Source organism: Falco rusticolus, chromosome 6 (genome assembly GCF_015220075.1).
Source record: "Falco rusticolus isolate bFalRus1 chromosome 6, bFalRus1.pri, whole genome shotgun sequence".
Taxonomy (NCBI): Eukaryota; Metazoa; Chordata; class Aves; order Falconiformes; family Falconidae; genus Falco; species Falco rusticolus.
In genome coordinates, this window is record NC_051192.1 from 72,067,202 (window position 1) to 72,307,614 (window position 240,413).

Genomic DNA, 240,413 nt, shown 5'->3' on the forward strand with positions numbered 1-240,413 from the left:
TTTGCCTGTGGGAATTAGCTGCTGCTAACTGGTTCTTTCCAAAACTAGGCTTGTAGAATAGCAGTGCTGCTGGCAGGATTTGTCCCCACACAGATCCGTGCATGGTGGAAAGGGGCAGAGAAGGCTGCAGGGTTTGCTCAGCGCAGGCTTTTCTGGTCATATAGCAGCAGAGCTAGAAGGAAGAACGGCAGATACAGCCGAAAGACTCCATGCTCAAAGTACTTCAGTCTAGTGCTAGTTATTTTCTTCTTGGGCTTTGATATGGCAATAATGGTCCCTTATAACCTCCCTTTTAGTATATGCATTTGTGCAGGTTTTGGTCATATGGATCATCCCATGAGAAACCTTTGATCTTTTCCAGTTTCTCATGACTCCAGTTCCACCAGTCTGCTCTAATCTCCTTTTCGTAAGAGCTGTTTAATTCTGTGGCACTCCAACCAAGAAAGGACTTTAAATCATGAACCAGTTGTTCAAAATTCCAAGTAGAAACCTGTTTATTACTATATGTAACAGAAGATACATTTATTAATAGCCTAAGCATGTTCCAGGCATCTCAAGAGTAAAAGGTACTGTTAGCTATCTCCGCAAGTACTAGTGAAGACTGAAATCCCAATTTGCAAATAGACCAACTATATTAAAAAGGAAATGTTGGCCTTCCCTGGGTAGTCCAGGTATTCAAATTATTTTACATGCCACTTTATCTTTCTTTGGCAGCTTGTGTTCCTGGACAGAGCTTCAGGTCCTAAAGACTGGGGGAATATGAGCTCAACAGCTCTGCTTTCTCCTGTGAGAAAGTGTAGTGTGAGGGACGGCTCTGCTGGCTGCTACACCACTGTGTAAACACTACTGTTGTATGTAGCCATGGGACCATGGCTGCAGGGTCTCAGTGGTGTTACCACACTGTTGTAGAAAGCAAGACGTGGTCCTAGATGACCAAGGAGGTTGTTGTGGAGGTGAGGGCCAGATTCCTCAAAGACAAAGATGCTACAACTAGAAAGCATGCACAGCTCTCAAGGGATAGCTGTGTGCTTTGGAAACACTTCAGCAGATGATACTTTACATTTTAGGCCTCTAAACACATTTAATATCTGGCCTCCAAGACAGTTTTCTCTTGGAGTTCTTTAAGTTCACCATGTATCACATTATTGCTCAATCCTCTGAGCTGGGCCAATATAATTACTGACAGACTGCAGATGGCTGTTAAAACAAGTCTACAGGGCACATAACAAAGAATTAAAGTGTCTGCAGTGAAGCTGCCACAAGTGAAGTTACATGTTTGGGCTTGAGATGGTCTAACAGCTCATTTCCACATAAGAAGTTCTGTGCTCTTCTCCCTGTCATCCTCCCTTGGCCCTCCTCCCCTCACGTGTACTGGCTTGTGCTTTCTGACCCTGCACCAAGGCAATTCCAATTACTGGAATCAGAAGAATATTAAATTGGAAAAAAGGTGAATCATTTGTGATGGCACATGGAGTTGACTCAAAGCATGAATGTACTGAAGAGCACCCAAAACTAATGCAAAGGATGGGATAGAACTGTATGACTGGGTCCTGGGTCTAGGGAAAGGAAGAGGAGGAAAAGGAAGCAAGATCTTTGTAGCAGTGGCGAGCTGGCTAATTGTGGTAAAGTGCCACTACCCCTGAGTACGAAGCGACCACGTTCTGTTCATGCAGTCCATCTTCAGCATCATTCTGCGTATACATGTTATTTTTATTTGTCATTCTGGATTTGTTTTTCACAGAGTGGGTATAAAGTGGATAAAGCAACATGACAAATTAGCTAGTGAGACAGCAGCAATGAGGATTTGCTCTGAGGGAAGATGGTCAATAAAATATGCATAACTTGTAAGCCCGTCTCTCAGCTCCCTCCAAAAGATAACTGCAATCTTTCTTGTCATCTCCATAGGACCTAGGTAGGCTTCCTTTCTCAATTTTTTGTTTGGTTTGGTTTGGGTTTTTGGTTTTTTTTGTTTAGCTGGGGTTTTTCATATCACAGATTCTGGAAACAGATCATCTTTTCATCTTGTTCTCAGAAATCTGTAAACCATGCAGCTAGACAGCAAATAAATAAATGGTAATGGAATGTACTGCCCATGAAAGATTTAACATTATTCAGTTGGAGGAAAAGAAGGAAAGCTAATGATTGGCAGCAACTAATAATCACCTCCAGTGTTTCAGAGTTTTTGCAGATTTAATTCAAGACAATTTTCTGTTTCTGTTGAGGTCAAAGACAATATTTCCATTGGCTGCAGTTGGAGCAGTTTTAATCTCTTAAGTTTGAACAAATCCTGTTCTTCAATCTAAAATAATAAAGTACAATATTATTTCAAAACTGGGTTAGTTATCTGATGTGTGGATTCATCAGTCATTTTAACACTTATCTGACTGTTGCCTCATTCTTCTGCTGAGGTTAGTTTAAAAAAAAAGGCATCTCCCAAGCAATCCTCCCTTGAAAGGTCATCTAAGGCTTTCATTTCCAATTTTTAAGCTCTGTGGGAAGTACAGCCTCAGCCTATTAAAAACAAAATACAGCAAGAACAACCCATGTGCTTCATGCAACAATGTCTTGGGGTGACTCACTGTTGCCTTTGCACCCTGCTTTGGCCAGGCAGGTGCAGCTGGCAGGTATGTAGGAACATCAGGCGTATGGCAGCGAATGGGGGATACATGCCTGAACACTGACAACCTCAGCTGTTGGGGAGCCAGGCAGATGCCTGGACTTAAGCTACTGAGGGCAGCCGAGGCATCCACACAGTGCTCCATACACAACATAGGATCTTTTGACCCCCATGCCCTCTCTGTTGGTGGCTGGAGGCTGGGCAGGATATCTGAGAATACTCAAGAGGGCAACTACATATGAAAGCTGCATCTTTGTTGAAGATCCCCTAGAGCTGGTATGTTAAGAACTGGAGGGTGAAAGAGCTAACGCACAGGGAGATTACTTACTGGTTTTCCTGAACAGATTCTCCTCTAAAACCTTTTAAGTTTCCACTTTAGCTTCTTTTTAAGAAACAGGCTATTTGTGCTGCTTTTTTCTCTGGTGTAGCATATTGGACCTCTGGGCGGTTTGAAGGTGGAGGCTCCTGTGCTGCAGTTGCCAGTGCCTTACAGGCAGCTCTCAGCCCAGTGCTCCAGATGCCACAAATGCATCACTCATGTTGCCTCCTGGGAAACGGGAGGAATGGATGCTTTGCCTTATTCTGTGAGTTTTGCTCAGTCTGTCCGCCTTCAGGGCCCTTTGAAGAAAGGAGTCCATTCTTCCTGTGGGCACGTAGGCATTAGATACACTGGTAAATTCAGGAATAGGTGAGAGGGAATTTTAAGGTTTTCAACTTCACATTTCCCTATGATACTTTCAGGTATTCTGTATTCTGTAGGATTCTGTACGGTGCAAACATATCCTATAGTCAGTCAGTCAGCCTGAGGACACTGGTGTAACTGTGCCCAGCAAGAGTAAAAGGTGTATTTTCTGGGGCTGGGCCAAAACATGCTGCTTTCTAAAAGGTCTCTGCTGTGTTCGCTGCAGAACGTGGTTGCCTTTCAGGGCTGAGTGGGGAACTTTTGAGAGTAGGAGTAGTGCCACAGCAAAGGCAGCTGGGCATGTATCTCACACAGCCTAGGGGACACAAGACCTGAAGACTAGGTCTTCACAGCTTGCTTAGTCTGCATTTTTTAGTTTCCTGTCTTGGACTACTGAGTCTTAGCACTCAGCTGCAGCTGAGTTGAACTTTCAGAATAATGCCATAAAATACTACATTATAAATTTTCTGTTCAGGGCTGTAGTGGGAATGAGTTCAGTAAACAAAAGAGGGTGCAGAAGGACAGTGCTAATAAAAATCCTGCCTAGATTCTCATTAAGAAATCTCAGCTGTTCTTGTGTCTTGAATGAAGCAGGGATCTGCTGAAAGGAGCACGATGCAGTTGTATCGTTAAAAAAGTGTATCATAATATATACACAACAAGGTGCCACATTAAAGGCAAACTTAATTCTGGCATTTCATCACAATAATAATTTTATTTCAATGCAGGGCCATTTTTTCTGTGTATGTGCTTGTGTGAATAACCTCCTAGGTTTACAAAAGGGAGTGTGAAAATGCAGACCTCCTATGTATACACCGTGCATGTTGACAGTTATGCATTCATCAGCAAGTTAAGATGTTTTTGATTCACAGCACTGACTTCTGCCCTTTAAACTTGTATGCTAAGAGATAGACTGTCTTCTCCAGGGAGTCAGTCCCAAAAGGATACTAAGACATGTGTGTTCCCATTGTCTTTCACAGATTATATGCTGATAAAAGAAACCTGTTTACTCCTGTCTCCAGAAGTTGAGATGAACTGAACACATAAACGTCCGCCTATTTCCTATCATTTCTTTGTGGTAAGTGTGTAACTTGTGCCAGTCAATTGGCTCCTTGTGCTGATCCTTGGAGCCTTCACAAGAGGGTGAGGCTGGCCCAGCCACAGCAGCGGCAGCAGTGCTGCATGGAGACAGCACATCTGCCAGACCTCGCTGGGTTCAGAAACCTTCTCCACAGACTGGAGTAGCAGGGTCTTCTGAGTACTTCCAACCTACATTTGTTGCGTGCTTGGAATTTGAGGAGTTTCTCCTCCAGTACAACCCCCACCTCTCCAAATGGAAAATTCCCCACCAAATCCATAGCTACTGAAGAGCTTCCCAAAGGATCAACTGTAGTTTTGTTAACCTAGGAAACATGGCATGTGCCTCACCTGGTCAGGTTCTCAACAGTGACTGACCCCCCCAAAAAGGCAGCAAATTTCATGCCTCGTCTTCTTCTCAGCAATGACAACCATTTTTGCTAACATTTTCTAACGACAGGCACTTTTAGTGATACCAAGGGTGAAAACTTTCAGCTGTAAGAAAGTTGAGCAGAGTCAAATGAGGATCTTCAGATGTGAACTGCTGGACTTTCTTTCCTGTAAATGCTGTTGCCAGTTCTGTGTGTGGTACCAATCAGAAAACACTAAACAGAACTCATCCAAGAATTGTTGGTTTCTGTCCTGAGTTATCATTGAAATGTCCTTTTTCCTTAAGGCATATCACTTCATTTCTCCCACTGTAAAATAAAGGTAATAGCTGCTATCTGATAACGTATTTCTGCAGCTCAGATTTCTGTATTTGATAACTTGTCCCACTTGCACACAGACTTCTCCAAGACCTACAAAGATGATCAGCATCAGAATCCAAACTAGCATTAAACCTGGAGAGGAATCAGAAGACAGAAACTGTCCTAGTTGATGGGAAGTGCAGTAAGATGCACAAAGGATGTAGTCCATTTTAAATATTCTCATCCTTTGAAATACTAAGAGATCTAAAAGTAGAAACTGCAACTTTGAAATGGATCATTGCTATTTGTGGGGTTGGCACCAAAACTAATTGCCAAAAATTCACAGAAATATTTAGTTCTTCTCTGGCAAGTGCTGACCAAATAAAGGAGCTCTCCTGGATCAAGCTGTGCTTTAGTTACTGACCCATCAGTAGGATCTTTGCTTCTGAAAGTTGAACACCACTATTTCATAGCAGTCCCATAACCTGATGTCTTTTAGCAAATACTATGTTCCCTGTTACTTCTGGCAACCAGACTAATTCCATCCTCGTCAAATAGCTGCTCTTGTGCTCCCCTAAAATCTCAGCTTTCTGCTTCCATCTGGGACCACTTGGAATTGAAAACAATTAAAATCTGTGGATGCATTTCTTCAGTTGTTGTTTGGCCATACTATGGTTATATATGATCAGTATGGCATGTTTATCGTGGTAAGCCACATCACTACATGGCAGCAGTGATACAAAAATCAGGTCTCCAATTTGTTGATAGTCAGAAACCCAATATGATGCTATTTGGAATCGTCTAAAAGGATCAAATAATCTTTTTTAAAAAAATGAGCAGATCCTTTTTATCAGTTCATTTGGTTTTTCTTCCAACATATAACCAAATGAAGACAGAAAGATATGGACTTATTTTGGGAGGAAATTAATCCATTTCTTGTCTTTGTAAAACTTAGGCTGGTCTCCATCATTGAGCAATGTGATGTTATTTCTCTGAGCTAATAAAAAACCCCAGCAACTCAGCATCTGCAACTTGTAATTCAGTATCAGGCGAAAAGTTTGGACAGCATGCCAACATTTCCTCCTAATGTTAATGAATTATCTTCAGGAGAGTCCAAAGGGCAGCCTTCTGGAATATGAATAAATGAATACATTTAGCCTTAATTATTTTTAAGCTTTCTGCTTGTTTTCCAGATGGCACCTGTTCTTCCTAAATGACTTTTATTCCTCATTTGGCTCAATAGGTCAAATTTGCCACTGACTCTGCCACTTTCCTACCAAGAGTGGTGGGAAACAATCTAAAACAGAAAAAGGGATAATTGTGACAACCCATTTTCTCTTCTGGCTAGTGAGTTGTTTTGTATTAATCCTCTGCACTGTAAATTATTTCCAAAAGCTTCAAGTAGAAAATGCAGATGTAAACAGAATTTTAGTACTTCCAGGGAACACAGCTTGCACAATAGTTTCATGAGAAAAAGTAGTTTCAGGAATTAAACTCAGGTGACTTTCTTTTTGAAGTGCATTTCTGTTTGTGGGGAGATGGAGTGTACAGCCAGGGGAGGCAGCAGTCTCCAAAGTTATTTGTAGGGTGGTCACAGTGTAGCAGCATCATTTCCCACCAGTTCACCAGCACAGGGCCAGGCTGTCCCATTAGCCCTCTCTCGGGGGCAGAGCAGCTTGCCTGGGTCTCTCCTGCCCATGTCAACAAGCAGCACACATGGAGGTGCCTTTTACACAGCCCAAATCTACTAATTCATTTTGCAGAAGGGGGAATGAAAATTTGTCAAGTTGCTTCGTCACTACCAGCTTGAAGCATAGTTGAAATAATGGAGCAAAAAGGTCCATATACTGTTATCCATGTAGTAACATTTCTCTCCAAAAAATAAAAATTCAGGGTAATTAAATTTGAAAACGTAACTTGTTTGTAACATGATTCTAGATTTGCTGAATGTCCCTGGTCTCAGGCTATGGTGCCTCTTACATGCCATGTGCCCTTCTATAATGTGAAAGGTCCCTATAATTTCTGTCTAGTCATCCTCTGCTGGCCCCGTTTCACATCAGCAAACTTGCTAGCAAACCAATAACTTTGTATTTGGACAATATACTGAGCATGAAACACCAAGAGCCACGTGGTGCTGGGACAGACCATCATTGCACAACTCTGCTATGCTATCAGCAGAAGAAAGCTGACACTCCTTCACCAGGCTAATAAGAAACAGTACCGAAGACATTGGAGATGGTCTTCGTCTTATGAAAGGGCATGTCTTTCTAACGCAATATAAGGAATGCGTTCATTTTCTGTTTTGCAGTTTTTCTTCTGTTTAAACTTCTCAAAATCCTTAATCGTAACTGCCACAAAATGGCAGTTTTCTGAAATTCTCAGTGGACCCAGCAACTTGAATTAGGTTTTGGTGGACCGGTTTCCTGGGATTTAGAAGATGCTCCTTTGGGAGTGTGGCCCCCTGACACTGGAGAATCACTGGAGAAGCTTTCCCTCTCCAGTTCATCCCTCCATGAACAGAAACCCTGGGCTGGGGCTCTGGGGATGCAGCTGGGGGAATCTGCTGAAAGACTGATCTTTCAAAGGGAACTGCAGAGTCACTGGAAATGTTTCATAGTCACACACCAGTTTTGACCAGCACTTCAAACCAGCGTGGTCCCCCAGGATGTGGCAGGTCCCTTGGCTGCTGGGCTGGGGCAGTGGGCAGGACACGGCCTTGCCATGCTGGTGGCCTGTGAGCTGGCAGTTCGGGCTTTCTGCAGCAGAGCTGGGAGATGGAAAGCGTGAGATGCCCAGCTTTGTGAGAAGCTTCAGCAGGTCTGCGCTTGGATCCGGAGGGGCCATCCCGCAGTCCCGGCTGCTTTGGCTCACTCTCTGCCTGCCAGTCCCACCAAAGAACAGCTTGTGTGGCCTGGGGGATGCCAGGGGGAGTCCCATGCAATGTGGGCAGCTGACTGCTTCATTTAGCTTTTCAAAGATCTGGTGACTTTTCTGAAGCGAACACTTTCAGTCTCCTCTTCTGGCATTTTCAGTTTGCAGTCCAGTTCAAAACAACTACTGCCATGTGCAGACTGTGTGGCCCATGTTACACCCACACATGACTGGTGTGGCCCAGTTACAGAAGCAGCCACGTGCCCTCCACATTCATGGAGAAAAGGCTGAAAAGGATTACTCGTTGTGATAGGGATGAGAAGTTGGTTCAGTGGTAGGAATTATGTTTTTAAGCTGACATTAGCCACAATTGGCGCTAAAAGATGCAGCGTTGCCTCCCGCACCTGCTCATTCCTACCCTCTCCCCTGAGTTTGTGCAAGCCTGCTCTGAACAACAGAGGAATTGATTGGGCCGAAATCTCAGCGAACAGGAACAAAACCAGGCTGCAATCTGGCTCAGGGTCGTGATGCGGTTTTCCACCCAGCCATGGGGATGCAGGTGCCCGCAGGAGGCAGAGCCGGAGGGGAGGGGGAGAGCTGCCTCTGCGGGGGGCTGGGGAGGAGGACGCGGGGTGGTCTCGCCTGCTGGCTCTGCAGGCTTGTACCTCCTGGTGGGGTGAGGTTATGTGAGATGGCCGAGCCTGGGGGTGGCTGTTACCTGGGGACAATGACACTCACCTCCACCAGAACTTTGTGAGCCTTGCTGAGATCTTTCTGACCCTCACCTTCCCTTGCAGGGATGGCACACACACCAGCACCAAACCCCACACGGCAGCACACCACAGCAGGGTGGAAGCGGTGGAGCACCAAGCACACTACCCCCGAACAGGCACCCTTGGAGGGAATCTCCCAGGCAGTTGCCAAAATTGCAGAGATGGGTGTGTGGCAAGCTGGGCCGAGTATACGAAATCGATGTGTAGGAGACGCCGGAAGGTACCCCCACCCCAGCCGTCCACTGTGTTTGCACCACTGTGTGTTTCGAGGTGCCTTTTCACAAGCTAATTCAGAGTTGTGCAGCCCTTCACATTTTGCAGGCTAGCTCCAGCCCTGGAGAAAGAGAGGCATGTGGAAACTTGGGCTGTCCTCAAAAGGGAGCATGCAAGAGAAAGTTTCAAGGTCCTTTACAAATTAATGGCTGGTTTTTTCCATTTTCCAACACAGAACAACTAAATGTTCTCATCTTGTTGGAACGCTTACATCTTGTGTGACTTCTCTTTCATCTTCTTTCCCTCATCACCTTCTTTCTTTATGTTTGGAAAAATATGTGTTAATTCCTGGAAGAGCTTGCAAAAGACAAAAAGGTAAGTGAACTAACTTAATCTGTGTAGAATAGGTCAACTTGTTGGTACTTGCTGTCAAACAATGTGTGGTGGTTTTAACTGCTGGGAAGACACTGGTGGTGACACCAGCACTGGGGTGCCTTGCTCTAAACCGATCACACACATACAGGTGCTGCTGAGCAGATGGAGAGAGCTCAAAAAGTGCAGAGAATGGCTTGAAGACTGAAAAACATGCTGTATAGAAGCTCTTTTTTTTTTTTTTTTAAGCTATTAAAGGCATAAATGTAGGGGTTTGAAATTATTTTTTCAAAGAAAAAATGTGTCTCAGTGTGAGATTCGCTGTCTTTTTCAATTTATTCTCTACTTTAATGAGCTGCTGTAATTTTATGCAGGAACTATTGGGTGCAGCTTTATGCTGTTTATTAGGTGGGAGATCAGACCTTCATTATTTAAACCTGATGTACAGGCATGGAATCTAGAACAGAGTGAGTGACACAACAAATAATTTATTGATTGAATGTAGTGTCTTCCTCTGTGGAAATATGCACATATCTATTTTCAGTTTCTCACTTTTCCCCAATACTTTTTGATTTTTCAGCCTAGCACCCAGATGAAGGAAGGCTTTGGTGATCACAATGTCCATCCATCTGTCCTACTCCAGTAACTTTTAAACCAGCTGCCATACTTCCACATTGTGCAGCAGTGTGACAAACAGCTCCAAGGCATTAGGGCATAGATTCATTTCACCTAAGTTTAGACTTCTACAGTATCAGTGTCTTCATCTGAGATGGTCATCTTAGGTTGTCCTTACAGTTAGTGGAGACCAGTTGGCACTTTTAACCATGATTCAAATGACCCGATTTAGATGTCTATTTTGGGATGGAATGAATCACAGACTAAGAGTGCCTTTCTGTCTTTACTGCTTAGTTAGGATGATAGGCTGAGCTGCAGAATACTGGGATAGTAGAATTTTCTACACTACTTCTGACAACTGGCCCTACATAGTAAAGGAAATTTAACGATGCAAAAGCTGAAGTGTGTGCTCACCAGCAGTGGTGGGACCAGTCACCGTGGCTGTCAGGCTGCCAGCCAGCACATGCCCCTTGTTGGGACGTGGAGGGAGTTCATGCTGCCGTTCACCTAGCTGGTATTTAGAGGATGTGAGAAGAGTACACTGCTGAGGTGAGGAGGAAGTCAAACAGAGCTTTAGAGTCAGGAGAGCTGTCAGGGTTATTGTGTTGGGTGGGTAAGAAAATAAGAAACTAGTTCAAAATAAACAAGGCTTCGCCAGATTTACAGCTCACGGAATTAACTGCTTATTCCCATACACTCACCACGACTCTGTTGTTGCTCAGATAAAACAACTTCTAAAATAACCCTTCCAGCATTTAGAGGTCAAGCCTTACCTCTTATCAGTTTATGATGCGTATTTCCATTTCCAACTCAGCAATTTTCAAACAAGCACTTTTGGTGTTTTTCCCCACAGCCACTCTCTCTTCTCTGAAAAAGTTGTTACAAACACCTCTAAACCACCTTATTCTTTTCTCTGAAAGTCCTCAGGCCTCCTAAAGCCCTGACGATGGTTGAGCGGTTGCTTTGCTGAGACTGCTGCCTAGGATCGATTGTCTCCGTTTCCTGTTGCTTTCCGCCTGATGGCTCCCAATCCAAGTTCGTATGGGTCAGAGCACTCCTTTGCTGTGCACAGTAGAAGTCTTAGTCAACAAACCTGAGTCTGTAAAATTTACAGTAATGCAAGTACGTAAGGGAGAATGCATTACTGTACTGCTTCTGTCCTGAATGTGTGAATGTTGGTGGTATTCCCTCTAAAATGAAGCGTATGGGTGTTGTTATGACAATGTGTCTAAAATATACCCCCCACTACAAAGTTGCCTGAATAAGCTCAAACACTTTGTTGGTTGTGAAAGGAGACTGAGAAGCAGGATCGAGCTGTACCTGCGGGAGGGGCAGCCACAGACAACAACAGAAGGAAGCAAAAACCCAGAAAGGTTTTGGGGTTTTTACTTCTGCTAATCCCTGTGATACCACTGAATGAAGAGTCACCATCACCTTAATAACAGTGGTAACAGTTTGTGCTTTGTCATGGTGACTCTCAGTGTTTCATAAGTCAGGGCGTTATTTAAGATGGGCCTTAGTGAAAATGCAGTTGCTCCCACAAGCATGTTCTCATCTTAGGGTCAGTTGTTAGTAGATATTTATTTAGTCATTTACTTTCTGGGAACAATTCCATTCACATTCGCTTTTTCATTATTAGCAAAGCGTAACTCATTGCCCTGTTTTCAGAAGGCACAACTAAGACAGCAAGTGAGCTGGTTATTTGCTCAGATCCATGGAGTTGGTCAGTGACCCATCAGCAGAGCAGTTCAAATGGCAGGCAGGTTGTCTATGTGTAGCATTCCAGAAAAAACCAAAACAAGTAATGCAGGCTGGGAGAAAGGCTTCAAAACAAATGAACTGGAACAATCACTGCCAATCTGATGCTGTCCAGAATTTCGTTCAGAGTCCTACAACGAATGATGAAGGGTGAATGCCAGATCCTCATTTCATCCTGAAAAGCTTCATTCTTCATAAATCCCCAGCAAGGTTGCTGTCTGTTGTCCATGATTCCTCTTTCTGGGTATCTTCATCTTCCTGGTGGGACAGCAGAAGGAAGCATGGCACATGTGACACCCTTTTGTCATTCTCTTGCTGAGGAAGCACAGACCTTTTGGTTGTGTAAATGAACAACTCATTCCTCTGCGTTTTCCAGTCTGACTGCTTCCATTCATGTCCTCAACTATCAATACTGACCATTCCTTTGTCCTCACTTCACTGCTTTTTCTGGTGCTCTCACATACTCTCCATTCCTGCTTCACCCATAACTACCCAACTATTATTTGTCTCTCTACTCTGAAGGAATGCCATAGGGCTGTCTTCCAGGACTTTTCTTGCAGAACACAGTTAAGCCCGAGTTAGGGAGGTTCAAAAGCAGTCTCTAAACACTGAACTACCTGCATGCCTGTTTATTTGTCCTGCACCAGCCTGTTCAGGCTTTAGAATATGAACTGTTGCTGAACAGTATGTCAGGTGCATGAAACAAAGCGTGATAGCTTCCACAGTTACAAGACACAGCAGCCTCAAAACAAAACTTCAAGCCAACGGGATCTTCAAGTGCAGAGAAAGAGAAGTAATACCTAGGGTGGAATTCAGTTCAAGGTGGAGGCCCTTAAATGAACATGTCTACACGTAGGTATATAAAAATATGCTTGCTGTCAGTGTACTGACTATGGAGGTCAATGGGTCAGTGAAGACTGGTGGCTCAATTCAGTTGCCTGAACGTTGGTGCCATTTGAAGTATTTCAGAAGTCCGAGACATGCGCCTGGCACTTACAACACAAGGGAAACCCATGTCCTTTTGGGATGGCTGGATGCCACACAGGGCACCCTCCCAGTGCTCAGGCAGCGGTGGACATTTGTGCATGAATCTTGTCTCTAGCCAATACTGTCACTGAAACCGAGGGAGCAACTCGGGTCGTCCTAAAGTAGGACCTTGTGGGTGACTGAGCGATACATGCCTGTAGATATATATATATGTCTATAATACTGCTACTGTATTGCCTATAGCTGGAGGTTTAACATCTAGCACATACATAGATGCCTAAATTTCTGCTTCCTGACCTTGAGCTGCCCTCGGTGTTTCAAAGGAGCAGTGGCAGATACAAAACCACTTAGGTTACCCGGCAGCTAATGCCTGCGACTACTCAGTTTCATGACTTGCATGACTGATCTGGCCTTTTTAAAGTAGTCTGCCCTTCCAAAGAGATATAAGCATACGGGAATTCTTTGAACAATTTCTCATACGAACAGATCCAACTTCTGGTAGTGTGACCCAAACTGAGATATCTTCCTGCTCTGCTCCTGCTGGGTGAACCAGTCTCTTTTCTGTGACTCCTTGCAACAATTTCTGTCCAGGAGACAGGCTTATCTTTTGTTTCAAAGGGTAATTTGATAAAGAAGTTGTCAAGTTGCTGCTAACAGCTTGGGGTATTATTTATTACTCACACTTCACCACAAGAGAGCTCTGCATTGAGTTTTAATACAAGATTTATGATCTCCACTTTCGTATTTTTTCAGCTTTTGCTAAGATTCCTTTGGAGTATAAACACTTTGCTGTTCACCTGGCCTGACACGTCTGTTTCTCCAGAAGAGCTGATCTGTTACTTTAGACTATATGACCGAGGTGTCCTTTTGCCAGAATTTTTTTGACACCAGCAATGAAGCAAAGAGACCCTGAAATGTCTGCGCTGGCTGCTTCGGTGCATTTGCTATTGTTCCAGTGAGTGTGATCTAATGGAAAGCAGAATATTCTTATTATAGAAAGCTATAATTCACTGGCTGAACTCTCAAGTGTATGCAGCGACCAGTGTAACAGCTTCAGAGCAGCAGCTGGGCCAGGAATCTGTTGGCTGCACCATTTTCCCAGCAACATGGGAAATAACTTGTTTTTCCCATCTGCTAAACTTTAGTAATTTCAAAAATGAGTTCATGCTACGCTGGGATGAAAGCAAAATTGTTCTTGCAAGAACTTGTCCTGAGTTGAGATATCATCATTTAGGGCACCTGTTTTGGCCCTATTCATCCTCCCTCTGCAAGGGTGGTAAATATTAAATTATTTATTCAAACTGGAACAGCTCTGAGAGAGGAGACTGAGGAAGAGAAACTTCCAAATAGGTGGTGAGATCACGTATCTGGAACGTGCAAACAAAGTGCCTGGGTGCAAGCTGAAAAGATGAATGACCTATGTCCTCCTCAGTCAAGGCTGTGTCCTTTTCACTGTGACTGCAGGGACAATGCTGTCTTGCGGTGACCAGAAACTCACCCTGGACCTGAGAAGCCTCTTTGTAAACAAAATGTTGTCAAACCTCGTGTGCTATTGACTTTAGCAAATTGGAAATTTTCAGCTCATCCTCCTTGAATTACACCCCATCATCATCATTGATGATGATCATTGCATCAGCCTCTTGGGATTCTGCAGAGTTAGAGTCTTCTCTCCCAAAAAGTTTGCAGACAGTAGGTGGACGTGAGAGAAGGGAAACTGCTGGAGAGGGCCCAGCGGAGGGCTACACACATGATGAGGGGATGAGGGGACTGGGGCATCTCCCTTATGAGGAAAGGCTGGGAGAGCTGGGCCTGTGTAGCTGGAGAAGACAAGACTGAGAGGGGACCTTATGGATGTCTGCAAGTGTCTTAAGGGTGAGTGTCAAGAGGACGGGGCCAGGCTCTTTTCAGTGGTGCCCAGCGACAGGACAGGGGGCAACGGGCACAGAGCGCAGCACGGGAAGTTCCATCAGAATACGAGGAAGAGCTTCTTTCCTTTGAGCACGGCAGAGCCCTGGGACAGGCTGCCCAGAGGGGCTGCGGAGTCTCCTCTGGAGCCATTCAAACCCCGCCTGGACGCGATGCTGGGCACGCTGCTCTGGGTGACCCTGCTTTAGCCGGGGTTGGGCTAGATGGTCTCCAGGGGCCCTTCGGACCCGGACCGTCCTGTGACCCCATGGCAGTGGGCAGACCGCTGCTGATACACGCTTCCCGACGTGACGTTACTACTGCCTTTGATGCTCGCCCCCTCCTTCTGCCCCCTCCCCTGCGGCACCACCGCCGCTGAGCGCAGTGGTTGTCCCACGGCCCCCCCGCCCCCGCCGCGGCCGCAGCCCCCGGGCCCGGGGCGGGCCGGCTCCGTGCGCGAGCGCCGGCGGGGAGCGCCCCGGGGGCCGCCGGCCCGGCCTTCTGGCGCCCTCCAGCGGCGCCCGCCCGCAACAACGCAGCAGCGCAAAGCCCCTAAGGAGGGATCCCGCGCGAGTGATGCTCCGCTGCGAACACGTGAGGGTCAGGCGCCGAATTTAAGTTTTAATTTAATCTCCCGGGCAAGCAATGCACCCTTGACTAAAGGTAAGAAATCTAAGCGCCCAGCTGACGTGAACCTGGGCTGCAAAAGACAAGCTTTGCTGCGTGCAGGAAAGCAACGCGGCGCTTGTGGTTATCTGCGTAGCTGCTGGAGCGCTGCCTCGCCAGAAGTGATCCCCACGTAACTGTTTGCACTGTAGTGAAAAGATGGTACGACCCAATAAAGAATGAGAAATCCTGATTTGTTCTGTGGACGGTTTAAGTGATAAGAACACAAGTTACAGACTGCAAGACTTTTATTCTGAATTTTTTGTTTAGATAAGTAAGTTCAACAAATTTGCTATTTGGCTCAGAATAATCCCATGAAATAAGTAACACCGAATAAAACCAGCTAGTTTGATTTGACTCTTTCTATTTAACTTCATCAAAATTCTAACCCTACCAGTCTTAACAGCTATCCTCATGTCACTATGTGGGGATTCGACTTAAGGAATGTGTGGTGAAAGAAGAATATGTTGCCATAGGCTTGGGTAACGCTTACCTTATGAGCATTTCACAAAAAGAAGAAACATACGGATTTATAGGCCTCTGCATACTGGGTTTAAGTTGGTATAATGGACACCATAAATCTATGCAAGACCTACAGCTAAATTATGGATAATTTAGGAAAAAACAGGTTTTGCTAAGTGAATATTTCACTCGTATTATTTAACTATTTTTGTAGGAAAAATATGAGATAGCAAGCTCTGAAATGCATCTGCACTACAGAAAAATAAGTTTTCTCAGTCAGACCCTTAAGTAACAAAGCAAATAGTGTAAGAAAGAAAGGATCCAGCTAATTTTTACTATAATCCATATTTTCTACTTTAGTGATGCTGGCAAATCATGCATTTGTCAAGACTTGCTTAAAATTGTTTTCTTTTATATCATAAACTAATCGTAAATTCTATCTTCTTAGTAGCTTTTGCCAAAAATATTCATGGCTTGACTCCTCAAAATCATCCCTGAATTTTGAAGCAAAATCATCCCTTTTGCTTCCTCAAAATCATCCCTGAATTTTGATCTGCTCTATTGCAGTTCCTGTCAATTATATATATTATTCTTTAACATTAGTTAACATGATTCTTTCCACCTCATCTACTTTGACTATTTTGAAGATTATTATAATCAGAAGATGAAGAGCCTACCAGTTCAGAGAAAGGTCCTAAATTGTCATGATACTCTGATAGTTTCTTTTTCTTTGCAGGTAAACCTTGGATGATTATTTTACTATCTGCTTTTGGTAAAAGAACATGGACAGTTGTGTTGCTGTAGAAGATCTGGTTGGAAATCTAACATTTCTCCCCTGTTCTGCTCTCTGGCTTCAGGAAGAAGTCGTCTAACCATGACTTAAGCCAGAAGCACGTTGTTTAGCCTTTTTGTGGTGAGAACATAGTAATGCCACATTGGCTTCACTCTCTCCATGAAGTCAGGACTTGTGTGCTACTGGCCTTGGCAGGAAACCAGGGGAAATCCTTGCTTTTCTCTTCCTGCTTGACAAAAGCAGGTTGCAATCCCAGCCATACTGCTGTGATCTTGGCTATGATTCCTTACAAATGGTAAAACTTTGGTTAGAGTAAGTGAATAGCATAGCTTATAGAAAGTCTCTTTCTACGGCTTATGCCTCTATACAAAGAAATGTCTTCATGCCAAGCAAAGCAACACTGTCCTTTTTTCTGGCAACAGCATTATTCCCATGGAAGGACACAACTGAGACAATCAAAGATTCAAGTTCAGAGTCTGAGGATTGTCGGGAAATGATTTACTGATATATCTCAACACTTCAGGCTTGCTGGGCCAAAGTTCTTTGCCTAGGTTCCCTCAATCTTTTGCTTTCTGTCTCACCTCTATCCAGATGAAATATGAGCTGCAGGCTCTAGAGATACATTTGTTTTCCAAGAACTGTTTCACCACTTTCTTTACACTGGTGAATTTCCAACTAGCTATCACAGAATGGCTAAGTATGGAAGGCACCTCTGGAGGTCATCTGGTCTGCGCTGGTTTTGGCTGAGATAGAGTTAATTTTCTACACAGGAGCTAGTATGGGGCTATGTTTTAGATTCGTGCTGGAAACAGGGTTGATAGCACAGGGAAGTTTTTGTTATCACTGAGCAGGACTTACCCAGAGCCAGGGTCTTCTCTCCTCCTCACCCCGCCCCACCAGCGAGGAGGCTGGGGGAGCACAAGGAGCTGGGAGAGGACACAGCCGGACAGCTGGCCCCAGCTGACCAAAGGGATATTCCACACCGTATGATGCCATGCTCAGCATATGAAGCTGGGGGAAGAAGGAAGGGGGGACGTTTGGCATGATAGCATTTCTCTTCCCAAGTAACCGTCACGCATGTGGAGCCCGGCTTTCCTGGGGATGGCTGAACACCTGCCTGCCCGTGGGAAGCGGTGAGTGAATTCCTTGTTTTGCTTCGCTTGCACACACGGCTTTTTCTTTGCTTATTAAACTGCCTCTATCTCAGCCCACGAGTTTTCTCACTTTTACTTTCTTGGTTCTCTCCCCCCTCCCCCGTGGGGGAGTCAGCAAGCAGCTGTGTGGGGTTTAGTTGCCGGTTGGGATTAAACCATGACGTGGTCCAACCACCCTGCTCAAACAGGGCCACCTAGAGCCAGTTGCCCAGGGCCATGTCCGGCTGGCTTTTGAATATCTCCAAGGATGGAGACTCCACAGCCTCTCTGGGCAACCTGTGCCAGTGCTCAGTCACCCTCACAGTGAAAAAGTGTTTGCTCAGCTTCAGAGGGAATCTCTGGTGTTTCAGTTTCTGACTATTGCCACTGGTCCTGTCACTGGGCAGCACTGAAAAGAGCCTGGCTCATCTTCTTTGCACCCTCCCCTCGGGTATTTTACATTGATAAGATTCCCCTGAGCCTTCTCTTCTCCAGGCTGAACAGTCCTGGCTCTCTCAGCTTTCCTCACAGGAGAGATGCTCAAGTCCCTTCATAACCTTTGTGGCCATTCACTGGACTCTCTCCAATAGCTTCATGCCTCTCGTACTGAGGAGCCCAGAAATGGACACAGTAGTCATCAGGTGTGGTCACACAACGTGATCGTACTGTCCTGGACCATATTCCAACATCCTCACTTTGAATAGATTTCTCTCCTGTGGAAACGACGCTTGTACTTAACATTTGAGTAGTTTTCTACCAGCATTTGAGACAGGAAGATGAGAACAGCAATATAAATTCTGATACTAAGTTGTTTATATAGAGTATTTACAATAAGTCATAATGACAGTGGTTTCACATTTAGCAGACCTTTTTGGACAATGGCTTCAGTGCATTTTAGACACTGTAGGTACCCAAGGCAGCCAGGACTAGTGGACATATTAGTATACTGACAGGACAGCCATGTACTTCTGGACTGCCAGGTAGAGATAAAAGGGGCAAATAAATTCCTTCCTCCACACTTGACTTGGTGGCCCACAAATTGACACTTAGTGCCATTTGAAATGTCCTGCAGCACCTGGGGCATCTGCAAAAAGTAAATTTAGACAACCAAGTCCTGACATCTAGACTTGACACGTAGGTGAGGCCACCCACATGCATGTAGTGGCTTTTCAGGTGCCCTAAAGGAGCCCAGCTGCTGCTCAAGGTGTGCATGGGTCCTGGTTCATGGCCAGCAGGCTCATTCGGCTACCTGGCTGTGAGCAGCCATAAAGGCAGCCTGGTTAGAAGGGGAAAACTGCTGAACAGAAGATGCTGTCTGCTGAAAAGTACTGACAGAGGAAGGCCTGCCAGCCTGGGACTGTGAGCCTGGAGATTATGCTTGCATCCTTGAAAAGCGCAGCTGGGGACCTAGAAACCAGAGGCATCCCAAGGTGCCACCAATAAGCACAAAAACAAGGGACTGTAATGGCAAATTAACATCTGAGAAGGTAGAAAACAGTACAGAAAAATAAAATTGCTCTGAAAGAACAGAAAACACAATCATCTATTGACTGTTACAGGTGAAAACCAGAAATTAACAGCATCCGTTGGCTGCTCAAAGTAGAATCTCCTACACCCACTTACGTGTCTCTGCTACAAAAAGGACTTAATTTTTATCCAAAATGGAGTCTTTTTCTCTGAGCACTTCCCAGCTGAATCCCACGTGAACTTTCCACAAGCTCTTGGATGCTCACTGGGGACTCTGCTGACTCCAGACTCCGTGTCGGGGGTCTGCTTTGAAGGGAGACTCTGTCTGTTGTCTTACTGCTTGGGTCTGTCCTCCTTTCTTTTGGGGATGGTTGTGTCCCCGCTTTGGGATTGGTTTGTTCCTTCCTTTTGGGAAAGTTTTGCTTCTCTTGAAATCTGTCTAATTCACTTCATGCAAATATTATATATATCTCTGCTATTATATCCTTGTTGATAGTTTTGCTTCACTAATGATGTTTTAGTTGTCTGTAATAGTATGTACCTACTTGGTTGTTGCTGTCATCGGTTGTACTACCATGCTTGATGCTATTTTTGGTTGACACTGTACTATCAATTGATATTATATTACTGATAGTAATTTGTAATAGCTTGATATATATTCATTCATATTCACTTTATTAACCTTCATATTAGCTTTATTAACCATAGGTATATTTTCTAGTGGTGATTTTTGTGGTTGTATACTTGCTACCAGTGATTTTTGTGGTATTTGTGGTAATCTGTAATAAAGTCAAGAATTTTAGAGGGTCCTTGCATATTACAGAATCTGAGGAACCCATGGTCACAATCTTTGCACAGCTGCAGGCTGGGTAACCCTTCAGGTTGTGACATTTGCCAAATGCCAAATCACACTCTGAACCAAGCCCTTGGTGTCAAAACACAGGGAATGCTTTTTGGCACCTCAAACCCTCTCATCTGTGGCACAACTTAATTTCTTTTCAGAATTTAGACAAATTTTTCTCCTAGAAATTTAGAATTATTTATCTCCAATACTGTTACTTATACAATCCAAATGAAAACATGTAAAATTGCTAATCAGACATCTGATTTGTCATCATTTCTTGTTAGGCATTTTGATTACAACAAATGACTGTGAAATTCATTGTTAAAAAGCAAGTTATTGTCCTTGCAATAAAATGAAAAAGATCAAAGTGGCTCCAGTGCCACACTGTGTCGCTTATTGTGAAGGTGGTTTGACAGCCTGGGTGTAATAAACATTCCATCTGGGTTATATGGAAGCAAGCATCAACATGGGGCTCAGAAAACAAAGCATATTTCAACTGCAACCATGCATTTGTCAGAAAGAGTCTCACAGTTTCCAACTGATTTTACAATATGAATAACTTGTTTGCGCCGTGTGTCGACAGTTTTATTTAAAGCATACAATGAAAAATAACAACATGCTGTTATTCTTCTTAATGACAACTGCTGCACTACAAATTTTAATTTTTAAGTAGTAACATTCTCACATTACACTTACAGATTGCTTTCTGTTGAAATATGTTCCCTTGTGTTATTACAGTCCATCCTTAAAGTGTATAATTAGAAAACCTATCTGTATAAGCAGTATGTCTAACACTTATAAGCTAGGGAAATGCTTTACAAAATAAGTTATATTTGTAACTTTTCTTGTTGACAAAAAAACTGCCAAAGCAGCAACTAGTGTAACATCCAGTGTATCTAAATGTGTGTGTTCCCATTCTTACCAACAGAAATCAACTATGTATTCCCCATAAGTTTACTTAATCCCTGTATTTTTATTGCAAACTTATTTTTCATCGAGACAACAATGAACTTATACTAGTCTTTTGCATGGCAAAACTCATCTGGTATTAACTGAATCTCTCACGCAAGCTATATAGAATTGTATGTATTTTCCTTTATTCTTTTCATAACTTCTGGGAACAGAGCTCTGAGCAATGTCACACTTGCAAATGAGCACCAGCAACTCATTTTTCACCCTTTTTTTCCAGCAGCCATTCCAGAATGTGTCCTTTTCTTTATTGTGGCCACCAGCGATGAGAGTTTTTGAATTAGATTCACAGGTGAGCTTTTATGTAGCGTTCTCATCTGTGCATCATCTTTGGTGCCCTGTGAGTCACTCAGTTATGGATAAGAAAAGAGAAAATAAAAGGGACAAGAGATCCTCCTCTTGCATGGAGGAGTCAAAGTACAAATCTGTGCATTACAGTGTTTTTGATTACTTATACAAAGTAAGTCTTCAACAAAAGGATGAGAAGATTCATTGCAAAAAGGCCGAGGGACTATTGGCTTCAACTGCATTCTCTAAGCGTTTGGATTTAGACTTTGAAAAAAATCTCCCACCTTTGGTAAACCTGGGTTAAAATTGATTGAAAATTCAATTCAATTGAGAATTCAAGTTACAGGCAACTGAAAATTGAGCCTTGCTTTTCATAAGAAAGGCTGACCCATCTCAGTTACAGAACATAAGCAAAGCTGCTTATGAAAAGGTATGTGTGGAAATATGTACTTCTATACAGCACATATTTGTTGAATATCCTTGAGAACTGGGAACAAAACATTAGTCTACTGACTGTTCTAAGGGGCTCCATCTTCCCCTTTCTACTACCTGGGGCCTCTTGCGTCTCCCATCCTGTGTGTTACCCAAAACCCCTTGGAGCATACATAGGATTTAAAGACCAGCTATTCCCAAAGAAATAATCCTTATAGGGAAATCTAGTCTCAAAAAAATTTTTTGTGCCTGCATGGTAAGTAGGTAGTTGAATGGTGATATTGAGTATCAGTCTAATACCTTCATGTTGGCTTTCATTAGACATTGATGTTTCTCTACCCATGGATTTAGTTCTTGTATTTTAATTTTCCAAATAAAACCTAATAAAGATAACTGTATATAGGAGAAATCTCACTGAATTCAAGAAGGTAAACATGCTCATACAACTGTTAGTATGACTGTTGGGTTTGCAACTAGAATTACCAAACCCAGCTGCTACTAGGGAAACACTGGCACTAAAGCCAGCATGGGCTTGGAAAGAGTTAAAACTGTAAGATCAACTAATCTAGGTTTCAGGATAATACAAAACATGGTCTCAGTCAGTCATTTCATCCATCATGTACTTTTTCCTGCAAGATTTGCCATTGAAAAATCTCAACACGAAACACTTTTCAACACCTCATAGCTTTGGTTGATGCTAATATTGTGTTTCCCTCTTTGACCAGCTAGAAGTTGGCATTTAAGCTTACTGGACTATTGATTGAGCCACAGATGATCTTGCGTTTAACATCAGGAACAGATTAAACGATCATGATCTCATCTTGATTAAGAACTCAGCATAACATCTTTCTTTCAGCATAACTTTCCAACAGTAAGTTCCTCCCTCACAACCTCGTAACACACTCTCCCATGCATCTACACAAGCATGAATAAACAAGAAAACAAAACATCATCAAACTGTTTCACTCACAGACTGAAGAAAGCTTATTTTTAGATTTGAATTCCTTGGAAGTGCAGATGTTGCCAACTATAAAATGCATGGGCATAAAGACTTCAAAGATAACAGCATATATGATGATTATTTTTTTTTACTATGACTATAGTATTAAAGAAATCCCTGTAGTGTTTTAACAATCTGCATCTCATACATTTGGAAGCCCTCTGCTCTACTTAATATTACCATATACAGTACTTCCGAAACTGCATTTTAAAATTTCTTTTTGAGATATACAATAGTTCAAGTTCAACTGAGATGTTGTTATTAAACATCTAGAGACTGAAAATACAGTACCGGACAATGAAAGAACACTGTCCCATAAAACAGAACATACAAACCATTTTTCACAGTTCTAACAAAATGAGATTGTACATAAAAACGTCACAAATAGCTCAGTACATTGGTATGATCAAAATAATATTAAATCCAGCTGATATTGTCACATATGAAGGGCCAAATCCTGGCTCAATGTGCAGCTGAAGCCTAAACAGATGCTTAAAGAAAATAACACAAAGCCAACCTGAAGTGCTATACCGATAACAATACCATTTGTTAATCTACTTAAGATTTTTGGCTGAAGTACATACCCAATTTGTTCTACAGAAGGAACGCATGGCCAGTGGTACTTGGCTCCTGTCCTAGGACACATCTTTATGGATTTGTTGTGGCCAAGGGCAGTGGAGGCTGAGAAGCAGTCTTCCTTCTGGGTATGACAGTTTTGGCAGGCATCTCTATCTACTGTACTGCCAGAATTTGGCCAAGAGTTCGAAATCCTGTACATCTTACTTAGCAGTCTCATTGAGATCAACGGAACTTGTCTGTGAGTAAGATGAAAAGGATTTGGCCTCCATAATTTTTAACCCTTTAAGTAGTAGGAGAGTAGTTTCATTGCACATAGCCCATCATTCACAAATATCTTTCTACTCGAAAACAGAAGATGGTTGTTGACATACAGGAAGTGCTTGCTTACAAAGAGGAAAGCCTGCAGCATGGCATTTTGGAACTGAATTCCTAAAGGGAAAAAGAGATGCTTACATATGACAATTTCATCCAATAACTGTCTGAGACCAAAATAATTGTTTCTTCAGTTCTTTAATACCATCCTATGGGTACCTTAGAAACACTAAAGAAGTGGAATATGTATACAGTTAGAACTGGATGAGTGTATGTGTGTCTCCATTGGACTGGATGGATAAGAAACTTCATCTAATACTATTAAAATTTCACAAAAAAATATTGGAGCAGATGTTTTTTTCAAAGAGCTTCCTAAATACTTCCGTATGGGACACACGGTCATGACTTCGGGAAAAAAGAAATTTTGCTCTGATGCATGAGAATCTTTTGGTGACTTGGAATGGGCAAGAACAGCATTCTCGTATTTGAAACAAAGTAATCTTACTCTGTTACACAATTCCATGTTTGTTCTGTGATTGTGGATTTGAATTATTATTCATTTGAATTAAACAGCATAGAGCATAACTGTATGCTAACTAAATTAATCAAAACTATATGGCACTGCTACTATGACCAAAAGGCATTGCAATACAGTATTCTAATAACATGTAGCACTCAAAAATAGAATTTGGAATTTTAAAATTGTATATCCAGGATTCAGACATGAAGTCTAAGTTAGAACTGGAAAACAGAACAAAGTGCCGTGGAGTTTAATCCCAAGCAACAGAGTGAATTACTTCACCTTTAATACTGTGTCATTCTCATGCTGATGCTCAATATGTAGCTGCAACAAAGCTATCAAAGAGCAGAGCATGAGTCCTGAAAATGCTTGTCTCTATAGCATCTGCACTTACAGACAATTTTACAGTGTTCCCCTTTTGCAAATGAGATAAAAATTTGGCTGCCTTATAAGCATTGCTGAAAGCACGCCTTCTCCTAGGCACGGGGGCCTGGAGGTGTCAATGATAATCTGAGGAAACTGCATGTGAAGCCTCTATGAATTGGTTGAGGTGAGTGAACTTCTGCCCTTTTGGTTATATTAAATCATTTCAGTTCCTTGTATTGCTCCCTTCCTTCCCAAACAGAAGGATGTAGACATTTTGTGCTGACAGCAGTCTTCCGGTATCACATTCTCAGGGGACATATCCCTTTGGCTAAGGGAACAATATTAGGTTTTATGCTTAATTTCCCCACTGAATGCAGGAATTAGGAAAAAAAGTTCTTGGAAGGTAATTTAATTTGAGCAAAGACTTCACTCTACTCACTGGGAAAACTTCAGACTTCAACAGGCACAGCATTAGTCTAGGCTTTGGTAAAATGTGAATAAAAGCTGCATAACTAGAGCTGTAACGAAGTCTGCTAAAGGAGATACATAATGGTATGCCCAGGAAAAGGTTACTTGGGGTGATGTCGTGCCTGTACCTTGTAAGAAAGGTGTTAAGGTACCTCTTTGTTCCTGTTAAGGAAAGTCTCTTTGGTTTCATCCAGTTTTTCCACAATCCACTGTTTTCCACACATATATCTTATTCTTAAAGGCAGACCCTGAGTCCTTATTTAATTTTTACTCCTCAGTCCACAGGTTATTTGCAAGAATAATACTGAGTAAGAGAGACGCTCTGTGCATCTTCTCCACACTCGGACACCATTAGCCCTTGGTGCCTCCTGGCCTGAATTCTTCTTCCAGGTTTTGCCCCTGCTGTGGCAGCTCCTAGCTCCTTGCATTAGTGAAGACCTTCCCAGATGAGAAGATAACCCAGAGGTACATTCCTACACAGACGGGAAGAGCAGGAACAGGAGAAGACATACTGACTGGCCTTCAGGCCTTCTACCTGGAATGACAGGAGAGTCTCCCTGGCGTAAGGAGGAGGATGGGGCGGTGGTCTGCTCCTTGGTGTACGCATGGAGATCAGGAGAGCAATGTGGCATGCAAGGTAGCCCTTGGGGCTGGCCCATAGCACTTACAGGAGCTAAAGTATTTTGTGAATTTGGGTCTTGAAAGTCATGTCACAGCATTAAATAGGAGAATTGAAGGGTTTCATGGCAGAAGATAGGGCTCTCTTTCTAACTTCTGAAGGAGAAAATGTTTTGAGACATTTTCTGTGAATACCACTGCCCCAAAAGGAAAGTATGCACATGCTATATACTCTATTTTTAAGGTCTGGGATTTTTCTTTGCCTTCTGTTTGTCAAAGTAGAAAATGCTTAGAAAAGAACAAAACTGATCAATTTTATGATGACATAGCACATTTCTGATGTATGTTGGGATTTATTACTAGAAATATTTGACTTTCATTTTGGGTTCTGAAAGCATTTAAACCTCAGTATTGAAAATGCCTCACCACGATCTTCTGAAGCAAGTTTATCTCTGTTTTACAGGTAAGGAAACCAAGGCACAAAGAAATTAAATTATTTGCCACAGTGAATTGGTAGCAAATTCAAGAAGATGACATTCTGCAGTTATGGGTTAACTCTCTCTTCCTGCTAAGAAAATTTGTTTTATCCCTGATGTCCTGTTTCATGCCACCTGTATTAAAGATGATGAAAACTGGCCAATTTGCAGTATTAAAACTGTTGCAAAGCCAATGATACTTTCCATATAAGCACAAAAATGCTACTTAAAGGGTTAAACATACTGCTGTGCTGGTAAACATTCTTACTTCTTACTGGTTAGACCCATATTTAAATACTGACTGGGACAGAAGAGACTGAGCTGGCCCTGGACTCCCTTGTCTTGGTGTTGGGCATGGATATCGTACAACACGATATGCCCACAGTGGCCTCAGGCAGCTCATCTTCCTCTGTCCATTCATTGAGATCCGGGTTATAGCACTGAATGCACTTCTTATATTTTTTCTCTATTTCATTCCAGCCACCCACTAAGTAAATTTTCCCATTAAGGGTGGATGCACCAGCCGTACTAACTCCAGTTTGAAGTGGCGCCACGTAATTCCATTGCCCTGTGTAAGGACTGTAACACTCCACGGGGAGAACATCCACCCTTTCGGCTCGCCCCCCCAGCTGAGACCCACCCATGACATAGACCCTCTCCAGGAGGGACACTGCACAGTGCCACCCCCTTGGGGTGCTGAGGCTGGACTTATCCTGCCAGCTATCTTTGCTGGGGTCATACATGCACACTGAGCGAGAGTAAGCGTTATTGATGTAACCTCCTGTCACCAGGATCCGACCGTCCACCAGCGCACTGGCATGGCAGCACCTGGGCACCTCCAAGGGTGCCTTCATCTGCCACTGATTAGTTGCAGGCACATAGCATTCAACCGAGGAGAGGCACCCCTCAGAGTTGCGACCACCCACTGCAAAAAGCAGGCCATTGAACACATTCAGGCTAAAGTGGGTGCGCCGCTGATTCATGTTTGCCAGGTGAATCCAGGTGTTGAAACGAGGATCATATCTGAAAGCATTAAAAAAAGAGGGTAACTGTCTCACATACTGCCCTGCTAAATTCTACTGTCTCTGTCCCACTACTGCTGCAGGTGCAAAGTTGCTAAAATTTTAGTTATTTAGCCCATTAGAAGTCGGTGGAATGAAACTGGTATTCCTGGTTAAATTTTCAAATAAATTTAGTTTTTGACTGGAGAAAGAACTGTTTGTATAATTCAAACCTGGTATTATTTCAGTGAAGTAAATCTGACTCTTCTGTAATTTGATTTTGTACAATAACCTCATTAGAACATTGGGAAGAGATACTTTCAACACATAATAGAAATGTTAGAAGTTTTTTTGCAATTTACACCTACAGAAAATATGTCAATTTCCTCAAAGAGTTTTAAAAAAATTAGGTGGTGATTTATACTTGCATCTTTTTAGTACTTTTCAAATAGTAAGGATTCTTTCCCTGCCACTCATGAAGTAAGATTTATGTAGAAAGAACATCTTTGCTTTCTAACACCATTCCTATCTGAAATAACATTCTCTGTGCTTGACATTTAAATGAGCAATTTTGAAGCAGGAAATAGCAAATTACGACTCCTGAAGGAGTTGAGTGAGGTACATTAGTAGGCCCACACATTTCTCCTGTTGCATGCTGAGTGGGCCAGGGAATCACAGGAGAAAAAGAATATGGGAAGTAAATACTAATTGTTAGCTGTCATTCAGCATCGTCATCTGCAGCTCTGAAAGCAAGTCCATAGACATACTGATGTGACTTGACATACTTGAGGTTAATGGCAGGACAAGAAGCAGAACTCATTCAGTCATGGACCATGAGGATTCCCCCACCTCTTCGCCACGACCAGTTCCTTGCAAGAACATAAGGCATAGCTTAAAGGCAGGTCAGGAGAGCAACAACATAATCTCCTTTATGTAGTACATTTTTCTGACAAAGTACATTACACAATAAAATCATCTAGAGAACGTTCCACATTCATTAACTTTGTATGTTGGTTGATGTCCTCAGGAGAGGTTATCTGAATGTTCCTTCTGGGAGCAGACAAGGAAGCATTGGTAGGGCTGTGGCTGTGTTCTGCCATTGCATGTGCATAGTCTGTTAGTAGATAAAAAGCTGAGTTGTCTCACCTCCAACCTTTGCTTCAAGCTATTGTGTGCTGTCAGCTTTTAAGCTGGACTATTCGGAAACTAGTACCACCCATCTGACTATTGCAGGTTAGCCTACGCATTCTTCTGACCTTGCTATCAGCAGTGCATTCCTTGGATGACTATAGATAGGAACTGCAATATTTCAGAAGCGAGGTATTATTTGGAGTACACTGTAGAAGATAAATATAGACTTCAAGAGCCACTGATATTGTTTCTAAGCTCTTGATAAATATAAAAGGTAAAGGGTATGAAATACAGTGTAAAAGCTGTTGAAAATATAGTGGATGGTGCGTAGCAAGTCAAGATTATAATACCTAAAAGGTGTTTTTCAGAACTTTCTGTAAGGCATCAGAGGCTCTTCAAATTTTAAAAGTCTCACTTTGTCTGATTTGGTGCATTTTATTGGTACCTTAGAACATCCCAAAACTTCCTATTTATGTTCCTATTTCTGTCCTCCACTCAAAGTAAGTTTTCTTGGTTTTCCTCACTTCTCATTGTGCATGTGTAACTGTGGTGAAGTTCTGGCATAACTTCAGTTGCATATTTCTGTTCATTCAAACTTTAATATAGAATAGCATCCATACCTCCCCCACCCTGTCCCCTTTCTGTTTATCTGAGTGGTTCATGCTGCATGTCACAAACCAGCTTTGTCTATCCGCCTGCATTGTGTGGAACAGATCTCTCCATCCCTTTTAAATAAATGACGTTACCTGCAGAAATTGCTGACTGCATGCTTGGCTTGGTTCCTGGCATCATTCTGGTCTTCCCCACCAGCGACATAGAGAAATCCATCCATCACCGTGACACACTGGTTAAAACTTTTAGCAGGCATTTCACTCAGCTTCTTCCATCCGCTTTCAGGATCTCTGTATAAGATGTCTCTGCTAAGAGACTTTTCGGTTAGAGCAGGACGTCCCCCAACAGTGACTAAGACTCTGAAACCTCCACGGATTCTTGTTCTTCTGGACTGAAGTGTGTTCTGGTGATAGGGAAGCAAATGATAGTTCATGGCATCCACCAGGAGCTTATGGCATTCTGCATCTTGCATCATTCTTGGCACAGTTTGAACATAATTGACAAGGTCTTGGGCTGAGATGGTACCAAAACGGATGTTACTTAAGAGATCGGCAGCAAATTTTACTCTTTTTTGGTCAAATTCCAGCCATTTTATTGCAATCTGGAATGCAAGAATTTCAGAAGGCAACTGCAAGTCATCATCTGCAAGAAGTTCATTAATCTGATCAAAAGTAAGTTTCAAGAACTGATCTGTTTCTGAAAATTCAATGAAGTTGTCTCTAATAAATTTGTGTGCTGCTTCCTTGGTTTTTTTTAGTCCGTATGTTTCTGCAATATTGGCAATGTACATACAGTTCTCAACACTGATTTCTTGGATTAGAAAATCACAGCACATCTTTACAAGGGTGTGAATCTGTAGATAAATTGCTGTGGAAATAATACTACCTATTGTATAAAGTGAGAGAGTAAGTTTTCCAGTGTAAGCATAGGTGATAACAGTAGCTAGACCCAATGGGGATACATCGTTGAGGTCTACTCTTTGAGTGGATGGATCTTTCTGTAAGATACTGTGAAAGTAGTCACTGCATGAAGCCATCACCACCTTATGAACACTGAAGGATTTGGTTTTGGTACTGATAGTCAAGTCACAAAGAAAATTTTCTTGTCTCATTCTGCTTAGACCTTCCAAGAGATTTGGGCTATACGATGGGTCAGAAACTTCAGATGAGATGCAGCTGAAACCATTTCCTCCATCTAAGAGTCCATTCAAGCCATTTAGTTTGCTGAGGGGGCCATCTTCCACAATGATCGTCATTTCATTGATATCTGCTTTGTTCTTTTTCACATTCTTCTTCTTAGGGGCCATGACTGCAATGAAATATTACAGCCAAGAGTTTGCTAAAAATAAAATTAAAACATTTAGAGCTACACTGCAGTTGTGAAATTTAATAGCTATGTGATTATGCAACAAACCTAATCTTTGTCTCTCTCTCTATATATGCCACAAAACCAAAACACACAGGAAAATCTATCTTTCTAAGAACTATTATATTGTCCTAGATTGTAGTGTGGCTGCTGATTAATACCAACCAATACTCAAACTGTGAAAATTATATCTACAAGTAATTATTATTTTTTTTTAAATAGCAAGGTCATAAATTCACATTCACCAATTATCACCACACTGAAAGAGTTAAATTCTCTAAATGAGTTTGCCAGAATATAAAATCTGGTAAATATATACTTAAATCAGCCAGGTTCTAGACCTTGAATTCATTAGTCTGAAGCATAGGAAAGATACAGACCACCAGTTTTGTTCATCCTTACTCCAGGGCTAGTACAGACTTACAGGCAAGTTCAGAATTTGACAAGGAAATATTAAGAATGGGAGAAATTCTTAACAAAAAAAAAGCAAGATAAGACATAAAGAGAAAGCAAATTTTAGTACGTTGTCATATTGATTTTAGAGTTAGGATCTGCTCCAAACTGCTTCCATGTTTTTGTAACTTTTGATTTTCTAGACTGATGATATTCTATTTCCCATGTCAGATTTGTAAATACTTTCTACTCATAGCACACTTTACTTGCTTTTCAACATCAGTAATTTGAAATTTATAATCCTACTTTTAGGAATTTTTTGGAGATCGAGGGAGAAGAGAAGTTGTCTGACTTTTATTTGAAAAAAAAGTCATGCAAAGCCTAGGAGGATGTGTTACTTTAAACAAGTTTTTTATGCGTGAAGGTAAGAATTACTCCCATGCAGTTATGTTAGAACAGATATTTGAATTACATCTATCAACTCCAGGGAAGTTCCAGCTCTTGCTGAAATGAAGTGCCACTTTTTTATCAAATGCAACACGAGATGGCCCCTTAATGTACACGCAAATGTTTCTTGAAGGAAAGCACCGATCTTCAATAACACAGTTAAAACAGAATTGCTGAGATCAGCATTCAAATAAATTCAAATATAGCATTTATCTCCAGTATATCCATTGATATTAAAACAATTTATACACGCTAATTTTCTTTGTGATCCTTGCACTCACAAAAATCAGAACATGAAGAAATGCTACTTAATGATAAAACAAATGACTGGCTTATTTTAGATAACTTAATAAAAAGACTTCAGTAATATTTCAGTCTAGAATCTGAGCACATCAATTTTTCCTTGAGTGTACAGCACGTTACAAAGCAGTAATTTAATTATAGAAAGGAATGGCTGCTGCCTGTGAGCACCAGGGATTTTTTGCTGCTGCTGCTGGGTGATGACCATGTGCAGAGCAGGCGAGGGAGAAGGCCATGTGTGCCAAAAGTGTCAGTGTGAGCCCGCACTGACGTAAGCTGCGATCCCTGAAATGCTGGTGTGCCAGCGCGGGGGTCAGCTGCTGCCTGGCTCCCCCCGCGTCAGCTGCATTCCAGAAGCTGCATCTGTTGAGACCTATCAGAGTCACCTCCCAGAATAGCAACTCCCCAGCAGCTTGCCATTTTAAGACAGGTTCAATCAAAGGTATACTGGGGTTTTAGTATACTTGGTTGTTTAACACAACTTTTGTTGCAAAAAACCTATGATGTTGCAAGTGTTGTGTATATTTATTGGCACAGAATAAAAGAAAACAAAAAACTTTTGGATGTCTATCTTATCTACATAGCTATAGATTCGCATATTAATAGCTACAACTTTATATTTGGTAAGGGCATATTCTTTTGGCAGTCACATTTGTGATTCTAAATATTTTTAGAGACCTGTAACAAAAATTTTAATACATGCAGCACTTGATGTTTATTGCTTCACTGTGTTGTTGCAAAGCTCATTTAAATACATGACATTTTAAGCTCTCTGTTAGAAAATGTCCACTCTCCAAGGTTTTTTCCTGAAAAACACTTTTCCATCAGCAGAAATGTTACCAGCTAGTTTATTGTATAAGCACATGCAACAGGCAAAACCATTGAAACAAATCAAATGATCCTATAACAAATCCAAGTTACTGAACTTTGAAAACCCTGGATAATTTGCTTTTCTATAGTCATTTGCTTTCACCTAATTTATTTTAGCTTAAGAGCAACTCATGCCAAAGGACACTAAGGGTCCCAAAACAATCCATTTGATCAAACAACCAACTTCCCCCCTGCCCCCTTAAAACGTTACCTCGTAAAATTATCAAACAGAAGTTAAAGACCTCTTACCCTCCTCAGAAAAATGTCCCAGGGCTGTCCAAGAAGCTGTCAGTGAAAATGCCTCTTCCTTAGAAAATAAGAAAACAAAAAGAGAGGAAATGTGGTAAAAAAGAGTGAGAAAGATCAGAGGCCACTTGGTAAGTCCCAGCTTGTGGTTTCCAGTGTGATGCTTTGCTGTCACAGCAAGCAAAAGAGACCGGAGCCTGTGCTCCCGTGCTCTTTAAAATGACCCCTCCTCTCCATGCCCAGCTCCCTGCCTCTGCCCAGCCACGGGAGCTCAGCTTCCCTGGGCTGCCCGGCCTCCTGAAACCTCCAAAGGCACAGGTACAAGGGAGGAAAGGGAAGGGAAGGTGAAGATGGTAGATCCACAGCAGGTAATAATTGTCCCAGGTAAATGTAGGGTGGACCACTGGGTTTCCCACCTCAAAGCTGGGTGCCTGGGTGAAAGCCAGTATGCTCTGGGAGGGGGACAGGTTTAGACTGGACATAATGAAGATATTTTTTATAATGAGAGTGGTGAGACACTAGAATAGGTTGCCCAGAGAACTTGTGGATGCCCCATCCCTGGAAGTGTTCAAGGTCAGAATGGATGGGGCTTTAGGCAACCTGGTCTAGTGGAAGGTGTCCCATGGCAGGGGGTTGGACTGCATAACCTTTGAAGGTCCCTGCCAACCAAACCATTCTGTGATTATATTATTCTATGTTCTAAAATAACCAGCAGGAAATGCCGAGGAAAAGCTGGCACTTTAATTCCACTTTTGTAGGATTTTGGTGCTAAACTCTGGGCAGAGGGAAGGGGACCGGATGATGGGGATTCACAGCTATGTCCTATTTCTTAAGAGTTAGGTCACTGCTTCTGTAAAGACTCGCCTCAGCTTTCAAGGATACTGGCTCACACCCCTGATGTATTTTCAGATACACGTGAACTTTGATCTTCTGTCTCGCAAGGAGGTATCCTAACTTGTGAGTTATACCATGCACTGGAATAGTTTACCTCCACCTCTTGCCAGTCAACCTCAGGAATAATATGAAGCCAAACCACCACATCCCAGGAGAATTTAATCCCACGGGAGAGATAAAAGGGGTGTGAGTGACTGCGTGGGAAAGGAAGGATATTGGGTGAAGCAGAAGTCAGAGAAAGGGAAGATTTTCTCTTGGCTGTACTTTGTGTGATGCTTAATTTGGTAGACTTATTTGCCTCCAGGCTCTGATGGGCTATTACAACAACTGCTACAAAGTAACACTTGCCATTTTGGACAAAAAGGGATCCCTGTGCTAGTGGAGTTACAAAAAGTTGTAAGATAAAAATGTGAAAACAGAACAGGGAAATAGAGGTGATCAAATAGGTGAAACCAGAGTGAAAGAGAGGGGTGTAAACCCAAGCCTTCCCAACAGCAACAAGGTAACCGGCTTTCCTTATGAAAAATAGGGCCACAGCTGTAAAAAAATAAGAACAAAGCCTTATTTTAAGACATATTTTAGGAACTTCTCCTTACTATACTATGCATTTTTTTCTCACATGTAGATTCCTGCTGCCTTAAATATACAACTCAGTATAACATCAATTTAATATGCAGGATGACATCTATTATCATAACGCATCTCAATATATTTTAATTTACAGGTTCAACCTAATTATAAAATTCTTCACATGGACAGTTATCCTTAACTTTTTTTGAAGCTCTGCCTTAGCAGTATCAGCTGTAATGATTTTCACACAAAGAATATATTCCTCACTGTGCTTCATAAGTTTTAAGAACTTGTAAAAATTAGTTTTTGTAGATAGAGCAGGTATATTTTGAAAACAAGACTCCCAAACATATATATACTAGTGAACCTGACTTACTCAGTGTTCCCTTTTCTAACAGCTCATGCCCAGACTTTTATCAATTTTTATAATTTCAAGATGCCCTAACAAGCCAACATTTTTCAGAGAAAGAATATATTATTTTCTTTTGTTATTTTTCAGTGAGTTTATTGGGCTTTTTTTCTTTTTATAGAGGGGATACTTCTTCTCCAGAACGAATACACTATCATGATCTGTAAAAAATAAAAGACTATTCTAATTTTCATATAATATCTTTAAAATTTACTAGCACATTTTAAAATAAATTTGAGTCTTACTCAGTCTCTACAAATGTGTTTGCAACTTCCTTATATGATTCAATGTTGAAAAAAACACACAAATGAATATGGGGAAAAACATGCACTGAAAATACAAACTAATTTCTGATTTCCAGAAAATACTGAACACAGTTTGAGCTGTGAAGTATTGATATAAGCATCTCATGGGGCATGCCTCAACATCTCAATGTACTAACACTGATGTAATCGAGCATCTCCCATAGCTCTGAAACATTGGTTGTACATTAGGGCAAAACCCATGAAACGTTCAGTTACTTGGTCTTCAAGATCACAAGACAACTGATGGTGTACTTGGCTATTATAAAGCATGAAAGCTGGTCTTGGAACTAGTCATTCTCATTTTCCATTAATTTGCACACAACAAAGTCATTTAAAAAATAACCAGTACCAGGATTAGCTGCAAATTATGATACATTTTTAAAAATCAAACATTCACTTATAATGTCTTTTAATTTTAAGATATTCTTAACACAGTTTCCCTTGTATCTTGAAAATAACCTATTGTCTGTCTGCTTATTTCCTTTCCAATGGCATAGAAATTAATTAGTATAGAACACTGATATTGATTGAGGTTCTTGCAATCAAGTTATTAATTATCTTCTCAAGTTAAAAAAGGGGGTAGTACATTTTTTGGCAACATATTAAGCCTCTCAAGATGTATCCTTTTAGGTATGAGTGAATCTTGGGAAAAAATATTTTATTTGCTGCATAATCAACTGGTTTATGGTGCAACTAAGGGCAATACTATCAATCCATGCAGCAGTAGCAGGTCATGTAGTAATGCTTTAACATTTTCAGTGGGGGAAAAAAGCTCGAACATTTCAAGAGATTTGTTCTTAGCCCAATAAACAAGAATAATTATTATTTACTCCACACACATGACTCAGAATCGGCAATAGGGAAAGTTCTTGTACCAGCAAAGATAGGCCTTAAGGCAATTATAACCATCTTTTCTAATTCATGCACAATCATTACTGCACTCTTTCTGGAAAATCATAGAATCATAGAATGGTTTGCGTTAGAAGGAACCTTACAGACCATCTAGTTCCGAGCCACCTGCCATGGGCAGGGACACCTTCCACTAGACCAGTTGCTCAAAGCCCCATCCAACCTGGCCTCAAACACTCCGAGAGATGGGGCATCTACAGCTTCTCTGGGCAACCTGTTCCAGTGTCTTACCAGTCTCAGAGTAGAAAATTCCTTCTTAATATCTCATCTAAATCTACCCTCTTTTAATTTAAAGCCTTTCCTCCCTGTCCTATTACTACTTGCCCTTGTAAAAAGTCCCTCTCCAGCTTTCTTGTAGGCCACCTTTATGTACTGGAAGGCTGCTGTAAGGTATCTTTGGCCTTTTCTTTGAAATTGGCATGCTTTGATTTGTTGGTGGAATGCAAGTGTCACAGCCACATGGAGATCTACCTTGTTCAACTAAGGATGTCAACAAAACCCAGGCCTAGTTTTAGATCATGACTGCTTTGTTTGCTTTGAGCCCTTTGTGTATACTCAGCCAAATACTATGCATCCCTGAAACCCATATTTGGTTCACTATGCTAAATAGTTATGAAAAATATGTTTAAATGCATCAATCTGAATGTATTCACAGTAATCACAGCAGTACTGCCTTTAGGAAGGCTGAAGCTCCTTATGCACATTGGAGAGAACTGTGAAAGCATACAGAATTTCAGTAGGAACTCCAGTCTTTTCAATAAAGAGATGGAAAATAAATGTGTTTTCTTTTTAAGCTGCTGAATAAAAGTACAAACTACTACTGTTTAGGATCAAATGCACAGGCCTTGATTTCACAGAAGGTAGCTTTGAAGGACTGTGTGCAGCAAGACACCCAACCCCAGGTGGGTCACTCAGACCTCCCCCACCAGGCACACCTTCCCCAGTACCCCATCAGTCACTCCCAGTTTGTTGCCTAATTTTGCCCATCCAAGCCTCTCGCATTGATCTACCCCCTGAAACTCTCACCCAGCTCTTCTTAGCTCATACAAAGCTTATTTCTCTTTGTGGTTTCACTCTTTCATCGGAAACTTGCCAAGCACTGGCAGTAAGGCATGGAGACGACCCTAGGGATGAGATGAGAGTATGCAAGCCTTGGAGAAGAGCTGATGGCACAACACAACTCTTGGGCATGTAGTGACAGAGCAATTATTTGAGCTATATTTTTGTGTGTGGCAACCCCACTGTTTCCTAACAGGAGTCCTGAATCAGTGCCAAACAAATCCTTGTAACGATCAGCATTGACTGGCAATTTTGAAGGACCAAGTAAAATTGGAATTCTTTCCTCTGCCAGTTATGACAGGTGATATGAGAAATTCTGCAGCTATGATTTGGGCTAGAGACATTTTTCTTGTTCTAGGAAAGTTTTTTAGATTTTAAATGTTTTCTTCTTATTCACTGGCATGAAATCATGGCCATATATAATTGAATATATATTGGGCATAGGAATAATTGGGCAGAAGTGCAGCAAGATTTCCCTCATCCCAGAAAACTCAGTATCCTGATAACTGAGGCTTTCAAACAACATACAGGAAACTCAGCTTCAATCACACAATCCATACGACAATCAACTTCCCTACTCAAAGATGCCTTTAACTGCAATGCTGGTGTAGGTTGAATCTCTTGAAAAATTTCTTCTGCACAAATGCCACTTTGTATAAGTAATTTCATACTGTTAGGGCCAGAAAAATAAAGAAAGACTAACTAGTTGCAGATGGCCAGTTTTAAAGTAGGGTTGATGAAGTCTCTACACACTATGAAGATGAGTTAATTATTTCTGCAAAACAAAAAGATCAGCATGGGAACTGGAGAGCCAGTCTGCCACAAGGAACTAGACTTGTTTTTTCCATATCCAACCTGAGCACTCTACCTACTGTATTGCCCTACCAGCTCTATCGATAAATTTGCTATACGCTATGCCAAGCTGTAAGAAGATCTGTTGTGAAAGGGTAGTAGCCCTAACCTCCAAACGCCAGACTTTTGTCTATTTGAAATTCCCCTGCAATTCAGACTGGATACACTCTTTTTAAAACTTCCTCCAAACATTGCTTTAAAGAGCAAAAGTTGTTCTATGTATCTGTTTTAATTATATCTGCATTAACTTCCAAAGAAATACTGCAAGCCCATGGATTGTTTTTAAGAGGCACTCTTGTAGCTTGGAGTCCTTCAAGCAGGTGCTCAGCCCCAGCAAGCGTCACAGCACAGACCCTGTTCCAGCTATGCTGTTCACGCAGCACCGAAGACCGATTCCCAGTTCTAAGGTTATTTGTGACCTTCGGTAAACCACAGAGGAGCCACGCTCAAAGTTGCAAGGCCCGAAAGTGCTCTGTTACCCCTCCAAAAAGAAAGAAAGAAACAAACAAAAAAGCCAGCACATTAGCCATCAGGCTGTAAATAAGGCGGACAGAAAGAACAGGGTGCCGGCCTCAGCCTGTGCTGCCTTCCCCTGCCGGTCGGCCCGCAGCAGGGTGCCCGTGGGCGCCAGCGAGGCCTCCATGGCCTCGGCCCCCCTACCCCTACCGCAGCCGCTCTGTCTAAGGCCACCAAGCAGCCTTACAGCCAGGCGCAGGCAACTGCAGTGCCACAGGCCTTCTAAGTACCCGCAGGTAACTGAACAGGCGTGCATGAGCAAGTGCACATGACTGCGGCGCTACCAGCGTCCCGCCTGGCGCACCCCGGGGCAGAGGCCTCCCCCCGCGCCCCCTGGGGCGGCACCGCCGCGGGACCGCTCGCCGCGCCGCTCCGCGGGGTGGGGGTAGGCGCCGTGCCCGGTCCTGGGGCGCGCTGCAGCGGCCCGGCCCACCGCCGTGGGCTCGCTTCAGTTGAAGCTGTGCTTGTGCGTAGCGCGCTGCGTGTTTAAGCACCGTTGGAAGAGGCAGAACAATGAAAAGCATGACAGCTTTATTATTGCTGATAGTTCGGTAGCAAACAACCTGGTTAGCGGCAGCTATCAGCCAAAGCCCGGCGGGGCGGAGCCGCTTGGGTCGGGCTCTGTTGGCTGCGCCCGCCTTCGTGAGACAGCGGACCAGGGCTCCGGGCCGGGCGCGGGAGCGGCTGCCTGCACCCTGTCAGCAGGGCCCCAGCCCCGGCCCCCGACCCTGGCCGTGAGCCCGCCGGGGAGAGCTCAGATGTAGGCGTGGGGCGGCCCGGGGGGCGCGGCGATGGGCAGAAGGCGCGGGGGGGACACTGGGGAAATCGCGGCTCCCGCTGGGGATGGCGAGAGGCGGCGCCGCCGCCCGCCCGCGCCCCTCAGGCGGCGCAGGGCCGGGCCGGGCCGTGCCGTGCCGGCCCACGCTGGACCGCGGCGCCGCCTATGGCGCGGCGGGCGGTGCTACAAGAGGGGCGAGCGGTGCGGAGCGGCCTGGCAGGGCAGGCGGCCGGGCCGGGCGCCATGGCGGAGGGGCGGAGCGATGCGCGGAGGGTGCTGGAGCTGAAGGAGCGGCTGGGCAGCGGGCAGGAGCCCGCGGAGGTACCGGCGCTGCGGCCGTGCAGGGGAGGCAGAGGTTCCCCGGCGGGCGCCAGGAGGCTGCCCCGGTCTCTTTACGTATACTGTATATGTTTACACGCGTACATGTAGCGCATCGGCGGTGTGAGTGGCTCTGGGTGGGGCGGAGCTCTGCGGTGGGGCCGGCCGAGGCCGCTGGTCCTCGCCGCGCTGACGGGCTGCGGGTCGCGCTGTCCCGGCCCTGCTGCCCCGCCTCGGCGCTGGCTGCCGGCCCCGCCGAGCAGGGCCGGGGACGGAGCAGGGCCGGCTGGGCTGCCGAGGGGAGCGTGTGTGTGAGGTTCTGGCCCTGGGCCTCCGTTCCTCCCTCCCATGCCACGACCAGGAGGGCAGCGTGGCAGTTGGGTCACAGGTGGTTATGTCCTGGGTAGGTAGGGAGGGGGTTACAGCTTTGGGTGGGTGGCCAGGAGGCCCTGTGTGCAGCCGGGTGAGGAGAAGGGCAACCAAAGCTGGGTGTCATGACCCTACCTCTGACAGGTATTGCTGGCTATGGGAGATCTTGTCGGCCTGGCCAGAAGCTCAAAACACAGCAGCCGGGGTGCTAATTTCTGTGTTCATAAGAGCTTTTCTTGGTGAAATAGGTGTTTCTCCTCTGTTTCAACAGCATGCAGCAAGAAGAGTGGGAGTTGTGTTGCTACTCCTGGTGCAAAAAGAGCAAAGCTGCCCTTATCTGTGAAAGAAATTAACCTCTGCAGGATATTGGGGCTGCTCAGTAGCTGCAAGGACTAGATAAGGAATACTTGAAGCAAGCAGCTATCAGTGGGGAGATGGATCATAGCAGCCTACAGAAGCTGTGCTTGATGTTCCCTAGGTACTGAGAGGCAGGTGGGGATATAAGCACGGGCCCCAGAGTGGAGCGGGTAGGAAGAAGGCACAGCTCTGTTCTCTGAACAGCAGCCTGGACTCTGAAGGACAGGGAAGCAAAGCAGTATGTGCCAAGTTGGCTTCAGTGTTTTATGAAGTAATAAATCACATTTGACTGAAGAAGGCATATTCAAAAGGATGGGGTTTTCTTTTGAGGGTGGCATTCAGCTTGAAAGTACAGAATGCATTTGCCATGATTTAAATCTTGACGCAAGTTTGTGGAAGTATGGGGGACAATAAAATTTAATCTGCATTGTATTTGGTGGTTAACGAACATGAAAAGCTTAGTTATCATTCGTATCTACTGTGTGTTTTCGAAGTGTGTCTGTATATATGCATATATAGGAAATACTGATTTTCTTAGCCAATAATGGGTTTATCTTCCTGAGTGCCAGTGTGGTAAGCTGTATCTGTCCAAAAGGCAAATATCTGTGCCGGTGTTGCAGATGTTTTAATCTGCAGTTCAATGAGCCTAGGGTTTCTTCTTGTGCTACAGAAGTCATCAGATAATATAATCTTCAAATATTTTAATACTTGGGGTTGGTGTTGATACGCTATTCTGAACAAGACATTGAAAGGGAAAAGAAAGAAACAATTCTAGAGGTAGTTAATTCTTAAGTGATTCCAAAATACATTCAACTCTAGCAAAAACATGTAAATAGTCCTGGCAGATTTGATTTCATTAAGGGAGGAGATGGCACGGTTTTTATGTGGCGTGACTGCAAGCAGGTGCTGCACAAAATGGGACTAATGGTGGTGCTGCAGCACTTCTGCTGTCCCTGGTATAACTGTGTCTAGTGAAGTAGAAGTGTTTGTGGATAACAGGGGCTTCAGGAGTGGTAGGGGGAATGAGAAACTGATAGCCGTAAATTGGTAGTCGTGAAGTGCACTGCTAATTAAAGGTAACTCCAGTAACAGAAAATACGAGGTTATCATGTTTAAAGGCAAAAAGGGAAGTTATTATTCTTGCCACATACATAAAAATCAATATCACAGGTGGGTATATAGGTAAGCATAGGTGTTGTCAAATATTTCTGTCCCATACTTGAGAACAGTATTTGTCTTGGCACTTTTTAATAATTGCTAAATAACTTTGTGATAGTAACCAGGGAAGATGCAGAACATTGATTGTTCATGTCAAAAGCTTATTAATGTGCAAGGCTTGATAGCCACCCTATTGATTTTTCAGGGAATTGACCAAAGAATGGACAGAACTAATGATTTAGGTATTGGATGATGCTCAAGGTACTAGGGGAGTTCAGCAGGACAGGAAGAAAAGTACTGTCCTGTTGTTCATACAGGTAAATGAAATAGCCTTCATTGACATTGATCATGAAGGAATGTGTTGAGCAGCTGCATGGTGTTGCATATAATATGTAACTGATGCAGAATTAAAGGAGGGTGCCATGATCCTTGCCACTCAATGAGACTGTGTAGATATGTACTGCCGAATTTATCTCAAATAATATTCAGCTGATGCTGTCATAAACATACGCAAGACTTAAGGCATTTGACTTGCCTCTGTATGATGCTGATTACACTAGCTGTGTTATGGACCTGATGCAATACAATAAATGGATTTCCATTGCACTTGCCAAAAATAAGTGCCAGAACTCAACAGAAAACAATGTTGACTTGTGGTTTTGGTTGTGGATTTGTGGTGGGGTTTTTTTTGAGGGTGAGGGGCAAGTATGCACCTGTCCTTGACATGATGGTACTCAAATCTTTCTTAATTTAGAAGACAGTAAGCATTTTGGTGAAATGTTAAAAATACTAAAGTAATTTGTGTCAAATGAAGGGGGACTCTTCTAGAAACCAACTTTGATCATGTGCTAGTCTACATTCATTTGAACAACATGCATTTTAACATGGCTCAGTGGAAAGTCACAGCTAGGAGCTATGAATATAGGTCACTCAGGATGGGAGACTGTATTTTGGAAAGCATAGACTCAGAAAATGATCTGGAGCTCTGCTGTATTACCAGTTGAGCATGAAATTGTAGTACAATGCAGTGGCTTATGGAATAAACGCTATCTTTGGGTAGCTTAGCAGGGTTATGTTATTACTGCTATATAGTATTAGAGGGACAATTACAGCAGTATTATGTCCTGTTCTGGGGACTGTTTTTAAAAGCAATACTGCCAAGCTGGAAAGATAATAAGACAGCCAGAGAATGCCTATAGCTCTGACTAGCATAACTTACTGAAACTAAAGAACCAAGGTGAAGCGTGGAATTAGTGTTTACACTTCTGTGTTATAAAGGATGTTTGTCAAAAAAGATTACAAAAAGATTTTTAGATTTAGATTTGCTAACTAAAAAAGTTAGCAAGAAGAGATTGTTAGATTCAATAGCTTAAAACAAAACAATATTTTTTTTTAATCAAACAGTTGTTTGCTTTTTTTTTACTGAGGTCACAGGAATGACTTGCTTGGGAATGCACTGGGTTTTTCTAATGTGTTGTCTTAAAAGTCTGGGTGCTCTTTCAGATGAAGTGTCTCCTCAGCTGAATGTTATGGACTTTGTGAAATTGCATGGGCTGTGTCATAGAAGAGAATGAACTAAATATTATAGGTATCCCTTTGAGAGAGAGGTGCAGCTGGTGAGCAAGGAGGGAGGGAGACAAAGCAGGAAGGAGTTACTGTGGTGAACTGTTGAGTCAGTCCCTTGACACAGATGGCCTAGGGACCTGTTAACAAGTCCTGTCCTTCCTGAGGGTCCAGGCTCAGCTAGGAAAAATGAGGAGACTGTACAACACTTGTGTAAGGGATGATGGAGCAACATTTATGCAGTGAGAAGAGACCAAACTCTGTGTACCTGACATCTGTTGTGATCATCAGTTTATGGTCGGTTTTGACTCTGGAAAATCTGTTTGCTTACATGCTTCTTACCCATTGCTCATTACCCTTGCCCTCTGTTTTCCAAATGCCTGCCTACTTTCCATCCTCCCCTTCATCTTGGCTTGCTCTTACTCCTATTGTCACCTTTGCTTTTGTCTCAGTTATGTGTATGCCAGCTCTCAGTCTGTCCATAAAGCTCTGCTTATGTTGCATGAAGGCCTGTGTCTTGGGCTTGCTTGGAATGTCATTTATTGGAAAAACAACAGTCCTAAAGGCTTTGGATTGTTTTTTGGTAATCAGCATTTAGGAATTTTGTAGAATGGTTCGGGAATTGTGTATAGAGGTAACTTTTTTTATGTTCTTCATAATTTTTCTGTGAAGTTTACCATCGCTTTTAAAGTCAATAGAGTTGTTCCATGAGGGTATACCTGATAGTGGTATGCAAGGTAAAATTGTTTGAAAACCCGTGGAGGGTTACATATGTATTGTGTGTATATGGAAGAACTTGAGAAAAAATTACTGGGCACAGTCCAGTGAGATAAGAGCCCAGATGAACTACAGATGCTATGGTGAAAGATATGGGTAGAGCAAGGCACCTCAGTAGTCAACCTTCATTCTGTTTTTGGAGGCCTGCTTAGAACAGACTTCAAACAAATTATTCTTTTTGCCTTCTTTTATGCAATAATAGTGGTGCACCATATAAATGTCACGACATCGACATTTGTGTTTCTAACAAGCTTTTGTTTCAGTGACAGGCTTTCCTGTGACTTGTGCTTCATAGTATACCTTTCTGTGGCCTTCGCCGAAGTCTGATAGATACTGGAGCTTGGTATTTGTGATTTAAAAAGCAAATGGCCCCTCCTCATCTTTGACAGAGAAATCAGAACTCTTTAGCAAACAGGATAAATGCAAAGTCTCTCTGCTGTTACTGACTGCCACAACTTAAATTTACTTGTTCCTTGATTGTGTCTGTAAGTTTGGTTCTAAATGCTAAGGTCTGAGATGGGTGATTCCTACCGGCAGGCTGGATGCTGCCATTAACGTTGGCCAAGCAAATGAAGCTCACTCTCCTTTCCTAGTTCTGTACATACAAAGCTGCTGGTCTTACTGCAGCCTGAGCTGTTCCTTGGTATCAAGAGATCAGGATCACTTCTCCTAAAAGGCTTGTCAGAGTGGTTGATCAATGATTTTTATTTTCTTTTTAATGAAACCTTATTCTTTGTCTTAATTTGCTAAATGTGATACACTGTCCATTTGCTTTCTTCAAATATGTGGTCTTTGATTTAGAAAACTTTGAAAGCTGTGCTTTTCATTGAAATGTGTTGACTGCTTTTGGACATTCTTGCCATCTGGGTACTTTTGTAATTTAGCCTGTTGGTTTGAAGTTGTCTGAACAGTAATTGCTTGCTTCCTGAATCTGTTCTTCCGAAATGAACTTGGCTTTATGAATTAACTTAGGCCAAAACCCAATCAAGAGGAAACACTCAACCCCCCCCATTCTCTTTGTAGCTTGATGAAAACATCTTTTAATATTCTCAAACATATGGGTTTGTCTTTGGCCTATGGGATTTATTCCCAGTGGTTTGCACAGTATCTAGTCATCCTATATAGCTTACTATAATCTTTCAGCAAGAAGTTACTTTTTCATTGCAAAATAAGTTAATAGGGATATATAATTTTTTAAATAAAGAAAAATAAAATTAACTAACCTGATAGTGATAACATAGTTTATAATGCTTGTGATTAACATTGTAAGCATTTTTTTTTCTTCTAGTTAAGCATCTTTGCAATGTATTTTTTTCCTTGTTGGGATTATTTAGAAAGTCTTCAGTTCACAAAATATATACAGCCTACAGCTGTGAAGCATCTGGAAAAAGTTAAATGTTAAGCTTGTATTCTTCTCAGAAGGAAGAGTAGTTCTTTTGAGATACAAAATTGTTTTTCATTTCACTGCATATATTCTTAATGCAACTTTTTGGCTCAGGGAGTATCTTGCTCTTAAATAGGGGGTAAGTGGAACTTATGGTTTTCATACTGGTTCCAAAATTTTGGTTTGGAATTTTTTGTAGGTATCCTGCCATCTTGTAGTTACCTAAACTTTTGGGGAGTGAGGTGATTTGTTACCTCTGGTCTTAGGTGTATGCCTTGCTTTTACAGATTTTTCTCATGTTTTCCCAGGCTGTGAAACATTTCTCCTGTACTTGTCTAGGTCTCAGAAACACTGTTGCAAGGTGGATGATTTACAGGAAGAACTGCATGCCAGGCATGTAGATAGAGCCCGCTGTACACAGCGTCAAGTGTGAGATTCCACTAGTAATGCATTATAGGAACAATGAAACTGGAACAACAGTGGAGAAAAATATCCCCCCCAGTGCAATTTGTAAATTGTTTCAAGCTTGCTGCTCGCTTATTTTAGTATCTCTTTCACTTCTTGCAACACCATTTCAGTAGCATTATCTAATATCATAAATGCTAGTCCATCAGTTATCTGAATTAGCATAGCTGTTGTTACAGTTAGAAAGTTTCTGGGTAGTCTGTTTTGCATTCCTGCAGGTTCCTGCCATTGCATTTAGAAGTGCCAATGATCTGAAAAGCTTGACTTGCATTCCAGCTTTGTGAAAGCCCTATGAAGTGTTCTTACTTCAGTTGCACATTAATTCTTTATTTACATAAAATAGCTTTGTGGAAGTTTGTGAAAGATATGGCACGTTGCTTGCATGTGGTCACCTGCAAGCCTCTGGGGTGCTGTATAGCCATTGCCAAAGAAATTTATACTCATTACAAATGAGAGTTGTGTTATCAAAACACTTATCATAGGGAGATGAGCATTTTGTATTGAAAATTTTTTTCTGGCTCTGATGGAAATGTTGAGTTTTGTAACAGGTGTATGCTTTGTCAGTGTGAAACAAAACAGCTGTTCTAGCTTGAGCTTGTTTTGTTAATGTACAAATTGCAGTTAAGTTTTCAAAACCTTATTTTTTTTCTGAACTGGGCTCCCACCAGCTTTATTGATGTTTCTTGGCCTGGGCTGATGGAGTGGTGCTGCTGTCTGGGAGGCCTGCTGGAGGACTTGCTGATTTGTGTGGTGGTTCTGCGTGATGTGGCTTTTCCATTGGCTCAGTGACAAATGAGGGTCACTGCTACACAAGGAGTATGGGCATATATATATATATATATATATATATATAAAACCTTTACTACTGTATTCTTGATCTTTAATGTTATCTGTGTAGTGGTAAATCCATACCTACTGGATTTTCTGGTGTTACTGAAATTGGGAGGCTGGCAGAACTGCACTGGTTCACAGCACAGACTTTAAGCACAGCCTGGATGGGCAGTAAAGGAGTACTTATATTTTCCTGGAGTTACTGGATATTCCTCTTAAAACTATTGAGTATTTTTAGATTAAATGTGAATGAGGATGAGAAAAGCAGAATAGAATTTAGGAAGACTTGTTTTAAAAATATAATCTAATGTTTCCTTTCAGATTATAAAAACACTTAAGGTACTACAGGATTTGGATATGTCACTGGATATTCTAGTGGTAAGTGACCAAAAATACATTCAACTCTTCCGTAGTGAATTACTGTGTAAATGTCAGGGGTCTCCAATCACAGAAGCAGTGAACATGTTGCATTTTGTTATTTTGAGTCTTAATCATGATTCATTTAGAGTTACGTACAAGGAACCATGGAACCTTTTCCAAAAGCCAGCTGGAAGCTGGGCATAGAACTTGACAAACACAGTATTATGCCAACAATGATAGTACTGAGCAGGAATCTGAGCATATAGAGAGTACTTTGCTAGTCAGGGTTGGTTTGTTCTCACTGTAGAACTATTTTCCAGTCAATGCTTAAGTCAAAGCAAATATGAGTGAACCATTCTTTAGGTCAGTTGTCTAAATCTAGCTTTTACTAGCAGCTTGAAGTTACTTTCATTTAAAGAGTAGTTATCCCAAGTAAGGATGCTTGTGACTTGGACCCTTACCAAACCTGCATCCTATCAAATCTTACATTAGAAATTCTTACCATGGTCTCTGAAGCGTCTAGTTAATATGAGCAACGTGTCTGTATTTTGGGAAGAAGAAAAATGTGGGTTTTGTGAGAGAGTTCTTTGAAGAAGAAGAGAAAAATATGGTAATTAAAGTAATTGGCTGGCCTATTCAGGCAAAAGCATTTACCTGCCTAAACATGGGTAGACTTCTACTGGAATACAGTAATATTTATGTATTCTTATTGGAAAACAAAATAATCTTACATTGCAGTTAGTTGTTTAAAATGACAAAGCGCTTCTGCAGGCAATTCCTGTTTCCAGCAAACTTGTGTGTCTTATGTGACAGACTTTGATGGAAAACTTCAAGTCAAATAGAGGAGAGAGATGTCTTACAACTGAGGACTCCACATATTTTTTTAACACATTTGAAGAACATAAGGAACTTATGTTTTTTCTTGCATCTCTTTGCAATACACTAACCTACCAAACCATTACTGCTCAAATTATATAGAAGCTATATATCCTTAAAATGAATTTAAGGAAGACCTTTCTAAGCTGTGAGCTGATTATGTGGGAATACCATGCGTATAGCTCTAGCTCAGACTTCACAGAAATATCATTTCACTAGTTAGCAGGAACATTAAGAGGCTGCTGCTAACCTGGTGAATTCCAGGTTTTGTGTGCATCTTAAAACTGAGAGTTTGTGAATCGGAGATACCAATAAGACAGGATTAAAAAAGTCACCTGTGATTCTCTGTACACTCAATGTCTGCGAGATTAAGTGCTTAAGTAACGTAAAACTCACTAGAGCAAGACTTGAAGGCACAATGGTAACGTGAAAATATTTGTACTGGGGGAAAACAGAAAACGACGGATTTTAAATGTCAAGAGGGTTTTTTTGCTTCCTGTGCTGAAACTGAGTTTAGTCATGAACTCTGCTCCTCAGACCCTCTACTGCTCCTGGTTGAGATGCATTTTTGATTAAAATATGTATATTGTATGTGGTCCCTAACATGCTAAAATGTACCTGCATAAGCCTAAAAGGAATTTGAATTGATTACTCTAATTCACTGGAGCAATATGCATTTTGTGGGCGTAAGCGTCTGAGCCAAGTGAAATTCCTGAAACACATACATTTAATGGAGGAAAATGACTTCTCTTAGTTTTGTGAATTAAGACTTCATTTTGTTCCCCATATTTGGTTATAAATACCTACCTTTCCTTCAGTTCTGTCCACAGTATAAAGCGTGCATTTATTTCTTCAGCTGCTGTAGGACTGCTCTGACTACTACACTAATACTGTTTGTAGCAGTTTTAGAGAAGGTTGTATTTGGGATGTTAGTCATGATTTATTCTGTACATCTCTCTTGCACTGTCTTCAACAGGAAACTGGCATAGGCAAAACAGTTAATGGTTTTAGGAAACATGCCACTGCTGGGAATGCAGCTAAAACCCTGGTAAAACAATGGAAAAAACTTACTCATCCAGAAAGTAAGAGGTAAGTATGAACTAACTTCTAGAAAAAAGTTAATTATACGGCAGTGTAACTTCATAAAACACAAACTGGAAAGCTTAGGAAAGTGTTTAGAATGACAAATGTGCATTAGGGCAAATGCATAAATTGTGTGGAAGAAATGAGTCTGTCTTTTATAAAATACCAAAACAAATCAGAGCAACCAGTATTGGTTGGTTAGCCAGCCAGCACTCAGACTTTAGCTATATTTTTTCTGACTGGCACAGTTCTTGGTTCCCAGCTGGTGCAAGCAGGACTAAGCTGATGACTGGGCACTGCTCCCCACTTCAGGGAAGTGGGAAGCTTGCTCTTTCTTCCCAGTGGTCGTAGTGAAATGAGGCAGCTCTCCAGTGATTTGGTTGTATTGAGGACTTTCCTGTAATGTTCTTGTAGACTGAGAGGGGCTTCCCATGTTGGGGAAGTCACACTGAAGAGATGCAAAGCAGTCACCACTGCTGTGGCTGGGCGGACTGTGCTTTAGGCGTTATGCAGACCTCTGGCAATTTGAGGCAGTTAAAATGAGGAAGCCAAAGGTTTAGATTGATTAAATTGTATGTTTTTAAATCTGAAGTTGTTCAAACAATAGAAAAGTGCAATACCAGAATCCATGATAAGCAAAGCATAAAGGTTGACCTGTTGTAATCTGTATCACCTACAGAGCACGTCAAAATTCTGTCTCCTAGTTATCTCAAGTACCATGTCTGTATTATAAAGCACGCAGGGAAACTTGGGTAAAAAGTGGTGTCCAACATGTTATAAGCAAATAGTACTGTCGGGTATGTTTTCCTACTGATGGTTATGTCCCTGCTCCCCACTTGTCTTGCTGTCAATTCTTGTAGCAGTATTTAGTGGTGCTGGACCCAGTAGCTGTTTGTCTAGGGTTCTCTAGCGGTAATGGAAGAATAAGAGCACAACTCTGGGTCTTGTGAAATTATGACATGTGGTGTGATTTTAGTGCTTTTAGTTTTACTAATACGGGTAAAACTAAAAAAGTATGGATGTGATTTATTTTTATGTTGCAGTAGTCACAGAGGAAGAAAGCAAAATTTTGAAAAAGAAAAAGATGAGACAAAATCTTCCGTTTCCAAGATGAAGCCTTCGGAGAAGTCCAAAGCATCTGTACTGGCCTCCAGAAGTTCTGGTAGCACTCCTGCTTCTAAAAAGTTGAATAAGTGGCATACTTGCGAAAAGGCCCACCAAAGTAGAGATTCTGAGTCTCAAAAAGAATGTGACAATAAAGAATGTAGCGGCAGTGGTTCTCAGCGTGCTTCCCAGGGTACCAATCCTCAAGCTAAAGAAAGTGAATTCAAAGAGAGAACCTCTGTGGACAGCAAGAAAGTTTCAGAAGAGCAGTGTTCCTCTGTAGCTAATAAAGACTTATCATCCCTGAAGGAAAAGCCTAGTAAGGATACTTCCAAGCAGAGAAGTCCTAAGCATGTGAAGAAACCAAAACAAAAACTTGTCATAAAAAGCAAAGCCAAATTACCTAGTGATGAGGAATTTGAGCCCCCAGCTATGTCTTTTGAATCTTATCTTAACTATGATCAGGTTCCCAAAAAAAGAAAGAGGAAGGCCAGTTCTACAGGTGAACGGCCAAAGAAATGCAGTGAACAGAACAACAACTTACTACCACAAAAGACTTCAAAATTTTCTCATGCAAAAGGAGGAGAGGAAGATGTAAAAAGCCATGAGGGTGATCGATCAGAAACTCCCAATAAAAAGGTAAACCATGGCATGGTTGAGATAATAGCAAATAAACTGCAGATAAGTGCTTCGGACTCTTATTTTCCAGTGAAGTTAATCTCTGGTTATTTTAAGCAACAGACTGCACGGCTCTGACACACCAGCTGCATTACAATTGCTAATAATTGCAGTAACTGGGACAAAAAAAATGATTGTTTATTGCAAACTGGCAGTTTACAATTGACTTGTCTTGGTTTATTAGGATAATTTCCAATATGGAAATACTCTTTGATCCATATCATCTAATCTGCTTTTTACCTCCAAAGTAAAGGTACCTTTGGAAGGATGTTCCCTTCGGTTCTTGAGCGGCCTGGTTTGTGACTGTAGCAGCTGTTCTATGTATAGCATAGTCACTTTGTCAGATGCTGTGGTTCTTTAATAGTGAACATTAAGGTCTGAAGTGGAACTAAACTTTCTTCTTTTAATGCATTGAAATAAACCACGGTATTGCATATAAAAATAGCTTATACATGTTTGTATGTGGACTACCCTAGTTCCTTGAAGTGGAACAAACTTAAGGAGCTCCTCTGAGCCAAGGTAGATCTAAACATGTTAATTAGACCGTTTACACAAAAGCTTTTGTGCACTGGGAATTACAGGTCTCTCCAGTCTTTTATCTTTACTGTGATGTGAAAGCTCCAGGCTTTACTTGTTGTGGAAGATCTACAATCTGAATGTGGCATCTTCTGTCTCAAATGGAGTAACATTAATGTAGAGGCTTGTATATAATACTCTAGCATAAACTGAGAAAAAATCTCAGATGTTCAAGCAGTCATGAAAAGTTAGAAAGATACTGAAATGAAGTTCAGGGAGACACAAGTTTTGGGCTGTAAGTGCCTGGCTTATAACTGGAGAACACCTAAGACCCAATTTAGATGTTGGACATAATGCTGAGCATTTGCAGGGACCTGTATTTACCAGACTGCTGGATCTTTAAATCTCTTTTTAAGGGGTTAGCTGTGAAAGTTTAAGCTACATGTGTTACCTAGCACAATATAGGAGACTTGATGGGACAAGCTGTTTCTTGTCTTTCAGGATGGCATTTAGTTTGCTTTTAAACATGTAATTGGTTTTGTCATCTTGCAGTTTTGTCTCATTCACTGCATACTTCTAACCTCAATAGTGATTGATGTGAAAGCCTGTTAGTTGAACACATCTACTTTATTCTTTCACCTGTTCTTGTGCACCGATCGCAGATACCCCACTGAGTTCCTTTTGTGATGTAGTCTTGGTAAGGTATGAAAGGGTATGCTGGAAAGTAATCCAGTGAATAAATTTCGGTGCAGAAAACCAGTAATTCCAGTTATCCTGGTTTACTTTAGGGTTTGCTTAAGGGTGGTTATTTTTGTAGCTTATCTTAAGCCTCAGTAAACCCAAATTTGTAATGTTGAAGCAATGTTTCCTTGACTGTGCACAGGCCAAGGTTGCATCCCTCCAAGATCTCCTTAATACTCCATTGCCTAAATTTCTGACGGGCATCTCGGTCTCATCTGCCTCATATGCTGCAGACTTTGAAGGTAAGTAGTATGCAAGGCTGATATATGTGGAATAATGCAGGTTTTCATTTCTGTGTGGAGATGTCTTTATCCACTTTGCTGATAAACTATATTAGCTCATCTGTCAGTGCAAAGAAATGCCTCACCTTCAGCTACAACATGATTTCTACAGATAAAGTGGAGGGAGTTAGAAAGGCTTCCCTCTTACGGCTTGCAGAATGAAGAAATACGTGGAAGGTTACCACAGATGTAGAGAAAGCATAGATCAGGTGGTACTTCTACAGGCTCTATTTGTCTTTACTTCTGTCTATACCTTGTAGCAGGTAAAACCTTAGTAAAAATTATCTTAGGTGAAACAAATACAGGAGGCACTAGGCCTAGCTTTGGCATAGGAAATTGCTAGCATCTTTATAGGTAGATGACAAAGTGCCAGTGATTTTCCCTAGCAGCTTTTGTGAGGTTTCGGTGGCTTCGTATGAATCTGGTCTTGAAGCATCACTGCTGTTGAGGCTTCTGGCTTCTCCAGGATAACTCGGGAAGATCAATAATGTGCTGTAGACTGGTAACAGAGTAATCTAGATGTGAATACAGCTCATGTAAGGCTGGTTTGAGTTGGTGCAGCTCGTTTGGAATGTGCATCCTGTCTTAGTGTTAGATGAATGATCTTCTGTAACATGTAATATCTGTAAGGGCCCCAAACTGTGATGCAGTAACTTTGTATTTCAAGAAAAATTAATATATATGTCCTACTAGCTGTGTTTCTCAAAGCTGAATGTTTAAAGCATTGTAAAATTTCAGGAGAGAGATTAAGCCTCGTCTGATGTTTTGTTCGCAGCTTCCCTAGCACCTGTTGTAGAAGCACCCCAGCAAGTCAGAGAGACAGTTCAATTCACAGGGCGGAGACTGAACTCTAAAATGCAAGTTTACTCTGGCTCTAAAACAGTCTGTCTTTCGAAGATGCTTACACTGTATGAACAGTGCATCCGTGTGCTTCAAAATAATATCGATTGTGAGTACTTCAAGTGATTTCTAGTAGGCTGTGCCTGAAAGTGTATCAGATTTCTTTTTTTTTTTTTTTTCCTCTCCATGCCAGCAACTGGCTTACTAAAAGATATTGCCCCTCCCGACAAATGGTGACTCAGAGCAGGTTGAAAGGCGCCTTAAAAAAAAAAAAAGGGATTTATGGCTGGCTAAAATGTAGTCTTGCTTTGAAAGCTTACCTTTTTATAAAGTTCCAATTTTATTTAAAATACAATGTCCTATAAATTATAAACCCAAAAGCCTGCTGTGTGTGGTGTTTTTTTTTTCTTCAGGATGTTTATTTGCATAAATTAGAATGAGTGATCAAGAAATCGTTTATTCCCTTGTGTGGGCAGAGAGGGGAGTGATGCACATAAGTAAAGTTGAGGCAATAGCTGTTCAAAGATGCTTTCTCCATCCTAAAATATAACTGCCAGTCAGTATGGAACTGCTGACTTAGATTTTCATAGCCTAACTCCAAAACATGTGTTCTGTTAGTGTTTACTGAAATTAACTTCCATTTTTATTTTTAAACCGTTTGAGTGGTGTTACCCACTGAGTAAAACGAGATACTGAAAGTACTGTCCTCTTTTTGTAGCGCTACATGAAGTAGGAGGTGTGCCATTTGAAATTCTTGAGCCTGTGCTAACACGTTGCACACCAGAGCAGTTGTTACGAATAGAGGAATGTAATCCGGTAAATCCTGCATTGTTAAATTGAGGGAACCACAGAGGAAATGAGGCCTCAGTTTCTACCTTCCTTGCACCCTTTTTGATAGATTCTCCATGGGGTACACTGGTTTTCTGTCTTGCATACTTTTTCTTTGAATTCAGCTGTCATTATCAAGCTTTCTTTTCTCAAGTGTACGGATTTAAAACATTTGGGAGAATTATTACTGATGACTAAGTGAAAGCCAGCATGGTTAGAAAAGTACTGTTTCTAAAAATAAGAATACAAAAAGAAAAACCCACAAACCACCACAGTATTTACTACTGAAATAGCCAGGAAAGTCATAATAGAACCAACTGTTTTAAAGTGACAAACTGTTAAGGCTGCAAAGCATACCAGTTGGGAAGTATCTGGGATGAGATTTCATATGTATGGCAGATTTCTTCTCTACACTCTTAGGACTTCAGCTCCATGATGCATTTGGAAAAGAGGTTCTGAGTGTGCAGTACTTCATAGTGCAAGTTAGCTATTTCTCTGCATGCCTAAAGTTGAGAGCTCATGTGGCCTGAGCCTGTGCTGGAAATGCAAGCCTGAACTGTAAGCATAGCTTATTAACTCAGCTATAGAGTTCTGCTATTTGAAGCTGTATAACTTCTAGACTGAAGTTGGTATCTCTGCGTGGTATTGCCATGCTCAGTGTTGGAAGCACCTCTGACACCATGTGTGGTGGGATTTGTTCTCTACCTTTCTCTACTGGGGGATTGGGCTTTGTCTACAGGCTCAGCTAACAGGTACTCTTGAAAATGTTACTTCTAAATCTTTGATTTAAGGTATCTTGTATTCAAATTAGACATTTACGGAAGAGTCTGACCACTTGTGGAAGAAACACTGCCAGAGAGATTTTAAAAAGGAGAGCCTCCTGGAATATGAGTCTTGGCGTGAAATGTACTTGAGACTATTTAATCAAAGAGAGGAAAAACTGAAGATGCTTACAAAAAATATTCTTTCAGCTCAGTCAGAGAAACCAAAAGGTAAAATCTGTGGTTTAGCTTTTCCACTTACAAAAACCCAGTCTCTTCTGCTATTCTTGACAGTTAATATGTAGAGTTTAGTGATTTGTTTGCACTAAGCACTAGTGCTGTACCTCTAGGAAAAGTCACGAAGAAAGAACACTGTTCCTTTTAATTTACAGTTGCTTAAAAAAGTACAATATGTCAACGCATCATACTTGCAGCATACAGTAGACAAATCTAAGCAACAATGCAGACTACAAATGTAATTACAAATACCAAAGTTAGTACAAAGAAATACTGTATGTAGCCTGTACATGATTTTTCATGGTTCAGATACTACTTTGGTACCAGATTCTGCTTTTCTGAATTTTTTTTTCCCAATTTAAACCTAGAAATTGCCACATAACAGTATTATCAACCAAGCTCTGAATATAAAGGGTAAAAAAAGTCATGTATCCTCTTCTCCTTCCTTCTGTATTAGGCAGGCAAGCAAAAATGGCTTACGTGACCAGTGCAGCAAAACCACCCAGGAACATTCGCCGACAGCAAGCAATCCATGGGACAGCAGGACCTGTCACTCAACCTCATTCAATAGAGAAGTACAAGTAAGTGTTCTATACTGTGCTTTTAACTTGAGTTTCCACGTCTTTGTCAGTACAAAAGCTTGCTGGCATAGTACTTCTAAGTTCTAAATATTGCTCTTTTGTTAAGCAACTAGTGGCTAGAAATGACTTGTTTTTTAAGTCTTATGTGCTCCTCTGCTGTGTATGCATTGTCATTGCACATTTCTCCAAAATGCTAGTGATGAATTCACCCTCCCAGCTGCAGAGTGAGTGGATGCTGTTTTTCTCCAGACTACACTAATGCTGCTTGACATCCTGGGGAGATTCCAGTGTTGATGTTTCGTGTTTATAAACCTGCCTAGTAGCCTCGCGTGTTCTTTCATGAAATCCTAGTTAGCTTCCTGGAGTGATACAGCTGACCAGAGGGAATCTCAGCAACTTTTAATATTCTTGACGTTTGGTTTCTGCTTTGGCAGCTTAAAGGAATGTCTAGAACAGTCAGTCTGTAGCAGCGCCAACACTGGAGGAACAGAAAACTAGAATTCCACAAATGTTTCCTTTGTACAGCACAAAGCCAAATTTTCTTTGTGATATCAAAGTTCAGTGTAGTTAAACAGCCATGAGAACCAAAGCTGAGATGTGATGTTTGTGCTACTGTTCCTGCCAGCCTAATGAACTCTCTTGTATCCAAGAGGGTGGCTGCAACAGGGAGACAAACCAGTTTTAGTACCAGCTTCTACCTCTTCTTCCCTTCTCAGTTACAAGCTGCTGTACTTCTTACTGTTTGAATATCTGTTTTTGTCTGAAAGAAAAATCAGCAGTTTGATTCAGAAGCACCCCATGGGCTGACGAGTCCATGCACCAGCAGTTGGACCGTGAAAGCTATGAAAGTATTCATACTGCCTGAACGTGGGTATCTGAAGCTATGATGCTCACTTTGCTGTGGCTGCTGGCGAGCATGGTGCCCTCCCTTGTCTCCCCATTGCCTGTGGTTGTTTCTGTGGTGGCATAAGTGCTTTTCAGGTAGCGCGCTCAAAATTTTCCCTTTAGGGGAGTGGCAGGTGGAGCATTTTTCATTAATCTGAGTTAGGGAATAGTTATGCAGGATGACAAATATGTGAGTGGATAGTGACAGATAGCTGGGAAGAGGGAGGATAAAACTTAAGTTGTTGCGAACGTGATGCAAGACCAGGTTAGTATAGCTGAACACATCAGGAGAGTAATTGTATTTCTGTTATGATGCTGCGGTGCCTGCAGTTGTAGGCATATGAACTAGGTAACTGAACTGACCTGGGTTTATTGCACTGGGGCTTGGGGGTGGGAGGGAGCTAAAAACCATAGGAAAGCACGTTTTCTGTGCATTTCAGGAGCTTGACTTAGCTGAGCATTTTTGCTTTACTGCTCAAGATGGTGGTGGTATGGAGCAGGATTGACAGCCTGGATGTAGGAACTTCTTAAAACCAGCTTTCACACCAGATACGGTGTTTTATAGCTGCACCTTTAGGTGATGAAGTTAGGAAGCTTCTTTCCATACTGTTGCTATTTTCAATGAAAAGATAGTCCCCCACCAAGGCAGTAGCTTAAGACACTTTGGGTTAGGCTTTTATTTTCATTTGTGTTGTGGGAGGTGGAATCTGTGTTGTGACAAACCAGTCTTCCAGTTTAGGTGTTTCAAGTACAGTAGTGTAAATACCCTTTCTGCTCCAGTAATCTCGACCCATAGCTGAATGATGTACTTAAAGCCCTGCATGTGTCTTTCTCGGGCATGATAAATTAAAAACTGCTGTTGTGTGAAAGAAGCTGTAAGAGGGTTGTTGCTTTGCCCTCTTCAGAAGCAAGAGTTTGTTTAGGCACGAGTTTAATTTCATTGCTTTGACCATGTCCTTTGAGAAACCTGTCAGTTTTGCAAGTTGTAGAATTTGTACAGCTGGAATCTTAACTTAAGCAGCTGGTCTTGCAGGAGCTAGAAAGTCTTATGGCAGATGTGCAGACCTCTAGCAGGCTGCTGTTTGCCTTTCAGTGTGCAGTGGTATACGATAACTGGCAGCAGATGTCAGTGACTGGCTCTGAGGTGTACAAAGCTGCCCAGTTGCTGACACAATGTTGTGTTGGCTTAAATATTTTTAGCAGTAGGCATCAGCTCTGTATCTGCATCTGCTTTAGTCCTTGTCCTGTTGATTGAGGATTCCAACCTAATATTTAGTGTTGGTTATTGTGCCATTCACTGGACACTTCTACTTAAAACAAACACAACAAAACCCAAACGCCAAACCAACTAATCAAATAGAAAACCCAAACAAACAAAAAACCCACCACCACCGCCCCCCCCCAAAAAAAACCCCCAACCATGAAAGCTTGTCTAAATTTACTGTAATTTTCTGTCAGAGCTGGTTAGCAGTTCAGCTGCCTTCAAAGAGGAAAATAAAGAGCAAATTAAAGCACAGGACATCATGAATTACAATGGTATTGCTAAATGTTCTGATCTGTCACCATTTCTGATCGTTTAAAGACAAATAAGATACAACAAATCAAATAAATGGAAAATTTGTGCAAGACTAGAAATGGACTAGATGACCACCTAAGATCCTTTCTAACTTGAATTGTCCTGTGATTTGTAAATGTGTTGTCTTAAGTGTTTGTAATCAGTTTTTATTTTTCAGAACTAGCCAGTGAGTAGTAGTAGTTTGATATCAAATGCCAGCCTTTTTTTATTTCCTTCTTTTAAAAGAAGAAAGATTCCAGAAAGCAGAGACAGAAATAACTCATCGAATCCGATCCCTGCTAGCAACAGTGGAAGCTCTAAATCAAGCATAATGACTCAAGATGGAAAGAAGCCTATCAAAAGTAAATGGAGTTGCCTGAGATTATAAAGATAATTGTTTTAACTTGCTGTCTAATCATATATGCTTAGTTTTATGCTAATACCATTTTAAGTTACAGCTGTAATCCTAACTGGTCTTCTTATTTTGTTATTGAAGAAATTGCACCAATCATGAGGAAAACGTTGAAAGCACTGAAGATCAGAGCTGGACGACGATAAAATGAGGCTGCATATTCGAAGCTTACGTGACTATTTGTGTATCATGCTACAGCTAATGAAAGTAATGTTAATGTAAACTTTCTTCAGTTTGCCTTGGTTATGAAACACTGCATGGATGAATTACTTGCAATAAAAATTGATACATCTGAGTCCTTTCATGCTGCTGTTCTTATTCATGAATGAGGAAAAAGTTGATACAAGGTCAGTACACTAATGACACATCAGTTTGTATGGACTCTTATAGATGCTGTTTTTATCAGTTTATGTATGCATCTGCATAAGCTTTCCATGAATGTACTTAAGCTGTAGGTGTATTTCTCCCCGGTTAAAGTTACCTTGTAGGAATAGCCACACGGTATACTTGGATACAATTGCAAAGAGGTCTTGGCCTCTCTTGCATGAAAGTGTTTTGGAAACTTTACTGTATTTGTTTCACTAAAGGTTTTCCTAGGGAGACTTTTATATTTTTATTATAAAAACATGATTTGGTTGTATTTTAGTTTTTCTTTGTTTCAAAACAGAAGACTCTGTATGAGACAGTCCTGGAGCTCACCTTCTGACCTCCTGGAAGTGGGCTCTGAAACATCTTTACTCTGGACACCATGTGCTTTTCAGCCCTTTTACTTAAGCAGTGAGTCTTTAAACATTGTCTTCTCCTACCTCTCCTTTAAATTGCTTCTTTAAAGCAGGATTTGTATACTGCCAGGGTAAATGAGGTAGGTCGTGACAGTGAGTTAATGAAAAATCATTTGTTATTCAAGAGCTCAGTCTAGTTGGGACATTTTTTGTACAATAATTAAACCCAGACCTGTCATTGTGTGATACCATCTAAAGGCATAAAGTCCTTGTGTGGGAGATACTATTCTGAGAACAAGCAGAAGGGAGGGAAACCAAGAGTCAGTTTGATGCTATGGTCATCTTGTAGAACTCATGCAAAATAATACATTTGAGTCTGGAAATGAGAAAACTCGTGCTATACTCTGATCACCTGCTGTCTTCCTGTCATGAAGAAGCCTAGCTTACAACCTTGAATATGAGCCTTTTGTGTTCAAAGTGAAAAAGTTATTGCTCTTGAATAGCTGTCCTTTCAAGAGCTGGGGACTGCTGCAGTTTGGGGTTAGTCTTTGAATGGGCTTGCTTTTAGAAATGAGGTACTTACTGTAGTTGCTTCATCTAAACTAGTTCACTTGTGTGAATTTTAAGTCTGACTTTGCCTTGAAGGCATGGCTTTCAAATTGGAGGGATTCTTCCCTATAAACTGCACGCAGTAGCTGCAAGTAGGTCTTGTTTCTTCCTTTATACTTCTGTAGGGTTTGGCATCTTAGAACCCCCGAAACACAGGGTAAGGGTAAGTTAATAATGAAACCAGTTGCTGTCTCTTACTAAAAACACCGTATGTGTGAATCTCTTCACCATCCTATAAACTTTCGGGTAGATTACAAAAATACTGCTACTAAAAATGGCTTTTACAGTCAGGTAATGTAGTCGCTCACACATGACAGCTTGTGAAAATGCTCTGTTTATAGAGGGATTTCAAGTCAGCAGGTGTGCTACTGTTGTGTTTTTCCTCTGAGTTATAGTTGCACTAAAAAGAATGAAAGATGAAAAACAGGTGTGTTGACCTGGAAACTGTGGGGAGCTTTCCCTGTCTCTGGGATCAAAGCAAGCATTGACTGGTAGGAGAGGTGGTGCAGTGGCTGTCAGACATGTTTGTAAAGAACACTTCAAGGAGGAGCTATTCAGCACTTAAACCTGGCTGAGTGGGCAGCATGCCACCCTTTATCCATCAAAAAGCTCTGGTCGTCATATAGTTGCTAATCAGTTGGTGACAAAAGTTTAATTCAGCTGAAGGTTTGTATCAAGTGTAGTGTGAATTGTTCAATAATTCTGTTTTGCTAAATCAATTTTATTTGCTGTAGTTATGGACAGTATCCTTTTAGGCAAGAAAAGGCAAAGCCATAACTAAGTCTTCTGCTGGACTCTGGCGTTAGAGAACGTAGCTGTAACTATTCAGAGCTGCTACAGATGACAGGAGCATCCCCTTGGGAGACTGAAGGATAAATAGTTGTTTTAACTAGTAGACTTGCATTGTTAATTAAAGTAGGAGATCACTCTCTTATCCTTGACACTGATGGCAGAACTCTACGGAAGGCAAATTTGACTTCAGTGTAAGTGCCTTTCATTGCCTTTTCTTGCTTTCTCTCACTCCAAAGCTATAAATGTATCTCTGGTAAGAGAGATGCAGCGGGTACCCATGGGATCAGATTGTTTTCCTGACAATTTCTACATTAGAAAATACTGGAGACAAGCAATCTTTTTACAATAAAGTAGTTGGTGCTACACACTAGATGAGGGTTTATCTTTCACTTCACATGTGCTGTGGTGAGCACCTAAACGCCCACCTGAGGCTGCAGTGTGTTAGGGTGCTCTGGGAATGCATCTCCCAGTTCGTTTGTGAAGAGTCCTGCTTTTGTGGCTTGACAATGCTTCATGACACTGTTCAAAGCATATGTGGAGGTGAATTCAAAGCTTACTTCAAAAGCGTGCCCCTTTAATCTGAACTAGAATGCTAATGTAGATACTTCTGCAGTCTCTTGCCTTCCATCGTGTTACTGGAGTACAGTTACTCCAGTAAGGAGGAGCTCTTGCTAGGTCTTGTATGTTCTTGCCATCTGACATACCTTAACCATACATGGTTTTGGAGACCTGAGGCAGATCTCTTTCCTTGTGGTGGATGTGTGGGAAGACTTTTGGTTGGGTTTGCACTCCCCAGGCTGGCTGCCACATCCCTCTTCCTGATAAGTCCTGTATCCTCCTGGTGGAGAGCTCAGCCTGACTCAAGGCAGCTTGAAGGAGACCTGTGATTATTCTTAGGTAAGCGGCTGTTTTCATAGAAAGACTAGTAGTCATGAATGTCTGATAGCCTTTTCTATAGAAACACATTGCAGCTCCTAGTCCTGCCGAATCTCTGGAGCTTTTCTCTCCAGGTGGTGAGCAAGCTTCATGTCAATTTCTGTCAAATTAAGTAAGTAATAGGAGAAAAGTGTGGTCAGAAAAGGAAAACCCTGCTCTTGTGGAAAAGACCACAAATGGAGAATATTTCTTTTTTTTTCTTGAGCTGCCCATTTCATGCATAGAAACCACTTTCCACTTCCCGCCAATGTTTGTTTCATAGCATTCAGGAATGTTTTGCATCCTGTTCGTGGTTGAGTTCAAGAAAACTCTGCCTGATTGCTATCCCACTTAAAGATGTATGTTCTTGCCATCTAAACAGTCCCTGTGGCAGGAGAAGAAAACAGTTCTGGGTGAAGTGTTCTCCTTATGAGACCCTGCTCAGAAGGCATGTGACGTCCCAGGAGCTAAGCTCTTCTTGGGGACCATATATACATTCAAATGCTAGGTTATAGTCCTGAGCCAAAGCCAGAAAGGGGTTTTAGGGTTTAGCATGATCCTTCTGGAATAATTTGGAGACCTTGGTGAACTGCCTTATGCATAACTGTTGTCAGTTGTTGCTGCTCCAAGGATCAGTGTTTGAGCTGCTGCTGAAGCGAGGCACAACTAAGATCCCTGTCAGCAAGCAGGACTTTACAGCTCTCAGCGTGATGCTGTTGGCTGTCTGGTACTTGGGGGTTCCTGAGGATTCCTGGTAGTCATAGGATAGTCTCAAAGAGGGAAAAGAAATCCCCTCACACAGTGTGAATCTCATACTTGCCATCTGAAAGCTCAGGAAAATGTTTGTACCAGGATTGTGCGTGGTGAAAAATGTTGATGGATTGACAAGTAAGGCGATGTTCCTAGGTAACGCTGCAATTCTTCCCTCCAGCCCCCAAAGTGTTTCCCTTCTGATCTGCTGAATCAGTTGGGGAAAGAGAAGTGATATGTCTTCATGATCAATCAGATTTGATCCACTTTAGGGGCTGGCTTCAGCATTTCTTGGTGTAATCATTTGCCTGGGGTTTTCAATGGGTCTCTGCTTTGGGTGTTATTGTTTAGCACTCAATGGCTTGAGGAAGGTGGTTGAGTCATTCTGCAGTTACACTGCTTGGCATGAGAATGGGAATTGATAACTTTTCCTCCTGCTTAGTGGAAGTGATGTGCAACTACAGAGGTGTGTACTATCCTCCTTTCTTACAGTTTCTAGTAAACATTTTTTAATGTGCTTTTTTTAACTTTGTTTTACACACTTGGGAGTTGCATCCTTACGCAACTAACGTTATCTTCTCCCTCAACTTTTTCATAGTGCTGAACTGCATTTTATTCTGTAGCACAGTAATTTCCTTTGGTTATATGTCTTGGGTTGTTTTTAAAGCTTCAGCCTTAATCTTTAGCAAAAAGGGGCCTCTGCAACTACACACATTCTAGAGACAAAATTGCAGGCTTTTCAGAAAATACAATTTGTGGAGAGTTGGGATCAAAACCAACAAAAAAGCAGATGAAAAACAAGTATTTCCAAATGTGCACAGGAATGTACTAATCTTGGAAGACTTGAGATGACTGTTTCTGCAGATGGACATACAAAGTCCAAGTCTCTCATGGCCTAGAACCATAAAGATAAAGAGAAGTTGTGTTCTCCAAGATGGAGCATCCTGGAATCTGATGTCTAGTGGTCCTGTGCATTTAATCCTTCTCGACTTCCTCACCAGTGTGGCTCTAGAGAAAAATTATACTGAAAATGGAGCTTGGAATTGACAGAACTGTAGAATTAAATACATGGTGAGGCTGTCATAGTTTTTCAGAATGAAACATTGAATATTCAGGAAATTACCAAATATTTTAAGGCATAGAAATCTAGTTTCAGAATCATAGAATTGTAGAATGGTTTGGGTTGGAAGGGACCTTAAAGATCATCTAGTTCCAAGCCCCCTGCCATGGGCAGGGACACCTTCCACTAGACCAGGCATCTCAAAGTCTCGTCCAACCTGGCCTCAAACACTCAAACACTTCAGGGATGGATTGTCCACAGCTTCTCTGGGCAACTTGTTCCAGTGTCTTACCACTCTCACAGTAAAGATTTTCTTCCTAACATCTAATCTAAATCTACCTCTTTCAGTTTAAACCCATCCCCCCTTGTCCTTTTACTGCAGTCCCTCCTATGAAGTCTGTCCCCATCTTTCTTATAAGCCCTCTTTAATTATTGAAAGGCTGTTGTAAGACTTCCCCAGAGCCTTCTTTCCAGGCCCAACAGCCCAACTGTCTCAGCCTGTTTTCATCAGAGAGGTGCTCCAGCCCTCTGATTATCTCCCTGGCCCTCCTCTGGACTCGCTCCAACAGGTCCATGTCCTTATGTCGGGGTCCCCAGAGCTGAATGCAGTGCTCCAGGTGGTGTCTCATAAGAGTGGAGTAGAGGAGGAGAACCACCTTTCTTGACCTGCTGGCTACACTTACTCTGATGCAGCCCAGGATATGGTTGCCTCTCTGGGATGCAAGGACGCATTGTTGGGCCGTGCTGAGCTTTTCATCCGCCAGCTTCCCCCAAATCTTTCTCAGGGCTGCTCTCAATCTGTTTTCTGCCCAGCCTGTATTGATACTGGGGGTTGCCCTGACCCAGGTGCAGGACCCTGCACTTTGTTGAACTTCATGAGGTTCACGTGGGCCTACCTGTCAAGGTTGGCATCCCTTCCCTCCAGCAAACTGACTGCACCACACAGCTTAGTGTTGTCCAGGTGTGTCTCTTAGATTCAGCAGAAGAAACTATTCAGGTCAAGATAGTTCAGAGTGTTTGTTTTTGTTTGGTTGGTTTTCTCCTTCAAATTGCAAGGCTTTAAAATCCTTGCTTTAAATGTGAAACTACAAAGTCATGAATGTCATCTTTGTAGCTTAAGCCCTAAACTGCATGCTTACTGTGGGAAGCGCTGGTGGTAGCCTTCAGCAGTGTATGTTAAGTGAACTCTGTTTACAGAGAAGTTGCCTCTTCTTATCCCTGATGCCAGACCTAAAAATGGCACTTGCTCAGGGAGAGGGCTGAGCAGCTCTGGAAAACCACATGTAGCTGTCCTAGAGAATTGCAAATAGGTATCTAAGCAGTAGACAAAGCTCTTTACCACTTCTCCAGGCCCTATCCCTTGATGTTTACAGAATTGTTGAGGCTGCAGAAGACAGGATGCTGCTTTCTGGAGCCTGCAGCAGCAGCAAAGCAAGCTGCTCGGGCAGAAACAAAGAGGAGCGAGCTGCTGCTTGCCTCTGGGAGAGGGAGTCTACACTGCAAGAGGGGAGAAAGCTGCTGAGACCTGACTGGGAAGCAACAGTCCGTCTTTTCAAGATGCTGACCTCTCTGAGGGGAAAATAGTGAAGCCTTGGCTTCCTGCCACCTTGCTCTACGTATTTTGTAAGTTTCTTTCACCAGACAAGGTACTTTTCCTACTTACAGCTCTTCGCAATGCTCAGGGAGTTCTCAGCTGTCCTCTCCCATGGATCTGCTGTAGCCAGCTCTCTGCAGAACACATTTTCCCAGTTACCTGTGTTGTGCTTTTCAATGCTTTCAGACCTTATAGCCTGAAAGTTAGATAATTAGTCTTTCTGAAATTTAGATAAACACTCAAGTGGCACATTATAGTGTGACTTTTCAGAACATTAGTATCATGCTGGAGCAGTGCTAACAGCTGAGTTTTGGGCTTAGGTATTCAGAAAGGCGTGGAGGCAATGAAATGTTGCAGAGCATCCCAAAGGCTTATGCACAAAGCAGCTTCTCCAGGTTTCCAGAAGGCCTGAGACCTGAGTTTGCTTCTGCAGCTGAGGGATGAACACAGACCCTGAGCAGAGGTACCAATCTCTATCTTTATAGAGAAGGAGAAAAATACATGGCTTTGGAAATGCAAAATCAATATATTGGGGACCTCATTATAACAAGGAGCTCTTTGCCCTGTGTCACAAGGTTTTGTTGTGATCTGGATGTTGATCACTGACTGGCTGACTAATCAACTGGTGTCATTTCAGATTCCTTTCTTTGGTAAGGGAGCATTGCATGATGAGGAGGCTGACAGCCTCCCTCACCTTTATTATCATAGCAAAAATGATTCAGTGCCTTAAGAAGGAAGCACAGGAGGAAATAAGGCTTATGTTGCCTCTTGGACTTCTCTATCTATTTTTCTCTTTGGGCCTAGTGACCCAGGGAAATGTATATTCTGAAACCTATTTTCCTGGATACTCTTTGGAGAACTTTTGGAACAGGCAGAAACTGGAAATGTCAGTATGTTGCTTTATTCTAGAAGTCCTAATAGGTTTTTAATGGTCCTTAGAAAATGTTAAAATTTAACATTCTCAGAAAGGTACTGGTCCTCCCTAAGAAGGCATATGTCCCTGGTGTCTACTGAATGCCTTTTCCTAAAGTTCCTGATCTGGAGAGCTGCACTAAGCTGTACCTGTCTTTCCCCTGCCGTTTGGTACAGCAAGGTGTATTTCATTACTGAGGGCTTAAATCTCTTTGGCCTGTGTAACAAAACAGGCTTAGGGAAGAGTTTCGTCCAGAAAACCTTGGAGTGGATCTGCTATGGAGTTATTTAATCATTCAGTGTTATCAAAACTTTCAACACTAAGATGACAGCATATCTTGATTCTCTATAATCTGTATCGAGATTTGTGGAAGAACTAATGCATAATGTATGAAGTATTTGTCTCTTGTTTGAGAGACTGAGCTATATTTTGCATATAAGTCCGTGTTAAACACTGGAAAAAATGGTATAATTTTCTCAAAATTATGGCATTTACAGCACAGAGGGATTTTTCTGAGGATTTAGGGAAAAAACAAGGATGTGACAGACCACGTGTTTGGTGCTGCTCTGACTAGCACAGTGGTTTACATTGTTCTTAATTCTTGGTAGTTAAAACCCACGGAGATCCAGAGCTTTCAGGAGCAAGACCACCACTCTTCCTATCAATGTTTTTTCCTTGCTCTAGAACAGGAAACTTCATCTCTTATCCATCATTTATAGCAATCCATTTGAATTATATTGAAAATAATGCCTTTCTTGTGGGGATGAATTGCTGTAATTCTCAGAGTGAGCATTTCTCACGGCACTACTGTTTTCATAAAAGAGAAGATGCTTTTGCTCGGGTGCTGACCCTCCTATTGGACACCCATCCGTTATTCCCTGCCTCCTTCCAGCAGTGTCTGGCTCCCACCTCTCTGTAGCTATGGGTGTGCTGCTGCCATGAGAAGGGGAGGCTCTTGCCTATGGGGAGACAGCAGTGGGCTGCCTTTTCCTTCCGATGTTCTCGGGTATATCCTTACCTAAGTTTAAAGGTTATTTGGCTTTTTTAAGGTGGTTACACTGTGGTTTCCAGGCAATGGAATTCAACAAGAATTTTGACAGCTGAAAGATAATGGTGTCACCATGACAGTGCAGTCCTGAGGGTGGTAAGGAGTCAGGGGATGCTGTACATCCCACCTCCTGCCCTTCTTGAAGCAAGGCTCCTGTTCCTGCTCATCTGGTCTTCCTGGTGGCTGCTCTATGCGGGAGGGATTGTTGGAGAGGGGTTCAAGTGCTGAAAGAAGTGGCTGTGAGAGCGAGGTCCCCGTTCCCTCCTGAAGCTGGTTGTGGCTTGACTCTGTCACTTCCTTGGGTAATTATGAAAATTAGGGTCCAGGTCATTTCTTTTAACAACCCCTTTCTGAGCATGCTGGCATGCAGCTTAGAGTTTGGGTTATTCCTCTTAATATAGATGCCAAGCCACAAGCATGGGCCACCTTAAAAATCAGAGAAATGTCAGGCTAATTCCCAGCTGTGAGATCAAGACTAATACACTGTTTTTTCACTCTGTCATCCAAAATGCCAATGTAGCTGTTTGCCTTGTCAGCTCTCCCAGCAGCCTTGAGTAAGCTGATTTTTTGGTTTTATCTCTTTTCCACCCAAAGCCTGCTGGTGTTTCCAGCCTCTCCTTAGAAATGAAAGGCTCACTAATCCATGTTGCGTCCTTACCTCCACCCTGGCACCTCCTCTGTCTGTCCAGCTCCTTCAGTCTGCCTGCCTCTTTTTATCATAACCCTTCCTCCTCCAGCTCCTGATGCAATGTGGCAACTCGGCGCTATGTGAAGGAACATCTCTGTGAGGTGCCCTACTGTATATACTGCCTTTTTTGTGTCGTGCATGTGTGCTTTTCTTTTCTCTGTTATTTTCAGGGGTGTCACCTTAGTTGCCACATTGAAACCATCCCCTTTTCCCCGTCAGAGATAACTTTATAAATGTATTTCCAGTGGTATTTTTTCTTTTCAGAGCAATCTTACAGGAAGTAGTTTCAGAGAATTTCAGTTTCCTAGTTTTGGAGACACAGCTGTTCCCTGCTAATGTATCCCAAAATAATCAGGATACTATTGACATGCTCAAAAATGAGGATGTCTGCTGTCCTCAAGTTGTTTGTTCATACTTTTCCATCTTCTAAATTTGTTTTCCTCACACTTTTACTTGCCAAGTTGTCTCTAAGTGTGAAATAGGTGCTTCTGTTCCCGAAAGTAGATGCTTCAAATTCAGGTTTAGAAAGTCCAATTTTGATGCCTGTGTTTGAAAACAGGACTTTTCAAAAATACGGAGCTTCCTCTGTACCCCAAACCTGCCTTGTTCTTGGGTATTGCTCATCTGCAGCTCTACTTACAGCCTTGCATGATGAGTGGGCTGTGCCTGTTTTGAAGTGTGTAGATAAACTCGCTATCCTCTGCTCACCTAACTCTGGCTCTGATGGTTTTTGGCAGCTTTTTAAAAATACTTTTATTTTTTAAATTTCACAGAGGAACAACTCTGTGCTATTTTGTCTAGTGGACTCAAGATACTTTAGAGTGGCCTGGCAGGCTCAGCGTAGCAAAGACCAGAGATCAACATCTGAGTTTGCATCTTTAATCAGATGTCACTTCTTCTCCATATTAAATAAAAGGAGGATTTGCTAGAGGGAAGACTTCCTTGAGTGTCTTCTAAAAGCTCCATCATTTTACATCTGGGCTGTGTAAAATACATCCCCTTGTCACATTGGCCCCTGTGGTACAGCCTGGGGGCTGGCAGTGTGTTGGTGGCAGGCAGCAAACCTCCAAAGTTCATTTGGGATGAGTTAGCAATTCGCATGAGTGTGCTGCTAATGGCCTGCCACTTCCCGCTATGGAAAATTAAGTGCAAAAGGTTGAAGGAGAGTGACATTGCTTTCAAGATATGCCACAGCGCATTTGTGTACAGACTATGAGACTTACTGCTTCTTTGTGGGCAGCCCCATCAGCTCTTCATACTCATCCTCTTATTACCTGCTGTAAATAGCAAATATCATCTAAGAAGCTCTTGCACACGTAAGAAGTCTTACAGCAAAATAGGTGTTTCAGAAAGTTAGAGAATCCGGATGCTGCCGGGACAGAGAGGAGGTAATGCTTGCTTTATGGGAATGTTAATGGGAATCATCCACTGCAATCCCCTGGACTCTGAGTGGAGAATAAATCTGAGTGGGGATGTTGACCCTAAACATTGCAGTGGATGGGTGGGGGAGGGCCGGATTGAACTCAGAAAACCTGATTTTCCATTGGTTGGATAATCCCTTCAAAATCTGTTTTCTGAGCACCAGGGCAAGATCTTATCTCTTTATTAACGCCTGTGTAGTGCCTGTGTTTGAGCAGAACGGGTATCAGCAGATGAGTAGCCACGTTAAACGCAAAGGCTGTTTTTGTGCCCAGTCAGTGGTCAATAGCTGTGAGGCTGAACCATTTAAATCTGTACTAATAATATTCAGCACTTGGGATTTGTTCTACAAAATTTATGCGGGAGCTTGAGAAATACAGGAATGGCAATATTGACTCAGACGCTCGGACAAATTGCTCAGTTTGCAATATTCACAGTCCAATAAAAATATCCACTACCACCAAACTGGAAAAACAAAGCTCTGTGATACACTTCTGTAATTTTTCAGTATGGTGAGGATAGCTGTATTCAGTAGGACTTCAAAATTGCAAGCCGCTCTAGTAAAAGTATAGATGAATCTCTTCAAAACACAGTATATGTTGCCCCACTATTTTTAAACCTCAGCAGGAAACAGGCAGCAATTCTCTGCCTTGTATTTTCTGTCTTATTACAGACAGCTGGGTTTGATCCAGATCACTCGCTCAGGCTGATGCAGAGAAAATGATGGTGGTGTAGCATCTAGCTCGCTGAAAAGGGAGAATATGGATTTATTTATTTACTCTGTGGAGGATGAGGCATGGGTACTACACAACTTTTTGAATGTTTTGAACTGAAAAGAATAGTTTTGATGCCATAGAGAGCAGCAGGAGGGGGAGTATTTAGTCACCTCCTCAGACATCTGAGGTTGATTCTGCTGTCAATAATGGCTAAGTAAATTTTGTGCTATTGGAAAAATCAAAATACATATTAGCTGTTGCTTTTTTTCCTCAGAGTACTTACGCACACATGTTTTTTTTCCCTTACACTTGGAGTAGAAAGGATAAGAATGTTTTTCCCCTTGTGCTTCACAGCTGAAAGCAGGCATTTGAAAGCAAATTAGACACATGAGAGGGAATAATGTGGGTGGTTTGTCATTTTCAGCCTGCGTACAGTGGGTTTTCTGTCTTTGATGGACTGGTGAAAGTAATGGAAGAATGAATTGCTTGTCACCATATAATCTGTCAATATATAATTTGTCAACATGTAATCCAAGGCAGCCTCCGGAGAAATAAGTACATGCTTTGTGATAGCATTCACAATGAATTCAATGAAATGCGGATATCTTATATAAAGCCTGGACAATCTAGCCATCTGACTAAGCTAATTGAAAAGATCTCTCTAATTTGAGGATTAAGTTCTTGTGAGCTGGTAGGGGCCCTGCATTAAAAACTTACCAGTGCTGTTGTAGAAAGAGAAGAGCCCTGAAGCTCCCGGTATTGATGATATTCAGTTGCTTTGCCAATTCTCTTGCGCTATAGCACAGGTTGCAACACCTCTTGGAGCTCCAAGCCACTTTTCCCCACCTGTCCCTGCCTGCTGTCTGTAATTTAGCTGCTCCTCACAAGCTGCGCTATGAAGTTTATGTAATTAAAATTACCTTTGTGGAGGAACAAAGAGAAAAGTCAGGTAATTCAGTTTGACTGGGAACCTTGACTTTGCTTAGTGCACTAGTTTAAGCATCTGTTCCCAAAACAGTGTAACTTTTCCCAATACATAAAATCAAATAAGTAGCTGAGTGTGAATGGTCCAGAAAATATATATTAGAAAGGCAGAGAACACCAAGACCAATGGGGGAAAAATAACCGGGATTTCTCATTCATGCTCTTTGCTTCCACATTGCACTATGTGAAAGACAGCAGGAATTTATATGCTGTTAGCCAGCAGGCACGACCACCCCAAATACTGCCTTTCATTCAAGAACTTTTAATATAAGTGTGAGAAATCCATGATGAGATTCTCATTCTGCTCTTCATAAGCCCCAAGTTAGAGAAGAAGAATGTGCTGTAACCCTGGAAGAGTCATTCTTTGAAAACTACAGCTCTCCTCCAAAGACAGATAGGTTCCTGGGATGGCCCAGCTTGCTTTTTGTGCACCGATTTTTTTTTTTTCCATATAAACTCTAAATATACTTCCCAAATAATAAAGCTGTAAATTCTCTAAGTCTAAGATATAGCAATGTGAGCTGATCAAAACTGGCATTGCCACAGTCACTCTCCCATCTCTTGCTGTATGTTCCTGGCCCTTTCTTCGCACCAAGCTGAGTGTTTTCTGACGTAGCAGTGAGCCAAATTGGTAAAAATAGAGTCGCAAATTGCTGAGCAAACATTTCCACCTCCTTTCTTGAATCAGGTCTAATGCTCATGTAGTATATGCTATGCTGATTCCACATTCAAAGCCAAGGAAATAAAAGCCTTGTATTTCTTTTTGTGTTTTTCATATTGGTTTGGTTTCCCAAAGGGTTAGCAAGCTTGCTCTTACCCCACTGCTGCAAAGAATGCACAGGAGAGCTTGGGGAAGGGAAGCCTAAGAGCATTTTTTTTTTCAGCAGAAGCCTGCAATTAGAGAGGTTTAGGCTGAAGAGTGGCTTAGGATGGCCAAAAGTGACCTGAAGCCTGCCGAGAAGTGGTCCAGACTGTGTTCAGCTGCAAGAGCCCTGGCAAAGCAAGAGAGAATTGTCTTGCTGGGGAATTTCAGGGCTATACCCTTTCCTTTGCTGATTGCAAGGGCGTTGGGTTTGGGTTCTGACACGGTGATATGAGCCTAACTTAACTGTCTAGTGGCTTAAGCTTAAACTGAAAGTCTGAAGCCTCAGTCTAAAAACATGCAGATGATGAAAATTATATCAAATTGGTACTTGTCCCATGGAATAGGGAACTGAAGCGGTTCAGGGAGCTGATACAGCTACTCAGGATGGCTGGATTGGTTTCCAGCTGAATAAGCTTCCCTGAACTGCTTATAGTGTGCCTGTGTGAGCATTAGTGCTAGTGGGCACGAGAGCGAGCGGGGGGAGCAGGACAGGACTGCAGCTGCCTAGATTTAGGCTTAAACTTCAATGACATCTCGCATCCAGGGTGAGCAAAGAAGCAGGTGGGGAGCCACAATCAGCCTAGATGGGAAAGAGCGATGTGAGCAGAAGGTGGAGGCGGCACAAGTCTCTGCCCTCGTACCCGCGCTGTGCGTGCCACGCTGCAGAGGTCCGGGGGCTCTTATTCCCTGTTTTCAGTACTTGGTTCAGAGCTATGAATTATATGAAGGGCTACCTGGCAAATCTTCAAGGGCTTACTCTGGGGTGTGTAGGTACAATCCCAAGAGATATTAGTTCAACTTCAGAGGAAGGTAAGGGGTTTTCTGCTCACTGGCCTTACTCAGCTCGTCCTGGAAACTCAGCACAATTCTGCAATTCTTGGCTGCCAAATTCAGTGCCTAACGTTGGGTGAGACTACTTATTGCAAACAGTGATATTGTATGGCCTCTCCCCAGGGGAAATCGTGGCCTGTATATGTGCAAAAGCTCCAGTGGCCCATTTCCTCTAGATGTAACTCTTGATTTTTACATATTTTCATTCTGTTTCTGCTATAGTTTGCACAAGGCACAATATTATTGTATTGGAATGTTATATTGTTATTGGTTGTTGCAATTTCTTTCATGGCAGGAAAGCATTAATTTCATTTATTAATATTTTAGTTCCTCTCCTACAACATGTGTTTGGAAACGCAATTAATTGCTGCAATTGGTCTTTAAGTATTATAGTAATATAGGAGCTGGGTGTCAATATTCAAACTGGTGCATCTAAGGATAAATTACTAAAAGCGTGGTGTGCAATGTTTGCTGTACTGATTGGTTCCAGAGGGATTGGTTAGGTGCTAAGAGTTTCTAAAACTCACAGCCATGTTTACCATCTGTAACAAAATAAGGGACTTAGAGGCCAAACTAGAAGCGTGATGGGATTTGAAAGCTTGCTTGCCTTTTTTTTATTTTTTATTAATAATATAAATAAAAGCATGAGCCTATGATCACAGGGAAGCAAAGAGAGAAAGGTGAAGCAATATTCTAAGTATTACTGGGTGATACTTACTGATCCTGCTTCAAACAATTTGTTACAACCTTGAGCCCTCTAATTAAGTGGAATTTACCCCCGTGCAGAGGGCTTCTGTAAAAGCCTTTATTCTACACATGGCCTACTTCAGGTCTCTGTGAAGGGCAGAAATTTGGCATAACTGCTGAGGTTCTACCCCAGACCTAAATCCTTGATGAAAATCCCAGTTATAACGTTCAGCCACTGGATGTCCTCATTTTCAAAGGTCTGCAAAGGTTGATCAGCTGGAAAACCACATTGTTGACAGTTTGCAGAGCATTGCATAAAAATATTCTGTGTGCATTGGGTATTGCCAAACTCCAAGCTTACCACCCATAAAGCAATGGAATCGGTTTCACTTCTCAAGGTAATTAAACTCCTACTGGATGCAGAACATGTATTTAATCTGCTCCTTTTTCCATCTCTCTTTTTCTGATTTATGTAACAGCTTGCTTTGCAGGACTCTTGCATTCCTAAACACCAAGAAGTTCATTACATTTCTTTATTTTTCCAGGGCTACCTTTGTGCATTTATTGTGGGTTTTACTGTGGATTCTGACTGCAGCTTTCTTTTTTCAAAGTTTCTGCAAATTCCCAAGGGCGTATCCCTCTGCTTACAGGAGTCCTGATCTCATCCCACGAAGACTTTGTCCGCGATAGGTCATCACACCCTGTGCGTAGCTACACCTGCCCAGAGAGCCTCACTTTGCTTTTTCTCAGGCCTGCTTTCTCTTGCAGCTCATGAACCATCACCACCCACTTTTCCTTTGCTGCAGGCTCCCCTGCCTGCACCATCATGGAGGGTGTTTCTCATCCGGAGCTACCCCTGCAGCTAAAGCTCTCAACCAGCCTCCTCAGTCTTGCAGTTCTAATGGCACCATCCTTGTTGCCAAACATTCCTGTCTTCTGATTATGATTTGACATGCTTGTCAGACACTCTCCAACAACTTATAAAAATCTGAGCTGGCAGAAAGATTGGCAAAGGTTGTCTGTAGCCACACGTGGATTTCATGTCTGTTCATGAAACATGGAAAACATGTTAATGAAAATCTCTGTTGTTGGGGTTTTAAAATCTGAAGTTTCAAGAAAAATAAAATCTTCTTTTTGCTTTCTGGCTTTTAATTTCTCTAATTTAAGCTGCTGTTAAACCACATCGTCTTTCCAAGATGGGGTCAGCTTGTGCTCTGTGAACACTTGTTTGAAATCGTGAAATTAGGACAAATTCAGTAGAAACATAAAGGCTAGACTTCTTTCCCTCATAAAGAAAACTCTCCTTCTGGTATAAATGGGCATACTTACACTGGATATGTACACTTCATGCACCAGCATGGTAGTTTCATTCCTACCATGCTGGTACACGAGGCATATCTCCAGCAGGAATCGGCTTCTGTAGCTGCTGAAGTCTCCTAAGGTGACTGGGGCCAGGTATGCATTTATTTATCTACTTGCTAATGTCTCTTTTCAGTGGTTCAGCACTGGATGAGTGCTTCAGAAAAAGAGAGGAATGTGTTATCTTTCCTTGCACAGCTCTGCAGGACTGGTAGATCCTCATGGAAACTCGCTCACCCCCTGTGCATGCCGTCGTGCCCCCTGTGGAAGTGGACACATGCCCAGAGCTGCCCAGGCGGGCAGAAACCTGGGGTGCTCCTGGTAGGACTCCGAGTCCTGGGATTTGCTCCTGGATCAGTAACCGTGCTGGTTTCTGGACTCTGAAACAAACGTAACATTCAGATGAGCCAAGAGAATGATTTGGAAGATGGAGGACAGAGATAAAACCACCACAGCAGATCTGGATGACATGGTGCTTGTCACAATGTTGTTACCTTAACCCCAAAACCATGCTGATGTTTCTGTAACTGGGGAAGTAGCAGAGTGTAGGAGGAGCAGACTGCTTTGCAGACACAGTGAGGAGTTAAAAGCATCTTCAGAAGAGGACGTGTTGCAGAAGTCCTCCCATTCCAGAGGTGCTGGCAGCCAAGGACCTGATTATGGTTGACTGGAAATGAGCTCGCTCCAATCCTGGTGCGAGAGATCATATCTAAATATAATAAATATTAAATATCATGCCTCTGCTCTAGAAACTGTGATACTGCTGTGAAAGCTGCTCTCCTTAGGCTAATGATGCTGATGATGCATCTCAGTTACTCCCTCTTGAAAATTCAGCTTCTAAACTGCTTAGGAACTGGTGGCAGCCTGTGGTCTGCTCAGCCTTTTCCCTCTTGGAGGAGAAGACTTACTGGTCCTTTTCTGTTGTTCTGAAGGGCATTGTGAGCCACGCTAACAGTGGTGGAGAATATGGATGAAGAAGAAACGGAGTTGGAGTCCAGCATCTGTGTTCTGAGGTCAGAGACCAACAGTTTTCTTTCTGGTGCTCATGGTCATCCCTTGAGAGCTGAAGCCCACTGTGATTTTGGGGCATCTGCCTACTCTTTCTTCTTGCAGCTTTTGAAGACCTCTGGAAAATGTGGGGTGCTGCTTTTAGTCATTGCAAAACTGGAGATTTGACTTGGAGTGCTGAAAAGAGGTTAACAGTTTTGCAAGCAGCAAACCATAGATTTACAGCAAAGAAAGCATTTTGCTTTCTCAGTACAGAAGCCTAGATGCAGCTGAAATTAAAAACAATAATTGATCTGTGTCCATTTACAGATACACCTACGTTCATGTAGGCTGGGAAACCTTATCCTTGCATGCACATTTTCCTTTTAAGCAGCTTTTACTCAGGCTGCCTGCAAATATATCTGCTCATCAAGCGGGCAACACTCAGTCCCTTCTAGGAATGAGCTGGGGCCATTTTTTTCTGCTGGATGCCAAGAGGACTGACAAGACAGATGGAAGCTGCTGAACTGTAACACAGCTCGTTAGAGAAGCGCAGAGCCCTTTAAAGCTGAGGGTGCAGCCAGGATTTACCTCTTGAGAAATGGCAGCAGTCCTCAAAGTAGCTTGCACAGGCATCAAATCTGCCTCAAAATAAGCAGTGTGGATGCAGCCTGTAAGGCTGAACTCAAAATAAACCTTTTTTTTTCCTTCTTTTTTTTTTTTTTTTTTTTTTTTTTTCCCTGAGATGCTATAATATGGGACAAGGCTGAGCAAACATTGTGACTCTCTCCTGTTTGGTGGTTTGTGTCCCAGATCACTGACTGAGCAGCCACACCAGGCTACAGGTGGCATGCCTTTATTCCCTATATGGAGAAAAATTCCTGCTATGTTAACAACAGATCTGCGAGGAATTTTGTTTGTGCTTCAGCTGGTTAATGAACCGGTGTCTTGCTCTGGCTGGTGCTTGCAGGGAGCACGTTGCGAGGGCTCCTCTGCTCCAGCATTGTGCTGGTGAGACACCTCTGTGGCAGAGGGTACCCCATGAGCCCGGCACATCCCGGCTGTGGGATGCTGCTGGGACTCCGCTGCAGGAAAAGGCCCTGGAAGGTGCCCCAGGACATCACCTGCTGCTGGAAACACGGTTCTGGGGGTGGCAGCCCCACAACCGCCAGCAGACCGAGGTTGTCTGGGAAGGAATTGCCAGTGTCCGCCCTGGGGTCCAGCTCTTGAGGACACTTTGGGGTCTGTGCCTCTGGGGACTGCTCCCCCCTTCTCCTGCCCCCTCCCTTTTGCTCCTCCCCGCTACTGTCCCCCACAGCACCTGCCCCTTGTGTCCACCCTCAGTGGAGACAGCCCCCTTTCTCCCCCTGCCCCAGTGTGGACAGCCCCCCCCCAGCCCTCCCACCGTTCTTGGGGGGCACGTGGGCAGCCTGGCAGCACGTCACAGAGCAGACTGAGTCCACGGAGGATTTGGGGGATTTTTAGCTGCTAAATATTAGGCTTGTTAGGTGCACATGCTGCTGAGCCTATGTGAACTGATTATTTTTTTCTTTTTAGAGGAATCTTGGATAAGTTTCATGGCTATAGCAGCAAAAGGAATGCTGGTGACAGGAGGCTGAGCTCTCTGCTCAGTGGCCCTTTCTGCTAAAAGGACTCTTTTTTTTTTTTTTTTTCCCCAAAGCAAATGCTCACAGTAGCAGAATTACTGTGCCTCTTTTCACAGTACAGAAGCGTATTTTCTGGTGTGTTCTTAGAACCAGCTCATCATTTTAGCTGAAACTTTCTTAAAAATACCTAAGTCTGAGTCAGACACATAAGGTAGAAAACATTATCCTGACAGTTGGAGTCTGGGGAAGTTGCAAGCAAGCAGAAACTAGATCTTACAAAAGGAAGTACAGGGCCAGCTAACGATGGAGATTATCAGCTCTTCCCATGGCTCCTGATGACAGAAGGAGGAAAGGTGCCTTTCTCCTTCCTAGGGAAGTTTCCAAGTGTAAAGAAAGGGGCTTTGTTTTTGGTCGGGGGGGTGGAATTTTGGCTGCGGAAGTTTAGCAGGGAGGCCGACAAGGATGGGGAAACCTGCAGCAGCTGGGCATTGTGTGCAAGAGGAGAAGCTGCCTGTTCAGTGTTTACAGCATGTCTCCAGGAACCAGAAAGGGCAAGATGCTTTTTGGTTTTGGATTCATTTATAGTTGTTGTGTCCTCTCAGCTTCCCTTCTTTTCAGCTTGCAGCCCTAAGATTAATTCAGAATATAGCACAGGGCTTCCTACCTTCCAGAAAATAAATGTAGTCTCATGTGAGTCCTGTCAGAGACAGACAGGGAGGAAGAGGGAGACAAAAGAATTGAGGAAAAACCACATCATCCAGCCAGATCTCCTTTAGGCCAACGTCTGTATCCTGGGATCAACCGTCTGCTGAGATTTTGTTTGACAGCAGCTTGTCCTTCCTGCTGGGAAGAAGACTGTTTGCATGGATGTGCATGGCTGTGTTGGGAAAGTTGGGGGAAAAGCGATACATAGGAAAGGGGGCCCTCGGTAGGGTCTGTTTCTTCGGGGCAGCCCATATTCCAGCAGCATTTCCACCCGGTGACAGCCCCATCTGTATGGCTCCTAAACCTGAAAGCACTGACATATCCGAATGGCCTAAACCAAGCGAGCCCCCAACAAGGACTGGGATTTCAGTGGGATGAGAATTCAAACCTGTGCCATGAGCCAAGAGAGCCTGGCGCCCTGTGCGGCATGGTGCTGCGGATGTGTAGGCTTCAAAATTACAAGCTGCTTCTTTCCAACTATGTGGCTGCAACCAGCACGCTGAAGCTGGCTGGGTTTCCCTTCCACCATTGTCTGGTCTCCTGTTAGCCTGTGCCTCTGAGGGGTGTCTGGATGAAGTGCTAAAAACTGCAGATAGAAATATAGAATGTAAAACTTGAATAAACATCCAGGCTAAAGATCTGCATTTGCATGATGGCTGAAGAAATAGTGGACATCATGTACTGAAAGGTGAGTAGTATCCATGGTGGGTGATGGTGCTTCCATGCGAGGATTCCTACAAATTAATTTCAATACTTTCTTAAAAAAACCCCACAAACAGTCTTAACTGAGCACATTGGTACTTGATGAAATCGTAAAAGTCACCGAAATACAACTGCCTAATTAACATGCATTATACAAACTAAATAACCATTATAGAAAATTAGTGGAGTAGACTCACCATTAAACTTGCATTTATGATTAATAAATGTGGAATTGTATGTGTGTGTAATTGTAGATAAGACCCCATTGGACTACTCTAAGGGCATTAAAATTCTCTTCCAGCTAAGATGAGAGGAAGAAGGAAATTAGGAACAACATGGAAAAAAAAAAAAAAAAAAAAGCATGAGCCAGTCAAAATATTTTTCATTGTTGTCAAATTTATGTTAGCACCAGTGTTAGCTGCTTCTGCTTCCCATCAGTAAAACATTCTCCAGGTCCACCAATCAGTATGTGAAATGATGGGCTGTAAGGATGCTCCTGATACGAGTTCTTGACACATAGTGATGCTCCTCATTCCTGCCTGTGTGCTGGCACCACCCTGCATCAGCCCAGCTTCCCCAACAGAGACAGTGTCTCCTCCTGACCCTCAACCCTCATGATGCCAAATGCAACCTGGCTGAGAGCCCACTGGAAGCTGGGGATCTGCTGCGGTTTAACCCCAGCCGGCAGCCAAGCAACACGCAGCTGCTCGCTTACTCCTTCTGCATCGGTATGGGGGAGAGAACTGGGGGAAAAAGTGAAGTTTGTGGGCTGAGATAAAGACAGTTTAATAGGTAAAGAAAAAGCCGTGTGTGCAAGCGAAGCAAAACAAGGAATTCACTCACCGCTTCCCACGGGCAGGCAGGTGTTCAGCCATCCCCAGGAAAGCCGGGCTCCACATGCGTGACGGTTACTTGGGAAGAGAAATGCTATCATGCCAAACGTCCCCCCTTCCTTCTTCCCCCAGCTTCATATGCTGAGCATGGCATCATACGGTGTGGAATATCCCTTTGGTCAGCTGGGGCCAGCTGTCCGGCTGTGTCCTCTCCCAGCTCCTTGTGCTCCCCCAGCCTCCTCGCTGGTGGGGCGGGGTGAGGAGGAGAGAAGACCCTGGCTCTGGGTAAGTCTTGCTCAGCGATAACAAAAACTTCCCTGTGCTATCAACCCTGTTTCCAGCACAAATCTAAAACATAGCCCCATACTAGCTACTGTGAAGAAAATTAATTCTATCCCAGCCAAAACCAGCGCAGGGTGTCTCATCATTCAGGGGATAAAGATAATGAAACGGCATGAAATGAAGGTGAGGTTTAGTGCCTACCAAAACCACCAGGCTGGGCTGATGGGCAGCTACCTCATGCTGGTATCTGCCTTTTCATTTTATACCAAATCCAGCAGTACAGTTGTCTCTGTTGGCTATGGGAAACAACATCAAGCTACACACAGTCAAGTGGTATTTAGCTATATCATGATGCTGAGATGCTGATTTGAAAAAAAAAAAACAAAACCACAGACCTGAATTCGTGTCTCTACTTGTTCTCTTCATGGTGGCTGGAGAGGCAAAATTTGCTGCAAGAGGTTGTATCTGGTTGTATTGGACCAGCTGAAAATAGTGAAAACCTGAAAAAATGGTTGAGGCTCAGAATCTATCCATCAGCTGTGACAGCCAGCCCAGCGACCGGGAGGGAAAAAAATAAAAAGAAGGGAGAAAAACCATCCCAGCCACCAGAATATCTCTTCTCCTTACCTGCCAGAACCCATTGCTTTGTTCTTCCGGCCAAAGAAGATGAGGGGTGTCAGCCCTTGAAAGTTGTGTGAAATAAGAAACCGTCGGACACAATGCAACCACATATTACTGGCCACTCCTTACAAACCAAACTGAAGCAAACAGGATTAAATCAGAGTAATACCTCATGTGATTACAGCTCATTGTGTTCAAATAAAAGCTGACGTTATCGTGAGCGATTCGTTTGGGGGTGGGGGTGGAGAGGAGAAGAGATGCTGCAGCTTTTGCTCAGTGATTGCTATTTATAATGCTGTAAAACCACAGTGAATGTGTTAAATGCATTGCCGTGAGCACGTGCTGCTTAAGCTTGGCGTTATGGCTATAATAATTCCTTGCAACTCTTAAGATGTGCCTTTGTACTAATAATATATTAGTATTATTCTATGTCAGTTATTTCAGACAAACAGAAACTTTGTAGATGTGGCACTTGAGATGATGTAACCGTAGTTTTTAATTGTATATATAGGTCTGTAATCATTAGGGGAGTGCTTTATAGTCACATCTACCTGCTGCTTTTACAAACCCCTTCTAAACAATTTAAATAGAAACCAGAGAGTAAATGTGACCAGAGTCCTCAGCCAGTACAACTGAGCAGAGAGAAGTATGTCAGTGCTAATGAACTCCAGCACCCTGCTGGGCCCGGCTCTCAGCAGCTCTGCAGGCTGTAGTGCCCTTACTGGGGGTTCAGTACTGTTCCCATTTAAGCTGTTCAGAGGGGGTGGGTAACTACTCTTCCAGCAGCAGTCGAGTGCTAGTTAGATTATTATCCCCAAAATTGGTCCCGTTGCCTGTAGTACTTGGGTCTTTCTCCCCTTGTACTCTTCTTGTTTTGTCCCAGCTTCTCTGTGCTCTGTAACTGCATCTCTTTCTTTCTAATGAGGGTCAGGAAATCTGACTGTGAGAGGAAAGAAGCCCCAAATGCAAAAAAGGCTTCAGGAACATGGCCTGCTTTATTTTTATTATCATTTATTGTATTTTTCCTAGTGTTAATTCATGTGAGTTTTGAACTATGAGCTGTATGAACTACTTAAATTGTGCTGATGCAAAATCTATTTCCATCCATTCTCTTTTTTTTCTCTCTACCCCACAATGTACTTCACTGTTAAGTTACTCTGAATATTGCTGCTTTCTTTGTAGCAGCACTAAGCTCCTCCGCATTCACCCAAGCCCATGGATATCCTTGCTTTAGGGCTTTTCATAAGTATCTCAAATTAAAACTTGGTGGTGTTTGCTTGAATTGCCTTTTGACAAGCCAGAAAGCAATTCTGTCTGAGCTGTGCCAAGGAGGGAGAGCTGCAGCGTGACCTTGCTCTCGCTTCTTCCAAACAATGACTTCCAGGAATACTCCCGAGATCAGGCCAGCCTTATCTATATCTTACATTTCATTGTCTGAATTCCATAAAAGTCACATAAACCTAATTTTTTGTTCAGAAGCACACAGGATGATGGTATCTAGAAAGAGAAAGTGAGATTTTCAGCACTGAAGTTCTTGGCTGCATACCCAGACCAGACTGGTAGTGATTGAAGGATGGCTGTTTGACAGACTATAAACCATTAATTTTTCGGTCATGATCTGTCTCCCAGATTCCAGCTATGATGTGACTGTATGTGTAACTGGTACCCTTGCTGTCGTTCCCAACAGAGAGCCCGGGAAACACTGACCAGTTCAGCAGGGTGATCCCTTGCATGCAAGACATCCTCGCTGGCAATCCCATGCAGGAGGGCTTGCTCTTCTCCTGCTGTGTATGTGCTGCGAATAACTGGGGGCGGGACCTTTGTTATATGCACCTTAACACTGCTTAACGAGGACAACAGTGACTGCCACAAAACCTGACGTGGGTTGCCTGATCACGGTGCGGGTGACAGAAAGAAATGTGAAATGCTGTATCACGGTGAAAGCAGACTCCATCTGTTCCCCTCTGAAGCAGAGTTGGTAGAAGTCTGACCTTGTCCACTCGAGGCTGAGGAAAGCAGCCTGCCGGGAAAGAAGCACAAAGCTGCTCGTCACACTCATCCATTGCTTTTGCAGAAGAGGTAGTGGCATCACCTCTCTTACAGATTTCATACAGCTTGAAGGTTCTTGGCATTGCTGAGAGAGTCATAAAAATAATATTAAATTGTTCCAAGTGACTAAAATTCAGCTAACCAATATATAAAAGTATTAAAATACTTCTAGAAGTACTTAAACAGGAAGGAAAAAAAAAAAGTGGGAATGGAAAGATTTAAATAACAAAGCTCAAAAAACCCAAAAGAAGGTGAAACAGACCAAGTAGTTATCAAATGGCACTTTGGAGCCAGGTAATCCCCTGCAGAACTGGGAGAGCAACAGACCTTAGTTCCTTCTGCATGTGAGCCACACCTTGGCTTGCCGTGGAAATGCATAATGCAGCAGGACTGCTGCTGTCAGAGAGGCCAAGGCTTCTCCTGCCCCCGGGGGACACAACTGGCCTCAAGTAAGAAGGTTGTCAGGTGTGTGTTAGAATGGACGTTGGCAATTTGCTGTCCTTTGCTTGCTCGCAATTTCTGCCTGCCTGGTTATAGCTTCTAGTTACTTTATGGTATCTCACTTCTCTTTTCCCACCCCTTTTCTAGGACTGCTGCCACCAAAACCTGCCCCGGCATGAGGTCGCTCTTCTGGCCACACAGGATACAGAACTGGTGTCTCTTTGGTTTAGGGAAGGGTTTTTTATTGCTGCTATTTCTTGGTGCAGCACAATAAAGGCTAGTAACTCATTGCACTGACCAAAGGTTTACTTGCTCAGGATGGTGCTTTTTGCTGTGAGAATACTGTCTGCTCAACAAAGGTGCTGGTCTGCCTTTTGGCTTCCTTGATGCTTGTTTCCATACCATAGTCTCAGGCTATATCTTCATGAGTGCCATGGATGAGGCCCACCGGGGCATTGATTTGATGTCCTAAACTCCCAAAGATTTTGTCAAAGACCCCATGACAGTAGCTGCCCATCTCAAAGAAGGGAAAGCGGCTCTTTATCCTTATATTGAGTGTCAGCTGGTGAAGGCAGATCTCATAAGTAAGTATTAAGCTTTCTTGCCATCACTCTGTCCCCTGGACTCCCTGACACTCGTGAGAAGCGTGAGTTTGCCTCATCCTTCATTAAAGTACACAGACTCACCCGATAGTCACTGCCGCCCTCCTGTTACTGTCTAGACTTGTCACAGCGAGACCAAGTCTTGACAGCATCTGCAGAAGTGACAGCTCATGCCAAACTTTGTGTCTGTGTCGTGCAAGGAAGGCTCAAACTGTTTCCAAGCCTCCAGACAGATCAGTGTGCTGGAATCTGAAGCCCTCTCTGTCTGGAGGGTGTGCTGAGCATTTCTCCCAAATGGTGCAGAAGACGGTGGGTCAGAGAGCACCAGAAGCTGGCATGAAATCCCTCCCACAGATGCCACCGCTGGAGCTCTTGCCTGGTGTCAGACTCAGCTGTGGGACAACGTGGATGCTTCCAGCTGAGCAGAAAGTGCACGGGAGGTCCTGAGGTGCCACTCACGAGCCTGTTCTTAAGAGCTGAACCTCAGGAGTCAACTCGTTCAGCCTTCTGTTCGGCACTTTGTCACATTGTTCTTCAGTTCTAAATGCTTTGATGTCACCCCATCCCTATGATGTAGTCCCATATACAACTGCATGTCTTTAGTGTACTGGGGGCAGTCAGCTGCAGCCCTCTTGTGTTCACACGCCCTGCTGCACACCTCCCCAGCAGGCCCTCTTCTCCAGAGGGTTCCCTAGGAATAAAGGCACCGAGGAGCTGTAATAGTCGTTGAATTTAGGCAAGGCAATCTTGGTTGGAGGTGTCAGTTAGTCTCTGCTGAGAGCACCGTGTTCCCTGCGTCCAGTTCAAGACACCTCCTGTATCAGAGTTTGGGTTGGAGCTGCCATGAGAAGCTTTATTTTCTGAACCTGCCCCCCCCGTGCTTGCCCTCAGGGAGGACCATCCTCAGCAGTAACTGGAAGATGTGTATCTGCAGCGCCGGGCTGGTCTGTCTGGGACCCGCAAAGTGTGGTGGAGGTGGTCCTCCTCATCCCCACCTCTGAGGTCTGCTGGCCAGCCTCTGGATCCTTGCCTTTGCCAAGCTCTGTGCCAAGGTGCAACACCTTTGTTTGATTTTCTCCTGTCCTGTAGTTATCTAATCTCCTGCTCTGGGGCTGGGAAGGCTTGAGAGTGTTGGCATGTGCCTGCCCCGTTTCCAAGCACATGTGAACACATCTATGAACCCTCCCTGCACAGGTACCGCAGGAGCAGAGGGAGTCTTTGCCTCAAAATATTGCAGATACTGAAGGAACTGATCTCCAAGCCCTGCTCAGAATACCATTAGGTAATGATTTTCAAGTGTGGGATGGAAAAGATCAACTGCAGCTTTCTTTCTGTGTATGCTGTAAATGATTCGTACACTTGCAGCGGACGAAAATTAAGCCAGAAACCCAGTCATGGCCCTCTGAGGTAAAATGCTGACCCTTTCTCTCCAACACACATTTTTTAATCATGGCATGGTCAGAAGTGAGATCGTTTCCTGCGGCTTTCTAGAAAACCACTTCAGTTCAGTTGTTACCAGGTCAGCAATATTTACAGTTCTTTCCCCACAGGCCAGCAATTTCTTTACATGTTTAGACATGTTGGGAGGTTCCACATATTTTTTGTAATTAGTGGATATAATGATTGAAGAAAGAAGCTGTTGGTTCTGGCCATTTTTTTTTTTAAAGATACTTCCAAGAAAATGGTAACATTTTAAAAGTTTCTTGTTTTGTAGGTTAGCAAAGAGGAACAGTACACAAGCTGCCAAAATGTCCTTTCTAAAACCAGAAATAGGCAGATCACTGCAATTTCCACAGAAATTAAACAAGTGTAGCTTGCAAGATTTACCAGATGATTTAAGAATAAACCAACCATAAATATAGTGCAACTTTATAAGATTAAGTACCGTCATTACCGCATGGGGATTGAAGAAGAGACGACCACAAGGTTCCCCCTCTCCCCTGTTCCTGTACCTGCACCCAGCTATCGTTATGCAAGAAATTAGCAGTATTTCAAGAGCAGCTCTGATGTTAATTGCCTGTTTTCAAAAGTATTTTATGTCACTGTGTAGATTACAGAATTGCTGTTATGCAACCAGAACAACGAGGGCTGGGTTTTGCGGCTAGGCCCAGGCCCCGGCCCCACGCAGCAGTGCGGGGAGCAGGGCCACAGGAGCCCGCAGCCGCCGGCAGAGCTGCCGCCCTGTTCACCTTTGCTCACCCGGCCGACCTTTGCTGGAAGTGGGTTTTTAAAACCTTATTTCAGAAAGCCTTGAGGACAGTATATTGATTATTTTTTTTTTAATACCACAGCAATGCGATAGTATATATTTTTTTTTAATACCACAGAAATGCAGAGAAAAAACACCATCCACGGCCACCGCACCTAGCCAGCGTTCCATACATTCTATTACACGACTTTCCAGATAGCGTTGCGTGCCAGCAACTGGGAGGAGAGCGCTAGCGCAGCCTGCGCGCACCCCGCCGGGCGGTGTCTGCGAGCACCGCAGGGCGCAGCGTGTCCGAACGCGGGTGAAACGAGCGGCCCGACCCGGCTGGCGGCATTGCCCGGCACTGCACACCGCGGCACACCGCCCGGCCGAGCGCACCCCCCGACCCCCGCCACCGCCGGCAAATCCGGCCCGAGGGGGCTCCGGCAGCTGCAGGGGACCCTGCGCGGCGGCGGCGGCTGCGCCCCTGGGACCCGCGGCCCCGCCGGGCCCAGCGCGGAGCGGGGCCGCCCCGGGGCAGGGCTTCACACTTCCAGCCGGGGAAACTCCGTGCCGGAGCGGCTTCCTCCTTGGCAGAAAGTTGTGCGGGCGCCCGCCCCCGGCTCCCCGGGGCGAGACGGCGCCGGCGGGGGTGCGGGCGGCTGGCCGCCTCCCCGGGCGGGCCGGCGGGCCGGGGCCGGGGCCGGGGCGGGCCGGGGCGGGGCGGCAGGGCCCGGCCCCGCTGATGTCAGCCGGGACGGGGGAGGAGGGGAGGGGGAGAAGCCGCCCGTGTTCCGGGTCAGGCGCGGGAATGCGCGGCGGCCGCCAGCAGCCCTGCGCCCGGCGCCCCGCGATGCCCCTGCGGGGAGGGCAGCGGCCCGCCGAGGAGCAGTAGGGCCGCCCGCCGCCCCGCTCCGCTCCGGCTCCCGCCCATTGTTCTCCCGGGTCGCCGCGCTCGCCCGGGGCCGCTTCCCGCCGGCGGCGGCGGCGCGCTGGATGCGGGTAGCCGCCGGCGGCTGGCCGGGACCCGCACTGCGCGGCGGCGGCGAGGGGGCAGCGGCTCCCGCGGCCGGCGGGGAGGCGGGGGCGGCGGTGAGCGGCGGCGCCGCCCGCCCCGCGGCCCCCGGCGGCCCGGCGCCCCCCCGGCGGGGCGATGTTCCATTGCATCCCCCTGTGGCGGTGCAACCGCCATGTGGAGTCCATCGACAAGCGGCACTGCTCGCTGGCCGCCGTGCCCGAGGAGATCTACCGCTACAGCCGCAGCCTGGAGGAGCTCCTGCTGGACGCCAACCAGCTCCGCGAGCTGCCCAAGGTGAGCGGGAGCGGGGGGGCGGGCCCCGGCGGCGGGACGGCCGGTCCCGGCGCCGCCGGGGCGGGGGGCCGCAGGTGAGCCGCCCCGGCAGGTGTCCGCCGAGCTCCCCGGCCCGGCGCCGGCGGGATGAGGCGCCGCCGCGCCCGCCCCGAGGCCGCGATGAGGGGCGGCTGGGGCCGTCAGCCTGTGGCGGTGACCCCGGGGGTGAACGGAGGAGCCCGGAGCCTCGGGTCAGCTTTTCGCATGTCGTCGCCGGCCGGTGGGAAACGGGCTTTCACGAGCGAAACCGGGGGACCCGCGTGTGGCGGGGGGAGGCGCCCCGGTGGGAGGGCAGCGGTGCTGGGGCTGGAGCCGCGGGACGGGAGTGTGTGTCGTGATTAACGCTCACGTCATCGGAATTGCGAGACTTTGGAGGGTATTAAACCCTCCCCTTTTTTCTCCTTTTGATCGATGCTATCTGCTCCCTACGAGGGAAAGGCACCCCCCCAGCAGATAGCAGCGTTCCCGTGCCTGCCTCCGCTGCCCGAAACTTCATCGTGCAAAACCACGAGAGGCGAATGAGCATTTGCTTTTTCTCGGTGCAAGCCCTGCACAGCTGGCAGTGCTTTGCTTCTTGCCCGAAACACGCAGCCAGATTTTTGCGCGTAACGCGTTTCTGGTAGCTGTCAAAGGTGAACTGGCTTTTGGTTCAGTGTGGTGGTGCAGCGTGGAGGTGGCACCCGCCAGTGGCACTGGCCGGCTGGCCCTTGCTGGAGGGACGCCATCGGGGCGATGGGCGATGGCCGTGAGGCACTGTGGGGATGGATCCACGGGTGTGGGGCGAGTGGGAGGAGTGCTTGGCTTTTGGCTTGATCAACCACCAGCATTTTTCGGTGTTTCCTCTTTAAACTTTGGACACCTTTGTGAGCTATGGTTGGTAGAGTTCGGCGCTGCAGGGGAAGAGTTATCTGGGAGCTGCGCCTTTAAAGTGTGTGAGCTCTAACTTGGCATCCAAGAAACTGAACTTGCTAGCCAGAAGAATTTTCAAAAGCACCTTTGTTTCCACCTGTATCAAAGTTGGTCTGTTCATACCAAAACTTACACAGTCTTACTTTTCTTTTTCTAAACTTGGTTCACTCACATTAACTGTTTTTTCACTCAGTGTAGCAAGAGTAGTCATGGTGGAGAGGTTTTCCTCTAGACACTAGTGAAGGTGTTCAGTTGAACTGATGTATTGCATTAGGCGCTTTCTTTTGGAAAACCTAGGTGCGAGTTTGCATCTCGTTGCGACTGAGCTCTTTATCCTTCTGAAGCAGAGCAAAACTGGTTTACACAGCCTCTCTGTGTGCTATTTTTACTTCCAGTAGTTTCTGCTGGCTTTGCACATAGATTAGGCTCGGGAGTCTCTTTGTACTAGACTTTTCTTCTTCGTGTTGGCTTTTGGGCTTGTACGCATCTTATTGCAGAGGTATCAAATGTGCCTGTGACTGAAATCCCATTGAGACCTATGGCACTTTTAAAAAAAAAATATATATAAGAAAATACACCACAAACTGGTTGCTGTGCACATTTGCGCAACGATGTCTGTTGTTTATGGTATTTTATGGTATTTATTTCTATTAATAGAGTGCAACTGTTCATTGTTTCTCCTCTTCCTTGAACCATAATGTAAGCCTTTTTTGTCCTCTGATGGCTAAAAAGACCACTTCTCATTACTTACGTGTGAGTACATGCTAAGTCACATGCATGTAAAAATAGCTGAGGGGGTAAAAAAAAAAAAAAAGGCAACCTGGGCTTCTTGGCATTGCAGTGGAATCAAGCAAAAGTTGAAGTCAGAAAGATTTCTGGTTTTTTTTTTTTTTTTTTTAATGTGCATGGATCAGATTACAGGAGTGCCTAAATATACTGTAGGAATATGTTTGTGGGTTTTTAGCTGGACTAGGAGGAATTTGATGAAATACAACCACAGAAACATACTCGTATCTGTCCTGAGTACTTTGTGCCTTGTCAGCAATGCAGGAAGGCATTTTTATTAGGGCTTCCTGCACAAACCTATGAACTTTCCTTGTCAGTTCCTTCATTAATGTTTTTTGATAAATGGAACGTAGTGCCCTTATCTCAGGTAAGTGTTGACTCTGAAGGATTTTCAGGTACAAAAATACAGCTGCAGTCCTGAATGTGAAACTGATCTATTGAAGGTGGAAACAGACGGGAATAGCCCTGTTTAACATTTCTACCAGCAAATAGTTTTAAAAATTTTACTATAGGAATCAGGTTCAGGACAGTAGTGGAAGATGTTGCTGTGGAAGGTGGCTGCAAAGTACACTGTTCATTCCCCTTTACATTAAAAGGGTGGCGTCAGTGCAAAGTACAGATACAGAATTGGGAATAAGTATAAAAAGCTGGGGTACATCATACCACTTGTAGAGAAAACATGAGGGAAATCGTTAGGGTGTGTAATTAACAAACTGTTAGGCCAGCATAGATCTTAATGGTCATTAGGCTCTTAATCTAGTGTAATGCACTAGATTAGTTTTACCTTAGCTCCATTAAGTTTCTTCTCTATGTGTATAAAGGCAGTAATACAAAATCAGACTGGTTTTGGGCTCAGTTCAGGCCTAAGCAAGTCAGGAGACTTGCTTAATTAACTCTCAGTGGCTGGTTAGTTAGATGTTTTCCCGTACTTGATGAAGTCCTGAAGTTCACAGTGATCTGTGCTGATTCCAGGTGAATCATCTGTGGGCTGTGCTGATGCTGTAATGTATCCCGTAACACAGGTAAGGTGTTTGTGTCACTGAGATGGTTGCAATCCGCCTTAGGAAACTGCTGCTGTAACGGCTCACCTTGAAATGCTGAAGAAGAATAGCCCTGTAGACGCTGTGACTTGCAGCAGAAGTTGCCATAGTTGAGTGGGTGTGGAAAATCCCACCTCTGCTGCCCTGCTCTGGTAGTTCAGAGTCTGTCTTCCCTGTGGGGGCCGGTGTGGTCTGAAACGGCGGTTACAGCAGGCAGGAGGTCTTGTAATACTCCTCTGAAACCAAGTAGATATTCCTGAGTTCTTTTCCCAGCTTTGCCATGCAGCAAGTCTGAGACAGTGATGATGGCTTTATCTCTAGACATCGGCTTTCCTTCCGCTCCTGCAATTTTTTTTCATCCCTTCAAAGGTAAAGCCTTCTGAGGCAGATAAATATCAGCAAGTGGCATGTTGGAATACAGGGACTTGCTGTGTTTTTCTCAAGTTGGTGGGGCAAGTTGTGTTGGATGCACACGCATCCCCTCTTCACCCCTGTTTCTTCCTGCTCTCGTTTCTGTTAAGGATCAATGAAAGGTGGTTGGTTGGTTTTCTCCAATACACCAGTATAAGAATACACTCCAGGTACAGAAGTAGTCTTAGGCTTTATTTAACCTACAGTCTTTGCTAGCGTACTTTAAACCTCTATTATTCTAGGGGACAGTAGAGCATGATCTGTGTTAGGTTATTACCAAAAAAAACCCAACAGAGAAAACACACAAAAATCCCTTCAGAAGACAGTAGACAAAGAATTGCTGTATTGTCTCTATGGGAAAGGACTAGCAGAAAGGCCCGGCAATATTGCATTGTAAATCATGAGAGTCGCCTGAAGTATCCTGAGGAGAAGAGAAACAAGAAATATGCTGGAATTATTTCAGAAGAATCACTTGGTTGGGTTTATTTTTGTTGTGTTGGCAGACCAAAATTTGTGGTAGAATTCTTCACCTCTTTCTAAGGGGAGAGAGGCAGGAAGGGTTCATCTGGAAAACACTTGAAAAGAAATGTCCAGGAAGCAGAGGGAGATGTCTTTAGCCCCCATTATTTCCATTCCTCCCCTTGTTTGTTCCCTTATGCATTAATGCATATGTGGCCCAGGAAAAGAACTCTTTTTCTCTGACCCTCTTTTCCCTACAAGTACCGTGTTTGGGTTTTTTTTTTTTTTTTTTTTGGTTTGTTTGGTTTTTTTTTTTTTTTTTTTTTTTCCCTAAGCTGTACCTGTCAGCCTTTCAGGAATACCAGTTAATTATTTATATTTGTACACTAACTTACAATTTTTTTTACATTATTTGGCTACTGCACAGGGGTCCTTTTGGTTTCCCATGTCAGTACACTGATTCGTTCCTCAGGTCTCCTTAACTGCCCCGCTGGATCTCTGAATCCCTTCTTCCCTCGCTTCCCCAGTTACATGATGGAGAACTTGTGCTTAATGCTGACAACGACCTTCGTCTGTCCCTAGGCTGATGTCTCAGACTCCTTGCCCTGTGTGTTCATACTTTCCCATCCTCCCCTGTCCTTGAGGTCTCAAGGATCTTGCTTCCTTCCTCTGACCTAAACAGCTCTGTCTGCCTTGTTTTTCTGATTCTTTGCTTCCTCTCCTGTTCCTTCTATGCTGGGTTCTTGACGGCCCTTGCAAACTTTTTTTTTCCCCCAGCTGTTCTTTGTAGTCTGCTCTTTCTCCTTTCTTTCTGCTGCCTCCCAGGTTCCCTCTTCTGCTCTTGCCCTTCCTGCAGGATAAGCCAGCCTGGTGGGATGTGCTGGAGGGAGCAGGCTGTGTACTATTAAGCTGCTAGTGGTTTTCCACAATATTGAGGTCTCTCTAGTCTTTCTTGGCAGATGTGGTTGTTTTCCCACAGAACAGCAATTTCTAGCTGTCAGCATGCTTCTCACCACTTCTGCTTTACAAGACAAATTAAAGAGCTGCACCCTTCGGTCTCAAAAGGAAGGGCTTTGTATAGGGCCAGTGGTAGAGCATGGCTGTTAACTTGCTGAAATAATTCCTTCTCCTGTGTTGGATCCTAAGTGCCTTCCGTTGTATTTGATTTGATTGGGAAAAAAACATAGTATGTGGTCACCAGTGTGCATGGAGAGACTTAAAAGTGTAGTTTGGGGGTTGTTTTTTTCTAAATCTGGACCATTTTTATTTTCCTTACAAATGAAAACTTGAAGGCTTTTTCAACTCAAGCTGTGGTGTGTAGTATATCATTTGCTACATGTCAAGAGCTATACTTCACTGAAGAGTGGGCTTTCTGGCAAATTGCTTTGATAGAAGAAAACAGTACATTCTGCGTGATGCATTTCAATAGGTTCTCTAATGAAAAGCATCAGATCAAAATAAAATACTTTCAAATCTATATATCAGTCTGCAGTTGATGAAATGTTGTTTCCTACTCCTGTACATGAGAATTTAAGGGCCAGTACATCCTGTCAACTTAATTTCTCAGTGCATAGAATTTGCAGTACAAAACTGGATCTCAGCATATTTTTTTTCCACTGGTAAAAGGAATATCTTGTGAACCTTTGAATGCAGTATTATATTTTGGCTTTTATGTTGCATCATTAGCATTCTTCGCATTGGTTGGTGCTAGAGACTCTTGTTTTGCTGCGGTTTTATCTTGCTACTGTGCACTTGTTCTACTCAAAGGGTAAAGACCACTTTCCCGTGAGACTTTTTGCAGATGTTGTTTATGTGAAAACTCCAATAGCAAAAAAAATAATTTTCAAAGTTTTATGTATGCACTTAATTTGGCTTAAGATTCTGCTGAACTCTTCTTTTGGGAAGAGTTTGTCTGTATTATGTGCTGTTTGTAAACCTGATTTGATGCAACTGAATCATTTCACTTCTCTGTTTGTGCTTACAGATTGTACCTGTCATCTGTGATTTTTCTTGGTGTTACATGCTAAAGCTTCTCTGTAGAGTTAATTGATTGATGTGATACCCCTTCTCCAAGAGACCTGGTTAAACCCTGGTCTCCTCCCATGCCCCAGTTTTTGTGTTAGAGAAGCCGATGGTGTGCTGCTGCTTGGCGTTCGACTTGGGCAGTGTCTGTATCTCATTACATGTAGTGTTGAAAACCAGGGTGCTGTTATCATACCAAAATCTTGTGAAAGCTCCTGAAGAAAAAGTACCTCTGTTCTTCCCAAACCACACCTCTTTCTCAGGAAAAAAAGCCCCGTTTAGGCTAAATTTCACTGTTCTCCCATTATGCAACCGTAAGCCTGAAAGATGCTTGCTTGGTCAGTGGCCAGTAATCTGCTATGGAAAGAAATGATACCATACACTTCTCCTTAAATTTAACTCATGGGTTGTAACCATCCCTTCTTAAGTTGTAAACACCTAGAAGCTTTATTTCCTTTTTCAAAATTTATAGATCTTATTGGGATCAGAGAGACGTGGTAGGATATCTCCCGTGACTGGAGTTCTGCAATGGGTGGATACAGGCAAGGAGGGGGAGTTGCCCTTACGTGAGAGAGCCGTAGGGATATGTGAAGCTTTGCCTGGAGATGGGCCAGCTGAGAGCAGGCTGGGATTAGTGGGTGACATTGTTTTGGGTGTCTGCTGTAGACTGCCTGATCAGGAAGAAGTAGTAGATGATGCCTTCTTTGGATAACTGGAAGAAGCCTCATGTTTGTAGGCCCAGGTCCTCACATGGGTCTTGAACCACCCTGACATTTGCTGGAAGGATGATGCAGCGGGACTTAAGCAATCCAGGAGCTTTTTGGAGTGCATTGATGACTTCGTAACGCGGGTGATCAAGGAGTCAATGGACAGAGGTGCTCTGTTGGCCCTCGTAAACAAGGAAGGACAGGTTGAGATACGAAGGTCAGAGTTGTAGTGGCTGTAGTGACCATGGTCACCTTGGCTGTAAGGATCCTGAACTCCACCATCTCACGGTCACAAGAGGAGGAAACAGTGCAAAAAGCAGCATCACACTTCAGGAATCAGATTTTGGCTTGTTCAGGGATCTCCTTGGAGGTAGTTGATAAGGAGGATGTTTATGCTGCCATTCAGAGGGACATTGACAGGCTGGAGAAAGGGGCAGAGAGAAATCTCATGAAGCTCAGTAAAGAGAAATAAAAAGCCCTGTGTGCACTTGGGGAGGAATAACTGTTCTCCGGTACAGGCTTGGAGCCAACCATCTGGAAAGCAGCTTTTCAGAAAAAGGCTCTGGGTGACCTGGTGGACAAGTTGACCATGAGCCAGCAGTACTCCCTCATGGGCATACTGGAATGGGTCCTGCAAAGGGCCACAAAGACTATTAAGGGCTTTGAGCATCTGTCATGAGAAGAGGCTGAAAGAGCTGGGATAGTTTAGCCTTGAGAAGAAAAAGGCTCCTGCGATCTTACTGGTGAATATAAATACCCAGTGAGAGGGTGTAAAGATGACATGACAGAGCAAAACTCTTCAAAGGTGTGCCCTGTGACATTGTAAGACGCAATGAACAGAGACTGAAACACAGAAAATTTTGTCTAAAATAAGAAAACACTTTTTTTTTTTTTTTTTTTACTGTGAGGGTGGTCAAACGCTGGCGCGGGTTGTCCAGAGAGGTGGAGCCTCCATCTTTGGAGGTGCTCAAAACCTGACTGCACATGGTCCTGGGTGACCTGTTCTAGATGTCATGCTTTGAGCAAGGGGTTTGGGTGAACTGATCTCCAGAGGTCCCTTCCAACCTCAGCTGTTCTATGATTCTATAGAGAACAGGCATATAAAAGATTTTACCTGTCTTTAGCTTGGATGTTTTTAATGATGCAAACAGAGTTGTCATGTTTTTTCCACTGTTTAGTTACCCTCAAATGTTTAATTGAGTTTTACTTTTAACGTTGATAAGGTCATGGTAGTTTTGCACATCTTGCTGTAAATCCTTGAAGAAATAGTACGATACAGTTTGAACAAGCATATACTTCCAGTTAATGTCAGAGACAGAACTGTGCCACTGTGTGGAAACTGAAGTAGACTGTATGCACACAGTAAAGGTAGTTTTATTGAAAGTTTAAGATTTTTTTTGCAAGTATGACAAATGCTATATAAAATACTGCCAAGAACACCGGCAGCTTTACAGCTTCAGTGTTTTGGGAATACTTACCTTTTGTAAAAATCTTTTGTGAGCATAGTCAATTAGTAGTAGGTGCAGTGCATGCTTGAATTAGTAAAATAAATAATGGTTTTTAGAGAACCAACATTAAGGATTCTTATATTAACAACCCTCTAAACAGAACGTGGTGTTGAAGGCTCCAAATAAGTTGATTGCCAGATAAATATCTCTAGTTTTTCTGCTAGCTTCCAGATTCATCTTTTCTGGATTCTTCTGTATTGCTTAAGACTTGAGGAAAATGCTGTGCCTTTTGACATCAAATTTGAAAGACTGCAGTCTGATGGGAGCAGAGGGAGAACTTGGTCTGGTCTCCCCTACAAAGTGTGACTTCCCTGTTAATGTCCTTGAGATTGTTCAGAAGATTTTGAAGTCTGCTTGGTTTTAAATATTTTCTAATGGCAGTTTTTTTGTAGTAACAGCTGAGTTCTACTGATTTTTGACCTCAGTTGGGGGAAGGTAATTGGGTGGTTATATTTCAATACTTTTAACTTTTTTTTTTTTCCTGTAAGGGGGTGTATTGTTGTAGTAAATCAGTAGCATCCCCTTCTCCATGTGATGTACACACATAAGACAAGGTTTCTGGGCAAAGATTATACATCTCTAGCTCTAAAATAAATGTTATGATTATACATAGAGTTATTTTTCTAATTATATCAGTTGGCCTAAAAAAAAAATGTTGCCTCCTGCCAACAAGGTTGTATACTGGAAAAATGCATACTACAGATTCATTAGTGAGATTAAATCTGTGTTTGTTGGTTTTTTTTGTTTGTTTTTGTGTTTTTTTTTTTCTCCAAATGGCAGATGCATTTAACTGCAATGAATCCATATTTTGTTGTAGCAGATGTTTTCTGGCCTCTCTCAAAGGCAGACATAGTCCCTTCCATCACTGTACTCTTAATGGCTATGGCATCAAGTGCTCTTTAACCTTTGTTGCCTCTGCTTAATCGACATAAAAGAGAAAGTAAATCCTTGCTTGCTGGGAAACAGTGTGAGGCAACCTGTTCAATACGTCGCTTGGCAGAGCAGCATTTTGATTCAGTGCTGCAGTGTATTGTTTTTCGAGAGTGGATAGTCCCTTGTTCATTTTTTAAAATGGATGGTAACAACCGAGACTAGAACCTGCAATTGGCCCATCGTTGTAGTTCAGAAAATGCCAGGTGCTTTGAAAATAGGGTCCAGAAATGCAGTGGGTAGATGTTGAATGCCAGATTTAGTGAGGCATCATTTAATAATTTTTGCTCTGTCTCCTTTAGACCCTTCCTCCACAACCTTTCTGCCTGGCTGAGCCTTCACGTCGGCCTTTTAAGCATCCATTGGAGGGGGCAACAGCAGTTGCAGCGTCTGGTTTGGTTCAGACTACGTGCCCATGCAATGTGATCTTTCATTAATACTTTCTCTTGTCATGAAACCTAGTAGTTTTATTAATGTTTTGTATGGATTCCTGCTTGAATGTCTTGTATGCAATCTTGCCTTTATAGTCATGATGACAAAGTTGGTTCTAGGATGCTACAAGACCAAAGTACAGCTTCAGCGTATTCTACAAGCATGGTTTGGGCATGTGAAACAGTCTTTCATCATGCCAAAAATCTGTAGCACTTCTGTTTTTGCCATGACACATGTGAAGACAGAATTAGAGACCTCAGTTGCGTGGAGCAGTTGTCCATTTGCTGGCTTGTCACCTAGTAGGTGGGCAGAAGTCTGCATACCATGGTCCATCACCAGTTGCGGCTGAATCTCATGGCTTGAGAGGAAATTCATCAGCTGATTCCAGTAACATTTAGATACAGAGTCATCAGCGGCGTGATGGATGGCTGTGCTGTGCTGCACTGTGAATTAGTCCCTGCCCTGAGAAATTGTTTCAGTGCCTCACTTAGTACTTTGTTTGAAAATTGGAGTGGTTCTGGTGCAGTGGATCATGTGGTATCCATGTTTGTGGAACTCTGTTGCCCTCACGAGCTGTCCCTGCTCACAGGCGAAAGCAGGTGGAGTGACCTGAGGGATCTTGATGTTGATAGCGGGCTTTGTGGGAGATGCCAAGCTGATAACGCCCATACCAGACTTCACTGGAGCCTGCCCGGAGCTTGTGACAGCCTTCATGAATCCAGAGTGGGATCCAGGTTCCTCAGTGTTTCATTGTGCAACCAGTCAGGATGTGCTTCTAGGGGAGGGTGTCTGCTTTCTGTGCTCCTGCTGGTTTTCCTCAGCACTCTCGCTCATGCTACTGTCAGGAGTCTCTGGGGTGGATTTTAAGATGGCAATGTACAGCACTGCATCCTAGAAAGAGTTTTTTGCTTACCAGTTAGTTTTGGCTTTTGACTGGGAGTGTCCCGAGGTCTGAGTGGAGGGCAGGGTGCATTACAGCTTGCTGTGAGTGTAAGCGTGGCCGTGGCTCTAGTCAGCTCTGGGCTGGTGTGTCTGCTGGCTGACTTCAGAGTAGAAGCAGTGTCTGAAGTACCACCAGTTGGTTAGCGTAGGGCATCAGGTGTTCCCTTTGAATCCCTAGCACTGAGTGTTCCCTTACTGGTGGGCTGTCAAGGAATTGACTATTGATGACTTCTACAAAAGTGGGGTGGGGGTGGAGTGAGGAAAAGCTTGCCCTTCCCTCTTCGCCTTTGCGCCTTCTGACAGGCAGGGGGATGTGTTTGTATGTATGCTTGTACCAGAGCCTGGCTGTTGAACACATCCCCAGGATGCAGAACACCTGAATTCAGTGCTGTCTTGTGCTTTATGTGATTTAATCCCTGTTCTTCTCCTAGTGTCCCGCCCAGGCAGTGTGTTCGCCTACAGGATGACTGGTTTTCTCCCATCTCTTGTGGAAGTTGTGCAACAGTGAAGGCAAAAAAGTAACTTCTAGGGACCAAAAGAAAGTGGTTGGGGATCTTGCTGGGGAGCTGGAAAGCATTGTGTCAGCTGTGCTGCGAGGTTATTTCATGGACTTGATCCTTATCTTGTTGACTGCTTTGCTTACCAAAATCAAACTGCACTTTCTGCTTCTGTTTGCCTGAAGACAGACCTTTTTCCAAGGTCTTTCTGAGGCAGTATAAAAAGGGTGGGGGAAGGATTGATTGCAATTTTCCTTCTCCGGTGGCTGGAGGAGAACATATAGGCTGGTGAATGGAAGTGAACAAATAAAGCAAAGGCTTCCCCCATTGATTTTTGTTTACAACGTAGGAAGAGAAAGTGGAGCCTAAAGTAAGATTTGAAACAGGAATGCAATTAGGAGTTAAACTAGATTTAGATTACTGTGTGTCACTTCTTAATTCTAAAGTGCAGATATCCTTTAGCTGGTCAGGTATAGATTTGGAAAATGGGTGAAATAAATATAGGTGGTGTTCAAGAAACAGGACCTGGTAACGTACTGTGTCTTGGTAATTTACTTAATTCCTGTTCAAATATAATACTGTAATTTCCTGAAGAAACCTTAAAAGCTGAGGCAGCATGCATATGTTGAAAATCCATATTGGTGTCTAAGTGAAACTTGACGTAAGAACAAGTATTTGCAGATTTTTAAGCTCATCAGCAATAGCTCCAGTGCCTGCACTGTGGCAAAAAAATTTATCTTTTTCTATCCTGTGTGAATATAACCCTGAAACAGGATTTACTTTGCAGTTTTATTCTTCCTCTTGTTCTAATTTCTGCTGCTCATGCTGGCCCATCTTGCAAATTAGGCAGTGGATTTCATAAAGGTTCTAAATTTAATTCTCTTTGCTGTTAGTAGTAGCCTTTTTATGGAAACATTTTACTTAACACAGTAAGCATTTAGTTGTGCTACCTATGCCAGATGGGTTTGGAGTGTGACGTGTTTCCAGCACTGGGAAGACTCTAGCAGTGGGATGTTGCTTCTTCCCTTGAACAGCATTAGGTTAGTGTTAGGTGTCCTCCTGTGGGTTTTTTATTTCGGTTGCCTGTTTTCATCTATTTCCATTTTTTTGTTGTTGGGTTTTGGTTGTGTTTTGTTGGTGTCGTGTCCCGTCCCTTCCCGCCCCTCCCTCCCCGAAAGGTGCTAAAGCAGTCAGGCAAGATTCTCAGGCATGAATGTCTTTTGTTGCTGGAGTGGACCATTGAAAGAAAGCCAGAGAGGTGTCATTTGGGCATTGAAAGAAAGCCGGAGAGGTGGTGTTCTGGCCACTTTTGCAGGAGGGGATCTTGAATTTTATCAGTGCTACTGGTTTGGCTTAATTCTGTTAACTGTTTTTTCTAGACTCAAGTGCTGGTTGCAGTGGTATTGTTTAAAAAAAAAAATAAAAATTGAGGACTGTGGGATCACACGGTCTGTTTATACTTTCCAGTGAGTCATGCACTTATCTCTTAGTGGTTTTTTTTTTTTTTTTTTCCTTCTGTTGGCTGACATCGACCCAATTTTGTCAAATGAAGTTTTTAAAAAATACTGTGGCTGGGTTGAGAGGGAGACTGGCTTGGTTTGCAATTGTGAGATGGGCTGTGTTCAAGATGTGTGTTCTTAGATAATCCATATAAGAGAAACCTTTATAAATTCTTTGATAGCGGGAAAAGATTCAGTTGAGGGTTGGGAATTACTGCTAAATAGAAAGTTGTAGGCTTCTTTAGTGCTGATTCTCATGGAATTACTTGTCTCATTGAAGCACTATTAATTAGGCTGGCTAAACTAAGCAGCATTAAAAGTGTTGCCAAGATACTCTTAGAGACACCCAGTCTGCAATCAAAACCTGCTATTGCCATGCTGGGTGGGTGTGCTGCTCCAGCCAGCCAACCCCACTGCGCTTCGGGGTCTGTTAGAGCTTTTCAAATATGGGCTGAACTGTGAGCTGTCAAATTAGGAACATGTTTCTGGCTGGCATATATTTAAGAAATTACATATATATGTGCACACACACATATGTGTGTGTATTTATATATGTATGTTTACCTTTGTTGAACTCTATTCAGTAAGCTCTTAATTCTCTCTCTTCCCTGTGGTCTTTTGAAAGGTAAAACAAATTGGCAAAAAGGAGATACTTGCTTCTCCTGTAGTGCTTTAGAGCCCTAATGATGTGCCTTGGATAAAGGAAGAATAGTTGTTTAGGGAGTAGGATGTCCTAAACATGCAAGAGTGATTGAATTCTGTGGTTCACAGGAAAAAAAAACAAACCCAAGAAGTTCAAAGAAATGGCTTTCACATAACTGCAGTTTCTGATGTTATCTAGGAAATTGTGTTATTCATTAAATATTGTTATGCAAACTAGAAATAAAGCTCCCGGTTCATTTTTCTTTTTAGTCAGTTAAAGGAACAGGATTGCCTTTAAATATTGTGTAATTTTGTTTGTTGCACACATGTGCTCTGCACATTTAATAAATATATGCAACACTGTCGTGGTGCGGTGAGGGCCCTCAAACCTTCGTAGGGATGCCCAATTCTTAATAGCTTTCTGATGTTCCTTCTGTCTTCTAGCCATGTCCCTTCTGTTTTTTCTCATTTTGCCATTCTAGACCATCTCTGAAAAGGACCACAGTTGCTTATGAGAAGATTTGTAGTCGAACATCAGTATTTATAACTGTCATATAGTTTAGCAGTTACACACTGGCTGAGGAGCACTTTTTGGCAAGTGTTTATTTTGGACAGTATTAGGACAGATTGGGATCTCTTCTGCGGAGTGTACCCCTGGTGTGTTTTCACAAAAGTATCTTTTAAGTGCTTTTCTAAGCTTCTGATGGATTCTTGGTTTAGTCATATTAATAAATATTTAGCAAAAGGGATACATTTGTTTTAGAAGACAAAAAAATGTTAATGATATGAAGATGCGGTTGTGGATCTTGTGAGGACAAAGAAGGATTAGAAAACCATTTGTGGCTATTTTAATTGCAATATTATGTTTTTAGGGAGCTAGAAATGTGAAGTTGTAAAGGTTTTTTATCTTCCTCTTACAATTTCAGCTCTGGTATCAAAGGCCTTTAATACTTGGGGGTTGGGGGGGAAGGAAGGTGTGCCATTCTGACTCAAAAATGCCTTTGAATTTTTATGTTGGGATCTAGTACATCTTTTGACTGCTGAGTGTTTGTAAACTTGTTAAAGCTCTATCCTTTTTAATCCATAAAAGGAACCCATGTTTTTCAGGGAAAACATATTAGTTTCAGTGGTGTTATATTTTTTTGTGACAAAGAACAACAATGTATATTGAAAAATTGGCGGTGAGGCTGCAAAACCTTGCACTTAAAACCTGATGATCTTGTGTGTAAGACATTGAAACTAGGACTGCAAACCTGTATCATGATACAGATTCTTAAGACTGCTTTTACCTTGTATCCTAGTAAGATGCCCATCTTACCACCCCTTTTTGTGTCAGTCTAAGATAGATTTGAGGGACTTAATAGCACACACTTTAGCACCAAAATAAAATAATAATAAAAAAATGTGTGCCAATTTCCAAGAAGGGATTGCAGGTGATTAAATGTAGTAGAATTATCCCAAGTTACTAGCATCTTCCAGTTACCCTGAGGGGCAAAACCCATGAAGCTATAGGCATGCGTATGTGCCCTGGGTGGGTGAGATGCACAGGTTCTGACTGCTGGGCAAAAATACTTGTGCGCTCCTGGGGCAGAAAACTCGCTTGAAATTTGAGGAGTCTGGTCAGTTATGGTCGAGATGACCATAAAGTCATTTAATTCTGCGCAAATCCTCACTGCTTGCAGTCACTATCATTCAAAGGCTTGCCTGGGAGAGACAGGAGCTCTCCAGCTTTCCTAGAGATGCCTATGTCTCAACAGTTTTTCATGACCATTTTGTCTTTTGATCCCCAGCTGCTCCCAGCACCTGGGGTTGACCTAACTTGCAGCTTGGCTTGTCTTCTTTGATGGTTGCTTTGTCTTGGGGGCTGCCAGACCTTCTAAGCCCATAGCTGAGGGTCAGGGAAAGTTATCATGCTGCCTGCATTGCGTGCCCACGTCCTTGCCATAGAGACAGGGCTGGGTTGGGTTCCTCCTCAGGGTGGGAAGACCTGGAATTGTCCGTATCCTGCCCAACTTTCATTAGTCCTTCTGAAACTGGGCCACAGAGGGGAGGGCGTATGAGGCTGGAGAGAAAGTCTTCCTGAGGGAGGCAGGCTCTGTAACCTAGTTGGTTATGGTGCTTGCTGGTGAAGAAGACCTTGGCAGCCTCTCTCTGTGAGTTTTCTGGATCGTCCTTTAGAAGAGTCCCTCTGCATTAATTTCCTAATGAGCCCTGGTGTGTAATCGGGATGTTTTTAATTACCCTGCTGGGTAACCTCACCCCATTAATGATTTTAAAGCGGGCAGTCTGGATTTCGCTAGTGTCTGTCTGCTGTGGTCTTGAACAGCAAGCTTTACAGATGTCTTGTTCTTTTTTTAGTAAATTTTAGTTTTAGGTAAAACACAGATTATGGTCTATTTGCACCTAAAAATTAAAAAAAATGTTCATTCTGATCCAGGTCTGAAAGAAGTCTGCGTAACTGATTTTAATTGTTAACTTCTAATTAGCTCAAATTTTGAAAGTGGCTTCCAGTTATTGTTTATTGTGCTTATGTGTGAGTTATGTGAATATTTTCTGACATGCGGGTTTTTTTATTTCTTTTAGCCTTTCTTCCAACTTGTGAAGTTACGGAAACTTGGACTTAGTGATAACGAAATCCAGCGGCTCCCTCCAGAAATAGCGAATTTCATGCAGCTGGTGGAACTTGATTTGTCTCGAAATGGTAAGCTCCAATGTTAATTTGTTTGATTCTATACTGTCCTATGACATCATCTATAAAACTTTGTCTCTGATGTTGCTATCTATGTCCTGCAGATGATTTTCCACATAATTCATGGATTTGTCTGTAGTTCTGGATGGGGAGGAGGGAAAGAGCAGAGGAGAGCCGATGGTGGAAATGCAGTAATAAAATAACGCTTGACTGCAGTTCTGCATTTGTGAGACCATTTTATCTTCCAATTTAAAGAATGCTTTACATCTCATTTTTATGTGTATCTGTCACAATGTTGATTGCTTTCCCTGAGCTCTCTGAAATGCTTAGCATTTAAGAAGGAGAAAAAAACCAAAAGAGGTTGAAAGAAAAAAGCTCCTTTCTGTCCAAAAAAGTCTGTCTGTGGGTTAGAAGTACAGTTCTTTCTATGCTCTCCTTTTTACCTGTGATTAACAAGAGACAGAGTGCTGGTATTTCTAGTTGTACTTCTGGGAAAAGAATGAGGCTGTTTGTCACCTGCAGAGATAAATTCAGAAAAGGATGCTGGGATAAACTGTTGTCAAATGTGTTGTCGGAAACCACATGGGTTTATTGTTTGGTTGTACTGTTTGCTGCTTATATTGTCCTGAGCTGTGATGGAGTGAAAGCTTTTTTTATTTTTTTGGGGTGTGTGTGTGAGTGTGGCCTGGTGAACTTCTCAGTTCTGCAAGATGTTCAGGGGCTGGTGGGTCACCTTTAAGCAGCCTGAAATTGACCCAGTGATCTAGAAACAGTGAATCTGTGTTACCAAATTAGAGCAACTGTCAGTTATTTTTGCTTGTTTATATGCAGTGGATATGCACAAAATGCTCTCTGAGGTGTGGTGGATGGGGTGGGAGAGAGCAAGATTGCATAAGCTTGTAAATAAGTGAGGGATGTAACTGAATATTCAAGAGAAGAAATCGTTTAATGGGGAGCCTTGTTTTCTGTACAGTTTAACTTTTCATTGACCCTTTGCCACTGAAGAATATTCAGTGACCACTCAACCTTACTGTAACTATCTGAGATTTGCATCTTTCCTTTGTTTGGTGCTTTTAATGCCATCTTTATCTGATAATATAATTGATGAGGTGTAATGAGTCTCCAGGCAGTTGCTGAGAAATTTTTGTGAACCTTATAATTTTATGCACATTTGCAAAATCTTGTAAGAGAAGAAAACTGAAAATAACCCACCATCTGAGAGACAGAGGCAACACATTAGTTAAAACATTTTAGAAATACATGAGTATTAATTGACATAGTATTTTGGCTACTGAGTTTGGCTGAGTTGGATGCTGTCTGTGACAGACCTTATACAAAAGGAAACACTCTGTTGTCTTAGTAATTCTCTTTGCAAATGAATAACTAGCTGCAAAAGAGCTGGTGGATCAGAGCCATGTGAACTCTCAGCAGCCTGACTTGAGTTGGCTTGAGAGCTTAACTGTAACAAGAACAGATGGTGTGAACATTTATGGTTGGGTAGATGCATGTGTGTCATTAGAAGTTACTGCACAGGGAAGTATTTTCTCAAGTGAGGGGTTGGACTAATGCAGGTGGCAGGGAGCAGTTGCTTTCCTATATCCAAGGTTCAGTGTTAATTGCCCATTTTATTGCATTACTTTATCTTCTCTGGGGTTCATTGCAGAAGGTGGCTGATCCTGCTTCCCTCTGCTTAATCACATCACAGTTATTGCACGACTTGACTATTCAAATGAAAAATGCACCGTGTGAGGTGATGGAGGGGAGCCGCGTGGCAGAAGATGACTGATGTTACTTTCTGTTGTTTGGTCATGTTATGATTGTCTCACAGCTCTTCAAATTAAAAGGCAAAACACACACCATCTGGGATGCTGCAGGGGAAATTCTCACATAAAGATTTTGGAGATTTACAGTATTTTCATTTCTTAGCTTTGTGTTTTGACCTCATCTTCCAATACATCAGAATCTCAACGTGCTAAAGGTTTCTCCTGTTTGGTGGTTTGCACTCCATCAGATTTTATTTTTCTAACTACTCAAAGTACTTAGGAAAAAAAAAAAAAAGGAACTCTTTGTATTCCTTTCAGGCAGAGAAAAACAGCTCAGCTTTTCAAAACGCAGTATGCTGCATGAATAGGAAAGTGTGATGGTGACATCTGAACTTGGGAAATAAGAGATCATTGTTCTGTGTTTTTTGTTGTTTTAGCTGTCTGGTCCGGTGCGCTAATTGCTTTCAGTTCTGGCCATTCTGTTTCCTCAAGAGCTTAAAAACAAATACAAATTCATTTAAAGTTTTACATACAGGAGTAGCCCTTTATATTTTAACCTCTAATCACAGGAGGAGGAAAGGGTTTTCAAGGAACAAAGTACTTCCATTTCCCTCATAATAAAATGATAACAGGTCTTCATTTCTCATACTGTCTAATCGTTTGGTCAGCATATGATCTTTGAAGCTCTGTGACATGGTGGGTATATCATATGGCTGAACTTGGGTGAGCTTCCAGGCCGCAGTGGTCAGCTGCGTTTTGTGCAGCGGTGAGATGTTGCATCTAGAGGTGGGATTGATCCCCCTAGGCAGGATCCCTCCCAGCTCTTTGGAGTTAGCTCTGGATGCCTGTGCAATGCGGTCTTAGCACTGCGTAAGTAGCCCTAGTTCATAGGCGCTTGGGAAAAGTGAACAGGAAAACTTTAAGTGTGGCTTTCCCAAGTGTTCTAAAATGCCCAAGACATGCTAGTATGTGTTAAAAATGTGCTACGTAATTAATCCGTTAAACAGGATTTGGTTAATAAGTGAATCTAGAGCTACAAAAATCCTTCTAAGTAAAACTGCAAGATCTAGCGGATGTAAACTTGATGGTCCTGTGGTCTTGGGTGTACGTGAGGGAAGTCTGGGGAGGGTAAGGCGAGAGCCTTAGTGGTCCAGAAGGAGAAGGATTTGGGGAAGGCTAGGAGCCATATAATCTTAAACTTTTCCTGGATTATTTGCATGTTGGTGCTATTTTTTATTCCTTTGTGAGGCCATGTGTTCATGCAGATTTCCTAGGAAGCATCCCCACTGTGCTTTTCTAGTCTGGCTGAGGTTGTTAGGGTTGAATGGATGAATCAAAGATGGGAATACGAGAGGCCAGGGAAGCTGTGCTAAGAAAACAGCATAGTGATGGTCAGCACTTTGAAGGTTATTTGGCAATGCAGTTTATCTTTGCCCCTTGGTCTTACGTTGTTCAGAAAGCTGATGTACTAGTTCTGAGGCTAAAGAAAACAGACTTGTGGGATTTCAGCAGTGGGTTCCTGAGCTTTTGAGTTGCTAGCAAAGCGCGTCTGAGACTCAGAGTATTCCCTCTAGCGTCTTCTGAGATAGGATGCTCAGCTGCTGTGTGTCTGAAACTACTACTGGTTCTCTCGGGCTCCCCAAGCTTGGGTAAATCTTTTCCTGGATTGTCACATCACTGGTGAATTCTGCAAGGAAACTGGGTCGCTGAAGGAAGCGTCCTTGCTTGCTGTCCTTGAAGTTTGGGTAGGGCTCCTGTGCTTTGCATTGGGTTTGAGCACAAGTCGTTGCTCTGCGTGGTAGAAGAAGGATTCTGCTCTAGGCACGATCAGAAGTGCTGTTTGTTTTCCCGCAGCACTGCAGTACTCTCTGGCACAAGTCTTGAATGATCCTGTGATTCAGAAAGGAAGTGCAGTCTCCAAAGGAAGAAAGGTGTGCTCAGATTTCTGCAGTTTTTTCTTTGCACCTGGGCTGGCACTTCATTAAGCTTCCCTCTCTCCCAACGTCTGCGTGGCTTGGTTGAGAACCCTGGGAATTGTAGCAGGCCACTACCCGTGCTGCTCATCCTGCAGAGGTTTCCTCCATGGACTCCCTCCTCCCTTTTCCTCTGCACAACCCCTGGAGGCTGAATTCTTAGAGCTTAGGGCCCTGCCATCCCAGATTCATTAAAATGTTAATGGCTTTTCTTGTTCTGTAGCTTCTCCCAGACAGGAGGAGTAATGCATGAAGTTTCTGTAGTTAATATAATGCTTGCTGATATTTGGGATTATGTATGTTACGTTACAGATGCTTGTGTTCTTGCGGAGGTGGTACATTCCTTTTTAGTATCCTTCTTCTCTAAGAAGAGTTCTTTTTGTTTGTCTTTGATTCGTATTAAATCCCTCAGATCCCACTGATAGGTTTTTGTCAGCATGGTGCATGCTTCTTAAAATGCCCTGAAGGTGTTAATTTAATTGTAGTATTTCTGTTTGAAAGAAATTGCTACCCCACACATACTTTCTCTTAATAGGTGTGGAGTGGAAGTCTGGATTTCTATTTTTTCTATTTTTTAATGTCCAGTACCTTTTCAAGCCTTTGACAGATTGTCAGCAGCTTGTTTCATTCAGCTCTTTTAGGATAAGAAGAAAATCGCTGTGACTTTTCACACTGGACAGTGGCTGCTGGGTACTGGGCGCTGGGGTGGCTTTCCTGCCCTTCCCAGCTGCAGCAGTGCTGTTTGAACTGTCTCGCTGTCCACTCCCTTGGGTGAAGGCTAGCCCCCTTGCTTATGTGGGAGATGAGCCTCTTGCACTTCTGTGTCTGTGGGCATGTTGTTATCTCTCTCTGACAGAAGCCTGGCAGGCTTGTCTGCTGCTACTCTGCTTGCTTTCACTGAACATGCCTGCCAAGGACTTGGTCACACAAGCCCATGGCATCAGTGTAGTTGCTGTGTCCTGGCAGGTTTGCACTAACTGGCTGCAGTGGCCCTAGCTGGCAGCGGGTGGGGGGTTCAGGTTAGCTGTTCTTCCGTGGAGGTGCTCTGTAGCCTTGCCGTTTGGCCTTGTGTCCAAGCCCTGAGTCTCAAAACAGAGGAAACGATGCAAGTGTGCACGCAATGGAAATATTAAATGGATTTTGATAATCTTTGTAGGTGGATTATGCTGGTTCTCTTGCGGACTGCTCTCAGCAGAGCTGAGATCTGTTACTTTGTGAGTCGAGGAGCAATGGGTTTGCTGTGGCATCTACTGAGGAGATCTGTGTGTGGGCAGAACTTGTTAGGCCGTATTTGACTCTGCATGATGCTTGATACCAAAATCTCAACATGGTTCTTTACTTTGTTATCCAATAAGAATGATACTTCTTAATGTGTACAGTTTCATACCTACTGTAGAGATGGATTCTGAGCGCGTAATACACTAGCTCCTACCCATTTCTGTAGTTTCTTGTCATACTGAGCTTATGACTGTATTGGTAGCGAGGCTGTTGTGGACACAAGTCTTGTAACATCAGGATATTCTCATTCCAAAATCCTCTCTCAACACAGTTGCCATGTTATGGCACATATGCTGTCATTTATGTGAAGATTCACAAAAGATAAATATCCTACTTCAGCATTACCCTAACAGTAGAGATCGTCCCTCAGAAGCATCTCAATAGTCACCATGCTGTAGTGTAAGGAGAGAGATGCTGCTGTGCAAGGTGGATGGTCTGAGCAGTGTCCAAGATTTTGGAGATCAATCTTTGGCAGCTGTAGGCCAGTGTCCCAAATGCTCAGTGAGCCTTATTTTTACCTCTTTCTTGCTTCCAAAGTGGACTATAGTTGCAGATTTAAAACTTTTGGGTTTTTTTGTCTTCAGTTATCAGGGTACTTTCAGAAATCAACAGCAACGGTATTTAACTGTTCTACTTACAGTTGCAGGTGGTTTGACATTACTGCTTTTTATTTGAAGTGTTTCTTCTTTCTAGCAGCTTTACAACTTAATTAAAAGTCTCTTTAGAGATCTTAGTCATCCTCAGAACACCACATTCATGGTGTATTGTGTGATGGGTACATTTTATTCAACAAGTCATTTAAAGCTTCCTCAGAATGCTGGGTGAGCACGCAGCAGGTGACCTGCAGAGCATCAGTCCATGCCCCTGAAGAGCAGTGTGTAGTCTTTGCTTTGCTCTCTGGGGCTTCAGCTCACTTGTGTGTATCAGTGCATGCACACCAGTGCTTTACCTTTTTTATTCAGCTACCTGCTCTCAAATCCGTACTGTAGGATTACTGCCCTTCTGCCTGCAAAGTGGGTAAGTGTTCTCCTTTTCCTCTCCCCCACTGAAAGCAGGATAACCAGTGTTTTCTGACTAGAAATACTGACAGAGGAAAGGCTTGAACACTTGTTTCAGTTCAGCCTGGGCTGGTGACCCAGCTATTTTACAGTGAGGACATAAGCTCATTAGGTAGAGACATTCTTTACGTCTTCTGATCCTGTCCTGCAGCCCCACATGGGCTCTGCTGTCTCATCTAACAGCTGCTGCCTTTTGCCCTGTGCTCTCACCTTGGTTGTCCACATCTGCTGCACTTCATAGCATCCGAGCAGAGACCTCCATGAAATCCTTTTCTCTGCTTGCCACCAGCTGCCCTGACACAAATGTGCTGGTACAAGTCTCATGGTACATGGCACAACCCAGAATGCTGAGAAATAAATGTGAATTGACACTCTCTTGCTCAGTGGACAAGAAAAAGAAGCCAGCAATCTGTGCTGTGAGGCAGTATAGTTGGCAAATGTATTTTTTTTTGTTAACATATGCAACTGCTGGATGTTGCTTGTTTGCCTTCTCAACTGATTTATGTCCAGGTGAGCACTTACAGACAAACAAGAATTGCTCTTCTGCTCCTGCGTGGACATGTCTTCCTGGTACAAGAAACGTCCTGTGAGTGCACTCACTGCCACCCTGACTGTGAACACCTGAAAGCCATGGGACATCCCACCAGAGACTATTGTGGTTTGTGTGGTGGTAGAGCACTACCGCAGATGATCTTAAGCTAAGCTTTAGCCTGGGTCTGGACAGTGACTGTTTTTTGGTTGGCTTATTTTATATATATATATCTATAGGTGCTAATGAAAGCAAAGCTCCCTTGTTGCAGACTTGGAGAGAACGGCGTTTTTACTCTGTTAGATGGTTGCTTGCCAGCAGCTGTGTTGGGTTGCAGGTTTTTTTTTTTTTTGGTTGTTTTTTGACACATCTAGTTTCTAGTGACATGTAGTTTCTTTGTATTCTCTCCCATCCCTCCCTTGAGGTTAGTTTAAAACCTGTGCTTAAAAAACTTTATCTTCCTCATGTCTTAACACATGAGGTTTAGGGATTGATGTACAAAGCAGAGTACTGGGGAAAAAGAAACATGTACTTGCAAACTGCTTTTAGATTCTGGAGCATTGCGAAATCCTACAGATGTGTAGAAAATCTTGCCGACTTCGAAGAAATTATGTAAAAGTTGGAATTCTTGAGTCTGTGTCACTAAAGTGAATTGGATGTTGGTAAGTTGGAAGAGGAGGTGAGCTTTATGTACAGCAGGAGAAGTAAGGGGAGGAAGAAAAGTCAACCTGGTCACTGAGCAAGGCTCATCAGGGAGAGGAAGGAGCGAGCAGCAAGTGTCAACTGTGACTGAGAAAGAAAAGTGAAGTCTCATGATGGAATAATCAAATAAGTTTAGAAGGTGCTATTTTTAAATGGATTACAGAAAAGCGGATTTTTCCATCATGGTATATTTGCCAGATTTAACTTTTTCCTAAGGAAATTTTGCTACAACAGTGTCTGGCTTCATTCAAATTCCAGAGAAGGCTATGGATTTTGAAGGGGTTTTTTGTTTGGGTTTTTTTGGGGGTGATTTTGTTCGGTTTTTGGTTGGTTGTGAGTTTTTTTTGAAAGCAGCAGGACAAATTGAAGACAGAAACCTTTGGCCTGCTGAAGTATCAGCTAATGTGTTAAGTATCAGACAGTGCATATGGGCATGACATAAATACTTCATTTTCCAGGTAACCTAGATTAGAGATCATAAAATGGCGATCTGCAAACAGGTGTTGTTAGTTCTTATATCCACAGAGGTCTGTGGGTTTTGGTTTCTTTTTTGTTGAGGAGTTTAGATGCCAGGACTATAGAGTTACTGAAGAATTAATCCAGTAATTCTGTAACTTTGCCGCTAAAACACGAATATGCTTTCCGTCATCCATTGCTTCATAGGTAGAATACTAATTTTTACTTTTTTTCCTTCTTGCTTCTCAGATTAAGAGTATTTAATTCCTGCTAGCCTTGAGGTCCAAAAGATGGAATCCTTATAAAAATGCCTCCTAGCCTCATTTAACTCTTCAGTGTTAAAAAGTGTCAGTAAAAAGGTAGAAGACCTAAATTCCTTGCTGAACTTGGGCACTTCCACTTAATTCACCTGGAACTATTGCTTCCCTGTGATTTGATCTTTGAGCACACCACCACCTCCCTGCCCTCCCTTCTTTTACCTCCTGTTTAAAATTTGCAGCTCCTGGTCCTCTGCTACTACTTCTTCCTGCAGCTGAGAAAGATAATCTGTTGATATACTGCATGCTGTTTAAAAACCAGCTTGTTTTTATGACCCCACACAGTTTTCTTTCAAGTAATGTGTGTAATATCTGTGTATCCAGCAAATGCAGTTTTGTGAGGTTTTTTTTTCCCTGGCTGCTCTCCTTGCTTGGAAAAAGGATCTATCCAGAAGCGGTGAGGAGGAGGAATGAGATGCTTACCTCGCTTCAGTTTCTTGTTAATTATACAGTAAGGGATTTAGTTGAGAAAACCCAACCTGAATCTGTGTGCGAATTTTCCTTAGAGCCATAAAGACAGGACTTAAGAGCCCTATCTCTTGTATTTTGTCTATCAGCCTCAGAGTGTGAGGAGGAAAGTGTTACAACCTGTGCAAGAGCCACTTAATCTCAATAGACTTTGCAGGAACCACATGACTCCTGTCACACTGTGCCCCAGAAACTGTAGCATTTCACCTAAAGACATTGATTACTTCAGCCTTCAGGGCTAGTAGCAAAACCTTCTGTTTTTTTAAGAAAAAAGAAGCCTGCCAGATCATTGTGAATGTCATGTGGAACGTGGAAATGAAGAGAGAGAAGTAACCTTCCTCCATCCTTTCCCTCTGCAGACAGAAGCTCTGGGAGCCGCGCTTGGCTGCTTTGGGGAGGTTACGGAGATGTGGTGGTGGCATCTGTGAGGCAGGAGCCTACTCAGCTGGGCTTTCCAGCTGAAGAGCCCTTTGCAAAGACAAATATTTGCAGCACAAATTCCTTCGTGCAAGGTATTTGACCAAGTGGGCAGTTTCCTTCCTCCCATGTTTGGAAGGTGGAGGAGGTGGAGAGCAGGACTGGAGAGCTTTTCCAAGGGCACGCTTCTCAGAGATCCCTCTGAGGTGGGTGGCACAGAGGAACCTCTGTGGAAGTGAGAAGAGAACCTTTAAGCTCCTGTCCTGGTTTCAGCTGGCATGGAGTTAATTTTTCTTCTCAGTAGCTGGTGCAGTGCTGTGGTTTGGATTTGGTGTGAGAACAGTGTTGATAGCACACAGATGGTTTTGGTTGTTGCTTGGGAATGTTTATTCTGATTCAAGGGCTTTTCAGTTTCTCAGGCCCTGCCAGCGAGAGGGCTGGAGGGGCACGGGGAATGGGAATGGGACACAGCCAGGACAGCTGATCCAAACTAGCCCAAGGGATATTCCATATCATGGGATGTCATGCTTAGTATATAAGCTGGGGAAAGAAGAAGCAGTGGGGGGGGACATTTGGTGTTATGGTGGTTGTCTTCCTGAGTAACCGCTATGCATGTGGAGCCCTGCTTTCCTGGGGATGGCCGAACACCTGCCTGCCCATGGGAAGCGGTGAGTGAATTCCTTGTTTTGCTTTGCTTGCGTGTGTGGCTTTTGCTTTTCCAATTAAACTGTCTTAATCTTAACCCACGAGTTCTCTCAGTTTCACTCTTTGATCTTCTCCCCTATCCCACTGAGGGGGGAGTGAGCCAGTGGCTGCATGGGGCTTAGTCACTGACCGGGGTTAAACTGTGACAGCTCCTAAATCACTTGAGCACTGCAGTATTTAATGCTTCAGTGGACCTTTTGTGTGTGTATGTGTGATGTACTGTAGATCCTGTATGTCATATATGTGAGAAGAGGCAGGGGGAGAGATCTTCTGCGTATTGAAGTGGGTGGACGAGACCTGGTTTGCTGCTGGTTAACTCTCCCCTGAGGGGTAATGCTGCGCTTTGTGAGGGGTTTCAGTCTCAGAGTCTGGAATGGGCTGCCGGGTATACATTTGGTGTAAGCTAATCAACTGCTTAATAAATTTCTAATCACCAAGCAGTGAAGGTGTTTTGCCTGGGTTGTATTTACCTGGTGATGGGCCTTCCAGTATCACCACCTAGATTAGGACTGTTCAGCTGGCTTTTGCTGGGGTGTGTGCAGTGCGCCAGCTCCAGTTCTTCTAAAGCACAGTGTTCTGTGTTGCCTTCATACCTGGAGAACGTAGCACCACCCAGTAGTTGCTCCCTGAAAGACCCTTGAACACTGTAAACTCTCTCTCTCAGGAATGTAGTGCATCTCTGATGTCTTAAGACTTCAGCAGAGTTCTAAAAATACTTTTTACTCTAAGCTGGAGTCCACTGTTTGAGTAGCCCTGGTCCGGTAGCCCTGTTGCAGATTAGGACCTTCCTGGCCATTGCTGTCTTGATATTGATTAGGTATTGAAAATCATACTCCCTGTCGCAGAATGCATAAAGGATGCTGGCTGCGTAGCCTTTGGGTAGACAAAAAAAATATGTTATCAGTTCTTGAAACTTCATGCAAAATGGGGGAAAAATATGCCATACAAAAGGTTTTATCTGTTTAAAAATAATATTGTCTTCTTCCCTCTCCCTCTTAGCCATCAGAAGAAGGAATGGGGTATTAAAAGGTGTAGCTGTTGTAAAAATCTTAGAAAAAAATTTAAAAATTGGCACCAAACAACAGAATTTTTAAAAGTAATTTTCTCATTCACAGTACAGAATCCCCTAGTGTCAAACTTACCTCTTAAGTCACCTCTACAAGGCTTGCTAGATGGTTAGCAAATTCTTGTGTGAATTAGTATAAATATCTGAAGAGGTATTTTGAAAGGGGGTGAGGAAGAAATATGTCCTCTTAGATACATGACTGCTAAGCTTGATTTTGATCCACTTCTGCTGGCATGACTTCTTTTTGCTGCCAGTATTTGTATTGTCATACGTCACAGGGCTTATGCTTGGTTTATGGTTTTATTATTAGCAGTGCTGCACAATCTCTATTACAGAACATCTGGGGCATCGTGTAAATGTAGAGCATTCGTCAGTGTGTAGCATTAGAAGAATCCTAGATATTTAAGTAGGATTTGAGCTGGTTAACCAGCAGTGGCAAGAAAAGCATTCAGACTTACTGCTGCTGATACTGGCAGAGGTGTATGTGTTAATGTCTGTAACGAAATCAAGCAGTCAGCAGTAGTGATGAAAGCTGCTTAATCCATCAAGAGACAGAAGGATTTCTTTATATATTTTAATATCCTCTGCTGCATTTCAGTTGATTTATGTCAATGCTTCTATTATGGACCATCATCTTCTCTGCTATAATTATCCCTCCAGGCTTTTTGTCATATACTAAAATGCTCCTTGCTTTTTCTCTTCTCAGTTTGTTTATTCAACAACGTTACAGTGATCTTCACATGTAATGATAAAGCATCTGCTCATAATTTGGTTGTTTTTTGCCTGAGAAATCTTTTTAAAATGCCTTGCAGTTAAGACAAAGTTATATTTCAACCTTGTGGCATGTACTAAATGTATAATGATCCTCAGTTCAAAGAGTTGCATTGAATTTTTGTCTTTGTCCAGTTAGGTGGAGGACAAAAACAAACAGTGAAAGTTTCAGTGGGGAGAGGGAATGCACTTTACATGCAAAAACCCCATAGAAATGGAATTTCCTTTCTTTTCCTTGTGTCTGTTACCATCTCTTAGTGAAGATTTTTGCTCAGGTAGTGACTTCCTAGCCTGGAATATCTAGGCTGGGAAAGCACATTTCATTTTCAAAGCAGTGATTTGTAAATGCACCCAAACTATAAGCAGTGCCTATACTGTCTTATTTCAAGTAGTATCTTATATTGGAGTAGTTTTTACTTAGCTTAAATACTTGTTGGGTTTTACAGATAATACCCAAGATTTGTAACAGAAAAAGCTTATCAAAATAGTTTTGCTGAGAAGGCATTTCTGATTCTCATAGTCCATCATACCGAAGTAAAGAGAAATTATTTGCAGTATGGCAACGAAACTACATGTTGGTGGAGAAAATCAGTAGCCTCATTAGTTTCAGAAATGTTGCCACTGAGGATTTATGTTTAACTTGTGCTTTAGCTGTTGCATTTTTATGTGTGTGCACGTGTATATACATATATATAGAATTATTTTTCCCCCCAAACAAATTAGGATAGTTACTTCTACTTGAGCTTTGATTTTGTGTGTGTGTGTGGTTTGGTTTGGTTTGTTGTTTTTTTTATTTGGGAGAACGATTCACATAGAAAAGTGTGTATCTGTATATGAAAAGGTTGTGTATGTACATATATGCATGTATAAAAGCTGTGGATGCTGCCTTGGTTGCAAAGAAATGAGCTATTTTGAGTACTCAGAAGCTTTGAAATAGCAATGTCCCTTTTCCAGCTACTTATCCAGGAAAGGGTGGTATGAAGATTAAATGGTGGATGACACATTCTTTACTTGCTGCTGTTAGCTGAGCTCAGTATCAGTGTTTGTTGCTGCAACGTAGAAGTAACAATGTCTGTTTGAGTGCGTGTAGGACCTCTGTTGTCAATAATTCGGTAGTACAAATTCAGTCTTATGCAGTGGCACTCAATCACAGAATGGGGAAAACCATCAGCTTTGCTGTCTGTAAATGCAATTTTGATATTGTTTTGATTTTATGTGCATAGCTTTGTAGAGAAAGGGAAGGTTTACATTTCTGTGTACTGTATGCATTTCTTAGAACACCCTTTCAAAAGTGAATGCATTTACATGAATGTTAAACTAACACTACTTGTTTCTTTTTGTTAATTTGCTATCTATCTGTTTGCAAGAGAGCAATGTCCCTGCAGTGGCATCAGTGCTTTTACTTTCTGGAGTGTTAGTGACAGGCAGATGCTTTTAAGTGCTTTGAGCATTACAAGAATTTATCACTTTAAGGTCATCATTTAATCAGGCAATCATAATGAAACTTGTGGGGCTTTTTCATTTTAATTACTTAAATGTGCTGTTCAGACCTGTTTGTACCTACCATGTGAAAGGAATAAAGTGTGAAGTCTTGGCTCCTGAAGTGAGGTCGGCAGAGACTCGTGTGAACGTGGCACTTCGAAATAGGCTGGTTGTTCAAGTGTCTCCCATTTAAATTTGGGAGCCCTGTGGCTCCTGTGGTAGTTGTGTGGCTACTTTGAGATTCTTTGTGGAGGATCTATTGGCGTGTGTTGTGCTGGACCCAGACTTGAGACTGAACCTGTGAAGAGGTTTGAAGAGCCTGACCATGAGGCTTGGTTGCCCTCCTGCCTGGTGTCCCCAGCGCGGGGTTCCCAGCCGCAGCCCAGCACCTCGCTGCAGTCCTGCCCGCTGCTCCACTCCTTCCCTGCGGCTGGCGGCTTCGCCCTCACCTGGGGACTCAGTGTTACCTGTCCCTTCTAACTTCAAAGGTCTCACCTAACACTTCACTCTGAATTTGTCTCATTGCTGTTGGATTTCTGGGAGAAGTCCAGTGTTTCCCCGCAAATACCAAAGCTGCTATGAGGGAGTGGGGGTGTGAGAACGTATCTCTGATAGGACGTAGTCTCTGAAGTCACCTGTTTCATTCTGTGGAACAGCTATGCTGTTGATGGGTCCTGGGGTTTGTGTAGATTTAAAAGCAGTTTATTCTCCTTCACCAAGTGTACCGAAGGAACTATTTGTGCTGCATGCACAGCTTCGTGCAAACCTCACCCTAGGTGGCTTTGCTTGACATTGTGGAAGCACAGCTTGTGTTGATATGTCGCACTGTGGGTATTCGCCTCTCTTAATAATTTTTTTAATATTTTTGGTATTTGATATTTTATCAGTCATTATTTTGATATTTTTATATTTGATGCTTGATACAGTGAATATACTTTCTGAATATGCAGTGTATTTCTGGGGTTAGTGGTTAGACTACTCCAGAGCTACTCATAATGATTAGGAACCGTTTCTCTGCCTGCCCCAGCTGTTTTCAAAGCTGTGCCTGGAGAGTGTACTGGGTGTACTGGGGTTCATGAGGCAAGAGTGATTTCCTTCCATTCCAAGAGGAAGCACCACTTGGGATGGAGTGAAAGCCATTTGGGGGTGTCTGTATCCCTCCTTCCCTCCAGCCCTTCCTGTTCACATGGGAAAAAGAAGAAGGTTCCCAGGAGGTGCTCCTCTACCACCATTTTGCTGATTGTTCGTTTGCAACTGGTGACCTGTGGATTTGGAAAATGTTCTTCCAGGCTCTGCATTCTGAGCTAGGAGTCATTCAAAATAGATGCATTTGCTCAAATTACCTCGAAAGACATGAACCTGATGAGCAGGTACTCTCTTCTCCCCTCCTCTCTCCATCACGTGCTTTTGGGTAGAAGAGCTGAAGGAAATACATAGGTAGTCAATTCTGAGTTACTCAGCTAGGTAGGAAGGGACCCAATTTCCAAATATTTTCAGTGTATTTAGATCACTTGTGGCAGCTGAGGTCAGTGGTGCCACTTGCATGAGGAAACTATGAAAACGTTTCCCAAAGTATTCTTTGTGAAGAGAGCAGCAGGAAGAGGGGATGGAGTTAGATGTAATGCCCTGGAGAAAAACATGGAAATAAGAAAAAAAACTTGGAAACAGAATTCTGATTTTTACTTAAAGATTTGCGCTTTTTGTCTGTTTGAATTCTTTTCAAAATGAATCATAAAAATCTTAAGTTGTTAAACGGGGAAACCAAACATGTTTGTTTCGTTTTTGCTGGAGCTCGATGACAGTAGCGAAGGACTTACACAGAGGACCCACAGCTTATTTGTGGAAATACAGCTGGATGTAGGAGGGCCGGAAGACTATTTTATTTTTAAATGTAACATGCCGAACTTCAGTAGGTAGTGTTTTATGTTGAAGTACTAAAGAAAAATAAATCTGCTTTTACATACAAATATCTCTGATTACTTTCTGGCAATCTGAAGTAGCGTACTAGCACTTATTTGGGACCCGTTAATTTGGATAGTATTTCAAATTACCTGGCTTTAGTGTGAGGGAGGCTTGTTCTGCTCCCATGAGTGTACATGACGGGTGGATACACTTGCACGTTCACTTCCTCCTTCCCTTGCTTGCCCTCCCCGTGTACTTTCTGCCATCCCAGATTGTGGGCATGTATTGATCAGGTTACAGGAGGTTCAGATTTTGGTTGGTTTTTAGGACGGTTCTTGCACGTAGAGAGTCTATTTTTTGATGGGCAGAGGCTGATAAAGATCAGTCCAAGGACAGTTGAGTAGTCTAGGATCAGGAAGACAAGCATGCAGCAGGAGGGGGAAATGGGGGGTGAAAAAGCACAAACTGGCTCTGCCGTGATAGCCGTTTACGTGGATGTGAAGCAGTCTTGCATGTTGAAATGTCTTGAAAGATACTAAGGTAACTCCTTGCAATAGCAAGTTGCTGAATGTAATGAGGCAGTGATTTCAGTGTAGATGCAGTACAGTTGTTGACAATTTTGTTCCTTTTTTTTTTCTTCTGCAGATATTCCTGAAATACCAGAAAGCATCTCATTCTGCAGAGCACTACAGGTAGCAGATTTCAGTGGGAATCCACTGACTAGGTAACTTCCACCTTCTTCTTAGTACCTGCTGTACCAGAATTATAATCTTGCTGTAACAATTACAATTTTAAATAAGTCCTTAAAAATTGTGATCTAGGATTTCTATGAAATCTTGCCAACAGTGTCTGTCTCTGTCAGGGACCGCAGCAAAAGTTCAGATCTGTTTCATCCCCTGGGAGGGGATGAAATTTGTTAGCTAACCAGGAAAAATGTAAATCTGATTGTCTCTCAAGTAATTTTCATTTCTCTTCTTAAATGCATAGGAAAAGCATGCTCATACTTGGGAGAGATAAGGCAGTGGGTAGCACGAATGCATTGGCACAAACCCAGGTGCCTGATGATTTGGAACAGACTTTACATCAGCCGCTGCAGATAATGGCTTTTACTAATGATTAAAGCTTGGACTAGTGTTTCATCACCCTCTCATCAATTGGGACACAGTGACATGCAGTAACATGTGGCAAAAATGCATTGCATATGTTGGTGGCTGCTACAGCTGCTGCCAGTCCATGTTCTGATGAGGGGATTGGGGATTACACACACTTTCAGTATAGAGGAGGAGTTTTGTTCACATTTCTCTGTTCCATTTGCTGAAGGACTTGGAATTTATCTAGCAAAATGAGGCTGGAGATAGCAAGGAAGAAGTGATCTGCTAGTTAAAGGCCTTTGAATAATGTTTGGAGAACTCTTTCCTAAACCAGCCGGTGCCACAGAGCTCCTTTGTGATGCTCTGCAATTTACATAAGCCAGAGTATTCACAGTGGGTGCTTGCTGACCTGCTTTGCTTTGCGCTGAGATGGTCTAGCAATACTTGCACAATTAGCCGGCTGGCTAGGATGCTGTACTGCTTACAAGCAAGAGAGTGTCTGTAATATCTCGAGCCGCTCCAGTGGTTTTGCAGGATGGCTTCTCCATGTGTACAGCTGAGATTCTTTAGAAGTGCACTTTGAATATTGCCCATAGTGCATCCTAAGTTCTGTGGAAAGGCACATCTCTAAGCATTAAAGGGATGCTTGTGATCTTAATCCCTGTGCCTCTGTAACCCATTTATATAGTGAGGACAATAATACCACAAAAATCCAGTAAAGCAAACTGAGGCTGAACTGATGTTTAGATATGCAAGTGGTGAGGGTCACCAAACAGCTTTTTCCCAGGCATCAGTGTGCACTACATAAAGCTCGGAAAAGCTCAGAGCTGCATCTCGTGGTACTGAAATCAAAATTGTTTGTAGTAGTGTGCTAGTTATCCTTCTCCATTTTCTGTGCTGAATAAGGCCTGGGGCCCAAGTAATGTGTTTGCTTAAGCAGTAAGTGTAATGCACAGCTACAGCTGAGTGGAATTAACAAAAGGGTGGAAAGGCTTTTTGATGGGATGAAATAGATCCGTAACTCTTTGTTGGCAGTTCAAGGGAATTTTAAAAATTTTTGATAAAGTGGCTCCAAAGTGTATGTGTGTCCTGGAAAAGCCAAGCAGCTTACTAAGTTAGAAAACACAGATACCAAAAGCTGTTGAGACACAGTTGCCAGGTATTTTCTGTGATGAGATCCAGAATTTCAGTCTTACCAGCATGTAGCTTTTGGTGTTAATTTGCCCAGGCAGAGTGGGAAAGTCTAGTAGTGATTTCCTTTTTTGTGTGATATCCTGGAACTTTTTTTAGCCATTAATTCTTGTCCTTTCTTCCTCTAAGCTTAAAAGCCAGTTGGAGATCTTCCCAGTCAATGTCCTACCACTAATACAGTATGCTGCCTCATTGTTGAACTTAATGACTGATGAACCTGCAGCATTGAAAGTAGCTGACAGACCATTTTTCCAGGTGTTTTCAGCTGATTTCAGGTTTATATTAATTAAAAGCAGCCACATTTCTTGTAGATTAGACTGGGAATCCACTATATGCTGCAGATAGAATAGTTCTAGTGGGAAGGGACCTACCAATGATCATCTAGTCCAGCTATCTGTCCACTTCAGGGGTGACCAAAAGATAATCAGACCATTTAACTGCAGCCTGAAACCTGTTAGTGCCTAAACAGTAATGAATAGTTACAGTAGAGCTCACGTTTTGGAGATATCGAGCATGTTCTGTTAAAAAGGTCCAGAAAATGACAAACAGTGCAGTATGGAGTTGAGCACACGAAAAGTCCCCCTTACCCCCCATTGTAATTTGCCTTTTCCTCATCATGCGCAGTTGTCTTTACCTGTAGGTACACATCTCCTTTTGGCTAGCTGCCTGCAGGTTGTGCCATGTGCCCTGAGCTGGGTGATGAGGAGAGCAGGAACCAAACCAAATGCTATAGCTTGAGCTTAGGTTGCATTTTCTGGGGGTCAAGCAGAAGTTGGATGGATGGGCCAGGGGCTTCTCCTCCTCTTGTCTCGTCACCTGTTTTGCCCCACCTTGTCTTCTGTGCAACTGCAAACTTTAGCTGCTTGGTGCAACCCAGCTGCCAGTGAGCAGTGAGTGGTACAGGAATCGGTCTGTGTGAGGGGAGGGGGGCGCTGAGCCTTGCAGAAGACTGGTTGGGTGATGGACCAAAAAGCTTTGGGAGCTTTGAGAGCGTTTTGCATATGTCTGCATTTTATAGCATAAGATGGGAGGTATTACATACTGTTGTGTTGTGAACCAGTAAATGTGAAATGCTGTAACAGGGGAACATCGTCTTCTTAGTGAACAGACTGTTTCTTCAAAAAGCAGAAATTGAAGAGCAGTGTAGTAGCTAATGTGAAATGGCCATGCTCTCAGCATGTATGTAACTGAAGCCTGAATAAAAATAATTCAATTATTGTACCATTTAGGTGTAAATGAAATATTACAGGATATTAGTACAGGAAAATAGTAGTAAAAAAATTTTTTTTTATTATGTTTGTTATTTTAAAATTTGTTAAAATGCTTAAAAATGTTCTCAAGCCCTATACCTTTTTAAAGTTGCAAACTAGGGGCAGGGAACGGTGGCAGGGGTGTTAGGAGACAGGGGTATTACCTGTTCTTTGACACAGAAGAAACTGTAAAGTCTCTAAGCCATGGGTGGTTGGTTTTTTTTTTCTTACTATGATCCTTAGAATTTTCTGAGAGTCATGCTGAAGTCTGGGCATGCCTCCCTCTGTGTGTATTTGCTAAATAGACTTTTTTTTTTTTTTTTTCCCCACTGCATGTTCTCTTTTCCAGTATGTATTACATGAATGTGAATATTTCTGCTCTAAGTCCTTGATTTGAATTAATATCCCCATAGGTTGCCTGAAAGCTTTCCTGAATTACAGAATCTAACGTGTCTTTCAGTAAACGACATCTCTCTGCAAGCACTACCTGAAAACATTGGGAAGTAAGTTCTTCATGCTTTATTACTATCTTAATTTATTTTCTGTTTATTATTATGCCTATTGTATAAATGACTTACATCATTGTATGTAATATATCTGTGAAGTTATTTACAGATCTGCATTTATTTTTATGTTCTTTCCATTCTGAGGGATCTGTTAAGAAAAATAACTTTGCATTTTCACTTGAAATTAGCAGAAGCATGTGTGTGTTTCAACTCTGTTCTCTGTGATTTGGAGTAACTTGGAATTTTAGGTACAAAATTAACTAGGTGTTTTGTGATGCAAATCTGACCTTTTGCTTTCCTTCATTGTAGTAGCCCATTGATCCGTTATTGTGAACTTGTCAGATGGCTTGCAGCTTAGCTCAACACCGGGCGGTTGTTGGCAGAAGAACAGATGGGTAAAAGCTGGCTGTGATCAGGATAGAAATTAGAAGGTTCCAAACTACAGGAGCAGTCTGATCCTGAAAAAAACTCCAGTGGGAGCTGTGGAGATGAAAACTCAAAGGCATAGATCTTAAGATGAAATTTGATAAGCTTTTAATATGTGTTTAACTCTAGAAGGTAGTACAGGGTTGCAAGTACAGACTTCCGAAGTAGACACATGTGGAAAGTCAAGTGAACGTTGTTTATCTGTCTCATTTGTACTGAAATAAAACATCCACACTTGCAGAAGGGAGATCTCTCTCCTCTTAGTAGACAGCAGGGTACCTCTTCCAGTTTGAAGGAGAAGAGGTAATTACATGTATCCTCACTTGAATATGTGAGAATGGCTGTGCTGGTTCAGATCAAAGGCTCATCTAGCCCAGCTTCCTTCTACAGTTGCCGTAAGTAGATGCCTAGTGAAGAATAAGAAGAAAAGTATGTTTGCTTATGCTTTCCATCCCCTGACTATTCCTGGTTCACAGGATTTCCAGAGCTTTGGATGTTGGTTTGTCTGATTGGTAACCCATAATTAATTTCTCTTCCAGGTATTTGTACAGGTTCTCCTTGAGATTGTGTAGACATCTTTAGCATTTTCCCCTGGCAAATAGCGGCACAGGTCTATTACCCGTTGCATTCATTGATTTCTTGCTGTTTTTTTTGGTTTGTTTTTTTTTTTTTTGAGACTGGCTCTACCTACCTTGCCTGTGATCCCTAGTATTGGAAGAGGCAGTGAGCAGCTGATCCCTATGTACTTGATCAGCTGTCAGTGCCTTTGTAGTTTTCTCCTGTATCCCCATATCCCCAGCTGCTTTTTTGGAGGCTGAAGAATCTAACTTGCTATTCCAGCTTTAACTCTGGAGAAGTTATAGTTTGTTACTTTTCCTGGGAAACATACCATTTTAGAAATTTCTTGCAGCACCTGATTGTTCTCTTTTCTTTTTTTCATGCCCCCCCCCCTTTTTTTTTTTCCTTTTAAACCTGCACCTACCTTTATGATTACCTTGCCCATATTGTTGTTCTAAGTTGCCATGTACTGAACCACTTCCATCTTACTTCAGAAAGCTGTGGTAACTCGGAAGTTGAGTCACGAGTATTGGTAGAGACCTATTAATCTTGGACATCCATTCATAAAGTGAAATATTTCTAACACACATTCTTTAGGGAGTCAGTATAGTCCCTAACAGTAAAACCCAACTATTTCTAAACAGAGGAGTCCTCCAGAAAGGATCTTAATAGTAAGAGCTCCTGCAATGTAGTCAAGTTCAGACCAGCATTGCTTTAGCCATTTCCCATGGGTATGAAAGCTGTCAGCTGGCACCACTCCAGCAGCAACAGAAGTGGAGGATGTCTTTTGAAACGATCCACAAGCACTAACAGGTACAGCTAACATGTGCCCAGTGACTGTGGCAAAGTCTTACCTAAAAATTCCATGGGCTGGGACTTTTGTGACATTCTTCCTTTTCTTTAAAAGTTAACAAAACTTTTCATGCAGCTTTTTTGTAGCGCTAGCAGTAAGAACAGGCTTGTTCAGGCTTTGCAGTTACTGAAAACCAAGGCCAAAAATCTGGGATCTTGCCTGATTCTGAAAATGAATACAAGAAATGTGACAAGCTGAAGTGATTCTCAAAGCATGAGGTGGACTGCAGCTTTGCAGACAGTAGCTAGAAGAAGGTTGCTGGCTACCCTGAGAGGTCACTTCGTAGTGTGGGTGGTGATAGCCTCTGTTTTGGAGCAAATGACTGGGAACAACTGCAGCTAAAATGAAGATACCAGACATTTGTGGAGATGTCAGTATGTGAGGCTGTGCAAGAATAAGGGTAAAAATTTACCTATTGTTGATCCTAAGGTCCTAAGATTATTGGTCCAGAGATATGCTATGAGGGTATTTCATCCCTGCGTGAGCTGTTGTAACCTGGCCTCCCTCAAGGTCTGTATGCAATTCCCAATATTGAAGCTAAAATGCAGAGGTCCTCACTTACTTTGAGAAGAGCCAAGTGCTTGTTCTGGTGCTCTTGGTGAGTTCTGCTGCGTGGCTAGACTTCTGTTCAAGTCTGACCAGTCTGCTTTGATTTGGAAAGGGCTTCCAGGTTACCTGTCTAGGATATGAATACTGTATTTTTATAAACACACTTAAATCTCATTAGTAGAAATTTCTGCTGTCAGATTTATGCGGAAAGAGGCAGAGACAAATGTGTGGGGCTCTTGTCTTTGGCTCAGCAGGTATTCATGGTATGGCATGGGAATATGGCAATTGGGAAGTCGACGGTAAGCTTGGACTAAAGATGTATGCTTTCCAACTCAGAAGAATATTAATGTAGCATGAGTGTATTCCATCGAAAATGCAAGTTATCCTGAAGTCTGTTGGGGAGTGTCTTGGTGACAGAAAGGTATCCTGACTTGTTCCCCTTGGAAATTACTGGGAGGTCTTGTTTGTGCCTAGTTAGAACTGTAATCTGAAGTCCTTATGGCTTACTTGCCTGTGAGAGTGATTTCTATCAAATTTTTAGCATTAGATCTGTAAGTAATAGACTTATTTTTTTTCAGTCTGGCTAACAAGTGCGGCTTTCCTTTTCTAGTTCACAAAATTGTCATCATTTATTGCATGTGAATTTGGCGGTGCGTCTGACCACCTTGTGTTTGATAAAAGCAGTGAAATGCTCTGTGGCTTCTCCAAAGGTTGCTTACTTGTGCTCTTCATTCCCTTCTCTGTTTTTTTTCACCTCTGCACTTGCTGGACTCAAAAAATGCTAGGAGTTAGAAAGTAATGCTAATTTTGTCTTTCTGGCTGAACAGACCAAGTAAGGCTCTCAAAGGTGTTTGGATATGTTTGCAAATGCCTTACTGGAGTTTCTCTGTGCTTTGGATAATAATCCATGGTGGTGTTTGATGGAATAGTCTGGACCTGTGTGCTCTATATGAGATCTGTCAAGTAGTGAGCAACAAAATACATACTGGTGGTTTGTTCTACCATAGTTGTGCTTGTTTTGGCAAAACCTCGAAGTCCCTGTGCTTGCTGCCAGTCTTCTGGCCACTGGAATATGTGGAAACTTGGAGAAATGCATCCTAAATTCTTAGGGTCTTACGCTCTTGTCTGGGAAACTGTCTAATAAAGGCAGTGAAATCTCTAATTCATCTTCATGTAGTACAGGGATCAGTATGCACTTAGTGTCTCTTTCTTGTTTTTGTTTTTATTAAGCTACCTACTTAAAATGTTGTGGCACTGCAGATTTGCCCTACTGTTTTAAATGGGGAAAGCAACAAAAGTAATGGCAATATTTTTGAAGCAGCAGTACTTTGAAAGTTAGTTAGGAAGTTCTTCCTAATGGCAGATAGTAGACTTTAATTGCTTTGCAGTGAACCATTAGTAGAAGCACATCTTCCTCGTGAATTCAGCTATCCAGTCCATTTTTCACATCGTTTGATGTATAAGATGAATGCCAGTGTCCAGCTTCACTGTCCCAGGCCAACGTCTGAACCATCTTCAGGCCACTGATGCGTAGAGTTGCTTTTAATATTTTTACTGTGCTGTTAAGTGTTCTTTTGCATAAACCTTTTATATTTTTCTTGTCCTTTTTGTTGTCAAAAGGGTCCCAACTGGATGTTTGAAGAACATAGGCAAGGCCTCCCTTGAATCTTTTGTCTTACTTCTTTCTTGCTCAGTGTATGTCAACTTATCTTTTGTGTGACCGCTTCAATCTGCTTATCCAATGCTGGTGTATGTGCTGGAAGTTTTCGCTTATTAGGTGAAGGTTTCCTCTTTTTTTAAGTTCAGGTATTTTTTAAAGCGTACTAGAAAGATGTGTGACATGCTGCTTTAGGACTCGATAACAGACTAGTTGTCTTAAATATTACCATTGCTACTTTTCATGTTTCTCTGATTTGTGTTCTGTTAACTCATGGTGTGGTTGCTATCTGGAGTAAAACAGTGAATGCTAATGCATGTGAGATATTTTAATTAATAATTAGGTGGGTGCATGAAGCAGGAGTTGTCCCACTGGCTAGTTGAACGATTTGGAGAAACAAGTTACACCATTTAAACTGTGAGTGGGAGTGTCTTTTACAGCATTTTTCAGTCTGATGAGAGCAAGTTCTAATTTCCCTGCCTATTCTGCAGGACCATGTGTGCCTGTAGAGCTGCCCAACAAGCAAGCATAACCAGTTCCTCCCAGTGTGGGTAGCATCTGGGAATTTCCACGTGCTTTCAGGATTTTTCTTCAATACTTCCTTATTCATGTAACACGCAAAACACAGGGCATAACTTTTTCCTGAAATTAAAAAATCAGTGTATTTGTATGTAAGGGTATTTGGGTAAATCAGGGTGTTTGTCTGTAAGGCTTCCTAGGGCATACCTTACAGTAGTATGAATAACCTAATGTATGTCTGTGCATATGCATTCATTCTGTAACTTTGGCTTCAGGGTTAGTTCACCACCACCACCAACCCACTGTGATGTTGGCTTTTTACCAGCAAAGATTTCGGAACTTAGAGATCCATGCAGTGCTTTCACGGCCTAAACTCTAGAAAGAGAAGAGACATAGTGTCAGCTTTGTGTGTTTATTTATTTATTTGTGGTTCTTAGGCTTGAACGAAATCCAGGTACCTTCTTTGGGAGGCCTTTTATGTGCGTCTCCAATGTTTAATCTAGCATCAGACTCTCAGATGGGTGCTTCATAAGGAGTCTGCCCTAGCCAACACAACAGTCCTTTCAGCATGAAATGCATATTTGAAAAAGGCGGTTATCCTGTGGGGACAAGAAAATCAACACGTTTCTTTAACAGCTGAAGCAAAGTGCAGAGCTTCACTACTGTGCCTTAAATTACGATTTAAAGCCTGCTGCCTATGAGCACACCAAACATCTAGCTCATACCCGGTTTTTATCTTTCACCATTTTTTCAGCAGTCTTGTCTGTGCCTGAAAAAGATAAGGATTACCTCTTTTTTTGTTGTTTTTTGATGCTAAGGTTTAAAGTAGGAGATCATTACTGACTGGCAGGTAGCGTGTTTTGGAAGTTCCCTGCCTGAGCTCTAGCATGACGAATAATAAAGCTTTCCTGTGCCATACGCAATCTTAATTTCCTGCCCCCCCCCCCCCCCAAAGCGTACAGATGGTCTTCTACTTGGACATGATCTCCAAATCCTAAGGATTCAACAAAAGATTTTTGTAATAACATGATTTGTTATATCCCCATCATTTATGGCCTCTCTCCCCCCACTCCCCCCCCCCCCAGCTTTTTTCAGAGAACTGCACAGTCTGTGATGCAAGAAAGTAGAATAGCGTTATTTTAGCTTTAGAAACTCTTGATATGGGGAGGGGTGAATTTCTTTAGATGGGAAGGCTATTCTTCTGATGCTGATGACTGATGAGTCTGGTTTACCCCCAAGCTGCAAGCAGGCTGAATGGATCTGTGGACCTTACTACTGAAAGGGAATTACCAGGTAAGCAGAGAAATTTTCCTCTTAACGTCTGCAGCTAGCAGGTAGAACGCTGAAATAGGCATTTCATTATGATGCTGAACATAGTGAAAAGAATAGAGCAGATGTTACTGCACTTAAGAGCATGGGTTTGCATAAAGATTTGTTACAGGCATGGTTTTTAAGAGTTGTGGAACCACGAATACACAGTATTTTGTGTTAGAGAAACAAAGTCACAGAGCATGGGTTTTTTTTTTTTTTTGTATACCTGTGTTTAATTCTAGAGATTTTGAAGTTTTCAGCAACTTCTGAACTCAGAATCTTTAATGTTGATCTGAATAAGAGTAGCTGGAGAATACAAGGTCTTCAAAGGCAAGGATGATGTGCTCAATGCAGATTGATTCAGAAGCAGATCAGGATGGCATTCTTATTCTGGTAATGGAGTTCTGGGCCAGTCCTTGACTGTGTTTTTCTTAGTGTATGCTAGGATACCTCAAGTGTGGATTACACATTTGGGACCATCCCATAGAATGGAAAATGCTCTTAAAATTGTGTGGAACAAGGGAATGTAATTCTGTTTTAAGGTTCAGCATAATGATGTCTGATTAAAATACCTTACATGATACAACAAAAGTGATGGGGAGGCTTATCTTGCACATACATAGAAGGAGGACTATTTGTAGGTGGTATGGCTAGGCTGATATAAATAGTATTAGAAGCTCTCGCTGGCTTATCTGAATTTAGCATGACAAGTAATATTTACAGTGTTTGAGTAGGTAGAGTATTCAGTGTTAATCAATCACAGCTGTTTGCTAAATGGCAAAAATGAATGTTAAGGAACTCAAAATTTATTTCAGGAACATTGTTTAAAATATAGTAGTAAATGCAGTGCCATCTGGCCTTTAAATAAGAGATGTTGCATCTTGTATGTTATACAGGGAAGAGTTATTTAAGATCTATTTAGCAATATTTTTTTGAAGTAAAGTAGTCCCATTTTTTAAGTCATTGAAGATTGATGTTACATGGGTGGAATGGAAGATATTTTGAAAATGAAATCTTGTTGTAATAGTGAATTGGCTTAGCTTCCCCAACCTGTTTCAGTAATCTTGATAAGCAAATTGGAGAAGGTTTGGTTAAGGCACTCAAAAGTGAACAGGCTAAGCCATAATTATGAATCTCTCTCTTTTTCTTAATGATGCCTTTTGAAGGTCATAGAGAGTTCAGTTTTCCTGTCTGTTTGACCATGCTTGTTGCAGTGTGTGAGAGAGAGAGGGAGAGTAAAACTGATTTAAGCAGCTTGAAAACCAAGCTCATATAGAAAATGCTTTAATTAGCATCTTAGACTACCTTTATTACATATTTAGGGAATTCCTTGGCCATAAACTGTAGAACTTTCCTGTTTTCAAAATTTGGATGTGGCTTGCACTACTGGCCACCTGTTCAGTCTTTCCTCCAGTTAGTGGCTGATAAGATTCTAATGTTTTTTTATCCTGTTTTCATTTGTGGAAGATCTGTAGCTTTTTAAGAGTCAATTGATGGCATTGACAATTCAATTCAAGTAGCTGACTATGCAAATGATCTTCCCTCTGGCTTCTAGTTTCTTTGCTGTTTAAGTCTAGATGGCAAAGTTACCAACTTTACTTTCTTTTGTGCCTATTTAAAATTAGTCTTCCCGGGAAGGAGTATTTTCCCACTGTGTCCACTTCTAGCTCTGTAGAAAGTGGCAAGTGTTAGGAACATAATCCTTACTATCGTATTTTCTTAGTAGAATTGCTCTTACTAGAATATTTACAAGGACACTGCTTGCCAGACTCTAGAAGTGTACTGCTAAGGAAAGCCTTGGGCCTTTCTCTTGCACATCATACACTTAAACTTGAGAGGAAAGAATAGTGTTTAACTTCAGTGCAAGTTACTTCAAGTTCCTTTGCCTTCAAAAAGGAAGAGGGGGAGTGTCTCAAAGTGGTTTCTGGAAGAATGGTCTTTAAGAATACTGGTAAGACATAACAGCAGTTTCATCAAAACTAAATCTAGTTACCTTGCTTTGCAGTTGATTTTACAGCATCCCTTATATTCTGAGGTAGAACCATAGGACTTCATGTGTGTGACGATAGTTTGCTTTGAAATGGATACATACCCTCATTTAGAAAATTAATACTTCCTTTAGTTTACGGCTTATGTAAGAATTTCTGGGAATCAGTAGCTAAGAATTTGCAAAGATCACTCTCCTCTGTTGCATAGTGTGGGTATAAGGTCTCTCTCTTTAAATTCTTTCAGATTAATCTTACAAAAGTTCATTAGTGCTCTTCATCATTCATACTGTAAAACTGGTTTCCATAGCTAAAGCTTAACCAAAGACAGGTTACAGCTGACATTTGAAGGAAAAAAAATTAAAATGCTTTAACCTTATGCTGAACTTTTTGGAGAAATAACTTCTTGAGAAAAGGAAACTAGCTGCAATTCTGTATTATTTGTAGGCTACCCTATAATGGATATTAATTTTAAGGTTCTTTCGTGATAACATTGTCTAATTATATGCCAGCATTAAGCAGTAGTTGTAAGCAAAATAAGCATGTAGTGTTGACTCTTTTAAAAAGGGCAAAATGCACATTGGGAGCATATAAACCACAAACTACATGGTTATACGATAACAGAACCGTAGGAAATTCAGGAAACATAATTCTTTCCTGTAAGGCTAATTTTGCTTTTGTTACATTGGAAGTGTCATTACACCAGAAATCCTCATAGGGGCTGGTTCTTCAGACACTGAGGAAGCATGTGGTGCTGGCAGGTACAGTAAGTGTGTGTGGGTGAAATAAGGCGGACTCAAGGAGGAACTGAAGTGGTAGTTACCTCTGGAAAGGAGTGCATACCACAGAAGCTCTTGAAACCACCCAAGTTTGGGTACCTAATTTCACAGAATCATAGAATACATTTGGGTTGGGAAGGGCCTTCAAAGATCATCTAGTCCAACCCTCCTGTTGTGGGCAGAGACATCTTTCATTGGATCTGGTTGCTCAAAGCCCCATCCAGCCTGACCTTGAACACTTCCAGAGACTGAGCATCCACAGCTTCTCAGGGAAACCTGTTCTACTGTGTCACAATCCTCATCATAAAAAAAATTCTTCCTTATGACAAAGTAAACTTACCTGTCACAGCAGTCTCCAAACTATCAAGCTACAACAAGGTCTTCTACCATCACATACCAGCATACTCTTTATGCCAGTCCCTCTGCTGCCTTCTCCTCATCCAGGGCACACACTCTCCCTCTCTACTTCTTCCTTGTCTCTCTCCATTGGCTGCCCAACCCCTCACCAGAACCAGCCACAGCTGCACCTTATCTACATCAGCCAACCCACCACCCCTGAAGCCAGCCCACAGCTGTATATTATCAGTGCTAATTAACCCAGCTTCATTCCTCTACACATACCCTCTTTCAGTTTAAAATCATTGTCCCTTGTTCTGTAACAGACCTGGCTGAAAAGTCTGTTTCCATCTTGCTTGTGTGTCCCCTTAAGTACTGAAAGGCTGCAATAAGGTCTTCCCAGAACCTTCTCTTCTCCGGGTTAAGCAATCCCAACTCCCTGAGCCTTTCTTCATAGTGCAGGTGTTCCAGCCCTCTGATCATTTCTGTTGCCCTCCTTTGGACCTGCCTCAACAGGTCCGTGTCTTTCCTGCGCTGAGGGCCCCAGAGCTGGATGCAGTACTTCAGGTGGGGTCTCACCAGAGTGGAGCAGAGGGGCAGAATCACCTCCCTCAGCCTGCTGGCCATGCTTCTTTTGATGCAGCCCAGGATTTGATCGGTATGTGAGCTGGAGTTTGGAGACTGGTCTTTTCAGTCTCCTTCTGCAATTATATAGTCAGTGAAGAGAGGGTGAGAGAAAGAGGCTGCTTTTGGGAGTGACCTGGAACAGGAGCCTATCCCAAAGGTATGTGCTGTACCTTCAAATACTAATGCTCTGAGTAAGTGGCATTCTTGAGAGCTGACTAGTGATTGATTAACCCTGTCGTTTCCTTGGGTGAGAAAAAGCTGCTAAACCTCAGGTTCTCAGTGAATTGTCGGTCTTCAGCTAGAAGCCTTGTGGGATGGGAGTAGCTTAATAGGATCCTGTCAGATGAGTGACTAGACACCTAACTGGTGTGTCCTGGGGTACGGTCATGCATGTTTCTCCTAGTTTTATTGGGGCAGTGGGGGTGGGCTGTAATGTATTTAAACATGATTAGTTTCATGCATTGTGTATGCTGCTATCAGAGTACCACAGTTACCTTCTCATCTCTTGGAAGACCCTTGACAGAAAAAGATGGCATGTTCCTTTTCTGTGTGAAAAACAAAAAGAGTTGCCTAGTTTAAACACCCTTCCTTCCCAGTCTGGTGTCGTGATGAATGTTTCAAAGTATATATGCTGTGTAGAGATGCAGGGGCAGGCATTTTCAAAGTGATGGTAATCCTCAGGTGCAGGCCTAGTGAACTGGAGTCCTTTGGAACTGGTGGGAATAACCAGATTGTCAGCTTGATATCTCATTTCTGTATGCTGCATCCTTGGATTGTGTTCTGTAGCCATTGCTATTGCTGCATAACACATGTAATAGCAGAGCAAATTCAGAATCTGTGCTGTGTTCTACCTTAGCCATCCTTATTCTGTAGGACCTTCCCATGTTCTGTATAAATATGGGGACTGTGCCCATTCTCCTGTCTTTCCTTTTTTGCGGTCTTACAAACCTGAGGAAAAACTACGTTTGGGATGTTACATTCCCCAAATCAACTGAAACTTTCTGGAAAGGATGCAAATGGGGCCTTGCATTTCTGCAGGTGCTTTAGATGTTCACCTGTTCCAACTTTACTTCCTTGTTTCCCAGCCTGACGCCTGGTCCTGTGTGCTCAGCTGTGTGGTGCTTCTGACATAAGGTCAAGATGCGTGACTTTTTATGCTCAAGTAAGAGAAGTCTGTTGTCCAGTTTTTATTAACTAAGCACCTTTAGCTTTTATGTTAGTCCTTTTTTATCATCTGTCTTAATTTTCTTCTAGCTTTTTCCACATTTCTCTTTCCACCTTTCTGTTTTTAACTTCATTTTTACAATAAAATGGCGTATTTCTTACTGTGCTTCCTAATGCTTTCCTCAGAAGCCTTTGTTGGTGTACCCCGAGGACTTAGGTGCTCCCAGTTCTGGTGCAGGGATGGGTATGAAATGGTATGGGGATAAAACCTGGGATATGTAGTGTTGTCTGTTGTGACTCTTAAGACTGACTTTCTGTCCCCTTGAACAGAGGAATGATGCAGCTGTCCTGATAAAGTTAAAGCACTAGGATAGCTCATCACAGTTTTGTATAACTTTACAAGGCAGAGCATATTTAATGTATGGGATACACCGAAAATGTGGTTTCATCCAAGATAACTAGGGAACATGTCTCTTTTTTTTTCTTTTTTTTTTAATTATTCCCCCGCCTATATTTTTTGTTTTTTCTTCTTTTTTTTTTTTTTTTTTTTTTTACTACAGTTGATATTGTTTTACCTATTGCAACAAATTGCTATTGTCCAGAGTGGTCTGCTTTTGAAACAGTTGTTTTGTAGGGCATATTGCTACTGATAATCTCTTTGTAATTAACCCAAATAAAACCTGTCTTGCTTTGATTCCAGTCTTAGTGGCTGGTTTTAGCCTTACCTTTATTTTGGAGGAGACCACTGCAGTTGACATAGATAGGAAACACTGCAAATACTCCTTTTTGTAGACCGTGTTGGATTGTGAGTTCTCTCAAATCCTGACAGGGATGCTCAGGAAAGAGACTTCCAACATTCATGGACTACTTTGTTGCTGTTAGTTTTGTTGTTAATTATTGATTTCATACGCTTCTTTTCATTCTTCTAGCTCACGTGATGACTTGCAATATCTGTACTTTAGGTACAGCACTGAATGAATGTGTCTGGTTTGTACTGAAAGTGAAATTTTAGGCCATGTTTGTAGCTTTAAATTTGACTTGGTTCCACCCTTACCTCAGAAATCACCTGGAATGCTGAGATGGAAAACTTTGTAATTATTTCAGTTACTACATCCTCCACCTGGTTTGGCTGTTGCCTTGTGCTTAGTAATTTCACACATGCTCAGTGTTCGAGGTGTGTGTGGTAGCTTTTGTGGTGAGGGTTATTACAACATTAATGCTTTTTGCAAGCTTCTGTGAAATAGCTACTTGTGATGGTCGTCTTGGAAAAGTACTTAGGGGTTTTTTTTGCTTTTTTTCTTGATTTTTTTTTTTTCTTTCTGCTTTACAATATAGATGACATTCTGCTTGTACATTTTCTGTTGGGTTTTTCTGGGGGAGCAAGGACAGTTTGTGTTGGGGAGCAGCCTACCATACTCTATGGTGCGTTTGTGTTTCTAAATGCAGTTGTGAACAGCTGCTGATGGATATGTTTCCTGTCTCAGTAGACTATATTGCTGTTGTCTTCGTGTTTTATGGATTGAAACGGGTAACACCCATGACTAGTTTTCTGTCCTAGGTGAAGATTAGGTTTAGGGAAAGACCCTGAAATTGTTAGAGTATGGCTTCCTTTAGTTTCTTTCAGGGACTTCAGGAAGACTCCTCATGAACAGTGCACCTGTAAAATTAAGGGCAGAGGGAAAAGAGGAAATGATTTTGTTTAGTATATTGTGAAAAATTTCTGTAGTTGAGAAGAGAAAGAATCATACTTTCTAGAGAGACTGTTATTAAATTAGAAAATATATTTGAAAAATAGCAAGCAATGTAGGAATTTTCTTGCAAATGACTCTTTCTTAATGTACTTTAAACCCAGAGAAATGTTATTGAACAATACATGGTGTTAAGAATCTGTTGGTAAATTTAAGGAAGAGCTGTACCTCTAGTCTGTAATGAGTTGGAGATTGGTGCTTCAGTACATCACCATGCCTTTTGTATGATGCTATTTGATATAATTGTCACATTTTCCCATTTTCATTTGTAGCACATAGGTTTACTGGGAGTTGCTTCTGTAACTAGTCAAAATATGAGAGTAACAAGTCAAAACTTTCCTCTTAATTTATGGCCTTTCTTTCAGATGGATCCACCTTGAACATAAAACTTCGGTGCAGTGGGACAGCTTTGCTGGTATAAAATTCATAGACTTAGTCTGTATTTTATGTTACTGGGTGAGAAGCTTGGTTTTGCCTGTTGGGGTCCGCTTACGTTGGGTTTGGACTCAAGACCTTGGAAGACGTAGAAAAGATAAAGGCAGTGTCTCTGTTTTGTTTCAGGGTAGACTTACAGTTGTGAGCATGTTGTGGATGTGGGTAGCTGTAGAATAAAGTGTTTCTCCCCCAGAAAGCTGTGCCATTAGAGACAAAAACATGGGCCTGTAGGTAGCTGACTCCTGTGAGAACGTAGCTTGGGATTGCGATTGGCCACAGCCGGTCTCCAAAATGCATGGCATACCGTTGGATGCAAAGACAGGGTATCCACAAGGGCACAGCGACCCAGTGCATCCTCATGGTGCTGCTGGCTTGGGCAGTACAGATTCCTTCCTTGCACCTCCTTGGCAGTTGTACTGGCCCAGGTGTTTAAGCAGATTTATTCTATGATGGATGAGGGATCTGTTTTACTCTTTTTTGCTGGGTTATTTTTAAGCAGGATCAATTTTGTGAGCTGAGTCACTGGCATGCCCCAGTTTAACGATATGATAAGGCTGGTTAAGATGGTGGTTCCCAGGTTCTTGCTATTGAACGTGGTTTTGCTGACAAAGATTTGTCTTTACCACAGCCAAAGTGGTGTCTGATGTAAGAAGAGAAATTAAGAGATTGCACCATTTTACCCGTCAACACTTCAACATGATGGGGAGGGAGATAAGTAGATGTGGGGTGATCTGTAAACACAAGATTACAAGGCAGCTTGGTGGTGTGCGCATCCTTTTTATGTTCTCCTTATTAAAGTGAATCATGGGCCTCACCTAATAGGAGCTTGAAGAGAAAGTGTGACATTCAAGGGAAGATTGAAGTAGGTTTCTAGAAAACCTGTAAACAAAAGTGTCATAGTCTGTGAGTGGCAATGTAAGAGCAGACCCATGTTCCTCTCTGAGAGAAATGGTTCTCAATTGCCTTTTCCCTGTCCCCCTCCACTGGTTTTGTTTCCATGAGGATGCTGGGTACCATGTCCGGTCTTGACTTGTGTTTTATATTGTTGAAATTTTTATGTGAGAGTTTTCTCCTTGCATCATTGGAATGATGGCTTCCTTATTACCTTGTTTCTGTTGAATGATTCTGTGGTAATAGCTGACTTATTCTCACCTGTCATTTAATTGAATTTGTAATAGGCTTCTACTAAAATTATATCTTCACCTGTGTGGTATGTTTTAACTGTATTTCTCCTCGAGGAATACAGAACCCATTGGGTAAAATGTGCTTATTTTAAAAGCTGGAGAGAGCTGCTGAGGCAGTAATCAAAGCTCCTGTGAAGTTTTGTTCACTGTTTTCTGAATGCCGTACAAAATAGGTGCTTGAAATGCTCCTGTGAGGTTTTGTTCACTGTTTTCTGAATGCTGTACAAAATAGGTGCTTGAAATAAGGATTTCTTTTCCAGACACCATCCAAATTCAATGAAAAATCTTTTTTTCTCCTTTAATAACCCATTGCATCAGTTATGTTGCTCTCCCTGCTTAGATAGCTGTACTGGAGTTGCAATATGAAGGGTTTTCTTCAGTTTTATTCAGGTTATCAGCTGCTTTTTTACTGGGGCTAACTAATGACCCTGTAATTCAGTATGTTAGTTTTGTTTGAAGAGAAGATAAATCTTCCAGTTTTATGTGGTCTGTGTGCATGGGCTTGTGGTTTTTTTTTTTTTCCTGAGGTATACAAAAAAAATTGTTTTGGGTTTAGATTTAACATGTGTTTCAAATGTAGTGGAATTCCTTTTTAAGCTTAGATTTTATTTAAGGGCTAGCACACTGTTCCCCTTCCCTGCACGCCAGGACAGAACGTATTCTGTAGTAGGAAACTACTTATTTGCAGTCACCATATCTGATTTTTATTTTTCCCTGGGACGCTGGAGGATTAGAGCAGATTATAGTGTTGGGATAATGTCTGACTCCTTGTGTTCCATTTAGTCATAAATAAACCCCTGAAAAATCTGAATGTTGCTATGGTGATGTTAGTAAAAGCCTGGGCTACAGAGCAAGTGAGCTGCTTAGAAGCATAATGTCACTTACAGTAATGAGCGCGCTGTTGTTAGAAGAGTGATGGGTTTACTTGATGCTCTGTAACTTTGGTAGCCCACGCCAGATTCTGAAAGCGAGTAAGTAAATGTAATTCATATGAATATGCCCTGTTTAGTAACTTGCAACTACTGATGTTTCAACAAATAGAAATTTGTGTGTTTACTTTCTAGCTTTAATGTGTTGGAAGTATAACAGAGAACAAGTGAAAGCTTCCAGTCTTTGTATGCTGCCTTTGGTCTGGTTGAATTAAAACAGGAAAAGAATCAGTTCACAGCAATTGTGTTTTAAACTGTGTAAACACACACTCTTCTTCTGAAAATGCGTTATAGAAAAAGTAAGATTGCATTAAAATGTGATTTGTTTGTTTGGTTTTTTAGTCTTTATAACCTGGCTTCACTGGAACTTAGAGAAAATTTGCTGACATATTTACCTGAGTAAGTGACATTTCATGTGTTTTGATTATATTAACATAAAATGTTCTTATTCTTAAAATCTGCTAACATATGAAACTGAACGACAGCTAGATAAAATGTTGTGTCAAATCGCAACATAGATACAGCTTTGTTTTAGCAACACCTATTGACATCCATTATTTGTAGTTGTATTTGGCTAGCAGCAGGAGCCTGCAGTCTGTCTTGATTGGTTTTACTCTGTAAAAATATTGTGTGCAAAATTCACCAGCATCAGACATTTCTTCATGCATGCGTTGAATGAGTGCATTGGCAGTGGGAGTGGTGGTTTGGGTTGTTCTCGTGGTGGAATTTCCTAACTGTGCAAGTAGCATAACAGGATCTTGGAGACTTCCACTCTAGACCTTCACAGCATTTAAATAAGCATTTGTGTTCAGGGCTAAGTAACCAAAAGCTTCCCAAACCTGGAGATCAAAGCCTTGCTGACAAACTAGGCCTACTGATGCCTGAAGTCTCACTCCACCCGCCATGATTTTTTTGCGGAAAAAAGGTTTCTAGATGTCTCTGTGCTGTCTGTATTGTGGCAGAGGAATTGATGGTTGGTTTTTTTTGTGAGATTAATCAGGTGTCTTCCTTTTTTGGCTTCCTGGAAGAACCCTCTTCTTTCTCTAGTGAGGGAGTTTCCGTCCTTCACTACCTGGCTGCTTCTTGCAAGAATTTTGGTGACTCCTAGTCTGCTTGTTCAGATAATCTAATGTATACTCTAGTAGATTTAACCTATTTTGATCTGAGTCTCTTCCCCAGTTGCTTTAGGGGCCTTTTTCCTGTCAGTCTACCCAATACCTCAGTTGCAGCTGTTTACAGCTGTGAGCCACGAGGCACTTTAAATGTCAGTGGTCAGAAGATATGAATTGCTAGCTAGCTTTTGCCATGTGGTGTCAGAATGAAGCTATCACAAATGTTGACAATTTTATTGCTTCTGGAAAATTCTGACTGTCAGTAATGTAGTTGGCAAGTCTCACTGGCTTTTGTGCTACTGTGGTTTTGGGGAAGGTAAGCAAGCACTCTACAACAGACAGCTTTTGAAATAGAAGGATGGCCCTCTCTCTCTGTTCATGTTCAGAAGACTTTTTTTGCATCCTTTTGGCCTTTTCTCTGCATCCTCAAATCCAACCTGAAATACTTCAGAAATGGATAGATTATGTTGAGAAGATGAAATGATGGATTTATTAAGTCTTGAGTCGCACTGTTACATGTGACCACTATGGGGAATTTTTATCCAGTTGTGTAACTGTAAATTCCCCCTAAAAAGAAACGTAACCAATTATACTAAACTATGTAGCATTGCCCACTCTGAGGGATTGATGGTTAAAATAAAGAGTAATGATTTGATTGCCTATACCAAGTTGTGAGTTTCAAGGGCATACAGTAATACTGACAAACCAAATTATTTTTTCAGTAAGATATTACTACAAATAGACTGTGCCCAGTAAAATAACTGTCTGTCTACAATACATTGTAATTTGAGATACAAGTTTCAGTAAAATGAGCTCATTCAAATACATGGGGTTTCTGTTGGCTTAGTTTGATGTGGTTTTGTTTTGACTTATCTTGTCTTACAGATCACTTGCCCAGCTGCAGCGACTGGAAGAACTTGATTTAGGAAACAATGAACTTTATCACTTGGTAAGAGAACATGCCAGTGAAAGTGCACGTTGGTCTTGTTTTACGCATCATTTACATTAAATAGATCATAGGATGTCCAAAATTGAAGAAAGAAAAATGTATGGAGGGAGAGCCTTTCTATAGGTACAGATGAATTTTTGCAGTTAGTGCTTCCTTTTTCTGCTTAGTCTTGTTCAGTATAATACTTACACAAAAACCTGCAGCTGATTTCTAGAAAATGAGTGTGTTGCACAGACTTTTTGTACAGCAAGAAAAAGGAGTGGAAAGGCACAAACCCTTGTCTTCAATTGTAGTTTTAGTGAACGTATGGGCTTCTGTAGGGAGCTGGACAGGCTGAGCACAGGTGAAAGCTCAGCTATTTCCAGGGTGGGAATAGGAATCTTTGGGAAAGGGCCGAGGCAGACTGTTGAGGGTTGCAGTGTCTGATGTTGTAGCAGATAGAGCTACCAAAAAATACCTGTCATCTCCCTTAAGATGACTCAATTAAATGTTGGATTTGCATGTAATTTGTTAGTGCACGTCAGGTGAAGTATGGTGGCTTGTTAAGCTATAACAATTAATTTGCATGGTGTTCCCAAATACTCACAGTCACCCTTGCTGCATTTAACAGTGGTACCTTTAAATAGTGCTTGAAGTAAGGTTTGGTTTACTTTTACTGTGATTACAGGGTGACTGTCTAGTTTTTTACTTGAAGCTCCTATACTACTTAACATTATTATTTTTTATGTTATAGCCAGAAACAATTGGTGCACTTTTCAATCTCAAAGACCTCTGGTTGGATGGAAACCAATTAGCCGAAATACCTCAGGTAAAGATGGGCTCTACTGATAGTGTTTTGAAGATGCTTTTAGAAGGAAACCTTTTCATTTATACCTAAAAGGAGGTGATGTAAAATCAAATAGTTTTCAGTTTACTTTGTCTGGATTTGGTTTTGGGTGTGTGAGCATTTTCTCTTAATGAGTTCCTCTGCAGGGGATTGTACATGATATCATGTGTTGTCAGACATTTTGTTTTAAACATTTTGACAAAGGAATTGTTTCCTAATAGGCACATTGTTCAATTTATAGGATGACACATTGTCTGTGTACAGTCCTGGCCCAATAATCAGGGAGCCACTAGTTGGCTGAGCTAACCCTCACCTTTTGTATCTATTGACATCGCAGTTTTGAGGGTGAATCTTTTTTTGCAGTCATTTTCATCCATTCAAATACATTGGGAGAAGTACAATAATAGTAACAACTGTTGCCATAAATAGGAATTTTGATTTATGTAGGCAAATCCCCCAACAGTGATGTGATGAGGGGCCTTAGCATTTAAGGCTTACAGCACTCTAAATTCCCTTTCTTAAGAACTCTGATAACATGTGGAATGGTTTCTTTTCCATCTTTCTTTCCTTTAGAGCCAATTCAAAACCTGTTTTCTCCTGTTCTCATGCAGTTTGCTGTTATTTGCTGTATTGATCTCAATGTTAACAGTGTAAATTGGAAATCAGTTACAGTTTAGTGGGCTGCTTTGACTTTTTTGTTATTGGCTTGGCCTAATAATTTTTTGAGTAGAGGTAGTCAAACACTGTTAATCATTCATAAAAGGTGAGGTGTGACTTCAGCAGCTTTTTTTATTGAAGTTGGCCATTATTGTGTGTTTTGTCTAATGTTCAGAAGATGAACTTGTAGGGTAATGGGGGTGTATGTGTGTGTTGTAGTAAAAGATCCTTAATGAGAGGGAAATAGTTGGAAAATAAAAGGACTGATTTTGTGAGTTAGAATGAAGACTGTCACTGTATGAAAATTTCTTGTGTGTAAAAGTAAAGGACACTTCTGCCCCAGCCATTCTGTTCTTCACAAGATTATTTGGATGATTAAAATGAGAACTATTCTAGAGTGTGTATAGGGGTGTCTGTGTACATGGGGAATGGGAGGGTGCTCTGATGGCTAACAGAGACAAAATTATTTTTCTGTCAGACTTTTAAGCTAATTGGCAGATTACCATTGTGGAAAAAAAAAATCATTAATAATTGTAGATGATGGCAGTATAACTTGGCAGTTCAAATATGCTTGCTAGAGCAACACTCCCAATTCCTATTTCTACATTTGTTGCAGTTGGGAGATGTGAAGATACGAAATCCCTAGATGTCATGGCATGTTGCTGTATCAGCCAGGAGAGACTAATCCTAATTTGCCTAGGGTTAATTGGGAGGGGCAGACTTTAATTATGTGGAGGTTGATAATCTGTAGTTCTGTAAAACACAACTTTGCAGTCTTTACTTGAGGAAAGCTCTAGTTTTGGCTGGTGCTTGCCTGGGTGTGCTCAGCATACCTTGTCTGACTACTGAAGTCAGTCTTAATAGTTAGAATAAGAAACTGTGACTGAATTGGTTGGTATATCATATGTAAAATGAATTATTTACTTTTTTCTGTGTTTAGAGGTCATACAAAGAACAGCCAATTCAGAGGTCATACAGAGAATTGTTGTTCTTTCTGGAATTTCATTGTGATGGTACATTTTCCAGATTGCTTTGTTACGTGTTTGGGCATGACTTTTAAGTTTTTTGTCTTGTGTCACAGGAAGTAGGAAACCTGAAAAACCTGCTTTGTCTTGACGTTTCTGAAAATAAATTGGAATGCCTTCCTGAAGAAATTAGTGGTCTCACTTCTTTAACAGACTTGCTTGTTTCTCAGAATTTACTTCAGGTCTTACCTGATGGCATCGGTAAGTACAAGGTGAATGCTATCACACAGAACTATGTAATCCACTGTAATTGGAAGTAATTTGTTTTCAAGTCTTTTGAAGTCTTTCTGTGCAAGAGATGAGCTTGTCTGCCTCAGCTTTTTTTTTTTTTGCTTAGTATGAAATGCATAGCTCTATTAATTTTACATTTTAATTGTCTGCATGATGACTACCTTCTAATTATTTTTTGTCTTCACTTGATACATTAACTTATTTTGTTCAGGTAAGTATCTTCTCTATTCCTATTGTGTCCACATCACCATCATAACTCTTCACGTAACTCTTTAATGTAGTAAAATTCTAGCTTGTAACATGCTGTAGGTCACTCGGTAAGACTGACTGACAGTCTCACTACAAAAAATACGTCCTTTTTAGGGGGGAATATGTAATTATCTTCAACTGGACAAAGTGATTAATCCTATACTGAACCCTGTGGAAGGCTGTTCCACCTTTGGTCCATTACTCCTCACCCTTGAGGATCCAGATTACAGCCTTCTGTGCCTAACCCCTTAAAACAGATTTAATAACTGAGGAATGCTTTCTGAAGCATTACCGGTGCCTTCTTTAAGGTAAATGTTTTTACCTTTGCATTAGCTGTGACAAGTAGTCAGCAAGGCATTGTTTCTCCACTAGTCATCAGCTGTTTTTCTGGAGACTTTCATGTTGCAAGAGCATGTCTTCTTGCCAGGATCCCCCGCCACTCCCCCAAAAAATCAAGGTATAGGGGAAGAAGGACTTGTGAATGTGGAAAAGAATGGACAGACCTTCCCCCTCCTTCCATACGCTATATGATTCTAAGAGAAATGTTTTTGTAGAAGTTCAGCTTGTGAGAGTGGGGTGACTACTGGTCCTTCAGTTGGCTAATGTGGGTTTGGTAGAGAGTTGTGGCAGCCCTCTCTGATGACCTGAGTTTGCCATAACAGTTGTTGTACATCACAAACGGAGATGTACCTTCTGAAAGGCTACAGCCCAGACAGCCTGCCGAAGGAGAGCTAGTCTGTAACTCCAGCTGGTGAACAAGAGGAGCTGCTGCTTCTTGGAAAGCCTGTTAAATGGAGATCCTTTGCTGAGGAAGGTCATTGCAAAGGGTCAGGCCACTTCATGCCAAGTGTAGCTAGGGTGTACATCTTGGAACTTTTCTGAATGTAATTTTGTGGCAAAGGCAAAAAAAAATTGCTACTTATGTGAATGTAGTAGCTTGCTTATGTATGGAAAACTGGCTAGGGCTACAGTACTTACTCCTTTTGTGTAATACTGGAATTTACTATGCAAAATGGAGGAAAATCTGGTGTTGCGGTTGAAGTGAACCTCACTGGTCTCTGTGGAAGCTACTAGGAGGAGCTCAGCTGATCACTGAGTCATTGGCTGGATTGGTAGATCCATAGAGTTTCTTGAAGCAGGGCTCTCACCAACACCAGCAGGTCAGGTCAGCTGTGGCCTGCCTCACCAAGTCTCTAAAGCCCTAATGGAAGCAGCTCCAGCATCCCCTGGGCGGCCTGTGTCAGTGCAGCACCACCTCCCAGTTGAGGAAGCTTCTCCAGATGTCCAGGTGGGACCTCCCATGCTTCAATTTGTGGCCATTGCTGTCTTGCCTGCCACTGCAGAGAAGAGTTTGGCTCTGTCATCCCTGTAACTGCCCTTCAAGTAGTTGTGGGCTGTTCCTAGATGCTTCCATGTCTGCTGCTTTGCTGGAGTCAGCAAAGCCAGCGCTCTCAGCCTCAGCTCACATGTGCCCTGGTCATCTTGACAGCTTCGTACTGGACCCCCATCAGCATCTCTCTTGAACTGGGGACTTGGTGGGGAGGACAGGACATGAAACCGACCATGATTTTACAGGTGTGACCTCGCTGGTGCCAAGTAGATGGGATATAGTAATTTCCATTGATCTGCTGGCTGTAATTCTCCTAATGTAGTCCAGCCAGTGTTTATTGCTGGTGAGATCTCGCTCGTTGCTCGTTCATATTCAGCCTGGTGCCCACCGTGGCCCCAGGCCCTTTTAGCAGGGCTGTTGTACAGCCTGTCACTTCCCAGCCTGTACTGGTGCTCAGGTTTATTCTACCTAGGTGCCGAGGACTGCACTTCTTGCTGAACCTTGGGTTTCTGTTTAGGTTGCGATCTTTCTGTGTATCAGCTGTCTCCTCATGGTTTAGCATCATCAGCAATTCTGATGTGCCAGCCTATTACAGGTTATTTTGGACCAAGTGGGAATGGGCAGGGAGGTGTCAGCAGCTAGCGATGTCTTCTGAATTCTCTGTCTTGGGCTGTGCCTGGGTCAGCGCTGCTTTGCACCGAAGACAGTTCTGGTACAAAGGAGCAGAATAAGGTGAGCTTTCTACTCTGAAATGTTATTTTGCCCTTCCTGAGGGGAAGACCTTCAAAGAAGATTGATTTCTAGTCTGAAAAACAAACCTTGGTTTCATGTCTGACTAACTGGTTTTTTTTGTTAGGAAAAAGAGACCTTGACCCTGTTTGGGTTTGGACTGTCACTTAGTGCAAGCCTTTCTTACTGTGGCTGAGGGCATAGGTGATGTTCTGAACGCTTCTTTACTAATAAACATTGAATACTTGAGGAAAAAATAGATCATTTTCTCCTGTTTATATTTCTCCTTTGGGCAGACATGTCCTTGACATTTACATGTGGTACCATTCAGATTGCAACTTTTAATACAATTTAATATGCTTACATATTGGATATGAGTATTTATATTGAATATGAATTCAGTGATGTTATAAACTTACACAAATAGTGCAAGCACCAAGCGAAGCAGTGCTCAAATTCTTCTTTTACCTGAAAAAAATAATTATGTTAGAGTTCTGTAGTAGTAAAATTTTCTGTAATTAAAGCAGGTATTGGAGGATACTAAACTGAACGAATGTGGTGTTTTTTCTGTCCAGGAAAATTGAGGAGGCTTTCCATTTTGAAGGTTGATCAGAACAAACTTATTCAACTAACGGATTCAATTGGAGACTGCGAAAGCCTTACAGAACTAGTTCTAACAGAAAACCAACTGCAGGTAAGCATGGTCATGGCTGCTGAAATGGCTGGCAGAAGTAAGACCTGCTGCGAAGTGCTGAATCACTTAGTTTGTAAGGTTACTCAACCTTGCTACCGCTAAGTAGCAAGTTTCCTTTACATGCATCTTATTTCTTACCTGTTAAATGAACACTGGAGATCAAGTTGTGTGTAGCAACAATCCGCTCTTCCAAAGGCTTAAGCAATTACATATTCACTCTTGAATCTTTCATGACCAGTAAGGGAATTGGAGCATGTGGAGTGCAGGTATCACTTACTTCATTGTGTTTTTAATGTGGAGATTGTTCCATGTTGCATTATTGCTGATTTTTTTTTTTTTTGCTGTATGTTATGTGGATCTGACTTGCTGGAACTAAATAGAAGCCCAAAGCACTGTAGAGCTGCTGTTGTACTGTTCCTTGCTCTGCTGATCTACTCCAGCCAAATATTAAATATGATATGTGGTCAATTAAAATAAAATCCAGACTTCGTTTTATTAGGTGTTTCCTTCTGTTATTTTCAAACTGCCTTCACGTGATACTGTCACTTGGAGGGTAGAAGTGGTTATAAAAATCTGGTTTTGAGCATTTTTAAAGTTAGGTTAGTGCTCGATTGATTTAAGAGCTTAAGCCTGTTGGAAAGATGCCACTCCAGAGGCAAGCTTCTGTTTAGGAAGCCTAAAGTTAGATGGTATGGGTGTTCTGCATACATACTTCTCTAAACGTCTGCTGTGCATCTTTCGTCTTAGTGCAGAGATAACCAGTGAGTGAATTTCTATTAGAAACTGACATTCCTGGACATTTCTTCTGCAAGATAAAACCTTGAATCTCCTTTGGAAGGCCTGTATTAATGAGTATTAATTACACTCCGGTTTTGAAAATGGATCAGTCTATTAATTCATTTTTGAAGTGGGATAAGTTTTGTTCTGACTCTGAATTTTCAAATTCTTTTTGCGTATTGTTTTGTTTTTGTTGGCACAGTCATTGCCAAAGAGCATCGGAAAACTAAAGAAGCTGAACAATTTGAATGCTGATAGAAACAAATTAACATCTTTGCCCAAAGAGGTAAGTTTTTTGTGCAATTAACTCTCACATATGTGCTTATACGAACAGAAGACTCTTGGTTTCAAATGCCTACAAGGAGTAGCAGGCAGCTTTGATCCACTGGGTTTTCTTCCCAAACTGATCACAACCAGAAGCTTGTCCCATCAGATCTGAACAGCAGCAGTGGAGACCTGGTGTCTTGGAAGTGCAAAATGTCTTTGAAGTTGAACAAGGAGGCTTGGGTCTAATTAGCTTGTAACTAGTAATTCCCAGAGTGGGTGTCAGGTCCAGCACTATTTGAAGACTGGGAGTTCTGGTAGAGTGAATGCATGTAAATCAATATGCCTTTTCTGCATGTAGTATAAAACTACTGCTGGAGTCTTCCTCACCTTACTCTTGTGAGCAATAGCGAACAGAGTTTCAGGTTTTATATTCTGAAAATTTATTCAGAGGCTGTCTTGACAGTCTTTTTGGTTTTGGAGATCTGCTTTTGCCTTTAAGTATGGGAAACTGATGTGACAAAGATCACTGATACCTCAAGTCTTACAACTGTGATCACTGGTACTTTTTGTCTTTTTTTTAACAGTATATGGAGTGAAATGAATTTAGAATTTCTGTTGTGAAACTAAATATAACAAAGGCCTCACAAGTTTAGTTCAGCAGTAAATTGTGGACAGGGGAAGCAGCATTCTGTGATTGGAACACAGGACTTTGAGTTGTTTCTGTTTGCACTACTGTTTCTCTATACTTTTTGTCCCAGTACTCCCCCTTACTTCTGTCTGTTTCTAACGTGGCTCGGAGTTCATAGCTTCTGCTCATGACTTTCAGTCACTTCAGAGCAGGAGGGGTATGTTCTCAGGTGGCAGCTGGTGGATGGGAATTAAGAGGATTATCAGCTCTGGCTAGTGAGCACACACTTCTGTTCAGGCCTGCTTACTTACAGAGCTTGGACAGCTCGAGGAGGAGGAGTGAGGAGGAAGTAAAATAGCTGGGAACCTGGAGTTGGGGAAAGCCAATGGCCTGAAGAGGAGGGATCGAGCAGGGGCAGAGGATGCTGTTGTGGTACTGGTAGCAGCAATTCCAGTAGCCCAGAGCTGGCACAGGTCAGTCACCTAATCGGGGCTCCATGATAGCCCTTATTGCTTCTTTACAGGTTGGCTTCTAAGTATATGTTTGATGGGGGGGAGGCGAGGGAAGGAAAAGAAGATGGGAGTACTGCAGCTCCTCTAGCAGGACAGTGTCTCCTCTGCAGAGGTGCTGCTGGTTCTGAAAAGAAAATTGCAGAGCGTATTGGATAAATGCAGATGAATTGGATAAATGTTAGCAAAAAGCAGGACCTTGGGAAAACCATGTTTCTGGGTTGGGATGTGATGGCAATTTTGATCTTGTGCTCATTCAGCAGAAAACTTCCCATCTCTTTACAAAGAACTTATTACACGTGTCCTAAACTATCTGTACTTGAGACTTGTACAATTTTTTGTCCAGTCAACCTTTAAGCAGAAGGGCTCTGAGTTTGTTATAACATGTAAGGTTTTACTGATAAACTTTTATTTCCAGATTGACCAGTAATAGCTTATGTGCATACAAGCACTTTTCTTGGTTAACGAAGTCCATAGTATTGGAAACGGTGTGTTTGGGGTGAGTAGTGTGGCTTGCAAGGAGGAGGGTCAGAAGCAGGTGAGAGGAGAAGGCTCAACTTCAGAGGCAGGTTAAGCAGGATGAATGTGGAGTGTGTCTGTTTGGGAGGAATAACAGAGCCAAGGGCTCGGGGCAGAAGAATGAAAGAATTAATGCTGAACAAGAAACTGGAGACTTGGAACCAGAAGTGGGTTTCAGAGGTGGAAAGCGTTGCCCAGTCCGTGAAGCAGCTGGGGGTATCCAAGGGTGAAGTGAAGAACAAGAACATGTGTGGAGAACATTAGTGAACATGAGAGAGGGGAGGGGACACCTGCACTAGGAGTGGGATAAAGCCAGGGATGAGTCTGTGTTTGGAGAAGGCAGGTGATGAGGAAATGGAAGGTGTTATCTGGAATGAGGTGAGCTGGGGAGTTGTAGAAAGTCCAGGAAATAAAGATGGGAGCGTGTGGTTCCCAGGAAGCTTGGCAGAGAAACAGAGGAAACCAAGCTCCTTGGCATCTACTTCTTTGAAACAGATTTATTTTTTTTTTTTCTCCAAACATCTCCACACCTATGTGTTTTTCTCATTAGAGAAAATGCTTTGAAATTGTATTTACTGTAAGATTTCCATAATGGTTCATTGAAGTATGTTTTGCTCAGTTAAAATTCTTTTATTTTTTTATTTTTAAAGGAAGTCAGTCCTTCACCAACTGGAGGGTCATATCCACCCTCTAGATCGGTGGATTTGAATTCCAAGCTGGTAATGGTAACAAACAGAAAACATAGACAACTGATGAAATGGTTTATCTCAAAAATACTGTTAATATGTACGTATTGCAGAATCTACCATCTAGCTAACAAGATTTTTCAGTTTCAGTTTTTCAAGTTTTAGTTACAATTCCTTGTGCTTAAGCTGTGCAATAGAACACTTCCCTCAAAGTCTTTAGGTTGCCTTTTAACGAAGTTTTAAAAATGGAAAAAAAAAATCTACCACTTTGCTCTTGTTTTGTCTGCTCCTAGAGCTTCATTTTCCTACTATAGTATTTTTATTAATCATTAGCTTTTTGCTTTAAACCAAACATGAACATTTCTGTAGTACAAGTTTTCTGGTTAAAATTCAGAGGAGTTCAGTGAAGAGCTGCATTTCACAGCTCTAAAAGAAAAATGTTTTGCGTAAACAGAGTTCACAGGTATTATGAGTACTGTTTGCTGTTACACAGAGCGTACACAGGAGCAGCTTCAGGGGTGCTGATAACGGCAAACATCCCAATTTTGAGTTTCCCTTTGGGTGGCAGAGAGGAACAATTTGGTGTCTTGGTGAAATGTTTAATTTCCATTTTCTTTTTCATCATTACTGAACTGCAGGAAAAATAGTACAAAATGCATTGGTACAGCACTTAAAGAAAACCAAAAAATGTGTCACCCTTTTGCTGTCTGTTGGAAGGTTCTGCTTGACAGTGAGAAATCATACCGTCTTCTCCATTTATTTTCATCTCAAACTGACTGATTAATATTTAAAGCCAGGCATGAGCTTCTGACAGTGGTCATTTTCAATACCCCTCCCTGCTGTGTGTTGCTAAAGACGTCTGCTGAGATAGTATGGCAAAGACTGGGGGTCTCAGACCTTTGCACATCAATCACTATTGGTGCTTGTACGCTGGTTCTGCCTTCACAGAAGCAGTGTCAGATGGCAAGCAGAGTATGCACTGCAGATGTTCTTGCTTGTTATCTTCCCCTCTTTTCCTTCCCACCTCCTCTCATTCTTTCTCTGCCTTACAGAATGCTAGAACAGCTGTGCATTTGTGGCCTTCATCTTTATAGGAAATAGGTGTGGGATAGCCCTTTACTGGTTTCTGTTGGAGAGGGACAAAGACATAAGAGTCTGGTAATGTGTACAGAAAAAAAGGAACTCTACTAAGTAGAAGAGTACATGTAACCAGTATCGTATGTACCTGCTGGTGTCTCTGTCCTTCCCTTCAGAATGATTTCTGTAGCAAAGAGAGCTTTTGTAGAAAGGCTGGCGGAAATGATGTGTCTGCTATAATATAACCTGGTGAGATAATCTGTGAGGTCTAGCTTTTTTGTGGTGGGTTTTTTTAAGTTTTTTTTTGTTTGTTTTGTTAAGCACATCACTAGGACTGGATTTTGGGTCAGGCTGTCAAACCATTACATTGCCAAATTGTTTCAATGAATGCTTGTAAAACCAATCTCTACCTTTTGGTGTAAGATTTCTTGATTTGGGATTATTGAGGAGTTTATATGCAAATACCTGTTCAAAGTTTCCTGGTTCAAAGATTCTTTTGTATCTGATGCCGATACATAAGGTAAAACATGGAACAGCTGAATGTTATGACCAAGATTTGAGTCACTGACAGATTTCATCTTCAGTATCTCATCCTGCAGCTCAATCCCTCTCTCACTGAACTGAGTGGTGAAACAGACTTTGACAAGAACAGAGAATGTCTAAACCTGTTCATAGTTACAAATGTTTTTCCCCTTAAACTTGAAAGACCTGCCTGGTGACTCTTTGGTATTGAAATCCCACCCTGGCACTGGAACACTGGTGAAACTGGTGTGTTGATTTTGGCACTTGCATAAATAACCTCCTTGGAATGTTTTCCAGTTCATGTGCTTTTGTTAATGAGTCTGTACAACCTGCAGACATCTGGTAATGCGTCCTTCCTGGCTTTGAGGTATATTGTGAGAATTATGGCTATAGTAGGTAAAACCAGCAGGGTTGTTTGGGGTTTTTTTTGGCATAACTGTACTTTTTAGTTCTTTGTTTTTAAAAACAAGTTGGGGCTGCTTTGTTGTTTCTGGTTTTATCTTCTGATATCCTGTCCCTTCCATCATTTTTGTAAAAGTATCTGTTCATGTGTCTCAAAGTCAAAAAAGGCACTGTGGAAAAATGCAGGAAAACTTGTCTTGAGTCAGAGGGCAGAGAAGCTCTCTTGCTGTACTCCTCCCGTACTACTCACTAGTGGTGCAGGGGCTGTTGAAGTGATTTTGCTGAAGATTTTCCTAGCCAATTTAATGATAACTGAATAATAGTGAATTGGACAGTTCTTCCACCTCTAAATGTATTCTATGCTTGCAGTTAAAGAATTAATCTCTTTTATGTGGGGCCAAGGAAAAGTCTGACTTTATTTACTTTGCATTCAAACAAAATCTTGGTTATGACAGCCTCAAAAAGATTTTACAACACAGTAGGAACTGTGTTTAAATTCCCAGTATAGCTATCGGAATTAACCTAGTGAGAGTTCTTGTTGCTGACAGGCGTATTCTAAGTTGAATGAAAGAAATACATCAGTGGGATTTTAACTAGTCACATGCTGAAGAATAATCACTGTAGTGTTTGTCGTAATGTTGTCTTTTTTTGCATTGCTTATACCTGTGTGAAAGATGCGAACTCGTGAAGGACAGCAGAATTGATTTATAGCTTTTAAGCAGTTAACAGATGCTGAGATCAACTAATGTAACTTGAACGTCTTCTAAGTTTCCCACCTTTAATTTCTGTTTTGGCTTTAGAGCACCAACAATGTGAGGATGTGCTGCCATAATCAGTGACGTTTTGTCTGTGGTGGTGAATGACTGTAAATGACAGCTGGGCTCAAGAGAGGGAGCAAATGGGAGTTTTTGGGAGGGATGTGAATGGGAAGAGAGGGGTGAATCGGTGAATCTGCATGCTGTTCTTGGCTTTACCTCCAGAAAACTGCAAAAGTGTCATCAGCAAGAAAAATCAAATGGCAACTACCAAGTTATTGTTACAGAGAAGCATGGTAAAAGTCGGGTGAATGAAAATACACAGGTGATGCAGGTGTCACAATAACAGTCTGCAGTAGAGAAGAGGATTCATCAGAAACATCAGCAGAGGAGTGATATAAAACTTGCAGTTCTGGAGGAGTGTTTAGGATGGACTGGCAGTGGATATGTGAATGTCAAAATAGCAGGAGGCTGAAGTGGTGAACACTGGTCATAATGAGAAAATGTACAGGGGAGTTTTAGCAGCCAAGCTGACATACTCTTTTTGTATGACAAAGTCTTACTGCTTCTCCAGAACACGAAAGCTTGTTAGAAAGATGAGCCTCAGCTTGAGATGGAAGAGAAGAGCAAAAAAAAAAATCCTCCATAGGGGAGGATTTTATGTGGAACCCAGAAGGGTCCTCATGACGCTCTTCCTCTGAAGCATTTACCTGAATGCAAATAGCAGTTTTGTTCAGACTTTGTAGTACTGTAAAATTAGTGATCTCAAAATCAGTGCTTCATAGCAATGATCATTTTCTGCCTGTCTGATGAGTGGGTTTTTGATTTTATTTTTTATCTAGGCTGACTGTTCTTTGGAGGTGGTATGATGAGACAAGTGAATAGCCCTTAAATTAAAGTTGCTGAAGTGAAATAAATCTCAAGAGTATGGCTTAGACATCGACAACTCATTTGAGACCTTTTCCTGATGTCTAGCTCGCTACAGAAGAATGCAAGGACTTCTTTAAGCCTCCAGTCTTTGGAACAGTTACTCATGTGCCTAGAACTAAGCACATGCTTGTCCCCATTAAATTGAAATCTATGCTTGAAATGAACTGTGTGCTTAACTGTTAAATGGGCTTGTGGTCTCAACTGTGTACTTGATGCCTATGCAGTGGTTTGGCAAAGTCTGTTGTAAGCATGTGATCAGACCCTTGGAAAGCATGCTTCTCTGTCAGTTAATGACTCTCAGCCAAACCAGTGATGTCCTGATACCGTATTACTTCGTGGCGGTCACAATGATGTTTTCCTTTCAGCATGCCATTTAGTGTGTACTTTGCCTCAGTGATACTGCTTTGTGTTTAGGTTTTCAAGCGTTGGACCTGATGTCTTTCTGTACTGCTAGATGGGTGCTTTTTTTTGAAATGATAAAAAATTTTAGGTTTTTAATAGCTGTCAGCTTGTCTTTTTTCTGTTATACCTCACCTGGTGCTGCTTGTTAGATGCTGCTGCATTTTCTAAAAACTTTCATGAAAAAAAACCCAATGGTGTTTGTCTATTATCTCCCACCACCACCCTACTTAAAAAAAAAAAAAAAAGTCTTCACTACCTCTGAATAAAACAAATCCTTTGAACAATTGCCTGTTGACTGATAGAGCAAAGTTAAAATAACTGAAGTTAAAACAGCTTAGAAGTTCTAACACTCTTTGGCAGTAGAAGAATGTATGTTCTGTCTCCATTTGTTGGCATGCTCTTGTCCAGTATGGATAAAGAAAAATAAATTGAACATCTCTTGTATTTTCTTAATTGTTAGCCGCTTGGAAAATTAATGGGTCAGGTAAATTGATAAGCCTGTAAGTATTACTCAATCCATGATTCTACTGTTACCTTTCATTAAGCTGCTTTAAATGCATGACGACTCAGGCCGGCTGGTTCCACTGCTGCATTTTTCCATTGTCAGAAGTATAGAAGTTTTGATCTCATCAGGGCTGCATGGCTTTACTTTGTTTGGCTAAACTGTTTGGATCTCCATGCTCCAAGACTGAATAACGCAAACTTCATTTGTAGAAAAGCAAACACTTTCTGTACAGTCTGGGCATCACTTGCCAGCTCATCAACATTTACTAATTGTATCTCTTGCTTTTCACAGCTTCTCATGTTAGATCTACCAATTAGACACTTGGGAGAGTGCGTGTGTGTGTGTGTGTGTGTGTGTTATTTCTATATGGCACTGTATTGTGTGAATGTGTCGAGGCACATTATTTAGGAATCTGTACATGCTTTGAAGTGAATAGCAGAATTACTGCACTAAGAAATGTTTGCTCGCAATTTGAGTGCTGGTTTCTAAGGGCTTTGATTCACAAGCTAAAATGGTTAACAAGGTTGCTGCTCCTAGTGTACATGCAGGGCTGGGAAAGCTGATATTCTTGTGAAATAGCTGCATCTTAGAGTGCAGTGATTTAAGGAAAACTTATCTCTTTTTTTTTTTTTCCAAGAGAATGTTGTGCTGTAACTTTGTGCTGTAAATAGCTTGTGAATCAGAAGCCTTGAGCAGCTGCTCGCTGCCTTCTTCCATTAAAATGTATTTATGCTACAAAGGAAGGTGAGTGGGGTATAAATGCTCCATTTTTTTGTTTTATTTTCTAAGTCACAGTTGCATCCTTTGAAAATGGATTTTTTTTCCTTGGTAAATAGTGTAGGTTAAGTCGACATGATTTTTACTTTGACAAGTGGGAAGGCTTTTGTGGTATTTGTCTGTAATCTCAAAGTTTGGTTTGGACTGAATTGTGGATTTTGCAGAGGCAGAACTGACAGTTAAATAAAACACAAATATTTTCAGCTTTGATTTGGGGACTTCTGACCAAGGTGTAGTGACATGTTGGCTATATTGTGACAGGAGAACCTTCTTACATTGGTGTGAATATAGAAGTCCTCTAATATTTGAAACACGATCTTTCAGTAGGTTTGCTGTCTATCATTAGGTTCTAAGTCCGCTTAAGCTGAAAGCTTCAAAAGGCGTTAGGATATTTTGCCTCTAATACTTGGAGTAAGAGAAGAAACATTTTTTTCTTCCCTTCTTATGGTGAGTTTTGGAACTGGCAAACAAACAGCAGTGCTTTTTGAAGCTCTGTATGATAAGCAAAGAAAGGTAAGTTTCCTTTGTGAATAGGAACAAAGAGTTCCTTGAAGCAGCTTTCAAGTTGCTAAAACCAATAATCTTGTTGTTTATAGGAGTAGTAATTGTCACCTGGAACAAAAAGGTGGAATGTGTTGTTTTTTTTTTTTTAATCAAATACAGAGGATTCATGTTTCTGAAAACAGATAATTTAAGGGTAAGCCTGAAAAATCCCATCTTTCGCACGCAAAAACTAGCTTGGAAATGCAGATGCTTACATTTGGGTAAATTGGTAGGGACAGAGGATATTAGATTAAATTGATAAGTTCATATGGGAAACATCTTGAAATTAGATGCTTCTAATAAAACAGGACATCAAAGATGTTATTCATACAATCTTCTACTTTTTGTGAACTCTTCATTACTCTTTGCGGACTCAGTATGGGAGTCGATTGGTGTATTTAGCATTTTGCCTTGCCTAAAGCCCCATTGCACTTGCTTGTATCTGAAGTTGCTATAAGGAAAGAAAGAATTGATATGTAAAAACATAGAGCTAGAAAAAGTTGTAAGTTAAAGCTGGTATTCTTTATGAGGGTTGTCTACAAAGTGGCACCTGTATGGTTACTGATCTCTTGCTGGCATGGAAGGCTTTAAAAGGTAGGTCAGACCTGACCTATTTGTAAGGATATACATTATTTGCAGATACAGATGTTCAAGAAACTCTCCAACAGACTCGCTTCAGGTCAGACTTCTTTTGAGCTAACACTTGTTTGCAGTCTGTACTTCTGGGCGAAGTGTCTGGCAGGCATTGTAACTTGAATGTGCTGTGACATACTACATGACCCGTACTGCATGCCTTTGTTTACACTGTTATACTGCAACAAAACCAGACTTTTTTTCCTTTTTTTTTTTCTCCCCTCCCCCTCTTCTCTAATATAGATTGGGGGCTGCTGCAGTCTTAATGTCTTTTCTGTACGTGACAACAGATTATCTCGAATTCCCACTGAAATTTCACAAGCCACTGAACTTCATGTTCTGGATGTTGCTGGAAACAGGCAAGAGATTTTTGTATTGTCATGTTCTTTTGCTGGATTTACTTAATTCTTTCTAACAATAAAAGATATTATGTCTAAGAATGAAGTAATAAAAAAACAGTTACAACTTTTGTTTAGCATTACTGTTGAAATTGTCAGAGTAGTCTTCCCCCTTGGCCCAAAGTAGCATAATTTGTGTGTTGTCATGAGTACATTTTCTGGATTGCTTTGACCATGAGGGAAAGATAGAATTTAAAAAAACCCCAACCTCTGGATTTGTATATTTCTGAATTTAAGCAGAGAAACTAGGCAATTTGGTAGAGCTTCAGGGTAAACTACCAGACTTGATGTCAAGTAACACTAATACTGAGTCTTGGAGATACAGTGCAAGTAACAAATAATGCCAGTTTGATCTTGTAGCTTCTTGTGAATCTTGGTTGATATGCTTCAGACACCAAAATGCAAAAGGGAGTGGATTGAAGCAGAAACCAGCAAATTAGTGCAGTTGCTCAGCAGGAAGTGAAATGGAAAAAAAAAAAAAAAAGAGGAGAAAAAAAACCAGGGGGAAAGCAAATGGCATCTCATCTATGCAATGTAATTGTCTCATAGGCACTTACATGTTTCTGTTCTGGCAATTGTTTATATCTAAGGCTCCAGAGCAGAAGCAGCTGTCTGCCTTCCAGGGCATTTTACTGCAGTAAAAAAAGCTCAGCGTTGTTTTGTCTGTTATTCACAGCTACAGAAAATTATGGTAAAAAGTTAAGCTGCAGATTCTCTTTAAAAGAGTGGAGTAGTTGGAGCTGATGACTAGTGCAGTGCCTTCTATTAGAGGCATTAATCTCAACCCTGTTTATTCCAGCTCAGGAATGTATACTTATGAGTCAATGTCATGAACCATCTATTAAATCTCATAGAGGTTGCCCTGACTTTCTTACTTTTCTTCTTTGAACTAGGCTGACGTATCTTCCCCTTTCACTGACTACCTTAAAGCTGAAGGCTTTATGGTTGTCTGATAACCAGTCCCAACCTTTGCTGACGTTTCAGACTGACACAGACCCTGAAACAGGAGAAAAGATTTTAACATGTGTATTACTTCCTCAAATGCCTTCTGAGCCTGGTTGCCAAGGTAAGTGCCTAGAATCAGTTTTTTCCTTACTACTACTTTGTTTACTGTGTTGTTGAATCCATAAAGGTTTGTAAAACATGCATAAGCTCTAATGAACAAAGAGTAGCAAAGCTCTAATTGAATTCTCACTATTAAACTTAGGTTTGTTGTTTTTTGGGTTGGGGTGTTCTTTGTGGTGTGTGTGTGTTTTGTTTTGTGTTTGTTTTTTTTTTTTTTTTGTAATCGTACTAGTTTTCAGAAGACTTGAAGAACATGGCTGTGAGTGTTATTCAAAGTACAATTATACCAGCTACGATAAATAAAATACAGACCTGGAAGGAGACCTAATCATATCATTATTTGCAGGCTTGCCAGTGGGCCATGTAGTGGTGTCCATATTTGTGTACATTGATTATACATCTTAAATACATATATATGTAGTGAAAATCGGTGGCTTTCCAATTACAGTCTCTTTACCAGAAAAATAATTGCATATTTAGTAAAAAGCAGTAGGCGTTTTACTTTTTAGCAAGAAAATTTTTCTTTCAAAGTACTGTACAATAACTTTATTATAATCTTCAACAAATGTAGAATTGCAGTATAAGTTGGGTTTACCTTTTATACTGGAACTTGCCTTGGGGTCAGGTGAAACCATGAACTCTTTCACTGTTGGCTGGGTTGCTGTTCTAGTAATTTCTGGATGGTTTTTTGTCCTCAAGCTTTTATAGCTATACATGAACATTCAAGGGGACTCATCTGAGCTAATACTTAAAACTTAAAACTTTTGCTGTAATCACTGAAGAGTAATGTATTCCATCCAAGAACAGACTTTTAAAGATAAATCATGTAGATTCTTCTCCACTGAGTACAAAGGGGGCCCGTTATGAAATTGCATGAGGATAAAAACTCAGCTGTAGATATCTGTATTGAAGGTATCCAAACTTACCTAGATTAATCCCAGTCTTTCAATACTGTGCAGCTGCAGCAAATAGAAATCATTAAAACAGTCAAGTGTAGAAATGGCTCTGTTTTGTGTCAACTTCTGGATTTTAAGAATGCAAACTACATTAAGAATTAAAATAAGTAAACTAATTGACCCTTTTATATTTAGAGAAGAGTAGCTCAAGAAGAGTGACTGAGGTAGACTGACTTTCTCTAAACTACTAGAAATTAGATTTCCTCCTCTCCAAATGAATCTTGTGGCTTTAAGTCTATAAGGCTTGGAATTAAGACTGTTGGACATATATGCCTGGCAAAACTAGGATGAGGTCAGTAAAAGCAATAATCCTGTGTTACGGAATGCCATTTAGGGAACTGGCTAATGTCAGGTGGCAACCATGATCCAGAAGAAAAGCATGTATAATGGCAAGTATATTAAATGATATAATCAGTACTCTTAAAACTGCCACAAACCTGAAACAGTTCCAAGTACAGAAATTTCTCATTGTATACAGAAACTATTTATTGTGTGTACTTGACAACAGAAATTTATGCAAGTTCTGTTCTCTATGAAAAAAGTAAAGTAGCTGATTGTAACTCTTGGATGAGTGATTGGTTGGCTGTTGCAGTTATTAACAATGTAGCATGTTGATGTTTTAGACCTGCTGTGAACGTTCAGTTACGTTTCGCTGTTCTAACAGATAACCTACCCCGATGTGGTGCACTGGAGAGTTTGGTAAATGAAATGTCAGATGAAACATGGAATGAGCGGGCAGTGAATAGAGTCAGTGCGATTCGCTTCTTAGAAGATGAAAAAGATGAAGAGGATAATGAAATGGTATGTTTTCCAAGACTTTTGATACCTGCAGACGCTGACTTTAATGCAAAAGTGTAATTTGTATCTGAGCTCTCTCGCTGTAAATATTTCAGCTGTGACTGCATGCTTTTTGCACATGTTTGTAGCAGAAACTGTTCATGTTGACTGCCAAAACTTTTCATATTGACTTAAAATGCCTTTTAATATTATTTTTTTCTGCCTTGAGTATAACTTTTGTGTTCTGATTGAGAACAGTCTTTGTTTTGCTTTGTTTTGCTGTGTCTGCTCAGGTGGTTTTCCTTCCAGAATCTTTCTCTGCATCTGTGAAGCTTTACTGCCTGAAAGTATATGGGGTCTACTTTAGGTTTCTAGCACGTGTCTCCATTAAGTTTGCCATTATTTGTCTCTAATTTCTATTGCCAACCTATCCCCCCCTCCCCTTTTTTTTTTTTTCTCCCCCCTCCCTTCACCATTTGCATCAAAACAACCATCATGTCCACAAACAGCAAGAATGTTGCTCATTAGTTTCCCACTTAAACAAAGGATGTGGGAACATCTGTCACTGTACTTATAAGACCTCTCCATTAAGTTGGGCTCTGCATGTCCTGAAGATCAAAACACAAAGTGATCTTTAGCTTTACTAACTTCCATTAACAATTAAAACTTTGTAAAGATCAATAAGACTGCTTCAGGCAGATTTTCAGCTTGCTTCTCTGATGCTCTAAAAACTTGCTGGCGGTCCTCGTTAGAGCTCAGCTTGAGATACTTGAGGGCACTGCCTGGCTTGTAGCACACTAGTAACATGGTCTTACTTTATAACGCAAGTAGAAGAATTCTTAGTAGGGAAATAAACATTTATGTTTTCAAGTAAGGTTGTTGCTTAATCCAAAGCAGCAGAAACTAAATGTCTCTGGCAAGCATGGTTCATAGACTTAACTGATAACAGAGTTCAGAATGATGCTTCTTAACCACTTGCCAACCTGAGAACGTCTATACAATAACAAGGGCTCGTGTTAATGATAACTGCTTTCAGTCATATTACAGCCTGACTTGAGGCAAGAGCCTTTTTAGGGGAAAAAGAAGTTTACAATCCTACTGGGGAGGCAAGAAGGGCAGGTTTCCAAAGCAGTCTTGACCAATGCACCAATTTGTGGGTCATCAGTTCCACTGTGATTGGCACAGTTTACATGCATAGCGCTGAAAAGTAATTGCATGTATATATGTATTATACTGATATATATCTGTGCAATTATTCTTGTTCTGTTGGTCTCTGATCTGGATGCTCACTGGTGTCTTTGTGAATTTTGTTTTCATTGTAAAGGTTTCAGCACGGTGATGTTAGACATTCTCGTGTCTAAGATGGGAGAGAAATGCTCCCTTTTATTCTTTTCAAGATACTTGTTCTCAATTGACAAGAGAACCGAAGTGTGTGGTGTGGCTGGAAGGCATACAGGGCTCCACACAAACATGTAACTGAACCTGTAAAGAGATCTTGCGGGATTCCTTCAAAACCAGCTGAATGCTTTTGTTCAAAATGTGATCTTAAATCACTTGGATGGTTTTTGGGGACAAAAAAATAATTCCCAACTATATTTATAAAAGGATCTTCATAACTTGTAATTTTAATTTGAGTGGCTTTCAGATTAGTAGGTCAAGAGATGAAAAAATTTGCTCCTAGACAGTTCTTAAAATCTCTTTCACTGTCTTCATAAACCAGCAGCTATGAAAATAATGTTCAGCATAGAGCATCATAGTTTGAAAAGGAAAAGAGGGAAAAGAAATAAAAAGATTGATACCTAATACTTGGTATGTGAATGCTAAAGCCTTGAAAGTGTATGTTGTTTTTCAAAGAGATGAAGGCAAAACCACTTTTTGCGCTGTTTATTTTTAGAGAACACTTCTAAGGCGAGCCACTCCACACCCTGGAGAATTAAAGAACATGAAAAAGACAGTGGAGAATTTACGGAATGATATGAATGCTGCTAAAGGACTGGATTCAAACAAAAACGAGGTCAATAATGCCATTGACAGAGTGACCACTTCTGTGTAGAGTTTCATCTCCAGGTTTTACCTCCTGTGTCTTCCCCTGCTGTTGAAATGTTCCTGTCATCTTCTGGGACCTCACTGAGCCCCTTTTTGTTTCAACCAGAACATGATTCATCGTCTCCATATATGTGAAAAGTGCTGCCCAGTGGAAGAAAGTGCCTTATTTCATCCAGGCAGTGAATCAGTAATTTCCAAATCAATATTGTAATTTTAATAGTGCTAGGCTTTTTTAAGTATAATACACTACTGTATGCAGAATACAATATTTTTGTCTTAAACACAGGGGAAATAATGCTTTTCTTTTCCAGAGTGCTGGGATATCTTTTTCCCAGTGGCTGGATGTGCTGGTGAGAAATATAGTTTTGTGGAAAATTGATACACTTTTTTTATTTTTTTGGCAGCTCAGATGGTGTAAATTTTAAATTTTTGTATAGGACTTTCATAACAAGATGATGTATTTCATTTTTAAGAGAAAATTTATCTTGAGCGGTACATATTTTAGTATTTGTGGAAGAGAACAAGTTTCATGGACAACTGTATTCATTTGTATGTACCACCCATTGTGCCTTACTGTGTCTGTATGTCGTATTAGTCCTAAATATAGCAATTCTCAAGGAAAGTAAGTAGATTAAACCTTGGTCTCCTGTTTTAGATATGTATTTCTTTTCAGACAGTAATTTGTTGGGATTTTTACAGCAGAGGATTTTTGTTTATATCATGGGATTTTAGGTCGTGAAGCACAAATGTTAGTTTTGTTGTAAACAAAATTAAGATTAAAATGACCAAACTGCTATTGTTTATTACATAATGCACTCACACTTTAACTTAGTTGTAATGAAACATCTTGTTTTGGATGCAGCATTGCGTTGCTGTCACTAGGAATTCATGCTTCCATTGATGTTTTTTTTAAATGTGCCATCTGTAAAATAACTTGAAAAACAGCACGATAACTTTCAAAAACACGGTATGAAACTAGTTTTATGTATTACACAAGAAAGCATGAGTCTTTGAAGTGCTTTGGTGGTTTTATATAAATACATAAAACCGTAATAAAAAAAATCTTTAAAAGCTTCAGTAGATTTATTGTATCACTAACCATAGCAATTAAAGTATGTATGAATTAATACTGGAATTTACTATCATTGTTACTGTGTTGCACTTCCAGTGGTCCAATGCTGATTTCAAGGTCTTATTAAATCTGTGAGTTCTGGTTTGTTTATAAAGGTAAGTATTAACTGAGCTGAATTTGCTAAATAGCAATTTTGCAAAGGCTGATAAAGATTGCTTTTGGTGTCTCTGGGTTCTGCATGTGCCATGAGCTAACAAAGATCACTAACCTGTTTGGTGCAAGGACTTGAGCAGTCCGAGTTCAGAGTGAGGATTTGACATACTTTGTGTGAGCTAATGCAATGAACCTAAATTTGAACAAAATTAAAAACATGACACTTCATGTATGGCCAACCATGTCCCTTCTCCTGCTGAATACTTCTTCTAGTAAGTATTGGTTGTATGAGGGTTTCTGGGGAAGACTGGAAAGGAGGAGATCAGGGAAGTCATAAAACCTTTGGCGTTAAAATTAATAACTGAGGTATTTGATAATTTTTGTAATTTAACTTTCTAATTTTTTATTTGAAGCTGTTACAAAAGGCACTCCTTTCTTTTTGATATTGAACAAGTAGGTATTGCGAGCCCTCTGCAGATATTCAAATCCAGCCTGGCAAAATACATGAAACTTTTATGATTTCTTATCATTCCAAAGATTCCTCATTTAAGCTTCAAGACATGGTCTCTTTGCAGTTGGTGCTGCAGGTCGATAGGTGTTAGGTTAGCTCAGGGGTAGTGCATTTCATTCTTCCCAGGGCAGAGTTCTCCTGGTTATTCTTGGTAAGCTGCTGTTAGAATAAAACCAGAAAGAAAATGAGGTTTTGGCACAGCTGCCTCCAACTGTGGGCAGAATTTTCTTTTTAAAGTACTTACAGGGGTTGACACAACAGAAGTTTAAAAGTATAGAAAACTCTGTACCCAGAGTTCAAGTAAACCTCAGCAAGCTCATGCGAGATGAAGACGATTTCCTAAAAAAGACAGACCAGAGCCAAAGGCAGCAAGACTCTGCTCTGGTGCCAGTTTTTCATTTGGAGGCTGTGGTTTGTTTCAGTTTTAGCATCTGCTCTGGATACAAACAGGAGAGCTCCATCAGCAAGATGAAATGAATGTGTAAAGGCTGGATTTGGGCCTTGCCTAACATGCCACCAGATTAAAATAATTAACCACCTCTGTGCACGTACTCCCTCCTGCTGAAGTCCAGACAAGACGTGAATCTTGTTACAGCTTTGTGACAGGAGCTTTGTCACTAGGCAGTCGCTTTCTGTACGCTCCAGCAGGCTTGTGGAGGCTGCAGCGCAGCCCAAGAGCTCGCCAGAAGGCAGGCGCTACTTGCTGTGTCGGCTTTGACATGAAGTAATTGGTCAGCAGACAATTTATTTTTATCTTTAGCTTTATTTTTATTTAATAGTGGAAGGAATATTTGTTTTGGTTTCTCTGGCTGGGTGATCCAGGCTTGTTGCCTTCACTGGGGACAGTTTCACATTCCTACACCCTAGCGTGGCTGGTCTCCTTGTGGTCATGTCAGATGGAGACAGGTGGTATGAACTGCTTAGTGAAGTTGTTTGCCTCCATTTCTAAAAGACAACAAATTGAGCTCAGACTGGATGCCAAGGGTTGCTGGATGAGAGGTTGGAGGAGCTGAAGTCCACCATCAGCCCATCCTGCTACTATCCCCGAGGGAGTATTGGCGTTTCATGATTTTGACTGCCGCCTGTCTTCACATTGTGGAGCTGTGTAATGGAAGTCTGGATTTTTGTTGCCTTTTTCACTGGGTGTCTGGGGAGATCTGAAAGAGGAGTTGCATTTTTCAGTCTTCTGCACTAACACTGTATAGCCCTATGTTAATGTCTTTTGTTTATGCTCTCTGGGTGAGGCGATTTGAGATCCTGCTCTGCTGCAGGTAGGTCAGCAGTATATACGTTCAGCATGGGGAGTTTGAGTCTGGCAATAAGTGCGTTTTTCCAGGCTAGTAAAATCTTGAGGTATGACAACAGCTGCTGGTGGTGTGGAGTACTAGCAGTTGAAGTGTCATTTGTTTTCAGGGCTTGGAAAGATGCCTGGATACTCCCTGTGCAAACAGTGACAAGTGGCGACCCTCTTCCGCAAATCCTAAATGTCTGGTTCACTGGAGCTTTATCATGAAAGTGACTTACATGTCATTCCACCTAATCGAACCTCAGCAGCCTAGACCCTAGCACTCCCTCTGATCTCTCGGAGGATCCATATGTGTGCCATTTTATAAAGTGGTTTAGGTACACTTGTCAATAAAGTTGTCAACAGTGTCAATAAAGTTCCAGGCAGTTTTAACAGTATTTTATAGCCAGAAAAAGCTGATGATGTTTGTTATGCTGAAGCAGTGTGTGTCCTTGAAAGCCTAAGTCCTCCTTTCACAGACTCTGGCTCTTTTCTTTTGCTGTTGCTTTGAGGGGCCTGAGTAGTGAATATATTTTGTAAGCATAACGTATATTTTCTCTGTAAACTGCTTTTTCAATTGCTTTGTGAGTCTTTTTGAGAGACTGGTTTAATGCAAGGAAAGAAACACTACAAAATCTGCACGCTGCTTATTAGCTATAAAGAGGTAACTGGGGAAAACCAATTGACGGTGGTGGTGGAGTGGATTTAATATTAACCTGTCCGTTACTGCATGCGAGTTCTCCTTACTGAAAGGCACAGTTCCATAGTTTTACAAGAATGGGGGTGGGGGGTGGGTGGGGTAGCGCTCTCCCGGTACCATTGTTAGTGTAGTCAGTGTAGCAACAGATTTTTTTCCATCCTGTGTGTGTTGCTCCAGGCTTTTTCCACAGCGTGCATATAATTTATGTGTCAAGACTATTTTTCTGGCTTACGCTCCATATTTTTGATAATCAGCATACTGTGGGAAAGTGCGTACTGGAAACGTGCATACCGCTGTCCTTTCCAGCAAGTGCCTTGTTTGTGTCCAGGGACAGGCTGATCAGCCTGCTTGTCTGATATTGGTGCTTTACTAGTGCTGGGTGGACTGTTTTTAGCTGATTAGCTGTTTAACAGATTTCACTACTTGCTGCTCATGAATTTAGCTTTTGAGGAGAGGAGTGACACCAGAATTATTTTTTTTTTTTCCAAGTATATTCTTTAGTATACAAGTTGACCCTCTCCTGGTTCACTGTAAAGGTCTACCTCCCACTGGGGCCGAGGCATACTATTTATCAGAAGCGTCTAGACATTTTGTTAATGGGGAATGCACTGCCATTCTTTGCCTCAGCTCCAGGAAATAAAATTACTTTAGTTTTTCAGTTGCCTTGTAAAGACTGTTTCCCCTCTTTAGTTTTCATCAAACACACAAATCTGTTTCCATGCTTCAGTTGCTGTCAGAGAAGATGACAAAAGCTGACTGGTCTTGGCTATCAATAATGTTTTGGGTGTTCCCTTCCTCCTGAACCAGTTGTGACATTTTCAGAGGGACAGTGCCATTCTGAAGTCAGGAATATAATCAGTATTCAACCAGCTTAATTTAAAAATCTCACTTTTTTCAAGAGGAAAAGCAGATACCTGGTTTGAGGACAGCTTTGTGAGCTCCTCTGCAGAAGCCGTCTTCTCTCCTGGTGGTTGTTGGAGACACTGTGCGTTTTATCGCCTCTTGTACAGTTATTGTGGGAGCACGGTGGCCAGTCCTGGGTTCTGCGGCGCAGAGGGCTTTGAGGAGCTTGGTTTGTATGGCTGGGCTGTGCCTCGGGCTAACTTCAGGAGCAAGGGTTCGTGGCAGCCTGATTTTAAATCTATAACTTGTTCAGGGTGTGCCTCTTAACACTGATGTTGTTAGTCTGTTAACACTGAGATCTTAAGACGTAGATTATCTTTATACAGGGGAAGTCCTCTTCTGAAAAGTACAGCATCAGTGTTGTCTGTGGGAAGAACTCTGTGTTCCTCAGTGATGTTTTGGAGAAGGGATTTAGCAAATCTCCCCTGGCGTTATTACCGGGAAGCGGACACCTGATGTCCAGTAACCTTTGACACTTTTTCTCTTCATGGTCATCTGTTGCTGGAGAATGTTGTCTTCACTGAAATCTCTGGATGTGCAGCTGGAGGCATGGTGACAGCCATACCTAACCTGTTAGCAACACGCACTGCAGTAGACATGTTACTGACTGTGTTAACTTTCCTCAGAATCCGTGGATGCGCACACACACACACACACACACACAGAGCTTGCAAATGCCACCAAAGCATCAGCAGCTTGAATTTCGGTTTGTAAGCATCCCCAGAATAATACAGAGATGAACTTAACTCTTCAAAGTTAGTTTTGTGTTGGACTAAAACTACTTTTGGTCCTGAAGCAAACTTGACCAAATTATTGGACGGTGCTACTGATAGAAATAGTTTGATTCTCTGATCTCTCCCAATAATTTTCCAGTTTTACCCAAACCCAAGATCAATGGGCTGCATGAAACCATTTTGAAGTAGTTCTTAGAAGATATGATTATCCTGTATTTCTGGAAGATTAAACAAGGCACGGCTTAATTATAAACATGAGTGAATGTCTGTTGTTTGTTGATGACATCGTGGACTTCTGCTAAGCAACTTCAAACCAAACCAAAATCTAAACTAACTAGCACAAGGAATGATTGTTTGAATATTGCTGATAATTATTTTTTTTCCATTCAAAAGGGGAGAAAACTGCAACTTTGAAGAGCATTTGCATAGTGGATGTTTTTAGAATAACCTACAGCAATTATTTCTTTTTTTTAATGGCTTCAGGAAATTAAAAAAAGTCTCATCTGGCTGGTTAATACTTGAACACTGAAGTTTAGAATTAACTCATGTATCTACTGCTAGCAAGGTTTCCCTGTGGAAGGCTTGCTTCAGTAATCTGTTCAGGCAGCTTTTATGTTGCCTCTTCTACAGTTAAAGCATATTCAAGGGTGCCTTTGTTTCTGCAGCATTTCATTTAGCTTTCTTATTTCATGTGAATCGCACAAAGCTCTTTTAGAGACAGCCTTTTGTACTTTAAAAAGGGAGTGAGTCTGAAATAGTGTTCAGTTAGTGGAATATGTATAGTTATGTGTGTGTGTATATATATATATATATACAATTATGTATAGTATAAAAAAAAAGTGATTATGTTCCAGGAAATACATCTTTAAAGATATTTTCTTTCCTGTATTTGCTAAGCTATTTAAGCAAGTCTTTTTTTTAAATATAAAAATAGGCAAGAATGTGTGTTTGTAGTTTTGAGTTGAAATATAGTAGCAGGTGTATAACTAATCAAAATATCAAAATAACTGAAAGAAAGCACTGGCTTCTACTTGCTGGTGACCAGGTTATTGCTGTAAGCAGGGTGTTTCATTGTCACTGTGTGGTTTCAGTATGGTACTTCAGAAATGTAAGTGGTTTTCTTGTCCTGGCTTTTATTGTTAAGGTGGTCTGGATTCTTTTTCATTTGCCAGAATGATTTAGGGTGATATGTAGCATTTGCACACGTTTGTTGCCTGGAGGAAATTCATTGTCTAGAGGATTTATTAGTGAGATCTTATCAGAATAGACACCTTGTACTTTATGAGAACAGTTTGTGCCCGTAACGTACAGGGTTATGGCACAGAGGAATATTTATGTTCTGAAGAGACAGCCTTTGAAAACGTGAAAAACATGTTGAAAGGAGGTGAAATGGGAGCCCACCTGATTTGCTGGTGAAATATTGAAGGGAAATCTTACTAATCAGTTAGGATCATTGCTAATGAAGGGAGATGAAAAATGTATTTCCATGGAACATAACTGATGAGGCTGATAAATAGTTTTTCCCTCCAGACAGCACTCCTGCATTTAAAAAAATCAGTGTTACACAGTCCTGTGAAGTTTCAAGTCCTGAATACTGAATTTGCCTTCTTTCTTTGTTTTATTCCAAATATTTTTAAGAGAATATAAAGCTATGTGCCTCACTCGGTGTTTGCTACTAATGACTTAAACCAGTGACCTTTTTAATTTTTCTGGGACTCAGCTTCCCCACGTATATAACACAAGAAGAAACTTCCTACCTGGAAGCAGAAGAAACTACTTACCTGGGTAGTAAGAAGATCAATTGTCATCTGTAAAATTCTGTAAGACAAACTGATTTTTCTCTCTTAACGTTAGGCTATTTGCCAGTAGCCTCTTATGTCTTGAAGCATGGTTCTGTAGTATATAATATCATGAGAATGAACTAATAAATTGCTGGAGGTTTTCTAAGATAACTTTATTTTTTGAGTACAAATCTACTATCTATTAGCTGAACTGTAGTAATTTCTGCCTTGAGGGGTGATGGAAGCTTATTACACATCTAACACAATTTTCGTTTATACATCAGAGTATTGATTTGGTTTTATTTTTTGGGAGAGAAAACAAGGTCCAGTAAAAAAATCAGATCAAGTAGTGGCTTTGCATTAAAGCACAGCAAACAGAGCTGCACCTTCCATCGCTTCCTTGTAGCAAACTCTGCATGTGGCTGGCCTCACTAAGAACTTGCAGCGTTGTGTAGCACCTTGGCTACTCTTGGCTTTGTCCAAAAGGATGTGAAGAGCCGGGCATGGTAACAGCCTGGTGGTCTGTGGGCCTTGCAATAGCATAACTGGTGTTCTCTGTTCCTCACATATTGCTACTGAACTCTGGATTAGAACTCCACTATCATCTTATTTCTGCTCCCTGCCCTACCCCCCCCTCCCCCCTCACGCTTTTTCTTCCACCAAAAAGGATGGAGCTGTAAAAAATAATTGAGGATTAAGATTTGTTTTCACAGTAACATTAGCCTGTGCTCACAGCAGCAGCATTCATTAGCTTTCGTTCTCCATTGTATTTTATGAAAGCAAAATCCACAGGGTGTTTTGCTTACAACAGGTGCGTGCAAATGTAGGCTAAAAGGTACTTCTGGTTGTTCCATTCAGTCATTTGCCGTTGGTATAACCAAACTGTGAAACTGCTTTCAGTAAGGTAATGCCATCCCTGGTGTTGTATAGACCTAGTGAAAATGTGAACAGCTTTTACCCAGAATTGTCATTTTGTTTCTATTTAAAGTGCTGCAGATGAAGAATATTGAGACTAAAATCTCTTAGGTTACAGTAGATGTGAAGCAGACACTGAATTTCCCTTATAGCTGTATGTCAGTGTGAGGAAAAGCCGTAGGAGAAGACGGGCAGGGAGCAGGAATGCCCTGCAGCTCTGCCTTCCCAGTTTGGCTGTGAGGGACTATAGGGATGTAAAATCTACTGATGGACATCAGCTTGCTCCTTGTGTACTGCGTATGGGAGGCTACCACAGCAGCTGAATGTATTCCTAAGATGGTGAAGCAATTGTCAGCATAAGCTTAATTCAAAATCTTGTATCTGTTACCTTGAGAGAATAGCATTTTACTGACTTGCTTACAGAATTTGGCAGGCTGGGTTTGAGAAGCTGTTGTTTAGGATTAGGGACAAGGGTCAAACAAGGATGAGCTGTTCCCTTGAAAGAAATTAAATGCTTCACTGTACCTGTGTTTATTTTCAGAGTGAAATTGTTTTACGACTTCCTAATGAGCTTAAAAGTTGACAAGGATTTAAACTGTCTCTGGAAATACCCTAAACACTGGCAGGTGTCACCTTAGATATTCTGAAATAAACCCAGACCAAAGCAATAGCAAACAATTTCAGCTAGCGTGCTATTTACCTATCTGATTAGAATTGCTATCCAGCTAGTTGATATCCACAGGAAACAAAACTTCTATTTAAGGGTGCCCTGTGTTTCCTTATTCAAGGCAAGCATAAAGAAACACGAGGAGATACCCTGCCTTGCATTTTGAATGGTCAGGAGGAACAGGAGCCACTACTGTGTCATGGTTGTTTGTGCTGCTTTCGCATTCAATTCACTGATGAATTAAGCTGGCAATCAGCTCAAGAGTCCTGGGTGATGTGGTTTAGAATATCCAGAAGCGCGGGCTATTTATCAGCAAACAGTGGTATTGCTGAGTGTCAGTGCAGTTCGAAATGTGGTTTAACAGCAGTTTCCTATAGAGGCCAATCATACCTTCTACGTACAATGCAAATAATCCTTTGTGGGGCTTATGCTCATATCAACACTTAAAGTCCTATAGTCTTTTTCAACGAGGGGCTGAGAATACCGTCCTTGTCCATTTCCTAGTCTTTTCAGCCCTACTAAAACCAAAGCAAATGAGCTCCTTCTGCACCTGAAGATGAATCAGTATGTCCAGCATGGACAGCCTTGTCCTATCTCCTTTTCTTTCTCAACCTTATATCTAATAGAGATGGTGACATCTGTGGTGCTGGTAAAAGCAAGAAATCTATGTGTGTGTGTGTGTGTGTGTGTGATCATAACCATTCTTCATTAAAAAGGACAAAAAGCTTAAAGAATTGTTAAATCTGAATCAAATACCTGTTTAAACAATATGAAAGTCACTGTGTGCTGCTGATTGCCCCACTGTAAGCTTGTTGATAATTTTTTTGTTAGTTTCTGTTCTCCATCTCTTTGCCTTGTTGGAGCATGTGCTATAATGTGTCTATATGGCATCAGGTTGCTTTCTGCTGTTGGGTTTGTATCGCCGTAAGAAAATTTAAAGGCAAAATTAAGATAAAGCTTAAAAGAAATATGAAGATTACTTTGAAAAATTACTTTTGAAGTTCAGGGAAATTTAATTTCGTATATCTATTTAAGACTCAACTTGTCATGTATGAACTTCTGTGTATGGAGAACAGAGGTTTTTGCATGTAAATCAGTAATGGATGTTTTGGGTAAAGGAGACTACAATCACTTTTGAGAATCAGCAAACCTTAAAAGATCAGTATAGTATTGCATTTTCTGTTGTGACCGTTCAGCAAATGGGACATTTAATTTAATGAAGAATAAAAAGAGGGGGATGACTTGATTGGTTTTTCAACTCGGGTCACTAAAGGTCTAAGTGCTCTTATTTGTTTTCTTAATAGTACAGAGTATAACATTATTGAAGACTGTTGATCATTAATTCTTCTTTACGATGCTGAAGGTGGGCTTGGTTCCGTGCTCACTTAAGTCCCTGAAGGCTTCCACTAATTTCAGCAGCCTTCGTTTGCTCTTTGTATCACCAGTCTTGCCCATTAACTGGCAAAGTGTCTCTGGGACTGAAGGTACCTCTCAAGGTAAAAAGGGGAAAACCAGTATTTACAAGATACTAAAATACCTCGCAGAACTTGCCAGACAATTTCTGCATATACATATTTCAATAACTTTCTTAAAATCTATTCATTGCCTTTTATTTTTTCTTTTCTTCTTTTTTTGTCATCTCCCTCTCAGGACTCTATTAGGTGGCTTCCCAAGTCTCCTAAACTGTACAGTGGCCATAACTGGAGGTCCCAGGGCTCTGGCTGGGCCTCGTTGAAAGGAAAAGAAAGTCTTTATGGTGGTAACCTGTACAAATTCAGCTCTGCTAACGGAAAATGGAGGGAAGGAAGGATCAGTCCCGAACAAGAAGCAGAGGAACTGGAGGATCCTGATGATGTAGGTGGTCTCCTTGAGGTCAGGAGAGACAATGTTGTGTGTCCATCAAGAAACTACGATCTGCTTGCAGTGCTATGCTCCTGAGTGCTTTGGGTCAGCAGCAGGCTGCGCTGCCTGTACTTTCACACCCTTGCTTGTGCAGAGGGTACAGAATCATGTTCAATATTGATTTGATTTCTTTACTTTGCTTGCAATTAAACAATCCATCCAACCCCCAAAAGTACAGTGCAACTTGCAGGTTAAGATGAGTAACCTGAGCAATGATGAGATACGTACTTTTTTTATTTTACTCCTGCTTGTATCCCCAGTTACCAGCATCCCTCCATCTCTTTCAGGTAAGCAGGTTGTTTGCTACAGTGCTTGAAGCTCGGTGTCTCCCAAGGACTGGATGGTAGAAAACTGAGGTTGCGGTGCTAGTCCACTGCATGTTTGGTTTTGGGTAGCTGTTCCAGGATGCTGACAACTGGAAACCCTGGATGCCATGGTTTCTCTAGCCTGTGCCCACCAGGTGTCTGTCACCTGGAAGGCAGCTTGGCTGTCCTCTCAGTCATAGCCTTGGAAAAGGAGGTGGTGATTGCACTCTTACAGCCTTTCCCTTTCCCGGCATTGCTCACATCTTTCCTCCAGATGCTTGCTGAGGGTTGAGGAGGAATTGGGGCTCCTGCTCCTCTTCCAGGACCTCTGCTGCCTTCCTACCCCCTGACTGCTGCTGAGTGCTCCCTCCTTCAGCCCCACTCTTAGCTCTTGCTCCAGCCCTGCTCCCCAGCCCCCATGGCAGCCCAGCACTGCTGATGGGTCTGGGTTAGTCAGCCTGGTGCCATGAAAGAGGAATCTCTCTCAAGAGAAGAAAGGTAATTCATGTTTTATGTGAGTTAAAGCTAAATAAATTCCCTTTTAAGTGAAAATAGGAAGTAATCATGCCTTGCTTGCTCTCCTTGGGGTTGGTGATGCTTCTTTCCATCCCAGCCAGAAAAGAGATTGTGGAAAAGCTCCTATACAGATTGAAAAATAGAGTGTCCAGTGGGGTTTCTGCACAGCTGTTCATGGTAATGCCACTGCTTTTTATTTCTGGTATTAAACTTCCAAGCTTATGAAGACATTTATAGGGTTTATTTTCAAAGGTGTTGACCTTTATTTGTTGCGCTGTTTTACTGCCAACAGAAGATACAAGGATTATGGTCATATGAAGACCTGATTCAACCTTATGTATCAAATTAAGGAGTAAAAATCAGCTAAATATAAATAAAGCATCCATAAAATGTGAACAGAATTTGGACGTCATGGCTGAATCTCATTTAACTGCTTTGCCACGCATAACTGATAAGTGGAAAACATGGTGTTTTGCAGTCGAACTCAACTGAAGCCTTAATTGTTTGGTGGATGTGTTTTAATTGGTTTTTTTTCTATTTTCAAGGCTTAAGCATAGGGTGACATTGTCATTTCCTTCCCGCATCTCAGAGTAGGTACAGTTTAGAGCCAGACTTCAAAGCAAGCTTCGGGATGACTCACCTTTGAGACTCTGATTCCAGTGGACCCCTAAATCACTAAGTGTGCAGGTCTCCACTTGCTGCTCTTTGCAGCTAAATAAATTCCATCCAATTATTTAAACAAGATCTTCTTAGAGACGTAGATGCAATCTAGGGCCTTGGCTTTCCTCTGACACCTGTGCTCCCAAAACCAGAATATCAGCATTGAGTAACTGAGAAATGTGTTTTTTTCTGTATGGGAAGCTCTTTCCTTTGCCTCATGTGTGGTTCCTTGCCCTGGGACAGTGGATTCAGTGCTATTGAGCTGCCAGAGGCTGCCCAAAATAGTCTCCTTCTCATGCTTCATCCTCTCAATAGGGCATTGCAGGATTTATTTGGGTATACGTGTGTTGCATATGTGCTTATATGTGCCAGGGGATCTAGTGAAAGGCTGCATGGATCCCAGCGCTCTCCCTGTTCCTGCGATTTCCACTCCCATGTTGAGGGAAAACCATTCCCAGAGAAATAATGGTAAAACAAAGATACTTGTACATTTGCTTTAAAGTTGTGATTTTGTCTTCAGTGAAACAAATCTGAATATACGGCAATGTGATACAGAGGATCAAACCGAATTTACCATGGGTAGTGTCTGGGTATCAGGTGCGTATTCTCCTTGCTGCTGCCGTGTTTACCTTTTTTATCTTTAACCCCCAGGAACCTATTTCCAAGTTTTCTGGCAGCCTTTTTGATACCGATGATAGCATGAGAGATCAAAGGAATACCAGAATGGCTCCTCAAGAAAAGCACAAGTTGGCGATGAAAGGGAAGACTCTTCCAGGGACTAACACTAAGGTGCAGCCACCCATCTCGGCAGCAGGCACCTTCCCTGGGGAGAGCGGACAGATCCCAGAGGAATCAAGGGTGCTGGATGCACCACAGCCCCCACTGAAGGTATTGTACTGCTGCATGGGCTGGGCTTGCTGATGCGGGGGGGACCACGTGTGTGTGTAAGTCCGTGTGTCCATGGGAAAGTCTGCTGCTTGTGTGAGGCAGTTTATAAAACATGCAAAGAAGGGGGGATGTTGCATGTCAGATGTCATGAGACTTACCATTCACTGAGAGTGTAAGCTGAGGTCCTTGCTCCCACTGGCTTATATGGAAAAAAAGTTTTCCGTTAAAAAAAACCAACAGCTTTCATTGTGCCCATTCAATACTGTCTCATTTTATATATCCGATATATATATCGGTATTTTAAGGTCAAGCCACAGGTGTGTGCAGGTGGGCACTCGGCTAAGCCTTCATTTAGTCCATGGTTTAGGAGCAGTGGCATGACCTTACCCTGAGGGCATGAGAAAGCCTCTGTCCCGTGAAAAGAGGTGCGAATGTTCAAATGAAAATTTATCAGTGAGAACTACAAGTTTGGGCTGAAGTTTATGGAGAAAACTATCCTCTGAACTCAATGGATCTGTCCTATCTTGGCATGCTTTGGCATACATGAGGAGGAAACATACTTTATGGGTCGGCTCCCAGGAGTGTCTCGGTACAGATCAAACTTCTGCTGACTGCCTGCGGGTCAGAATTGTGCTGCATCCCCAGGGTCGTGGGATGCAGCACTGGGAAAGGCAGCTCGCCCAGTATGGCACCCGTGCTGGGACCCGTCACCAAAGCACTGCTGGTGATCACGGGCTTGTGAAGTCTCAAGCGTGCAGGTAATGCTAAGTCTAAGCAACATTTGTTAGGGTGATTTTCATTTGATTCATACGGTATTTTCATACCTTTTTAGGAATTAGAAATTTCATGTGAGTATGTTATATGGGCAAGAGTAACTGCATGCATTTGTTAAATTTTAAAGCGCAGCTGTGTTGAAATGTTCTGAATTATAAAATTTAACAAGATATTCAAGCCTGAACTGTCTTAGCGATATGAAGCAAATCAATGAAGATAAGAGCATTTTACTAATGCAGGAAGGTGAAATGCAATTTTCTTTCAGATTCCACTACGCTATGTCAAGGTGTTCTTTAAATTTAAAGTGATTCTTGGTCTAGCAATTAGCAAATAATTATTTACTAATAAGCACGCTATATACTAAATAAGGAAATAACCCCAGTAACTGAGGGGGGAAACTCTTAAATGTAAGCTGTCTTTGGAACTTGAAACTAATTTTATTTGGCCTTTGTTGTGAATCCTGTAAATTCAAAAAATGATCTAACATTTTGTACTAAATTTTTGCCGATACCAGCAGGAGGAGAACAGACTAGATAAATTACAAATTATGCTGCTTTTTTAAAAGCTTCCTGATATTTTTACATTTAAGTCAGTGGTTAGAGTACTGTCAAATCTTTTGATGGAGTTAACAGATACATACCAAAAGTCAGTTAAAAGAAAAAAACCCAACCTGTAATAGTGCTCAAATCCAGTTATCTGCTCTCAAAAGAGGTGAGAGTAAGCAAATCAGGCTGTAGATGAGGTTCCAAAGCAAAGGTTTTTCATAAACTTATTAAAACCCACTTATTTGTCATTTCTGTATGCTGGTGGTGTTGCCATTGTGAATACTTGGTAAATCGGTGGGCTTTATGAAGCAACTGGTTTGGTCAGCAGCCTTACAAAGAGCCTTATATGGTTTTGGCATGACTGTAAACCCTGGAGAAATGATTCATTCTTGGTGTTATTGAAGAGTAGAGGCTAGTCTTGCATGTGCCGGTGTTGAAGCATAGCACCGTTTTTCTTTGGCTGAACTCTACAGGGCCAAAACTGCCAGAGTTCAGATAGATTTTCATTGCTCATGTAATTAATAGGCAATGTTTTTGATTAATAAGGCCACTTACCCATTATAATTCTTTTCCAGGTAACCATTACTGTGTGCAGTCAAATGGGGAGTCTTGGTATTAGCATTGCTGGTGGAAAGGGCTCATCTCCATGTAAAGACAATAATGAGGTGCATTTCGTTACTCAAAATGTATCTATTAATTGTTAGAAAGAAACCGATGAGCAGTTCTTCGAAGCTGTTGTGTTTTGTTGATTTCTTTCTGAGGTTGTCCTCAATGTAACATCACTGTTTTTGTAATAAGGCTAACAAGGGTAAACATGGGTAACATTTCCCAAAGTAGAAGCTGGCAGTAGATTTTGATGGGGAACTTCCTGGAGGGATGATTTTGAAGACAAGACCCGATGTAAGCAAGTGGTTTTCCAATGACAACCTGATGGCTGAAGCACCGTTGGCTGGTTTCCTTTTTCTACTTCAATTTGGGGTCACTCCCTTGGCAATCCACATGCTTCTCCAATCCCATTTGCTCATTCCCAGGAGCTAACTTGATTTGAGAGAACTATTTCTCACATCTTCTCACTTCATTATCATTTAAATAAATCTTTGTTTCCCAGTCTGTCCCCCATGGCGCAGTGTAAACAATTAATGACTTCTGTTCATTGTTGTTTGTGTCAGCCATGGAGGCTTTTTTTTTTTAATTTTTTATTGTCGCTAATGTGCGAAGACATTTAGCTTTTATTTCAATGGAGGCAGCAGAACAACAAGCTTTGAAAATTAATTACTTCCTGTTTGCTTTTTACATTTAAAACCGTGGAAGAAACCCTGTCAGATCTGAAACACCTCTTTTGTGTTATCACAGGGGATGGTGATCCCACGGGTGCTGAAAGATGGTTCTGCAGACCTGGCTGGAGTGCAAGCAGGAGATAGAGTGGCAGAGGTAGAGGGGTTGTTTGTCAGTGATGTGGGTGTGTTCCCTTGTTGTCTTTAAATGAAATCGCTCGGAGTTGGGGAATTTGAGACCTAGATCTAGACTTCCCAAACTGCATTATAAAGAAATTATAATGACATTATATTGTTGTATTCCTCCTTCTTATATTCTGGTTTTCAGATCTTTATGTTCAAGGTGCTTAACAAAATATTACTAGCTAATTCCGAAAAGAAAATAATGGTCTTAGTAAGCAGTGTTGTGAGCACAAATGCAGTTGTACTTTGTCCAAGAAGCTTTCTTATAACACTGCATTAGATCTACTAGATGTTTATTGCAGTTGTTACAAAGAAATATGAACTAGATGAACTCGTTTCTCCGAGGTAATTTTTGGTTGGGAGAGAACAGCTCTAAGTAACACCCCTGATGGAGGCTTACAGTGCAAATGCCAAGGGATAAATCTCTCTTAGGCTGCTCCACCTCAAGCTTCATCTTTCACTCTCTTGAGCCTCAGAGGTTCCCAAGAGCAGTGGTGATCATGTACGATTTTGTGATCCATATTTTTGACCGATTGTTTGGTTCCTACTTGCCGAGAAAGGTAAAGATGGAGAAGAGCCTCTACAAAATTACTTCCAGTTGAAACTGGTCCATAATTTTTTCCAGCTCTTGTTCTCTTAAACTGTCATTTGTACTTGCTTAAGTTAATGTTTTTTACTCCAGTATACTCTGTGTTGAGTCAAGGTGGGATAGAGCAAGCAATAATTTGTGTCTGTTAGATTTCCAGGAATAAGGATACAACCTATATCAACCAAAGACAAATCGGTGATAGTTTTACAAAATTAGTAGATTTATGCTATAGACCTTAGTAATAGAGGATTGTGTTCCACAATGCATGTATGGAAGTTAGTTCAACATTTTTAAAAGGTTTAATGATGGATAAAATTCTGTATCATTTTACCTTTTTTCTTTTATGAAAGGACTATCCTTATCTAGTTTTTGTATTTTAACACATGTGAGAGAATTTAAATAATTCTTTATGTATTTCAGATTATCAGATCATTAGGGAAATTAATCAGGATTTTTAGTTGCTGCACACTTAACTTCTGAGCAGAGTTTCTATTAAAGTCAATACCTTAAAAACCACCCACTTAGCTTCATGGAGGAACCTGGGCAATCATTCATTATTTGTAATTCATAATTGGGGCTATTAGAAATATATTAGCTACTAATGTCTGTTCATTTTAGAAATAGTGAAACAAGTAAGAAAGAGAAGAAATTTCTGCTCCATACTGTTCTGTCCTGCTGTTGTTATGCTACAAATACTTATGATTTCTCAGTCTCCCACAAGATGGCAGAATCATTCATCTATTTAAAGAATGTAGAATAATATTTTCTGCTTTTTGTATGTGTGGGAGATGAGAAGGAATGAATGTGTTCACGTGTGCTATAGAAGTCCTGATTTTTTGACCACAGGACTAATATGTGTACAAATAACCAGCATTTTCCTCTTGATGCTGTGTTACAACTTCTTATTCTTGAACTGACCATTTCAACAGGTCAAGTGTACAGCGTGTTCATCAAAAATGGGGAACAGCAAGGACTGCAATGCAATTTTACTTGCTTTTGTTGTGCAGCCATATATAGTGACAGGGCAGGTATTTGTATACTAACCTTAGGGGAAGGGACCTGTTCTTCTTAAACAGCATTCAGAATAAAAATATGCCTTTCTGCTGGTTTGTTTTTAAAGGCATCCCTTGTTTTGGAACCCAACGCCCTTGATGCTGGTCCTACTGAAGCTTCACCCAAGGGCAGCCCCTTCCCGACAGTGAACCACGTCATAACAGTAAGTAAGGTGGCCCCAGTGAGTAACAACACATCATTCTCAGCGAAGCACTCTGTGTTGTCTGTCATTGATGCTAGTAAGGATGGTAAAGGCTGGCACAAAACTTGTGAGTGGCTGTGTAAGAGGAGCACATATCCCAAAGATCAGTGACCCCACCGTGCGTTTACTTGGCTGTCACTGCAGTTGGGAAGCGGCAGCTGGGATGTGGCTTCTGGAGAAGCTCAGCTCCTGGATAAGCACCAGTGTAGCAAGCATAGCAGGCCAGAGTTTTTGAAACACTCTGGTCTGGGAGCTTTAAGGGTGGTGTCCATTCTCTCCAGTTTGAGTGTTTATGCTGATGTCTGGACTGCCTCTCTAGCTAATGGAAGGAGCAGTATCTCCAGGGTGCCTCTTTTAGGATGGGGAGGTTGAGCTGCTGCCTGGCAGTGACCATTTTTATCTTTTGGCTGGAGGGGGAACTTGCCTGACAGGCTAAGACTGCACGTCCGTATTTCAGGTGACTGATGTTGGAGGAGATTAAGCCTACCACACGTCACAGAAGGAGATGGCTGAGCTTACAGGGTGGCTTTTAGAAATCTGATCCACTTTTGTGAACTCCTCTAAAAATTTCAACTCTGCAGACCTACCCCAATCATGGTCATCTACCTGTACACCTGAAATTATGTCTTCACTAGGAAGATACAATAAGATCAGGGTATCTGAATGATTAAGGTCAAAAAACATCCTATTTGTGTTAAGCCTGAAGTACCAGGAAGCAGCAACAGTTTCTCCTACAGCAAATGCCAAGAAGTGTTTGATTTCCCTCCTTCCAGCCCTTTTTTATCCTTTTCCAGCTATACCATTCACAACTCAGCTAACGGCAAAAAGTGAAAGTTCATCTATTATACAAAAGACTATAATCAAAGCCTGCATTCAATTTTTATTAACCATTCACATTTTAAAAAATAAGGTGATTTGTTAGTTGACTGAAAAATAAGCAATCAGACCATGCAAATCTGGTTTCCTCTGGTTTTCTATGCGGTTTACTATTTAAGAAAGGTTGAGCTGCAGCTTTTGTCTATGAGGTGGACTAACAAAAGCCTCCTCTTCTATTCAGTTGCTTAACTTATTTTGAGGCCTCTGGTCTCCAGCATCATCCTGTGAAACATTTAAACTGTTCTATTTTCCAACTGAAAACACTTCCATCATTTTTTTTTTTTTGTCCATCTGTACTTGGTAGCAGTTTCTTATGGTCTTAACTCACATTGCAGGAAGCATGAGGCTTCCTGTTAGAGGAACTACTGTTGAAAGGCTTGATTCACACGTTGCTACTGACCTGGATCTGTTGCAGTAGTATCTGACTTCTAGTGTTTTCAGCCAAAAAGAGGAAATGACCACTTTTTATGTTCTATGCCTCCCTTTAAAGTTTTTCATCTGCAAGGGGAGCAGGAGGCAGATTAGATAAAGCTACTTACCTTAGAGCACTGTGCACAGGGAGAGTCAAACTGGCTGAGCATGTTTCACGTGTCAAAAGTAACCAGCGTGCAAATTCTTTTGTGGATAAACATTTGTATTTATGGATTTGTTTCTTTTTAAAACCAGAATCTTTGTGCTGTAGCAAATTGTGTATGTTATTGTCTTTAATGCAGGCCAGCATTCATCAGTCTTAGGGATTACAGGCTTTGGAGGAGTATCCTGCTGACTTGGGAACTGGTCAGTATCTCATCTGCTCTTGCTCTGGATTTACTCTGGTGAAGTTCCTCTTATTCCTCAGTAACTGTCTTATATGAAAAATGCTTACAGCCTAACTTCTTATGGAGGACATGCTGTGCACGTTGAGATAAGCAGATGGCAGTAGGACCTTAATGCAGAATCATCATCTTTGCTAGGAATCTAGGAAGGTCTGTTTCCATCGTATTTCTGACTAGGTTTCAAGAGGAGGTGAGTACATCTACATCAAGGGAGGGAAGGAGAGAAGCATGGTGGCAAAGAAGCCAAAGGCTCGCTCCTTTTATTCTTCTCGCAAAAACTGAATTGTGTGCTGGATGGTCCCGTCTTCCTTCTCCCTCTCTTCCATGTCATCACTGCTTCCTGCATTTCAGCAAAGACTTTCTTCACCTATTTATTTTTATTGAATTTTGAATAAACCTCCTCTTTGCGTATGCAATCTGTAATTAATATGTGTCTCTTACTTGCTAGCTGTAGCGCTTTGGCCATCTCTTGCCATTGCCCATTGCGTCTCCAAACGTGGTGCTCTGACATTACAGAGGGCGATGCTGCTACCAGGTTCAGGTGCCCTCTCTGTTCTCTATGGGCCTGGTTGCTCTTACTTCTTCTGAAAGGCTCATTTGAATTGTTAACTCATCCAGCCAAACTCAATTTCAAATCCTTTGTGCCAGCTTTAAGATTTCATGACCAATAATTAATTGGACAAACAATGAAAAGTGTTTTCACTCTGAGTCATTGTTTTGCAAAGGAAAAATGAGAATTGCCCTTGTTTTTAATTATGATAGAGTATTTTATCGAAATGTAGAGGCCACAGAACTCTAATTACAATTAGGTACTTTTTTTTACATTCCATATTTTATAGATTTGTCTCAGTTATGCTAATCAAACCTAAAAATATGGAATCTGTTTATTTTACTTTGTTTAATACATATATAACAAAATAAAAATATTCTAATTGAACATAAACAGAGTCTTTGGATTTTGAAATGGTAATCTTAGAATAAGATTATCTATGTAAAGAGTGCATCAAAGTATAACAGGTTAGAGCCACAACTGATACAGCTATCTACATGCAGACTGTGTGTAAAATATTGCATGTTTAACTACGGGGGAAAAAAATAATCAGGGATACAAACATTACCAATAGTGCCACGTGCTGACTTTAACAGAAGGAATTTTAACTTGGATTCTGGCATCTTTATTTCCAGTTCTCTATGTTTCTGTCTTCTGCCCTCTGCTCCTTATTTCTTACTCATCTTCTCAAACATAGAACCAGCTCTGCACAATCCTTCCCCATCAAAAATATCTTTGTTAAAGCTCTGAATAAAATTCCTAAAAGATTTTTTCTGACTGAATGGAGAATGTTGACAGGTTTCAGCATCTCCTGTCACTTCATGATATGCATCATCATGTCGTCTCCTTTGACCCATTTTTGGGGCTATCAACATCATAAGGATATTAGAATCCTTGTAAATAATATAAAATCTCTTAAATATTTTAATCTAGTATTTAACTTTATTTCTTACTGTATTATTTTCTTTAATTGTATGCCTTCGCCCTGGCAATTTCCTCAATTAGGTTTTTTTTATATAGTTCATCAGGTGTATGAGTCTCACTTATATCGAGGATTTTCAAAGACATTTGAAGTAGGATTTGTTATTAAAAGTGATTATGTAAAAGAATAGTATTGGAAAAATATGAACTACTTCAAGCTAAAAAAGTCAAATGTTTTGATTGCTCTGTTACAAGTGCAGAGATACAGAATCACAGAATGGTGAGGGTTGGAAGAGACCTCTGGAGATCTTATAGTCCAACCCTCTGCTAAAGCAGGTTGCGCAGAGCAGGTTGCACAGGATGGTGTCCAGATGGGTTTTGAATGTCTCCACAGAAGAAGATTCCACAGCCCCTCTGGGCAGCCTCTTCCAGTGCTCTGTCACCCTCAAAGGAAAGAAGTTTTTTTCCTCATATCCAGATGGAACTTCTTGTGTTGCAGTTTGTGCCCGTTGCCCCTTGTCCAGTCGCTGGGCACCACTGAAGAGAGCCTGGCCCCATCCTCTTAACACTCACCCTTAAGACACTTGTTCAGTACACTTGATCAATAAGATCCCTTCTCATTCTTTGCTTCTCCAGGATGAACAGGCCCAGCTCTCTCAGCTTTTCCTCATAAGGGAGATGCTCCAGTCCCCTAAGCATCTTCATAGCCCTCTGCTGGGCCCTCTCCAGCAATTCCCTGTCTCTCTTGAACTGGGCAGCCCAGCACTGGACACAGTACCCCAGATGCGGCCTCACCAGGGCAGAGCAGTGGGGCAGGATCACCTCCCTCCACCTGCTGGCCACCCCAGCGTCCCATTGGCCTTCTTGGCCACCAGGGCACACTGCCGGCTCATGGCCACTTTGCTGTCCACCAGAACTCCCAGGTTCTGCTCCGCAGAGCTGCCTTCCAGCAGGTCAACCCCCAGCCTGTACTGGTGCGTGGGGTTGTTCCTCCCCAGATGCAGGACCCTACAGTTGCCTTTGCTGAACTCCATGAGGTCCCTCTCTGCCCAGCTCCCCAGCCTGCCCAGGTCTCGCTGAATGGCAGCGCAGCCTGCTGGGGTCTCAGCCACTGCTCCCAGTTCTGTATCACCAGCAAACGTGCTGAGGGGACACTGTCCCTTCATCCAGGTCGCTGATGAACAAGTTGACAGGACTGGACCCAGTACTGACCCCTGGGGAACACCGTGAGCTACAGGCCTCCAGTTAGACTCTGTGCTGCAGATCACAGCCCTCTGAGCTCTGCCGTTCTGCCAGTTCTCAATGCACCTTGCTGTCCACTCATCTCACCCACACTTCCTGAGCTTATTATCAGGTTGGTCAGGCATGATTTCTCCTTGGTGAATCCATGCTGGCTACTCCTGATAAACTTTTTTTCGTACACATGCTTCAAGATGACCTCCAGGATGAGCTGTTCCATCACCTTTCCAGGGATGGAGGTGAGGCTGACTGGCCTGTAGTTTCCTGGGTCCTCCTTCTTGCTGTTTTTGAAGGCTGGAGTGACATTGGCTTTCCTGTAGTCCTCAGGCACCTCTCCTGTCCTCTGTGAACTTGTGAAGATGATGGAGAGTGGCTTGAAAATAACGTCTGCCAGTTCCCTCAGCATATACGACATGTTCCTAAATACACTGAGAAAACAGACAACTTGGTATACTAGAAACTGTAATGTATATCAAAGAGAAATGCTCCTGTGCCCACAGAAAGTGAATAAGCATGTACCGTGCTCCCACGATACGTAGGTTGCTGTTTTTCTGCCTTTCTCCCATGTTGTTTCAGTGCAAGTCATGAGAAACCTTACATGTATGAGAATCCCAGCAAATCTGTCTTCTTCACTTCCAGCTGATAAAGACTTCAGGAAAAAGACTTCATGCACTTATACCAGTTACAAATCTGCAGAAATCTAAGTATTGAATCCTTTCTTTATTCATCTCCTCAGGTTAGTTTTAGCCGTGTCAGAAAACTGTAATCCTACAATTTAACACAATAAGACTTCTTTCTTGTTTCTTCAGTCATTGTCTTAAATTTTTCAATTTTAAAAGCAAAACCAGTAGAATACTCAGGCAGAGAAGCACTATAAAAGACGACAGCTGAAGTGGGATTCGGAATGTTCCTGTCATCAACAAAGACAGATTTCTTCTGAAACTTGTTTCAAAAGACAGAGACCTTGCTCAAGTACAGTGTTTGATTGACCTGTTCCCATAACACCATATGACCTAATATTTCATTCTTCCAAGTTTTTTGTGAAGAACTGCTTTGTCTCTTCTCCAAAACATTTTCATGACTCTTAATCTTGTCAGGTAAGGGTGTTGATATTTTTATTGTATTTTTTTTATTCTGACAAGGTAAGTTATTTTTAGAAATTGGGAGTCTGACTCCTCACTGCCTTGCATCTTGTGCACATTTGTACTTATTTGCAAAGAAGCCTGTGCGCAGCCCTGTTGGCTTAGCTAACCCTGTTCTGATCAAGTGAGCTTCAGCGGAGTGTAAGCACCCCTCTGCCATGTGATCTCCTTCTCCATTTCATCTGCTCGTGTGATTCGACTTCTGTCTAAGTAACTGAGTATTCCTGAGTCAGGATGAAAGATAAAAGTGGTATAGGCACTGTATTTACCTCCATAGTGTAGTGGTTAGGGAAATAATTTTGTGAATTTGGGATTAAATTCCTGCTTCAACAAATGTTTCTGTTTGCACGGTGCATCTTTTTTCCCCTCTCTTCTTTGTAAGTAGTTTTCTCACAGGACTTGGTCAGAACTGACTCACTTCAAACTTCAAATTCTTGGATTTTGCAGAGCTTGTAATTAACAATGCTACATAAGAAAAAACTTTAAAGAAAAGACATTGATTGTTCTTTTCAAGATACCGTATTCCAATACCTCAAAGTTAAAGAAAAAAAATCTACAAAGTAAACCCAACATATGGTAGACCATATAAGCACTGCAGACAATATAAGGAAAAATACATACAAGAGACAAGTAGACTCAAGCAAGGCACCTGGAGCCATGCTGTAGGACATAGCATTCTGTTTGAGGAAAAAAAAGAGGATAAATATTTGAAGAATGACAGAAATGTTCAGTAACATCTCTCCATGTGAAAGGCATCCTCGTGGACTGCTGGAATTTGGCAGGGGAGGAGGCTGTTCTTAATTCCTGGCCGTGTTCAGGTACAACCGCTGCTTTTCACAGGAGCGATGAGTGTTCTTTGGAATCAGAGGGTTGGTAACAGTCATAAGTAGCCCTGCTTATGGGGGCAGTATCTTTTAAGTCTCTCAATGTGATCAAAGCAATGCATTTTCTTCAGTGTTTTCACAGCATCAGGCCATAAATGATTACACAGAAAGCACTTGAGTGAAAATCTTTGTATCAGGCTCCAGTGTCAGGGAAGTCACTATCCAGTGGTACATTAGAAGATGAAAGAAACGGAGCAAGGACAATTCTCATAAGCAGTTTGCATCATATAAAAGCCTTTTGTGTATGATGGCATTGCAGATATGACATGCTGAACGTTGATCTTTCATTTTTGTCTGCCGTGAGATGCAATGGTGAATTTAACTGAACTCCACCTTCCTTGCCTTGTGCATTGCCCTTGGGAGGCACTGAATGCTGAAGAGGAGGAGCAGAAAGGAGCTTCACTCTAAATGTGACGTGCCCAAATGTTACGTACATTACACGCTGGGAGACAGATAATACATTCAAGGTGTTCTCTTGCTATCTCAATAAGAAGTCAGTTTTAAACCTGGCCTCAAAGATATCAATCTCTAGAAAATTCCCACAGAGGAAACTTTAGGGGAAAGCACCTGCAGTGGTGCTTGCCTGGTACATCGAAACTCCAGGAAATTGTGCTCAGCTGAATTATATTTTGGAGCAAATCACCAGGCTTAATGTGGGAAGAGCAACGAGCCTGTGAAATTGGGACAAGCGATAGGTGCTGTCACGAGCCAGCCGCTGCCTGAGCGCAGCAGCACAGGCCACCCTGCGCTCTCCTTGTGCAGAGGTCTGCCACTGCCCAGTGCGATGAGGCGCTTCATCCATGCCTGACCATGGGTTTATCTTCCCCAGGGCGTGGGAGAGGTTTATACCTCTCTCCATCTGACTTCACAATTCCTGGAATTTGGCCACAGGCCTCTAAAGCAGTGAAACAGCACTGTAACGCACCAGGGAAAGGGATGCAGACAGGGATTTCTGAGTCCGGGAGCACTGAGGTGCACCATAAAACACATGCCAGTTAAAATGTTCCTGATAACGTGCTATAAAAAGGAAGGTGTGTTGAATCCCTCAGTAGGGTTCTCAAATTTATGTTGTTGCTTACATGCAGCTGCACATTAAATGGTTTTTGTCATGCCCGCCTTGCCCCCTGCCCCAGCCACCTTTCCTGCCGTAGCCTGGCTGCCTCACCCGCTTCCCACCTGGTGGTGAGATTGCTTGTGGGTAATAAATTCACAAGGAATTAATTAGATCTGTTTCTCCCTCTTTAACTTGTATATCCTGTATGTTTTCTTCTGGGGAGAAGGTTGCTTTTATCCATTGTCTCTGTCTCTGGGAGTGAAACATCGCATTGCTTTAATTAAAAAAGTTACCAGATGCCAGTTTGGTCTGAACTGTGCAGCAGTTGGCCAGCCTATTCTCTGCTCTTCTTGTTGGATGCATTTTAGCATCTTCTTTTTAAAACTGTTGTTTAAAAATCCCGCTGTGTAACATTGTTAGGCAGGACTAAATTTTCTCCTTCACTTTAAATTTGATTTAGGTGGTTTCTTCTATGAACAGTCACTATCAAATGCAGCCTTTTGCATCTAGCAAAGGTATGCTTTCATTCTTTAGCGAGAAGTCTGAATTTCCTGTTGTTCAAGTCTAAAATACTACTGCCATCACCAGTGATGACAAAAAAGGTAAAATTAAGTATGAAATCATAACATTGTTTATGAGGTTTGTGTAAACCCCTGTAAATGCTGTCAGCCGGAGAGATTATTTTATTTTCCCCTGTTTCCACCAGCTGAAGGGACTAGCCTGAGCACTGGTGTCAGTGAAAATCAGCTGTTGAGTCAAATTTCAAAAATATGTACTATTTAGATATATGGAGTTGAACTAGACAGGCTTCCCTGTTAGATGCTTTTTTTAGCTGGGGAATATTTTCTTTAGAAAGTGATCTCTTTGAACTAGGGTTAAAGGTATGCCTGGGTTTCTTCCAAAAGGCTAATCCAAATCCTTTTCCCCTGCCCCTATTCATTCAAACTTGGGCTTTTCATGTGTTGTATCACCTTCAGATTTGTAGGCGCTCTCCCCAGTGGCTGGCCTTGCTCTCAGCTGTGCTTTGCCCTGTCGCAGCTGGTTGTGCCTTTCATGTGAAGCTTGGGCTTTAGCTGTGACTCTTGCCTTGAGAACTTCCTTCTGCTAAGGCTGGAGCGTGGATCTGTGAGGGGGGAGGCCAAGGGAAGGGGAAGGCTTATATTGTTCTGTTTGGTTTTGGTTTTGAAAAAGTTATAAAAGGACATAATTAATTGTCCTTTATGGACTGTTCTGCACCTTTTTGGACAACCATTTTTATTGGAAGTGTAAAAGGAAAGCACATGTGCACGACTGGAAATTAAAAATTACTGGATGTTAACCTGTTGGCAGGACATCTCATTTATCGTGCTTGAAGAAGATGCTTTCATCTGAAGCATCATAGCTAGTTCTAGTTGTGGGTTTGTTCCTATCCTGCTTCAATGTGAAAGAATTTTTGCAGCCAGTACTGCAGCTGAATTGCCCCAGGTTATTTAGATGGGTTTGTTTTAGTGCTTCTTGCAGTGGACTAGGAGTGCACAGGCAGCTTGTGCCTGTGCTTCAGTTGAGGAATGACATCTTTCAGCAGAGGGTGGTAATTCCATTAAATGAGAGTGTCTGAAATAATTTGATTTTTAGCTATGCCTGATTTAAGCAAAAATAAAATTTTATAATGAATTTTTTTAGTGTCTGTAGTCTTAGTGTTTATGTTGACAAAGTATGAAAAAGATGCAAAGAAGGTAGTGAAAGAAGTTCCCACAGTGAACACACTGGTTTTGGTACAGGACACGTCTTTTGCAAAATTTACTTTTTAGGCACTGAAAATGTAATTTTGGGGAAAAAAAAGGAAAATAATAACCTGTTTCAAAGGATTAATCATACATATTTCTATGTGTATATTCTACATATTTTGATGGTTTGGGATTGACTGGTACTTTAAGTATTATTTTAATAATGAGTGCATGATGGTGGAAAGTGAATAGGAGGACTTTGTGATTTCAACAAAAATATTTTAAACAAGTGCAGCCACCATTCAGTAAAAAAAATAGTGGAGTAAAACAGTGGAACAGCACAGGCTCCTGGATAATCTATTCTCCTACACCAGGATCAACTTCTGAAGAGTTACTGGTAGAAGATGGAAATTCCACACCTTCCCACATGCCTTAGGCAAGCAACTCAGCTCAGCTGCCTGTGTTGGAAAGGTTTTCCTTGTTTCCATCCTAAATGTCTCTGTCTTGCCCTGGCTATAATGGGCAGTGGAAATAGTTTGCTTCCTCTTTGCTGTGATTGTATTTTTTGCACATGAAATCTGTCCTCCTCTTTTCCCTCAGCTGTGATGCAGCAGGAAATGTACATTCAAACATGAATATTAAAGAAAAGCTCCAAGAGCAAAACTTGTCTATTTAATAGGGTAAAGCTGTGGTCAATGAAGATAAGCATGGAAATCTGAAAGCAAGGGTAAAATTCCCCTGGGATTCCAGGAAGAGAAGCACTGAGTTTGAGAAAAGAATGGAACAAAAGATAATGCAAGTTCAGAGTTCTTGAGTTTTGTTACTTTGTTTTGGGTTTTTTAAAAAAAACAGAACTGGAAGAGGAAAGGAAGCTGATAAATCTTAGCTTGTTACTTTCCTGGAGCTAGGGTGAATGTGAAGACAGTGATGGAGAGTGCTGGGTTCCTAGGGGAGATAGGTAGGTGAAGATGGAAAGGCCACTGTGGTTAGAACTGTGATGTGTATTTCTTACATCCATTTTGTGTTGTGTTTTGTTTTTTCATTTTAAAGGAGATTCATGGATAATTTTTCATACTAGGAGAGAGAAAGATGCTAGTAGAGGCCTCAGCCTCTTTTTGCTGAATTTAGACCTTGTACAAACGCATACTCTGTTACTTAATTGGGTTTGCTGTCAAGTTGCAATTGCATAGGTGGCACAATTGACAACCAAGAGTTGTTTTGCCATTGGTACCTATGATTCAGCTGAGAGGAAAACAGGGCTCCTCCGCATCCCATCAGGGTGTGTGTGTGGGTGCAGAGTGGGACAATTGGCTGCAGAGGAAGGAGCAGCGGTGGGTTTGGGGACAGCAGCAGTATGGGCTCACATGGAGTTTCAGAGGGAGAGTGGGCAGGGAGATGTGCAGAAAGCAGAGGGACACAGCATATGCCTGCACTTGAGCCAGAATAATTGATTTGTTAGAGAAACTCAGCAGTATGTTCTCCACATCAGCATCAGTGGGTGTATGTGCGAGATTTCACCTGCCTTGAGAGGATACAAAGGGACTACTCTAGGTCAGAGCTGAGCCCGTTCTCCTCTCGGGAGTGCAGGTGTGTCCGGCCTTTGCAGCACTTCTGGGCTGAGATGCTATTCAGCCTCTGCTGTAGGAAGTTGGTCTGTCATCTGGTGCCATTTCCTCTTTATCTGCAGCAGCATTAAAGATTAGATAAGAGGTTTCCCCCAGCACCACTTATTTCATGGAAGCAGTTGAAACAATTTCCACAGAAATGTTGGATGAGCATGAACTGATGGGCAGGCAGTCATCTAATGGGGAGCCCAACCGGGGCTGTTGGGAGCAGGGTCGTGCTGCAGGCATGGAGGGGGTGTCCTCCAGAGGCTCTGCCACAGCTCAGGTGCTAGAGGTGTGCAGGCTTTCAGACCATGGGCGTAGGAGAGTGTGTCATCAAGGAAACGAGGTGGGTTTTGGGGGAAGTTGTGAAAGCCTAACTACAGCTTGCAGTGTATTGAACATAGGGGAGACATGTGAAAGAGTATTCGTGCCAGAACTGAGCATCCTGTGGGATTTGTTCCTCCAGCAGTATTGTTACAATCTCAGATTTATGTTTCTTTCAGATGCAGATAATTAACTAAAAAAGAAATAAAATGGAGGACTAATTTTTTGGTGATAATTAAAATGAATAATGGTTTCTGAATTAAAGAGCATTTCAGACTGCCTAAAAAAAATGTCTCCAAAAAACCTTTGTGCCAGATCAAAACTCTTGAGTGTGTATGTTTGAGTGTAGTGGTGGACTGAAATACCCACTAGAGCTTTGTGTTCTTATTTTAAGTTTTTAGGGTTATGCCTCTCTGACAGCTAGAACTTTTTTTTCCATTTTGCATTTCATCAATTAAATTCACTTTGTGATTGTAAGACTTAGTCCCGTTGTAATATTTGAAAGATAGTATGCAAGAATCAGGCTCCAAAAGTTGTGAAATGTTTTGGGGAAAAGCTTTTTTTAGAGAATTGATTCAATTCCTTACAAGTGGGATCACTGGGGAGTAGAAACCAGGCTGAAAAAGAGTATTTCAATAACTGACATTCAAAATGACTAAGGGCTATCCTTCAAGAGGAAAAAAGAAGTACCGGTGACTCTTCCTTCATACTTGCTAATGAAACACATGCCTGGTCTTGGGGAAATGCACACATGTCTATTTTTGAGTGGCACAGGACACAAAGAAGGGTCTTCCCTGAGCTTTGAACAGACAGCTCAATGAAACGCAAAGCCTCATCCTGGATATTTCTGCAGGTAACTTCAGATAGGGCATAGACCTCCACACTAGTTCTCGAGGTGGCAGAATTTCAATATATGATATGTCATCTGTATGTATAGGATGTGCATTTGTTGCAGCACAAAGGAGCTTGGCTGCTGCTTATCATTAAGAAAGAAACACCTTTCAGCAATTAACAGAGCCAAGAGAAATATCCAGTGCATGGAAAGTTTACAAATGCTGTCAGGTGTGCATGACAGAAGCTAATCTTCTTAGGAGTTGTTAACTTGGCCAGTACTTAAAATCTATATAGGTTATTTAAATCTTCCAGAAATGTGTACTATTTAGTCTAAGCAAAGGGGGGGTAGGGTGGGGTGGGTGGGAGAGAAAGATAATTGGACATTCAATACACCAAGGAATATAACTGGATTTATACCTGATTTTAAAGTGAGTTTAATGCTATCATGTGTGAGATTTAGCTCTGGACTGACACCTGCACTGGGGTACCTGCATGCAGCGTGCCTGCCTGGGAGCCAAGGGGGTGCCAGGCCCCCCAGCAATTAGTGGTGTCAGAGCTACTGCAGTCGGGGAAGCCTGTGGAATGATTAATATTATTTCAATGCGGAAACCTACCGGCTGGCTAGCTGAACAGCCATGAAGCATCTATGTGCTTGTGTAATTTCTGAAATCAAATAACGCATAGCAAAGAAATAATATGTAAACGACTGAACTGTGTAGCGTCAGCATTAAACATTCTTATAAAGTGTGAAGAAATGAAACAAAGTAACTGATAAATAAGAAATACTACCTTCCCTGAAAATTTTCAGACTAATGGTAAGATGGACATTTTATATATTACACATTACTGTATTACCTGCTCCTTAGATATATCGACTTACTATTATATCTATTTTCATTACATGTTTAATTTTTTTTGAAAATTAGTAACTTAGGATGACTTTGTGCATCAGAGTTAAACTTGTAATAATCCATTCATTGATACAAACCATTACTGATACGTTATTTGGCTATACATAAAGAAGCTGGCATTCTCCTCTTTTCTCAGTTACAGCATTTAAATTAATTTTAAATCATTACAATGTAGTTCTCAAAGAACACAAAGTTCTTGGCCAAAAAAACTGATTTGAATCAAATCCATGTATGCATATTTATCAACTAATGAATTTACACATTGATATTATGTCTTAATGTTTCCCTTAAATGTATTTTGTCAGTAAAAAAGCCAAAATATGTAATTTTTTCAAAGATCAATAATTGATATGCTCTCTGATCCTTAATTAATCCTTTATTGCTTTCAGGTGCAGTATTTAATGAATAATGAAGCTAAATAAAAGTAGATGCATATTTTTCATATACATACTTAAATATTTTTAAAGATCTTTTTATCTTCTTTTTTTTGTTTTTGTTTTTTCTATGGAAGGGTTCTTTTTGTTTGTTTGTTTAGATTAGCTAATGAGAGGAAAAGGCAATTTATCTCAATTTGGCTTTAATGATGAATGCATTTTTGGCATAGAACAATTTCCCTGTCAGGAAGCTGGAAACAAAATGAAACAAAAGGAGGGCTAGGGAGAATTTCCATCGTTATTGGATGTGGGGGAAACACAGAGACAAAGGATGAGGAAAAGGCTGACGTACTTAATGCCTTCTTTGCCTCAGTCTCTAATAGCTAAAGTCCAGCTTTCCTCCAGGTACCCAGCCCCCTGAGCTGGAAGACAGGGACAGGGAACAGAATGAAGCCCCCGTAATCCAAGGGGAGATGGTCCGAAACCTGCTACACCACTTAGACACACACAAGTCCATGGGGCTGGATGGGATCCACCCAAGGGTACCGAGGGAGCTGGCGGACGTGTTCACCGAGCCACTTGCGATCATTCATCAGCCGTCCTGGCTGACCGGGGAGGTCCCAGCTGAGTGGCAGTTAGCCAGCGTGATGCCCATTGACAAGAGGGGCCAGAAGGGGGATCCAGGGAACTACAGGCCTGTCGGCCTGAGCTCAGTGCTGGGGAAGGTTACGGAGCAGATCATCCTGAGTGCCATCACACAGCACATGCAGGACAACCGGCAGGTAAGGCCCAGTCAGCATGGGTTTAGGAAAGGCAGGTCCTGCTTGACTAACCTGACCTCCTTGTATGACAAGGTGACCCACTTAGCAGATGAGGGAAAGACTGTGGATGTTGCCTACCTAGACTTTAGTAAAGCCTTTGACACAGTTTCCCACATCATTCTCCTGGAGAAACTGGCTGCTCATGGTTTGGATGGACATAATGTTTACTGTGTGAAAAACTGGCTGGATGGCCGAGCCTGTGAATGGGGTTCAGTCTATTTGGTGGCTGGTCACAAGTGGTGTTCTCCAGGGCTTGGTACTGGGGCCAGTTCTGTTTAATATCTTTATCAGTGATGTGGAGGAAGGGATCAAGTGTGCCCTCAGTAAGTTTGCAGATGGCACCAAGTTGTGGGGGAGTGTTGATATCTGCTTGAGGGTAGGAAGGGTCTGCAGAGGGATCTGGACAGGCTGGGTTGATGGGCTGAGGCCAGTTGTATGAGATTCAGCAAAGAGAAGTGCCAGGTCCTGCACCTGGGTCACAGCAACCCCATGCAACACTACGAGCTTGGGGAAGAGTGGCTGGAAAGCTGCCTCATGGAAGAGTGTGCCCAGGTGGCCAAGAAGGCCAATAGCACCCTGGCTTGTGTCAGAAACAGTGTGGCCAGCAGGACAAAGGAAGTGATTATCCTCCTGTACTCGGCACTGGTGAGGCCACACCTCGAATCCTGTGTTCAATTTTGGGCCTCTCAGTACAAGACATTGAGGTGCTGGAGCGTGTCCAGAGAAGGGCAACAAAACTGGTGAAGGGTCTGGAAAACAATTCGTATGAGGAGCGGCTGAGGGAACTGGGGTTGTTTAGCCTGGAGAGGAGGGGGCTTGGGGGGATCTTATTGCTCTCTACAGCTACCTGGAAGGATGTTTAATGAGGTGGGTGTCAGTCTCTTCTCCCAAGTAATGAGCAACAGGACAAGAGGGAATGTCCTTAAGCTGCACCAGGGGAGGTTTAGGTTTGGTATAAGGAAAAATTTCTTCCCCAAAAGGGTTGTCAACCGTTGGAACAGGCTGCACATGGAAATGTTAGAGTCACCATCCCTGGATGTGTTTAAAAGATGTGTGGATATGGCACTTAAGGATGTGGTTTAGTGGTGGACTTGGCAGTGCTAGGTTAACGGTTGGACTCGATGATCTTAAACATCTTTTCCAACATAAACAGTTCTATGGTGCTATGAAGCCCTGTGGTGTTACACCTCTCACATGTTTTTCTCATCACCCGCTTTTCCCCTGTACCTTTAACATGCCCCCTTTAAACACTTCCCTGCTCTTGATCTGACTCTTTTCTCTGAAATCTTTCACATCTTGCTGAAGATCCCTCGGATAATCCTCACGCGCCCTTCCACTTCCGATGAAGATACCGACCAGTTGCCCCCAGACCCGGATGACTTTGAGCCCGAGGAGCCCGACAGCGCAGAAGGCCATGCCTATTCGGACTGTCTGAACAGTGCTTTTTATCCTCCCTAATAAAGTACTTTTCTGGAAAGAATTCATGGGTGGTTTTCTTTCCCATTTTTCGATTATATTTAATGTAGTACTTGAACCGCTATGCCTTATTTCTATGGAAAACCGTTACATGGAGGATGGATTTGAGCTGAGGGAGTAAAACCCATGGCTGTATTTCTTTGCCTTGAACTTCCCTTTGGCCAGAACCTGTGCACGTGAAACAAAACGAACTGGGTGAGGTTATGTGAATGACACCACGTGTTTCAACAGTGACTTGTAAAGGCATCCTACAGCACCTAAACACAATGCTGAAAAAAGCAGGTCATTTTTTTATTCAGAAGGTACTTCACCCATTTGGAAACACACTGAAAACAATAGTATAGTTTGGGTTGTTTCTTTTAAATCTTGTGCCCATGCTTTGTCTATATAGCTCACCTTTTTGTCTACCCCCAGATTCCTTTGAATTGTCCCTTTTGATGTGGTTTTCTATGAGAATAAAAAAATCCTTTTCTGTCTTTTAAATAGTGCTGGGTTTTTTTTCCCTGCAGGGAAATGTTATTTCCATTGGAATTCTGTATCTCACTCTAGCGTAATTAAGAGTAGTTTCTCCAGGTATATCAGTAATACAAAGGTATATCAGATTTGAACAGGACCTGTAAATTACATTTTATTAGATCTAAATGCAGAAGGCATCTTATGCAACTATGCACCTGAGATTGAATTACGAAGCAATTTCTTATGCTTGAGGAACTGAGACACTTATATGCAAGTCAGGAGAAGAAATAAAACCAGAATACCTTAAATTTGGCTTACTCTGACATGCCAGTATTTTGTGTATAGATTTATATGTGTGTGTGTGCACGTGTGTGTGTATAAGGTACGCATTTAAGAGCAAATATTCTTGTGCAATAGCGTTCTTTATTCTCTTCGCTGCTATTCAGGTTTCTAATGCATTTTGAGGTGCTTAACGAGAACCTTTGGGGATTGTTCTTTATTTGTGGTTCCATGGTGCTGCCTTAACTCAGGTAAGGTCTGGCCTTGCTAGACTGGGATGTCATGACTTTTTTTCATGTGCATCAAGTGTGCATAGATGTTTTTTATGATGTATATATGGTTTCTTTTCCTGTAAATATAATATGGCACAACTCAGTGACCTGGTAAATTCTCATCTTTTACTCACATTCTTAAATTTTTCTCAGGTGATCATTAATATTTTGCTTGAATGAATGCCGGTAACTGGCTTTTCAGGAAATCAGAAGTTCCCAGGAGAGTATGCCTGTTACAGTTAGAACAATATCTCCTACTGGTAAAAGGAATGTTTTATTTTGAAAAGATAGGTTTGCAATAAGATTATGATGCCAGGATTTCTCTTGCCTCTCAACTGCATCCACTGTGGCTTTTTTATTATCTTGTACATTATAATTTTAATTGAAATAATGTATCAGCAATAGGAATATTAAACTAGTTTTCATTCATTTACAAAATGAACATTACTTTAGAATCTGCTATGGCTTTAATAATACGTACTGCATTATGTGTATAAACATTTCAATTTGAATTAGCTTAAATGATATTGATAAATGAAATTACTTAAAAAAATATTTGCTTCTCATCCCTTTTCATCCTCCAAAATAAACAGGGTTCTTCCTCCATGACTTAATGTTTGATCAGTGCATATTGTAAAAAATATTAACCACCTCAGAAACCATAAACACTTTGGCAATCCAGCTATTAACATATGGTTTAGTAATGCTTTATTATGTATTACTAGACTACAGAAAAAGTAAACTCATTCTGCTGTTGTAAACCAGCCCTGGGCTGCAGAATAAGTTGTAGTTGAGAGTTAGTGAAATAAAGTAGGAGTTCTGATATGAACTCTGTATTTTCATTCTTTTTCCTCCTCATGCACAAGTGTGTGTTTGAGATTCTTTAATAGGTCTTGGAAGTCAAAATGTTTGCTATCAAAATTATGTGTTCTTAACCAAATGCTCTCAGCATCCAGATAGCTTTTAAGCACTTGGATCTTTTATCTGTCCTTGTCAACTGCATTTGTTTTCAAGGCCAATTTCCTATTGCAGTGTAGAGATTTTTGCTGTGGGTATAAATGTATGATGGTAACACTCTTTGTGGAAAAAATGGAACACAAGTTGATGAATGAACCCAAATAATTTTGTAAATGGACATGCAACTCTGGAAAAGATACCAGTCAAAGCCTCTGCTAGACATTTATTCAGGCTTTGCTTAAACAGAAAAATGTTGGGGCAGGTGATTGCATTGCACTTTTCTGCAAAAGAGGGCAGAGGTGGAGGGCAGATGCTGGTGTCCTTATCGGCACTGAGTAATGTCTCTTTTTGAGGTTTGGTGTTCGATAAGAGTGGGCAGAGACAGAAATGGGAAAGGCACAAAGGGAGTTGGTCTGTTAATGACAGCTCGTATCCCATACTCTCGCTTCCTGCTGACGTGGGTGGTGCCTAGAAAAAGCCCACTATCTGCCCATGGAGCAGTCACTTGTTTTCCATGCCCAACTGGCTTCTCCTCATTCCCAGCTGCCACATCAGTTAAAAGATAACTAAGAAGGTATTTAATGTTTTCCCAGTGTATTTTGTTATTCAGGTCTCATCATTGCCACATCCATCATTGTGGAAGAAGGCAAGGCAAATGGTACCACTGAATAGAGGAGGGAACTTTTCTTTTGTGATGCGTCTATTGAAATGCATTTTACAGCCTGTGATAATTTGGTTTGCTGGGATACAGCAGTAATATTCAGGGACATCATGTGTATATAGCTGAAGCAACGGATGTCCAACAGAAAAGAGGTTAGTTGTCCCACTGCTGTCTGTACTCCTGCAGGACACCAGGTGCAGGACCTTGCCAGCACAAGGGTAGCCCACTTTAACACAATTGAGTTAAAAGACCTGTGAAGAGAAGAAAGCACTTACAGCTTCCATGGAGTGCCATACCAGAGAAGGCTCGGAGCTCTCAGAATCAATTTCTTGTAATGTTGAAATAACCTTCCTTGTTTTTATCCTCAAACATATTCAGACTTGCCCCTTTGGAGAAAATTTGTCAAGGAGCCTCCTGCTCCCCGTGACATGTAAGGCTCTGCTTCCTCACATGCAAAGCAGAGACTCGCTGTGCCTGTTGGTGTTTCCCTCTTTTTCCACGCCTGCTACCTCGATTCCCGCAGAGCCAGCGAGCTGGACCAGGGAGCGACAGCAGCAGCTGCCGGGTGCCGTGGCAGGAATGTGGACCCTCCTCTCCTAAGGATCAGCTTCCCGCCCTCGGCTCCCAGCCGCCTGGAAGGTAAGCCTGCTCCGTATACAGTCCCGGCAGCTCCGTCATGCTCTTCATTTCTGCAAGGAACGTGTCATGAAATAGCAGCTAGAAATGCTGCCGAGGTCCTGATGTTTCCAGGCATGTGCATGTGACCTTGGGTGGACGTGCTGGAGTAATGTAGAGGATGCTTGCTGCTCTGGCACGCTGGGGCTGAGGGAAGGGTGGGCAGCAGAAATAACCTGGAAAGCTTAACCTGTGGCTTCTGCTGGACTGGTGGTTACCAGTAGTGAGGGAGCCGACTGAGTTTTGTGCTTGTTTTATCTTTTAACTTTTTGACTTGTTTTAAGTGTGGGACAGAAATTGTGTCCATATCAGCCCTCTAAAAATCACTGTGGATGTACTTTGTGTATTAGTCTTAGGTTTTTTATCTGGTATATGTGATTTATGTAGGTGGCTTTCAACTGAGTGTTGAGCACATCAGGGACAGAATGAGTACTTCTCACTGTTAAATGCTTATGGTGGTCTGATGCTGAGCAAATAAAAGCTAACAGCTTAAGAAGGAAGTGGTGCAGATGTATGACGTGTGATACAATCATTGGCAGGCATCCCTGGGCTGCAGCCAAGTCAGGCTGAAAATGAAAAAAGTGCAAAGTAAAAGAATTGCAGTAGTGGCAATGAGTGAAAACACAGCTGAGAGTGACACACAAACACCATGACAGTCACTTGCGTCCTTCTCAGGAACAGCAGACACCAAGACATAAAATGCATCTGCTTAAACGGTTTATTTACACAATACTACTATTTTGGATATTGAGTACTTGGCTTTTACAAAAGAAACCAACAAACAACCCTCCCTCTTCATTAGTTTAATCTGCTGGCCTCGTGTTAGGTCCTGCTCTGAGAAGCAAAACAGGTGTCAAGAGACCAGTGACTGTAATACAAAGAAGTAATTGAAAATAGCACAGTAATTTAGGCAGTGTCTAGAACATGCTTTTTACATAGCACCTGTTTACTATGTCCCTTGCAAAGTAGAACAGGAAATACACAGTTACTAACAGTGTTTTAGAAAGTCCTTGGAATAGAATAACTACTATTTCTGTGTAGGAATAAGAAATGTACTCCCATAATTATATAAAACCAAATTCTCGTGTGGTTTGGATCATGGTGTTTCCTCAGGTTTAGTGTTACTATGTCATGCTGAGCAGGCCATGTTAGATAACAAGGTGCTGTCAGCCTTTTTGTGCAATCTCCAGGGTCCTTATGTATTAGCATCCAGGCTACAGAAAAGCTTGCATCCCGTGTTTCTTGTGCTCTCTGATTTCAACACAATGTCATGAAGTTTGGTGGTGTATTCTGTTGCATTCTTAGCTTTTTGCTCCCCTGTGCCCATCTCCAAAGCAGTCTGCTCCAGCTCACTAGAACTTGCACAGTCAGCAGCATGATGCATCTAGAATATGAATTTCCATTCATGAGAAATAGAGCAATTAGGTCTTTCCCTATCCTAGTGTTTTACTTTTCAGTTCCCTCCCCCTCCCTGGCTTTTTATGGAATTTTCTGTTCAGGCTGTAGCAGCCACAGAGTAGAAGGGGAAGGAGTTTTGGTGGTTTTTCTTTTCATGTGAGTGCTATTAGACACCTTCACAAGAATGTTAATGGAAAACCCCCTTGTAAAACTGCATACTCTCATCAGCATCTTATGTTGAAGTTATTATGAGTAAAGTCACTTCACGGTCACTTCATTGGGTCTTTCTGTAGTGATTGCCTTTCACATTCACACGGGTTTGCTGATAATGAAAACAGTATAAGACCCTGGAAATAGAGAGTATAAATGTGATTGAAGATTAAGTTTTAGGGTATTTAGTGTGAGTGCTAGGTTACAGAAAGCATAAACTCCAGATAAAATCTGCCATGCGGGTGTAACTCTGTATGGACGTATGTCTCAAGTCCTGCATTGCTGGTTCATTGCACCAGTGACAGCCTGCTCTTTTACCGACACAGGTATTCCCCAGCACGAGGGGGGAGCGACCCCCCGGGGAGCTGCCGTTTGGGAAACTGCTGACAGCTGGGGTATCCCAGTCACTGGTGGGACAGGGCTGGGTGGGGAGCGCACCGAGCGCGCACAGCTAAACGTGCCCACCTGAGATGCTCCAGTCCTTGTCTGTGATTCAAAACCATTGCAAACCGACAAGTTAGTGGGAGCAGAGGTGCTTCAGGTTTTTCACCTGTGCTGCAGTAACGGTCAGTAATGTAAGCAGCAGCGTAGTGTAAGCTGCTGTTTGGATCCCACTGAAGACCTCCTTTGAGGACGTTAAGTGGTGCAAAGCATTATGTGTGTCCCTGGCCACAGGGATAAGTTTCAGCCTCACAGAAAAGATTTTGGAGATACGAACTTCTTAATACTGTTTGCCTTCCTGCTGAAGAGCACAGAAAAACTATAGCTTTTCTCTGGGTATCATGTCACTTGCTCTTGTTCCTTTTATCCCAGCACTTCCAGGAGACACAGTGGGGTGTATTTTTACCCTTGTGACATCAAGCTCATATTTATTCCCTCTACTATAGCAGCCCTTGTAGTTGTGACTGGTTCTTTGTGTTTGCGTTGCAACATTTACTTTTTTGCTGCCTGCCTTACACATCTGAAAAAGAGAGACAAAGGACAATTAATTGTAGCTGGAGCAACTTTTTCTTTATTCTGAAGAATGTTTCAGAACAGGAACACTCTAAGATTTTTTGGGTTTTCTTGGTCAACTTTTCATATGTAAACTGTATAGACTGTTGTTTGACAACTTCTTTGGCTGTCGTCTTCCTATCCAAGGCTCTAAAGATCACGTGAGTATAGCATCTATCAAGAAAAAAAGAGAGTGCCTAGTTTTGACTGTAATTTCCACAAAGGCAATTGGAAAATGATAGATGAAAAAGGTTTTTGTGGCTATTTATTTATTTATTTGTTCATTTATTGAGAAGAGTCTTCTTTCACTATTGTGAAAAGAGAGGAAGAGAGGAAAAGGATGTGTGTTTTCTTTACTAGGGATTTAGTGAGGTGCCTGCCAGATTTACAAAGGGCTACATGTTTCTTAAGGAACCACAGATCGACCAGAGAGCACATTCTTATTTAACAGTAGCAAACATTTTCTGTGTGATTTTGTGTCGTCGTGCTTCCCCTTCCCTTGCTGGTACACGCAGAGACAACCTTCGTGTGAATCACCCCTGAGACCGCATGAGCCCAGTTGATGTGGCAACCGAAGGGTGTGTTATAAACCTTGGCATCCGCAGCAAAGCCGTCAAGAGGTTCCCCCGGCACTGCAGTTTCTAATATTGGCCTCCTGACTTTGTCGTTGTAAACCAGAGCCAGGTTATTCTTCTGCAGTCAACTAACAGACTCTGCAACCACCATCTGTATAGGCATTAGCTCCATTTTAGATTCGCTGGTCATTTCTTGTAGGTAGGAGTGCTCATAGTGCCTGCTGAAAGTTTTGCAATTCTTTCTGCATTTCGAAAATCCAAGATGTCATGTTCTGATATTAGGAGAGTACAGTCTACACGAGCATGTATTAGGATAGCTCACTCCCAGCTACTCAACAGGGAAAGATCAATAGTCATGCTGAAACACCACTTTAAAATACTGTTCTGTACGCTTTCTGACTCTATGTAACAACATTTGATGCCAGCTAATCATATGTGTCGTTTTACTTGCTCAATAATCTCCATGAACACAAGTTAGTGCTACTGAAACACTCATTTCCGTGGACTTTTTCAGTGTAAGCTCTGGGGGTAGAGGGGGTGAGGGGGGAGTGAATGGGGCCGGTAACCAAAATCCCTCCTGAACAGTTTGCTGTGATGCCAAACCAAGGTTTATTGTTATCAGAGGCAGCTGCCTGCCCTCTCTCCACGCTTCTATTTGTGGATTTTCGACAGCTATAAATGGAAACATGCGCTGACCAGAAATCACCACAGTGCTGCCTGATACTTCTCTCTCCTGACTCCGAAAGTACAGGGATATCTAACATGTAGTCAGGTTAAGTCACTTCTGCTCAGGATATTAGGGTGGTTTGTTTTCCCCTGGGAAATGGAGTTAGGAAAACATGAAAGAAAAGTCTCAGGAAGAGAAGCTTTAGAGGAAAAGCAAATGGTAAGATATGATGAAAAATGTTGATTTTATGATTTTTTTTAATTTAGTGATAAGAAGGAAAGGCAAATCATCTGTTGTACTTTAGTATTTCCCAGCTTCCTTTAACCACTGACCTTGAAGATTAAAACTTCTTTCATGTATGTCAAATTGATTATGACAGTGCATTTCTGTGGAAATTACAGAAATTTGTGAATGCCTTTTGTGTGCATGTGAAGTGCAAAAACTGAAATGTAGTTCGATGTTAATTTGTTGTCATAACCCAGACTGAAAGCTAATAGCCTATGGTTTTCTTGGATTTTTCTAAGGGAGAATTTTATGTCTTTTATATTCTTTTCTATAACTTTAGATCAGCAAGTGGCAGAAGAAATTTTTTGCCTGTGTCTGGAGATTACTGAAAAGAGGTGTGGCCAAAACAAATTATTAAGCAAAAGTGAAAATGGTCGAAACACAGCTTATTCCTAATTAGTTTTGGCTTGAAATAGGATTCATAATTTGTCTTGCTATAACAAGGTTATTTTCCTGATACCACAAAAAGGGCAGTTTATTCTTGGCTTTGCAAAGCTGTGAAGAAAGGTGGCCGTCACTTGTGTTAAGAAACAAATTAGCGCTGAATTTTTTATCACTTATCTTAAACAGTGGTGGTGTTGCGTTGGTTTGGTTTCATGGTGAGCCAGTGTTTACTCTTGTTTAATCACAACATTTGCCTCTACTAGCTTCAGTTAAGTGAGACTTGGCAAGCTTGTGTGTTAGTGAATAGTTTTAAATACAGCTTCACCAGGGCAAGGTGCAGTGGGTAGGAAATAGGGGAAGTGCTTAAACCGAAAGTCATGACTTGGCCTTAAAGTACCTTTTCTATTTTTTACCAAAAGGAGTGTTTATCTAAAGAGTAATATCTGAAAGAGCATTATTGCTAAAGCTTCAGCATGAAGTTATAATATGAATATTATCTTGACATTTTACTTGTTCATTTTCTCATTAATGAATTAATACTTTAGACAATGACCTCATTTTGAATTTGTGGTTGATATATAAAGTATAAGGAAAACTCTTCAAATTTAAAAACAATTGTAAAATCCAAAAAAGCTTCAGGAAAGCTTTCAAAGGAAACCTTTGAAATTTTGTTGTAGCTGGTGTGGAGAAAACATGTAACAATGTAATGAGACAGTATGATTATCTAATTGCGGACTGCATCCTGATGCACGAAGAGTTGAACAGGCAGGCAACCTTAAGTGAGGTTTTTCCAAAATGCAGAGTGCTTCATTTGGAACCCTGACGATCTTCTGATGACTTTTTCTGTGTGCATCATGTACTAATTTTAAGAATGACAAACTGGAGCAGCCAGGGACCCCACTGATGGGAGCCATGTTAATGCCTGTGCCAGGCCACCCGCTGTTCAGTCATATCAAAACTGAATCCTCCTAACACGTCGAGCTGAGAGGGGCCCTGTTAGCAGCAGCAGGTCACATCCCTGTGTGTGCTCAGCGAGGGGGACAGAGGCAGCCCTGGCTCGGCGGGGTTCATGGTGCTCTGCTGACGGCAGAGGAATGCCCTGGCCCCGTGCCAGTCCTCCAGTCCCTTATCCTATCCCCTTCCAGCTGAGCCCTAGCCTCCCCTCCCTCCCACCTCTCTTTCTGTTTGCCTGTTTAGTCTTAATGCCTTTCTTTCTGATTGCCAGACAAATTTCACTTTGCCCCCTCATTTTTTCCGTGGTTTTGTATCTCCTGGGCTTTTATTGATCCTGCCCTTTTCTCTTTGTTACGTGCAGGTCAGGTCAATATTCAAACACTGCATGGGGGCAGTGTCAATCTGTGGAACAGATACTATTTGTACATACTATTATTGATATCTGTTCACTTATTTAACTTCAGTATAGCAAATACATGAACTATTTCATATTATAGGCACCATGAAGCATCCATTTTCAATATTATATTCTATAAATGGCATAATACTTTATCTGTATAACTGGATGATACTTTATTTTTTTATGTATATTTCATAGGAGTCTAGGATAACTCAGCTGAAAAGGGACCTCAGGAGGTCTCTAGCCTAACCTCCTGCTTAAAGCCACTATGGGGTCAGACCAGGCTTTTCAGGGATTTATGCAGTTGGATCTTGAAAACCTCCAAGGTTAGAGACTGCACAACCTCTGGGCAACTTCCTCCACTGCTGAGCTGTCTTCACATGGAAAAAGGTTTCTCCTCTTATAAAGTAAAATTTTTTCTTGTTTTGATTTTTGTTCACTTCTCTTTCCTGCTGCCATGTATAGCTGTACAAAGCCCTGGCTCCACCTCCTTGATAACCTTGCACAGGGACTGGGGCTGCTATTGGATCCCTCTGGAACCATCTCTTCTCCAGGCTGAACAAGGCCAGATCCCTCAGCATCTCCTCGCAGGGCATGTGCTCCAGCCCTGACCATCTTGGTGGTGTCCACTGAACTTGCTTCAATCTTTCAAAGTCTTCTATTGGAGGGCCCCAAACTGGATGCTCTTTTCTAGATGTAGTCTAGTGAGTGCTGAGTAGAGATGGAGAAGGCCTTCCCTTGCCCTAGTGGTTGTGCCTCTGTTAGCACAGCCCAGGTGCTGTTGGCCATCCCAGCTGCCAAGGCCCACTCCTGGCTCAGGCTCAGCTCCTTGCCTACCAGGACCCCCAGGGTCTTGTCAGCAGATCTTGTGCCCCAGGCAGTCAGGCCTCAGGTCCATAATGCTCCTGTTGGCACATTCCTTCAGCCTGCGCTGGCCCTCTGAATGGCAGACCTGCCCTCAGGCAGGACTTCCCCCCCCACCCCCGGTTTATCTGTAAACTTGCATCACCTCCTCTGGGTCTTTGATGAAGGTGTTAAATACAACAGGTCTCAGGACAGAGCCTTGCAACACTCCACTTGTTATGTCCTCCAAGAAGAGTACAGAGCATTAACCATGAACATCTGAGCCTGGTCATCGAACCCACTTTTTAGTCAGCTATTTGTCCATCCCCAAGGCTGTCACATCCTAGCATGGATATAAGAAAATTGTGGGAGACATTGCTGGAAGCAAGTCAGGGTAAATGACATCCGCTGTCCTCCCCTCTTTCACAAATCCAGTCACTATCTTATAGAAGGCAATCAGGTTGGTCAGGTATGATTTCGCCTTGGTAAATCACCAACCACCTTCTTCCCACAAGCACGTATGGATTGAGTTAACTCAAGTCATCCCTACCTTGATCCTCATCCACTGTGGTTGCTCTCCTCCTTCCTGGCCGCTGCTGCTAAGCACAGAGGTCTGGGAGACCTTGTTGGTGAAGGCCAAGGCAAAGACACCTCTGAATCACCCTAGCCTTACCTGTACCTGCTTCCACCTTCTGTGCTACCTTTTTGCATTGCAGCTCAGTTACAAACGTCTTCTTTAGCCATGCCGGTGTCCTTGGCTTGTCTTCCTGAATATCACCATGGACAGTCCTGCGTGCATAAGAGGTTGTTTTCACAGACATGATGGCTTTCTGAAGCTCCTTGTGTTTCCAAGCTGCCTCCCATAGGATCCCACTTATCAGCTCCTGGGTAAGTCAAAGTCAGCTCTTCTAAAGCCCAGGGTCTGTGCTCTGGTATTTGCCTTCCTCAGTTCTCTACAAGAACTTCAGCTTCACTATTTTACAGTTGCCACAGCCAAGCCTGTCACTGAGTATCACATCCCTAGCTACCTCTTCCTTGTTTCTGGATCCAGCTGTGCACAGCACTGGTTGGTTTGTGTGGTGCCTGTATCGCAAAGCTATCCTCGACACCCACCAGAAGTCCTCTGGATTGCTTGCGTCCTGCTGTTTTGTTCTCCAGCAGGTGTCAGAAAAGATGAAGTCTTCTGTAAAAGCCAGGATCCACTATCCAGATACTTCCTTGAGTCATTTAAAGAAGTTGTTGTGAGGAGCATTGCCCACTGCCTCACCCCAGTCATGCTATCTGTAGCCCAGTCCCACCATGCTGTCACCTTCACTGACCTCTCCTCTGATCCTGACCCACCAGCACTTGCCCAGTCCTGTTGTCCAACCTGTACAAGAGCTCCGCACATTTGAGCTGCTGCTTCACACAGAGAGATCCTCTGCTCCTTGTCTTCCCTGTCTGTCTTTCTGAAGAGCCTGCGTCCATCATTAAAGCTCTACAGCCACAGGAGCTGTTCCACCACATCTCGGTTATTTCTATAATGTCATAGTTCTACGATCTATATATCTTTATGTGTAAGGCAAATCTTGGTTTTGTATTCTTTTTTACAAATATTTCTGCTTATTTTCAAAAGAACAAAGTCTATGTCATCCTGAAAATATTCTGATTGCAGTATGTCAATTAAATAGAGACCAGTTCATGCTGAAGCTATAACCTCCATAGAGGACAACCGCATAGTTCTAATAAGTGGTATTGTACCTTTATATTCACTGCTTACTGTGGACGAGATAAATAACATAAGATTCTTTATCACTTGAGGCTATTTCACTTAATATTTGTGAAATTTATTGTCAAAGAATTCTTGTCCCTGCTTCCTGGAAGAAGGCTCCTTGGCAGCCAGAATCCTGAAGAGAGTCTTTGTGTGGAGCTGGCTGTGGAAATGGAAGATAATGGAGGGGGCAATTTGTGATGGGAAAATAGAATGACTCATTATAGATTGAACTAAGCAGATGGACTCAATTTTCCTTTTCATAGTTTTGATTTTAGCATAGCTCAGAAGGACAGAGTAATTCTGGAGTTTCCCTATTGAAACAGCGGCTCAGCTCAAAATAGTCTGTTTACATTCTGAAGTCCTCATCTGTTGATGCGTATTGCCTCTGTTATTTGAAATTGTTTTAATTATATTTTACACTTGTCTGTTTCCTACTTGATCTTTTCTCTCCCATGAAAAAAAAGCACATGAAGTATTGCATTTAAAATAGTGTTTACATTTGTATGTTTAATAGGGAACATTCTATATTCGTACTTTAGTTTGCATTATAAGGTGGTTTGCTTTCTTATTCCATTAAGTAGCGATTAAGAAAAGAACAGTCATATAGAGGAAATAAATTAAACCAAATGACTATACGGATCAGAAAGAATGCCATGCACTGCTTGAAATGGCATTAAGGTTATTTTTTGGATGAGAGGATGTACTCTGTGAGAAAGAGCTGCAGGACTTCATTCAGAGAATTAGCTTTTGCTTTTCACAAACTATATATGGATACAGCTCATACAGAGCTAGGCAGTTCAGATCAAACCCACTCAAGTGAAACAATGATTACTTTTTGTACGCTGGCAGCAACAGAAAGAGTCCTGTCAGGATCAAGTCCTCTCTGTGGGAAGTAAAGACTTCTTGGAGAAGTCAGCCTGTTGCCTGAAGTTTGCCACCTAAGGGGGCCCAAACAGAATGGACGATGATGACTCATATGGTGATGACTGGCCCTGCTTGCAGGTTTAGCTCTTTATTTAACTGTGTGTAAACCAGGAAAAAAGTGAGTATGGGCTGGGAAGCGTTGTTTGAAGAGCAGAAGCAAGGAGGAGAGCTGGGTGGGAGCTGGTGGGAGTTGGGGATGGCAGGAGGCGCCAGGTACAATCACCCCTCCACATGAGGACCTCTTTTGCCAGGTCACCCTTGCTCTTGGGCTGGTGTCAGAGAGGCAGAGCTGGCCGCACAGCCTGCTCTCTTTGCCAAGAGCAGGACCCCATGGCCAGTTGTCTGTCACGCTGCCTCCAGGTAGGCACCAGGCTCTTGGAGCAGGTACGGCTGGCTGCCCGACAGCAGCTGGGGCACTCACAGCAGGCAGCTGGGTGAGCAGGGGTGGCCGCAGGACTGGTCAAAGAGGTGCAGTAAAAGTTCTTAGTGCAAAGCAGCAGGGAAGGAAGAGGAGCTGAGGGCAAAGCAAGTGTTTCGTTGTGCAGGTACGGGGAGTCAGGCGCCCTGACAACAGCATCATCTTTGGCAACAGCAGCAATCTCTGAGGTCAAGTAACAACGGAATAGCCACGTCTGCCCATGGCATTGGAGAGGGACTGTGCTTATGCCTGTGTGACACACCAGTCCATGCGCCTCTCCTCCTGATGTCCACAAGCAATTGCCCTTCCAGATTCACTGCAGTGGGTGAGGGGATCAACCCTGGAAAAGTCGGGAGGGGAGGGATGTGCTTGCTACTCCAGGGAAGCAACTTGCATTGGAGTCTGTGAGAGGGGGAAGGTCCACAGGTTCCTCGTGCATCAGGTGTCTCACGTCCGTGCACCGCTCAGGGTCTGTGTGCTTGTACGCGTCTAGCCAGGGCAGCGGGGTGAGACCGCAGAACTGCACTGCTGAGGTCCGTTGGGCATCATCTGTATTGGAGAGAGGAGGTGATAATCGCTGTGGGTGAGGACGGCAGAGATTCAGAGGAGGTGAAATACAGTGATACAGCCCGAGTGCAGAACATACATGTGCTTCGGCAGGTTATGCTCTGTGGGAAAACCAGTAGCACATATACGGGACTGCCAGATACAAACCCCTAGTTCTTTTTGCTTGTTGTCTCCCTGAACAGAGGACAGGCTGGTGGCTGCTAGGCTGCCATTTCATGTGGTTCAGATGAGAGGGTAAAGGTGAGAGGTAAAATGAGATTTTTTTTTTTTTATTAAATCCTCTTTCTTAACTGGTTTACTTTACACCTTGACTTTTCTACTTATGTCTCCTGTAAGAACACCCCTACCCAGAAAAGGAACTCCTAAAAATATGTCGCCTGCCTGAATCCATTCCTCAGTTTGATCATTCGGTACTGAAGTATGAACATCATGCTCATCTCCAACATTGCATATGAAACTAAATAGCCACACTTACTATAGAGTCAGAGAAAATTTTATGTGTGTATACATTTGAGTGATTCCTGATTGTCTAAGAGAAAAGCTTTGTTTCTTTCTCTGGAGGTTGGTTGTGACCTTCTCTGGGAGCTTCTGTCATGCAGTTGAATTCAGCTGGGTGGGTCATCACAGTTTAAGGTGTTTTGTGCTACCTTGTCCCAGATTACAGCAGCCTCAGCTAAGGGGCTGGTCATGGGAGACACTTCAAAATATCCCTGACCTTTGAACAAGACTGAGGCTTTGTAGTGGCTACAGCAAGAAACTGATAAGATCCTAGCACGGAGGCAATCACATCTTGCTGTGCATGTACAAGATGTCCAAGACAGCATCCCAGCTAGAGGATCAGTATTTCCTCTTGCATACCTAGAGCTGAGGCATTCCTTCCTCACTGTGGGGAGCATGTGATCACGGAGGAGGAAGGAATAAACTTGGAGGCTGCAAGTAGCGACATATTTTTAGCACTGTTGATGTGACATTAAACAAGACCAAAAACAAGCGGGAAGCACTGAACCCTGGTCTGTCCCCCTTCCTAATCCTGTCATTTAGCTCTCGCCTTGTTGAGTTTATGCTACCTTTTCTTTAATCTGATGGCAGACACACAGAGGCACTGCTGGGACACTTGAGGTAGGCTTTGGTTACATCAGTGGGAAAAGAGCAATCTTGGAGAGGTGTCATCAGTGCATTTTTGGCTGGAGGCTACATGAAACATTACCATGCAATCTCATGCAGGTATTCAGATGAGGAGGGCAGCAGATTCTTGCAGGGACTTGAATGTGATAGTAAAAGAGGCTTTTTAGAAACTAGCAGCAATTGCGTATTTTAACTTTTTGGGGTGAGAAAAGATAAGACCCCCTGTAACAGCTGTATCAACTGCTTCAACAAAGTCATGCAGGGCAAGTCAAATGATTGCATTTTGGGGGAGGCAGCAAAGAAAGGAGTATTAATAGGAAGACACAGCCCCTGCTGATGATTTAAAACAGTTCTGGGAAATGTTTCTAGGCGCTGGAACTCTCTTGAATTCAAGTAAATCAAAAGATTGGCCTGTGGTGTAGTATGGTATTGGTTTGGCACTTGCCTGAATGATACCCATGTGTAGTTTGAGAATTAGAATGGGCCAGAGACCATTTCCAGAATTAAGTTTGGGTTTGGAGACTATTATTGAGAAAAATCATATGTTTTCAAAAGTATTCCTCAGGAATGTGGGAGTGAGTTATGGATGATACTTGGGAAGATGTTTGCTGTCTGTTGCTGCTGTTAACACTGGAATTTGGGACAGACAGTGCCAGGGCAAGGGGCAACAGGCACAAACTACAACACAAGAAATCCTATCTGAATATGAGGAGAAACTTCTTTCCTTTGAGGGTGAAGAGCGCTGGGACAGGCTGCCCAGAGGGGCTGTGGAGTCTCCTTCCCTGGAGACATTCAAAACCCGCCTGGACAGAATCCTGTGTGACCTCCTTTATGAGGGGGTTGGGCTAGGTCATCTCCAGAGGTCCCTTCCAACCCTGACTGTTCTGTGATTCTTTGAAAAGCTCTTTCATTAGAAGTGTAGGACAGCACTGGAAGAACCAGGGAATTTGTGATATCCACCCCAGGAAATTTTCAGGACTCAACTATATGAAGCCATGGCTGATCTTGCTTTGGCAGTAGTGTTACCTTGAGCTGAATGCTGGAGGGGATGGTCTCTGAAGGTCCCTTCCAAACAGTATTTCTTTCATTTGATTCTGAAGCTATACTACTCTATTTGTCACAAAACATGCTAACAGCTTTTTCCATTTGCAAGACACCTTTAACATATTTAACATAGATACACAATTGGACTGTGCTTATCATTAAGGCCTCCTCATTCTTGCGTTACAAACTTACGGCTTTTAATGCCCTGTCTTCTGAATTCTGAAAGCAGTCATACAGCAGCAGCATTAAATCTGTTACTTTGATATGAATTCTTGGAAACAGTTACTTGACAATGAACAGACTAAAAAGAAAGAAGTGGTTAATGAAAGGAAGAAATAAGGTGAACATTAACTGAGCTAAACATTTTAGGGCAATAGGCAGGCAAGCAATAGCATGCTTCCATGTTTGTTTTGTGTCAGCTATGAAATGTATAACTTTCATTATGTTTTGCCCATATTGCCCTCCCTGGACACACTGTTAGATTCTATTTATAGGCTGGTAATTAACGATTGCTTCTCAGAAAAAGTTTCCTAAATGTATTTTGGACATTGAGTCTAAACACCGTAAGCACTAACTTATCCAGATAAAACAGTCTTTCAAAGGAAAATGATTGAAATATCAAGCCATCAGTTTTGCTGCTTTACTGATCTAAGGCTGGTGTGGCAACAATGATGAAATAACTTCATGGGTATTTCTCCAAAAGGTGAATATATTAACTTTATAAGGACATTTTATATATAAAAAAAAAAACTCCTAAGGAAGACAGGGGTTATATTTTCTCTCTTTTTTAATAAAAAAATATTGTCATATAATGTACTGTTTATTATTAAAGGAACTCTAACAAACGCATCATATCTCTATCAAGTGATGGTTGGGGTTTTTTTTCATCTCTCCCTGAGGATAAGATTCCATTGGATGAGGAGAAGGGGTAGTAGGATTATATTTCACTTTTAAATATATAGTCTGCTGCACTGATGTTAGCAAAGGCAGGTTGAAGAAACGCAACCTGTGTGAGGGATGAATTTGTGTTGCAGGCAAATGATGAAGTGCTGGTGATGGAAAATGGAGCAATGCCTTGTGCTCCTTCGTTTCTAGGACCATCCAATACTTTTGATTCCTGTTGTTTCCTTTTTGGAGGTAAGCACTACCCTAATTGCCTGAGCCCTGCTGTATCGAGGGAGCAGAACTGCAACTCTTTTCCTGCCATAGAAAGGAAAAAAGAAGTGTCCTAGCTTCCCAACCCGCCACATTGCATGCTAAGTGCTGCAGTAGGAGCTCTGCAGCCTTCCCTGCCTTTCTGAGTCAAATGCTGTGCCAGTCACCGAGTGGAGAGACCAGGGAGCGCGTTCTGATGTGCCGAGGCAGGGAAGTTGCTGTAACGCAGCCCTGCAAACGCTATCGCAGCATATGCAGTCCTGCACAGCCAGATCTACAGGCCATCATCTGTGCAGAGGGAGAAGGCTTTCCACGATGGCTCTGCATTTTCACAAGAGATTTTTGTTCGCATCTGATTTTTTAATGTTTATCATGACATGGTTAGCTGAAGTATTAGATATCTTCTCCAGTGGTAAAAATTGTATCTTATGTTTTCGCAATGGTCATCCTGTCATCAGATCTATTTGATGATGTTGTTTCAAGACAAGATTGATCTTGATTAAATCTGATAGTCATACAGGAAATCATTTTGCATTTAAATACTTCATTGTTGAGTTAACTGGTAGCTTTTTCCAAAGGACTGACGGTGACATGTAGTACATACTCAAAATACTTTCTGATGGCATTTTTACTTTATTCATCCCTACCTAGTAAAGTTAAAAAGGATTAATTAAATATACATTGAACTAATGAAGGTCCATTCTTGAGGGAAAGGGACAAAAGCAGATTTGCTGAATTTAGGTGAAAAATTAATTCTGTTCAACAGCTTTTAGTTTGTTCAGGATTCTGAAAAATGGAAAGCAGCAGGCTGAAGATTTTCATATCTTGAATTGTACACAGATGAATGTATTCATACTCCAGAACTGACATATTTACAGAAATCCAAAAAAGAATATTCACATTTGTCTCTATTTGACAGAAATGGAATCATTGCCATTCTGTCTTTACTGTTTCGTGTTTCTTATCTTGATCATGAAGAAAATTTGGAAATCAAACATGAAAATTATAGGGATTCTTAAATGATATGAAATAAATCAATTGGATTTGCTTGAACCACTTAAAATTGAAGATTCTGGAAAGAGCCATCAATTTTTTTCTCTCTGTTGAATAGATTTAAAATTGTTTTTGTAGTGGTTCCATACATCTCATAAAAAGTTACTGACAGCACATTTATCACCATTTTATTGCTTCTTACAAATATAGCTGTTGTTGATGATTTTATATAACAAACATGCTAGAAAAAATGATTAGATTTTTCAGCCTCAAGCAAGAACTAAGTCATTTAATATCCTTCTTTAGTAAATGCACCTTGAAGTACATCCAGATCAAAAGCCAGACATCAACTGAACTAAGAGATAATCAAAGAAAGAGATGGTAATTCTTGGCAAAGCTCCTGAGCCAAAACTGTGCTCTCGCTTTCAGTCTGAGACAACAGTAGCAGAATGCAAAGTATTTGTCTTTGAAACCCCAGCAGAGATAAGGACATGATTTCTCTCTCTCTCTGTTTTTCTTTAATGGATAATATTTCTGTCATTAAACTGATCTCAGTTGAAAATACATCAACTTTCATTATAGTTATGTTACTTACAATCTATTAGGTGAACTGATACTGATATTTGTGTATAAAAAAAAATCCCGAGAAACTGTCAGTGGTTTATTCCTCAGGAGAGGAGTAGATAAATCTAAGAAGAAATACTTTTTTTGTTTGGTTTTTTTTAATATCAAGGTATCCTAGTTTATAATGCCTTTTTCTGTGAAAGAAAGTGTATGTATGTGCCAAAAGATTAAAATAATAAATTATTCCTGTAGTGAAGGAATGAAACCCTCAGTTCCTCCCCTACTTCTAAGGAGCAGAACTCAGGGCTGAGGGCATTGGCCAAACTTGCCAACGACTTGTGGTGATGCAGTGCTGTATCGTGTGATGGATTTCCTGGAGTTTTCAGGGGCTGCAGTATTTATGGCTCCTAAGAATCTACATCTGAAACACTTTAAAGTTTGGAAATTAGGATTATCTGAGCAAATTTAGTTTTCCCTTAGTTTTATTTGTAAGTGTTATGACATTAATGTCAATAACAGGATTATGGGCTATTTCTTTCTTTAGAAATGGTGATTGTGCTTAGGAATCACCACCACCAGCTACATCAGGATATGATGTGATCAGAGCAAAAAAGCAGTTACCCTTAGTGGTCTTGTAAGTAAAATACAGTAAAATCATAGAATGGTTTGGGCTGGAAGGGACCTTGAAGATTATATAGTTCCACCCTCACTGCCATGGACAGGGACACCTTCCACTAGACCAGGTTGCTCAAAGCTCCATCCAACCTGGCCTCGAACATTTCTGGTGATGGGGCATCCACATGAGAGCAAAGATGTAGAGCAAAGTGAAGGTGAACTATATTCTGCAACAGGCAAAACAAGTAACAGTGGATAAGTGCTCCTTTTGAATGCAGAATTACTGAATAGCAACAGTATTGGAGTTTTAAAGACGAAAGAACTAGAGTCTGCCATTTCTCCCATCAGCAGCAATGATTCTGGCAGTAGGCAGAAGCTGGAAAGTGAACATTCTCATATAAGATACGCCTGTGACCACACTGGATGTCAAAGGCATAGTCAGAAAATGTCTTTCTGAAAATATGATCTGGGAAGAAAACCTTATCATAAATAAGAGAGAGATGACTAGTGAAACAGCAGAAAATAAAACCTAATATTTCATCCTTCTGTTTCAAATAGAATATTTTTGCATTTTCCAGAACATCTGTTTCCTGACATATGCAGAAAATGTAAGTCAGTCAAATGACTGGGATGGCCAAAGAAAAGGAAACGTGGCATTTTCACCCTCCCACACAATGGCAGTCAAAGGGATGAGTTCAGAAAACAGTTCTGCACACTGCGGAGTGCTCTCAGAAATTACCCACTGGCAGGAAGAGCCGTGGGTGGCACTCTCAAAATTACTAGGGACAAGTTAAAACAGCTTCTTAGAAACAGAAAAAATTGTGGATATTAGTTCTTTTTTAGAGGTAGAAATGATCAGACCACTTGACTTCCTAGGAACAGTGTATCACTGTCTTTGTGAAGTGCTCAAATACTGCAGATACTGAGTGTCATGAAAGAGTCTTGAAATAAATTTCATGATGCAGTGTAAGGCTTAGGAGGGGTGTGAAACCAGGCACTGCAGTATCAGGATGTGCTCTGACACATGCTGATGTTGATTTTCAGAATATACTATGGTGTAACAATCAATATTACATATTCCTTAAGGGGGAGAATTTAATCTCATTTGAAATGTTGTCCCTAGTATTCTGAAAGCATCTCTTTTATGTTTTAATGCGTAATTTTTTTGATATGAAATGCTCTTAACAACAGAATTATTTATATAGTCTTATTTTTGTTGTATATTGTAAGTATTCTCTAAAACATTATTTCTCCATGCAATTGTGTATCATAATGTTGCAATTAATGTTCCTGAGTTCTATTTTTATTACTATTTCTCATACAAAATCTTACAGATTTAGATGTTCCTTCATTAATGATGCAGGAGGAGTTTTAAATGTTTCAGTTGTCTTTTTTCAGACTTCTTAAACAAGAATGTTCTAGTAGAGGAATTATCTTTGAAATGATGGCTTTTGCATAAAATGTAAATAGTTACCAATAGTTATCTCACTGACCTGTCTCAGGGTAGCAGTAATTCAATTTGATAGTTGTTTGCTTCCTTTGTAAGTGCAGAGATATGTCGTAGTTTTATATTGTAGCCACCTTATTTTTAATGTCTGTGAGAGGGTACAATTTCTACGTAAATAATCCAGCACCTTACATGTGCGGTCCAAGAATGTATCAAATGTTCATTGCATGTAAATGATTTAGCGTTAGTCAATGAACCCCCAAATATTTTAGTCCCTTCAAGAGCAGATAACCCATTTCAATCCATGTCTGAGTGAGCAGATGATAATTTTCCAGTAAATCTGTTGTTACTCATGTGTGTATGTTTTCTCACATATAGAGTAAAGTGAAGATCTGTGTGGCATGTCTGAAATACCGCCCTACAGCAGAACAGGTGTGAAAACATGAAGAGCAGTGTTTTTGTACTTGGGCAGGTATGGGACCGCATTTGAGGCAGAAAGTGTGAAGGGAGCCGGTGACCTGTTTTGTAAACCAGCTTTCAGTTTTGAAGCAGAACCCAAAGGTATTTTGAAGCATTGCTACATGTTTCGGAGTTCACTGCAGCAGCTTTTGCTCTCAAAAGAAGAGAGTGAGACTTGTTTCAAGTGTGGCTTCTGAAAGGATCTGACCATTCTGGGATGTGTCCTAGCCACACTTTGTTTGTGTTTTTTTTTTTTTTTATCTGTGGGGGTAGTGGAAGCTGGGAGAGAGATTTTAGTCACCAGCTTATTGAACATAGAGTAAAATGAGTCAGACAATGTTCAGGACTCAAAATGGTTGTTTTGGAAACCAATGGAGACTCTAAATCATTGCATAAGTATTTATAATCTTTGTATCATCATAACATTACTAATATTGTAATTTTATATGATGTATGGTGCAATTTCACCCATGAATCATCTACATCAGGGCCTCTTGGTTCAAGGTTAGGAGCAAATACTTAACTGATGACTACTGCTGTCTCCAGAACACACTGCACATGCTATTGTACAAAAAATTCTTCATTTGAATTCTTTGTATATGTCTTTTAAGTGGAGTTCAGACATTTGTTTTAAGGTGCTATTGAATATACAGAAAAAACACTCTTTCATGTGATCTTGTAACAATATTCAGAAGACTGTAAACAGCTCATTTCCCACCTCTAATTCTGACTAAACATCCTAACATTTCTAACATTCTTAAATTTAATAAATAGTTCTCTAATTAAATATGTATGATTTAAAATATGTAGATTTCATTAACAGAAAGTTATTGCCATAAATGACAATTTATGTGTGGTTTCGTGCTGGAAAATGAGGTACATTTTAAAACAGTTTCAATGAAGTTTTAAAACTGCAGTTATATCGTAAGTTTTAAATGTTTTTCTTTGCTGTGGCTTTCATTTTAAAAGAATGAACGCATCTGACAGAAAAATCTTCAGAAAGTACAATTTAGGTGTGTTAGCGGTGTGTTGAAATCAGTTATTTAGAAAATGACTGGAATGACTAGCTAGGTATTATGTGGCATGGCGAGTATTTAGGATATTTGAAACTATTAACCCACAAAGTAATTGAAAATTACTTTTTAATATATAAAAATAGACACAGAACAACCATTTATTTCCCAGTGAAGGTTATTTGCAAGAGCCTGTTGCTTTTCAAATTTGTTTCATTACATTCTCATCTGTTAAGTTTACGTTTTCGGTCTGTTAGTGTGAGGTTTCATCCTGCTGTTCCCTCCCCCACCCGAGCAGCAATGCTGCACTGTTGGAGATGCCTCTGGCACCTGGGTGTGCCCAGGGGTGCTGGTCTCGTAACGTGGCATCTCTGCTTTTCCTGAGCCTTGCACGTTGCCTGTCCAGAGATGTGGGTCTGTGGTACCTGCTTAATAAATCAAGGGCTGGCTTTGGGCATGAGATTGTACCTCAATGTTGACCTAACTCAAGGCAGTAACACCTTTGGACAAGCAATAGTGGTAGCATAAGTACCTAAGGATGCTTTAGTCCCCAAATTAAGACGTGTGTGGGGGGGTTGTAGATGCTGAAAAGGGCTGTACGCTGAAAGGAGGAGTAGGGGTTGACAAGCTGAACCTAGGAGCATTTTTGAGGCATAAGAGCTGTTTTGAATTGCTAAATTGGTTTTGGTGGGGGCTTCAACTGAGTTGTTTCCTGAAGCAATAGGACTTAGCTAAATTGTTTTTCTCCCTCCCTGCACAGGCCAATGAAATCAGTGCTGCAGGGAAAAGTACTGGTGAAGTAAAAAGTGGGATGAGTCTGGAGAGGTCTTTGCACTCAGCAGTGCTGTGGCCAAATGTGGAAATTGCAGTGTTAGTAGCTGAATTAATCTGGTTGAAGTCCCAAGCAATGTGGGGTACACCACAAATTTTTTTAGTACTGCACCTCAGGTTACAGACATAGTTGCAACACATATATTAGACAAGGCTTGGGAGCAAAGCTAATAGTAAGACAGGAGAGGCAGGGAGTCCTAAAAATCATTATAAGAAGGTGGAGAAAAAGTAACAGGAGTCAGAAATGGAAGAAATGAAAGAAAAGGAAAAGAATACTATTGAAAAATGATGTAAAAACACTAAAAGATGGTGGGAGTGAGAATTAAATAGACAAGTGTGAATTAAAAAAAATTTCAAGAAATATGGGAATAAAGAAAGAGAGCAAAAAATAGGGGACGTGATAGGATGAATGTTCTGCAGCCTTACCCTTTCGATAATTGTCATGTGTGAATAGCTGCATTTTACTGACTGATCTAATAGTTCATCATTTGCACCTACTATGGAGTTTTGCCACACTTTTGGTAAACAGTCGTGTAGAATTCACAGATTACTTGCCAGAACACCTGTAAGTAGCTTGTAATCATGGCTGAGCAGGAGAAAATCCTTCTGCTAATGCATTTATAACAAACTTTCACATTGATGAAGTGATTCTCCCAACATCTGTTAATTCCCCACCCGATATGCTTAAAAACCTCTTCCAAGAAAAAGTTTAGTTGTGCTTTTTCACACATTGCAGAATAAGGGATTCTAGTAAGGAGAACTAAACCTTTCTGCTGTTGCATTTGCTTGCTTACTTCATTAGCATAGCTTTCCATGTGGGTTGATACTGATACTAGGGACAACTCTCTTCTTTCTGTACAAACAAGTTTTGCCATTGACTCCCATACCTGAGCCTAGCTGAACTGTAAACAAAATTTCCCTCCTTTCCCTCTGGCACTTTTCTATAAAGCACTTCACTGTACTTGCTACTTAGTCTTACCCAAATTACTTTTATGTTGATCTATATAAATAGATATAGATAGGTAAAAATAAGACTTTTATATCCCAGGATACCCGTATAACTAAAGATATATATCTGCTCAGGAAGCCTGGAGTGGCATATTCCGTCATATCTTCAAGTCAGAACATTTCAGGTCTTTGCTTGATTTATTTTGCTATTATTATTTCCATGGTTAATATCTCTCCAGCATCCACAGACAATCCTCTGCTGCTATTCTTCCAGTGCCAAGGTTGCCTTCTCACTCATCAGTGCTAGGCAATATATCACATTTTTAGCTGACCTCTTGTTCTCCCGTGTCTTCTGAAGTGTTTACAGGATTTGTGGCACTCTGGCTCACTGCACGCCAGGCACGTGAAGCAGCTGCTGTGCTCCAGCCTGATGGGAGCTTTGGGCATCATAACAAGAATTGCTCTCTCACAGCTTTGCAGTGATCTTCAGTCCTATGGTTGATTCTTTATTTGAATCTAGAGACAACCTCACTTTTTTTGTTTCAGCATTAAGGAGCCTGGAGATAACATAAATTAGATTGTCCAGTTGCTGTGTTGTTTGTGGGACCTCACAAGGTTATGTTTTCATTCCTTTGTTTTCCTTTCAGTTGTCTTCTGTCACTTACTACAACAACAGACTGACTGGTAGTAGTCTTTCATTTTTGACATGTTATTTATTTTTTTTTCATCTGGTTACCAGCCTGTTCCTGCCTGATAAATACTTGGGGCTACAACTTTGTGTGGATCTATGCACACACTTCATTAGAAGCACTCTGCTGATTTTGTTTGGATTGCTTCTGTGATTTAATCTCCCTAGGGATCAGAGTTTGTGATTGAAGAATTTGATAACTCCATGGCAATGATTGTTGTAAGGACTGTGTGATTGGCTGCTAATACAGAGTTGAATGCAAGCGCTGACTGTATTTGCCATTAGAAAAAGCACTCGTGCTGTTATTTCCTAGTGCTCAGCTTCATGTGGCTCCCTTTCTAGAAATGCAGCCAGTTGTGATTATATCCTGTTTTGAACAAAAGAAACAACAAAACCCAAAACACTGAAACTACAAATATTTTTCTAAAGCTTACCACTACCGAACACAGGTTTAGCCTAGCCAGCTGGCTTGCGTATTGAAATAGTCCCTGCTCCTGGTGCTGGCTGTTCTTAAGGGCAATCTGTACAGGCTTGGCTGCAGTAAACACCGGCAAAATCTTGGGGAAACCCCCAAAAACAAACATGAAACTTTGGTGTTCTTCTGAAGGATTTTCTTGTAAACTGCTGTAACTATTTTCTGGTTTTAGCATCATTTGAATATTACAGTTTGGGGGGATCTATTTCTACCCAGTTTTGAAATAATTGATTTATATTGATTGTACTGGAAGACAACAGTAAGTCATTGCTGTCTGAATTAGTACGGGATGAACGAAATGGTAGTTAGTGCAACATTTTTTTAGGATCCTGGTGCTTATTTGGATTTTTCACTTTTTTTTTTTTTCTTTCCTGTACAGGTGATTTAAAAGGGCTCAGAAGAGATTTCTAAGCTTAATATGACAAATTTCCTTCCCTAACATGCTTCTTTCAGTCATCTAGGAGAAGTATTTAATGTGAACATTATGTGTGCATTTCAGTTTGTCATAAGAGTTGAGATTTAGTTATGCACAGCAACAGTCACTGCTGAAATACAGTAGTTAATCTGATGGATAATTTAAAAGAAAAGGAGGAGAGGGGGTTGGGAGAGGGAGAAAAAAAATGCCATCTGTGAAATATTTTTTATCACAAACAGGTTAGAGCTGTTTTGTGCTATGTGCTATTTTGTGTTGCAGTGACAGCTCTAGATTGTTATTGGGAAATCTCCACGTGTCTGATTCTTCGGAAAAATAGTTGCAGGGGTTTTAGGAAGCAGGTTTTGTGTGACGATTTGGTATTTCACTGCCTTGAAACCAAAAGACAGAGACAATGCAGTAGAAAGGAACATTATAAAAAACAGCCTTATCTCTTACTGTATGTGTTCTCCCCTAGTGAGATGGAGGTAAAAATTCAATTAACAACATTAGTCACAGTCTAAGATTTGAGTTCCCCAGAAAAACATGCTGCAATTAAGTTCTGCTGCTATTCTTAGCAATTTTTCAACCTTGCCCCAAAGGATGGAAGATGAGACTACTGCTGCTGAGTCATATTGATGACAAACAGAATAGATAATGGCAAGTAGTTTTTTGGCTCCTACACTAACTGGTTTACCAGTAAATATCTGTACTGAAATAATGTATCAGGAATAGTGAATTGGGGCAAATACAATAGTTTCAAAGTAGGGTTGTGAAAGCAGGTGGAGTGGTGGCTTGCATTTTGTGTTCGTGCTTTTAGGTGTGTTTCCTAGTGTAAAACCGAGGCTTAATCTACATTTGGTAATGCTAGAAAAACGTGGTATGTGTGAGGCCAGTTTATAATATTCCTTGCTTGACTAACTGCCATAAGAGAAGTGTTGGCAATATCCGGTGAGAAAAAATGCACATGCTAACAAAATTGGAGGTCCATCTAGCCCAGCGTCCTGTCCCCGACTGTTGCCTGCAGTTCATGCTTCAGGAAAAAAGGCATGGGGAAAAGGGTTGATATTCCTGCACCTCCCTATTCCTCCTAGCCTTAGTGTAAATGAGTGGTTCTGTTCACTCTAGATGGATTTTCTTGGGTTTTGAACTGGTTTTGGCATCTGGAAATTCCCGAGGCAGTGAGTTTCATAATGTAATTATGTGTTCTATGAAACCCCACCGATTTTGATTGTATGAGAAATTCATGCAGTGCCTCACGGCAATTTTGGTCTTATACCAAGAATATATGACATTGTAGTGGAAACTGACCTTTATACATATCTGCTTTTCTACATAATATTGCAGTAGTCATAGTCTTGCACTGTAACACCACTGGCTTATGTTTACAGGGAATCTTGTGCAAGAACAGTCCAATTAATGTTGCTTAGACAGGATCCATATTCCCTGTTTTAGATGTCTATAACGTAGATCTGAGTGAGAAACTCATGAGTTTCTTTTACAGTCAATTAAAAAAAAAAAAGCACAGGATTTGTAAAGCATGATTAATCTGATGCATGTTAAATGTTTCCCTTTGAGTAGAATGAGCTGCATCTCAGAAGTGCCAATTTCTCTCTAGTGTGTATAAAGAGAGCATAACTCGGATGTAGATTTCTATTCTGGACACCTTTGCATGTGGTCAGATGAATATTACTCTTAGTGAAGTCCTTCACTAGGGGAGAAGGAATATACATAATCCTTGGGAACACCTGTGCTTTATGAAATCATTCACCAGGTCCTTCCTTGGACACCCTTTGGGCATGTGGTAGCTGGACTGGACCCTTTGGGCAGTAGCTAAGGTGCTTCTGCAGTAGGCAAAGAAATGACAAGGAATCTTCATCCAATTAAACATCCTTAAAACTATTTTTTTTCCTTAATGCCTGACATCATCATGTGCCCACAGGCTTTTCTGTGAAATTGTCTATAATTTCAAGACAGCCCATTCCTGGGATGATGTAAGTGTTTCATTTGGACTATAAAGAGGGTTCCCAGCACAATGTCTCTTAAAAGGCCACCCAGAATGTTTTGATTAATGCTGCCTTGTTTACATTGGACAGCTAGCAAAAGGGAGGAAAAACCACAAAAAAAGCAAAGCAAGGTGAAAAACCACGTTGCTCCTTTAACCGAAGCAAGGTGGCAGGTAAATGCTATCCTCACAAGCACATGGTGCACCGTGGGTTGGAGAATAAGAGGTGATCCCAGGGCTGGGGGAAGAAGAGAGCTGGTCCCTGCACCCGGGAGATAGTGAGCCTCTGCTTGCAAATGCCTTGGTGGCATGCCTTTAGCTGAGAGCTTGCCATCTCAAATCCATTCCAAAAATTTGATCTCCCCGATGGCTGAGGAATCTGTCACTGCCCTACCGCAAGGCACAAACATACTGCCTTGCGATTGATGTTGCCCTTTTGATGTCAAATCTTTCCTGATCCTGATGCCAAATCCATAGTGTCTGATTCCAATAGGTAACTGGAAATGATATTTTAACTATTTTCCAGTGAAAAGATAGGAGAGGAAAATTGATCCAAGGACATAAACCAACCTAGACTGAGCCAATAAGTAAGTGTTCAAGAACTTCTAGCATTTGATTTACTCTAGTTTTGTAGTTTCTGTAACTAACAGCAAATGACATTTTGGTTCTAGTTGTGCTTTCTGGCATTCTTGTGCTATGCATTCTTCAAAACAAACAAAAATTACATTCATGCCCATTTCTTGGTTGTTCCAGCATTTCAGCATTCCTTCCCACAGAAATTTCAGGTGCCAGCATGAGATTTCAATACAGAAATTGTAAAGAAAATATTGGAGTACCATTTTAAGTTTATTTAAGACCTACGCTATGAAGTTTGGCTGTGGAAGTCACACTCTAGGTGTTTGAGACCTACATGAGATTTCAATATTCTCCTTGCTAGTCTTCAGGAATAATCAAAGAGATGAGAGTTGGTAGGTCCCAAGTTACAATCATTTTCCTCCTACTAATTCAGAGTCTGATCTTGCTTTAATTACCCGATTCTTCATTCCCTATAGTTGGAAATTTAGCAATTTTAATTTTAGTTAACATGGCTAGTCAATAGGTTTCGATTCATCTCTCCTGAGTTTAGACAGCTGCATTTACATCTGAACAGGTTGTCTAGACTCCTGTTGTAGTTAGCGGGTGGAAATAGGGACTTCTCAGGCATTATTCTCTGATGTAGTTTAGATGCCTATCTTACGGTGAAATGAATCATTCTCTAAGAAGTGCCTGTTCTCTCTCCTTTGACTATAATGGAGCCTTGAACAAGTTCAAATGTAGATGTGGTAAGTACTTGCATTTCCTTAACTATCTGTATAGGAAACTGCAATTTAAGTCTGCAGAAACTTTGGCTTTTCAGATTATTCCAATGCTTTTTTTTTACTTCTTTCAAATTATTTCATTCATCTCTCAGAGTTATCTTTGCTGTGGAACAGAGGTATCAGATGACACACCAAAGTTTTAGATGTGAAGTTCAAGAAATACACAAGTGAAAATGCAGAGAAAACTTAGACTGAAATCTGGGCAAAGTCCCAAGATATAGCCAGTGATATTCCTACTCCTGTGAAAAGTGTTAGACTATTTTAAGGGCCACTCTTTTTGATTGATAGCACAGGGGGGTTCAATCTGAAAAAGGACTTTCAGCATGTTAAGTACGTCAGTGGCATTTATTATCTTAAACACTTTTTTCCTTCTTTCATGTTTTCTGTAGTCATACTTTCACACAAACTGGTTAAATACTCTGCTACATCCAGAATATTCTTTGTGGTACCTTTGGCAAGCTAAAGAGGCTCTGCTCATGTTTCTCACTTGAACAATAAAGGATAAAATGATTAGAAAAGCTTTCAATTTGTACTGTTAATTATGCAAATTTAAGTACTGCAGTTCGCAAGTTGTAATAACTGTAACCCCTTCCTGGCAGGGAACGTTGCCATTTAGACATCACTACTGTAGGATTGACCCAGACAGTTTGTATATTCCTTTATTGTCTTATCAAAGAGTCCTGGAAAGTTACTCTCTTTGCTGCATTTGTGAATTTAGGATGGTTTCTATGATTTAGTAGTTACTAGACAGGAAAAATAAGAGAAGTGAATGGACTTGACATGACCTGAGACAGGGCAATCACACATTCAGAAAAAAATTGCCTGTGTGATAAAAGGAACTATCTGTTTTCTCCTTGGAAATTCTATTCTTTTTTTTGGAACATAGAATTAAGAAATATGGAGGAAAGGTGTTTATACTAATGGGATGAATTACATATACTTAATAAGTGCTTTTCTCCCAGTAGTAATTTTTCAGAAGGAGATTCAAAGTACTTAACTAGTATGTATTCATAGATGAGACCAGTCAGTCTATCTTCCTTCAAAGAATCAATGACAGTTTCACTTGGGCTGCAGAGAACTTTCCTACTCCTTTATCATGAAAGTGAGGGACAGAAATACATGGAAATGCCCCACTCCCATTGCATAGATTTTGCTTAACTCCATAATGTATATATTCCGTTGAGTATGAATTGAAGTGGTAAAATTATGCAGGAACTCTGCATAATTTCTTGCAAGAATTCACTGGAATTGCAGCAACAGAGGAGCCAGTTGATTGTTGTCATTTAGTTTCCCATTTCTGTTAGAAAGTCATAATGCAGAACAAATCAGTTCTAGGAAAAAGTGCTTGCAACATAAAATCTTTACAGAAAGAGTAGCTTTTCTCATTTAAACAAGAATAACTTCACAAAGGAGACTCTGTCTACAAATAAAGAAGTAAGGACATTCTTTTGTAGGAGGGGAGAGGAACTGGGTTACATCTCACCTGACAGACCTTATTAATGCACATAGCCATGTACATGTACTCTATAAACCTGAAGCCTCCCCAACAAGAAAAATTCAAACACGTTGTATGCAAGGGTGAGCTGAACTGTGTCATGCCTAAAGCCACACAGCAACAGAGACAGGGACAAAATCCATGAGATTTGTCAAAGATATTGACCATGGTACCTACCCATAGCAGGTGAACCCATTAGTAGCTGTATAACTTTACCAGATACTCTGCCTCATTTTACCTGCCCTAGGGTTCATCTGATTTCCTTCATGATTTATATTTATTGGGATGAAACCAGAAATCACTGGCAGTACTTTTTTTGGTAGGCTGTTAGACACAGAGGAAACTTAAATTCTTCTGGGGGAAAATCTACATTACTTAAGGAAAGGCAAAAAGCTGGACAGTTGCACTAAGAAGACACAGCCCATCACCTGCAGGCAAGGAGTCAGGCCAGAGGAGAGCTGTGCCTGCAGGCACAGTGAGAGGGACAGGGGTTTGGGAAGGAGCTGCTGCTCCTCTCATCCAAATCAAGCTGGCTCAACTGAGCAATTGCCTGAAGTTAAGTAGTATGAAGTGGAACTATGCATTTATAAAACTGTCAGGTTCAGTTTGCTTTGGTCAGAACTTCTTAAAAAAATCAATCAGTTTTACTGGAAACTGATATGGAGTTATTACAGGCTCTCTAGAAAATTCTGTACCTCCACTTGACCCCAAATGTGCATGAGGCCATGAAGCTGGCTGCTTTCTCCTCCCTGTGCACCCCTACCCTGCCTTTGTAGAAAGATATCCACATTTACTTAATTCACAGACCCAAAGGGAAGTCTTGGAAAGACATCTTCATTTTTGCCTGCATTCCCAACCTGATCCTTATGAACACACTGGTTTAGCATGATGCAGGCTACTGGCAAACATTAGGGACAGCTGGGACAAGAGTCCCGAAACTTTGCTAATTTCAGTGGAAAGTAGCCACATGCTTCGCAGGGCTGGTGCGATGATGAGGTACATGACTTTCTAGAGTGCTGAAGGGCTTCCCAGCATGGTCTTTCCTAAGCATCGCCTGTGCATTCAAATCCTTGCCTTTGGTGATTAAACACAGTTCAGCACTCGGGAAGTGGAGGCAACCGCCATGTAAGGAGAAAAAAAAAATAATTAAGCAAGGAGAGGGCACAAACCACAGCAGTAAATCCACAGCCACATCAATTTTGACAGTTAAAGCCAAAGCTGTAAGTGAAAAAGCATGCACTCGGCAGCTGCCCATAAGTTCCTTGGTGGCTGTGTTTGAGAATTACTTTTTTACACAGACACATAAAGTAATGAACTTGGCCAGTGTCTTTTGAGAGGAGATTCATAGGCATGCAAAATCTCCTGGCAATGCTTTCAGAGACAGATAAGACAAACATGACACGAAGTGCTACTGAATAGCCCAGGCTGGCTGAACAGCCTTTCTGATACCCAGTACCACAGCTCTTTCTCTGCACAGTTTGTAAGAATAGCTGGATAGTGGCAGGGATGAACAAGTATTTATCTCAGGTTTTCTAATTGAAAAGAGGTACTCAGCATCTCCAGGGCCCATTGCACACCAGCGGGCAGAAGCGCTTGGTACTGTCCTGTCAGAGCAGTGTATGTTCCTTGACTGGCTCTGTCACAGATGAGTTGCTTTTCTCCCCCACCCTGAAAACCCTGTTCCAAAGACCTTATAAACCTTAGGATAAAGTATCAATAATGCATCAAAGCAGTCCTTGTAATATTACGGCATGTAGATTATTTGTAGTCTGTTTAGTCTAAAACCAAGCTGGTGTCTTCCTATTTATTTTCCAGATTTATACCACAATTCTTTAACTAGAGATAGAAAAAGACAAAAAGTGGGAACAGCTCTTACTGAGCATAATTGCAAGCTTGCTTACTACAGTGCAAGGCAAGGAAAAGCCTCTTACTCTGGGACCTGAGCTGAACAGCTTTTCATATCCAGAGTAAGATTCAGACAGAATTTAAATGTCTCAGTCAAAATTCTGGAAAAGCTCATTTTTAGTCCCCTTCAAGTCATGGGCAACTATCAAAATAAGGGCATTTAAGGCTTTTTCATAGTAAAATTTCCCAAGCACATCGATTTCGGTTTCAATGTCTTTGTTTTACAGTATACTCTGAGTATTTTGGTGCCTGTCTGAAACCATAGCCCTACCACGAATGCTGAAAGGAAGAGTTACTTTGGCAAGTCCTGTGATCCTATGGGTTTGATCTAAGCTCACCTCACAGAACAGAGGTGCATGGGGTGGCCATTTCTGTTTGATACAAAAGGAAAGGAAAAGTCATTGGCCCCTTTTAGAAGACATCCTTTGGGAGTGGGGCTGGTGGTGTGTGGGACCTCTAGCATCCCAGAGTCCCAGTCATTTGTTTAAACCGACCTTAAGATGCATCCCAAAACCCAGATCTCACCCTGTATTAAGAATGTGTCCTAACTGTCAGCTGACAAAAAGCAATCATAAATGCTGAATAATGTCTGAATCTAAAGCAGCTGTAATAGAAGGGGGAATGAGTATGACATCTTGCAAGAACGACCTCTTGCCTGGCTGGGGAATGCATGGGTTTAAGTTTCTTCAGGCAGACTTTGTTCAGAAAGCGTGTTTTAAAAGGAAAAAAACACTGCCTGTATTACACACCTGCCTTGATGTTTTGTACTGTAACCGTCTCTACATTGCCGGCCTTGTCCCTGGTGTAATAGAAAGAATCCTTGAGAACTGAAAATACTTGTTGAATCAAACAAGTTATAAATAGCTTATGGAGGATATTAACTGGATACTAAATGATTTAGAAATGGAAAGGAAATGAAGGAAAACATTGTAAGAAATAAATAATAGTCTTTACTATAAATTCATGAATATTTGAGATACAAACCACCTTTTTGAGCCTTACCTACTTTCCTGTGTTACTAAAAATCTGATCTTTTGAATTTGGCACAGCTTTTGCATTACTGTTCTGGGGGATTATTTCACAGAATGATAGGTGGCACTGTGGAATGTTTCTCGATACCCAGATAAACTATTTTCCCCGCAATGTTTTTTTTTCTACTGACTCTGGTGTGGGCCAGTGAAGCCACAGGGAGATGCAAGGAGTGGTGCCAGTTCACACCAGCTGAAGAAGCAGCCCACAGTCCCTTAATTCTCCCTCAGAAGAGTTTTACTTCTTTCATGAACTCCTCGATAACAGACTTTTATGCTTTCCTGAAGCCACAAGCATCATTCTGTCAAATTGCACAATTTTAGCTCTTTATAACCTTTGCCCCATCATTATTTTAATGCTTTCTCCTAGGAAAAGTGTTGTCAGATTTTTTTTTTTTTTTTTTGCTAACTATTGTCAATATATCTAGACAGCTTTAAAGAAAAAAGAAGGGGCTTCCAATTTTTATAGGATCCTAAAGTGCTGCTCTGCAGCAGGGTATCGTATATGACTGGTACAATACAGTATACATTGTTTTATATGGGGCTGTATATTGACATATAGCACAGATGATAAAAAGGCTGAAGTTGACCACTAAGTGATCACTAGGCTTGAAGGTGATCACTAGCTTCACCCAGACCTCATCAGATATTCTCAGTGATTTGTGCTAATGTGCTAAGTTTGGGTTTTCTTTTGTGATTATTCCTCCCAAAAGAGCTAATATCATGGTAATTTTGTGGTTAGAAAGTAATTTGCTACTTTCTTTCTGTATCATGTTTCATGTAGAGCTTAGGATTTGCTGAAAAATCAAGGGGACTGTATCAAAGAGTACAGTATCATTAGCATTTCCTTTTCTTGGTGTCATGTCATTTGTCAGTTTTGAGGCTATTTGGTTTAATTCAAAGTTTTGTTTCATTACGGTACTTATTGCATGGATCAAGTTTGTTTTCTGGAAAGGCTTTTAGAGAATTAAGTTTCAACAAGGTGCGGTAATATTTATACATATTTACAAATATGAAATAGTTTCTGTTTGGTGATAACTGGCACACAGATCCCTGAGGCTATTGCCTTTATACCATTGGTATTCTGTATCATTAGGAATGAACTTGGCTGGCTGTCATTAAAAAAGTTCACTTCCATAACAGGCAGAGAAGTGTAATTGCTTTTGCAGTATTGCATACCATAAGCTCAAGGGCTCTCACTGCATTTTATTACAGCTGCAGTTGACCGATGAAGATTAACCTTATGCTAATCACTGTAAATGTAAAACCTGGTCTTAGATGGCACTTAGTACAAAGACTGCTGATGTAATTTATTAATACAAACTTATTAAGTTGTTTGGGATTTTTTAGTGGTTAAGCATCCATTTTAAAATTTGACAAATTAATACATTACTCCTGACCATCTATAATATTTATGGTGCACTTCCAGTCACCACAAGACATGCTGCTCCTGATTTGGACAGCACAGAGAAAATATCTTGCAAGTTAACTATGTTTAAACTCTTTAAAGCATGAACTTCTTGAAGTAATAATATTGTCAACACCTCTATCAGTGATTCTTCAAATCTTTTGGTACCTGTCATGTATCGTACTTAAGGAGATGGATATTCATGACAAAAATAGCAATTAAAAAAAAGATTGGTGTTCTGGAGGCTTACGTAAAGAGTAAGCTCTAATGTATATTTTACATTTAGCTCTGAATACTGCACAGTAATAATGCCTAGTCTTGTTTACAGTGTAGTCTTCTGTCTCATTTGGGAGGATCTTGCCCAGGATTTGGCTAGATTTCCATTAGAAAATCCCACTACAATAGTTTCATAGTTAAAGGAAAATTAGTATGTAAGTAGAGAGAAATCATATGACAGAACACAACCCAAGTCCACTCTGTGCTTTCTTTTCTCATTAGGGAAAGCAACAGCAGACCTCCATTTGACCTTGCGTAAACATTTTAATTGAAGTACTTCGGACAAAATTTGAGGAGATGTTCTTTCTTCACTGAAATCAATAGCAAAAGTCTCGGAGGCACCTCTGGTCCCAGCATTTCCCATCCCTCAGAACTGATTTGGGCAGATACATTGCTGTGTTAGCACCCTTCTGTCCCAGTGGCACACGAACATGCTGGTTAGCAACTGCGACATGAGCATTCGCTACCACCACTGCGGGCAAGGTTCACTGGAGCTTGCTTACGTAGGGATGAGATACCAAGGACTACCTCCAAGTTGTTGGAGACTTAGGGACTAGTCTTTCCTGAAGGAGATGCTTCACCTTCACAGAAAAGCTGCCGCCATCCATATGATTTTTTTAAAGGGATATTTTTATTTTTATTGTATGAAGATTGTCACAGCTGGAAAGCAGTAGTTAGGCTATAATGATGGTACGAAAGGGTTTTTTGGGTCTCCTTTATTGACAATGAAGAATGCAATATGGCTCTTGCATACTTCTGCTGGGGTTCTTTAAATCTCATAAAATCTTCACTGGGAGTAAATCTGTAAAACTATTTCAAGGTCTTGGGTACATAACAAAATATTTTATTACACTTCTATTGTCATATTAATAGGTGCTATATGTGGTATGACAAAGCTGAGGTATTTTCTTAATATAAAAATGATTTGAATGTCCAACTACAATCATTGTCGGTCTTTTATAATAGCTACATTTGGAGGAATATTAGTTTGCTTGTAATGCTTGAAGGTTTATTACTTATGCATCAGCTTCTTAAATTAGATAGCCTTGGTACATCAGCTTTCTGTAGCAGAGCATGTTGATTAGTGTTTTCTAGAAAGGTTTGACATAAGTTAGGTTGATGTTGGCAGAGGGAGGTGGGTAGCATATGTAGTGCATTATCACTATACATTTTAGCCGTTGACAGTGACAGAAAACAGCTGACATTAACGCATCTTGATAAGTGATACTGCTATTACCTGTGTCAGATTTGTCATCAAATACGCAACACATTGACCTAGAACTCTGATTTGATGTTGTAATAAATTTGGCATGTATTAACATACATATCACGTTGACTTCTTCATGACATATTCCTTGACAGGAGTATAATTATTGTATGTTACTTCCATTCACTTGTCAGCATTGCCCTTAACATCTTCAGAAGGCAATAATGTGATATTTCTTTTTGTGCCTTTTTTTAAATTTTTTTAAATGATAGAGATAGTGTTTATTGGTTTGGATATGAAATGGTTATAGGTAACATTTTCTTATGAGAGGCTGTCATACAAATAATTTTGTTGCCAGCTATTCAAAGTGTTGTGAACAGGTTCAGCCTCATTCAAGGCTTTTTGCTCTTTCAAAGAATACAAATATGTTTTGGATGTTTTAATCAAAATTAAATGTCGAGAAAAACGTACATTTTCTGTTGAAAATGGAATTGTGGTATTACTTATGTAATGACTGATGTATCTTTAAAATGTGCTAATCATTTGATTTCAATTTAAAATTAATTAGAAGATGCTAACTCCTGAATGTGAATGACCGGTATCAAAACAGTAGGCTGATCTAACAGGGATGATCTGAAAAAAATGCACTGTAAACTGCATGACCATCGAAACTACAGGTATTTGAGAGGCATATAACTGGCACAGACTCTGAATGGATGGTGGGAGTCTGAGCTGTGAGGATTTAACCTGCACAAGTCCACAATGACTTACCACTTCAGGTCTCACTGGAATTCATTTGGCCAAAGACGTTTATCTTATTTTCACCATGTGGGTACTATGGAAGGATAAAGCAAGCATGGGGTTTTCTCTAAAGCATAAAATGTCCAGGAGCACAAGAAATTTGAATGGAAAAGATCTTCTGTGTGAACTAAGAGGTGCTTGCTGGGATCTGTGAGCCGTTGGGGGTGGAACTGCAATGGCTTTTAGTTCAGCGTTGCCTTTGCAGCATTAATCTTCTGGCGCTTTGGGGTCTTTTGCAACCCACGGACAGTGCTGCATGTGTGTTTCTCCTACAGCTTATGGGGCCGTGTTTAAAGGAAAGCGTGAAAGCACCTCCCACCATGTTTTGCATCACCTGGATGGGAGCCACTTCAGCGCGGAGCATGATTTATGTGGTTAGCACGGAGCTGTGCTGTGCTTACCAGTTTAAGTGATGTGTTACACAATTAGCTTGAGCTTTGCATGGCTGCTGACCCAGACCAGCTCAGGTCTCCCAAGCTCAGGAGCTTAAGAAGCGGTCACTCAGACCTGTATGCAGTAATCACCCAAGAAAGTTATCACCCCCAAGTCACGACACAGAGCTGTCTCAGGGAGCCATCAGGAAAAGCCAGCTGTAGAAAAGAACCTAAACCTTGGCTCTTAGAAGTGGTCAGCATCTGACGCTGGGCCATCGGGAAGCAGCTCACCTTGTTCAGCATTCTCAGCTGTGACTTTCCAAATTTAGGCCTCTAAACTAGCTATCAGTTTCTTGTGAGAATGAGATGATAAAAACTGCCATGCCAGATCAGCCGGAGTCCCGTCTTGCGCAGTGTCCTGTCACAGGCTGCGGCTGATTGCTGACACCTACAGAAATGTGTGAGAAAGGGGCAAACACTACAAATTGAACTTAGATCTCTTTGCTTGCAGGAGAATTACGATACCTTATCTTTAGGTACAGACTGTGTGTGTGAATTTCTTTTAATGAAAGTCTTTCATGTTGTTTAAGCAACTGAATATTCACTGGGCCAGAGTGGGGGACCTGAACTGTCCTTTTTGTTTCCATGTCCTGATGATCAGCTAGTCCTTAGCTACTTCTGCATTGCTCTAAATGTTAATTATTTACATGGATGTTTTTGTAGAATTGCTATTTAATTTTTAGTCAATCCACCTGTGTGACTTTATAAGAAATTAGGTTTTGTTGATATTTTAACATTTTTTTGTTTCTAAATATTCTTATTATTAGCTTTTTTTTTTTTTCTTGAATGGTTCAATTTTCCTTAGACAATTTTAAGAATTTTTTAATGGCTCTTAAAATATTCCTCACTCTGGGCAGAATGTAGTTAAGCATTTGAAAAACTTTTACATTTGATGGCAAGAACTAACAGCAAATTAACATTATGTGGCTTTTTGTGCACCCTTTTCTCTGACACTAGTCAACTGCATCCTTTGCCTATTCCTGAAAAATATTGTGCCTTGATTTTATTTTAGATTTCAGTTGTCAATGATCGTATTGTTATTTTATAATGAAAAAAAATTCTGTGCATTGAACCAGCACTCATTAGGCTCCCAAGAGGTATGTGTTTGGAAACTCGGTTAGTAGACATTGTGTGGGTGCTGCAAAAGTGTGAACTCAGTCTCAACAGAGAGGAAACATGAAGCCTTCCCCGGAGGGTTTATTTTGCCAATCAGTTTTTATGAGTGATACAGTGTATACAAATTCTTACCCAGAATATTTTTTCTAAGTGTCTATTTGTATACCAGTGGCTTTAAAGTGGTGACAAACTGGGGCCAGGCCGGGGGGAAGGTAAATATATTAGAAGTGATTCAGAATTCAACGCTGCAGACTAAGAAATCCTGCAAAAGAGTTTTTCATGATGTTTCAGGCTTGTTTTACCAGATATGAGAGGTACCATGATTGCAAATGATTCTGTAACACATTCAAGCGAGTTATCCCTTGTTAGCCGAGACATATTCTCATGCTGCCTGCGGAAGAAGTAATGGTGGCCTATTTAAATAAACCCATTTTCTTCATGGTAATTTTTTTATTTTGCCATTGCAGATGTGCAACAGCCCATAGATGGCTGGTTCACTATCTGTACCTCCCCTGACAGATAAAAGCCTTTTAAAATAGACTCGTAATCATGTGCACATACTCCAAGAGAGATAAGTTGAGTCTGGATGAGAAGAGCAATTTCTGAAGTGTCCCACTTAGGTAATTATGAGGGCTGAAGCAAGCTGATCATTTAGAATTTGATCTTTTGATGTGACATGGCATAATTCTTGTGGGACTGTGCCTTTAATTAGTCTTCGTGAAATGAAGTATATTTTTAAATAGGCAGGTGCAAGCAATATTACATCACATTTTATTTTTGTTTTTATGTGATCTCAAAAACTTCATAAAAACTGGCTCAAAATCTATATTTTTCCCAGGTAACCATTAAAAACTCTAGAATTTCCTCCGAGCAAGGCCTGATTTATTTTAATAAGATAAGTATATAGTCTGTGGACATGGCTATTTGCAAAAGCAAATCCTAAATTCTGCCACTTCACCTTCACCTGTGTAGCATTCTTTTGTCTTTCATTTTGCAAACACACACATACAGACATACACTTTCTACAGAAAGCATGCCAAAAGCCTCTTAATCCCAAATGCTCTAATAGATGTTTGAGGTTCTGGTAAACCAGAGGGAAAGTCTAATGAATAAGAAACAGTTTGTGCCCTGTGTAGCAGACAAGGAGCTCTGTAGCAGACCTGATTTTGTTTTGTAGCAAAAATCCTCTGTTATAAGCCTTTTGTGCTGTTGAATTGTGCCAAGAACAACTATGGGCCAGCGCAGCCTTAAATCTCGTACATATTTATCGCTAGTAAGAAGCCAAGCAACAATGCCTGCCAATTACTTCAAATCTATCTGTGAGTATATGCATTCCTCAAACGCATTGTTCTGGAAGAAGAATAAAGGCTGAGGACAGCCATTCAGTCCAGACCCTTCATCTGCAGCCTTCTGGCTTGTTTGACTTCACGTGCTGCAGTGGGTCTCAGCTGCTCGCTGGTGAAGGGCAGGTGCCAGCGAGTGCTGCAGAGCAGAAGTTGTCCTCTCACCGGTACCTAGAGCTCCTCGCTCACTCCTCATATCCTTCACTCAAGGCCTTAGCTTCAGAAATTTTGTGCTGATTGCTTCCTTGACCCTGGGAGGTCATATCACCATTATAATGTTCAATGACTGGGTTTGACATTTCTGGCTAGGAAAAAAAAAATATCTGAAGGAAAGTTTCAACCTTTGGCCGTTTGTTTTCTGATGCTAATGGAGGAAGACATCTTTCAAAGCATATGCTGAAAACCACATCTGAGAGAGACACATCTGAAAATAGCCTGGCAGCTGGGGCATTCATCAATGCTGTGGGAAACTCAGGCTAAATTTCCATCTTGTCCTTCAGAGAGAGGCATATTCAAAAGCAGTTCTGTCTCTCCATCCTGGTGTTTCCACTGGCCAGCCCATCCTGAATTCAAGGAACCTTCTAGATTAAAAGTGGGTCAAAGCAAATATGTTCTTTGAAAAATTTTGTTCAAGCAAACTGACTTTGTTATGTGAAAGAAAATACTTAAATGAAAAATTCCAGGCCCATTTCAGAACTGCAAAGATGAGATTTCCTATGTATAATGACAATCTAGAGTCAGCCGAGGCAATACGACATGCAACAAACATAGTGTTTGATGACTTCTACTGAAATTAAAGGCTACCTTTTAAATGAATGAAATTTTACCAGCTACTGTTGTATTTGGTAATGTCCTACAAAGATCTTTTCTGGGAAGCAGAGAAAAAGTAAGTACTTGGTACAGGAGGGCTCTTGAGTCACTTCCAAAAATAACTTGTTTCATTTCCTTAACTTTCAAACTCTTTTTTCCATGCCAATGTATGGCTAGTTAATAAATAAAACCTAACAGGCCAGGCAGATGCAAAATCAGAGACTGAAGCTGTAAGACATGTACCCCGTGTGGTAACTACTTTTGTTTAGTGAAATGCATGTCATTTGTTACACTTCCTTTAGAAGTCAGAGAACGGACATTTCAGAGAAGAGGACTGATCCTGTGGGCACACCTGCCTTGTGCTTCTCATGAGTGCCTGAGCTCTTCTGTTGACCTGTAGTCTCTGCAGAAATCAAAACCTCAGCTGGATAATGTTGGCCAGACTGAGCTCCTAATCACTTTTTTTCCTGAAGAAACAGCTGTAGTCAGTAGGAACATAAAATCTAACACCACGGAAAAGAGAATTTCCCAGAAATAGTCCAGCAACACCCTTTTCTTAAAAACCAAGTTAAGATAATTTTAAAATAACCCGAAGCTTTAGTATGAAGCATGCATAAATACAATTACATTGTATTGCCAAGACGTTGCTGTTAAGGTGTTCTTAATGCATGACTTAGAGTTTTAGGGGTTTTAATTTTTATTATTATTTATTTTTAGTTTGAGCCTAGATGTGCTTCTGTATTATGTAAGCCTGTGAAGCTGTTCAGAAGACATTAATTATAAGGCTTGCAGATTGCACGATGCCTTGTGCCTACAGATGTGAGAGCTTTATTAAAAATGCTTGTGATTTCTTATATTGTTCACAGGACTTATATAAACTCTGGGATGAAGGATCCTAGCAAGAGTTATTTGCTGAAACATAAGAAGGAGTTTTATTAAGTCTAAATCTGTTTATTATCTGTAAATATTCTAACTTGTGAAAACAAGGGGTGAAAAAGTAATACATTAGTTGTAGGGTCTTTCTTGTTGAACTGAAACGAAGGATATGCATTTGACATCTGGTTTAATGATCCCTGCTCTTGGAAACTCAAACTTTGACTAATATCTCAAAAGAACAGACTGATAACTGAAAGACTTTAAGTTTTTAAACTTTTAAATTAATCTCCTAATTTATGTAATTTGAATTGCAATCTTCATTTCTGCCTGAAACACATCTTTTAGGAGATAGATGAAAAATAGAAAGCAATCTCTGTTGGTAGCAAATTGTGCATCTATAATATTAGTTTCCAGAGTTTTGATATATTAAATCAAACTTAGAGTTGAATCTCTTCTTGAATTAATGTACAGTTATAATTGGGAATATGGTGACAAATGATACTGCTGTGTTACTAGTAATGACAGAAAAAAAGTTTAATTGACATCCAAGATGTATTTCTTCTGCTTTCAAAGCTAAGTCCAAGTTCAGAAATTGCACCCATTTTCACTTGGTTCTCAGGTAAAATCTGACTTATTTCAGGTAACTCTCAGCAAAAAATGGTCCAAAGTGATAAACCCCCCAGTATTTCTTCTGAAGTCTTGCAGGTCTCTCCTTAATCCAGACATTTTAGAACATTGCAGTAAGCAAGCAATGTTCTCCCTGAATGTGGCAGCTTTTATCTTAAGAGACTGCAGACATCTGCCACTGAGGCAAAAGGAGCAAAGGTCTCTTTGAAAGGCTACAGAATTTTGGAATCTAAAACTTACAGTTTGAAGAAGAGGATATGCCGCTAGCTAATAAAAAACACAACAAAAGATAGCCTTGACTTAAGAACACTCTTAACATAATCAAAATGCTAAACTGCCAGGCAGGAGGACAGAAGGAATACATCCCATGTGGCAGATGTTAGTTATGTCACTTAATGCACACCTTAATGCACAACCATTTCTCGCTGGTGATGAAGGTAGTCTAAGGATCTATATGGAATATACTGGAATTACTGTCAGGGTCAGGCTTGACTGCTGGGTTTATTTTGGGATATTATAGGTAATATGGGCCTTGAAATATTTTAAGGTGATAAAAATATTTATAAAATTTCTGAAATTGTAGTTCTGGCAATAAACTAACCCAGTTGCTTCTTTAATCTAAAGCAAGGATTATTACATCCATGCCTTTCTCCAGTTGTTAGAATGAAGATGCAACATGAAAGTATAAATACATAGGAATCAAGTATTTTTTATTACTACATGCAAAAGTGTTTTCCATTGCCTTGTTACTTGTATTCTTATACTGGGAACTTCTGAAGGAAATCTTGGTGGGAAGGCGATGACAACATTCAGGTTTTTGCTAATTAAAATTGTCACCTGACCTTTTAAAAATATTGTGATGCTCTTGGTTAGTTCACAGTTTCTATAGAGGTAGTGTTATTTACACATTTTCAGCTGAAAGTCTAAAGTATTCTTTATAACATTGACAGGGTTTTGCTTAAATTTGGAAGATGCTTCTTTAGAAGCTTGACATTAGTAGCGTACTTAGTTATGAAGCCAAACCTAAACAATTGTGTTTTCTCAGTTTTCTAGAAGTCTGCTTCAGATGTTGTAAACTCTGCCATAACTTAAAAGATAGATTGCAAACTGGAAATGGAGAGGACAGTGATCAAGAGAAACCTAGGTGATAAGAGATGAGTAAGGACAACATAAAAAAAGGAAGGAAATAATCACTGGTTGATAAATGTGTTAATTGACACTGAAATGTAAGACCAAAAGCATAAGGCTAGAAAGAAGGAAAACCTGATTTTTAAAGTGAGCAATATAATTTGTATCTCTGTTCTGGCAGGAATATGACTTGCAGGGCAAAAGCAGAATTTGACCTAGGTAAAGATGGCCATCTGAATGGGATAGTCCTAGTTATGAAGACCTGTTGGCTGGACTCAGATGGGAGCTTTGATAGGTGTCATATGTCATCCTTAGGCACAGAAACCAGAGAGGTGCATTGTCCTAGGTTAAGACTGGCATGTGCTAGCTACCAAAACTAGTCAAAGAATGTTATGTGGATGTAGGATATCTGGGAATATATGGTGAAGACGTTGTGGTTACCCATGGACTGTCGGAATATTTTAGTATAGACAAGGTTATAGGCATGTACACAGGGCTGCACAGAAAGCCTGAGGCAAAGTATAGATTTCAGTTTGCAGGCTGGCCAGATTTGTTGGCTAAAGAAATTATGCTTGTTCTTGGTACAAAATGTACAGTCTGCTGTTCTCCTACAGTTCTCTTATTCTTTCTCCTACACTCTAAAATATCTGAGGAATGGAACATGATGTATTTAGCTGAATAATTATGCCAGATTGCAAAACTCAAAATGTTTCTTGGTTTTGTTGGTTTTTTTTGTGTGTGTGAGACAAAGTCAAGTTTGTAAAATGACAATTCTTCACACAAATGCTTTTGTTGGTAAAAATAAAAATAACATTACTTAATTGGAACAAGTGTAACTATTCTTCCAAATAGATAAAGTTGTATGAATATGACCCTGGCACTGTTAAACATTCAGTATTCTTGACATCTGGGAAAGATCAAGTTAAATGTTTAAAGACAGCTGCTTTTTAATGATTAGCACAGCAAAGAAAATGAGATCCTGTTTATCATCCTGCTCTCCTGTGAATGTGCAGAAGAAGCCAGCAGCCATTCAGCTTTACCTTTTTTGTTTGTTAGTAGCAGAGTGCCATAATAATTACTCTTTGTCGCCAGCATTCTTCTTGGCCCACACAGACCTACTCAGAAAATAGCTCATTAAAAGGACCTCTGAAAATCCTTGCTGAGAAGGGGAAAATACGACCTCTTCTTCAGTTTTATTACACACATTTCTTCCCTGTTTTTTTATGTTCATTTTTTACTTATCTCCCCACTGCGCTCTACACACTCCAGCCAGCGGCCTGGGGAAAGAGGCATCTGAATTATCAGCCCACTGAGTTTTATTAGCAGAGGACAGGTAAGAATGCTCATAGACTGGCTCATATTGATTATTAATTAAATCCCTTATGCAAATGACTGTAAAGGTTGGTGTGGCTTCTGATGGGAAGCCTATTGCTGATTATACATCATGAAATAATCAATTTCTTAATGACTGAAATAGCAACTGCCTCCTCCTATGTTTGATTAAAAACCTGAAAATTTAGTGTCTGATATTTCCAAAATACTCTGTGTATCCCTGATACACCATCAATGAGCACTTTGTTCCTTATGGAAAGGAGCTGAGGGATCTGGGCTAGCTGGTATTATAAGACTTTCACTGCTGTCTGCTGGAATGGCAGCAGGGAAGAATGACAGCAGATAAATTGGAAGTTCTCAGTCTGGTCATGTAAGAGTGGATAAAGACTGAGGTTTAATTTGTACTCTGTGAAATCTAAGAAAGCATCTCTCTTTTTTTTTTTTTAATACCTTTTTCTGATTGATCAAAAAACTCATAAATCCAGATGCCAGATGGATTCTTGGATCTTGAAAATTGATTTGAGAGTATGTCATCATCAATCAGATAGTTCTAAAGCATGAAAGATGTGCTATACATTGATATGTGAGTGCCATGTACATAATCTTCAAAAATTCAAGCTGTACAGCCTCTATGCGCTTCTTTATATCCTTTGGATCCCTGCTCCAAAAATATAGCTCTTTAGCAAGACAAATGATGAGATACAAGATGCAGCAGTTTGGGAAAGGAGGTATCTATTGAGAATGTCATCCTTCAGAGATTTAAAAGAAATAAACCCAAAAGTTTAATAGTAATAACAGAAGAATCTGAACACAGGAGACATCTTGATACAATCTGTGCTGCCAAGAGCAAAGCACATCAACCTTTTATCTCCCTGTCAGAGCAATTACACCAAACTCAGCCATAATGTTTTAACCCTGAAAATCCCTTACTTTCTATGATTTTCAAATATGAAAATATTTTTTTAACACCTAACTTGAAAAAGCTATCAAAAAATTAAATGTGCTTTAAACATTGTTTAGCTGAGAACAGACAGAAGTAATAAAAGAGGAAATAAGTGGAACAGGAAACCTTTAAAGGAACATAAAGCAGTCAAAATGAACGAGGAGACAGCTGTCAGTGGAAAGCATATACACATGGTATCTATAGGATGAGTGTGAGTAAGAGAATCTCTCTGCGTTTTGGTGTTTCAGTGAGAGTAGGTGGAGCTGGTTGGTTGAATCTGGGGGTAGCAGGTAATGGCAGGAGCTGTTAACCTGGGCAGAGAGAACAGGCACATTCAAGTCACCCAAAGGTAGCTGAAGTCTCTGGGTGGGAAGACACCTCCTGGTGTTTGAAACTGTCTTGTAGCCTCTTCTGGAAAGAGGCGGTTTTCTTTGCTGAAAGTGTTGTAGTGAGAATGAATTTGAGCCTGAACCTGTGGTCTTTCAGGTCTGAGAAAAAATTTTTTGAAGTGCTACAATACCAGGTGACCGTGTTATAAAGGGCCATAGTTGTTCACCTGTTACTGTCAGACTTGGATGATACAGGTGTTCACACTCTGTGTTGAAGTATTTTGAGTAGTCTTATACCTGGGGAAACAGAGAGAGACTGCTAGTGCTGCTGCGTATGCCAAAATACTGTTAAAGTGCTTTTGCTAACAGGTTTGTGGTGAAGCACTGAGAGCCCCAACATCCAGCACATCCTCGTCAGAGTCCATGAGGGATTTCACACGTGAACTGTTAACTAGAGCTGTTTAAAGCATAGCTCAGCTGCTAAAGTGAGGCTGTATAAGTCTTCCTTTCATTGTGTGTAAACAAAGCAGGAAGGCAGTTCTTCAAAAAATGAGCCGAAAAGCTGTGCAAGTGGGAAATGCTCAGTCTCATCTGTTGTGTCCAAATGACTACCGAGCCTCAAGGGTAAGGTGAAAGAGCAGATACCTATGCAACTGATGCAAGCTACAGAAACATGCACAGAGATGCAAAGATTTGTAGTTAATCTACCTGAAGTATTAACAGTCTAATCACAGAGTTACAAGGTTGTTAATTCCCTTTTGTCTGACGGGGTCAAGTTGGGGGAGGAACTCATCTCAACTAGTGTTTATCAGAGCACTTTTTGTTGGCCAAGCTATTCTCATCAGTAGAACAAGGCTGTTCTTACTAACAGTGGATAACTATTCAAATGGTGCGTTTAGTTACTCATGCAGGTTTCTTGTACAGTCATGCACTAACTCATAGCTACCAGCTGAAGCCACAGCTGGGAGGACAACCCTTTGTGCAGAAGCAGAAGGTTCTATCGTGATGCCTTTGGTTTCTAGGTGAGTGGTCAGAAAGTTGTTAGGGGCATCTTGTTTCTTTGTATGGATAATCTCAGTTTTTGTCCATGTATATCAGCTACAGGCTTCTTGGTTGGAGTTCAACTTGTTCACTACTGATGTCAGTATGTCCTGATGGTCTTGGGCAGGTTGGGCTGATGTTTGATATTTTGAATTTATAATTTCTTGCGTATGCAATGGACCACTAATCTTCTGAGTTTATCAGTTTAGAAAAATCTTTCATGCACTACCTCTCATACTTACTCTCTCTTCAGTTTACTATTTCCTCTTACCACCTCCTCATTGTACTGTTCACACAAGTGCACACAAGTTCACATGTACACGGGGCTTATATGTTGGTTACTAGTCCAGCTACAGTGAAAATAGTCCAACTATTACAGCTCATTCTCAATAATTAAACAGTTAGAACTGTCCTAGACAAACTTTCTCATTTCTACCACTTCTTTTTTATGCATTGTTATGGAAGCTGCCAGCATCTCCAGTTGTTTGCAGGCATATGTATGCCACACTTTTAGCCCACTTGAAGTTACTTTTCTACATTTGCAAACAGTTCGCTTGTTCTTTCTTCATTGGCCAGAAAATTCTATGGAATATCCAATTTCTATGGTGTTTGGTATGTTTTACACATGATGGATACTGGCTCTTTGCTTTCTTTGTTATCCTTAATACTAGCACAAAAGGTTGCATTCCTGCAGTGAGCAATAACTGATTATTAATGATTTGTGCTTGCAGCCCTAGGGGCCCTGTCCTATACTTACACTTTCAAGGCTTCTGCTGTTATCTTGTGCTTGTACTTTTAGAGGCATCTGTTAAAATCCCTTGGTTTTCTTCAACAGTCTTCAAGCTATGGTTTCCTGATGACATGACATGTTTTATTAGCACATGTATGTATCCTTTTTCTTGAGTCGCTCAGTAGTTAGTTTGCTGTACAAAAATAATGGTCCGTTAGAAGACACATGCAGGGATATGTATAGTCACAGATGTGATGCTGGGCACCACCTGCTCCCAAAAATGTATTGCTTGCAACAATAACATTGGTATGTTACCAAACTTGCTTTGCAATGCATCTTTGAAAGCAGAACTGCTGAGGTGCTCATCTGTGGTGGCAGCACCATGTGGGCTTCATCCTCCTGCAGTAGGGAGGGCAGGACCGGCAGCGCTTGGTGATGGTGAACCCTCATCACACATGAGGGTCAGCATCATGAGGAGGGAGTTGCTCTGGCTGAAATCCCGTGCTACTGTAGATGTGGAGTTCCTTGCTAGCATCATCCCACAAGACTGGTCTCTCAGCTCTGACAGATGTCAATAGGGATTTATTTCTATTCCCAGTGCTTGATTTGAAAATTACACCTGCTTAGTGATAGGTGCAGCTTTTGGGAAAAGAAAACGAGGGGAATTATGTCATTCACATTAGACTATGGTCCAAGACTGCTGTGAGGATGACAGCAGCATTCTATGACTCTCTTGCAGGGCTGAAATGGCAAGAAACTTTTACAGGAAAAAGAATGAGTTCAGGTTAACTTTAATTTCTCACTGAATAATTGAGATAGAGTTATTCAAAACAGGACTGGAAAACTCGGATCTGTTGTGCTTCACTGCTCTTATACTAATGTGACAAAGCAGTCTGCGGCCTTTGTGTTGGGCAGAAGTATCATGACATTGTACAAGCATATATTGTTTATACCAGTGTGTGTGAATGTGTATACACTAGTATGGATACTCTACATATGAACTTGTAAATCCTATGACCTTGCAAGGACCTAGGTTTAGGTGTAGATATTTTTATGTATCTATAGGCACCAGACCTGGTCTGAAGTCTCCCATTTCCCAGGGAGTCTTTTGAATGTTAATATTTGATGAGGACAACGTGCAAGCCAGGCAGCACCAGGATGATGGGTTTTTTTCATGTTCTTTTGCAGTCATCTTTCAGACTTTTTCAGTCTACTTTTGCAAGTCCTTGACTGCCTCCTATGCAAAAGCTGATGGCAAGCCTGGCCATACCACAAAAAAACCCTGTGCAAAATCAGCAGCAATATTTGTGTG

The 240,413-nt window shown here is 41.6% G+C and overlaps 3 protein-coding genes across 4 annotated transcripts; 2 read left to right on the forward strand and 1 right to left on the reverse strand.

The window, feature by feature from the left end:
• Positions 1–22,929: 22,929 nt before the first annotated feature.
• On the reverse strand, positions 22,930–30,024 carry KLHL31 (kelch like family member 31). Its single transcript, XM_037393184.1, has 2 exons — positions 28,831–30,024; positions 22,930–26,975 (listed from the first exon to the last, which is right to left on the reverse strand). Exons 1-2 carry the CDS (start codon positions 30,000–30,002, stop codon positions 26,243–26,245), a joined length of 1,905 nt encoding a protein of 634 aa, XP_037249081.1. The 5' UTR covers positions 30,003–30,024; the 3' UTR covers positions 22,930–26,242.
• An 8,407-nt stretch (positions 30,025–38,431) lies between these two features.
• On the forward strand, positions 38,432–57,864 carry LOC119150250 (elongin-A-like). Its single transcript, XM_037392617.1, has 11 exons — positions 38,432–38,930; positions 46,153–46,209; positions 48,044–48,156; positions 49,194–49,893; positions 51,332–51,431; positions 52,246–52,419; positions 53,029–53,126; positions 53,950–54,130; positions 54,594–54,717; positions 57,404–57,519; positions 57,654–57,864. Exons 1-11 carry the CDS (start codon positions 38,775–38,777, stop codon positions 57,713–57,715), a joined length of 1,881 nt encoding a protein of 626 aa, XP_037248514.1. The 5' UTR covers positions 38,432–38,774; the 3' UTR covers positions 57,716–57,864.
• A 27,450-nt stretch (positions 57,865–85,314) lies between these two features.
• On the forward strand, positions 85,315–191,894 carry LRRC1 (leucine rich repeat containing 1). 2 transcript variants are annotated; one of them, XM_037392321.1, is made up of 19 exons: positions 85,315–85,850; positions 101,257–101,374; positions 116,895–116,973; positions 120,195–120,284; positions 135,690–135,746; positions 137,345–137,408; positions 138,142–138,216; positions 139,973–140,117; positions 143,031–143,149; positions 144,129–144,212; positions 153,325–153,440; positions 154,373–154,545; positions 156,165–156,301; positions 168,695–168,898; positions 171,079–171,315; positions 173,210–173,299; positions 173,988–174,065; positions 175,801–175,896; positions 191,299–191,894. In XM_037392321.1, exons 1-19 carry the CDS (start codon positions 85,692–85,694, stop codon positions 191,449–191,451), a joined length of 2,274 nt encoding a protein of 757 aa, XP_037248218.1. In that variant the 5' UTR covers positions 85,315–85,691; the 3' UTR covers positions 191,452–191,894. The 2 variants fall into 2 exon arrangements, with proteins under 2 accessions (XP_037248218.1, XP_037248219.1); XM_037392322.1 differs by lacking the exons at positions 168,695–168,898; positions 171,079–171,315; positions 173,210–173,299; ... (1 more) ...; positions 175,801–175,896; positions 191,299–191,894 and adding an exon at positions 158,172–159,400.
• The last annotated feature ends 48,519 nt before the right edge of the window (positions 191,895–240,413 follow it).

Bases quoted from the DNA above. Each gene is read 5' to 3' on its own strand.
- KLHL31 (XM_037393184.1), bottom strand. From the start codon at position 30,002: ATGGCCCCTAAGAAGAAGAATGTGAAAAAGAACAAAGCAGATATCAAT. The intron at 26,976-28,830 runs GTAACGTCATTT...TAATGCTTTCAG, and splicing joins GCAGTCAGCAATTTCTGCAG to ATATGATCCTCGTTTCAACA.
- LOC119150250 (XM_037392617.1), top strand. From the start codon at position 38,775: ATGGCGCGGCGGGCGGTGCTACAAGAGGGGCGAGCGGTGCGGAGCGGC. The intron at 52,420-53,028 runs GTGAGTACTTCA...CTCTTTTTGTAG, and splicing joins GCTTCAAAATAATATCGATT to CGCTACATGAAGTAGGAGGT. The intron at 54,718-57,403 runs GTAAGTGTTCTA...TTCTTTTAAAAG, and splicing joins CATTCAATAGAGAAGTACAA to AAGAAAGATTCCAGAAAGCA.
- LRRC1 (XM_037392321.1), top strand. From the start codon at position 85,692: ATGTTCCATTGCATCCCCCTGTGGCGGTGCAACCGCCATGTGGAGTCC. The intron at 120,285-135,689 runs GTAAGTTCTTCA...TTGGTTTTTTAG, and splicing joins CTACCTGAAAACATTGGGAA to TCTTTATAACCTGGCTTCAC. The intron at 138,217-139,972 runs GTAAAGATGGGC...CTTGTGTCACAG, and splicing joins AATTAGCCGAAATACCTCAG to GAAGTAGGAAACCTGAAAAA.